Source organism: Onychostoma macrolepis, chromosome 19, assembly GCF_012432095.1.
Source record: "Onychostoma macrolepis isolate SWU-2019 chromosome 19, ASM1243209v1, whole genome shotgun sequence".
In the NCBI taxonomy this organism is placed as follows: Eukaryota; Metazoa; Chordata; class Actinopteri; order Cypriniformes; family Cyprinidae; genus Onychostoma; species Onychostoma macrolepis.
In genome coordinates, this window is record NC_081173.1 from 10,985,460 (window position 1) to 11,219,342 (window position 233,883).

The 233,883-nt window shown below is 36.4% G+C and overlaps 7 protein-coding genes across 18 annotated transcripts; 4 read left to right on the forward strand and 3 right to left on the reverse strand.

The window, feature by feature from the left end:
* Positions 1–16,288: 16,288 nt before the first annotated feature.
* On the reverse strand, positions 16,289–34,855 carry zbtb10 (zinc finger and BTB domain containing 10). Its single transcript, XM_058754490.1, has 4 exons — positions 33,719–34,855; positions 26,961–27,882; positions 21,237–21,412; positions 16,289–19,211 (listed from the first exon to the last, which is right to left on the reverse strand). The coding sequence occupies exons 1-4, from the start codon at positions 34,361–34,363 to the stop codon at positions 18,912–18,914; spliced, it is 2,043 nt and encodes a 680-aa protein (XP_058610473.1). The 5' UTR covers positions 34,364–34,855; the 3' UTR covers positions 16,289–18,911.
* Positions 34,856–36,238: 1,383 nt separating this feature from the next.
* tpd52 (tumor protein D52) lies at positions 36,239–55,252 on the forward strand. Of its 5 annotated transcripts, none has more exons than XM_058754424.1 (8): positions 36,239–36,426; positions 49,064–49,194; positions 49,424–49,572; positions 49,833–49,934; positions 51,450–51,476; positions 52,474–52,515; positions 53,216–53,264; positions 53,346–55,252. In XM_058754424.1, exons 1-8 carry the CDS (start codon positions 36,408–36,410, stop codon positions 53,460–53,462), a joined length of 636 nt encoding a protein of 211 aa, XP_058610407.1. In that variant the 5' UTR covers positions 36,239–36,407; the 3' UTR covers positions 53,463–55,252. The 5 variants fall into 5 exon arrangements, with proteins under 5 accessions (XP_058610407.1, XP_058610404.1, XP_058610408.1 ...); XM_058754421.1 differs by lacking the exon at positions 36,239–36,426 and adding an exon at positions 44,072–44,319; XM_058754422.1 differs by lacking the exons at positions 36,239–36,426; positions 51,450–51,476 and adding an exon at positions 44,082–44,319.
* Positions 55,253–55,996: 744 nt separating this feature from the next.
* On the reverse strand, positions 55,997–109,980 carry znf704 (zinc finger protein 704). 5 transcript variants are annotated; one of them, XM_058754420.1, is made up of 11 exons: positions 108,168–108,192; positions 106,055–106,091; positions 105,798–105,873; positions 105,024–105,253; positions 76,037–76,140; positions 74,834–75,075; positions 70,427–70,527; positions 66,896–67,154; positions 65,595–65,705; positions 65,095–65,192; positions 55,997–64,523 (listed from the first exon to the last, which is right to left on the reverse strand). In XM_058754420.1, the coding sequence occupies exons 1-11, from the start codon at positions 108,178–108,180 to the stop codon at positions 64,409–64,411; spliced, it is 1,386 nt and encodes a 461-aa protein (XP_058610403.1). In that variant the 5' UTR covers positions 108,181–108,192; the 3' UTR covers positions 55,997–64,408. The 5 variants fall into 5 exon arrangements, 4 of the variants coding, with proteins under 4 accessions (XP_058610403.1, XP_058610400.1, XP_058610399.1 ...); XM_058754417.1 differs by lacking the exons at positions 105,798–105,873; positions 106,055–106,091; positions 108,168–108,192 and adding an exon at positions 109,189–109,978 and having other exon boundaries at positions 55,997–64,520; XM_058754416.1 differs by lacking the exons at positions 105,798–105,873; positions 106,055–106,091; positions 108,168–108,192 and adding an exon at positions 109,189–109,975.
* A 5,738-nt stretch (positions 109,981–115,718) lies between these two features.
* Positions 115,719–168,977, reverse strand: pag1 (phosphoprotein membrane anchor with glycosphingolipid microdomains 1). Of its 4 annotated transcripts, none has more exons than XM_058753700.1 (9): positions 168,655–168,965; positions 128,953–128,984; positions 128,819–128,871; positions 126,286–126,507; positions 125,266–125,314; positions 122,463–122,559; positions 121,846–122,372; positions 116,336–116,392; positions 115,719–116,204 (listed from the first exon to the last, which is right to left on the reverse strand). In XM_058753700.1, exons 4-9 carry the CDS (start codon positions 126,450–126,452, stop codon positions 115,893–115,895), a joined length of 1,209 nt encoding a protein of 402 aa, XP_058609683.1. In that variant the 5' UTR covers positions 126,453–126,507; positions 128,819–128,871; positions 128,953–128,984; positions 168,655–168,965; the 3' UTR covers positions 115,719–115,892. The 4 variants fall into 4 exon arrangements, with proteins under 4 accessions (XP_058609683.1, XP_058609681.1, XP_058609682.1 ...); XM_058753701.1 differs by lacking the exon at positions 128,819–128,871 and adding an exon at positions 119,914–119,992 and having other exon boundaries at positions 116,066–116,204; positions 168,655–168,977; XM_058753698.1 differs by lacking the exon at positions 128,819–128,871 and having other exon boundaries at positions 168,655–168,964.
* Positions 168,978–173,722: 4,745 nt separating this feature from the next.
* mrpl53 (mitochondrial ribosomal protein L53) lies at positions 173,723–176,093 on the forward strand. The gene is made up of 5 exons (XM_058754469.1): positions 173,723–173,841; positions 174,895–175,007; positions 175,085–175,199; positions 175,295–175,431; positions 175,977–176,093. The coding sequence occupies exons 1-5, from the start codon at positions 173,750–173,752 to the stop codon at positions 176,045–176,047; spliced, it is 528 nt and encodes a 175-aa protein (XP_058610452.1). The 5' UTR covers positions 173,723–173,749; the 3' UTR covers positions 176,048–176,093.
* Position 176,094: 1 nt separating this feature from the next.
* Positions 176,095–177,722, forward strand: fabp4a (fatty acid binding protein 4a). The gene is made up of 4 exons (XM_058754470.1): positions 176,095–176,253; positions 176,402–176,577; positions 176,671–176,772; positions 177,482–177,722. Exons 1-4 carry the CDS (start codon positions 176,181–176,183, stop codon positions 177,533–177,535), a joined length of 405 nt encoding a protein of 134 aa, XP_058610453.1. The 5' UTR covers positions 176,095–176,180; the 3' UTR covers positions 177,536–177,722.
* An 18,634-nt stretch (positions 177,723–196,356) lies between these two features.
* Positions 196,357–202,434, forward strand: fam8a1a (family with sequence similarity 8 member A1a). Its single transcript, XM_058753618.1, has 5 exons — positions 196,357–196,923; positions 197,874–197,994; positions 198,495–198,618; positions 198,796–198,935; positions 200,953–202,434. Exons 1-5 carry the CDS (start codon positions 196,620–196,622, stop codon positions 201,095–201,097), a joined length of 834 nt encoding a protein of 277 aa, XP_058609601.1. The 5' UTR covers positions 196,357–196,619; the 3' UTR covers positions 201,098–202,434.
* The last annotated feature ends 31,449 nt before the right edge of the window (positions 202,435–233,883 follow it).

Below are 233,883 nucleotides of genomic sequence, written 5' to 3' on the forward strand. Positions count from 1 at the left end.
TCTATAATGAGCACATTTTTTATTTCTGATTTAAAATGGGAGGCATAAAGTAAAAAAAAATATCTCAAAATATCTTAAAAAAAAAAAAAAACCTATCCTGATATTATAAAAGGGAAAGTGCCTATTAAAACAATGTTCTTTAAAATGTAAATGTAAAAAAAACACACATTATTCAGTAGTTTGGCATAATCTTTTATTTTTAATTCTTAGAAAAAAATATTATATTTTATCCTCTTTTTAATTGTCTTTTTTATATATATATTTGACTAGAACTGCTTCACTGCTTATTAATATTTTAGAAAACCTCTATCCTCCAATTCACAATCATTATAAATGTCTCCACTGTCACTTTTTTCAGTTTAATACATCCTTTCTCAATAAAAGTATTAATTAAATAATAATTTAAAAAAATCTTACTGAACCCCAAACGGAGTTATCAGCACATACTGCGAGCTGCATTGCACGTAATGTTGGCTATCCTTAAACGTATATGAATGGCGGCAATACTGGCGTATTTAAGAAGAATAGTGTAAGCAGCACTACACACCCACATGAAAATATCATAGCAAAGGCAACGTATCATATGAATTCCGTGAGCGGAGGACGAGAGTGCCGGAGTTTATGGCGGTTAGAAGACATCTCTAGCATTAATTCAGATCATGGCTTGTCTTGAAAAATGAAGACAGTTTGACGTCCGTCGTACGAGAAGTCACACTGCAGGACTGTACGCCAAATCTTCTGATACTGCCAGAATTTCGTCGGAGGTAAAATTTTATTGCAAAGGCCATTAATCGGCTGTTGGTGAACATGTCAAACCAGCGATCAAAGACTACAGATTTTAGCCTAGGATTATAGGAATCTTTTAGGATTTTAAAAATTTGTCTCAGACGACCAAATAGTGGTTAAATTCGCACAGTGTGAGCCGGGCTTTAGAGAGGCAGAGTCTCTCAGAGGTAAAGATGGGTAGAGGCTCTCCAATCTGTGAAAGAGTGCGTAAAAGATTGTGGAATACTTTAAAACAACGTTCCTTAACGTCAAATTGCAAAGGCTTTGCAAATCTCATCATCTACAGTGTATAACATCATCAAAAGATTCAGACAAACTGGAGAAATCTCTGTGCGTAAGGGACAAGGCCGAAGACCTGTGTTGGATGCCCGTGGTCTTCGGGCCCTCAGACAACACTGCATCACTCATCGGCATGATTCTGTCATTGACATTATTAAATGGGCCCAGGAATACTTCCAGAAACCACTGTTGGTAAACACAATCCACCATGCCATCTGCAGATGCCACACTCTAAAAAATGCTGGGTTAAATACTGGGTTGTTTTGACCCAGCGGTTGGGTTACTGCCAAGAAGGTTGGGTTAAACATTTAACCCAACTGTTGGTTGAAAACAACCCAATCGGTGGGTTTGTCCATATTTTACCCAGCATTTCTTAGAGTGCAACTAAAGCTCTATCATGCAAAAAGAAAGCCATATGTGAACATGGTCCAGAAGCGCCGTCGTGTCCTGTGGGCCAAGGCTCATTTAAAATGGACTGTTTCAAAGTGGAAAAGTGTTCTATGGTCAGGCGGGTCCAAATTAGACATTCTTGTTGGAAATCATGGACGCCGTGTCCTCTGGGCTGAAGAGGAGTGAGACCTTCCAGCGTGTTATCAGCGTTCAGTTCAAAAGCCAGCATCTCTGATGGTATGGGGGTGCATAAGTGCATACGGTATGGGCAGCTTGCATGTTTTGGAAGGCACTATGAATGCTGAAAGGTATATAAATGTTTTAGAGCAACATATGCTCCCTCCAGACGACGCCTATTTCAGGGAAGAATTGGACCAAATTCCAACACCAAAACTCCAGAAACTCATACCTCGATGCCCAGATGTCTTCAAACTGTTTTGAAAAGAAGGGAGATGCTACACCATGGTAAACATGCTCCGTCCCAACTATTTTGAGACCTGTAACAGGCATCAAATTTGAAATGAGCTCATTTTGTGCATAAAATTTCTCAGTTTAAACATTTCTTATGTTATCTATGTTCTATTGTGAATAAAATATTGGTTCATGTGATTTAAAAGTCTTTTAGTTTTTATTTTATTCAAATTTAAAACGTCCCAACATTTCCAGAATTGGGTTGTAAGGTACACTTCTAAAAACGTTAAAAAGATTGTTCCTTTCTCTTTATCATGGACTTATTTTTCATTGACACTTATATAATACATACACATATATAAAACAATTATAAGCTACAACTGACCTATCAGAACGAAGTATTCCAGAGAGCCGTGTAATAATATCAGTGTCAATTTTCTGAAACATTTTCCATCATTGTTTTCGATATAATATTTGTTTCGATAAAATATTGGTTCATGTGATTTAAAAGTCTTTTAGTTTTTATTTTATTCAAATTTAAAACGTCCCAACATTTCCAGAATTCGGGTTGTAAGGTACACTTCTAAAAACGTTAAAAAGATTGTTCCTTTCTCTTTATCATGGACTTATTTTTCATTGACACTTATATAATACATACACATATATAAAACAATTATAAGCTACAACTGACCTATCAGAACGAAGTATTCCAGAGAGCCGTGTAATAATATCAGTGTCAATTTTCTGAAACATTTTCCATCATTGTTTTCGAGACAAATCAGCCTTCAAGCAGTGATAGGCGAGAAGTCTTGATGTCTTTAGACTTTTCCGCCCATTCAGACACTGGTCTGGAACTCATGTGAGTCTCAGCATCACACCGAGGGCTCTGAATGGCCCTGTGAGGGATGTCTTGAAAAATGAAGACAGTTTGACGTCCGTCGTACGAGAAGTCACACTGCAGGACTGTACGCCAAATCTTCTGATACTGCCAGAATTTCGTCGGAGGTAAAATTTTATTGCAAAGGCCATTAATCGGCTGTTGGTGAACATGTCAAACCAGCGATCAAAGACTACAGATTTTAGCCTAGGATTATAGGAATCTTTTAGGATTTTAAAAATTTGTCTCAGACGACCAAATAGTGGTTAAATTCGCACAGTGTGAGCCGGGCTTTAGAGAGGCAGAGTCTCTCAGAGGTAAAGATGGGTAGAGGCTCTCCAATCTGTGAAAGAGTGCGTAAAAGATTGTGGAATACTTTAAAAACAACGTTCCTTAACGTCAAATTGCAAAGGCTTTGCAAATCTCATCATCTACAGTGTATAACATCATCAAAAGATTCAGACAAACTGGAGAAATCTCTGTGCGTAAGGGACAAGGCCGAAGACCTGTGTTGGATGCCCGTGGTCTTCGGGCCCTCAGACAACACTGCATCACTCATCGGCATGATTCTGTCATTGACATTATTAAATGGGCCCAGGAATACTTCCAGAAACCACTGTTGGTAAACACAATCCACCGTGCCATCTGCAGATGCCACACTCTAAAAAATGCTGGGTTAAATACTGGGTTGTTTTGACCCAGCGGTTGGGTTACTGCCAAGAAGGTTGGGTTAAACATTTAACCCAACTGTTGGTTGAAAACAACCCAATCGGTGGGTTTGTCCATATTTTACCCAGCATTTCTTAGAGTGCAACTAAAGCTCTATCATGCAAAAAGGAAGCCATATGTGAACATGGTCCAAAAGCGCCATCGTGTCCTGTGGGCCAAGGCTCATTTAAAATGGACTGTTTCAAAGTGGAAAAGTGTTCTATGGTCAGGCGAGTCCAAATTAGACATTCTTGTTGGAAATCATGGACGCCGTGTCCTCTGGGCTGAAGAGGAGTGAGACCTTCCAGCGTGTTATCAGCGTTCAGTTCAAAAGCCAGCATCTCTGATGGTATGGGGGTGCATAAGTGCATACAGTATGGGCAGCTTGCATGTTTTGGAAGGCACTATGAATGCTGAAAGGTATATAAATGTTTTAGAGCAACATATGCTCCCCTCCAGACGACGTCTATTTCAGGGAAGAATTGGACCAAATTCCAACACCAAAACTCCAGAAACTCATACCCTCGATGCCCAGATGTCTTCAAACTGTTTTGAAAAGAAGAGGAGATGCTACACCATGGTAAACATGCTCCCGTCCCAACTATTTTGAGACCTGTAGCAGGCATCAAATTTGAAATGAGCTCATTTTGTGCATAAAATTTCTCAGTTTAAACATTTCTTATGTTATCTATGTTCTATTGTGAATAAAATATTGGTTCATGTGATTTAAAAGTCTTTTAGTTTTTATTTTATTCAAATTTAAAAACGTCCCAACATTTCCAGAATTCGGGTTGTAAGGTACACTTCTAAAAACGTTAAAAAAAAGATTGTTCCTTTCTCTTTATCATGGACTTATTTTTCATTGACACTTATATAATACATACACATATATAAAACAATTATAAGCTACAACTGACCTATCAGAACGAAGTATTCCAGAGAGCCGTGTAATAATATCAGTGTCAATTTTCTGAAACATTTTCCATCATTGTTTTCGAGACAAATCAGCCTTCAAGCAGTGATAGGCGAGAAGTCTTGATGTCTTTTAGACTTTTCCGCCCATTCAGACACTGGTCTGGAACTCATGTGAGTCTCAGCATCACACCGAGGGCTCTGAATGGCCCTGTGAGGGATCAGGGCCCTCTGAGTGATGTCATGTGTCACTCTGCGCACGAGGAGAGGGGACGTGGCGAGCGCTGGGGCCATTGTGCAGCTGAGCTGGACCTTAGGGGGGCTTTCAATAGCAACAGGCCAGTGACACAACCCCAGTCCAATGGGTAAACTAGACAGATTGAAAGAAAAGGGACAAGGGTGGACAGACAGACAGGGAGAGAGATGTGTGTTCATGTGTCAGTGTGCGGAGGGCAGAAGAGGAACTGCAGGGTTTGATTTCACCACTTGGTTTCAATTCATCCGAGACTCCCTCAAGACATGTGACAGTGATGCCAGTCACCCAACCACCATCACACATATAAACACACACACATTGTTTCATGTTCACACACACATGCACACATACGCAAACATTAGTGACTTACGTACACTTCTGTTCAAACGTTTGGCGTTCAGTAAGATTTAAAAAATTATTATTTAATTAATACTTTTATTGAGAAAGGATGTATTAAACTGAAAAAAGTGACAGTGGAGACATTTATAATGTTACAAAATACTATTATTTCAAAATAAATGCATTCTTTTGAATTTTCTATTCATCAAATCCTGAACCAAAATGCATCAAGGCCTCCAAAAAAATATATTACCAGCAGTTATTTATCTATGGAAGCCTGTTTGAAAAAAAAAGAAAAGATAATTGCAACTGTTTATGTCACAATTCAGCCTTTTTTTTTTTTTAATCAGAATTGCGAGAACCAAACTCACAGTTGCGAATTATTAGGTCAGTATTGCATAATCTAAACTCGTATCGCATGATATAAACTTGAAAATAGTCAGAACTGCGAGATATATACTCACAATTGTGATTTTTTTTCACAGAATTGCGAGTTCACATTTCTGAAATTATAACACAATTGGGAGTTATTAAGTCGTAATTGTGATATATAAACTCGCAATTCTGAGAACATTTTAAAAACAATTACAAGTTTATTTCATGTAATTCTGATAAAAAAGTAAAAACTGTAAGATAAAAAGTTTTCAACATTGATAATAAGAAATATTTCTTGCGCAGCAAATCAGCATATTAGAATGATTTCTGAAGGATCATGTGTCACTGAAGACTGGAGTGTTGCTGAAAATTCAGTTTTGCATCACATAAATTACATTGTAAAATATAGCCTATTCGAAATGTTAAAAGTTTAAAAAAATTAATTTTAAATTGTAATGTTTTTTCACAATATTACTGTCTTTACTGTAAAAAAAAAAAAAAATGCAGCTTTGGTGAACATAAGATACTTCTTTCAAAAACATTTAAAATCGTACCGACCCCAAACTTTTGAACAATAGTGTATATAACACCCATAATAAATACATTCTGTATTCTGTAACCAAAAGTGTCTAATAATAGGGGCTTTACTGAGATAAAATGAATAATATTAGGTTGGTCGTGTTAACATGCCAGATCACAATCATGTAGAATAAAACTTTTTCCAGGGCAATGATATGACTTATATGCATTTTGGTCATAAAGCCCTTCTTTAAAAGAAAAGATTACTGCTCAATTTAATTTGAATATACCCTGACACATTTAAATACATCTAAACATTAAATTTTGAAGTAGAAAAACTGAAACAGTCAATAATTTTAAACGCATTAATGTATTATTAAGTAACCTTATTCAATGTGCATAAACAAAATACAACCCTTTTGCATGATGTGATACTGTACATCAATGCTAAATCATTTGATGATTTGTCTGTAAGCTCATGTGGTCTTCATGTCACCTGTGCTCAGCGCTCACAGCCAGAGGCTTCTGGAAAGAGCAACAGTGAGTCATTTTCCATCTGCACAACACAAATACACACGCAGTACACACAAAAGTGATCAAATGTAATTACAGCTGTCAAAACTCAAAAACTGAGTGGTCCTCTGATTGTGTGGTGCTAGATGTAATATAAAAGTGTTTCTGGGACTCAGGGTGAGCGATGGGGGAGAGGTGGAGGACCATGAGAGAAGCGTATTAAGGAGTGTGCTGTTTGTTTGACATGGTAGGTGGTGATGGTGAATACCTGATGTTTATTTTGAGGGGGCTTGGGACGGGGGTGTGTGTGTTTGTGTGCGAGAGAGTTTGTTTATCATAGGGGTGAGGAACGAACCAGATTCTCTGTGTGTGTGTGTGTGTGTTAAGAGGTTGAGACGAGTCGTAAGACGTGTGACCAGTAATAGAAGATGTGTGTGTGTGTGTGTGTGTGTGTGTGCCCTGAGGTAAAGTGAAACAGACAGGCCCTGACAGAGCACAGGATCCACAGATGTCTGACTGACAGATCTGTGAGCGCTGTAACTGAGCCTTTACTCTAGACGAGATGCTGATGGCAGTGATTTACCACAGAGCACATTTTGTAAAAGTTACTGGCCAGCAGCAATATATAAAACCAATCACTGGAAACCCATGAATCTGTTACATCATTAAGACCTATATTAAAACGTTCATTAAAAGGTTTGTTTGAGACTGATTTTGATCTATTATTTATTATAAAAATCTTTGTAGTCTGTATGTCTCACTATGAACCTAAAGTATGCAAACCAGCTTAATTTCAGACTGGACGTCACTAAAAGTAATGATAACTTGTTAGTGATTCAGTTCATTAGGTCAATTCAAACAAAATTTTATTCTAACCATTAAATCCTGAGTATTTTGAAAGTTTCTTAAAAAGATCAGCTCATAAGCTTGTGAATCATTTCACAAAAATAAAAGTAATTCACTGTAATTTATAGTAATATAGTGTACTTGCACAATATACTGAGGCATTCTTTCTTTCTTTCTTTCGTTTATTATTATAATTATCTAATATAGCAGTATATATATACAGTACATATATATATATATTTATTTTTTTATTTTTTTTAGAAATAATATGTGAAACAAAACAAATTGTATACATATTACAAGCATCATTTTTCTTTTACAAAAGCAAAACTATATAACAAAAGAGAGATGAGGAAAGTAAGAAAAAGAGAAAAAAATGAGAAAGAAAAAAAAACATGCAACTCAGAAATCTTCTATTTAGCTGTATTAATATCTAATACAGTAATATTTTATTGATTTGCTTTGGCTTTTCTACAGTGACAATTAACTCTTATTATTTTTCTTACCCAGCATAAATAGGACTTTATACACAAAAGTTTGGGGTCAGAAAGATGTTTTAATGTTTTTGAAAGACGTCTCTTATGCTCACCAAGGCTGTATTTATTTGAAAAAAAAAAAGAAAAGAAATGTCTTCTAATTTAGTAAATTTTAAACTGTAATTTGTTCCCGTGATGCAAAGCACATCCGTGCATCAAACAATTGATTTCTTTCACAACAATATATATTGTATGTATATATAATGTAAATATAAATATATTTATTTTAAAATTGATTATATTTTACTTATATGTTAAGTATTCAATCCTTAGCATGGGATTAGGGCTCCTTGGCATCAAAAAGTTGAAAAAATCAGGACTAAAGGAAAGTTTGTCCCTTTACAATGAAAGTGAGTCTGTTTGTATGAACTTCAGCACCCATCACGTTCACTGCATGGAAATGAGCAGCATGGACACTCTTCAAACTTTCTTCTTTCGGGTTCAACGGAAGAAAGCAAGACGTTTGACACAACCATGTGAACTAGAGCAGTGTGAATGCAAAGGCCTGTGTAAAACTGACATGTTTTGTACTTCTTATTACCGGAGCTGCTATGAAAACAATCCTCCACTGCTCATATGCTTGCTCAACAACAACAAGCACACCAAACCGAACCCCTCCACCAAAACACCAGCATCCACCCGTCCCCCCACGGGCCCGGGGGTCCATAATTAACAAGCATTCTTTCAAGGACTCCTGTTATTCAACTCAGTGAAGCAGGCCTTTGTTCCATGCACACACACACTCTCCCACACTCCTCCACATCTGTTTTTATTTCTTCTCTGTCTGTGAACCTCCACCGACACACACACACGCACACAAACACGCACTCTCTCGTCTCCTCTCTCCTCCCGATGGTCCCGGCAGGCAAAATGTCACGAAACCCGACGCCCCCCACCCACCGCGCCTCCCTGCTTCTCTCCTCCCTTCTGCTGTTCCCTCGTTCCTGCAGTTGCTGAATGTCAGGTATAAGGTGTCAGGATGGTGTGCGCACAGGATGCATCGGGGCATGTGAGCGCGGCTGCTGCTGCCGGCTCCCAGAGTTGACATAGTAAACCAATCCGGGCGAGCCACTGCGCCGAGGGGCCTGAGGGACTAACAGGGGAAGTGGCTGCCACACACACACATACAAACACACAAATGCAGCGCCGGTGGGAGGGAGAACGCTGGCCGAGCGGCGCTCACACGGAGATTGGGTTACAGCCGAATTAGATCAGAGCTGTGGGAACCAGCACCTCGTCAGGCGCACACACGTACACTCACACACGTGTGCACACATGGCCGAGTGCTCACATACGCAGTTGTGCTATGTACACAAACATGCTCTGATGGACTGTCGCACACACAAGCATTAATGTGCATGGCTGTAGACATAAACACACCTGTATGGCACACAGACACCAACTGCAGACACATTTATTAGATTGTGTGTGTGCTTATGTTATCAAAACAGGAGCGTACAGTTGATCGCAGCAGCAGTTTCTTATAGCAGGGCCTTTTTTTACTTTTCTTTTCTTTTTTTTTTAACTGGAGTCCGGGGACGCTCAGGGGTCCTTAAGGAGGAGGTCCTCAGAAATATTCATAAAAATTATTTTTAAAAAAATGTAAATAATATGTAAATTGTAAAATGTAAATGTATAAATTATATAATAATATATATGCAAATTTTATATGTATGTAAACATTCAGACTACCGGTCAAAACAGACTACCGATTTTTTTTTTTTTGAAAGAAGTATCTAATGTTCACCAAGGCTACATTTATTTGATCAAAAATACAGTATTAAAAATACAAATATTATTAGAATTTAAAATAATTGTTTTCTATTTAAATATATTTTAAAATTTAATTTATTTTTGTGCAAAGCTGAATTTTCAGCATCATTACTCTAGTCTTCAGTGTCTTGTGATCTTTAAGAAATTAAATTGTAATAATATTTTAAAATGTTACTAATTTTACTGTATTTTTGATCAAATAAATGCAGTATATAGTGTATATTTTAATAACATTTGTAATTTATAATAAAATTTTTGCAAATATATTTAATTATTGATATTTTTACATCAATTAATTTGTAAATGTAAAAATTTAATTATTATATATATATATATATATATATATATATATATATATATTCAATTATTTCTTATTTATTTATTATTAGAATAATAAAAACATTACTAAAATAAGTTTTTAAAATAAGTTGAAATGTATTTAGTATTAACATTTCATTCTGTTTTCTTAAGACTGATCTGTAATCATGGGATTAATTACAGTTTTTTTTTTTCTTTCCTTTTTTCCATAGTTTGACTAACTACACTGTAAAAAAAAAAAAAAAAAGTTGAGCCAACTTAAAATTTTAAGGCAACCACCTTCAGCAAATTTTTGAGTTTTATCAACTTGTCGTTTTAAGTTTATACAACAAAAATTTGAGAATCTCCCACAAAAATAAGTTGAGCAAACTCAAAAATCTGCTGAAGCTGGTTGCCTTAAAATTTTAAGTTGGCTCAACTTTTTTTTTTTTTATTACAGTGTAGCAGTAAACCAGTCTTACTTTCTGGATTAAAATTACACCAATCTACCTTTTTTTTTGTTTATGCAACCAGCCACATATTTGGGGGCCAGTGGCAATAAGAAGCCATAGAAACTGGATTGATTTGTGTTTATATATGTGTTGTTTGTGACCAGTGCAGGCACTAGAGCCATCTGAAGTGTGTGTGAGGTGTAGGGCATCACTCCTGTCCTTGACTTCATGTTGAGTAGGGAAAACAGGGCTGGAATAAAAGGGTACGGGGGAGGAGGCGGTGTGGACTGAGCGAACTTGACAACTTTATTTCCTCCTTTTTCACATGCTAATGCCCCCAGTGTGCCAGTGCAGGGGAGCGACGGCTCTTCAAAACTGACCCCCGTGATTCACAATGCTGAACATCCTTCCAGCGTGTGAACCGAAGCCGCTTTTGTGACACAGGCCAAGAAATTCCTCCCAAACGAATATATAACAGACAGATCTCTCACATCGCTCACATCTTTTCTCACAAAAGCAGAAAAGAAATGAAACAGCAGCATTCATGATTCCTCATGAGTCACATGGAAGAGACTCTCCAATGATATTACTGCTGAACACAGCAAATTCAGCCGTTCTCATCAAACTCACAATTAAATATGTCACATTCATACAGATATGTTCAGAAGCTCATTTCCACCACATAAGAAAATCATGCTTTGGTAAATCAAAATTATGACATGAAAAGTCCTAATTATGACATCAAAAATGATGGAAATCTTGGAATAAAACTGCTGGAATAATGACATACCAAGTCATAATTAAACTTTTTAATCTAATTTTCACTTTTTATGTCATCATTTAAACTATTTATCTCATTGTTTCATGCTTTTCACTTTTTTGTCAAAATTTCCACTTTTTAATCTAATAATTAGTATCTCATAATTTTTAAGTACTTTATTTTACTGTGTAAATTCCATTGGGAAATATCACCAGGCAGTTTCATTGTTATATTATTAAAAAAATTACATATATGGGGTGAGTCACAGAAAAGGAAATGTATAATATTTAAATAAATGATAAAACTTTTGAAATTTTAACATAACATTTTGATTTTACCATAATAAAATTTAGACTTATCTCATAATTTTCACTTTTTATCTCATAATTTCCACTTCTATTTCATGATATCCACTTTTTAATCTCATAATTGAGTTAATATCTCATAATTCATTTTTTTAGTCTCATAATGTATCTCATAACTTCCAAGTTGCTTATTACTGTGTAAACTCCATTATGAAATATTAACAGGCAGTTTCATTATAAGTTATATTATAAAAATTATATACAGTAAGGGCGAGTCACAGAAAATGGGGTGGTGAATGTACAACATTCAAATGATGTACATATTGTCATGCAGCCGTTACAGATATTGCGTCAATACCAGCATACATAAACAACATGACTGATGTATCGACGATTATTAATCACTGCAATTTCTCTCTCTAGTCTGACCCTTAAAAATGAATTTAATTGGTGTGAGCTAATATGCTAGAAGTTGATTCAGTCATATTAAATTATATTGTCTTGAAATAATTAATTTAGATGTTCCTAAATAAAGTATATTTTCAACTGAAAAAATGTTAACCTTAAAAAAAGTACTTCATGTGGTCACATATAAATTATTTTATTATTTAACATCACCGAATCAACCTAAATACATTTGTTAACACACACAAACACACATGTTTGTTTCTGTGAATTGTGGGGACTTTCCATAGACTTTTATTACTTTTATACGGACCAAACTATATTTTCCATCCCCTAACCCAACCCTAACCCTAAACCTATCCCTTACAGAAAACCTGCTTGCATTGTTACACTCTCAGATAAATATAATTTACTATTTTTAATCATTTTTTTCCCCTCGTGTCAAAGCTTTCAGGTTTTACTATCCTTGTGGGGACATTGGATCCCCACAATGTAGCATAAACAAATACACACACACACACACACAAACCAAATTTGTTGATCAGATCAGGTTGAAAGCTAACATTTTCGTGAAGGAGGTGAAGAATTTTTTTAAAATCAATTTTATGTTTTTATTTTGAATGTTTTATTCATTAAACAAAGGAATCTGCATAGTGCATAACCCCTGAAGTCCCCAAAATCGCAGCCCCTACAAGCCTAAGCACTCCAGCTGAGATTGTTCTTCAAGTTAACACCTGCGATCCATCCCACCTGCCTCTGACGGCATGGGAGGTCCCGGCAATAATCTCCCCACATACCTTCAAAACTGCCTGAGTCTCAGCCCCGTCCTCTATCTGACCTCATCAGCTCCTGTAAAACTATGCCGTCACAGAGGACACAACCGCATGCAACAGGAGACACAAAAGAGAGGGAAACTGACCGCAAGCATTTACTCCTGCCCTCAATAAACGGCCGCCACAGGCCACCGTCAACAACTGCAGCTGTGACCGCACCATTACCTGCTGCTCTTTAATTTGCCTGACCACACTTTAGAATGAAATACGACAGCAGACAATAGCACCAGGACATAGAGAGAGAGAGAGAAAGAGGGAATGCAACCGGTGCGCTGCTCAGAGGATCCGGTTTCAGGCGCTGACGGGCCAAGCCAGAGGGTCGGAGCATGGGAACAGGCAAAAAGAAGGTCCTGTGTCAATAAGGGACAGTGGTCGGGCACAATGGGGCCAGCTTCACACAACAGCACTGACAGACACCCACACAAAAGCAGCCATCCATTCTCACACAGCCAGCAGAATGAGCCAGTGTGTGGCTGCCCAGGGGCATGTTTGAACAGCGCACACACACACACACACACACATTCACACCGTGCATAAACAAACACACACACGCATATACACAAACCTTCACTCAGATGAATGAACTTGGCCAAACAAACACACTTGCAAATATACTCAAAAACTAATTTAGGCCTTTGGGCCCAAAATCAACCAACCTATCTATCTAGATAGATAGATATAACAATGTAGGCCTATATGATAGATAGGTATAATATAGATAGATAGATAGATAGATAGATAGATAGATAGATAGATAGATAGATAGATAGATATAGATAGATAGATAGATAGATAGATAGATAGATGATAGATAGATAGATAGATAGATAGATAGATAGAACAATGTAGGCCTATATGATAGATAGGTATAAGATAGATAGATAGATAGATAGATAGATAGATAGATAGATAGATAGATAGATAGATAGATAGATAGATAGATAGATAGATAGATAGATAGATAGATAGATAGATAGATAGATAGATAGATAGATAGATATAACAATGTAGGCCTATATGATAGATAGGTATAATATAGATAGATAGATAGATAGATAGATAGATAGATAGATAGATAGATAGATAGATAGATAGATAGATAGATAGATAGATAGATAGATAGATAGATAGATAGATAGATAGATAGATAGATAGATAGATACATAGATAGATAGAACAATGTAGGCCTATATGATAGATAGGTATAATATAGATAGATAGATAGATAGATAGATAGATAGATAGATGAATGATAGATAGATAGATAGATAGATAGATAGATAGATAGATAGATAGATAGATAGATACATAGATAGATACATAGATAGATACATAGATAGATAGATACATAGATAGATAGATAGAACAATGTAGGCCTATATGATAGATAGGTATAATATAGATAGATAGATAGATAGATAGATAGATAGATGAATGATAGATAGATAGATAGATAGATAGATGAATAGATAGATAGATAGATAGATAGAACAATGTAGCCTATATGATAGATAGGTATAATATAGATAGATAGATAGATAGATAGATAGATAGATAGATAGATAGATAGATAGATAGATAGATAGATAGATAGATAGATAGATAGATAGATAGATAGATAGATAGAACAATGTAGCCTATATGATAGATAGGTATAATATAGATAGATAGATAGATAGATAGATAGATAGATAGATAGATAGATAGATAGATAGATAGATAGATAGATAGATAGATAGATAGATAGATAGATAGATAGATAGAACAACGTGAGCCTATATGATAGATAGGTATAATATAGATAGATAGATAGATAGATAGATAGATGAATAGATAGATAGATAGATAGATAGATAGATGATAGATAGATAGATAGATAGATAGATAGAACAACGTGAGCCTATATGATAGATAGGTATAATATAGATAGATAGATAGATAGATAGATAGATAGATAGATAGATAGATAGATAGATAGATAGATAGATAGATAGATAGATAGATAGATACATAGATAGATAGAACAACGTAGGCCTATATGATAGATAGGTATTAACCAAATCTATCTGAATAAAGAAACAATACAGAAATTAACTTTATGTATCTGGGAAGTGTTTTGGATTAATCTAAAACTCACCTGTTTGATTTAACGTATCATTGCTTATCATATGAAAAGAAGAGCTTCCGTTTGAAGGTTGACCTTGATATAGTTTTTTTTTTCTTGATATTTTTACTTTTATTCTATATAAAGTACAGATGGTTTTAGGGGTACTGAGTGATAATGCCAAAAGTTTGTAAAAATAAAGAGAAAATTAAGAACAAACTATGGAGAAACGTTCTCAGACGTTGTGAAAGAAAGTAATTGTCTGCCATCTAGTGGACAGAAGTGGGTCTGTAAAACTGTAAAACTGTTAAACTGAGTTAAACTGTCGGTCTGTCTTCTATTCAGTCTTCTATATAAAACTAAATGTAAACACGTAATGTAAAACCAAGGCATGTTAAATAACACCAAACAGTTTTGTCAACATGTAGACTACAAAGCTGCAACTACCAATGTAAACTGAGACAGCCTACAGGTAGACAATGTCTAAGCAAATCAATAAATCAAGTTTGTGTGTGTGTGTGTGTGTGTGTTTGTGTCGTAACAGCTGTCAAAAACAAATAGTAACAAATTGTCGTAACAACTGCCACTTTCCTTTTAGATTATACACTTGACTAAAATATAGTTCATGATTCATTAGACGAAATTGTATAAAAATATTACTTGAAAATCCTAAAGTTCCTTTTCTGCGCTTTACATGTAAATAAGTAAAAAAATCAATAAATCAAACAAACAAAAAAAAAAAAAAATCAAACGTCTGTATCCAAAAAATTAATTTAACGTAAAGTATAATTTCGCGGAATGTCCACTAGATGGCAGTGCAGTGTAATACAGAAGTGATGACGGCATGATGAAATAATGAAATATGAAATATAGAATCACATGCTTGTCTCATCAGTCCTGCTGTATCCTGAAGAGGAACATCCCGGGCTGGGGGGTGGGGGGTGGGGGGGGGGGTTTCCTATGACAACTTCCTCTATTTGACTGACATCACAGTTCAAAAGTATTCATGAGATGATGAACAGTAGTTATGTCATTTTGCCCATGTTTGCACAAACCGTGAAACAAATAAGGAAGTAAATATTATATAAACATACAATTCTGCAATATTTTGCTACATTTTTTAGCAAAGTTTGGTTCATGTACGTTTAGAGGAAGTTGAGCTTTCAATGCCAGAGTGCAGGAAAAACACATATTACATTAAATACAAATAATGCTAATTCATGTCAATTCACTGTGCATATGCAAGTATGAGCACATTTACTTTAAAAAGAGGTTTGTTTCTGGTGCTCCAAGAACAGTAACATTCATTCATTCAACATTGTGATAATGTGATTTTTTGCTTTGCACTGTTAATATCTATGTGTGTAACCCATGTACGCAACGCCACTCCACTAATCTTGCGGGTTTGAGCTTTATCTGCAATATTTTTCAGAAACTTCTGTTTATATAACAAGGCTCAACAGCATAAACACTAGAAATGTGCATATCCACATGCATGTGCTAAATTTGTAGGTCAACGCTGACAAATTCATAAATTACAAGATATGACAGATCACCCTTGAGCACCCTCAAAATTTCCTCTGATTAGTGCAATAAGACAGTACAGCACAGAGAAATATCAAAGTTTTATTTTAAAATTTATAATAGAGGAACAGTAGTACAATTGAAAGAGAAGGAAAATGTATTCATTTGAAATCTTGAAAAAACATAAAAAGAATAACCTGATTTGATTTGTGTTTGAGGTGAGCCCATGGCCCCGTTTGCATCACTGTAAGAGAGTTGAAAAATACATCTTTGAAACAGCTTTTACAAAATACAGCTGAAAAAACCTTCATCTGTAGTGTTTTTTTTTTTTCTTTTTTGTCTGTTATGTTCATATACAGCATAAAGTCAAAGGAGTACATTAATGTGAGTTGAACAGATACACAGACAAAACAAGAAAAACAATAAACCGACATGATGGTGAACGTGCACATGTGAACAGAAAGTGTGAAGTTTGGTGAGAACAGTGAAAGCCAGGTCGAGGTTTTAAACCGGTTAACTGCAGCAACGTGCCATCATTTAAATCAGCTAATTAAATATCTATATATATATATATATTTTTTTTTTTTCAGAATCTTTATATATAATGTATATAATATCCCTCCCACAGTGATCTGAAGGTAAGCAATACAAACAGGATCTTCTATACAGCTTTTAAAATACACTTTCATCTCGAGTAAAGGGAAAGATAGACGATTTCTGTATCAGTATAGCACTTCAATATATTCACTGCATATGAACAGAAACTCCTGCTCCTAGGAATTAACCAACAAACAATAGTTCTTAAAAAATATGTGCTTAAATTGAAATAAAAAAACACAATGGATGAACAAAAACAAAATAAAACCTCAAAAGGTAGGACAAATAAAACAACATAAGCATCTAAGGGTAAAGTGAATGATTGACTTTAGAATAAAAACATTTAAATCTGACGACATACACAAGCAAGGATCTACACTAAATATTAACCTGGTTTTCTTATACATTATCTTTAACAATTAAACAACGATTTTGGTAGGACAAATAAAAAATTAACAGTCTTGATTGCATTTTGGAGTCAATACATATATAGCATTAAATAATGAAATGTCAAAAAAAAAAAGAAAAAGAAAAGCTCAGTATGGAATAAAACACAACAGTTTCAATTTATTTCCATCCAGACCGGCTTTGGGGAAATAAGAAATTATCAAATGCAGAACAGTAAGTGCCCGTCTATGTACTTCCATAGACCTTCTGCTCTACATCAGCATAAGCAAAGTGTTTTCCACTCAGCAGACACACGACAAAGTCCAAATAAACGAAACCGAAATGATCGCAAATGTTACAGGGGACCAAAACGATGTTTGGGAGTCTATTGCAAACCACCTCTTTCCATCTGCATTCTTCAAAAACGGTACACAGGTCGTTCAAGTGATTCAAAGTAAGCTCAGTACCACTAACCAACTCAGGAGGGTCAAGAACATCAGGTCGTTCCATCTGTACAAGTACTGCCAGTAGTTTTAACAACAACAAATGGTTTGTGTGTGTGTGTGTGTGTGTGTGTATGTGCATTTCATAGAAAAGACTTTAAAAACAGAAAAGCATACCTGATAGGCTCCTTAGCACAACAGTGTAAAATACAAAGCTGATTAGTATAACTGAGTTGAGTAGGCTTTACGATTATTAACATCATATACAGCTTGTAGGTCCAGTATTTAAAAATAATAATAAAAAATAAAAGCGTTACAGCACCAAACGTTTCCATCATTTGGCAAAATTCAAGCTTTAAGTGAATGTCAAAATGCTTATAAAGTGTTACTGTGATGCTGTGATTCAAATAAAGCTAGCAATAGTATATTCCCCTTATATTTTAGCATTTTCTGTCTTTTTCTGGTTTTTTTTCCTTTCTTTCTTTTTTTATATTTCTCTGCTTTACGTTCTCTCAGCATTTTCAGTAGTTTTGTGTCCTGCAAAAAATCTTGGTGTGCGTTCTGCTTGGCACGATCTAACAGCCCCGTATAACTTAATCATAAATATGGCTGTGGTCAATTAGAGTCACAAAACAGATTTTTGGTTCCAAGATTTGTGCAGGGAAAAGGAAAATATATATATTTATATATTTCATAAAATTTAATGACAACATTTACCTAGAAAGGAAACACACACAGAGAAAAAAAAAGAAAAAAAAAAAAAATCTTCCTGTAAGCGGAATTTCTATAATGCTCCTTCTTTGTTGAGCTCCTCCTCTGAGCAATATACGATCAGGTCTGTCAGGAAGCGCAGTTATGAACTGAAAATAAGCAGATGTACATAAAAAAAAAAAAAAAATCTAATTCTATCATTTTCATAAGACCATAATATCTTTCTTCATAAATTAAATAATTAATATTTCTTTTAATATGATTGGCCTATTATAACTCAAAAACGCTGTACACCCTCATCCCCTACAAAAGAAAAAAAATACATCACAGAAAAACCTGATTTTTTTTGTTATACATCATTATACCTCTTTCTCTGACAGGCACACGGCCCAGACTCTGACACATAGAACAATCTTTAAATATTGGAGTCCCTCTCTAACAAAGCTATATATCTCTTTGACATAACTTCACGTGCAACAAAGAGGTTTGATAGCACTTTGGAATTGTTGATTGTTTCCCAGCTATTTTTTTTTCTTTGCATTTTGATTCATTCTCTACCAGGTTATGTCTAAATTAGTCCTTCTCGGGGGTGGCACCCGCATCACCCTCGCAGTTGGATTGGTCAATCTCATTGGGCTCCTCCCCTTCCGCCTCCATGTCCTCGTCTCCCTCTCCGGCCTCGTCAAAGTCTTCGTCGCGGGCGAATTCCAGGTCCTGCATGCCCTCCAGACCCTCCTGCGTGCCTTGGTGGGAGTCGGCGCACTCCACGCACACGCCGTAGCGCCGAGAGCCGTGCCGTATGCCCACGCTGGCCGCCAACATGAAGATCTTCTTGCATACCATACACTTGTATTTCTTATCCTTTTTGTGAACCTGCAAACGAATGTCACGAACAGGGATATCAGTGAGTGAAGAAAGATAACATTAGTGAGTATTGCAAGACTGTGAAAGAAATCAGCCTGTGGGTAACAAACATAATTAAGCATTTATTATAATTAAGGTAATAAACATAATTAAGGGAATTGTCATTAGCGTAATGCAAATAAAATATATGTATAAATAAAATTATATTATATACCGTGTATATTATATTCCATTATGACATATATAAATGTGTATAAATATAAAAAAATTATATTATATAAAAAAGGAAATTGTGAAAAAATCCTCAATTGCATTTTGCCCGTGTCAAGTAGGCACATTCCACTGTTATCATTTACATGTGTTACATGCATCTCAAAAAGCGTCTCATCTCAGCATATTGTTGCGCGTTTAGGTTTATTATAACGTTCATCCGGGAATGCAACGTGTGCCATTTCATCAGATTTAACACAAGAGAATACAATATCTAACCGTTCATCGTGAATTTAAAATGAAAGTTTAAACCCTCGTTCTGAGTTTACACGTTTTGATGTCCATATTTTGAAGAAATTACAGTGGCTGTAGCATTTCTGTCATAAAGAAATGGCCAAATATTAAAGATTAAGTGGACATTTGAATTAAATGCTTAGACAATATTAAACAAGGATTAGGTCGCGCTGTAAAAGTGTAAAAACAGTCGTAAGGCCGTTGGCGCCCTCTGCAGGCATCTGTTATAATGTGTAAAGTACGTTAGCTCTATTGTTTATTATACATTATGTATTTTAACAGTTTTGTTCAATTAAACCATGATTACTTGGTTTTGATACTTTATTTGAACTAATTATTATTGCCTCATTGCTATTATATATGTTTTAAGTAATCTTAAAAGCTATTGTTCGCTTAAGCCTATTTTTATTACCACAAAAAAAAATTATTATCCGATTACTCAATTAATCATCAGAATAATCAACCGATTACTTGATTACCAAAATAATTCTTAGTGAGCCTTATAACAAAGATATTTAAAATGTATGTAATATAAAACAATATTAATATGAATAGATTTTAAATGTTTATATATATATATATATATATATATATAAGTGTTTCCCCTACCATTATTTTAGGGGGCCGGCCCTAAGTCAAGTTAATTTTATTTTCTCTATAGCGCCAGACCACAAAAGAAGTCATTCAATGTTACCTTCCCTCTAGAACAGGTCTATACCTTGTTCTTTTATTAAACAAACTAAATAGCCTTATGTTATTTATCTTATTTGCACGACGGCATGTCATTTCTGTCTCTACGTTACATGGTCGCGCTCTCTGTATCACGCGCACAGCGGAGTTCCGCCCCGGTTCGCGCGCACACACACACACACACACACACGTAAGCGCAGACAGAAGTGAGCACACTCCCACTCCTATTTGTAAATATTAAGCAGCAAAACGACTATTTAAATATGACTTATGCCTGTCTCTGTGTTAATGTAATGCAGACGCGCGTGACGCTTGCGATATTAACATCTGCCGCCTCACTAAATGAGGACATAAATACACGAACAATATCTCCAGAACTGCTCAGAGAGTCACTTCATGAGCATTTGACCGTTTCATTTGAGAAAAACTATCCTCATATCATACACACACAGAAATGTAAAGGTATTCACGGCAACCCGTCAAAATAAAAGTTCGGTTTCACTTGAAGACATTGGGCAGAACGTAATAGACTACTACTATTAAAACCTTATCTTTAAGGAATAATCATACAGTGTCTTCAATGTTATTATCAACATTAGATCCCCTTTATTTTCCAAAAAATAAGACTTGTTTAATTTTTATTCATTAAAATATAAATTAAAGGAATGTTTTTATGTCACTGTGTATATATATAACAACTGTCATGACAATCGTCCCAATGCAAAAGTACTTAGTGGTTTAAAAATATGCTTTTTTTCTTGAAGTAATTATTCTTTAGATGTTAGGGTGAAATGTTTTTCTGAGATTCACCCACTATAAACACTTGTGCTTCTGTCTTACCAGGGAATGTCTCTTGACGTGTTCTCGGCGAGTGAACAGCTTCCCGCAGATGTCGCAGCTGAAGGAACGCACGCCCGAGTGGATGATCAGGTGTCTCTTTAGTGTTCGCCGGTGCTTGGCAATGTAGTTACAGTGGGGACACTTCAGCTTATTGAGGGCGTTTTCAGGCGCTTCGCCTAGGAGAAACCACACAAACAAACAGATTTTCAGCACTTTTCACACCGGTTCCTGAGATATAAACAATTCAGCATGAGATCTGCCAAGCCAGCAGATGCAGTTCGTCTTGTCAGAGGCAGAATTTTCTTCATTCACGCGAATGTGAAAGTATCAACTCTAATTGTCAGTTTTGAGATGCGTGACGTGCAAAAAGTGGCTTTGTGCAGCTTAGGAGAGAAAATTAGCGTGTATAAGCTCCTGTATGTACCCTCAGTGTCACCTTCGTATTAAAAAAAAAAAAAAGTAAAAACACGCTGTGCAAGTGTGCTAGTTGCTATGGAAACCACATGCCAGAAGCCATAACTATATTAGTCTAATGCAATTTTCTACTGATAAACAAGCTGTATAAAGCGCAAGAACACTTTCCTTCTAGCCACCATTCCTCTCCACAAAGATACATTCAGAAACAGCCTGATTGTTTATCGTGGAGAAATTACTGTATAGTGTGTATAAACTGCAATCTCTGCTTTTTGCTTCTGAGAAGATTCATCCCAACACTCAAGCTCTCTTGGGAGCGGTGTCTTGTGACAATTAGACCGGAGCTGCCTGTACTACAGCATGTGGGATTGGGGGGTGGGATCCAGTTTTGTTTGAGCCAAAATGGGCAAAACAAAGGGTCGTCAAGCAGGTTTCCAAGGGGGTGACGAGAGCCAGATCACCTGGGAATTCAATCGAAGCTCTAAACACCACCTTGCGGGTTAAAGAAGGCCCGACAGCAGCTGTGCCGTTCGTTTGAGTCGACAGGCTTGAAATTAAAGTTCAATCTGTTACTACGGGCTTGCTGGTACTTAAAATGGTTAACGATTAACTTGGATTCTCAATGGCCAGGACTGAGTCATAAGACTGCTCAAGACGTGTAAATGGCGAGACTCTTCTTGCTGGGAATCTCGCAGTAGGCTGGACGAGACCTGCTAGGTCAGATCTGAGAGATTGGCGGTAAATGGGCTCAAGGTTTTAAACGACCCCACCCTGTAAGTGCTAAGACTGACCTCAACCCCCTAAGGAAACACTGCATTGCCTCTTAGGCCTGAAATATACTCAATTATGCAAGTACATGAATGCTTATAGCTAGTAGCTACTAGGGGTGTAAATCGGATGGTTCGTCACGATACAATATCAATTCTCATACCCAGCGATACGATATTTGGCGATACCTCAAAAAATTCTACAATACGATAACGATTCGATACAGTAGTATAATCGATCGATATAGTCGATATTATATACTTATTTAAATGCAATTTAATGATATTATATACCTATTTAAATGCTATTTTAACTCACAAATGCAACCAAAATATAACAAACATTTATCTGAAATTTTCACCTGTACCTCAATTGGGATATTCACAAAAAAAAAAAAAAAAAAGTTAAAATAGTCCACGTGACATCAGTGGTTCAGCTGTAATTTTATGAAGCTACGAGAATAATTTTTGTGTACAAATAAAACAAAAATAATGACTTTACTGAACAATTTTTGATGTCAAATGGACAATTTTAACAATGTCCTTACTACCTTTCTGGGTCTTAAACGTGGTAGTTCCGTTGCTGTCTATGCAGGGTCAAAAAGCTCTCGATTTCATCAAAAATATCTTTTTTATAAGTTTGTGTACGGGTTTGGAATGACGAGGGTGAGTAATTACTGACAGAATTTTCATTTTTGGGTGAACTATCCCTTTAAAGCCCGTTCACAAAGACAATAATTATCAAAATTTTAAAAAAGTATAACAGTCCATACCTCAACTACAATGACAGCAGAACAATATCGGTAGAAATCTATTTTAGAATATTTTTTTTTCCAGCTGATGAACAATATAAACCTCGTCAGCCAATCAAAATGCATTCTAAAGAGCTTGAGCATTTAAAATGGTTGACGACCATACTTCAGCATGCTTATAATAAGGTTATTGTGTGTTAGTGTGGACGCTAATATAGTTAGCGATTTTACTGTACAGGCCTTTACTGTTCGCTCTCATACATCAGGGATAAATCCTTGATAATTTCACACCACTATGTGTGTCTATTTGTAAAGATCATAACTTTGCGTGAGGCAGCAACTGTAAGTGTGTGTATGGGTGTGTGGAGGAGATATGATGTGTAAATAAATGGGTGAAGCCCTAACAGTGGATCATCTTACACACTGTGGATTAGCAGGCAGGCGGGCCAAAGCCATCAGATCCCACTGTAAGTACCTCTGCAGTGGGTCCACTCTGCCTGGGTCAATATTTGGAATGGCAGAGATAGTTGGGCTGCATTAGCAGGATTAGGGCGGGACGGCCCCTGGCAGCGCTGCACCTCGGAAGAGGGAATCGGGGGTAGTGCGTGTGCACATGTGTGTGTGTCATTGCTGAAAATCAACAATTGAACCATGTTGTTTGGAAAGAACTCAAGCATTTATGGAGACAGATCCTACAGCGTGATGTGCGAGACGGAACAGACAGGGCTCATCCAAGCGCAACACAAAGTTTTATTGAAAAGTAATTTGTCTGTTCACACCAATAGTGAAAATGATACATGACATGACACCAGTGTTGTTATTGTTAACTAAAACTATTATTATTAATTGAAATAAATATCAAATTAATATTTAAATTAAATTAAATATAAATATTAGACAAATTAAAACTTTAATGAAAAGTTTATTTATTAAAATTTATTAATTATTTAACATTTCTAATTAAAATTCCTTGGCAACTAACTAAAAATTAAGCACTAAAAAAAATAAAGTTTGAAGTAATAAAATCACAAACTGAAATAGATAAAAACTAATAATTGGAATAATGCTGAAATAAAATACAAATATTGGACAAAAATAGAAACATTAAAAACTTAAATTAGAAATGCTGCCTTGGCAACTAAAAGAAACAAGTTTGAAGTACTAAAATTACTCAAACTGAAAGGAATTAAACTCTTAGTAGTAGTAGTCGCATTTAAATTAATTGAAATAAAGCTAAAATACCTTTTTTCCATCTAACATTTATATTTAATTTTTACTTAAAAAACGTAAAACCATTACCAAAAATTTAAATGAGATTAAATCTAAATAGAAATAGTTTAAAATAATAATACTGAAATGAACAAAATCACTAAAACTTAAAATAAAATGAAAACTGAAAATATACTCACTGGGGCAGTACCTTTTCAAAAGATACACTTTTGTATCTTTTAGGTACTAATAATATGCTCATTTATGGTTCCAATATGGACTTTTGGGGTACAAAGGTGTACCATTTGAAAAGGTACCACCCCAGTGACAGCTTTTGTACATTTATTTCCTGAGAGTGTACAAAAATAAAAGTCAATTCTAATTATTAATAAATGCTATAAAGTAGTATAGAAGAAATACTAATATAACAATGTGTGATGCAACAGCAGCTAATTAAAAAATGTAATGTAGAGCTATCTGGATATAAACAGCAAAACAATGAAATTTCTCAGTGGGCAGAGCTACCCTTAATTTTTATAATAGAATTATTATCAAATGTAACATGTTTATACACTATGAGTGCTTATAAAAATGTTTTTATTACATATTACAAATTATTTCAAAAGTTATTTATAATTAAATAATTTTATAAATCATTTAAATTATTTTATTTTTAGAAGTAATCATACTATATTTTCGTAACATACTGACAGGGTTTAAGCAACAAGCAACATTGCCTTTCACAAAAAAAGCCCAATATGTGAAAAAGGAAGTGGGTAGTCAACACGGACGCAAGTACACAGGCGAGTACGTAAGCATGTGTAGGCAAACACACCGACACACACATGCCTTGCAGGTGTGAGCCGTCAGCTCGGCACATTTAAGTGCCCTCAGGAATATGAGCTAAGTGCATTTGAGGGCGTTGAGGAAGCCTGAGGGTAGAATGTTTCCCCCGCTTTACATCATTATCCTGCATTAGAGGAGTCGACGACGGCGAGAGAAAGCCTCTTCTTAGAACCGCGTCACTTAAGACATGATACTATACCACGCGCCGCTCTTCTTAATGGGGGCAGAGAGTTAGAAGCATGACAGCTCGGCAGGCTAGAGATTACACAGGTTTTTGTGGTATGAGGTGAAGGGAGGGCAGACTCCCTTAATAAGGGCAGAAGAAAACGGACTGGCCACTCTAATTAAAAAGAGAAGATGGTCTTGCGGCCTTGAGCTGCACAGGGCCTGAGGACAAGCAATCATGATGTGAGAGACCCTGGTTGACCGACTGCCACAGCTAAAGGTTTAGACGTGTGTACGTGTGCACGTGGGCGAGAACGTGCTTTCTTATTATTATTTAGTATTCAGCACATTCCCGCTTGAAAATATGCATGTATTGTACATCAGCTGAGTGGAAAAAAGTTTAGAATTACAATACACAGGAAAACCAACAGCTACAGTGTGCAAGCTGTAGAAACTGTTAAAATTGGCTGAGAATGTCATTTCATCTTGAGGGTATGGAAACGATATAATGTAGAAAAAGAAATGTGAGATGGGAATACGGATTGTAAGTTTGTATTGTGAAAAGTGGGCATTTTATACCAGATTTGCAGTCAAAAGAACTACATGACTCACTGGTTGAAACCTAAGCGACCTTGATGATGTCAACAGAAAAGTAATTTCAGTCCAAGTTACATTTTAATAAAAGATTATGAAGACAAATATTATATTTTTTTAACGTGTATTAATCAATCAAAGGTTGATTTCGATTTTAATGTTGACTTATGTTACTAAAAATCTGATTTAAATAAACTTCAAATCACTTGATCTAAATCATAAATATTGTTTTTGTAAACTCAAATAATGTTAAAAATGTAATACATTTCAGGTAATATGTTTCAGTACACATGTAGGCTTTGATCAGGCCCTCTCGAAAAGTACATACTATATACAGCATGCTGTTTTTAATACAGTCCACAACATGTTAGACATTGCATAACCATATTCAAATGAATGAAAACAACCTAAGATCTAATCGCATTCCCAAACATGAGCCATTTTTCTAATCAACTTGAATGGAAATTTACAGTCGAATGTAAACTATTTGCATGCTGACATTTTGCACAGTATGTACTCAGCATATCAAATTCACAAACAGTGCTAGTAGTACGATAAGTTGCCAATTGGAATGCATGACCTCTTCCTCAAGGCTGTGTATTCTGCCTCTGACAAACACTGATTATACTACTACCAAAGGCTCCACAGTAATGCATACTAGCCTTTGTGTGAGTGTGAGACAGAGGTGCCAAAAACACCATTGTCATACATGACAAACCTAATGACAGCACTGAAGTATGCTGATGAGTCGACATAATAGGGCGGCGACATTATTCAAATAACCAAACTCCCACAACCTGAAAGAGCTCAATAGACACTTCCAGCACATAAGGAAATGAAAATATTTTTCTTTCAAACTTGCTGGGTGTGTTTTTAATGACACATAAATTGGTTATGACTGACTGTTTGAATTGGACTCGGTTTGAAGAGCCATTATGGCGCCTGAACAGAAGAGAAAGGCATGATGGGTAACGTACCGGCATTCTCTGAGAGGTAAGAGAAGTCCTCTCTGGTGTAGGAGGCAGACGGTTGGATGAACATGCCCTCGTCAAAACCTTCTTCCGGCTCAGGTGGGATGTTGTAGACGAAGCGCTTGGCGGTCTGTTTTTTCCGCCTTCCGCTGCCCGGCTCAGAATGTGCCTCTCTCTTGACAGCGACCCCAGTGCCGGGATGTGGCTCGTTCCAGACGAACACCGGCCCCGGACCCTGTGGCTCCGTCTCCGTAGACTCTGACGAGTTCTCTCCACCCCAACCGGAGCTTCCCAAAGCGCAGCCTTCTCCACCGGACACCTCTATGTCACTGGGTTCATCCTTCACTTGCCCACTGGCCTTGATGGACAACTTGGACAGGATGCTGGTGGCCCAGAAGTTGCTGGGCTTCTTGTCGGCACTCTGGCAGTCTTTCGCCACCGTCCGCCTCTTGTTGTAGTCGACCACCACGGAATCAGGGGCTTCCTGCTTGATGCTGATGTTGAGGGCGTCTTTGATGAAGGTGCGACAGGACTGGACCACCTCGGTCATCTGGAGGTAACTCGCCACGGACATCACCTCGATGGCATTCTGGCTGGTGAGCAAGAGGTTGCCGGAGTACAGGAAGTCCAGGATGACGGAGAAACCCTGCACGGCCGCCACGTCCAAGTGCGTGATGGTAGTTTGGTCGCAGTTCTCGCTCTTCGTCAGGCAGTAGAGGGTCTTGAAGTAGCGGCTCCCAGCAACCAGGATGTTCTTGTGCGCCTTGAACACCTGGTCACCCACTACGATGTTGACGTCACAAAGGATGCCGCTCTTGCGCTGCTTGTCCAGCTCCTGCAGCAGCTGGTAGCAGTAGGAGTTCTCATTGGGCTTGTTTCTATAGTCCTCCACCTCCAGGCTCTCCGCGTCCTCTGGCCTTTCCATCTCCTAGTGGAGTGACAACAAACAAAAATGACAATCAGCATTAGTCTACAGTGTAAACATAAGGTGAAGGGCAGGTGTACGGTGACAACTCTGACTAGAGAACTGGTTGAACAGGCTCAAAAGCTGCAGTACTGTGGGAACTATAGCAGCGGTAAACCTCCCAGCTCACAGGATGCGATCTCTGCGCCCTTGTTAATGCTCTTTAAGATGAGAAATATTTGGCCATTATCCCATCCCACCATCAGTCTCCATCATCTGCTCTCACAATTAAAAGAGAGAGAGAGAAAGAGAGAGAACCGGCTGGTACCTACCAATGGGAGTGAATCTACACAATATATTTCTGGATTGCAAAGCAGATGTCCTAATCCATGCAGAAATTTATACCACCCTACATTTTTTCCCCTCCTACCACACAGCTGGGTTTTTTGCTGGAATAATTCAGATTAAATCTATTTCTCAGGGCGGAGGCCTTCCCAGCCCCCCTCCTCCACACTGCTGGGCTTGTCCTGGTAGATGGGGTTATTACTGTAGCCTGATCCAGCTACAGCAGGCCCAACCAGTAGTCAGAGAGCGAGCGAGAGAGAGAGAGAGAGAGAGAGAGAGAGTGCAACCCCATTTCTTCACACAATGCCAGTCCTTTCCTCCAGGCTCATTGTTCACTATTGCTGCTTTAGTGTTACACTGAAGCTTTGTGAAGAAAGCACTTACAATTCCCTAGCACACTTACTGGTGAAGGTTGCAGAAGCCTTAGAAAAACACAGCTGGAATTACAAAACCAGAGCTGGAATAAAATCCTGTCATCTTTCACTCACTCTCATGTTGTTTAAAACAAGTACAACTCATTTGAATACACACGCAAAAAAAGATATATGTTCACGCTACTCTTTGCAATATAATGAAGTGTTGGGCAAGTAAGATTTTTTCATGTGTTTAAAAGACGTCTCTTAAAAATAAAGTAAAACAGTAATACTGTGAAATATTACTACAAAATAAATTATTTTAAAACGTAATTTATTCCTGTGATGGCAAAGCTGAATTTCCAGCATCGTTAGGGTCTTCAGTATCACACGATCCTTCAGAAATCATCATAATATGCGGATTTGCTGCTCAATAAACATTTCTTATTATCAACGTTGACAACAGCCTGTGCTGTTTAATATTTTTGTGGAAACATTTTTTCATAATTAAAGTAATTTAAAAAAAGTATTTGAAATTGAAATCTTTTGTAACATTATGAATGTCCTCACTGTCACTTTGTATTAATTTTTGTTTAATAAATATAATATCTTACTGAACCCACACCTCTGAATATTAGTTTATAGTGACCAGGAATTGTCCAACTGCTAAAATGACACCTTAAAAGTAGTCCATATGATTTGCAGGGTATTCCAAGGCTTCTAAAGTCATATTATAGCTGTGTGTGAGGAAAAGACTAAACTTTAAAGCTAGAGTGTGTATTTTTTTGTGTAAACACTGTGGCACTTTTATAACATTTCCCTGTTTGAGCATCCCGACCAGCAACACTGACTCAACAGATGGTACGAGTTTGGGACAAGACTATCTGTTTGACAAACAATGGCAGACATGGGCGTGTTTGGGAAACCTGTTTGAAAACTGCTTTTTGTGTATTTCTTAGACAAAAGAGACATGACAAGCGTTAATTAGAGATATAGTAAAAAGAGAAATTCTTCCAAATCTCCTTTTGGGTTACACTGACGTATGGAATGACATGAGGGTGAGCAAAGAATTTCAATGAGTAAATTTTGGGAGAATTTTCTTTTTTTTTTGTAAACTAATCCTTTAAAATTAAGAAAATAAATGTAGTCTGACTAAATGGCGGCACTGTTGAGTTCAGACAGATCTAGTGAAGAGCAGGTTTGAGGAATGAGGATGAGTTGGAGAAACGGGTGTTAGACAAGAATGAACGTCCGTTTGTGGTGTCACAATGTCCCCACTATTGTTTGCCTCTGTCTATCCAGAGTGAGCCAAGCCAAGCTATGGAGAGAGGACAGATGAGGTGGCAGTCGAAAGCGGGTGTCAGGACATGCTAGTCCAGAATTAACCTCTTTTTCTTTCTCTCTCGTTCGTTCTCTCATGTACACTCACACAGTTCATCCTTTCTCCAGATGTGCCACGTGTAAACGTATGCAAGAGAACAGATGCTTTTTGACGATTCCCCCCATTAAACCCTGTCAAAATGAGTCTGTGGTGACAGTTTGACATTTGGCATAGTCCTTTTCTTAATTGAATGTTTGTTATTGTTATTGTCTACAGTTGTACTGCTAGGTCATTTGTGCCCTCTTTTTGTAAGCCATTTGGCCTGCGCAAACTGTACAACCAAACAACGAAAGGAAAAGACATTACTTTTACAATATCTATAAATGCCAAAATTATGATCTCATACGGTTGATGCTAATTGTGTTAACCCTGACATGTTTGGATTTCATTTACACTACTGTTCAAAGGTTGGGGATTAGTAAGATTTTTTTTTTTTAAAGAATTGAATACTTTTATTTAGAAAGAATGTATTAAATTCTTTAAAAGTGTCAGTAAAGATAATTTAGAATGTTTCAAAAGATTTACATTTCAAACAATTGCTGTTCTTTTGAAATTTTTATTCACCAAAGAACCCTTAAAAAAAAAAAATGGAGCACAGTTTCCGCAAAAATATTAAGCAGCACAACAGATTTAAACAATGATAATAATAAAAAATTTTCCTTGAGCAGCAAATCAGCATATTAGAATAATTTCTAAGGATCATGTGACACTGAAGACAAGAGTAATGGCTGCTGAAAATTTTTATTTTTATTCTTTTATTAAAAGTTTTATCGTACTTTCCATTAAAAAAAAAAAATTCTATATATATATATATATTTCCTTCAAAAACATTTTTTTAAATTTTACCGACCCAAACCTTTTAATGGTAGTGTATGTTGAAAAAAAAAAAAAAAAAAGTATCATTCAGAATGTGACACATCAAAGAAAAAAGGAAACGGTGTGTTTTCGGATTAAAACGTGTTGCACACGAAACTTGCTGTGGTTTCTCTATCTGGTTTCCCACCCCAGACTTTCATTTTGATGCGAAACGGGAACATTATACAACCACCACCAATACCGCTGCCCTTCTCCTGCGCTGCAGTTGAACAGACAGTCGCCTAAAGCTCTTCAGGCGATGAGTTGCCAACACCCATTATTCTATTGTACATTTCCAACATGTTCCATTCTCCGTAAACCAACAATAGCTCCCCAAAATTTAAACACATAGCCTTCAGCTACAGAGAGCCGTGCCTTTATCACCTACCAGGGCCGTGGTGAGAATACACTACACAAGTGGCACGTTAGGGGGACATTGTGCCTCAGACAACAGGGATGGCGGTTTTGTTTTCCTTGCGCATAGTCTTCCTGAGCCATCCCAACCCCTGAGGCCAGCGCCTGGTCCCCTCATCCAGATGCATGAACAATGCAGCAGTGTGCTTGACCCAAGGTGTGGGAGGGGAATGCCAGGATCTGGGCCTCCCAACAAAGAGCAGGGCTCATCGATACAAAATTCCAGGGAATTCTCCCCCACCAGCACAACCACCAGCACCAACAACACAACAGCCCCCCCCCAATACACACATATCTCACAGCGGCAGACAGTACAGGGGTGGAGACCCTAGTCTTCATTGCGGCTCGCTAATAACAGGAACAGAGGGCAAATACTTTGAGGGCGAAGTCTAGTCTGGAGAGTGAGGCAACCCAGATACCCTTCTTTAGGGGTAATCCAATTACAGTAGTTTGATATGGACCAGTGAAGAAATTTAGCCCATTATGACGGACAGTTGCTGCACTGAAGAACATAATAGATCACAATTATGAAACTGGCTATTGGGGGATGTGGCCTTTCAGAACAGCCTTTCTTTACTCAGACAGCAGACCTCCTAATGTTTCACCCAATTAGGCTACTTTATGACAGATATTATTCTTCTATAATCTCGTGATCTCCATGTCTACTACTCTTATTGCTGAGATGTCAATGACAAAATCACTCTTAAAAATAATGATTCTTTATTGGCATCAATGATTCCATTTAAGAACCTTTAACATCCACATTCTTAAAAATAAAGGTTCCAAAAAGAACCTTTCGGTGATCAGTTTTTAAAAGAACCATTCTTTTTCTTAGTGTGAAGAACATTTTAATAATCTAAAGAACCTTTTTCCGTTATGAAGAACCTTTTCGACATTGAAAAGGTTCCATGGATGGTAAAGGATCTTCATGGAACCATCGAAGCCAATAAGGAATCTAAATTGCATGGAGCCAAAAGGTTCTTTATAGTTGGAAAAGCTTCTATTAAAATATTCTTCACACTATGAAAAAAATAGTTATTTTCATAACTGTGAGAATTTTTTGGGAAACCCAAAATGGTTCCTCTATATGGCATCACTGTGAAAACCCCCTTTTTCACACGACCCTTTATTTTTTAAGAGTGTACTAAATCACAAATACTATATTATATATGGAAAATAAATGTAGCATAGCACATTTACTCCACATATTATGTAACATATAGTTATACAAAAAAAGCTAAGTATTGTAAAAAGGTTGATTGACAGAGGAAAGTGATTGAACAGGAAAGCATAATAGATCTTCTGTAGAGTCTTAACCCTTCTGTTGCTAGGGAGGCGGTGGTAATCTCTCCTCCTCCTTTCCTTCCTAATTAGTGAGGGGTATAAATTGAGTTAGTGGAACACTTTGTGTCACCCTGATTAGACTGGACATTATCATACCACACAATCCTAAGGGATTTTACTGGCAAACCAGTAACACGACATCTTCTGGGCAGCAACAGATAGGATTTAGTACATGAATCAATCATTTTGTGGCTTGATAATGGACAAGGAATCAAAAAAAAAAAAAAATCAATCAATAACTATTTATCTTAAACGACATGTCTTGGCATTGTACGGTTCCTTTGGATAAAAAATGCAAAAGTATCAAATATAAATTACATTTCACTATTACAGTGCATTATCTCACAAAATTGTTTCTCAGCTGCTGATATGATATGATTTATTCAAGCCTAATCTTATTCTGCGCGTTGCAGTGGCCTGCACATATCAGGCATTGCTGTCATTGCAGGCGACATAATTCACTCTGAACCAATGTAGCAAGTCACACACACTATCTATGGATCTTGGGGAGTCACCTAACACAATGCCTCTAATTTAGGTGCCCTAAAAGGGGAGGGTGAGATGTGCCAGAGGTCACTTTTTACAGCGAGGGGGTTGGGAAGGGGTGCGGCTCCCCAAAGGTAGCAGGGTCAAACCCTTGCAATTGTGTGACCTCTGTAGCAATCAGGTTAGTAACCATGACAACCAGGGTTGATAATTACAGTGCAATGCAGGAAACGAGGACATACATTTTGAGCCACGGTCTCACTTTATGATACTTCTTGTCTTTTTAATAATAGTTATCTGATTCCAAATCATGTAAATAAAGAATTATGATTACATAATACGCAATAACCCATCTATAATCGGCAGTCAAGTTTCTATAAGGTTTCAAAACACTGAAAAATGATTTTACGATTTAAAATCACCTAACGTTAGTGGTCTTTCGGCTCACCAACTGACAGCGCTGATCCAGTTAGCTCACATATGCTAACCTGCTACCTCCGACCTGAGTCTATAGCTAACAGACCTGTTAGCTCGCTAAACGGCTTTAAAAGCAGCATTCCTGCTCCTAAAAAGCCGGAAAAACGTCGACATTTGTTAACTACACACCGAACAGCACTGCCCAGGTGGGCTCTGTCGCGTATCCGAGTGTCCCCGTCCCCAGTATACCGCGGTGTGGACGTACCTGTCTGGTCGGGTCATTCCTGCCGTGCTCCGAGGACAGGTGATGTCTCAGCAGCAAGGCCCGCTTGTAATTCCGGCTGCCTTTCACCAGCTCGTCGCTGTTGTTAGTGGCGATGTTATGGCACCAGGAGCAAGACATCAGCCCTGTTTCCTGGCTGAATTTGAGCCAGGGAAACTCTTGCAGCCAGGAGGCTTGGAAGAGCGAGTGTTTCTGGAGCAGCAGCGTCTGAGGTCTCATCTCCAGCAGCGGCTTCCTAGCGGCCGCTTCCTCCGCCTCTCCTGCGCTACAGTCCTCCCGGTTCACGCCGTTGCCAGTCGCCCACTTACAACCCTCAGTTTTCACCATTACGCTGTTTAAAGCGCCTCTGTCATGATCTTTCCCCGCTGTCCAACTGCCCCCTTCCGGGTCGTCGTCCTCCTCTGGCTCTGTGCTGTCGCTCACGGACCCCCCGCCCTCAACTTTACCCAGCGATGGTCCTTTCGCCCCCAGATCCCTGTCGTCCTCTTGATCCGGTCTGTTCCCGTTCAGATGTCGGTCTTGACAGGCCGGGGCCTCACAGCTGTTGCCTCCGACGGCGCTGGCACCAGTGACGGCTAATCCACCTCCTCGGAAAGCCAGCGACCTGCGGTTTCGCTCTCCGGACATTTTCTTCAAATAAATTACAATCTACACTTTCTCAACAAAACAAAAATCCGATCGCGGCTCTCTAAAAAAGTATTCCGCATGAAACGAGCCGTTTTTCCGCGCTCCGGCCTCCTGGTGAGAGTATGTAGGTTATGCGGAAATAAATAGGGGTTTTAAAGGCATAATGAATTTGAGGGTTCTGTCTGCGTCCGCGCAGGCCCCGCAGAGGTCGAATGGCAACGACTTCCCCCACAATGCATCTCGGTCAGAGGGAGGAGGAGGAGGGGGGCCTCCTGTTAAAGGAAGATGGGGGTGACGCCAAACAGCCAGGGGTCTTTTGTGTCGATGACTGCACCCATTTTCCGCATGCTTTTTCTTCTATAGAAGTACACGTCTCGAACCAATAAGTCCTTGTATCCCTTTCACGCCTCCCCTGTGCGTGACATTACAGACGCTCCATGTTTGTCGCGCGAGTCGTGATGCTCGGGACAGGTGGGTACGTCGGAGTTATTCAGGTCCTCGCGAAGAGGTCGCCAATAGGTGTATTTTACAGGTGGTTACGGAGATGGACGGATTGGTTTTTGATATCAATGTTTTGAGTCACCGCTATGTTTTTGCGTGTTTTTTATTCGTTTGTTATTTTAACAGTTTTAACAACAAAAAAACAAACAAAAAAAACTTTAATAAACTTAAACTTTAATAAAAAAAAAAAATTATTTGAATGATGTATTTTTTTTCCCTGACAAATACATTGTTGTATTGTCTTCAATAAAAAAACTAAATAGTTTAAATGATTTACGGTCACTTGTTACACACACACCACACATGCACATATTTTTAGATGTATTCATTTTTTGACAAATCCTAATGTAAATAAGTAAATCCAGAAAGCTGAAAACTTTTAAATAAGTGTCTTATTAATTGCTGCATTGAAAAACGTGCATTTAAAAGTAAATCAGAGTGCAATGCATCCTCCATTGATTTGTTCATTTCACTTTTTCGATCACCTTAAATTTTAGTTGAAATGAGTTGAAACCCATTCAGCTGAGTTAAAGCTACCAATATTATTTTGATAAATTCAATAGACAATCGATTGAATAGAATATAAAACAGCTGTTCTTACAGCACAATGCTAAATGCAGAAATCATTTTTATAGTTAATAAAACTCTAAAACTTGTCGTAGCCTATTGTCGAATAGCAACATATGTGGAGGTTTAAGAAACGTCCCAAAACACAACACGAATATTATATAAATGGTTTAAAATATACTTTACATTATTAAATGCTGTCACCCAGTGGGTGGCGTAATTTCCTACAGCACCAACATGATAGACGATTTATAAACCAGCAATAAGCGCCTCATACTGCTTCCTCTGGGCGTGTCTTGTTTGACTGTAGGTAAATCAGAAACTTTGATCCCACCCTGTGAACGTGAAGGGCCAGGTTTATCTCCATTAATAGCTCTGCTGGCATCCTTTAATCGAAATTAGAAAGGTAACGTGTTTATTAAAAGAAGGCAATTTAATAGGCCTATTAGTTCTGGCCTGGTGAAAAAAATGTTGTGGCTTCCTCACACTGCTCTTTTTCTTTTCTTTTCTTTAAACACAATGGCAAATTGGTACGTTTTTTTTTTGTTTGTTTTTTTTGCGATATTTGCCTATTTAAAATTACTTGTTATATTAAATTCTAATAATCGTTGTAATTATAGGCTACGTGTATTACATTTCTTAGTATTTAAGGCAACACAGAGACCAGTATTTATTTTATAACATACATTGAGTACGGCGTAAAAAGTAAAAAAGAAAAGAAAAGATGATTGTAAATGAATACTTCAGCTCATAAAACGCTTCATCATGGGCGCGCCAGGTGGGTCCTCGTGCGCGTCTCTCTGTTTACATCTCTACGTGCTGTGCGTCCTGACGTCACTTACGACCCCACCCCACCTCGCGCAGCAGAAGCCGAGTTGCAGTGGCTGCTTTGAGCTCAAATTTGCAAGATTGAAGTGGGACCGCAGGACCGCAAGGATCAGAATAACTCACAACATAAAGAAGCCGCAAAGACAGGATGGAGGAAGCCGATCAAGGTAGCAGACTTGTTTTGAGAACGTGACATGACATGACGGCGCAGATTAGAAATGCAACAAAACTCAACTTTCTGAAGTTAGCTAGCTTGTTTGTTAGCACGGGCAGCAGCTGGAAGAAGAACAGCGGTGCTATAATTTTTTTTTAAATTTTGATGAACATTGGTAATTGACAGTCAGTCGGGATAGATATTTGCAGGGATTTTATTCGGGTTAGCACTTTTGCACATTATAATTAGTTCGTTGTCTTATCATTTATGTTGTCTGTAAATACCGTTAATACTTTTGAAAGTACCAGAACCCGACCATAGCCTGGCATGTTTCAGCTGCAAAATATTTTATTTAAGTGTTTATTTATGTTTTAGTCATTAAGCATGTCTGAAATTATTTATTTAACTTGTGTGGGCTTCACCTGCAGCATCGTTGAACCATATGTTAGCATTAAACACCTGCTGCAAATGTGCTGCTACTAATGAAACCTCTTTTTGCATCTTTTTTTTTTTTATATCGTGCCAATTCCATTAATTAATGTTAATTTTTAAGACGTTGTATTTTAATGTCTTGCAGATAAACCGTCTTTCTAACAAGTTATAACGTGTCATGGGAAGTCTATAATTAAAAATAGAATACAGTTTATGGAATCACAAGTTTAATAACGTTCTACCTCTTTTTTATCTTTCTAATGGTTGGCATCTCATATTTCAATATCATTCATATGTAACATTAGAGTTTAAACCCAGAAATTAGAATTTATGTGTTGATTAGCAGAATCATATGCAAGATACCTGCTCGTTATAATGTAAGATTTTTGACAATGTGGTCCGTTCCTTCTGATGTGAGCTGTCTGATGTCAGCTTGGGTTCCTGTACAGCCACTGCTTCATTACGTAAATAGTCTGCTAAGACTGCATAGTTTTTCTGGTGTGTGCAATTTTTTAGATGCCTAGTATTGATGTTATCATCTGGGAGGAAACGCATTGGCCTACATTCTATTGATTTTAGACTAATATTGTTCTTCCACTTTTTTTAATAACCTTCTGGAAATATTGTGTATGTAAAATATATAGCTGAAAAAATATATTTAATATATACAAATACAATATAATTTTTTATTTATTTAATAAATCAAGATATTATTGAAAACATTCCTGATAAAACATTATCCATTATCCATCCAAGTCTAGTTTTCCCAATTTTTGTTTATAATCCTGTTTTTTTTTTTTTTTATCAGCTCTGAGACTTACTTATATAAATGCAAAATACTTAATGCCTGTAAATATAATGCTATAATTTAATTATTAATATGCATAATATAATGCATATATAATATCCACAATATATGTAGTGTGTGGGGTTGCATGGATGCTGGAGCCTTTCCCATTGTATCAGTCCATACATATACAAACCAAAGTGTTTCTCAAATCTAGCTCATATGAGGATGATCACAAGTCTGTTAATTTAGCAAAAAGCAATATGTTCAGCATTAAAACCTATGCCTTTGTGTAACTGTATAACAAAGGCCTGGTAGATACAGCCTTTTGGCAGACGTTTGTGTTTACGTCTTGGAGAAATACCATTGACGTCACTGAATGTCACACCGTGCTTGTTTTCGTAGTCCTTTCTGACCTCCTGACCATCCTATCTTCATCCCGGTCATCTCGTCTCCGCCCAGCTCCCTGCATCTGAGCAGCCTGTTCTCTCTCATCCCTCCTGGGCTGCAGTGCGTGGATGAGCATCCTCCCCAGGAGCCAGAGCCTTCCTGTCTGAATCTTCTGTTCCCCTCCCCTCACCTCTCTCACGCAGGGCCGCCATCTGCTCATTCCTCATTTCTGCGTGCCCATGTCTCTCTGCAGCTGGTGCCCATGGGCCATTGTGCAATCTGACAAGCAGATTGTGGGACAAAACCTGAGATAACGTTTGTTTGTTTATTTAGCCTATAGGTATACTGTCTTTATGATATTACTCTGGATCAAGTGGCAAGAACTCAAGTGAATTTATCTGATTTGCAGAGTGATTTAGTTCTGTTGCATCAGTGAGTGAGTCATCATTGAGAGACCTTTGACCCATAAGTAAAAGTGATGGGTGTAGCCTCATGTCCTTGTCTAGTGATGGATAAACCTGTGGATTAGGACATCTGCTCTAACAGTGTGAAATTCAGTGTGTGATTTTAATTGTTGCCTTAGCAGTCATCAGTTGCTCATGTTTGCTCAGGTAGATGTGCACACTGTTCTCTTTTTGCTGTCATGGCAACATAGGAAAATAAAAATGTCGAAAGACTAACAGAACTACAGGGAGGAATGAGGAAGCTGCAATCAAATCCTCTATAGCCATTGTTCAATTTGTTCTCTGTTGTGGATGTGAACATTGCACATTTTGCTTGAATCAGTTTGGTGGACTATTCAGCAATTCAAGGTTGAAAGTTTACATGACTGCCAAAAGCTTGCAGAGAATTGTTTTGATCTCATTGGTGGAAATTTCCTGTCCTGGTGTTTGTTGGTGCGCTGTGTTTAAACTCCAGTCTGCATGTTATGACAGTTATGCTGTTAATTCTCCATCTTTTTGATGTCCGTTCACTGAAAATGTCAGAAATAAAAGTGGAATGTTAGATTTGTGATGGCTTTGGTCATTTCATGTGAAGTTGAAGTAGCACAGGAAACTTTTTTTTTTTTTTTCTCCAGTTTAATTTTAAAGATAGTTCAGATATTGCTCCAGAGTATTTATTGTTCCCTAAGGCTTTTATCTACATACTTGTCATTCTTTTCTCTGTCTTGTTCTGTGCTTGCTGGCGGTTTGCACACATACATATATAATACTATCAGTCATCCATTAAATTGATCAAAATTTACTTGTTACATTTAATGTATTATTGTTGCAAAAAAAAATGTATGAATCTGTTAAATAAATGCAGTGCTTTTGAACTTTCTATTCATCAAAGAATCCTGAAAAAAGATCACGGTTTCAACAAAAAAAAAAAAAATGTTGATGAAAATTTAGCCTTGCCATCACAGGAATAATTTACTTTTTTAAATATATTTAAGTGGAAAAGAGTTATTTTAAATTGTAAAAAAATAATAACAATATTACTGTTTTTACTATATTTTTATCAAATAAATGTTTTTTTTTTTTTTTTTTTTTTAAGTCATTAAAAAATCTTACTGACCTCAAAAGTGTAGTTTACTCTGAATTAAAGGACTACTTCAACTACAAATGAAAATTCTGTCATCACTTACTAACCCTCACATTGTTCCACACCTGACTTTCTCTCTTCTGTCAAACATGCACACAAAAAAATAAATAATACTGCAAAATGTCCTGGATGCTGTCAACTAGTGCTGTTGACTGTTTATCTTTATAAATAATAAAGCACCTTAAAAGTGTCAATATGCCTTTGAAGCATTGATATGAAAGCTTTACTGGAGAAACGGACTAAATAGACAGAAATAAACCCACATTTGATAATACTAAAAAAAACTAGAAAACTAAAAATAAAGATTCAAATAGTGATTGTTCCTCACACAAGGCTAATGTGAGGCTTTAGTATTGTTTACGCTACAGTACGTTTATTATACTTGGCATATAAATGTGCCTTTTTGGAGCTTGACAGCACCTAGTCACTTTCACTGTGTGGAAAATAGCAGCAATAATATCCTCCTTTTGTGTTCCATGCAACAAAGTAAACCTGAACCAATGCATTATATTTACATTAATTGTAAAATTTGTTATTGTGGTTGTAATATTATAAAAGTTATTCTTTAGTGGAATAACACACATTTCAGTGATAGATGTTATCTGATTATGCAAGATCTTCCAGAAGCATCTGTGTAAGTCTCACAGGTCCCTGCGATCACATTTCACTCAGCGTTTAATTGTTGCAGTAGAGCCGCTTTTCTTACCATTTCTAAAAGATGGTTTAGATTTTCAAATCCGCAAGTTATTAAGTTATCATAAAACAGAAGAAGAACTGGTTTGCTGTAATTTCAGATGTGCCTTATTTATTGTATTTTTCATAGAGTTGAGAGTTTTGGCCGAGTAAAGGTGTGGACTAACATTGCACTGAGGGGAGAAACTTAAGGCCTCGCTGTGACCCTTCAAAATGAGCCTCTTCTCAGACATGTGACCACACAGACCATTTTGAAAAGCCAGTTAAGATTGTATATTTGCAGTAGTGCTTATAAAAGATGATAAATTCCCTTCACACACAATGTCAGTAACGCCTTGTCTACTACTCTATACTGGTTGGCAGATACATTTTCTCAATTTCCCGCCCATTATTCCCCTGCGTATATGACCATCCAGGCCGCTGGAGTCGCACTCTGTCCCATGATTCTCATTTCGTCTCAATCACGGGACGCAATGCGCTTGGAATAACCCAGTAATTGATTAGACGCTGTGGTTTATTAGGTGCTTCAATTGTCCTCTTTGTTTCTTTAATGGGATGTTTATGTTCTTGAGCTCTGAGTTTAAATGCAAGTCATACAAGATCCAGTTCACAAGGATTCCTGATGTTGAAGAGGCACAAGGCCATTAAAAGGATTGTCCAACTCTATAGGAGGTCATGAGATTCCATGTCCATCCTATTATTGGCATTGAGAAGCTCACAGCCGCCCCATGTGGGGCCATGTGAATGTTAGTGGGCCAAAGGCAGAAGTTGGCACGTAGCTGGTAAATACGTGTTGTTTAACAAAGAATTTAGTTAAAACAAATGTGTAACTATTGTTTATTTCCTCTTTTAAACAATACTTCTCATCCGTTGGTTTAAATGGGAAGTTGGGCATCTTCCTTTATAGAATCTCTCTGTTCTATTTCCGCAGTTTGCTATATTTTTTTACAGACAGACCCTCCTAACATGGAGGTTTACTGTGGGAGCGCGTCACATGATGTGAAACTCTCCCACAATGCAGTGCTCATGAAAAAAGGCTTTGTCTGAACTTGCCAACAGGTGCTGAAGTGTTAATGAAAATGTATTGTATTAGTTTTGTGTGACAATGATTTGGGATGCAAAGGAACATTAATTACATTTCGCCGATGGCTGCAGATTGCATTCAAGTCTCTATTTGAACATCTGCATGCTTTTGTTGTGCAATCTAGCCTGGATGGAAGCCAACAAGGACTTTGGAGAAAGACAAATATCCGGGTACTAACCTGCACGCAGCAGCGTGGAGGCGTCAAGGTTCTGCCATCCTAGACATGTGAGATGAATGTAGTCAGAGTGTTAATTGACACACACACACACACAAGCGCACATGTGTGTTTGTCACTTCTTGGCTCTTGTATGCCCATGTGAATACAGCTGAATAGAGTATCTGTGTCTCTCATTTTAACCTGATTCTTTGTATTGTTGGCTGTTCGCGCTGATCTCTACTGGAGACAGCAGACCCGTCCCACGTAAGACGGCTACTGTAGTCAGGCAGGGATGTGTAATTCCAGCTCCTCAGGGACAAAGCTCTGTAGAGGGTGTGTCATACATAGCATGCGTGTATTTTAAAACCTGAGGAGATGAATTAGTACGAGTAAGGATGTTCTTATTTCTGGTGTTTCCACACCACTAGTGGCACCAAATGGAATTCCAATAGATATTGTTGGCAGTATATTTCATTGATTTGAGCACGCTTTTTAGTTGTTTAGTTGTTTTAATAGCATCTTTGATTTAAACTTGATACTAGATTTGGTCCCGCCCCAGAATGGATATCATTGGTCGAGCCAGTGTTGCTGTGTCAAGCTGCTCAAACAAACACTCTTTGTAGACGTGAGCTGATAGTGAAATTCTGGCTGATACCAATACATTTACAACAACTATGAACATATGTAAATTGAATATTTGTATCCTTGAGGTTAACAAATACTAAACTAGTTTTAGCATGTTTCAATAAAGTTGATCAATTTTGCATGACCATTTCCTGTTAAGGATAATACTGGAGAGTATGGCAAAGTTTTGAATGGTGCACACACTCACGCAAGTGTGCCTGACAGGGATCATTCAAACAAGCATCCACAATTAAATATAAAATATGAAAAAATAATACAATAAATAATAATATAAAATATTAATTATAATAACAACAAAAAATATTTTACAATAATAATAATTATTATCATTATCATTATCATTATTATTATTATTATTATTATTATAAAATGTTATAAAATTAAATGTTTTATTTTTTATATTTTGAAAGTCACTATGAAATCAAAATGAATGATTCTTATTTTTGGAACTTTGCAATGTATATTTTAAATGAATTATCCATGCACATGATTTTTTTTTTTTTTTTTTTTAAATGAACGTGCCCTTGTAATCTTTAATAAAAAACATTAATCTCCCCTCCCCCTCACAACGACATCTCTGACGTGTTTACCGGTGCGAGGGGCGGGACCCTAATCTTTCTACCAACCTGTTGCTAACATAAGATCTATCACAGCAATTAGCAAATGACAACGAGCCAACAGTCCGACGTTCCAAACATTTTCTGAAGGACAAAACCAAGTCTGTCTTACTTTTTTCTCTTTCGAAAAACCAGTTCACTTGTGTATTGACCTTATTCTCCAGCAAAACAAACATGTCACCATGTTTAGAATATTGTCTTTGAACTTCTGTTTGTGTGGTAGCTCTGTATATTTCTATGGCATCGCAGGCTAAGAGTAATTTAGCTGGTTAAGTGGATTTACGTATTGTAGAGTTAACGAAAGTTATCGTGATTCGTGAGCACTGTAATGTTTAAAGCAAATGTCTTAACAAATGTCAGTAGACTAGCGGGTGGTTCATTCATTAATTCGTAAGATCACTGTGGAAATACAACCGGAAAACGGAAGATAACAAACGTAGTGCTAAAAAGGGGCGGGGCTACATAAGGTCAATAAATATGTCATAATGAGGGGAAAAATGGGTACCATTTTTAGTTCATGCTGACTTAAAATAAAATGTTTTGTTTTGTGTAGATGAACTGCAATGCAGATTTTGCCATATGGTTGCTCAGATGACTATAGAGTTCAATGTCTCTAGTGATTCATCTGACCTCAATACATAAGCTATTATTTTATTTATTTTTTTTAAATTCATTAATTCATGATCCTCCTTCATTTAACAGGACCTATAAATTGTGCAATATAATGCAGCCGGGATGTAAAATCTTACAGTATAATGGTACTGAATACCCCTGAGTGTGTGTTGGCCTTTAGGTATCATCACTTCTGAATGTCTTGCGCTTGGCTGAATCCATTTCAGTCTGCAATGGTTTGTGCAGCCGGTGTGTATCTGAAGCGCTGTGGAGGCCCTTTATAATGGATTAACATTGTAATCTAGGCCACCGCAGATTACAGCCTCCTTTCGCGGGCTTTCCCCAGTGTCATGTGACCAGGGGACAAATGGATTTTCATTTCCCATGGATCATAAGATGGACGGAGGGGCTGAGTATGAGCTAGTCCAGCACAGAAACTGCTGAAGACGATTGCTTTTTTCAGCTGTTGAGAACAGTGAAAATGCGGCACTCTTACAGGATTGTCAACAATCCCTCCAAAGACCGCTGAGATTACAGCTGGGAGTGTCGGCTCGCGACGGAAATAGAACGCTCTGGAGAGGTAACTTATTAACGTGCTGCTGTCGTTGTCTCAGGCAGGACATCATGTGATCCCTGCTTGCACTGCAGAATCTACAACACACACTTATACTTGCAACCGTAGCTAGAAGATGGGACAATCGGCACAGTGATATCCTAACAGGCTCGGTCACATGCAATCACTTAGTGTCCAGGGAGCTTCCTGTTCATGGGCAGCATGGAGGAACCTGTAGAGGAGTACAAGTCTCCGTTCAACTTTGAGCAGGGAGTGAACACCAGCTACCTCTACCTGTCACCCGAAGAGAGCTTCACTCCCCCTGGTTCACCGGTACTGCCGCTCAGAGGTATCTGTGTTTGTTCAGGTGCTCAGTGGGTGTGCGTGTGTGTGTTTAGGTGTGGACTAGTGTTTGTCACAGTATAACAGCGAGAGACAGAGAATGTTATGAAAAGTACGGGAGAGCCCGCTTCCTGTCAAGTTCTGATGTTTTGAAGAAGGTCATCTGTCAGGAGCAGATGCTGTTCAAGTGGGCCACAAGGTTGCAGAATAACACCAGGCTAATGCAGACTCAGAAAGTTCACTCTCTACTAACCACTCACTGTATTATTATTCATTTGTAATTTTTCTTTATTATTAATTTTTTCCCCCTGAGGTCAATTTAGTAGTTTTTTGTCAGTTTTTTTTTTTAATTTTTCATGCAATTTCTCTATCAGACTGAAATAATCGGGGACCTTGTTAAAAATAATAACATCTAGCTTTGCATTTCTAACATTGGGATCCTGCAGAAGGATATGCAGAGCTGTAGGTGCTACACCACCAGTGTAGTAATAGTCAAGACAAAAATAGCATGTACAATTAAATATACAGTAATCACCCTATAGGGATAAAAAAAAAAATTATAATAATTAAGTACTGACTGATAACCAGCTTGTTATTGTTATATTGTGTATGATTTCATATTACATCAAACCCTTTTATCAAAACCTTTTAACAAACATTGAATTAACAGGACAACAGGATTTGTCTAAACTGGCAGGTACTGAAACACTTAACCATTCTGTACAGTAAAACTGTATTTATAAGTTATTCCATGGCCAACAGTGTTACTATAATGCACTTAAGATGTTAATCACTAAATGGAATAGCAGTGAGCTTGGTTAACAAATTATAAGTGTGTTTATACAGGGCCCTCAGTCTTATTATACAGACAGAGAGAGGTCATTGATTAATCCTGTGAGCCGTCATGGCACATCAGGGTTGGAAATATTTCTTTTATATGGTGATTCGTGAGATGGCAGCCATTCATAATCTTGTTACTATCACATTATGTATCTGGAAATCCATGTGTGGAGAAATCGATTGGAACTAGAGGACAGATGTGGATGTTGAAACTTATAAATGTGAATTGTTACATAAAAGCTGGTGATGAAATCAGGGACGTCTGAACAAATCTTAAGCGCTTTCATCACACCTTAGCTGAATTTAATGCATTTCTTTTTAATGTCCACACTCCACAGTGATTTTTTTTTCTCTTGTTGATCTGGTTTTTCCCACCACTTCTCTTCATACTTGCATTAAAAATGACTCAGAAAGTGAGGAGAGAGAAAAAAGTATCATGTTTACATATGCCATTTGTTTTAACATTTTCTTATCCAAAGCAGTTAAATTTACTAATTTTAAATTTGGCTTAAGCATGATATTATTATTATTAAGTATCTTTAAATAATTACAGTTTTATTGTACTGTTTTTAACACTGATATTAATTTGGGGGGAATAAAATGTTTTTAAGCCAGTGTGTCAGGTGACTTTATAAAAGTTGTTTCTAACATTGAAAAACAGATTCCAAAATATAAAACAAATGATGATCTTGCATTAAAGGTGCCATAGGTGATTGTCTTCAGAAACATTTTTTGTTTTTCTGGTTGAAAGTCTCTTCACATCCTGATAGCAGTCATTAAGTTAAGTGGTCTAAATGTATTTATCTGTATTAATATATTCTGTGGAAGGTGTAGGACCAAGAAATGTTCGGTCCGAGTGTTTTAATTGTCTTTCCTACCTGCCTGTCAACGTATGTATTTGCATACCTCTGAGCAACCTGTTTGCGTAGACAGGATACGTCTTCAGCGCGTTCACGCAGACAGAGCCAGAATGGCAGACAAACATCAACAACCCAATCTTCCTTCCTGGTATTGTAGTACTTTTACTAACTGTGCTGTAAAGTTTTCTCACCGGTGAATGGCACATGATGTAGCCCAGCGGTTCAATTCCAGTCCTCGCACCCCCCACTCTGCATATTTTGCATGTCTCGCTTAGTTAACACCTGATTCAGATAACCAGCTCGTTAGAAGAGAGCTCCGTGCATGAACTGTGTTCCGACTGACATGCTCCCTTCACAGTGTTCATTGCTCCCTACTCCCTGAGCAGGGAAATACGCTGAAGTTTATTTCACTTCGGAACATTCATTCATGGATTTGCCCTGCGCTATTGGAAACCGTTGATGTAGCCTATTGTAGTAATTTAATGTTGTTTCTGGTATTCTGCTCTTTGAGCGTATGTGTGTTCAGGGGGCGTGGCTTTGGACGGCGATTGCAGGGAGGGTGGGACATTCGCTTTCAGTGCTATCAGGCTAAAGTTAGCATTTTTCGAGATCTCCTATTGCACCTTTAAAAGGTGTGTGCAATATGATAATATGATAGGTAGAGCACTGCCTCTGGATTTTGCAAAGAAATATATTGGAGGAATGAGCCACTTTTTTTTTTTTCTCTAACCCACAGTGTAGAAAAATGTTGTGCATTGAACCTGTTTGTTTATACTGTTACATAACTACGGATGAAGCATGCTTTTACAGTAAAATATTTTAGGCATTGCTTCTCACTACTTCAGACACTGGTTGTAGTCATAATTTCCATGCAAGTGATGTCATATGGATCTTCCTGTTAACCACTCAACAGTTTCAAATGGACCGTTGAAATTGGTTGACACTGTCAATATTCATTTCCCATTAAGAATGTACGTGACGCACTAGTGTCAGTGTCCCCTCGCGTGTAACCTGTAGTACTGGCACAGTCAGCAGGTGTACTATCAAAGAAATGTGTTTTGATGGGCAGAAAATGTTGTATGAAACAAGACATTGTGAAAGAGTACATAGAAAATGGGAAATCACTTTAATTTTATTCAAACTGCATCTAATTTAAGAACATTCACCCCTTTACCAAAGCAGAACTTGTATTATCTTGTTCATATTAGAAATGTAAACTCAGTCAAAATAAGAAAGTAATCAGTTAATGTAATCTGTGTTCTGTGCGCATTTATCATTGTATTAGATGTAGTGTAACAATATATGGTCAAGTATGCTATCCTACTCATTTTAAGTGGCAAAAGTCTTGTCAAGAGATGCCAAACACACAAAAAATATTTTGTTAGGAATTTTTTGTCAAACAAGCTATAAATGATCCTCTCTTCTGTTCCTAATTATCTTTGTGGTAAGTTAAAGTGGGAGGCAAACCTACCCGTTTTTCCAGAAATACCAAACAAGCTGCTTACAAATGAGTTGCACACCCTCCTCATGTGATGCAACTTCTACGTTTCTTCCTGAAACATGTTTTAAAACTCCCAGCTGCAAGCTAAGACCTGAACCTCATATTTGACCTCTGCTGAATGTAGGCATAAAATTAGGTCCATAAAATTGACATGAGCAGTTCTTTTTCTCAGCTACCACAGAAAAGGCTGGTTTTGTCAAAGCTCTGGAATCTGTTTAACAAAGTGAATGGTCTTATCAGGTTATTCTGGTAATCCAATAATCATGGCATGCACTAAAACACTGATTATACTGAATAAGAACAAGCACATCAGCTGATAGCTTTACAGTATAATAAACAGTGCAGTGCAGAGCCGTTCATTCAGGGCTGTCATACTGTTGTCAGTTTGATTGACAGTGCTGAATTTTTGGCCTTTCCTTCTAGTTATCAGCCCACTGAATGGTGACATCCAGGAGTTTTATTGTTTATGTTGTATTTCCATAGTATGGTCTGTCAGTGGAGGCATCAAAGTACATCTTCCAGACTTGCGTGAGCCCTTGGGTGGGTGTCCATCATGTGACAAGCACCTTATAAAGTTTTAAAGCTCTTTGACACATGACTTCTTTCTGACTTCTTCCTCTTCCTTCATGTTTCTCTTTTTCCCTCCTGGCCTGACGTCTGACTCTACATGATCTCAAAATCAGAACCAGAGTCTTCCTCACCACTGAGCTAACAGCACGCACATTCAGAATGACAGTTCAACTTAATATGAACTAAAACTAACTAGATGCTAAAATTTATATCGTAAAAGTTCAATGGAATTTATTTCCAGAACTTCTAAAAGGCATCACTAGAAGAAAGTACATTTCTGTCTCAGAATAAAAAAATAAAAGGGAAATTGTGACTTTTATACACCTTTTTACTTTAAATGTCATACAATGTGATTTTTATTTCTGGTAAATAAAACTTTTGTCTTTTAATTGTAATTGTATATCTCCGTGTGATTTTATTTCTCATAATTTGTGACTTTTACTCATAATTGTATGTTTATATCTCACAGTATGATTTTTATTTTTTTTCTCGTAATTGCGACTTTTAAACATACAGTTATGAGTAAATCTCACACAGTGACTTGATAGTGTAGTATTGTAGTTTGTTATTTTATTTTTCTGTAAACTTGTATAACTTTTGTATTACAATTGTTACTTTGTATCTCAAATTGTCACATTCTGGTAATTGCAACTTTTTTCTTGTAACTGTAATTTAAAATCTTAGTGTTACTTGATTTCTCCTAATTGTAATTTAATTTGCTGTGTCACATACTAAAGTCACCATGCCATTAGTTTGAGTCAAGTCCCATTTGTTTACATGGAGAGGGTGGGTAATATAACCTATACTGCAGCCAGCCACCAGGGGGCAATCAAAATGTTTTGGGTTCACCTTTCAGGACGTGTGTGGCCCACTTGATTTAAGCCTGTAACTTTTTCTTAGACTAGCTATTTTATTAGCATCCTACATAACCTTAAAATGATTTACAGCACATGTTTGTGTTTTTTTTTTTTTTTTTGTAGGGCCCAAGAGTCCAGACTTCATCCCAGAAGTAGGTGAAGATGCAGTGGATGCAGTGAATGCAGAGCCCTGTTCACCCTGCATGGCTCTAACTGAGGAAGAGCAAGCAGAGCTCCACAGTGAACTAGCAAAGGTCTGCATATTTCAGTCTTGTTATATTTCAGATTCCAGCCAAAAATACTTTATTCAATGGAACTCATTTTGCAATGCTTTTTTCTTTACTATTTCAGCCTATGCTATATCTTCTAACTGGACCTTATGGATAAACACATCAGTGATTAGATTTTTTTTTTTGAATGAGTGTCAGCACATTAACCATATTTTCCATGTCAGGTGAATTCTTCTATCCTGTTTCCCTACAGGTGGAAGATGAGATCCAGACTCTTTCTCAGGTGCTGGCGGCCAAGGAGAAGCAGGTGGCGGACATCAAGCGGAAATTGGGCATCACTCCACTCAACGAGTTCAAACAGAACCTGAGCAAAGGCTGGCATGAAGTCACCACCTCCACTGCGTACGTGGCCTCACTCGCCTCAGGCATCTGCGTGCCACCCGCTACCTCTCGTACTGCTGTGGAGAAGCGGCTCCATCTGTCAATGCTTCTGCTGTGCAATTCACACTTGCCATTTGGCTGAATTGCATTAAAGACGTGCAGTTGTGAACGTGCTTGATTTTATTAGCTCACTCCAGCTGTTAGAATTACATGATCTTGTGTTTTATGGTTATGTTGTATACATTTTCTGTTCACATCTGTCCCCCATCTGTGCTGGACAGGTATAAGAAGACCTCAGAGACCCTATCCCAAGTGGGTCAGAAGGCGACGACAGCATTCTCCAGCGTGGGCTCAGCCATTAGCAGAAAGCTAGAGGACGTGAGGTGAGATGGGAAATTGAACCCTTGTCCAATTTATCATCCTTTGATCAAACTATCCTTTGTACCCTTTTGACCTAGTAACACATGAATGAATACTCACTATTAATACCTATTAACACTGTCTGTTCCAAACCACTGTGGTTACATTCACACATTCAACCTTTATTTTACCAGGACTATAAAAACTCTTGAGACTTAAAATCTATTTTACCAGACTGTCTTTGCCAAGCAGAGGTAATGACACAAAATAAGACACAATTTAAAATCACAGTCAACTCAAGCAGCAGCTGTAATTATTGCTCATAACATTTGTAATCAGGTAAACCAGATTTCAGATTTAAAATGATTGTAAATTCATTTAGTGAATACATTTGTGACTTTTTTTGGAGTTCAAAATAGGGATTTGTTATACAGAGTGACTATGAAAATGGGTGAAGATTGCATTTAATAACCAAAGTGACAATTTGGAAGAGTCTCAACTGCATTTTCATAGGAAAATTTGGAAGCTATGTGGTCAGAGAATGAGCCAGAATTCCAGATAAATGTTGGGTGGAGATTTTCATCTGAAAAGATGAGTTACAGGAATTTCCAAAATTCCAGAGTGGTTAGAATACAAAACTAAACGCTTCAAGGGATAGTTTACCAAAAAATGAAACGTCTGTTATCATTTACTCGCTCTCATGTGATTCCAAACCAATAAGACTTTGATTCACAATTGAAGATATTTTAATGAAACCTGAGGGATTTCTGTCCCTCCATTGAAAGTCCATTCCACCTAGACTTTTATGCTTTTAAAAAGTTCATAAAGACATTATAAATGGAATCCATGTGAATCAAACTGTTTAATTCAAGTTTTCAGAAGAGATACAGTCGCAGACACCATTAAACCTCGAAGCTCAAATGTGCTTACTTGACTTGGATTAAGCCGCTTGATTGATATGGAATACTTGAATATCTATGAACTTTTTGAAGCGTCAAAGTTTCGGTAGAATGCACCTTAAATTGAGGGACAGAAATGTCTGAGGTTTTATTAAAAATATCTTCATTTGTGTTCCAAAGATGAAGATCTGACTGGTTTGGAACAACATGAGGGCGAATAAATGTTGACTTCAAAGACACAACTGAACATTTTGATATTTGCCATTATTCTATCACTATGTTCATTATTTGACGCTGGTACACGATATTCAGTCTGAGGGACATTTTGAAAGTCAAATGCATTCGTCAATCCCAAACACAGACTGTGTGAATGTAGCCATGTGTGATCACCACTTACACATACATGTGCCTTCAGCATAACACTGCTGGACAAAATGGCAAAGGACTAAATTGTACTCCCACGCACAATGGAATTACCAAAATTGAGATAGAATAAAACCATTAACCACAGACACCCACATCATACTCTGAAGTCTAAGGAACTGACATTTGCTCAATTTCACCATCTTACGACACTCTTGCTGCAACGCTGGCAACATTGTTAACTGTTTTCACTAATGACACCTCTGCCATTTACAGATTACAGTCATTTTCCAATTCTTTTGGGTAAGACTGTTTACAGTGGCTTCAAACAAAAGCCGGTTATTTTGGCTGCTACACCTCAGTAGTGTGATGAATGGTTTTATAGTGTGGCATGTACTTAGTGGAAAAAATGGGAGACTAGCACTACCTCTGTTTCAATGCATGCATACCTTTTCTTCTTAAGCCTCTGCTTTATTGTGTTGAATGTACATGTTGAATGGGTATTTGCAATTCAGAGGTTTTGATTTTTGTTTAAAATAGGTCACCTAAAAAAACAAAAATTGTCATCATTTACTCCAAACTTGTATGCCTGTTTTTCTTCTGCTTTTTTATCCATACAGTAAAAGTCAGTGGAGTCCAAAATGACATTGGGCCATATTGACGTTAATTGCATGGACGGACAAACGCACTACAAAATATCTTATTTTGTGTTCAGCAGAAGAACAGTCATACAAGGTTTGGCGTAAATGATGACAACTTTAATTTTTGGGTGTACTATACCCGTAACTTAAAAAGCATTGTGCAAACGATTTCGAGTCAATAAAATAATTTCCCATCAGTCTTATGCTAGATTTTGCTTTCTGTCTAAAAAGCAGCATCATCTCATTATTTCTCAGCATTCTTCATAGTATATGTGCTTGTGTCCCACACAAATCTATCAATCTTCTGGCTGTCGCTCTGCTGAACATATCATCCCCTCTGACAGTGATGCAGACGTGCTTAAACCCTGTTTGTTCCCTGCTAATTCTCTCACACACCCTATTCATCCAAACTGGGCGTCCCAGCTGTGGTGTGAAACCGTGTCAGTGATACCGGTAATAAAGTCTTAAACCCCTGATGGATTAAAGCCTTATACTCTTACTCAATTTCATACAGCATGAAGGGCCGAGGTGTTTTTTCATGCTGATTATGAACTCAGAGACGTGTGTAGGTGCATGGCTTTATTTCCCCTCTTCTAATGCGCATGATACTCATGGCTTTGGCTAACTCCTGTCTGCTCTTCTTTACTGCTGACGGATAGTATACGCTCCATACAGCATTCGGCTAGCATGCCGGCGATGAGGTAAGAATTAGTTCTGACAGACCCACATAAGCCTCTATATTTTACAGGAATAATTGATTTTGATTGGTCAGTTGTGGCATTCTGTGGGCAAATATTGTTGTATAATGACTGATGCTAGTTTTGTGTCTCGTTTCACTCTGTGGTCTCTTTTTTTTTTTTTTTCTCATATTTTGAAATAAATACATCTTAAACCAGTATTTAAAGGTATAGTTCTTTCAAAAATGAAAATTCTGTCATTAATTTCTCACCCTCGTGTCGTTCCAAACCCGTTAGACCTTTGTTCATATTTGGAACACAAATTACGATATTTTTTATGAAATCCGAGAGCTCTCTGCAGGTTTGAAACTACCCGAGGGTGAGTAATTAATGACAGAATTTTCATTTTTGCGTGAACTATCCCTTTATTGTTGATTTATTCAATAAGAGATTCATCAATGTCTACAGTTCATTGTAATAGTCTTGTGTTGCTAAGCGAACTCTTTTCAAATAAGCATTTTAAAGAAAACAAAACATTAATTTAACACAAATATTGATTCAAATATATTTATAATCAACATTTGCTAGCTCGCTAGGTTTTGGAGCACAGCTATAGCAGATGAATTAGCAAATCATTTGATATACCGACACCCTTTTTTGCACCATATCGATTGCGAAGTGTGAAGATTCAGTCTGTTTTACATCATTATCACGTCTGTTGCAGAAACACACCCACCTTCAAGTCATTTGAGGAGAAAGTGGAAACCTTAAAGGTAAAGCAACACTGATTATATAAACACTGTGCATGTGAGTTGAAAATGCTGAAAACCCCAACCTCATTTCTGACTTTACAGACCAAGATGACGCCACCGACAGGCGAAACTGAAGAGGTTTCAGAATCCACACCAGACGGAGAACCATTGGCCGAACAGCCAGATGGAACATCTCCACCAGATCAAAAAATTCACTGAGGATCCACCCTCAAAAGCTCCCCTCTTCTTTCTCCTCCTGACCTCCTGTCCCTCTTCTTCCACTCCATAGCGGTACTTCTACATAGTCACAGTGAGCTTTGTTCTGTGGCCATATTTTTCCACTGGAGTCTGGGTCATCTCCAGACGGGACGTGGTAGTCCTACACTGGAACAGATGTGTCAGAATGTGAGATGCATGTTCGCTCATGCACTGTCCGAGCACAACATTACTCATTCCACTGCAGCATTGACTTCTGACCCCTAACTTCAGGTTTGCCTAGATGAGAGGCTCAGGCTGTCACTTAGAAGTACCTAAATGTTTCTTTTTACACTTTTAAAGAAAATATCCTGAAGTCTTTATATATAGTTTAAATACGGAATTGAATTTGACTTTGTGTACATTCTCTGTAACACATCCCTCTACTTAAAATTGCCAGCCAAATTAACCAAAATTCTCTGTGTATATAGTTCCTTTTTCCATTTTTAAAACAAATGCCAAAAACTCTCTAAGTGCATACGTTAAACTAAAAGATTTTTGCATAGAAAGTATATTGAGTGTATTATTAGCATTAGTATCAAATATGATCAAACAGTAGTGATGTTGCACTATTACTCTTTCTGTATTTTGGATTCTTGATTTAGCTTTAGAGAGTTTGTGTCATAAAATGAGCAGACTTGCACGTACGTGCTTTGTGACTTAATTTCTCTTTATTTTGTAGCGTTAGTATAGACGCACCACTGATATCCCAGTGCCTTCTGTTGCTAAAACTGGGGAGGTTTAATCTCACTTTAAAGTTGTTTCTGATGGTTTTGTAATTTGACCACTGCTGTATTTTTTTTTTTTTTTTTTACCCAGAAAACAGGACAAACTATGAGAGGGACAGATGCCATAGTCTCCTAGACTATATGACACTTCTTCCCTGTTGTTTTAAACTCTAACACAACTGAAAAGCAGTGTCAATGTTAAACGGTTAGCAACTCAGTAATATTTACAAGCACTAATTCTAGTATTGTTTGTGTAGTTCATGGAGCCGCTTACACTGTATTACCTGCTGTTGTGGCATCTTCAAGACTGCAAAATTAAAAAAGTATATTTTTATTGATATTGTTAGCAGAGTGTAGATAAAATCTAATAACACTTATAGGGTAGAGGTTGCTAAAGGCTTTGGAGCGCAGGGGCAATGGTACTTAACTGGCAGATGTGTTCACATATGGTAATATTTCATTATTGGTTCATAATTTGAGTGTTTTACTTTTTTTGTGATTTGCTTTGATGTATACAGAGATAAGCAAATGTTTAATGCTTGCTGCTGCAAAAAATATTCAATATAAAGACGTTTACAGAGGTTTAAGTTCAACATGTCTGATCAGTTGCTCTAGATCTAGTGTTGACATCTAAAATAAAACAATACTAATATGGAATATTGTTAGGAGGTATCTGTTTAAAGCAGTTTTAAGTGTGTTTTGTGTTGTGACATACTACATGGTGGGTGGAAATCTCCAGTGGGACCAAAAATCTTTTAATTTATCCCCCTTCTGCCTCACTCCAGTCATACTGTAGCTCAGGTGTTGTTTGTTTCTTCTTTCCTCACATCATCTTTTGAATATGAATGTTGCTTTACACTGAATGTCTCTAGTGGGCTTTTGTCCTGGGTTACTAGTGTAGTAGTGGAATCTGCTGTTATGTTCATTTATGATTAGCATTCTGAAAGACTAAAACTACTTTGAGCAAAAAATACATACATTTGTTCCTTTTGTATGTCTGATGCCTAATAAAGCACATTACATGCGGTCTTTGTCCAGCAGTCATTCTTTGAAATGTTGCAGGAAGTCAATGCAGCTGTATAACCGCTACAGAACACTAGATGGCACCCTAATGTTTACTTTCTCAATGTTGGAAACAAATGGTTTAATGTAACAAAATATTTTTTTAGGGCTGTCAATATTTGTTATTAAATTATGTACTGTATGGAAATGAGTCGTATATATAATTACTAGCTGAGAAAAACCCCTAAATGAATAAAATTAAGACATTGCACTACTGACATATCTTTTTAATGTAAGAAGTGGCTCTAGAAACGGTTATGTTTGGCATTTTCAAGCCAATTTCTGGCCCACAGTCCTCAGGAATGTATTCAATTATGTTCACACAGGACGTGTCCATGTAGTATTAACGTGCTAAATTTAGCATTTTTACTGTATGTGCGGGTTAATAAACGTATGGACAAATTATAATAAATCTAACACTGTTTCCCAGACGGCATTTCCAAACAGTTATATTCATACATAGTATCCTAAAGGCTATTTTAATTAGTCTTGAACTTAGAGAGAAAAAAGTCTGCCATACGATCTGCAAACACTCAAAAACTTGAAAGCTTTGTGTGCTTTTCTTTTCTGTGTTACTAAACACAGTATGACCCAAGGCTGCTAATTAGCTCTTATGTCTGCAACCTATTATAATCAAGCCCAGTTTCTGAAATAAGCACATTACGCCATTTTATAATTAGATTAATAAATACACACCAGCAGACATCGTATAGTAAACAGCTGCCGAAAAAAATCGTTTTTATTTTTCCATGACCATTAACCAAGAGCTCATATGAACACAGGCACCTTGGAAAGGTCTTTACACCAAAGAAAACAACAACAGCGGCACTGACGAGCACCAGAACATTGTCACCGTAGCACAATTACAATGGCAGTTTCTATTTACACACAGCTCAGAGTAAAAACTAGTACAGCCAGCAAGTGAGATAGATAATAATAACAGTCACCAAGTGTTGTCTCCCTCAGGAGGAAGGAGATTAAAATCTATTGAACTTTGGGGAAACGAGGAGAAACAAAACGGTGCAATTAGATAAACGGTATAAGACATTGTACATAAAGCAAGTGCTTTCAGTTAATGTATTGCGATATTTTATATCAAGTCCAGACAATGAAAAAATCATCAGTTCCCTCTACCCAGACTAGTGCGCGTGAGTGCGAGCAGTGTAAAAAATAATTTATATTATGAGTTATATTTGTCAGGTGTTGCCGCGTAAACCTGTGCACTAAAGCATAAAATTGCATAATTGTATCCGAGCGAACACAGACTAGACACAATGACAAAATATAGTGGCACGAAGCCTTAAAAATATCCTCTAATTAAGGCCCTCGTTTCTGCTGATACTTGACACCGTTTAACAATAGGGGCTACATTTGTTTTCATTCCATTAGAGTTAATTGTTGCCGGCCAGCAATCGCCATCATTAAGAAAACCCTCTGAAACCTGCGCCTCGCATCTTTCTGCACTGCATTGTGATGGGTTTACACAGAGATGAAAAGCTCGAGGAAGCCAGCGAGGTCAAAGCCCCGCTGGGGTTACGCACGTGAGCCTGAGAACTAATGGCGGGAAACGTTACTGCTATGCACTCAGCTTGACCTGGCACGCGACGTCTGTATTAAACCCGGGATGAATGTAATTAATGTTGAGAAGGGCCGCTCATTTATCTCATCACCTCAGATACAGGTCAGTGTGTGTCAGGCGACATCTACAGCGCCAATAGACGCGGATAAACAACACTTTAGCGTTTTAACAAGGGGCAGTTCACACCAAACGTGGTTTTGCATTTAAAAACGCGCGGGAAGCAGCGCTGAGGAATGGAAAATAACTCATGTACTCCCGGCGCCATTTTCAATCGTTATGTGCGCTACTTTTAATTTGCTTTCCAGTGTAAAAATTTGCTACACTGACGCCCTTGACAGTTTCGCAGTGGTTCAAAACATTCTTTTACATTTCGTTGGGCCTTCTCTCGAGTTTTTGAACGCAGTAACCCGTTATGTGTGAATGGCCCCCTTAAAAGGGCAGTCACATTTAGCTTTGTAAGTTAGGTTAAATTCTGGGGGCAAAATGCAGCCATGTCATTAACAATCCAAGCATTTAGGAATATTATGTGGGGGATGCGTCAGGTGAAAAATTTTCTTTAGAATTTTACATCAGATTCTAGTTTGTTGAACTGTTAAAACAGAAATTTAAGGTGTTTACCAATATAAAGGTGCCTGGTTTGGAAGTGACCTCTGATGGCACTATTGACAACAGACCTACTTTGCCCGCAAAAATTCACCAACGTTTCGCAAATGTGAATGCACCTTAATAAAACTTTATTATTGTGTCATTTTACGTTAATTTCAAGTGACATTTATACAGAATATTTGCTATTTGCTGTGATATATCACGTCTAATAATCTTTGGGTTTTTGTTGAATTTGAACCTTAGTAACAATTTCAACTGTAGGCCTAATCCTCAGTTCGTTAGTGCTAATGTCACAAAGTTATATGCATAATATTGTACAATCAAGTCTTTTTTTTTTTTTTCGAAAACTTGCCAAATTCAAGGGTGTCCCTCTTCAGGATAACAATATTTTCTTTTATAAGCATATAAATATACCATCCATTTATTCATAGCTATTGCATCTACAATAAAATCTGTCCCTCATCAATGACTTTATCCTTCACATTGGCATAGAGACATCAAGTACCTTCTTGAATGAACAGCTTCAATATACATGTAGTTAGTGTGCAATAATGAATAATACACAGTTATTGAATATAGTCTAGACATTGCTTACTGGTCAAAATAATGATTTTGGTAAATGGTATGGGTAACCCAAACACACCTCTTTTCCTTTATGGCTTTACAACTCAACTGCTGCATTTTTTTTCTGCTAGCAGTGGCATGAAAGATGAAGACATCCTGAGTTTTCCATTTTTCTCTTTACACAGCAGACTTCCATCATGTGCACTGGGCATCAGATGCCCGTTCTTAACATCAAACAATACTTCTAAAATCAGGAATGTCAAAAGAACAGACAATGGGACAGAAATGTGTCAACCAAAAATAAAGAAGCACAGTTTGGGCTGACTACATTGGTCCTTGAGATGAACTGGTCCTCTCTTTTAGATCATTTCGAAGTGCTTATGTAGTATCCGTCAGGCGTTTGTTATTATTGCCTGTGCTACAATGGTCAGAAGCTGGTTCTTTTATCATCAGCATCTGTTTGTTTTTATGGTAGCTTCCCCCCTCAATGGGCTATAAAATCACTAGATATGAGCATATGCTGCTAAGTATAGATCAGGTCTAAGAAGCAACACAAATTTGGCTTTCAGCCCAGACCCAGTGGAATGACTGCAGAATGTGGCAGTTTCTATCAGCTCTTCGGCCAATCAGAGTCAAGTGCTCTCTCTTAAAGTGATAGTTCACCCAAAAATAAAAATGGTAATTTACTCACTCCCATGTTGTCCTAAAAACAGATGCTTTGAAAAATGTTCATGCTGCTTTTTTCCACACAAAACAGCTGTGGTTCTTAACATTTAAGGCCCCGTTATCCACACTATTTAATTTTGGGGGGGTTGAACTGTCCCTTTTAAAAATATGCCCTTTGTGTCAGAACATTGCATGTAAATGGGCGACTATGAAAAGATGCTGAAATCACATGATGAAAAGGAGTAAATTTTCAGAGGAAGTGGATTTTGCATGTCATTCCTATAGTAACAGCAGCCTGCCTGCCCTGTGCCTGTTTTTACAGATAAAACATCACAAACAACATTCATAAATTCAGATCATATTTTTTGTTTGTTTTCTTCGGCATGCACATGCAGTATTAAAAAATACAGTTAGATCAGCAAATACTTGAAAAAGTGTAAAAATCCAGTGCGACAGTCTTTGAGTTCTTGAGGTTAACATGGTTCTTGATTGACAAAGGTCAGCAGTGAGATAATCCATTCAGAGCGTTGAGCCTACATTCCCATGGTGTCTTTTGGCATCTTATTTTCAAGATGTAAAGTGACTTGTTAAGGATTTTTGGATGGGTTATGTTTTTTTTCTCACAACAAAAAGGCTTGAGACAAACGTGTTACATTATGTCCTGCTTATTCTCTGAGATCTTTTGAGATGGGGCTGCATGATTAATCAAAATTAAAACCCAAATCGTGAAATGGCTTAATCCAATAATCAAATCACAAAGGCTGCGATTTCATTTGATAAATATATGCAATGCGTGTTTCAGACTGAAGCGCAGCACGGTGTTCGTGTACACATGAGCAGCTCATGATCTGGTGTTTTCAGTGTCGCAGTAAACGCTGCTCCACATAAACATCTCTGGATCTCCTCTGAGTTTGAGTCGTTTATAATGTGCATATGTTAAGTCAATATGCAGCTAACATCATCTTGTAATGACAAACATGCACAAAATTTTTTTCCCTCACTTCATGCAGCCCTACTTTGAGAGACATGATGGAAACATAAATTGGTATCTGGATCCGACCAAGCTTGCGATTCATAATGCTAAGATTTTCTGTGCATGGTCCTATCTGTTAGGCTGAAGTTTTAGTCTCTGACAATAATGGATGATCTCACTGTTTAAGCATCTTGTAAGAAAAATGCTCCCCAGTTCTTAAAACGCAGCCGTATTTAACAAACTCCTGTTTGAAATGTTGATTAAACGTTTCCTGCTGCATTTCCAAAACCGGAGATGAAAACGAGACAAAAACAACTACGATATTGTAGCTAAATATCGTTTACAAAGCACAACCGGGAAAAGACACCCCCCACTCCCAAGCTTCAAATTCATCAAAAGACTCTTTGAGCAGAAAAAAAAGCAAGAGCTTGTCCTCAAATCAGTAAAAAAGGGGCCTCCACTCCCACATGTTTAAATCCAGACGAAATTATGAACTCAGACAAGCCGACACCAGAAACATTCCTTTGCTTTTCTGTGCATCTCCATGCACAATCTCAGACCTCACCAAGGCACAGTCAGACTCCTATATATTCTCATACAAATACATTCCTGAAAGCAGTCAGAGGGACTGGCCCCCTCCACGGAAAACAAAAACAAAACCTCTCAGGGCCCCTCTTCACCTAGGATAGACATAACCTGATCATATACCATGGGAACCCGGCAGCTATTTATCGGTTGTATGCATTGCAAAATGCCAATACTGTCCAGTGACAGCAGAGATTATAAGCCCTCTAAAAGAGAGTTCCATCCTGATGATGCCGTTTCATAACAAAAAGATTTAAATGTGCAGTCTGGAATGTTCCTCTCGACTACAACCTCTTTTTTGCAGACTCAGTCCCATCAACGGCCTCTACTTGTTCTTGCTGTTTGTGGCTTGACACAAACACACAAGTTATGTAAGTAGACTACTGAGTGGCCCATCTGCCATCTGGCTACAGCCGAGTGGCGGTTTGGAGTTACACAAACGATTCAGTCTACGCAAAGACAGTCAGATTAGGTCAGTCTGACATGGGATATGCACACCCACTCTAAACATCTGCACAGATCCAACACTAATACCAACCAAAGACATATGGGTATCCGATTAACATTGCACTTTCAGATTTTCCTCACATCGATGTGTGGGAAAAGACATGGCAAGACTTTTCTGCATCTTTTAAAGTGGCTAAACTAGCGTGTTAAACTCTGGACCTGGTGAAAGTTCAGAACGGGAAGCATCTTAATCTGTTCCCTAGGATCTATACACCGGTGTGTTAAAGTAGCTTAGAATATCGATCAAAACAGTTACACATTTTGAGTAATATAATAGCATTATTAGTTATTGTTGTTAATTACCTATACGGTATGTTTACACAGAATCAGAGAAGACTACATAGGCTAAAGACAGCTAACACCTCGGCATCCTGCTGGATCTGAACAATAAAAGCTTTGTACTGCATTACTATGAGACATGGACCCAAGTAGGTATTCATGAGCAGCACTAGTCCTAAATACTGTTTACCAGGTAGCTTATATAAGTATTGTAGGTACATTAAATACTGTTTAACCTGTGTACGAAGTTGGCGATAAAGAAAGTAAATAGTGAAAACACACCATCCTCATGTTGCAGCTTGATACGCACCTCGTGTCTGTTAAATTTCGTGTTGTACAACAAAACAAAGAAAGGCCTGTGCATAAGAAAACTAGCACCCCTAATGAAGACGAGTAATGCGCCGTGGCCTAGCTAACAAAACTGCAGCCAATACATAAGCACCATGATGACAGGTGTGTGAAATATCATTAGAAACCAAATGCACCGTGATCTTAACTTCATATAACAGCTTATCCGAGGCAAGAACATATTTTTAGGTAACATTTTGAAATATAATCCCACTTTCTAAAAGTCTAATTTGTAGGAAACGTGATGGAAAGAGTTTCCCCAAGTATATACTGAATGTAAACAACTTTAGACATAAGCTTGCCCTCGTACGTAAAACGCCTGTGAGATCTCTGACCCTTTGGTCTAAAATAGCACCAGGAAGGGACTGGAGGGACAAGCAGCAGCCTCTGAGATGTTCCTCACACCAGCGGAGGGGCCTAAATATGCAGCTATTAATTATTGAAACTCAACTTCATCTCTGGCATGAGATCACAAAAAGTTTCAATAAGCATTGGAGTAGAATTGGAGTGCTAGAGCCCATGGGTGCTGGTGTGTGGCTTAAGCATAGCTGTGCTTTCACAAACAGGTTGCCTCCAGTCATACGGAAAGACGCAAGGCCCTTGAGACCTTTTCCCTGCACGATCTGTTGAATCGTGTCAACAGAAAGTGAGAAAAAGGATCAAAATGCAGAAACATTCATGAACTCTTCTGGATTTTCTTTTTTTCTATTAAGACACTAAACCAGTGGAAGTTTTAAAGTGTTGTCTTGGAGATGTTATTTAAATGCATATTCATTTTACATGGATCTTAATTATAGATTCACATTTAAAATGCCTTTTTTCTGTTCGTCTAGTATCTGGCTTTATTCACACAGGCAGCAAAATTCTGAATTTTTTTTTTTTGGTCAATCCATTCAGTTTTTTGTAGTCTGAATTTATGAAAGACCACATAAAACAAACCAGATCAAAACCACATCCATTTTTGGCGTGAAATTACATTAAATTAAAATCCATTTTTCACCATATCAAGTTTTTTGTATTCTGAACTGCAGAAGACCACATGAAATCTGATGTTTATGAACCAGATCCAAACCACATCCATACCAGGTGTGAAATCAGATCATATTTGTTTAATGCATCTTAGTGTGAATTGGAATCAGATTCCAAGTAGTCTACTGTACTTTTAGATGTTTGTGAGTCTCTTTTAATTTCTTGGCAGGATGATAGTTATAGCATTCATAAATAACCCATGTGGAGACATAGGATATTGACTACATTGTACAAAAAAAATGGATCTAATAATTGAAATCGGATTTGAAACCAAATCTGATTGATGTGCAGTGTGAACAAAGCCATTCTACCAATAAAACCAAGTGTTACGACGGGCATAAAACATTTTGTTTGGGGGGTTTAATACTATATACCTTATCTATATACACATATCGACAGTAAGTGAAAGGGAAACAGTGTGATGAACAAAACAGATACAGACAATGAGTTGATCACAATAAGCATTGTTTGCAGGTCTATGATGAGTTAACTAGCTTGTGTTGATGTTCCGTAGAAGATATCATAATAGACTGTATCAGAGCCACCAAAACAATGCCAGATTACAATTTCCAACTGAGCTGCCATATTCCTTAAGAGCCAAACCAAGTGTTGACGGCGTGGGACAATTTTTCTGGTCATCCTTTGCAAAGAAGCCCATCGTGAAAAGACGTCCATCCTTCTGTGACCAGTGTTCTGCCGTGTTACACGATACTGTACCAACTACAGTAGAATAACACCACCACATCTGAGTGCTTCCAGCTCCTGTGCTGGAGTAGATGTGGCATTTGCTATTTTTATTACTTCCTACTTGAACCTGTGAGGTCAGGAAAAAGGTGAGAGGTAAAGAGCTCTTCACCTTTCAGAGGTAAAATTAACCACTTTGCAGAGTTTTCTTTACTTGGGCATGTTGGTTGAACCTCTCTAGGCAACAGACTGCGGCATGAAACCACCACGGTTCATATATGGCTCTAATATGAATGCAGTTTGTTCCTGCAGATGGAGTCCGATGGGAAGGAGAGGTTGCCTGAATGGCTGGTTCTTGAATTCACTAACTTTGATGCGAGTCTGTGCCGTTGGGTTTAATGATCGCAGTCTTTGAACTTCATTCTGTTGAAGTCAGTTACATACAAAGCAAAAAAGAAAAAGGAAAATGGCACGTAAAAAAACCCTTTTTGGTAGCAAGAAGGTATTCCTGTGACAAAAAGCACTGAGTTCTTTGCTGTTAAATCTAACTGCTGGTTTTGCTTTTACTGATCGCATCCCTGAAAGAAATGTCCTATTGGTAAACGCAAATATAAAACCAGAGATATAAAATCCGTCCTTTGTAGGTGCAATTGCTTGTGTCAGCACAGCTGAAAGTCCTTCTCTTCCCATATTTATTTTTTATTTGATTTTTTTTTTTTTTGCATCGAGGAATTTCCATTTAGGGGAGCTATCCAGTCAACATCCCAAAACAAACCCCTGTGGTGGTACATTCTTGAGAAGACAGGGTTTTCTGGCTGTCCAACCCTTAACCTTTAGTAAAATGGGCAGGAGAAATGAGAAAATGTGCCCTTGGAAAAAGAAACACTTTCTCCAGTTAGGTTTTATAGCACTTACACAGTCTGAAAGAGCGCTTTCTTCTCTTTTAAAAAGAGCATTGACAGAGGCTGGTCTTGCCCTGACTGGTCCTTTAGGAACTGACAAGAATGTTTTTAAGCAGTATACTGAATACAAACAAAAAGAGATCACAAGTCTTTTTTTTTTTTTTTTTGCAGTGTAAAGCAACTCGCCTCAAAGGAAGAGATGGAAATCTGCAAAGATTGGGAGTGCGTCCGTTGGTTTAGGAGGGAATGCATAAGGATTTGACCCTCAAAGTCCATGTGGGTTTAAGATGAAGCAGGGTGGGGCTGTGGTCAGTAAGAAAGAGAAGGGACGCATTTCATTATGCTATGCATGCAAAGGAAGCCCACCCTGTTTTTGTGTGTAAGCCGTCGCAGCTGTTTCAGTCAACAAATCTCTGGCAGGCTTTCTTCCAGCGGCAGGCCGTGCACCACATGTCTCTGTTTTCCATGCCGTACACCTTACGACACTTCCTTCCCTCGCCTCGTGACTTCCTACTGCACAGCACATGACACAAAATACAAAAATGGTTTTACAAAAAATTATAAAAATTATAAAAATTATAAAATTATAAAAAAATGTGTACTTCCAGAATTAAAACTGGATTAAATAATTAGTTGTTGCTAGATCATATTGTGCCTGGAGCTCTAAATCTAAATGTAAAGATAGAGAAAATGGGCATTCATAATTAAATATACAATATCAACCAGTAAGTTTTAAAAGTATCTAATATCTGATAACCAGTATGGTACCTTCCAGTATCTGAGTATGGTCCTACAGCCTGCAACACCATTGGGTTTATGGACTTTTCACATGCTTCTGGCATCATACCAAGTAAGCAGAGAGCATAACTTATTGATTGTACTTTTCCACACTACTTAAAGAGTTTATGATGTGCAACTAGATTCTGGACACTCATAAAATGTGTAAGAGTGTCCCTTACGGGAGCCACGCCTCCAGTGTTCATCAAGTCTAACTATTTTACACAGCCTTTGCTTTACTATGCTCATTTCTTCTGATGTGAAACTCTTAATTTAAGACTGAAAGGAAGTGTAGTTAAGCCTGTACCTGAGTGAGCCTGCGGCTCTGGGGGGAGATGAGAGCACTGCAATGGTCTGAGAGCGCTGCTCCCCAAAGCCCTGAGTCCGGCTGTGAGTGGGAGAGGCCTGCAGTCAAACAGAGAGAGAGTTAACATCCCTCACACAAGGCCAAAGACATCATTAATCCATTTCCTGTCATAAAAATCTCAAGGCACAATTTACAGAGACACTGAGCATAAAATTCAGTCTGTTCAGCTTGTTTTGTGAGCATTTGTGTATTCGGTTATGTATCAGTGTTGAGATACTTGTTAGACTGACTCACATCTCACAGTTGTGTTTGCACATTTGAGTTACCTGACATCAAATGAGAGGCCAAACTGCGGTAGATCAGTAGATGATTATGAAACACATTGGTCAGGACTCTATTGTGTGCGTATAAAGGGACAGTCTATTGCAAGGCACACTGTAGTTCAGTGTGTGCATGTGTGTGATGGGCACAGGAACATGTATGTGTGTGTGTGTACTCACAGAGGTGCCAGTAAATGTGACGGGTGGGGACTGCCAGGAGATACTGAAACTGCTGCTGGAGGGGGTGAAGCCAGTGGAGCTGGTGGAGGGGATGGTGACAGGGGCTGTGGCCTGTGGAGTGACAGTCACACTGATATACTGTAGTCTCTACGGGCCCGCGATTATGACTGGGCTGTATGTATGTAATAACCACTTTGACAGCATCTAGTATTCAAAAAAATTCCTTTACTGGTCACCCTGCTATTGGTCAATTAAAAGCTATGTCACAGTTCAGTATAGGTTTTACAAACATTGTTTAACACGGTTATTATTATATTATTAATTTCAAGTTTTATTATTTTGTTTTTTGTGCTTTGGTTTAAATTTTAGTGTTTAGTTAGTTTTATTCAAGTAATTTTTAAAAATCTAATACAAGTTTAAATTTTTTTTTTTTAAACCATACATAGTCTAATTATTTTAAATTTATATATAAAAAATAGTTTTCACAATGTACTGTTAATAAAAATAACCTTGATCTGAGTCTTTTTGTTCCACATGTTGAGCCATTGTCTTTGTACACTACCATTCAATTATTCAGCAACGATGCATTAAATTAATCAAATATAATAAAGATTTCTATTTAAAATAAGAGCTGTTCTTTTTAACTTCCTATTCATCAAAGACTCAAGAAAATTGTATCATGGTTTCCACAAAAAATAATTAAGTAAAACAGTTGTTATGGGAATGCTTCTTAAGCAGCAAATCAGCATATATGAATGATTTCTGAAGGATCATGTAACTGATGCTGAAAATTCAGCTTTGACGTCACAGGAATAAATTATATTTTAAAATGCATTAAAATAGAAAACAATTATTTTAAAATGTAATAATATTTCACAATATTACTATTTCTAATGTATTTTGATTAAATAAATGTAGCCTTGGTAAGCATAAAGAAACATCTTTCAAAAGCATTAAAAAAAAATCCTACTGACCCCAAACTTCTGAATGGTAGTGTATGTAATCCCATTGATAGGTACATAATCTCATCATAATTCTCCTTACGTGTGACCTTTTTATGCTTTATATCGTGATTGAAGGGTGTCTTTATGCACAGCTTGACCTGTCGAATCGGTCTTCATATCGAGAGGGCTTTCTGATATGAAATGTTCTGCTTGCTTTCTGAAATTGCATAAAAATACTAGGTCATATCCAGATTGTATTTGTCTAGTGGTTGTGTTCTGAGAGCATCAGAGTGAATCTCTGAAGTGATGTAATGTTATGTAAATGTGCATAGCTCATCGTGATTGGTTGGGCTGTACCTGGTAGGCGTGGTCTGTGTGCACTAGGTAGAGTGCGCTGGGAGCGGAGCGGCTGAGAGGGGTGGTGGTGCTGTTCTCGCTCTTTGCTCCGTTAGTGCCATCCGGCTGTCTCTGGTCCAAACCCGGCGGGGGGGACAGCACAGACGGGGACACAGGAGACAGACTGCTCAAACCGTCCGCCACAGAGTCGGTGTTCAGCTTGATCTCAGTGTAGTAGAAATCCTCCTCTTCGTCACTGCACTCCGAGTCACAGTTCCTCCTGAAGAGAGACAAACCAATTAAATATTTTAATATTGACACTGTGATTCGCTTTCATTTAATGTGATACAGCACTATACTTTACTGTCATACAAAGGTAAATCACAGTTTCAACACGATACTGAGAAAAATTACTTTTTAAATAAATTGACTGATTTCATATTTTAATAATTAATTTTATATTTTAATAATTAATAATTTAATAATTTAAACAGCCAAACCTGCCATAGTCTGAGACTGATTTCATTACTCAATTTGGAAACTCCCATAGTAAGATTTTGTACAACCTTATACTTCACACACCATCATTGGACATATCATACTTGATACATACTTGATATGTTGAATGTTTTAACAGTTACTTAATGCATAACCGTTAGTTTCTCATGTCCTTCTTCTGAACCATATCTCTGAAAGATGAGATCTTCTTCAAAATCCTCCCGGTATCTTCCAGCAGCACTGACACTAGCGTGGTTTAATTAGACTTCAGCTGAGAGAAACATAAACCTTCCTTCACAATCATCTGGCCTTTGTGCCCAGCAGTAATAGTGTAAGCATGGTGATAATCCTGCTGGAATTACTCTCATGTTTTGACATTGAATCAGGAGCAGGCTGCAGTGTCTTATCTCTCACTATAGGCTAACCAGAGTTCACTGTGATGGATGTCAGCCAAGAGATGGTGTAACACCATAAAAAATGTGAATTGGTTTCTGTCTGATGAGAAACGTACTTTGGAAAGGTTTTTCTTTTAGTAACAAATGTGAATGTTAAATAAATCTTAAGTCTTTTTTTGTATGTACATGCTGATGTTTTGGGTTTATTTTGAGGTGCAAGCATAACTATAAAAATATCTGTGTACACAGGGAAGTGCACAGAACATGACAATAATACAATGCCATAATTTTACAATTTTCCCACACTTTTTATGATTAAATTTTACATACTGTATATACACTACCATTTAACAGTTTCGGGTTGGTAAGACTTTTAAATATTTCTGGAAAAACAATCTCTTATGTTCCCCAAGGGTGCATTTGTTGGATCAAAAAATGCAGTAAAAACACTAATACTGTTAAATATTATTAGAATTTAAAATAACTCTTTTCTATTATATTTTAAAATACAGTTTATTCCAGTGATGCAAAGCTGAATTTTCAGCATCATCACTCCATGTTTCAGTCTCACGTGTTTCTTCAGAAATAATTCTAATATTATAAGAAACATTTTGTATTATTGAAAACTTGTGCTGCTAAATATTTTTTTGTGGAAACCACAATATTTTGTTTTTCAGAATTCTTTGATGAATTGATAGTTCATCAGAAAAGCATTTATTTAATATTATAAATGTCTCTAATGGTACTTTTGATCAGTGTTGGGGGGTAATGCATTACAAGTAATGTGAGCTACATACAGGGTTCCCACGGGTCCTTGAAATCCTTGAAAGTTTGTGAATCTGATTAAAAATTTTCAAGGCCCTGGAAAGTTTTTGAAAATAAACAAACATGGATACAGGTCCTTGAAAATTCCATATTATTCCCTCCGGTCCGCTAATGTATTATTTCGCCAACACTTTGTGCATACTAGCTTGCTTGATTTACGTTGCACATTTATGCGTTACGTTAAGTGTTTCCCACGTGAGGTACTTTGTGTTGTTCGTTGCCATGACGTTCACACGCACACGAAACTACTAAGATGGTACCTCAACGTTTCACAGACACACCGTGAAACATTGCAAAAATAGGCTGAAACCGCTGAAACGTGATGACTGGAAAATGCAAGTTTCAAGATATTTGGCTCACCAAAGAAGATTACAAAGAATGGCTTGCCAGAGATCCAAAGGATGTAATGTTGAATTGCTTTGCTTGTTAAGATAATGTAAAGCCATGAGACAAGAAAATCTTAAAAGCATATTCATATATCTTAAAACTTCTGGTTACATGAGCCTAAGCTCTTTTCAATAAAATCCATGCAAAAGTTAATATCAGATCATTTTAGAATACAGTATAGTATGTACCAAATATTATTCAATTTTATGCAAAACAGAAATACGACAAATATCAGATTTCTGTCATATGGCCAAAAATAAATGCAAAAAAAAAAAAACAATTGCTTTTTTGCATAGTTGTATTTGACACATGAAAACTGTAACAATGTATCTTACAAGGTGACGTGATGTAACCTTTGCTCTCACTTGAAATGTGTCCCCACATTAAGTCCTTGAATTTGAGGGTATTGGACCTGGAAAGTCCTTGAATTTGAAGTTAACCAAGGTGTGGGAACCCTGTACATAATCAGATTACTTTTTTCAAGTAACTAGTAAAGTAACGCATTACTTTTTATTTTACAAGAAAATATCTGAGTTACTTTTTCAAAAAGTAATGCAAGTTACTTTGTTTTCCCATTTATTGACTCCTGTCCCCATATTGGGAGAAATCGGAAGTACAGAGGCGTTGTGTGCGCTGTGTGAACATGATGTTACTTGTAGTTGTAGACTAAATGTGAATGTGCATTAATTCATCCCACTCACAAAAACTGATTTAGTATTCATCAAAATGAATTAAAACAGTGAAATGCAAACCCAGAATATGACACAAACCTGCAATAATTAAATGTTACATAACACAAATGTATCTAATCCCATTTTATTAACCAATGTCTTTGCTGCTGACCTTTGATGATCCAGTTCAACCATACTAATAAGCAAAAATAACTTCAGATAAACTAACAATTGTGCTTCATTGTTTGTTTGTTTTTTTATTGCTGAAGAGTGTTGAATCTTCTTCTCCTGTGTTCTACTGTACAGACGTGAATTTACTCTTCCTTCAGGGTTATTCATTACACTTTTTGGTGTGAAAGGGCTTTTACATTTACTGTAAATAGAACTTCTTATATTAAAAACAATCAAGCCCTGCTCATATTTAAAAAGTAATGTGAAAATAATGCAAAAGTAACGTGTAACATTACTTTCCATAAAAAGTAACTAACGTAATTAGTTACTTTTTTTTAGGGAGTAACGCAATATTGTAATGCATTACTTTTAAAAGTAACTTTCCCCAACACTGCTTTTGATCAATTTAATGCATCTTTGCTGAAAGAAATCATACTGACCCAATGGTACTGTAACAAACACCCCTCTCATCAACAGTGTGTATTAGCGTTAATGCACAAGGCAAATAAGGCGTAGAAAGGAGGCATGTTTGTGCTGAAAATGATTAAAATGTATTGTATTGTATTGTTAAGACACATTTTTTCATGATACCACAGGTGCCTTACCCCAGGTGGACGGTTCGAATGTGCCTTTGGATCCCGGCGGCAGTGCTCAAGACCTTTCCACAGTTCTTCCACAGACACTTGAACATCACCTTCATGGAGTTCTGTAAGGGACACAGGTGCACAATGAGTACACTAATCTACATCAATCAGCAGACCTCTTGTCCCCAGCATTCAGACGCTCACAAAGAACTGAGACGGGGGATGCATGGGGTGTAAGCCTCAAAAGGACGCCCACCTTAGACGTCTCTCTTGTTTTATTCTGAGGCTGGTAATTGGTCTGCATTGAGAGTGACACTATAGCACAGTCTTTCAAATCTCGTCATCTTTCACACAGTGTGTCTGCACTAATTACACAATTGTCATTTGAGAGCTGCAGCTCCCGTGTCAAAACTGCACTCGAGTTGAAAGCACAAGTGAGCATAAGTGAAGATGAAAGTCTTAATACTTCGATCTCTCGACATATGCTATTATGCCAGTGGCACGCGGTACGTTTGTTTACCATTGTTATGACGCTAATTTAATTTTCACTAGATAGCCATTATGTTGGTCTGGCAAACAAAGCAGCTCCTTCCCACTTAATCAGTTCGTCATGTCCCTGGATGACAACAGCGCCACAATTCCCTGTGCTATAAACTAGCTACTAATTAATAACACAGTTCAAACTGGCTGGTGTCCTCGTGTTGAAGTCAACTCTCTAGAAGGCAGCTGAAGGTCAAAGCAGAAAGCTTTGCCATTTTTCTTCTTTTAGGAAAGGCTCTTTAGAAGACGCTGCCAGGAAAGACACTGAGATATGACTGATTGATGGGTTGGGAGGCAGCTAATGGATCCAAACCAATTCCTAGAAATTATTCTAAAAAGAACGGCACTTAATCATCAACAGCATTATTAATTATATAAATGCAATATACCGGTAGGCATGGTAGAGATTTTGGGCTATTGTCTCTATCATGGTTACACACTCATGTGATGTTGTCGTGCTACATGGTAACCAAAACGTATTGTTTGCATATGTTTTTAGCATTTCGGTTTAAAAAAAAAGTGATTTTAAGCCATTGAAATGCAATCAGCAGTGAAAGTGAATTTCGCTATATGCGCACATGAAGACTGTGTTCATAGAGCTGAGTATTGAACTGAGTTATTTTTGCCACTTTACAGGCCTTGATCGGTTAAATACACACACTTGTATGTGTCAAAATGGCCATCTTTGCGAGTATCCTTGTAGACACAGTTATTTAAGTTAAGTGAAAGCAGACAGCTTAGAAAGAAAACATGTAACAGTGTATTGAATCCAGGCACCTCTTAAAGTGACAGCAGTCTAATATTCCTGCTGTCTGTCATTCATGTTAATCAAACAACAAAAGGGAGAAAATCTCTCAATGCTCTTGACTAAATCACTTTTGTAACGTTAATAAGAAATATTTAATTTACACAGTGAAGAATATGCAGTGTTTTTATACATTAGATTACTTTATAGCCTACAATGTATGTAGCATTTCTTATTTTATTGTTCTACTGTAGTTTTTTGTCCTATTGCTTGTAATTAGTTTCTTATTCTTATTTAATTGCTGACTGTTTACTTGTCTTCAGTGAGCTTTTTTTTGTTTGTTTTTAATTTAGGCTAGTATTAGTTTTTTGTGATAGTGGCACTGGTGACAATAATTATGAAATTTCTATAGTTTCAAAAATTTTGATAATCAAGAATATGGTAAATACATAGTCAGTACACAATGAACTACCACAGTTTTTAATAGTACACCATGACTTTTTAGTTAATACCACAGAAGCTGAAGCATCATGGTATGTTTGAAGTACCTTAGAGTGACTACATATACATACAAATCAACATATTGATAAAAACATTTTTCAGTACAACCAAAATACCACAGTTTAACCATCTAATAACATGATAACCATGACTGCACCATGGGACCGTCACAATATGTTTTGTAAGGGCTGTATACTTGATTACATATGTGACCCTGGACCACAAAACCAGTCTTAAGTCGCTGGGGTATATTTGTAGCAATAGCCAAAAATACACTTATTCATTAGTATATCAAGTAAAGATCATATTCCATGAAGATATTTACTACTGTAAATATATCAAAACGTCGTTTTTTGATTAGTAATATGCATTGCTAAGAATTCATTTGGACAACTTTAGGAGGCAATTTTCTCAATATTTTGATTTTTTTTTTTGCACCCTCAGATTCCAGATTTTCTAATAGTTGTATCTCGGCCAAATATTGTCCTATGTATTGTCCATACGTCAATGGAAAGCTTATTTATTCAGCTTTCAGATGATGTATAAATCTCAATTTCGAAAAATTGACACTTAAGACTGGTTTTGTGGTCCAGGGTCACATATTTATATTTTCAAAATTTTAAATATTTGTAATAACATAATGAAAGTTGCTTAATTATTTCTGTATAATATGTCCGTGAGATGCATATTCTACATTATAGTAGTGAAAATGAAAACAGGGCACTGACAAACACTTGCACTGCTGTTGTCCTGGAATCCTAAGCTGGAGAGACAATAACAGAGATAAAGGAGGTCTATTCATTCCCACAAATGAGGGAAGACTGACAGAATCTGGGATGCACCTGACATGAGCCTGACGAACTGGAAGATAAAGTAGATTGGTGCCTGTGAGTAGCCTACTGCATTGGTAACTTATCTTCGTAAAGACAAGTAAATTGCCTCTCTACACAGCATCATCATGTCTAGTAACGGCACCTCCAAATGAGCCACATCCTAGAGAGGACAGTGTGTTATTAAAAGTGAAGAAATATGTGCCCACGGCTTCTCAAATAATCTGTCTGCAAAGCTAATATAAGACCACATATAAATCACTTTTACACATCTTCCTCTAAATTCAGGAAATAGTCTTGTCACATACAGGAATAAAATACAAATTACAAGGTCTGTCAATCAATTAAACTAATCTATTCATGATTCAGGTCTCAAACTGCATATTTCTTCTACTGCATTGAAACATACAGGTAAAATGCACTGAACAAAGAAGTTTTTGCAGTGGTTTGTGGCTGCAGTTTTTGATTAGGGTTGGAAGGTTGTTGTATCATGTCTGTTAAATAAATAGCAATTGAAATGGGTCGTTTGGGTCCTGAAGATTCTGTATATAATTTATATTCTAAATAAATTGGAATTAATCAAATCACTTGAATGACATACATTAACTTTAGCACCCTTAAAAAATACATACATGTACAATTGCCATAAATTTCAAGGGTTGAAAGGCATTAAAGTCATGGTTGAACATTCTGTCATTAACTACTGACCCTCATGTCATTCCAAAGCCGTTAGACCTTCGTTCATCTTTGGATTACAAATTATGATATTTTTGATGAAATCAGAGTTTTCTGACCCTGCATAGACAGCAACTGCCGCGTTCAAAGCCCAGAAATGTAGTAAGGACATCATTAAAATAGTCCATGTGACATCAGTGGTTCAACCGCAATTTTATGAAGCTACGAGAATACTTTTTGTGCATCACCACACGTATGCGTGGTACTCTCTTGAGCGCACATTGAATTTTGACATGGAAGGAAGAAATTGTTGAATAAAGTTGTTATTTTTGTTTTCTTTGCACATAAAAAGTGTTCTCATAGCTTCATAAAATTAAGGTTGAACCACTGATGTCACATGGATTATTTTAATGATGTCCTTACTATCTTTCTGGGCCTTGAACGTGTCAGTTGCATTGCTGTCTATGCAGAGAGCTCTCGGATTTCATCAAAAATATCTTAATTTGTGTTCCGAAGGTCTTACGGGTTTAGAACAACATGAGGGTGAGTAATTAATGACATAATTTTCATTTTTGGGTGAACTATCCCTTTAAATCAACTGAAGCTAGATTTTGCAGACACCTATAACTTCACTTTAAAAATCCAATTCTGATTGGCCTGATTTAAATCAGCCAATCATTTTAAAATGAATATACTGAATATATCGAAAAATGTCTTTATTCTAAAGGAGTACAAAATGTATGAAGTCAATGCTGTAGTTTGTGCAACCAAAACCCGATTTATACCACCAATGATATAAAAAAACCAAACAAAAAATCCTTTTTTTTCTTTTTCTTTTTTTTTTTACAAATATTCAATATTTGCAAAAGCTGTTTTTAAGTGTCGATGCATATGCAAATCAACCCTCTAGTATTCAGCACTCAAAGACTTGTATTTGTCTCACTTTAAATTGCATTTAAATTTCACTTCAAGGATCACAAACCCTGCCAGAAACATGTGTGGCAGGGTGGCTGAGGATTTTTGTGCCGCTTGTCGTAAATCTATTATCCCCCTTTATCCATTATTCCTATAGTAACGTTTAACTAAGTTACGCCTGATGAAATCTCCATAAGTGAAGGCGAGATGACAGCGGCTCACCTTGCGTTTGCGGGGGATGGGTTCGTCAAACAGCAAGCTGTTCCCATCATGCTCATCGATGTTGTCATCTGGTGGGCCGCTGAGGCTGGGCATCCGAAAGGGTTTGAAGCTGTCAGCGGACAGGGGTGGGGACGGCGTGGATGGGTTAGACTGGTCACTGGGCGCACTCCAACTCCAATATCCACTGCTGCTGTAGCTGGATGGAGTAAAGCCTCCGTCCTTCCATGAGCCGTTCAGACCCTCTGTATGGAGAGACACGGTGAAAGCATGAAGACACATTAAGTGCAGTAATTACCATCATCCCGACATATATACTGCTTTATAATACACTAAACGTTCAATTGAGTGTAATGAGGAGTGAAAAGACATTTATGTGAAACTTTCAGTGTGCAGCGGTGCTGTTACATACTGTAATAACAGAAAGTTAAAGTCCTAAATATATTACATAAAAGCCACAATTATAGTACTCCATTAAAGCACTTCAAAAGTTATAACACATCCTCATCAAGATCTTAAAGGGGCCACATGACGTACAACATGATTGTACTTTTACTTGTTTCCCTTGGACTTTTTTGTTTCTTTGTGTGATTGTGTTTTAGCTCATTGTGAGTCTTGAATCTTCCTCAAAATAATGATTTTTGATGTTAAAACAACAATTTTGTACCCACCCTTGCATATCATATGCAAAGCGGTTAGCCAATCATAACAGAGGCCATTTACATATAAAGGTCTAAATTTATGGCACATCAACACAAAAGACTATTTTCATGGCAGCATCTAAAAAGTACAATGGCAAACAAAGTCATAAATATAGAAGTCTTAAAGGTACAGTGTTAAAAACAGTGGGAGGTCAGATAGAGAATATGAATGGCCGTTAAAACTAAATTATGACTGTTTTGGTGCAAGACGCCTTTACTAACATTTAAAAGTACTTCAGGGAATAAAATGCTACAGAAGTGTAGAATATGGCCCCTTTAAGTTATTAGCAGATGACAGCTTTAAGAGAAGACAGCAAAAGTCAGTCTCATGACAGCTGAACTAGTGCACTACTATCTCATGTGACAATTTTTCACGCACATGTGACTGTGAAAACAGGAAATATCTGAGTGTAGAGCAAGCCGTTTCTGCAGCTCAAAGCAGACAGTGTGAAAATTATTTCATGAGGGCTGAGATACGATGTGGTTGTGATCTAAAATGACTTACCACTAACTTTTACAGGAGGGCTGCGCACCAGAGGACTAGTGGACAGGCTGGTCAACACCATGGCAGCTGTCACTTTATCCATGTCCACCTCCTCCTCTGATTTCCTGTAAAAGCAAGAAATTGTACTTAAAATCACCATGAAATCAAAAATGAGAATTCTTATTCTTATAATCCGTCCCATCGAACACCTGACGATCACGAGACCACAACAATAGTAAATGTCAATGATCCAAACAACTCCCGATAGACAAAATTAAGTTCAGATTTTTTTTCTCATTTGAGATGCCGTTTCACTCATGTAACACAATAGGGAGAGACTTTAGATTTTTGCATTTTTTCAAAGATCTGACTACTTTGCAAGGGATTATTAGTCACATGACATGATTTACAGAATAGGTGATTGCTTTAAAACAACATGGCTGCATGTACGAAAAAGTTTATTTGAATATTTGGGTAGGAAATAGGCTAACAAGCTAATCAGCTGCCTGTCTGCTAAATTAGTGTCAAAAAACTTTCACAATTTTATAATTTACTATTATACATAATTAAAAAGACACATTTCTAATCACTCACTTAATAGAGTATCCAATAGAAGTTCTTTCAACCATTCAAATCCGATGACAACTGTTCATGCCACCAGGGCTCCTGAGATGAACCCAAATTCTAATCTTAACTCTCCTCAAGTATAAACATCCTTGATTCAGGCTATTACAAACATGTTGTTCTGAGCTTCCATGCCAGCTGCTGCATTCATTGTTGTGGGATCTCCAAAGCTGCACCGCACAGCGTTCCTATGATGGACAGAACATGAACATCTGTCCTGACAGATGACGCTCATCACTCACAGATGAAGTGTACATGTCTCTTTACGATAGCATGATGGCGTATGATGATATCTCAACGCGACCCGTTTCCGCAATGGGAACGGAGCGGCTGATCTTGCGGCATTTACAGTTTTGTAAACAACAAAAGAAGGCTGCGTGAAAGAGACGTCAGTGTTTTTATATAGCAAAGGACATCTGTAAAATCTCAAAGGGTATTTTGTGCCTGTGATTGAAGGATGGACGATGAATGCGTTGACGTGTGGAAGGAGTAATAAATCTTTTCACCTGTCAGCTCATTCTCTCCTGGGAGAACCTGAGCCGCCCTGCCAAAGGCGCAGCATGAAATCTCATAAGCGAGAGAGACGGAGAACGCGAGAGACCTCTGGCTGACAGAGAAGCCCAAGACCTCCATTAGAGATAGGCCTAATTTATGTTTCTCATGTGGCGAGAATGATGTCATTACGGCTTTTGGATAAATCACGGTAGGCTGCCACCCTCTTTCGATGCCGCTTTTCCCAAGACCCTACTATTATAGGTACTTCCTGGTCACCTTGGGAGAGCACGTTGGGCTTGATGGAGCTTTCCAGATAATGCCATGCTGGTGCTCCCAGACAGCAGCTAATTTAGAGCTTTAATATCTCTCATCCAATGGAATATTGTAAATTTCAAGAAATGCGTTAGATCCTGTGTAATTAACATGTAATATATTGCCACTCTTGAACAAAAAGGATCTCTGAAGTCCCAAATCACACGAGTCATTAGTGTCCTTATCAAGCCACGGGAGTGAAGCTGGGTGCACATTTATGAATGGTAATTAAACGAGAAGGTAAGCGATACATACAGCTGCAAAACTCAAATTTGACACGAGACAAAGTGGTGTCTTTAGTTGTGAATCCACACTGTTCACATCATTTGCCCACTATGAACTGTTCTACATACACTCTACATGAGGGATGCTTCATATAGTGATTTCAAAAACAACACTTTCGACAAATGACAAAATAACAAATGCATTGTGGCTTGGGATGGGTTAGGATGATCAACCGGTCATACATCAACTAATTACTAGATTAGTGACTGGGGGCAGAGGACCCTTTAAGAGGCCACAAGGGGGTGCTTGGTGGTCCACCCAAAATTTAAGAGAAAAACACTACAGAATGCATCTTTTGTTTTATAAAAGTCAAAATACTACTTTGACGTGTTAAATTATTTTAAATAATATATGATTATCTGATTTTATTACTGTTAATTTTGCTTTCTAAAGACCACAAGATTTATCACAATTATTTTATTCCATTGACAGTGCAGGTACATAAAAAAAAAAAAAAAAAAATATATATATATATATATATAATAATAATAATATATATATATATATATATATATATATATATATATATATATATATGAATGAAATGTGTCATATATATGAAAAATTTTATTTTAAAGGTTAATACATTCATAATTAATAATTGGTAGAAAAAGACACACTCTCAACTCCATATATACTAATATTTATTCACTAATAATAGCATTTATAATTATTAATATTTTAATAACTTTGACCTTAATATTAAGACAAAAAAAAAAAGATCAATTTTGCAGCATGTCCTATGTGAACGCCCTTAAGAAATATTTCTGATCAGTCTGTGGTGGTCATGACTATAAACCAGCCTAATTACACAGGGCTTCTGACTAGTTAATTATGAAAAGATGTAATTTTGCACATCTCTAATCATGGCTTCTTCCCATCATCCCTGGAATATCTCCAACTATGAAGCTGGAAAAACACATTATGGGAGTTACTGTTCTCAAATAGAGAAGAACAGACAAACAGATGCTCTGCTGTGAACCAAGCCAGTGCTGCATCTCATTTGCTGTTGGCTCACTCTCATCTCCCATCTCGGTTGACGTCTTTGGTTTTCTCAATGGGAGCGGGACAATATAATCATGCTCTTTCTGCTCATTTCCAATCAGGCAGGTATAAATTAATGACCATGTTACAGAAATGAGCTTCGGTATGAATTACCCAGATCTGAGAGCCATTAATGCCCGGTAATTCTTCCCGTGGCCTCCCTCATTTGCAGGAAGCCAAACGTCAATGGTTTTTTTTGGTCATGGGGGTAAATGGGTGAGATGGCCGCTAGCCAGAAGGGGGAGGCAGTTCACAGACATCTGTTGTGATTCAACGGACAGATGTGCCAACTTTTTGTAGCCGTCCAATCTCGCAAGACAAATGAGAGAGCGGGTGGCTTGAGGAAGGCTATCCTAACGTACCTTCAGACATCTGGACCTTTGTGTTTAATGAGTCCATCGAGGAGGCCTGCGCCCACATTGGCAGAAAACTGAAAAGATGTTTCCAGTTTCAAAAAGAACAGTGGTTTAGGGGGATATAATGAAAACTGATTGGATTACAGTTTTTTTCCAAACCCAATATCAGTTTAATGTGGGCTCATTCTGACCTTGCAGCAGTGGCACAAAAACCGTTTGGAAAAATAACAGTGTCACTTACCAAAACGATCGAAAACAAATTGCACTCCATTCAGAATTCAGAGAGCATTTCAGCATCAGTAAACACTGATAACTCTGAAATAACACAGGGGAAGTCAGGGGAATTCCCCGAAAAACCCGAGCACACAGCTCCTCCCCTGCTGCCCTCCCCTTCCCGTTCGGTTTTGAGCGAGAGCAGGAGGGAGCGGAGAGATGCCTTTGAAGTTGGCTCGAGCTGGGCCGTCCATCGTTTATTACAGTCACTAGTGTATGACGCTCATTTCCTTCTGAATAACGGGCAATAAATCAGACGCCTCAAGCCTCCCGGCGTGAGCTCCTGCGTTCTGTTATCACTGCCATCCACGTAAAAATCTGCATGCGACACAGAACAAATATGCATGAGAGACATACTGTTAATAAACGTTAACCTGCTGTAAACATGTAACATTGTGACTGCGACCTCTGACTGTCAGATACTAATCGGATGCGGTCACAGACCGAGCCCTCCGCGTTTATCTACGGCCTTGTGCAGATCCAATCAGCGTCACATACTGTTAAAAGATAAAATAGCGGCAGCATATATGGGCTGCTTTCTTTCAATTTCCTGTGTAATATCATTGCAGTGCAGGGCTGGGTGGTTTGACTGTATATATCGACGGTACAAATGTGATGTGCTGTACAGTTTGTATTTGCGGCGTGATTTAAAAAAAAATACACCAAGCAGAAAACTGTAGTTTGCAAACTGCGTTGCTGATGGCATCCAATGTAGACAGATTCATTGACTATAATAGAGCGATTTAGGTTTTGTTCATGGTTACTGAGCAATGATGCAACTTGGTGCATCAAAATAGAACTGATGTGTGTGTGGCCACATAGTCACAAGTACATGTATTAGCTATTTTCCAAACATTTAAAACAGATTTGCAATGTAATACTGCCTCAATTACACTTGTGTTATGTAATGTGAAGCTGTTTTTATTATACTAATGTGTTGTTAATAATCTTATTGTTTGGGCTGCATTTATTTAAAAAAGTATGTTTAAATCACTAGATTACAAAAAAAAAAAAAAAAAAAAAAGAAAAAAGATATTCGTGGTTATGTAATATATAGAGTTTATGGGTCCAACAAAGAAATCAAATGTAATATATTCCTGTGATGCAAAGCTGAGTGTTTGTAATAATTTACGATATATAATAATTTATTTTGGTCATATAATGTTGCTGAAGTAAGTTATTTGTAGTTTTTATACTAAGCTAATAGTTACACCAGCTTGGAATTTATCATGTAAATATTCTTTATTGCTATTAAAATACCCCAAATCTAATGAAAATAACAAACCATATACTATCATAATCGTGTGTCCTATGAAATCTGATAAATGTTTTCCTAAATTCCGTTGTTGTTGTTGTTTTTTTCCCTTTCAGATTTTTCTGGAATTTTTTTAATGGCTAAATTACATTTTATTAATCAAAAAGCATGTCTAATTAATTAAAATCATGAAAATTATACAAATTCACATTAGTTTATTAAAAGTTTAACAAAAATTACATGTTTAGGGCCCTATGAAATGTTTTATTTTCTTTCACCATATGTTTTATTGTTACCAAATTCTGTGTTGTAGCATGTCTAATTATTTGAATGCATAAAAATGTATTAATTTAATTTATAATTTATTCAAATTTATTCTTAAAATAGCCTCATGAAATGTTTTCTTCTTCCTCAGAAATCCTGTGTTTGTGTATCTGGTTATCGAATGAAGGCATAAAACATTAATTTCATTTATCTTTAAATTATTACAAATCAAACTTTATTTATTTTGGCAAACAAAGGGGATTTACTATTAAAATTAAAACATGGAAGAAATGTTGTTTGATCATTACTTAAAAAATAAATAAATAAAGTTTTAATAATTTTAGTAGTAGCAGTACTGCAAGTTAAACCGAACTTTTATTTTGACTGGTTGCCGTGAATACCTTTACAGTTCTGTGTGACGCTAGATTTACTCAAATGAAACGGTAAAATACTCATGAAGTGACTCTCAGAGCAGTTCTGGAGATGTTGTTCATGTATTTATGTCTACATTTAGTGAGACGACAGACGCTGAAATCACACGCGCTTTGCTTCACAATGCTTGTAGTAAACGAAACCGCGCGTCTCCGCCATTCATTCATTCATTCAAACAGAGATGATCATCAGATCGCGTAAATCAGTGGAAAATAAATAGCAATTATGATTCTGTGTAAAGAAATATCAAATAATCTTGTATAAAAATATCAGTATTTTTCCAAATATGAACTAAAAGCTCTAATGGACGCTGTTCAGTGATGACTGCACGTGACTGGCTGCCTGAGTTTTGTCCCAACCAGAGGCCTTCAGATATCATTCTAAAACAGTTCTGATCATTATCAGTGTTAAAAACAGTTGTGCTGCTTAATATTTTTCCTTGAACATAAAGTTCAAAAGTACAACATTTATTTTATTAACAGCATTTTTTTGTATGTCTTCACTGTCACCTTTGCCCAATCTAATGTCAATCTACATTATTATCTTTGCTTCTGAGGAGGAAATATCTACAAAAGCTCATTTTAATTGATTATTTCACAGATGTTAAAGGATGCTCAAAAAACTTAATTTCTTTGTGACTGAGGAAAGAAAGACATGAACATCTTGGGTGACATGGGGTGAGTAAATTATCAGGGAAGTTTTATTCTGGAAGTGGACTTATTCTTTAAGTAAATAAAGTATATCCAGTGATTATTTCCTTCTATCACATTGGAAATGGCACTTTCAGGCATTTTTGTGTGCTAATGTATCAGGCGGTCAGTGAACAACAGGTAGTACTTTTACTTAGCAAGGATGCAGTAGATTGATCAAAAGTGACAAAGACATTCATTATTACAAAAAAGAATCTATTTCTATATGCAAACGCCTCCTAAACAGCAGATTACAAACAAAACAAACAGTGGTTGGTAACTACAGGCAATCTCTTCCTGTCAAAGTTAACAGTTTTTGGCAAGAATACACAGCAAAAGGGAACAAACAGTATTCTTAGTTAAAAGTTAGACTATACTGAAAAAAAATAAAGGTTTTTATTGTCATTGATGGTTCCATGAAAAACCTTGAATATGTATGAAATCTTTCTATTGCACAAGGTTCTTTAGATTATTAAAATCTTATAAATTCTTATAAGAACTGATCACTAAAAGGTTGGTTCTTCTATGGCATTGGCATGAAATCCCCCTTTTGGAACCTTTCCACAAGACCCTGTCAATCCTAGAAACTTCAGAAAACCACTCGAGTCTGCTTCGTCCAGAGGACCGGGCCAGGACTGTTTCCAGTTTTGATAATAACCGTATCTACTGCACATACCATTCAACTCTTCTGGAAATCTTTCTCTCTCATTGGAAGGCAAACTTGCAAAGCGCTCTGGAGCGAGAGACATTAACCTTGGCAACCTGAGACAGATACACACACATTATCTCTTTTTAATTTGATTAAAGCAAAGATTAATCCATTCATCATCTATTACTTTGTATCATTACAGGTTGAGCGTGCCATCGACACAGAGGGCACAAACACTCGCATGTTCTTTGTTCTCGATGCCACACTCGTTTCATCTCGCCCCCTCCACCTCGGCTCTCCTCGCGCCTGCAGGCTGAGCGCTCGCGCGGGATACGCTGAATGTGTGGGCTGCGCCGGGCTCAGGGGCCCGAGGGGGATACTGTCGGTCAACACAGGGATGCTCGAGGCGCTCCAGAAATCACAGTGGTTGGCATCGGACCAAAGCCAGCCTCCTCTTACCTCACACACATGGTCCAGCTCCCTGTAGTATGGATAAACATTGTGCCTGTGAAGCCTGGCCTGCGGCCAGAAGCAAAGCTTGAGTTGTACAATGATTTCCCTTAATACTGGACAGCCTTGTTTACTTGCTAATCTGCAAACAGACAAAATACAGCACGGCGTTTCGGCTACACTGGCCACTCGTATGCCATTTATAGCCTCCCCTGCCCCCACCTCGCATGCTTGGGTCGAGTTTTTACAGTTCCCTGCAGTGTTCACGAGCGTTCCTCGATGTGAGGAGGGTAAACACGCTAACAAAGGGAGAGATTTCCACATTCCTGCTAAACACGGGCTGTGTAAGAGTTGAGGTATTTACGGTCAACATCGACCTCAGGATAGCGCTCTTTTTCACCAGTAGGACCATATCATGTTTGACAAGGAAAAGAAGGCTTTATCTGACTCAGTCACACAGTGCCACAGTAAAAGAGCCCACATGAAAGAAAGAATAGGAGAAAAATCCCAGTCATTTATGCTGTCAGGTAAAAAAAAAAAAAGAAAAGTATGCTTGATATGACAAGCTTCTTACAAGCACGTCAAAGAAAAATGCCAGACTGCAGCTGCAGGTGAACATCTTTGTTCTGAATTGTGTATATCAGCGTTTCCCAACCTTTTTTGTCTTAAAGAATGTGCCCTCACAGCCCAAATACCCCCTTCAGACCTTAACGGTGTTAAGGCTTTATGGAATATAATTTAGCATTATCATTAGTTATGGCTGTCACAATCATGAAACTTTGGCTGAAAAGAAAATGTCATTCAAATACTTTTTTTTTTTTTCACATTAGGTGTGGAATCCAACTATCTATCCAACTATCTATCTATCTATCTATCTATCTATCTATCTATCTATCTATCTATCTATCTATCTATCTATCTATCTATCAATCAATCAATCAAATATTGCACAGGGGTTGAAGGGTATGGGTTAAGCGATAAATAAAACAATATTTACATTTATTCTTGCATTATAATTATAAGCAACAAATAATAATAATAATAATAATACATTTTTTAATAATTTAATTATGAGAAATAATAATTACAAATAACAAAAAAAAAAAAAAATTGTAAATAAAATTAAAAGATTGTCCAACCTGTGATGGCCAAAAACATTATTTCTTATTATGAATATTAGAATACTTAATTATAATAATCATAATAATAACAATGATAATAATACATTCATATTCATACATCATTTAAACATGGTCCAACCTGTAATCTGTAATAACCAAAAATGCAAATTATTATATTAAAATATTTACTTTTATTTTAAATTTGTTTTATTATAAAATAATATATCTAAATATAATAATAATAATAATAATAATAATAATAATAATAATAATACATTAATAATCAAAACACAAAACCTGAGCAAAATGCATTCATGGTGCACATAAGCTTTGCTTATAGATTGGCAACTGCAGACACCAGAACACTCACACATTCATCATGAAATTATAACAGTGATTAGATAAAATGGTGATTAGGATATTATGTAATAATCATATCAGGCCTATCATTAATAACATTACAGTTACCTAAATTCAGTCCTGAAATATGGAGCACATTATCACAAGTACTTGCATTTATCACTTAAATTTCCCTGTATTATAGGTTAAACAAAACAAAAGCTAAAGTGTTCCAAGTACCCCTAGGAAACTGCTTGGTTGTCCCAGGTTGGGAATCAGTGATGTATATTAACCTATATACTTCAAGCCTCAAACATCGTCCCACCTCAGGAGAAATGAATGTGAAATATGGTCGTGTGCATCTATGAGATGTGGCATCGGCGCCCTACTTTTCAGTCTACATCCCACAGTATAGTTCACACAAAGATATGACCCACAAAAGCAACCGGCAAAAGACCCACCGTAGACTTGGCGTCACCTCCCCCAGCTGAGAGGCGCCATGACGGAGTACCTGAGCTGCATTCACAAAGCCAGCGCTGGGATGTTTAAGAGCCACGTCGTGCGGCAGGCATAGCAACTGCTTTGATGGATTCAGAGAATTGATGTTTCTGTCTGACCTAATGAGCGATGGGAATACAGAGCTTGTTGCTGCTGCAAGCAATTCATTTAGCCGCCCCTTTTGTCAGGAAAAAAGCGAGGTGATAGTGAAAGAGGCGGCATCCATGTGGGAAAAAAAAAAAAAAAAAGAGTCTTTATAAAATCCACGGCGGCAACAATGACTGCTGATCACACTTGGTCTTGTTCTATTCCCTGGATACTGAACTCACATCAATGCATGTGTGTTCCTGCTGGCTACCTGCCAGATTCAGATGTTGTCTTCAAGTCACGTCGGAATGGTCATATTTATGAGATGGGACACTACAATGTCGTATTAACCATCTGGAACCTCAGGGGTTTTTTAAAGGGATAGTTTAAAAAATGAAAATTCTGCCATCATTTACTCACCTTCATGTCATGTTTTTGTTCCTTCAATGAAAGTCAAAGGGGTTCAGCGTTGTTTTAAACAGCTGAAAACTTTCTTCAAAATATCGGTCTTTGTTCCTCAAAAAAGAAAAGTCATCGAGGTTTGAGGTGACAGGATGGAGTGTAAATGATGACAACTGTTTTGGGTGAACTGTCCCTTAAGTTAACTTTTGAGTTGAGGGGTTGTCAATTAGAAAATGATGATGGGAAGTAATTGGTATTGATTATAGGAAGCACACATTCATAATACATATAGTAGCATTTCAAAATAGATTTACAGAAAACCGTGCCTTAGTTTCCCCAGTGATCAAGACATAATGATATAATGAGCCATAATAACTAAGAGGGCCAAACAGTTACACCACTTTAGTGCAAATTCTGTTGATTTTCCACCAAGATAATCTAATCTAGCTGGCTAAAATAGGAACCATTTTTTAGACAATTACTTCTTGTAGTGTTGAAAGCTACAAACCTTTAATTTCCTGCATTGCACAAGATTGTTTATGACTATGAAGTTACATTTATAGCTATCTATGAAAAAAAAATGGGGAAAACAATGTTATAAAGAAAAACTTAACATTTAATGAAAAGCAAGTACTTATGAAAAAAAGTACTAATGAAGTATTTCTAGCAAATATAAAAATCCATACTCTACCATTCAAATTTATTTTTTTCTCATGCTCACCAATGCCGCATTTGTTTAATTAAAAATCAGGAAAAAATATATAAAATAGTATTCATTTAAAATGGCTGTTTTCTATTTTAATATATTGTAAAATGTAATTTATTCTTGTGATGGCAAAGCTGAATTTTCAGCATCATTACTCCAGTCTTCAGTGTCACATGATCCTTCAGAATTCATTCTGCTGATTTGCAGCTAAAGAAAAATGGCCTATTATTATTATTATTATTAATGTTAAAAAACATAATACATTTTTTAGGATTCTTTGATGAATAGAAAGTTTAAAAAAAACAACATTTAATAAAATCGAAATGTTTTTTAACAAATGTAACACATCCTTGCATGATAAAAGTATAAATTTAACTGTGTTCACCAAAATCACAAACCCCATGAGCAACATCAAAACTCGTAAGTAGTTACTTCCCTGGAGGAAGGCAGCAGTCTTTGGTAACAATAGTGCTACGCACAAGGCTGAGGTCAATAGTACAAATGTCACAATAGGAATTCACTAGTGACAATGTGATTATTATTGAGTGCAAGCCCACAAAACACCTGTGCTTCATCCCGTGAGAGGCATACCTTGTTCCTTCCACATTATAGACTTAAAACAACAGAACGGACGCTGGCTGCCTACAAAACTTTGATTAATGGCTAATGATGTATCTTTTAAGTGTGAAGGCACAGTGTCCCTATCTCTCGTAGATCGCCATGCCCACCATCCCTCACGCCGGCACGTGACCCTGTCCATCCCCCCCGCCAACGTCACCCACGTTCCCCAGGGAGCCATCACTACGACAGAGAAGCTCCCAATTACACAGTGTGGAGGGTATTGGAGTGCCTCATAAAACTCCATACTTCATGAGATGGGGTTGATGGGTAAGAGTGCAGGGTGCGGCGGGGGTAGTTGTCTTCCCCTGAACATCATGTCCTAACTGCCTCAGGCCAGGACAAAGACTCCGCCACTTGCGAGCAGGTTATGGACACTTATTAGGGGAGTTATGGTGGTTTCCACAGGTTTAATACCTTGGTGAACTCCACACAAAGCCGCCTAAGGGGCGTAATAAAAATGGCAGGTGCATGGTTAAGAGTGAGAAGTTGACTGGTTAGAAGCTCAAAGGAACACAGCTTCCATTAATATGTGATCCGTTTACCAACATTATGCATAGAGAGAGCAGAAACCCTCAACCTTCTGCTGCAGAGCCTGTAGAACAATATATGCTGTACAATACAAAGGCAGGCTTGAAGTTTGTTAAGTGATGTTTGCCAAGGCAGCATCAGTATTATTATTGCTCATATTTATAAACCCCTAGCAATAAGTATTAAACAGTGCTACTAGTATTGTTATTATTATCTTGTTTATGAATATTTTGAATTAGCTTTTATGTTTATATTTTGAATTACAATTTTTGTAATTTTTTGTATTGTATTTTTTTTGTTTTATTAGTAAAATATTTTTATTTAGCATTATTTATTTTTTCAGTTTTAGTTATATATATATATATATTAATAGAGATATATTATAGATATAGTTTTAGTTATATCTATTTTAGTACTTAATTTTAAATGTACTTCTAAGTTTGTTTTTCATCTAATATTTATATTTTATTTAATCTGTTAATTAACCAAAATTTGTAAAAATAGTTTTAGTTAAGGATAACACTGCCCTGTCGAAGATAAAAATATATAATAATAACAACAATAATAATAATAATAATAATCAGCAATTTAACACTTAAAAACTAAACTCAGTTGTTTTAAAGGTTACAAATGAATTTAGGCATCACAACCTTAATATGTACAGTGTAAAAAATGGATATTCATTTTGAGATTGTATTTAACTGTTAAAATATTAGTGTTTCAAGATAGAAAAAAATAGAAGAAGTAATTAATAAACACAAATATCCAATTTCAAATAAACAAACAACCATAAAAAAATCTCTAATATTGGCCAATATCTAATGTGGTACCAAAATATTGCGTGTCCCTGAAAGCATTCAGAAGACTGCATAGAAAAGCCCTGGCAACTTCTTCATTTACATTCTCAAAATGTAAAAATCTGTTGCTCCGTATATTGCTTAACAATTTGTATATTGCTTATCATTTTCTTGATTTATACATGACAGTCACATTGTGATTTAGCGCGTAATTGAAACAGGTGCATCTCCAAAACGGTAAACAAGACTGCAACAGCATGTAAACTCATTTTCCTTTGTTTTGGTGGTGGCATGTTGATTCTGTGCACGCACACTTGGTAAACAGCAGCAGATGCCCTGGTTAAGGTAGAGCCGGCGCCAGGCTACTGTTCCTTATGTAAATGTGAAAGCGAGTGGAGGTGTAGCTCAATGCCCTGCACAGCGGTGGACGAGCGGCTCTCTTACAGCGCAGAAAAACACGAGCCACAGAGACAAAGGGGGAGAGCAAGGAGCGAGAGAGCAAGAGTACAAACTGAAAAGAGAAGGTGAGAGAGAAAGACAGCGTCACAGCGAGATGGAGAGTGGTCTCGGCCACTCAGCACCTGAGAGTGAGGGAAGAACGCAGGGAGGAAGGGGACGGGGCTCTCATTGTTTCTGAGTGGCTGCGGGAGGGCCGCTGCTGTATTTATGACCGTCACATGGCGCTATAACCTCGCCGGGAATGACAGCGAGCCGTTGAAAGGGGGGTTAAGTTAACCACTGAAGTCTCGAGAGAGCTTCAGCCTAATTTTATCACCGATGAAACCCATTACGGCGGCTTTTTATGCCAGTGGGCTTTTTCAGAGTTAGTATTCAGCGAAAATCTGGAAAATACAACAAGAAAGAGAAAAAGAAATGGTGAAAAACAAAGATGATACTGAGGTCAATTTATTCTTTAAGAATTTTTTTCGTAGCTAAAGCACTTTAAAAGAAATAGTTCACCCAACTAGTTTTTTTGAATGATTGCTTGACAGGTCATTGTTAGTTTTGTAATAAAGTTTACTGGTATTGAATTTTGCCAATACCAATATTAAAGTGTGAAAATTGATAACCAAATAATCAGGCAATTGTTTTTAATATAATATAATATATACATCAGATTTTCTTGAACATGTCATTATTGTTAGTTTTGTAATAAAGTTCAGCAATACAGTAAGTTTTTATTGTTATATAATATAATATAAGAATAAAAACTTCCCACTCAAATGTAAAATAGTGCTGAACTTAATTACAAAACTAACAGTAATGACATGTTCATGAAAATCTGATGTAATTATAAAACATGTAATAATTATGTAATAATAATGAAATAGCTGTTTCATCACTACTAAGACACTGATATTTAATTAGAAATAAAAAAAAATTAGAAACGCATTCTACAGTCCATATCGTTATATTATATATTTTAATTTGTTGTTTACAAAAAAGCAACTATTAATATAAAAATGAAAAATAGCTCAACATATTGAAGCTCAATAATAGCTTAGCAAATTGAAAAGTTAAATATCTGTATTATTATCATTATTATTATTATTATATTTAAAAAACAGAAAAAAATGTCTTTTTTAAAATGTCTTTTTAGAAAGGCATTGTACAGTAATATAATAATATTATTAAATATTTTAATTGTATATTTTGCTGATAACCAAAACGCAACTGTAATTAATTTAAATGTTATTTTATATATTACAGATAAATAAACTACTCAAAGACTAGCTGATTTTAGAAATGTTGTTTTGCAGATCCCTAATAGGCAGACAGCTGTGAAGCAAACAAGCAACAGGGTATGTGTATATATAACAACTGAAACAAAGCGAGAAAGAGTGCGAGATGGGGGGAGTTGGCCGAGTCATTTGTGCAGGGTTTCCTGTCACTACGTGCTGTGAGGTAGTGCCAAAACCCGAACCCCTCGCTTTCACAGTTCCTCGAGTTACACGAGAGACTTCAACACACACACGAGCCCCCGAACACAGAGAGGAGGAGCAGCCTCGCGGGTTTGGCAGGACCGATCGACGTCCTTCCAAACGGAGCAAAGTTCAGCGGACGTAAGAAGAGCGAAGCCGCTCCCACAGATGCTGCAGAGCTGCCGCTGCTGCCCCTCACGTGACCGCTTTATTGTTTACTCCAGCCACAGGCATTTAGAGGAGACTGGGAAGTCTTTGTAGGGAAGAAAAACACAACGTGTCCCACATGTCCCTTGGAGGGAGGGAGGGGGTTGAGGGTAGACTGTACCTGTTGTCACAGCCACAAAGAGAAAAGAAGGAACTCAGGGAGAAAAAAGGGCTCTGAGCTGTTCTGCTCACATGCTTCTCAGAGCACAAAATGTGAAGATCAGCACCAGCAGCCCAGAATCATAATATTTCACTCATATTGAAGTACTGCTTGCTGAGCATTGTTTTAAAGCCTGATAAAAGTACTTTGGCATCCAGTCGATACTAAAACATAAAAAAAATGCTACTAAGTTACCAATTTGCTACCCTTGACCGACAGACTGCTGTTTTGAATGCTCACATCTGGATTTGTGCACAAACTCTGAAGATCTCTTTACCATCGCAGTAATGAGGCTGTGCATGCCGATTATGTGTTAAGTGAATGTAAACAGATTAGAAAACAAATCTATGCATTAGGTCTTGCTGTTTAAACACAGCTTAGTTAAACCTGCTCTTGTCTACTATGTCATTAATTAATCTACAATTTCAAGAAAAATAGAAAAACACTCACTGCTCTTATTTCATTGTCCATTTTATTGAACAGTTTACTTGATTAATTGTTTGAAGATGTGAAATGGTTTAATTCACTTAGAAATACTTGAAAGCTACACGTTACTGAAATGTTATTTATTTATTTATTCATTTATTTATTTATATATTTACACTACTGTTGACAAATCTGGGGCCAGAAAGATTTTTTTTAAAAGAAATGAATACTTTTATTCAGCAAGGATACATTAAAAAGATCAAAATTGACAGTAAGGTCATTTATGTTACAAAAGATTGATATTTCAAATAAATGCTTAAAATGATATTATTATAATAATAATAAAATAAAAGTTTAAAATACATTCTTTTGAATTTTTATATTCATATTTTGTTTGCACAAAAAGATTAAGCAGCACAACTGACACTGAAAATTGAAGTAATGATGCTTAAAATTCAGCTTTACCATCACAGAAATAAAGTACATTTTTAAATATTAAAATAGGAAACAGTCATTTTAAATTGTAATAATATTTCACAATATTACTGTATTTACTGTATCAAATAAATACAGCATTTAGAAGCGTAAAAGATTTTTAAAAAATAAATAAATCTTACAGACCCCAAACTTTTATACGTGTACATTCATTTATCTAATAGCATTTTTTTTTTTGTGTGTGTGTGTGTGTGTGTGTGTGTGTGTGTGTGTGTGTGTGTGTGTGTGTGTGTGTGTGTGTGGTATAAAATTAGTACTGATATTGGTATCAACTCATTCATATTTGAAAACAATTACATCAAGAGCAGCAGTGGATAAAAAGCAAAACGTGAGAACTATATTATGCATAATAACAGGAAGAGTTTGACAGCAATTGTCTTGAAATGTATTGTTGAAGCGGAATAATTTGTTTATAAGTGCTGCTGTGATGAGTGCAGCGGCGGTGGAGGAGATGAATTTAGAGATGCTTCTCAGAGAGGGTTTTAACAAGCTGACAGTCAACAGTTATTGTTAGTATGGTAAAGCACCTCTCTGAAAAGTTGTGTCTGTGTCTTTAAATTTATTCACTTTTTAGCTTAAAAATACGTAGATAACCTCACTGACCATCCTGAGACATTCCTACAAAAACTGACTGCAGTTGCTCTTGGAAGTCATAACACAAAATCGAATAAAAGAATTTTCAAAATGTTGTTGATCAGAAAAAAGAAAGGAAAATTTTTTATTAACTAGTGCACATGGAAAGTTGCCGTGCCACTGTGCAACAGGCATGTTATGAAGCTCCTGAGTCTGAATGATGAATCTAAGAGCTGGCAATAACAATGATACTCCATCCCTTGGGCAATATAACGAAACCTCAGTGCAAAGGCTCTGCAACATCTAATACATATGGTGTTTCAGCAGACATTCTTTAAACATCTGGAACATTACCTCTCTAGTGCACCGCATTGTTGAAAGATCAGCAAGAGACCAAGAATAGTATGAGCTAACCTCAACTTGAGCAGCAGCCGAGTCCTTTAAAGTGGTTAGTCTTTGCCCACTCCAATGTCTGTGGTCACTAAAGACCTTCCATATGAAAATGTGTTATGTAAGGGTGGGAATTAGGAAACAGTATCACAGCATGCAGGAATAAATCAAAGTCACAGTCATAACATCTAATCCATATAGTGTTGTTTTGGTTTACACTCATAATATTGGCTTTATAAGCCCTGAACCTGTGGGAGAGGGATATAGATTTTGCAAACAACCTTTGTAAATCACATTAATCATATACAGTATAATGATAAAGATATGCTTTTTTTTCTCTTTCTCTGTGTAGTTGTATGAGAAGAACATAAATTCATTCCCTTTCCTTTTATATACAAATATTAAGGAAATAAATTATATATATATATATATATATATATATATATATAAAGACTTTGAGAATAGTCCAATAAACACTGTATATATCTCTGGGTAAAAATAAAATCTTAGAGGCCAAATTAAAGTTACAGTATTAAAACAAAAACTCTAGTTATTTTAGTATTATTTATATAGTATTATATTATTTATTAATATTTTGAATCAGTCTTTATTTAAATATTTTAATTAGTTCTAATTTTCTTTTTTTTTTTTCATCTAATAATTATATTTTGTTTTAATTCTGCTTTATTTCAATTACTTAAAATATATATTTTAATAGTTTAAGTCATTAAGTCATTTTAGCCAAAATGTTTTCTGGGTTTTTTTTAGGGTAAATTTAAGTAAGCCCTACATTCTGTCATCATGGCCCTGTCACACATTGTTTTAGGGCTGGGTGATATGGCCTAAAAAAAAAAATCCCAGATTTTTTCACAAAAAATCCGATTTACGATTTAAATCGAACAGGAAGTACCACCTCATGCCACCTAAACTCTTGCCATTAGTTGTGCTATAAATTGAAAAGACAAACCTTAAAAACAGAGTAATGTTTTGAGAACACCACAGAGCCACATTGTTTATGCTCTTCCAGGAAGTCAACCTAAGAATGGCTTACTGTCTGCACATTCAAATTGGATGGGAGAAAGTTATGTATTTTAAAAGTAGAAAAAAATAATCTGTCCTTCTGCTCTGTTCTATTACTCTTTGCCATTGTCACGGTCACATCTGTACCCTAGAGTATCCCTATTCTCAACTAGGACACAATTGGTGAGTGCCACTCAAATTAAATTGGGGACAATTATGACACCCCCATGCAGAGAGCTTAATTAGTACATCTCCATTTTAATTAATAAAGGCTTTCAGCTCGACAGAGATCAATCATTTATGTTACCAACTACACTGTCAAAACTGATAGGTATAATTAGAAATGCATAATATGTTACGCAGGTTTATTTTAATAGGACACACTTGAGTAACTCAACATCATGATGCCCCCCTGCCAGATAAGCTTTGCCCCAAACCACAACTCAAACTGAATTAGTTCCTCTCAGCAGCCATAAGAGACGCATAAAGACTAGACTACAATTACCTCACCAAACAGAGAAACAGAGATATTTATATCCAGACTTTAACCTATAACCAACCATTTTTGTCAGATTAACTCATATAGCTCAAATTATTTACTTGTAATGAAGCATTGCGATTTTAATTAATATTAAATGAAATTAGTATTTTCACAGAGTAAAATATTTCCATTGTTATGTATTTTCTTAATACAATGTAATTATAGGCTTCAAATTTTGTTTCAAATTTTGTTCAATCATTTTGTTAAAATGATTCATAATTATTGTTAGTTCAATGTAATATTTTATTCAGGAAGAATTATATAATAATATTTTACCTCACTATTACTTAAGACTATTCTTTTCAGTCTTTAAAAATGTGGTGGTTTCAAAATATATAATATAATTATAATAATTATAATTAATATAAAAGTTGTTTTATTTAAATCTTCAGTAATACAACAATCAACAACGGAAAAATACTGACAGTGAAAAGCATTTATTAATCTTAGTTAAATGTTAATGTCAACATTTACTAATGCATTAATAAAATCAAAAGTTGTATATTTTAATTAAATAAATAAATAAAGGTCCATTAAATAAATATTATTTAATGGACCTGACCTATTAACTAATTATAAAAAATGTATTGCTCATTGTTAGGTAAAGCAACTTATATAAACTAATGTGACCTTACTGTAAATTGTTACAGAATTTTTTTTTTTTTTAGAATATGTTTGGCCATTTCTTTTAAAATCTCACAAACCCCTCTGTAATGTCATTCTGAATCCCTGTTTGTAAATCTCCAATAAACACTATATATATTTGAGTAGTTTAAAATAAAATCTTGGAGACCAAAGTGAAGTCGCAGTATAAAAAAATAAATAAATAAGTAACTCTAGCAATGTCATTTTAGTAATATTTATATACTATTATATATTATTTACTAATATTTTTGAATTTGATTTGATTTTTATATTTTCAGAATCTCTGTTTGCGAACACTGAATTACAGTCCATTTTCAAAAGAAAAAAGGAAAAGTCAAAACCGTGATGTTCAAGTCATTATGATTATTGCCTCTACAGCACATAACGTATCAATTCACACATGCGATCAATTCATCCTTTCACGCTCATCTGCGTTGCAGCCTCTTAAAATAATGAGACAACCCATTCCAGAGCCTCCATCAATGATTCAAGCACAGAAGCACTGCATATGATCTCAGTATTGATGTGATATTTTTTCTTGATCATATTGCTGAGAATGCCATAGGCACTCCTAAAACACCTGCAAATTGGCAGCACGCAATGAGAAGCTATGCTGCAATTACATTTGAAGTAGTCCCTGCACCGCTGACTGATTTACATTGTGATTTACAGTAACGTGACTGTCAGAGTAACACAGCCGGAACATTTGTTTCTACTCCCATGACTGCAGTATAGAAGTGTTAAACTCATAAAACGAGGCCATACTTCATTATTTACAACATTAATAAATGTAAATAGACTTGTTTTGACAGCTTTAAAATGGACGGGCTGGCAACACATCAGGGATTGTCATGACTGAATGCAGCGTACTGCACTTGTACACTAATTATCGTAACTAGAAAGGCTGATGGAATCACGCTTTGATCTTTTAAACAAATGACTCTCTTCAGACAGGCATCTTCAGGGAGGTTGGATGTTAATGGGAAGCCATTTCTGATCTGGTGTGTTTGGTATTGAGCTGCGGCAAACACTAGAGCTCTTCTCATTGGTAACTTCAATCATCCTGTGAGGACAACCCAACAGCCTGTATTATTGCTTTGAAAGACATAATGCACTCTTGGCCACTCCCCCTTACTGATATTCAGGGATTTTTAATTAAACCACTAATTTGCATAAAAATTCCAGCACATTTCATTCCAAACCATCACAGGTGGTCCAATTTCCAAAGCCTTGACATGCAAGCGGCCAGTGATTTAAGGCTTCTAATGGAAAAGGCTATTATTACTTAGCAATGAAAGAGAAACTATTCACGGATGGCCTTTTTGAACAATTTCCAGATGACTGATTTTATAGTTTGGGCTTAACAACATAGCCTCAACATAAAAACCATATTTTTGCATGTATTTTGCCATTAAATTAAACAAAAAACTAAATAATAATGTAATTTTATTGGCTTGAGCACCTAAGGGTGAAATTGTTTCACCATTTTCACAAAGGTCTTTTAGCTGAAAAAACTGTGCTAGTCACTGACCACCTGCTACTGAGTTTAACTAGGTGCATCTGAAGAGGGTAGTCATTGTCATTTTTTGAGCACAATCAGCCTTTGAGAGCATAATAAACAGCCTTTTAAATGTAAATTATGCAACCTGTGTTACAAAAATTGATTGCATCGTCCACAACCAGATCTAACTTGCAAGATAGAAAACAATTATCATCAATTAACGTGTTTACCTTATTTTGTATGTTGCTGCTTTATTAATATATCTAAAACAATTAAGTACTTCAAAACTAGTGCTGTCAAACGATTAATCGCATCCAAAATAAAAGTTTTTGTTTACATGTGTGTGCACTGTATATTTATGTATATATAAATACACGCACATGCATGTAAATATTTAAGAAAATATGTTATGTTTATATTTTAAATATATTTATATATAATATAAATTATATGAATATACATACTGTACATATTAGTGCTATCAAATGATTAATCACGATTAATCGAATTCAAAATAAAAGTTTGTTGACATAATATATGGGTGTATACTGTGTATATTTATTATATATATAAATACACATGCATGTAAATATTTAAGAAAATGTTATGTTTATTTTAAATATATTTATATATAATATAAATTATATGAATATACATACTGTATATACTAGTGCTATCAAGCGATTAATCGCGATTAATCAAATTCAAAAAAAGTTTTTGTTTACATAATATATGTGTGTATACTGTGTATATTTATTATGTATATATAAATACACACACATATAGTATAATAATACAATACAATAATATAATTCAATATCTCATTGATTTACATTACAAGCAGTCAGAATTTATCTTACTTTTTGACCATATAAATATCAGCATCTGGACCAAAGGGCATATTTTTGCTTAGGACTTTGCTTTTGAGCTCCATATTCTCCTATATGCATTAAAGCAACAAAAACATGAACAAAAACACATATTAGGGCTGTGCAATTAATCGCATGCAATTGTCATGCGCATCTCATCAGTAAAGCCGGTTTCATGATTGGTAGTAAATCGCCATCACCTGCTATCAGATGGAGCGGCATTTACTACACAGAGCCGTAGTTCACTGACATTCTAGGCAATATAGCATTCATAAATCGCAGATGAAACGCCAAAAATCATATTTTTGAAGCATTTTAACATGAAAAAATGATGCTTAAAAAATGATGTATGGATAATCAAGTAAACCTAAATTGCTTCAGTCTGGTAAATGTTCATCTTACTTTGAAGTTATTCTTAAATTTACTTCATTAAAGTCTTTAAAGTTTTTACAATTTTACTAAAAGGTCTTTTACTTGCTAAAAAAATTATGAAATATCACTCAGATGACAAAAGGCATGTAGTAGATCATGTACAACAGTTTTTTCAAAGTTTTGAATTGAGTGTTGATAAATTAGAGGCCTTAGAAATTTGTATCAAATATAAACCAGTAGGTTTTATAGGGTTAAAACTTAGTTTGTTATTACATTAAAGTTTGCACTTGTACTGCTGATGTATCTGGCTACATGTTATGTCATTCTATTTTATTGCATGCTTCTAGGAACAGCGAGTTTATACCCTTCATTCACTGACTACGAAAACAACCACATCCCATTTTAACACAGTGGATTCTTTCATTCTTGTAGGATGGCTCACACTCAGGCATGTATTTTGTAGCTTGCTGCATGTCGAGCCAATCAGATAGGAAAGGAACTACTATTTCAAAACTGTTTCAATCATTGTGAAGTTCTTGGAAGTCTGAAAAAAGAAAACAACACGCTGTGTCCAGTCTGATAAGACACCCAGGACCAACACCAGGCGATGTGTTGTTTGCTGTGAGAGTGAGCTGGAAAGAATCCAGCATCGCAGAACTCCAGCTTTTGCTAAGAGTGGCGCTTTTCAGATGGTAATCACATGCTCTCTAAAGTTGCAGCCCAACCACCATCCACTTTCTGAGGGAACTTGTTTTCTTTGGCAGCCAGTAAAGCTGCTCTACTGAGAAAGCATACTGTTCGACCAGATCAAACCCCTCCCCGGTTTATCCACCCACCACTTTGACACAGCACATCCCGACACTGGATCAACGGTGGTCGTGGTGGTGGGGGGGGGCTTGTTGTTAAAGAAAAAAGCAATAACAAAGGTTACACCCATATTTCAAGCAATATGGCTGTATGAGAGGTTATAGGAAACCTAGTAATTTGGTTGCATTCATTTCCGTAGCTTTACCACAGTAATGCAAAAGCTTATTTTGATGGACTCGGGGGATTGAGCTCGAGGTTTATTTGGAGAATCCTCCAGTGTGGTTTCCTGACCACTGTTTCTGCTGCAGTCTCCCACAGGTGAATATAAGCTATATTTCAGGACCCATAACAATGATTCACGATTACAAATCTCTTATTTTAAATGTTCAAACATGTAACCTTGATAACACACTTAAAGGGATAGTTCACCCAAAAATGAAAATTACCCCATGATTTAATGATTTACTCACCCTCAAGCCAACCTAGGTGTGTATGACTTTTTTCTTTCAGACGAATACAATCGGAGTTATATTTAAAAATGTCCTGGCTCTTCCAAGCTTTATAATGGCAGTGAATGGTGCTTGAGATTTTGAAGCCCAAAAAGTGCATCCAGCCATCATAAAAAGTGCTCCACACGGCCCCCGGGAGGTTAATAAAGGCCTTCTGAAGTGAATCGATGCGTTTGTGTAAGAAATGTGTAGAAAAGCCTAATTTAAAATAATTATTTTGTTTTTTTGTGTTGTTTTCCAGGCCAGCGTGTCCAAAATTTTCATTTTGGTGCATGACTAATGGAAAAGAGTGGGATGGACATTCTTCAAAGATTTCTGTTTCATAGAAGATAGAAAAACAAATTTGGTTCATCTTTTTAAAGGTGAGAAAATATTGACCATATTCTCTCTTTTTTGGCTGAACTATTCTTTTGAAGAAAGAATGCAACATTAGAAGTCAGACTGTTCTTGTTCAAATAGGTTAGTTCCTGCCATAGAAAAAATATAAAGCTGCTGAAGATTTATGTTGTACACTAATAGAAAGAGGAACCAAAATGGTTTCCACATACAGCATTTCTCAATCTTTTAATAAACCTCTCTTTCAGCAAAGCTGCGGGGGAAGGAGAGGTCAGTAATCACATTGGGTCAACTAATATACAAGACAGAGATTGCTTGTGGTGGAACTCTGTAAACAAATATGATGAACTAAGCTATTCAGTATCCAATAATGAACACTAAAACAGCTGACGTGAGATGGGAAACGTGTGGCCCCCTTCACCCCCCCTAGACCTGCAGGTCACCAAACAAACCCCAACACACTCTCTATTGTACACTGATTGAACACAAACCAAGTGGCTACTTACAAGCTCCAGTCCTGTGATATTAAAGTGTTACTGCATCTAGGTCACTGCTGTTTGCAATCACAACTTCAAGAGTGTGCAACCTGGTCTCCAAACACAATCAAGTATCTGGATCACCTTCCTCACAACAGTTTAGTCTTAAATGTTCCATTCTCTTGCTTATGTGTCACCATTTCCCATTTAGCTAGATCAGTGACAATCAATCACAATTTCAGAGTAATGACGCCCACACCCACTCCTGAATTTAAACACAAGGTAGTTGAACCTAAATCTTTTTTTGGTCTAAGTGTCCTCTATGTGTTCATCTAAGTGCATGGCGCTCATGTGATTTCATACAATAGACTCTTGGCCTATGGGATCTAATGGTCTTCTCTGGCGCTTTATAAAAATCATTCGTCGCAAGGATCTATATATTGATTTTGACGAGTTGGAAACTCTTTACACAATAACAGTGAAGCTAATCCTCATGTTACTTTTGCACAAGGGATTGATCAACTATCCTGGAACTGAGAATTGCAAAAGAAACCAAATCACACTATCCAGAACTTAGTCTGTGTTTGTCTAAACTGACTGGCCCTGCCAACAGAAAGGCACCATAATTATTTTGAGATATTTAAACTTGTGGCTGCTTCATGTCCAAAATCGTGACTAATAGACCTCAGAGCTCAACGTACACATGTTTTGAGGTTTGAGTTGTCCAAAAGAAACACAGAAAAGAAAATATATGAGCAAACATGGTTACACGCACTGTGAGACTGAATCAACTGAAGCACACAAATCTAAAAACTGGTTTGATTTTAGCCAGGATATGATCATAATGAATTGCTCTGCCTAGATGTTCATGATACCGTTGAAAAGTTTGGGGTTGGTAAGATTTTTGAAAATGTTTTTGAATATCTTAGGCTGTATTTGTTTGATCAAAAATACAGTAACAACAATAATACTATGAAATATTATTACATTTAAAATAAATTACATGGTAATATATTTTAAAGTGTAATTTATTCCTGTGATGCAAAGCTGAATTTTCAGCAGCCCTTCCTCTAGTCTTTAGTGTGACATGATCCACAAATATGAAAATGTTTCTTTTTATATATAACTTGGAAATTGATGCTATTTTATGTCATGGTAATATTAATAATCTGTTCAGAAAATTATTGTATAGCACCATAGCACAACCAGAAGTGCAATCTCTCAAGATGTAGAGGTAGCAAGACAAACATCATTTGTTGTACATGGAGGATTAATCACCATTTTCTATAAGCATTATAAATAATGTGCTTCATAAATGGAGCACCACTGAGGTGATCAATACAACACCTAGGGACATATGTAGTCAACCAATAGCAAATCAAACATGCAAGGCCAATTAACGCAGACAGAAATCACAAACATCTTTCTCAGCAGTAAAATAAATTCATTGCTCAGTGAGACATTCTTTTTTTCCTGAATGGACGAATAGAATATAAATTGAGCTAAGAGATCAATAATTCATCAACAAATAAATATTGAGTCGATATCAGGCCTCAGTGTAGTAATAGAGCCTGATCGGACAGCAGATGCTTTATGTCAATTGAATTGCCAATTGATTTTTGGGATCTAAAAAGTAAAAGTCACAGTGTGTTTGTGTGCACATGCTTCAAATTACTTGTGACAAACAAAGGAATACAGCTGTTACAATGTTTTTGTAGTTCTACAGCTTGCTGCATGCTAGAGGTGTCGGGGAAAAAAAGTGCAAATGCTGTACAGCGTTTAGACCACAGGATTCACAAACCACAAACAAGCTTGTATCAATATACTGGTGGTCTTTGTTTCACTTAGAACACATTGTATAGTGAATATAAAGGACAATTAATGCTGAAAATTCAGCTTGGCTCAGAAATTAATTACATTTTAAAATATATTGAAACAGAGAACACTTATTTTAAATTGTAATAATATTTCACATTATAATTGTAATTTTGTTCAAATAAATGCAGCCTTGGTGAGCATAAGAAACTTCTTTCAAAAACATTACAATCTTATTGACCCCAATCTTTGTGGTATAAACAGTAGTATATATACACTAAAATATGCTAGGGGTGGGAGAAAAAAATAAAATAAAATCGATTCACCTAACTATCGCGATTTTTTTAAAAACCATTTAAAAATCGATTGGTTTACCTCAGAATCAGAATTATTTTAGAGGTGGTGGGGAGAAGTTAGTGCTTTGTAATTCCAACAGAGGGCGAAATGTATATTGCCGTGCGAAGGCAAAAGACCGTAACTTCGATTTTTGTCGAAAATTAGTTATTGATATTTTTGGGACATTCAAGACATCCTTTATCATGTGCATAAGTTTCTTGAGTCAATTTTGTTGTTTTTCCGAGAAAATAATGGGTCGTCTCAACCGTAACTTCAAAAAGCCCCGGAAAAAACCAAGGCAGAACACCGTATAACACCAGTTACGGCTCTTTCACTTTGTTTGGAACGCTCAAATTGAGTTACGGCATTCTGACTTTGTTTGCGCATCAAAATGAAGTTACGGTTACGGCTTGGAGTTTTTTGGCCTTTTTTTTTTTTTTTTACTGTCCATTAAAGTCTGCTGCATTTAAATTAAGGTGTAGACAAACGAATTAGATAGATCACGATCTACCAAAAAGCTCCATATAACAAAGCACTGTAAAGACTCGATACCTTGGCAGCAATACGTAATCGTGAATATAATCGTGAATTTTTTTTTCCCTTTTTGTAATGTAGATTATTCACCAAGCTGTCACTTCTAGTTGGACGCGTGTGGACTCGAATGCCGTTGCTCGCAAGATTAATCATAAAATCGGTAGCCTAACAGTTCGCAATTAAATCCATATCCTACCTTTTCTTGTAACCCGATAAAGTCAATCTATGGCGATGAACGTCGTCGAAGATGTTTAATCCACAAGCATTCTGAGCATTATTCCTGCTTGCTGGTGTTCACATAAATACACAAGTCGTTCTTTTAGGTTAGGCTATTTCATACAAGTCAATTTAAAAGCAATTATGCTTTGTCTAGCATTCTTTTACGTTACTGAGCATAGCAAATAAATTGGTATCCACGGTATCTACTCACATGTTTAACTTTCAGTCTGCTTGTTACGGTCAAAAAACAAAAAAACAAACAAGAATTAATACAGTCACATTACTATTTGCAATAGCCTATATGAGATAGCCCATGATAACTAGATTTTATACAGGTGTTACTATAACGATTTTGTAAATGGTGATCAGCAACCAAATATTGATAATGTGGAAGTTACTGCCTTTTGCCTTGGTGTGACTTCTCACGTTTTGCAGACAATGCAAAAGCAGAGTACATTAACTTCAAAATAGGGGTAAAAATCAAATTTGATCTCACAATTTTTTAATGTAGATAATTTTTATTACTAAAACATCCAATTGCCAAATTTCCAGTGTCCTACCTATAATTAATTTGGCTGGACAAGTAAAAAACTTTAATGTCATTTTTCTCAGTTTCACACACTAGCGAGTTAAGGTCTTTTGCCTTTATAGGTGTGTTCGACTTGGAGCGGCACCGCGCAGACGATCAGCGTATGACATCAAAGTACCGTGAGAGCGATTCGAAAGCACGTGGAGCCATCAATAGGCTTGTTTGAGATGCACCTCGCCTCACCTCAAATGTAGGCGAGAGTAGACGGCTGCAGTGAGGGGAGGAGTGAAATAAGCGCAGTTAAGACGGACAGTTCTGACCTCTCGAAGTAGAACAGATACCTACGAGATCAAAGGCAGATATCGCATTATTCTCACTCATATGCTGTGCTGCTGATAAACATGATATAATTTCAGTTCTGTTGCTTTTATATTAAATATAAATACGATGAACAAGACACTCAAAGTGCTTGCTATTTAATTCCATACTAAAGGCGTATTTATCATCCGTTTTTATTTTAATTCAAACATATATTTTAGATTTTTATAGAAAATATGACAATCACCACATATCTCACACAGAGATCGCACTGTCATAGTGTTTGGGAATATTCATGAACAATTTAAATACATAATAGCATGAAATCAGATTTAATAAATAAAACATTTGAGAAGAGAATGCAGCGTCAAGGTTGTCTGAACCAATGAGCATTAAGCTGTGTGTTCAGTCAGTTGTTTCCCATCATGCTTTTGATCAGCGCAGTCGGTGGAGAGCAACTGCGCACGGCTGCTCAATCCGACACAGCCGCCTCGCCGTCGCGAGAGTTTTTTGGCACACGTCAGCATGACATCAGAGCAAGGCGGACGTAACTCTGACACTTTTCTAACCGGCATGCATCTCATCTCAAACAAGCCTATTATATATAGATCAGTGGGAGCCGTCTGCTCTCTGTTCTCTCTCGCGGTGCTTTGATGTCATACAGTGATCGTTCTGCGTGCGCAGTGGTGCTGCATTAGATGACGTCATATACGTTTAAAGCTGACGCGAGAAAGCAAAACCATGACGGAGGCAGAGGATCAAACCTCTTCCAGAATTCTTTCTGCAGCTTCACGTTTTGAATCCCAACTGCCGGGAAAACATGACTAAACACGACTGAAACGGTATGCAAAGTAACATAGCACTTTATTTTATTTCAGAAAGTATTTTTTCTGCTCATTTTGTTGAATATTTGACTATTATATTCATGTGCAAGTTCAGGGTTTTGGTACTTTAAAGTGTCATGGTTCAAGGTACTTTAAATATACACTGTGTATGCTCCTGAAATAAAAGTTTAGAAAGATGTGATGCATTGTTTTTGTTAATATGACTCATCATATACAATCTCTTTTAAGGGTATGATCAACTATTTTCCATTGTCTAGTCTTTAATAAGCAAACAAAAAATCACAATAAATTGTAATATTGAATCGCAATAGTGACTGCTAAGATGTATGTTTTTTTTTTAATTGTGACAGTCTGTATATTAAGTGTATCATTCAACTTTTTCCCATGGTCTGGAGTTAAAAAAATAAAAATAAAAATATCGCAAAACATAGCAATACTTGTAGAATCGAAATTCTTAAAAAAAAATAAAGAAATAAAGATAAAACAATACATATCGTATCGGCACCCAAATATCGTGCTAGTATCGAATCGGGAGGTAGGTATATCGTCCCATCCCTACAATATGCTATTACCAAATTACTTCCATATTTTTGTACTTTTAATATACATATTTGGGGAAAATATTTCAGTAGCTTCTGAAAAAGCAATAAAAAAAAGAAAATAAAAATAAAATATTCACTTTTTGTCCAAATGTCACTTTTGCTCAAAACAATTCTGTAATTAAATAAGACCAGATCAACCCATTTAAGAAAAAAAATCAATGTATGCAACTTTATCGAGAAAGACTGATAAATAATGCAAAAACCAACATCTCACCTGTACTACAATCTAGTTCTTATTTAGCACATACAGAATGAAACCAAAAAATGAAGTAAACAATAACATTCCTTCAGTTCTCATCTGTGCCTGTAGGGGGCGCTCATCCCGCAGTCTTACCTGGCTTGTGGTACGTCGATGCTGGAAGAGACCACCTTGCGTTTTTGTTCCAGCAGAGAAACGGAGCGGGTATGATCTTTCTCCGGCTCCAGCGCCCGACCCGTTCGCTTGTGCTCCAGCACCCGTGGTTCCTCTGTGCTCTCCGGGCTGAGGCAGGGCGCCTCTCCTCTCTGCACGCCCCCATTCTGGCCCTGCGTTGGCCCGTCCCGCTGGCCACCATTACAGGTGCTCTGCAGAGAAAAACAAATTTGAGTTTCTTCAGTCTTAACTGTGTTAATGGTCTCTCCCGTCAATGAAGCCCTATTTACACCTACGGGGGCCGTTAATGGTATAGACCCCTGCCGCGAGGCTTGTTTGCTTGCAATCACGGAGCATTAGGCTGTATTTAAGCTGTTGGTAATGAATGCACCGGTCAATACAAACACCTGAACAATGCTTAGGATGGAGAAATCCCATTCGCTCATCTGCAGGCTCGTTTGTTTATCAGATCTCTGCGCTGCTGACAAAAGAAAAATAAATCCCCCTCGCTCTGCCATTTCCCCCTTAGCACAACAAGCCACCATCCGTGACCACACTGATGCAGACGAGCTCTTGCACGTCTCATCTGCACAGCAGCCGTAGACTTTTCTGTTGCACTGTGACTAAAGCTGCGGTACACTAAACCGCATGCTACAGAGAGGGCAAACAGGGGCCAAGACGGCGTACATCACTGTATGCACCAGCGGAAAGCATGATCTAACAGTGAGCAGTGAACAATCCAGATCATTATCTTACCGTAACACGATTAGTTTGACTGAGGAGAGAGTAAACGCCCATCATGCTGGGCTTTGAGCAGCTGTGAGTTTCCACGCTATAAAGTAAAAAATAACATGGATGGATTACCTGGCTCAATACTGGCCCAAGAAACTCTGCTGATAAGGGCTAAAAAGGTAAATAAAATACAAAACTGAGGATTACCTCACTAGTAGTGAAGTGTGGTATTTTAATACAGTTTCTTTTTATTTATGTGCCAACTGTCATTATTTACTCACGCTCGTGTTGTTCCAAACCTGTATGACTTGGTTTCTTCTGTGGAACACAAAAGGAGAAATTTTGGAGAATGCGCTGGCTGCTCTTTTCCATGCAATAACAATAAATTAGGATTAAGCTTTTAAGATTTAAAAAGAAGGATATTAAAGCACCATAAAATGTATTACAAACATGGTCTATATAACTTATGCATGATAAACCCTCTGCAGCCAAACAATTTTCATGAGATGAACAGATTTGTTAAAGCGGTGTCATGTTGTGCAAGACTTCCAAGCGTCAAATCAAAACTGCACAGTTGACAAGTTCAAATTTAAATTTCACACACTATTAAGTCTTTCTCTCTCAAGATAAAAACACACACCCTTGCTTTGTGTGCTTGTTTTTTTTTTTTTTACAGCCACAGCATTCTCACCTCATGTGGAGCACAGACTCCAAACTGATCAAATATGGGTCACAATTAATGTGCCAGTCAAACTATTCAAATGAGATCTTATTTTTGCTAAAGAGTTAGAGGATTTTAATCGATTTAAACAGATCTCGACTGATCTAATAACAGAATTAATTAGATTTGAGAGCAGGATGCACACAGATGAGCACTGGAAATTAATTATCTACAAATTATTTAATTATATTTGAATATTCACAAGAAAAACAAACACACAATGCAAATTCACACGTGAGATGCTGCACTTTAAGGTATGAGATATTCACTGTAAAAGGAATTATTACGCTCTTCGTAAAACCATAACAAAAATGTTTAAAGCTTGCATCTATTATGACCAAATAATCAACCATTTCATGTGAATAAAATGTAAACCAGCAACAAAGCCTTGGTGCATAAAGAATTAAACTGTTATACAGCCCGTGTGTGTTAATTAAATTTTGATATTAAGCAGTGGAAACAACAGGGGAACGAAAACAATCCAGTCCGCCTTTGTCTGAAAAAGCCACACTGTAACGCACTTAACACGAAGCCCCTCCTTACTATGCAAGTCAACAAGTGGCATTCCCCCAAGCCGAATGGCACTCGTTTGGGAATCCAGGCGCCTTGCCAAAGCCCCAGATTCTATGAGCATGACCCTCTGTAGAGCTCCGTTTTGCTGCCGTTATGGAGCAGCTGCTCCGAGACCATTAGCCCCCACTTTAGTTTCACATCCCTCCTTGCTTGCATTGCTTACATCTTAACTTTTCCCCATAATATGCCACCAGAGAGCATGTCAGCATGCGATGTATAAAATAGTTGCTCGAACAAAAAGTGGCACTGATTAAAAATTAAATGTCTGATTGGGAGTGCAGATTACAAAAACACTGAAGCATATCAGTTGCCACACTTGCCAAAAACAAGCACATATTAACATTACTTGTATGCCAGGAAACAGATAAAACGTGTATGCAAATATAGCATGCAAATTTCAGGTATTATGTTTATTTGGTTATTTATTCTAATTTATTTTAATTATTTCCATGCAAAGTCTTGCAGCTCTGGCTGTAAAAGAATGAAACAGAGCTGGTGCCGTTCTTGTCATTTTGACCCTCTTTGTTTTGATATGGCACCTCAGGCTGTATAACTTGATGACTGCAATTAGGTCATTATAAAATAATTAAAAAAAACCTTTGTATTTTGCAATTACGTGCAAGCAACGCACTCAGTAGTGTGCAATCACGCCAGAGTTCAGTGAATAAAATGAGCTTGATCTGAGCATTTGCTAAATATCAAAAGACCTATTTATAAAAACACGATCACTGCGCTAGCAATGAATGTCGAAAACACATTTAAAAAGCACTAAGAAAGAGCCGGTTGCAGAGGAGAGATGCAGACTGTTGTACGCGCGCGCGCACAGACGCTTCTGCTGGCGCGTGAATGCTGCAGAGCGTGTTTGTTTGCCACTGTTATCCACCCACTAAACTCAGATAATCAGCGGCTTACACTGCCCTACATGGTTATAGACCTCGACTCAAACGGCCACAAATGCAACAAAACAAGTCTAATTTACGACAATAATTAATCTTCTCGATCGGGGAAACTTTGTGTTTGTCTATATGCGGTTTAGTCGGATTTCATCACGCGATTGGGCTATAGTTTAATTACATCTATTTAGTCAATGTTCCCAGCACCTCTATTTTGCATCTTTCTGTCGCGTTGTGTTCGCTGAATGCAATGAACACCGCGCGAGATGACCGAGTCTCGAACAAATGACTCTTATGAACCGGTTCTTTTTAGTAAAAAAAAGATTCACGAAGCAGAGGAGTTGAGCTCACGAGCACTAGCGAGTTAGCGATTTGATTCATAGTGAATCATTCAGAGCCGTCACTGAGCTCACAACTGACTCCCTCGAACGAGTCATTTTCATTTAATGTTTATTGTAATACATTAATAAATTAAAAAATCAGTATGTTACAAGAAAAATAAGATAAATGTTTAATGAAATACACATGTAAATCTGATTCGCGCTAAAGGGAGAACGTTGGTAAGAATGCAAGACGACTGACATGATTTTTTCCCCCCTAAATATAAAAAAAAAAAAACGTGATATTTATATTACATAAATACAGTCAGGAGTGACATGATTTCAAACACACAGTTATACTAAATAAAGCTAGAAAATATGCATTTGAATCATTTTAGCACTTTTTGTGGCCAAAGCACCATTTTTTAGTTAGACCCTTCATCACAGCACAATGGTCTCCACTTAGAAAATATGAAAGTTAAAAAAAGTTAGAAAGTTAAAAAGTAAAGATGATATGCAATCAAAGTACATTTTTAATTCATAATGCACTTCGCAGTCTTTTGCAACTGTGCTGCATCCAACAATGGAGAGACCAAAAGAGTCAGAGTTTAATGCACTAGATGGTGAGCATGGACACCGGTTATTCTGAACGACGATTTGTATCAAGCAATTGTAGAATTTTGCAACTGAAAAGTAATTTGGACCCAAAATGTTTAATTTGAGGGGCCAACGACTCCCCAGTAGCATCAGCATTATTACTGCAATATATGACCTATTGTCAAACATTCAGATGAGAACAATTTGGACCATCAAACAAACAATCTCTCAATGCACTGTAAACAAGACTGTGTGCGACAAGCAGCACAACAACAACAAGCCCAGCTGACCACACACACACACACACAAACCTTCAAGCTCGACTTCAGCGGCGCTTTCGCAGTCATCTGTGCAATCTCTTCCTCGGAGTATTCTTTTAAGCTCCCGTCTTGCATGAGCACCGTGTACACGTTGCGCCGATGGCCGGTCGAAACATCTCTGTTGTCTTGTTTGACAGCCTGGATCACTCCCGTGAGCGGAGCCGCGTCTCCAGTTAAACCCGGCACGTAAACGCGGCTCCCAATGACCGAGCGCTTCACCAGCCGCCGCGTATGCATAGTTGATATATCAATGAAATGCGCAAATAAAAATTACTTCGATCTTTGCACGGCAATGTCGCTTTAAAAACAAGAAATATCACGCTGACAAAACCCGAACGGACTGACCGTCATAACGGGCCGAACATGCGAATAATACGACAACATTACCGCAGATCTGGACCGCATCCACATATTTCACCGGCGCGAGCAGTGAACCGTTACAACATGCAAATGAGCTACGCTTGATAACCTCTCTGTCCGTCTGACCGAAGCACCGACCGGCAACCGATATCTTTCTTCTGTCGACCTGTTTGTTTTGCTTGCCGTTCCCTTAAAGCTGACGGATTGTGGTAAAACACGGCGCGGAGCAACAGTTTTGGATCGATAAACACGATGTATTTTTCACAATACACACAGCGGGCATTTATGTGATAAATCACCGAGGAGCGGACCGCCGGGAATTTGATTCATATTATAATATAAATGAGCGTCTCCAGTGTCGAGGGTGCTGTTTTAATAGCTAGTTGTCACCCCATATCGCCGTAAATCCGGTTTCGTTTGAGAGAAACTCCATTCCGAAATATCCATCCGGGTTTTGTAGAGCCACTGGCTCTACCGGCGGAATGTCGCCTGTAAACATGTGCGCTCGCGCAGCCAGAGTGCGTTCTGATTGGCTGACGGCACACACGCCTCCACTCGCTCGCGCTCGCTTTCTCCTGCAGTTTCCCTCCAAACACAAGCGACGGGTGCTGCTGCAAAGACTTGGCTTCTGAGATTAAAACAATGACGCACGGATGGAGAGAGGAGAGTAGTTTGAGTAGTTATTATTTAGGTAGGCCGGTCAATGTTCATAACATTAATAACAGTGCTGATAATATCCCGTCAAAGCAGGGTTATAGGCGTCTGTGTGTGACCCGGCGAGAATGATTGACAGGCGGCAGGGATTCCCGAGGGACCTCTGTGACTGGACCCTGTCAGTAGTAGAATAACTGTTTATGGAAAATCACTCATACTCGTCACATACCAAAACATAAACTTGTCCGACTCTGACTATAATGCAAATATTTAAATGTATTTTGTTTTGTTGAGGAAGGAAATGCTGTTGACATATTTCTATTTTTGACGTCTTAAAGGGATAGTTCACCCAAAAATGGGGATCTTATCTTCACTTAGTCATCCTTATGTTGTTCCAAACCTGTGTTTCTTTCTTCCATAGAATACGACAAGAGAACAGCCTGTCTCACTATTAACATGATGATTATTTCTGGCTGAACTATCCCTTTAATGCATGCTTAAATTATCTTAAAATTCAAATGTTATAGCGACCTTTTAGAAAATTATACTCTATATCCACCTTATTCTTCAACGCGGAAGTGAGCCGTTTTCTGTGAATGTGCTATATTTCCGGTTCATTAGCTGCCGTAGGGAAATAACGAGAAGAATAACAAAGTGCAGTAAATGGTAAAACTGTTTGCACTACAAGCCAGTGTGTTCATAATTAAGATAATACATTAAACTAATATGGAAAGACACACCAATTTGCAATACCAAGCAGCAAAAAGAGCTGTTTTGCACAGCTAAAAATAGCTGGATGCAGATGAGACAGAAAGCCAGACACATTAAATTTACAAATGGCCGCGACCGCTCTTATGGGAAAAACAAGGTAGTGTAAATGTCTGTAGACATTCTACATGTTGTCACCGCTTCACTGCCATTCACAGCTCCTCTCCCGTGGCCTCATGGGATGTCCATTGGATTTGCTCTTCAGAATCTTGTCTGAAGTAGTAGGTGATTTGGGTGACTGACCATTCATGTGCTTTTCACCTTCTGTTTTCTGTTTTCATATTCGGGCATACAATTTTAAATGATGGCAAATTTAAAATTATGACAAATAGTATCAATGTAATGTAGGCTACTGTCAGTCACAAACTCACAAACTTGAATACAGTGAAAGTAACAGTATATCCCAGAGACTTCAGATACCTGTCTCTTTCCTTATTTGACCACATACTGAAATAACTTTCAAGCAGACACATGGAAACAATCACTGTTACAATCCATTTTTTAATGTAATGTTTATTAGTTATCTAAACTAATGTTTAAATTTCACTTTTATGTATTTTACATTTATTCAAAATGACTTAGAAAGCATTCAGACTATACATTTTACTAGCACATGCTAAAATTATGAAATTAGTTGTAATAAATACTGTAAGTATTAGATTTTTGTTTTTCATTTAAAACATGCAGTAAGAAATAAAGTCTTTTTCTATTGTTGATAAAAGTGTAGTTTTTTTTTTGTCAAAATAGTAGAAATGATAGCAGTAGATGTAACATACTGACACTATTACAGTTTTAAGTGTGTAATTTGCATCGATTACAATTTAGAAGTAATCCACCCACTTGTGTGCATTATAAGCCTTAATTGAACATTTTTACCTTTGTGTATGGTTAAACACAAACATGTGCATGTTGTATATGCTTGTCAGTGTGAGTTCTGAATCGATTGCAGCATTGATCAAAGAACCGCACCTCTCGCAGTCTCTCAAAGTATAATATAATTACTGTGTGCTTGTGGGCATAATTTGCTTATAACAAACTGTCATATAACCCCTTAAGGCATGGCTGAAAAGATTTCATCTTTTGAACAACTTATGAAAATAAAAAAAATCTATTCAATGCCCTTGTTTGCTGCCGCTCCCTTATTGAGTATACTTGCATTGAAAATGCATGTTGTTTTGACCACAGATTCAATCAATATCTTGCTGTACAGTGAAATATGTTCTTTAAAGGGATAGTTCACCCAAAAATGAAAATTCTGTCATCATTTACTCACCCTCAAGTAGTTCCAAACCTGGAAGATATTTTGAAGAAAGTTTGTAACCAGGCTGTTTTGGGTCACCATTGACTTCCATAGTAGGGAAAAAAAGAAAAAGAAATAGTCTACTATGGAAGTTAATGGTGCCCCAGAACTGCTCTGTTTCCCACATTCTTCAGAATATCTTCCTTTGTGTTCAGCAGAACAAAGACATTCATACAGGTTTGGAACAACTTGAGGGTGAGTAAACGATGACAGAATTTTCATTTTTGGGTGAACTATCCCTTTAAGTCCCCTAATACCAGTGCATTGACATGATAATAAAACCGCCTTATCGAAGGTTGTTTTTCTACACTTGAGAATTTAGTTTAGTAGGATGTATTGACAGATTAAATATCAAGAGATTATTGTGCTTTTGTGCACTAAGCCAGTATAAATGTCCTTTCTTGTTTTAAGATTGCCATGATGCAATTATGCTAATGTATATATAAATATCAGTTGAATAAACATGCACACACATTATATTATTAGTCCAGCATGTTGTTTAATAAGCAAATACCACAATACAAAGATTATGATGAAATAAACAAATGAAAAATTCATTCTTATTTACAACGTAATACACAGAATTTGGTTAGAGGGAGAAACCAAATGTTCAATGTTTCACCATGATATTAAATAAAACAAAAATCTTAATATGGAACCTGTACCAACACGACGTACCATTACAAGCAAACACGGACAACATTTGGACTCCATCCACAGTCCTTAATTAAACCTCACGTTTTAAATAGTGCTAAAGAACTCCAAACAAATACATATTCCTGTTATTAGCCTTTTAAATGTTAATAAACCTCCTTTAAACTTTCTTTGATTAAAAATGCATCTAGAAAACAGTATGTATTCCACTGACTCTTAAAGTTTCATTAGTTCCTCAATACAAACAAACTATAAAAGTTCCACGTGCTGTCATTTGAGAGCTGCTGCCAATTATTACAGAACTATACTTAAACATTGACATAATTTAATAGATCATAATAGTCTTTTGAATATTTACAAGTGTCTCTTGGCATGAAGTTGTCCCATGCAGCGTCTGGATGCGCTATGCTTTTTTGATTATACTGCTACATGAATGTAAAAGCAGCTAAATGCATACCTGATAATAAAGTACATAAGCTGCCAGGCAAAGCTGCAGTGTGGCAGTACCATGATGTCTCTTTTCTCCTGTGCTTTTCAGCCTTATGAAATGTTGCGTACCGATTACATGTAAAAACCAAACAATATCTGAAATATATAATGTATCTGATACTCAATCAATACAGCTGCATCAATAAAAAAAAAAAAAATCACACATACATATTGATAACATAGCTCAATTACATCGCAAATGGCAATAAGTGAACAATTGAAAGGATGTGAACTCACACCAGCAATAGATAACTTTTCATTAATACCCTTTTAGCACACTCATAAATAAGTGTGCTTAACTTTGCGTACCTAAAAGGTCACTTCCTCACCAGAGCCTGTGAGTCAACACACTGAATATAAAACATTTTAAACGGCTCAGAATGATGGCAACATTTAAATGTTCCTCTTTTATATTTCGATATGCGTTATGTGAACATCGCTTGCTTACTACTTGTGAAAGTAAATGCTCAAGCAGTTCTGAATGATTAAAATGAGTGTAGTTCCTTAATGGACTGAGCTGAGAGGTCTACTGTTGACTCGATCTGATTGGGTCTCTTCTTGGGGTTATATAAGGACACAACTCTGTCAGTTGCTCAACTAGTATCACGTGAAAACGGGCAGGCAGAGTGGAGCTCACAGCAGGTGCAGCGTGCAAACGCGTGGAAACTACTAGTACACATTATGAATAAAATATTTCTCGTAAGAGCACAGCCACTGGTGTCACTTTGTTTTGAAAAGTGGTGGAGACTTGGGAAGGGGGTTACACAGATGTTCTGCTTATGTCACAAAACAGTGAAGGCTTAGCTCGTGTATACTAATTAGGATATGCAAACATAATTAATCATGATCTTTTGCTATTCTGATAAGTGATGTACAGATCACATCAGTAAAGTAGCATATTTTATATCAAATCTGAAATAACATTAGCATTATACATTTTTTTTATCATTTAAACTAATTTAAGTCACATTTGTGTTGCTATGTTCTCAATGCAGCAGTTGTTCTTGCTTAATATTCATACATGTGTTAATGTTTAATCTTTGGTCTAGCAAACAGTATTCCTTTGTGTATAAGAGGTTTCAGGCTCTAATTCGCCCTAATGTAACTCTTTATTTTAATAAACCATAATTACAGCTGTACATTAGAGGATATCAGTAGTGGGGACGCATTTGTTAGCATTTTGTTTTGTGATTTCTCTAGATCGGGAACAAGCTGTGGAAAGCGATTAGAGCCCGTGTGTGTATTGGAGAGCAACTGTCATTGTTGCCCACATCAACTGCCCAGAAAACATTGAAAATATCAAATGCTCTGAAAAGTCACGCTCAACAAATGGAGATACCATCTCTGTATTAGATACATCCCTACTGCAAGCTATTTCATAATGTGTGGGGACAAAATTGGCAAAGTGGTGGGAACATATCCGTCATAAATAATGCCAATGAGGGGCACCTAATGGGCAACTTGGGTTTGTGGTACCCAAATATTCACATGAATAGAATAACAAACCCTTTTCTGAGCGACTCTAGAGTGTTTCATTTCCTGTGCTGGGTCACAGGTCTGAATGAACCCTTTGAAAAACAATGCGCTGCATAAATGCTATGCTTAAAAACATTCAATCAGGAAAGGTTAAAAGGTTAGTTCACCCCAAAATGAAAATTCTGTCATTAATTACTCACCCTCGTGTCATTCCAAACCCGTAAGACATATTTTTGATGAAATCTGAAAGCTATCTGACCCTCCATAGACAGCAATGCAACTGAAATGTTTCCAGGTCCAGAAATGTATTAAATATAAAGGTAAAACTGTCCATGTGACATCAGTGGCTGAACTTCAGTTTTGCGACGCAATGAGAATACAAAAATAACAATTTACTCAACCATTCTTCTCCCCCGAGTTACGTCTTCCGCCATTTTGGAGAGTACCCAAGAACGTATTTGACGTGATCAGTGTTGTTTACATTCGGGGGAAAAGCGCGCGCATGAACGAAAGCTGTGTAAAAAGCATTGTTTAGGCGAAAGCGTGCGTATGCATTGTGATACTCTCTAAAATGGCAGATGACGTAACTCAGGGGAGAAGAATGGTTGAGTAAATTGTTATTTTTGTTTTTCTTGCGCAAAAAAAAACTATTCTCGTAGCGTCATAAACCTGAATTGAGCCACTGATGTCACGTGAACTGTTTTACCGATGTATTTACTACGTTTCTGTACCTGGGAACATTTCAGTTGCGTTGCTGTCTGTGGAGGGTCAGATAGCTCTCCGATTTCACAAAAAATGTCTTAATTTGTGTTCTGAAGATGAACGAAGGTCTTATGGGTTTGGAACGACATGAGGGTGAGTAATTAATGACATAATTTTCATTTTGGGGTGAACTAACCCTTTAAGTGCATTATATTAGCAATACCACCCCAACTTCCACTTCTAAACCTCAGAGAAGTGATTTCTCAGTGTCCACAGTCCCTTACATGGGTGGTCAGAGACGAGAGATTTCCCCGTTGAGACCCAGTTCCCCCACACTCTCATAGTCAGGTTCCACTATCCCATTGCCCTGATGAGCCTCTTCAGATGCTTTGGAGATCTTGATGGTCTCGTACCCAGGGTCTGCATTCTCTGTAAGCCCCTCCGGAGGCTGGGAGCCAAGAGCTATTGGGTATTCATCCCCAACCGTGGCGTAAAGATCACTGGAAGTCGACTCCGGCACCATTCCCTTGATGTCTCCAATGCTGCTGTAGTCATTATCAGTTTCCTTAGAATTCTTCACTACTTTGGAGTACATGTCTGATAACTGGAATTGGAAATGTAACAGTGAATAAGACATCTTTACTCCACAGACTTGGTTCAGTGCAATATTAATATGCAAATATTATTAATTATTGCAAAGACTTCAAGTTGGTCTGTACAAGATGCTGAGCTTACCTCACTGTCCGGAGACACGTTGTCTTGAAGCTCTGGAGTTGTCAGCAGGGAGTGTAACTGTTGGACAATGATTGAAACAAGACCATTAGTTAAAAGCGCTTCATATTTAATCAGTTTAAATATACAGTAGCATAGGAACTGGCTCACTTCAGCTGACACATGCTAGTGTCAAGGACTGATTGATGCAAAAACGAAGCCACTCATTCATTACTTAAGAGTTACTGATTGAAATCAAATGTACAGTTCCTCTCCTAGCAAAAGTGGTTGCATATTTACAAATAGAATCAATAACGGAGTCATTAATTAACAAAGTAAATCCTACAGAAGATCAATAGCAGACACCTTGGCTGTTGGAGAAGAATATCAATCCCTGTCGCAGTCACCTCACTGACAGACAGATTACAGTTAAGCGGGAAATTAGCTATAACCCATTCAAGATTAATCCTTAGATGTTTAAGTGCCAAAATTTCAAGCCTGTTTTGATGAAGCCATCTCACCCCGTGAACTTGAGGTGTGCTTTGCTTTGATATGATTGTGCAGAATGTGCATCAGGGACTCGCTAGATGTGCTTTGATATTGGTTTAATTAGCAAAGCAATTAATTTAATAGCCCATCCTTCTGGCTCCGCAAAAACACCCCTGACCCCAACTAACAAATGTCTCTTACAATAGGGCTTATCTGCTAATTCACTCTTGCCTTTGTCTCTATCCAGCCCTCTATATTAATTAAAGTGTCTCTTCCATTGATTTGCCCATATAAGAAATGAATAATTATCGGAAGCGTTTAAAAGGCACTGCAACGTCATCACACAGACAGTCACAAAGATTAGGGTTTTTGTGTGTGATAACATCATTACACACAGATACACCCATGCATATCTATTTGCATTAAATATATTAAATAACATATACTTATTCATAGTGAAATAAATGTAAATTTAGTGAAAATATTTAATATGAAAATAAATGTATGCAATTTAACATTAACTTAACTGTTATATCACTCATGAAAGCAGTACCATAACAGTTGCATCTCATGCCCTGTCAAAACTTTATATATATATACTAAGAGAATTCACTGATATTACTATGAATGGGAGAAAGTGAAATGTGCAATATGGTGGAATAAGTCTGCCTTATGAATAAAAGAACCAGACGCTGATTGGTAAAGTCATTGCATCACAGCAGTTATTGTTATAAGCTCCAGTTCCCATAAAAACAATCTGCACAGGACAGCACATTTGATAGATATTGTTTTTTAACGCTATTTGAGCATAAGAAACAACACTTATGGCAGAATTCATGTCAGTTTTTATTGCTGATTTGAAATATGTTATCTACATGTCAGTTTGGCAAGCTATTTCTCCATTCAAGTAGGTAGAAGTTGGTCTTGCATGTCTGAAATAGCTGCCTGGAGGCGTTCCAAATATGGCCGCAGAGTGAACTGACTTTCCTTAAAAGGGACTTTGACTACACCCACAAACACCTGCGTAGAGACCTGAAGTAGACCAAGCTGAATAAAAACGTCATTTATTTTCGCCAAATTTTGCGTAGTACTGAGGTGGAATGCAATGACTGGTGGATCTGTTTGCAGCGCCCTTCTTACTGAACACATACATTCCCCAATGGCTGAATACCCTGTAAAGTTCACATTAGATCATACCCTGACTGTGACAGGATGCTGAGAGTACGGCCCGGGTGTGAGGCAACAGCCTGTAGCGCTGCGCTCAATGGTGTCGATTAGTATTTGCTTTTACACAGTTCCCATGCATCCTTTGACAAGGCATCAGTGCTAACAATAAAAGTCCTTCCCTTCAGCAGGAGACTTCTGACTGTTGATGTGCTGAAATCACAGTTTATCAAAGACAGCTGCCCTCAGTCCGTCACGCTAGCATAGTGACAGTGGCACCAATGCATAATGACACACATGGCACTCCGCTCAAGCCAGGCTTGCATGCTTCCCTCAAATAACCAAACATACAGTGCAGTCCACACCATGAACTAATGAGGCGATGTGTCCAATGTGCGTGCATGTGTTACAACATGTGCTTGTCAATTCGATGCATCCCAGCTTAAACTGAATGATTCTCTTGGTCAAACACAGACTGTTGTACCTGTAAACACATGCTTTACCGTCTCATTTATCATGAGGGTGAGCTGTCAGACATTGGACAGCTGGAACGCACTGATCCCTAAGCGCATATGTGACTGATAAGATGAATTACTGCAGCCCCATTACACGTTTACATCAGGCCACAGCGAATGGGATTTGGATTGATAGGTGTCAAGTTTAAACCAATGGTGTAGTAGGAAACACTTTACCCCAAAGGGTGCAAGTAAGCGACTTAGTACCACTGCAAGAGTGCCAGTGCCAAATCCAGTGGCCAATCTGGAATCATTAAACACATTTACAGAAAGGTTGGGCAAAATTGGCTCTGCACTGGTTTTGAATCAGTAACTATTGACACCAGAAGCCCAAGGGGTGGCAAGTTTTCAAAAGTCATGATGCAAAACAAAACTTAATTGCTTACTGGTAGCATTCAAATTGGTTCAGCTGGTGAACATCTCATTCCCATGTACGTTGTGCCGCATCAGACACTTTCTTTCTGAATCCGACTAAAATGATTTTGTTTACAAATATCAAATGTGGATACTAATTGCTTGATTGTAATTTTATTAGTTTGATGCATTTTTAGTGTTGGGAAGGTTACTTTGGAAATGTAATAGGTTACAGATTACAAGTTACCTTATTTAAAATGTAATAAGTAGTGTAACTATTTCAGTTACTTTATTAAAGTAATGTAACTAATTACATTTGATTACCTTCCTAAATTTCTAATGAATGTTTTCAACTGTTAATTTTAAAACATTTAAACCATACAGGGTTAACCTTACAGTAGTACTCAACACTGATTACTGTCAGACTTTCAAAATCCTTCATCACTTGAATTAAGATTAGAATAATTTAATTTTAAAGCACAGCCACCATAAAATCTTGAACACCTATTTTTACTTTGAGATCATTCTGAGGTTAAATACAGATTTAAATCATAAAAAGAAATGGTTTAATAGCTATTATACTGTTTTTGAAATCAAATCTCTGCATAGCTATGATAGGAAACACTGGCATCTAACAATGCCTTGGAAAAAAACAAACAGTTCATCTTAAAAAAATAAAGCATATACATAAACCCAAATAGGGAATAAAACAGTTATAGAATAAGCAAGTGTCCTATTCTGTGTCATGAACTCCTGAAACATTGGTGTCTCATATTTTAGAACAAGTCAATGCTATTTGGGAAAGAAATTAAATAAATCTGTATATGTGTGAAAATATTCAGACGTAACCCCCTTTGTAATCATTAACATTTTCATAAGTAACTTTAATTACACCTTTTTCTCAGTAACTGTAACTGATTACAGTTACATTTATTTTGTAATTAAATTATGTAATTCCATGACATGTAACTAGTTACTCCCCAACACTGTGCATTTTAAATGTTAAAGTTTGTTCTCAAATCTTACAAACAGTCTGTGATGTGTTATACTTATCTGTGTGCAAGTTATATAGTAACATACTCCATTGTGTCATAATGCACCTCACAGGTCCGTAGAAGCATGGGTCAGTTTTGGGTAGATCTCTGGCTGAGCATGAAATCTAGTACCGTTTTTGGTGGAAAAGACATATAATTGATCTTGAGTACAAGGACAAAGGAAACAGAAATACAGGGCAAAAACACCAAATGAGAACAACAAAAGGAGAGAGAGCGAACATTAGAGCAAAAGAGAGAGATTGACAGAGCGAGAGTGCAAGAGGGAAGTGATGAACAAAGGAGGTGCAGGGCGTCCTCGACTGGTGACAGTAGCGTGTAGCTGTAGTGGATGCTTACACCGTGTGCAGACATTGACTGCGGGCGCAACAGCAGCCTGTTTGCTCTCCTCTACAGATGGCTTCATTTGTATGCTACAGGCGCACGTACGTATATCACCGTCAACCTAAAAGATTGTAATTAAACTGGAAACACACTGTTCTCTATTATTCTCTTGCAGTCTCTAAGTTTAGCTGGCACTGGAGAATGTTGGTGCAGTTCTTTTTTGGTTTGTTTCTGAGATTATTCTTCTTTGTTCTCAATTATACTGTACGTGTCAAAGGGTCGCATCACGCTGCATATGAGACGGAGTAGCTCCTGCTGAAGGAAGTGATAACTGCAGGAGAGCAACTGATGCTGAATTAACTATTTTAACCTTTTAATGAACCTTACAAAACCAGTACTGTGGTGGTACCGAGGTATCAAAGGGTATCAAATGATAATATGATGGTACTCTAAAATGGTACAAAAATGCTACTGGTGATTGCCATATTCAATTACCGTAAGACTTAAATGCTACTCCAGGGGTGTCCAGTCATGCTCCTGGAAGGCTATTAGTTAAGTTTAAGCCTAATTAAACACATCTGAGCCAGTCAATCAAGATTCTCAAGATTATTTGTCACATCCAAATATGAAAAAGTTCCCTTCTAGGGTTGTCACTACATGATATCAGAAATCTTTGGGGGGGGAAATGGGTAATCCTCAATACCAATATACTTCAGCACCCCTATTCCCTACCATATACTCTAGTAAGAGAAAAGTGATATATGGTACAAATATAGTATACAAAAAAATACCTGGATGACCTACTACTTCTGGCGAGATTCTGAAGTGTGCATCCAATGGATTACTATCCCATGAGCCCATGAGAGATGATTCGTAAAAGTTTGTGAAGGGACATGACTAAAGTTGTAGTCACATGATAGTGGTGGATGTAATACGCATGGACTTCACAAAGTAATTTATTCAAATGTAGAACCTATTCTTAAAGGGATAGTTCACCCAAAAATGAAAATTCGGTCATTATTTGCTCACCTTCATGTCGTTCCAAACCTGTAAGACCTCCGTTCATATTCGGAACACAAATTAAGATATTTTTTATTAAATCCAAGAGCTTTCTGACCCTCCATAGACAGCAATGCATGTTACCAGCTACCACGTTCAAGGTCCAGAAACAGTAAGAACATAGTCCATGTGACATCAGTGGTTCAACCGTAATCTTATGAAGCTACGAAAAGACTTTTTGTGCTCGAAGAAAACTTAGTAGTTCCCTTGCTGTCTATACAAGGTCAGAAAGCTTTCGGATTTCATCAAAAATATCTTAATTTGGTTTTACAGGGTTTGGAACGACATGAGGGTGAGTCATTAAGGACAGAATTTTCATTTTTGGGTGAACTATCCCTTTAAAGTGCACAGTTTTGGCCGCAGCGACAAGAAATGATATGATAACAGTCCTTCTAACATATCAGGTAGTACTGAGTATCAAAAAAATCCAGTACCTGTACAACTTCTGCCAGGCAAAACAAGTGCAGGTATGTTATGCCTTGTGGTGATGTGGATTCATGCAAGGAAGTGTACTCTATAGTTTTCTCTACAGGACAACAATGGTACTTTCATAATAAAGAGAGTTTGGTAGCCCCACCTGTCCATTCGGAATCTGCTGATTCTCATTCTCATCCAGTACTTTGTCTGGTACAGGAGGTGGTTTTTCATCCTCAGGCTCTTCGAAATTCACAATGGCAGCCGAGCGCCTGGCCTCCATGTCAGTGCTGTAGCGGCTCTTCTTGCTGAGGTTGACGGAGGCGTACTCCACACCATTGGGCAGCATGGTGTGGTCTGGTGTAGCGGGGCTTGGGTGGCCGTTAAGAAGAGGCGCGGGTGGTTCCTCTGGGCTTAGTGTACCGTTGGGGAGACCAATGTCCTTGAGTTCTTTCACCGTCTCGTAAAGACAATCCTCGACACTGACATCACGGGAGGCGCTGTCCTTCACCACCTCGTACGTGCCTTCTCCTGAGGGAGCTTGAGCATCGATAGCTGTTTTGAGGGTATCGGTGGGTGGAATGCTGGGTAATTCACGATCCTGGTGATACTTAGACGATCTGATCTCTGATTGGCTGGACAGCATATCTTCTGAAGGCTGGGGACTTGTGTCCATTGTGTCCGTTAGTACTGAGGACAATGGTAAGTGGAAAGAGTGAGAAAATCTGCTGTAGTCATTTTACAAACAGTGTCAATGAGACATTGCTGTAGAACTGTTACCTGTACCACTGGTAAGAGGCCCATTATGAGAGCTGCTGACCGCCAAGTCAGTCCCATGGCTCTCTACTGATTGGCTACATACTTCCTTTTCTGACACCTGCAGAGAAATAGGATATAATATGTTACCTATGCACTATATATGAAATAAAACTATTCAATGATGCAATCGGCTTTCAGACTGCAAGCTAAAGCAGAGGATCTCAACCTTGGGGTCACGAAAACACACAGGTTTGTCACAGATTAAGGGATCGAGATGAGATACATGCTAGACTTTGCATAGTTACAAAGTCAAAGTCAATGATAAAACTGACTGAATGTGAAATGTAATTGGTCACTTGTGAGATGGTAACATGCATAGCTTAATTCTTTGACACTGGTGGGGGTGCAAGAATTTAAATAAAAAAATGGGTCATGGACCAAAAAAGGTTGAGAACCCCTGCTATATAAGGAGACTGGAGACAAAGACACTTGGATTGAGCTCTTTGTTTGCATCTTTAAACCATAGCAAAAACACCATGCAGTGGCACTATGGGACCACCTAGTGGCAGGTCATTGAAATGCCTGTTGCCAGGGTGATGAAGTCCTTCAGATACAGGAGGTTAAAAGCTGAGAGCCACTCAGATTGTCACAGCAAGACAAAGACCCCATTTAACCTGTCAGGCTGTGACAGACACTTCCATTTAAACGAAGCCCTCCTCAATATATTGACAGGCAAGATGTACATTATCGTGCAAAGGTTAGCCTTCAGATATCCATCAAATCTATAGAGGTTTACAGTGTTAACAGAGAGATAATGTGAGACATTTGCTTAATCATGTCAAAATCATTAATACTCACTTTTTATAATACAGAGGGTCTCGACCTTGAGGTCATAGCCCCATGCTTGTCGCCAAAGTGGTTATCTGCTCAATTTTCATAGACAACTTTATATAAATATGTAGCTCCTCTTAAGCTTAAAATGTAATGTAACAAAAAAAATTTGTTTATAATTTTTTTTTTTTTACAGTTGATTAAACTATAAATTGCTCCAATTTAAATTCTAATCAATTAATTACTATTATTTCAATGGAATTTTTCCATTTAAAGTTTAGGGACTGTAAGATTTCTGTTTCTTATTTTTTTTAAAAAGCCTCTTATGCTCACCAAGGCTGCATTTAACTGATCAAAAATACAGCAAAACAATAATATTGTCAAATATTTCAAATCTGAAGAACATTTATATTTTACTGCATTTCTATTTTAAAATGTAATTTATTCATGTGATGCAAAGCAGAATTTTTCCAGCATCATTATTCCAGTCTTCAATGTCACACGATCCTTCAGAAATCATTCTGATACGCTGATTTGCTGCTCAGGTGACATTTTTTGTAGCTTAATATTTTTGTGGAGAGAGTTATACATTTTTTTTTCTTTTGACTCTTTTGATTAATAGAAAGTTCAATTGAACAGCATTAGAAATCTTTTGTTATAATGTAAAAGTCTTCAATTAAATGCATTCTTGATGAAATACAATTTAAATTTATTTAAAAAAAAAGAAAAAACTTGAATGGTAGCATACAGTATATTGACCATTTTAATAGAAACATTTGTAAAACTTCAAGTTCAATTTACTGTCTTGATTAAAACAAAGTTAAATTCCTTTTTAGTTTGAGGCAGCACGATCTTTTGCACTCAGTTATTTGACAAAGTATCTATAAGCCTATATGGTTTGGTTTATACAAGTGATGGTTTATCTCTTTTCTAATACGTGGCAAGATGCCAGCTGAGTTTTATAGTGGTACCCAGTGGTATAGTTTTTCACCATGCTCAAATGATTTGTTAAAGTTCTAGTACAAACAATAACAATTAAACCTGACTAAGTAGTAAAATGTGTTGTTATTCTTAATGAAATCTTCAAGTCATTTAATTTACTCCTGCGAAATTCAAAATGAATCGCAAACCTCAAAATGTCGAGAGCCCAGTTTCTGTCGTATTGTATGCATAACCAGTGAGCGTTATTAACAGCATTTGCATAAAGGCCACAGTTAAGATATTTTTACAGCTTTCATGCTGCTGTTAGTGTAGTGCACAGCACACAAATGCAGTATGCATAGCTAACGATAAAATTTAGGTAAACGCACCCCGATGAACATAATAAACATAAAATCAACATCTGGCTGTGTGGTGCCCTCATGATCTGTGTATTGCACACGTGTGCTCCACAAGCCTTTATAATCAGTCAACAAGCCACAAACACATGCTGGTGGGCCCCCTCATTTAATGACAGTTACAATGAACGATTCATGCGTAAAAGAGTGCCACAGACCCTGCCTATACAGCTGTTATACATGTGCATATGCATGTGTGTGTTTTAGCACTCAATTATGTCCTCAGTAGGTCACACTAATCTCCTGACTGCTAAACATCTCCTGAACTCTTGAACTCTGTCCTTGGATGATAATTTCACAGAAAACACCCACTCAGATGCAACAGACCCAGAGAGAAAGGCAACTCATGCATGAACTTTCTCATCTCCCTGCAGCCAAACAAAAATGTTAATCTGTCTGCTTCATGCTTTCCTCCCACAAACCCCGGGTCGCACAATGACCGTCCATTCTCTCCTCTGTTCTCCCGTCTTTACCAGGCCCCCGAGCACAGCGTTCACACATTCTCATGACTAAAACAGTCTAAAGATGGTTCATGTAATCTTGGGACTCTCTGTGATTAAAAATGCCTTTTGAAATGAAAAACGAGGAATGGCCACAATGAGGCAGCACAGGCTTAAATCTCTTAGATGGAAAGCATCACTGAATCACATGCTTACCCCATTCATCAGGTTTTCATGGTCTCCTGGCGGCCCCCCTTTTTTCTGCCTGTGGAGTCAGAGGGAGAGAATTACTGAGAAATTTTGATTAAGTCTGTAGATTTGGCTGTGTGCTCTAAATCTATTGTCTGTTGCTTTGTCTTTGTGTGGCAACATTCAATATCATATTCTAAGATGCAAACTAAGCCTTGTTCTAGACGGCAAAGCATTTAAAATAACATTTAATATAGTACTGAATCAAGGATTAAGCTTTATCTGCTCCAAAAGGAAACAAAAATACTTATGTAATTCCTTCTTATTATATAAAAATAATTTAAATCTTTTTATTTATTTTTTAAAGGAAAATTACAACTGATCTTGTCAAGAAATGCATGGCAAATTAATTAATTCCATGACATGTAGGCCTACTAAATATTAGTGAAAGACTAATAAATCAGTGACAGACGGATATATTTTTGTTATTTGCCATTTTTATTTATTTTAAGATAATGACTGAAAATTAAGAAATGAAATCCAAAATATGTAATACCTTTTTAATATTAACAGTTAGTATTCAAAGTGCACTTTTTGTTTTCAAATGATTTAGTAAATTTTGAGTAATTATTGTGTAAAATAAAGTTTCATTTAATTTCAATATTTTTGACATCTAATTTACAGGAGGGGGGTGGGGGGTGGGGGGGTCTGTGGAATCCTGCAGAATGGATTTATGGTAAAATGTGGTAAACTGTGTTAAATGAAGATTAGATCATAGCTCTCAGATTAGTAGATGAAAACATAATAATTTAGAAAGCATAATTAAATTAGGCAAAATATTGCCTAAAATTGGATTTTGTGATGATTGCCATTCCAATTCTTTGGATCTTTCTGAATATGCAGATTCCATATGAGCCTGCTCATTTGTTGACAAAAATGTATTTTATATTGGTATTAGCTATTAGCTATTATCAGCTACTATAGTCTGCTCTATAGAATTAAAATATTAGACATATCAAAGAATAGGAGTGTTTTAATGATACTCACCCCTGGCAGCTTGCACACAGCAGCAGCAGGACAGAGAGCAGAAGGAAAGCCGTGAGCGCCGTGAGCGTGCCTACAAGTGCCAACTCCCCTTTAGCCAGCGCCGCCACCCCTGCGACCTCTGACCCCATGGCCCCTGACCCCAACATTGCACTCAGCGCAGGAGCCATTATACATCACAATGATGAGTCGCCTTCATCGACCAAATGCACCTCACTGCAGAGGCTGGACACAAAAATGGATAGAGCCATAGAGAAAGAATGGGGGAGGAGAGAAGAATAACAGATTGATGTTTGATGGTCATCCAAAAGACCTTTGTACTTCACAGAGTCAGCAAACCAAATCAGAAAAAAAATTTGTTCCAGATCCTGAGTCAGATTGTTAATATATTTTAGAAATTCTGTTAAATAATTGAACTGATAATCTCAGATCCAAATGACGTCATGGAACAAACTTGCAATCATCCCTAACTATGGTAGAGCTCTTTGTCCACATGAGTTTTGCGAATCCTCATCCACAAGGTGGCAGACATGTGCAGATGCACAATCCTGTCATGCGGTACCGCAGTGAGCTCAGCCTGAGGCTCCTTCAGAACAAATGGCTCTTGGAAGTTTCACTCAGTAACCCAAACATGTAGGCTAGTTTCATTTGACAGCGAGCCAGATTAAACAGAGTTCTGGTCCAGGATGATGTGTGATGGTGGGCCCCACCTCCACAAGCTGAATAGACAGATAACAATCAAATGGCTGGCATCCCAGTGGAGACTGAGGCCCGGGCAGCGCTTCTGATCTTTTGTGTGAGGGGAGATGGACAGCACAGCTGCCTCTCTGAAGGGTGAGTCTTTCCTCTCCACTCGCTCGAACTTTCCGATAAGAAACAGCAGAACGAAAGCCACCCAAATCCACGAAGAACATGAAGTTGGCATTCGTTCTGGACAAATCCAAAGTCTTTATTTTCAATGCAAATACTATCGTCCTACTCTTAAAGTGCATAGTTAATGCATACCAGAAGAAGTACTGTAGGTTTGTACGAGATGAAAAAGGCAATTGTGCTACTAGAGAAACTATATGCAAATATTACTGAGGCGTAGGCATTAACATATTAACTGATTCTAATTCATAAATAATGCCTGTTAAACAGTGCAGAATGTCTCCTTAGCACTAGTTTCAGTAGTGGAGGTTTTATTTGAATACTGAGAGATACATCGATAATCATATCAACAAATATTAATAAAAACATATTTTTACATATTATATAATAATATAAAAAATAATATTGTAAAAATGTTATCTATAAAAGGGATTCACAAACTTTTTTATCAGCAGAACCCTTTTGACTTTAAATATTTACCTATGGGAATTTAAATTAAATGTGACCCTGGACCACAAAACCAGTCATTTTTTTGGAATTGAGATTTATACTGAATAAATAAGCTTTCCATTGATGTAGCCTATGGTTTGTTTGGATAGGACAATATTTGGCCGAGATACAACAACTTGAAAATCTAGAATCTGAGGGTGCAAAAAAATCAAAATGTTGGGAAAATCACCTTTAAAGTTGTCCAAATGAAGTTCTTTGCAATGCATATTACTAATAAAAAATTTAGTTTTAATATATATTGTAGGAAATTTACAAAATATCTTCATGGAACATGATCTTTACTATCCTAATGATTTTTGGCATAAAAGAAGAATCTATAATTTTGACCAATACAATGTATTTATTGCTGGCAATTGCTATAAATATACACATGCTACTTTTGACTATAAATATACCCGTGACTGTTTCTGTTGTCCAGGGTCACACATAATAATAACACCAACAACAACACATTGTCACGTCCTCTGTCGTGTGTGTTAGTTTTTGTGTTCCTGTCCTGTCCTGTCCTTGTTAAGTGTGATTATTAGTTAAGTCTTGTCCAGCCGTGTTTCGTCTAATTATCAGTGATTGTCATGTGTATTTAGTTCCTGCCTGTTCAGTTAGTTTTCGTCTGGTCTACTCGTTATTCCCCGGTGTTCCTGTCTGTGTCAACCTTGCCTTGTCTTGCCCTGTCCTGATGTCACCTTTTAAAGACTATTATTTTGAAGTTTATCCTCGTCTCCGTGTTCCTCGTTCATCCCTGCTGTGTGCACCGTGACACACATGTACATGTTCACGGTTCACTGATGCTGGCTAATGGTCACACGTAAATAAATAAAACATTTCATTGTTTTTAGTAAGCGTTTCATTTAATAATAATTTTTATTTATTTTGCTTTTTAAAAAAAAATCATAATTTTCTTTTATTAATATCAGAAAGAATCATTAAAAGCGTAGCATTAACTGTATGCTATTTTAGGAATCCTATTGTGGTCAAATCGTCATTTACCAGCATCTTATGCTAAATTATTTACTCTCTTCCAAATAATAATCTATACCCTTGATAGCCTGTGAGTCAAATACTGTATGCATCTGAGTAAGATAAAAAATATGGATATCATAAGAAAACATTTTTAACATCCTCTCTTTTAAACTGGATTCAACTGGAAAAGACCTACCACAAAAACCTCAAATATGTTAATATACTTGGGGGGGTGGAATCCCCCAAAATCTGTAAAAACACAAGCAGATTATTAAAAATCAAGTCTTGTACAGTTCTCAGTACAAAAAAAAAAAGACAAACGAGTCCTACCTGAACACTTGTTTGGCTCCGGTGATTGTTGCCTGCAGGGAAACAGAGAGAGAGGGCGATTAGATTCGGGAAGGGAGCTCTGCACATACTGTAGTACCAGAACATCTTGACGTGCAATCCTGAAATTTTCAGATACTTTTTTGTCAAACTTACAAACAACTGACTATAAATCACAACTGCTTACATAAGCATTATATTATAGAGAAAAAAACTACACAGAACCCACAGCAAGCAACTCTTCTATGCGATGAATTCTACATTCATGGTCTAATGAAGACAATGGATCATTGGTTCCCAGTAGCAGAGCGCTTATGAGTCTCTCAGCATGAACACATCTCAAGCATCTGCTAAAATGCATGTGAGCACCAGCATCAATTTCCTTCTGAGGAACAAGCACCAAGAACTTTATCTAGATACTCACAAATGTGCTCCAGAGTAACTATAGCAACTGTGATCTGAAGATAGTTTGTGCAATGATTTCCTCTAATGATTGTATTTCAGGGAGTATAACATGCTGAAGAGAGATGTAAACCACGGTTGCCGTGCATTTGCTAAGGTGATCAGAGGTGTTTAGCAAGATGTGATTGCTAGACTGTTTTGGGTTGTTCTCCATCCTGAAGTCTCTACAACTTTTTATAATATACCTAAATCCAGTACTGCTTATAAAACTATAGTAAAATAAATATGGGACCAATTCTCACTGAATGAAAATTCTAAAAAGGAAGCGATTCCTTCACAAGGAATGTTAGGATTGTGTGTTTCATGCCATATAAAATAAGGCACTGGAAAAGCCATTTGATGGGGGAATGTGTTTGGAAAGGCTGTAGTCCCAGATCGAGATGAGCAACTGTGGTCTTTGGCAACACTTTGGGCAAGCCATTGGTCACTTCTTAGCCAGAGTCATTACGGATCACCAGATCATGTTTAAGAACTGTGTCCATCTGGATCCTTTAGTATATCTGTGCCTATAAATTCACAGCATCTCACTGTCAAGGTAAAAAAAAAAAAAAAAAAAAAGAGTGGATAAAAAACCATACCTACAGATATTTGGCTTAAAGTTACTTTATAGTTACAGACGACCATACCGCAAAGACTTTCCTCCCCAGGGGTCACAGAAAGGGTGGGATTTTGTGGAAAAGCACAGCTGGGTTGCTGCTGAGAACGCATACGGTAAAAGATTCTCATGCGAACGCCAGCGGCATCTCCTGAATAAATAATTGCACTGGAGCAGGAGTAATGCAATAAGGAATTTTGTGGATGCTCTGTTATTGTAAGTTTTTCTGCTGACAGAAGCTTTGATAATAACTCATCTCCAGGAGCGCGCTCTAAAAAAAGAACATTGTAATACTGCAGCATTTTGTAACCCCTTATGGAAATCGTCGGCATTCTTTGTAGCATAAAATGCTGAAATATTTGCAGCAGGAGGCGGTTAGAATAGTAGAGTTTTCATAGGTGTCAATCAAGAGGCCATTAGCTTATAAAACACCAACGGTTTCACAGCTTCTCTTTGGCCACGTTAGAGGAGAATGACACATTCGACATATGCCGCGTTCTGGCTCTTTGCTGGACACGGGGGTGCGTGTCGTCTGTTGTTGCATTGCACTCACTGCGACAGGATGCTCAGTCTGCTTCGGGGCACTTTTAAGTAATTTAAAGGAATAGTTCACCCCCATTACTCACGTGTATGTCATTTCAGACCCATATAGATTTCTTTGGAACACAAATGAGCAATTTTGAATTTTTTTTCTATATAGTAAACATGAATGGCTTGGAGTTATGAAAAAGCTCCAAAATTACAAAAGGACCAAAAAAATCATGCACTACATTTCAAGTCCTCCATCTGAAATCATGTGAAATAGACCACTGTTCACTGAAAATCTTGACATTTGCCCAAGCTCATGATGAGTTCATGAGAAAAGTAGCAATTTTAGATTCATGAATGAATTGTTCTTTTGAGTCACATCTTTTCAATGAATCATGTGATCCAGTTTACAAATGCAGTCTGAATGAGTCCTTCTCAGTGAAAGACTTGAGTCGTACACTTCTGTTCAAAAGTTTGGGGTCAGTATGATTTTTTATTTGAAGAGATTAATACTTTTATTCAGCAGGGACATATTAAATTCATCAAAAGTGGTAGTAAGGACGTTCATAATGTTACATAAGATTTCTATTTCAAATACTATTCTTCTAAACTTGCTATTCATCAAAGAATCCTTTAAAAAATCATAATTTATCACAATTTCCACAAAAATATTAAGCAGCTGTTTTCAACATTAATAATAATAAATGTTTCTTGAGCACTAAATCAGCATATTAGAATGATTTCTGAAGGATGATGTGATATGTTAGGAATATTTTCTTGACCGTAAATCACAACCGGTTACATAAAGCTGACACTGAACACTGCAGTAATGGCTGCTGAACATTCAGCTTTGCCATCACAGGAATAAATAGGAAACAGATATTTTAACTTGCAATAATATTTCACAATATTAGACTTCTTTCAAAAACATTGTGACCTCAAACTTTTGAACAGTACTTGGACTGGGTGATATGACCAAAATCTTCTATTACGAAATTAGTAATTTTATTTCACTGTAACAATATATATTACAATACAGTTATTTTTGCTTTATATAAGGTCTTTGTGATATCAAAATCTTTGATACTGTAGAAATTTCATGATACTTGCCATCTGTGTCAGTATCACCAAAAAAAAGAAAAAAAAAAAAAAAAGAAAATCTCAAGCTCACTGAAGACAAGTAAACAGTCAGTGATTAAATAATAAGAAGCTAATTACAAGCAAAAGGACAAAACTACAGTAGAACAAATAAACAAGAAATGCAACATACATTGTATAAAGTAATTTAATTCTATTAAATGAAATATTTATTTCTAAATATACTAAAGTTACAAAAGTGATTTAGTCAAGAGCAGTGAGAGATTTTCTCTCTTTTGTTGTTTGATTAACATGAATGACAGACAGCAGGAACATTAGACTGCTGTCACTTTAAGAGCTGCCCAGATCCAATATACTGTTACATGTTTTCTTTCTCAGCTGTTTGCTTTCATTTAAGACCTACTGTGTTTACAAGGATACTTGCAAAGACAGGCATTTTTGACACACACAAGTGTGTGAATTTAAGGCCTATAAAGCGGCAAAAATAACTCGCTCTATGAGCACCGCCTTTATGTGCGTGCACCTCTCAGACAGTGCACGCACATAGCGAAATGAGTTCTCTTTCGCTGTTGATTGCATTTCAACCACAACGCTTAAAAACACGTGCAAACGATACGTTTTCATGACCACACAGCACAGCAACTAGTAACCGCGATAAAGGCGATAGTTCCAGATCTCTACCACTTGACAAATTTCTACCGGTATATCGCCCACCCCTAAACAGTACAATACACAATATTTATGATGCTTTTGTATCCTTTTTGAGACTTGAAAGCTCTAGTCCCCATTGATTATAACTGAACAGAAAAAATCAATACATGATTAAAAAAACATGTCTCAAATGACATGACAGTTATGTAAATGATCATAAGACATTAGATTTTGGCTAAACTAGCCAGATTCCAACATTTAAATCCTGACATGCAACACTCCAGCTAATGTGCAACAACATTCTTCAGTTTAACAAACTGACCAATATGACAACAATCAGGGCACAGTTTTCCGCCCAACCCCCTCCTCATCACCAGACTGAGGCCAGTTCATAGTGAGAGAAGAAGAGAAAGCTGGCCATCTTGAGTCTGGATGCTACAAGGCCATGTGTCTGGGTGAGAACAGAAGGATGAGCGAAGAGACCAGCCTGTTGTGAAGAGAAAAACCGATCCTCACTGTATCCACATATTCCTATGAGATGAAGACACCCCCAGGATCAAATAATACCCTTTACAGTCAGCTAATGAACTGTGTAGGGTTTCATTATGACCAGTCTTAGGGGCAGATGAACAGGAAGCAATTTCCCTGGGTCAATGGTTTGTCATCTGTGCCTTACAGCAACCGACTAACCAATCAGCAAGCTCACAGCCGAGCGCCAGCCAGAGGGTTCTTCCAATTAAAATGGCCACGTTTGATCAACTGACTTTGTGTCTCTATGGAAACCGCACTCATCCCATGGGTTAATCAGCTGGCATGGAAATCAATCCCCTGATGGTTTGCATATAAAGAGAACTTACAGCGGCATGTACTGATGCCCCACTCAGTGCGAAGGTCAGACGCCTAGAATTGCTGCATCACCACAGACAGACTTTAAAAACACACATCAAAGGAAGTGAATATTTACTGAACACTTCTACAATAGTGTTTCTTCTACAATCACACATAGAGTGAAAGTATCTGCTTGGATTGATGTACTTATCTGAAATGTGACAGATGTTTAAAGAGGGCATGTTCCTCTCCAAAAGGCCATGAGTTATGAAACCACAGTCTCAGCTTCCTGTGCAGTGTGTTGGAGTGTGTATGCAACAGCTGTGCCTCTCTGTTCTCCCACAGACAGAGTGATGTCCCATTAAAGTCTGTCTCCAGAGACACTGCCATTTCCTACTGCACGTACCACAGGCCTGCCTTCACCTCCCTCAAATCTACACTCAATAACCACACACAGAGATGGGAATGGAATGTTGTTTATTGAGTTGTAGCCAAAGTATGTACTATACACTGCCTGCTCAAAAAACTAACTGCTAGTTTGCTGGTTTAAGATGGTCATGTCTGACCAGCTGAAAACTGACTAAACTCCTTCTAAATCCAGCCGAAAGACCAGGTTGACCAGGTTGGTAGACCGTCATGTAATAGGTCATTTTTGTACTAATAGTTAAAGGCTTTTTTGAACCACTTAAATAGGACTTAAGTACATCTTTATATGTAAATTTGATAATTATTTCTATTATCTTTAAAATATGTTTAAAGTTTTCTATTGAATGTACTGACAAGTAATACTACATCTAAGGACTTCATTTTTTTTCTAAAAAAAGTGGAACGTCTGATGGCAGGACATTTCAAATTTTGTAACAACACACCCTTATGTAACTTTATTTTTTTATGTTGAAATCGGCCATTTGTCCAGCCCTCTTGGTCTACATTGGGCAGAAACACATGCAGTGACTTATATGATAACCAGGGACTCTGCTCGCTTCAAGAACTAAGAACTACATTTTGTTTACCAGCATCATCATATTTTGTCTTTTTTCAGTTACGTTCTGCTCTCAAGGCCTATGGACTTCCCTGGGCATCCCCTATTTCCTCTCATCCTATATGGGATTGGATCGCACCACCCTCTGGTCGGCCATCTGTTTCTTTAATATATAGTAAACTTAATGATCACACTGCAAAGTGTCTTTCTATTAAATCTATCTGGAATCGTGAATTAGCAGATTTTGATTTATCGGTCGAATGGGAGAGGGTGTGGTCTTATCTAATCTTAACTTCTAAAAACTTGGCTCATCGTCTTATCCATTTCAAAGTCATCCATAGAGCATACATAACTCCTTACAAGAGGTTTAAATGAAACTGCAATCGACCTATAACTGTCATATCTGTAGCTCTGTATCAGCAGGTACTTTTCTCCACATGTTTTGGGAATGTCCAATTGTTCTCGGTCTGTGGACTCATGTGGATTCTGTTTTGTCCTTTTTGCTGCAAATTGAAATTGAAATTGTTATTGTGTGTCTGTTGGTTCCCCCCTCCCTGTTGTTTGTTTGTGTGGATGTTGTTTTGTTGATTTAAAAAAATAAAAAGTTGATCACAAAAAACAAGTAGTTATTGCAAGCTTTGTAATTTCTATTGACATTTGTATTTCATGTATTTAAATATATTTGTAATGACACATTTGTAATTATTAAGTTGTAATTTAGCACATTTGAATATTATTGACTTTAAATGTAATATCCAATAACACATTACAGTTAAATTACTGTATAATCAAGGTACTTCACATGTGCTTTAGCATGTTAGTCAATGCATCAAAATAAATGTACATCTTTAAAGCATGAAAAACGATTATTAAAGCATAATGATTTAAATCACAAGGGCTTAGTACAATACAAATGAGGAACAAAGAAACTGACCCTTTGCAAAAACCCGCCCCCATTAGTTACTCCTGCTATGTCCGATAAACCATGGCGCTCTCACACCACACATCATGTTCTCACGCAGTGAAAAATACATTCGCAGAGCAATAAGAAAACTGACAACGTGCCAACAGACAAGAGAGAGCAGGTTACTTCTGGTATGAAACAAAGTCTCAGCTTTCAAATTCTGTCATTTTATTTTAAGAAATTCAAACAATAAATACCGTTTTGTGGCTCTTTAATGTTTCGTGACAGATCGCTGTAGCACCTCAGTTTAAGCAGCACATGAACCGATCACATCTTCCTTTTTACTAGTTATAACACAAAATAAACATGAATGAGCATCAGAAGGTGTCTTGTTTCAGTGGCAAAAAGTACATGGAAATACACACCATTTTTCAAGTTCAAGTTCACCAAAGTTAATCTACTCTTCTGTCTGGTTTGTTCATTGGACAAAATGGAAGATTCAGTATTACGATCATAGATAGATAGATGCCACATTCGACCGCTCCAGATACATTGACGCATTCGCCATCTTGGAGCGGTCTATCGCTCAACAGTCAATGAGTTTCAAAATGCAACAACATTGTACAGCATCTGGTTGTAAACCCGCCTAAATTTTAATTCCTGAAGAAACGGGATAACCTTTCACAGGTAAGAATGTGTTGATTTGTGTTTTTAATATGTATCAACTCAATATTACAGGTTTTTAAATTAAAGTACCTTTTAAATGCCTTGTTAGCTAACGGCTTTGTCTTGTTGTATTGTGTTAGTTTAGCAAAAGCATCTTCTGAAGTCTACTGAAGATATAAATATTCATATAAATATTGCGTATAACTACGGTTGCAGTGCAGATGCACTGGCAACTTGCTCTCGAGTGTTCACGAACATTCCAATATTGTCAATCAAACGCCCAGCAAAGGGTGAATTTATCATAAGAGCCGCAATATTTACTGTACACAATTGCCAAGTGTCAACTGTCAAGTGTAAGCTGTAATACACAGGTGAAACAAGGAACAAGTGCAAACAAGCGTGTACACCTGAACACTGACACACATACACAACCTAGATTAATCATTTTCTACTATGAATCTATTTAAGTGATATTAATGCTCAACTGTATAACTATTAAACCAGGCATGACGTTTATTTTGTAATAAACAGCCTAGACTTAGTGTTAACGTTTCACTAGAAGATGTGAAGTTTGTATAAGCACAAAAAACCACAGCAAAAACAAATGAAACCTGTAAAAAAATGTGTTTTTGCTGAAAACTGAAGCACTAATAATAAAACCCAATCCAGAAAGTGGTTAAAAGCACAGTAAATGACTCAAATGTGGGGAATTCGTGAGGGTCGAAGGGGTGTGTAAGTAAACATGATCCTTTATTTGGGATTTCATGTATTTGGTAGATTAACTTATTGGTTTTCCCCTTTTCTCCTCTCTAATTCCGTCTTTTCCCCAAAGTATCCCCTGTTTTGATCAAATTAAATGAGCAAAGCCTTGGTTCGCTTGGCTGTCGGGCCAAATCAGCCTGTGTAAAGCTATTCTATTCACTTTCTGCTTTCTCTCACACACAAATACACACACTTTAGTCAACACAGGAGAAAAAAAGCAGGCTGTGCCAGTTCAAGTAAATGAATTTGACATTGCTTATTTAGTGGAGAAAGAAATCAGCTGAAAGCAAAGCACTCTAGGGCAAATTCAGAATAATTGTGCTATTTTTGCACAAATTGTCAGCACAAATTGCGTTCAGCACAGATTTTGTGGGTGCATTTGCACGTTATGTGATTTGCTAATTCCTTTAGTGAACCGGACACTAAAGTGTGTGCAAATAAATTACGCTATCAGTGGGGGCGCAATTCATTCTTATTGGATTTCCCCTTCTTTTTATTCAGCATAAACAAAGAGAAATCAAATTTCCCTGTCATTGCGGTGGAGATAACAAATGCTCAGGTGCTAATCAAGCAGAGCCAGAAAATGATCACTGTGCCGCATATAGATGCAGAGATTTGGCTCATTATTTTAAAATGCTAAGCACATTCAGTGCTGACAGATGAACAGTGACGTGTTGCCACAGTTACAGGGAGCGTCCCAGATTGGGCTTGACCTTTATCTCATTCCTTAACACATTTAGACCAGAACTGAACCACTGAACTGTGTTGACAACATGCAGCTATACAATGACAACACTCGGCAAAAATAGGCCCCCTTTACTGTAAATATGTGTGTGATTGTCAGAACCTAGTCAAGTGCATTTCCTCACACATGTTAGTAAAACTGTAAGAGATTTCAAACAAACATGCACTGTAAAAAATGACTATGATTTTAACGGTAAAAAACTGTGAAAATGCTAAAGTAAAAACCTGTTAAATGGTTAACGGTAAGTTCCCAGAATTCCCTGCGTTGCATTTCATTATGTTTCTTCTTAGTTTTTTTCTTATCAGTTATGTTTATTAGGGTTGTATGTTACATCTAATGTTGTTAAATTAATGTTTATTGCATATTTCAGTTTAATGAGTCTCACCATGATGGTGTTTAGTGCTTGTGTGAATGACACTGTGCACCTTCTATATATGTTATTATTTAAAAGCTGCTTGTGATGGGCTTTGGTTCATCATGTGACTTTCTCATCATCACCTGCATTTGGTGGTTATCAGTGTATTTCAAAGGTACAAAACAGATTTCAGGACTTTAATAGGTTGGTATATTAACATTATATCAGTTAATGAAATTACGGTATTTCACTTTTAAATTTAACTTAAAACTGTAAAACCTAATATGTTGTTACCGTATTTTTTTACAGTATAATTCCGGCAACCACAGCTGCCCGTTTTTTACCGTATATTTTAAGGAATTTTTTTTACAGTGTGTCTGCAAAAAAAAGCATGTTAAACAATGCCTGCGAGACTTTATCAACACAAGTTATTCATGTATGTATCTATATCTATGATATTTTGACAGAATTGGTGGTAACATGTTAATTATTGTGAAGGATATTAAACTTATCCAAAGCAAGTTACAATAGATGCAAGGAATATTTTTTAACTATATATGTTCTGCCTGGGAATTGAACCGATGACCTTGATGTTACAACTTACAAGCACCAAACTCTACCAGTTGAGCTTCAGAAGCATAGAATATATATATATATATATTTTTTTTTTTTTATTATTATTTTATTTTTTTTAACTGTACACCATCAGAAAGAAAAAGTGAGTGATCTCTATTACTATATGCAGAATACCATAAGTACTGGCATTTTGTCTTATTCTTCAACTTCTAATTCCAATAACTCTTACTTTATTTTCTTTCTGTTAAATTTTTAAATAAAAATTAATACAAAATACAAGTAAATCAAATGAGAAAATATGTAATTAAATTTCTAAAATATTATTTTAATTATTAAATTTTTTAACTGCAAACAATAGAAATTTATAAAGACAGAGTGGATCTACTGATTGATCATTTTTAACTATTAAAATAATACAAATAATTACTATTAAAAATCATTTAATTAAATGAATTTACATAAATAATACTTTCTCAAATATAATTTATTTAATTTATTTAATTTTAATTTAATTTAAAACTATTCAATATAATAGAAATGTATTCAAATATACAATAGAAATGCATTTTTTCCATGCCAATAAAGCACGCTAAATTGAAACCGAGAGAGAGAGAGAGAGAGAGAAGGGGGAGGAGGAGAAAAGGTTGTCTTTGCGAGACAACGTTTATTAGATTAACAGGCTGAACATGCCTCTCAATGAGAGACCACATAACTTAGATTGATAGAGATGCCGATAACTTTGCTGTCTGACATTGGAGCTCCAGTGAGAGGCATTGCTGTGCAGATAAAGGGATTAGCACACAGTATGAGAATAACTCCTGCCCTGCTCTCCGGCTGCTCTGCAGGGAAGGTACAAGTGTAGCACCTTTGACGGGATTAATCACAATACAGAGCATCAGTGCTGCCACCAGTGAATATCCCATCATAATCATCCATATCATAGTCACATACTGTATTAAAACCTTTGAACCGAGCACATGACCACGCCCAATCACCAGTCCGGCTTCCACACATCTCAGCCTATCAGAGGAGTTACTGCAGGGTAATGAGGTTTTAATGCAGCACATAAGGAACACACTGGACACATGCCATGGGAGTATCATATTTCTTCATAAGGGCTCTCAAGTTCAGCAACAGCAAATTGATTTATTAAAAGCTGGCTGTAAACGCCTAGATTAAACCCCAACCCAGCCCTTTAACATGCACTCTGTCACCACAACTGATGACTTGTGTCTGATGTTGTGCAGAAAGTGAGATGTGAAACTAGTTCCACCCTTACAGCAGCAACTAACAATTCCTTCAGTAACTGAATACTCTACCGATGAATCTTATGGTTAATTACTCTGCAAACACCGTGTTACGCTAAATGTTAAAGAAGGGATAGTTCACCCAAAATTAAAATTATGTCATCATCACCATCATCATCATGTCATCATCAAAACTCATACAGGTTGGAACAAGTGGAGCGTGAGTAAATGGTAAATGACAACAGAATTTTCATCTTTGGGCAAACTGTCCCTCTAACCTATATATTTCAGTGGATAAAAGCGAATTATTTATTTTCAGAAACCTCTTCAATGTTGTCTTCATAATATTTTATATTATGAAGCCTTTATGATTTAGTAAGGGGGTCCTTTGCATCATATTTGAGAGTTATTTATATCAAAATGAGAAAACCTTGGGCATTTAACACTGATTTAAATGAAACCTGGCTTTATACTGCAGGTTCATATACAAATAAACAATATCAAATAACTGAAGAAATGCCTTTCACCCTCCGCCCTTCCTTGTGGTATTCTTGAGGACAGAGAGGGTGTTTGCAGGATTGGGCTGCACCTCCGTGTGATTTATTTGGTGGTGGGGGAGGGGGAGCTCCTCAGAACACCGTCACCCCCTCCACCTGATTTATTTGATTTAGTACACATGGAGTGGGGGTGCTGGTCAAACAAGTGTGTCTGTTGCGTGTTTGTGTATGTATGTGTGTGTAGACGGGAGGTTAGCACATAGCTGACCTTTCCAGCACACCATTTATCAGCAGAGCCACCACAGGGTATGAATCCATATCGCTTTTGTTAGGATCTCTCTATGCCATCTCGTCCTCAGCTTCCACATTATGTATCATCAAACAATATAATTCATCAGCATGTAAAGATGGGATATATGGAAGCGGTCTGATCTCAGAGTGAAATGAAGGGTCATTTTAATGACAATGAAGGTTATGATGGAGAAAATGTACCAACAAGGCCTGGTTAGTATCACACTGCATACTATTTTGAGTCACATCAGATTTAAGAAATTGCGATTTTAATTCAGTAGATCTAATTTTTAGGGCTGTCCTTTTAACACATTTACGTAGGACAAATAACGTTAGTTAATTAATTAAAGGGACAGTCTGTTAGCATTTACTCTTCATGTTGTTACAAACCTGATACAAATCTAAAGCTACAAATCTTTCTTCTGCTGAACAAAAATTTCTCAGTGTTTTGTTTCTATACAATAAAGGTCAATGGAGTCCAATGTTGCTTTTGGGTGCCAATTATGAGGATTTGAAACAGTTGAAAAAAACAACAACATTCTTTAAAATATATTTTTTGTGTGTGTTCTAAATATAATAATGTTTTATTTGATTGACAACCCTAGTATTTTTTCCTATTATTGGGCTCATAATTTAAAAAAAAGCAGTATTTTATCACAGTAAATGAATCAAAACAGGTTTGAATCCGCAATACTGAGCGATTCAACTGAGATGTCTGCTAACAGAATAGAAATGAACCAATTAGAGCGGCTGTCCGCCCTACAGAGCTCAGTCTGAGCAGGAGAATATATTAGCAAGCTGTGAATCTGTATCTGCAGACATGTTTGACATTTTTAGGTGCTCAGTTGGCTGTAGTCAGTGCCACAGATTTGAAAGCAGTCGATTATCTAGCAGAAAGCACAACTATCTGCAGGGAAAGGACTTCACTAACCGTCTCTGCCTCTCTTTAGTGCTACAGATTGTAAATGCATGTTGATTCAGACTGGTACTATTAGCCAAAGCCTGTCTGGAGGCCTTCAGTTTAATTAGGTGTTTGCACAACCTGGTGTACTTGTTAAAATATGAATTTAAATATGAAATATTGATAAAAGATTTTTAAAAATTAATAAAGGCATTTCTTATCATCCTCAAGGCATGTTTAATTTTATTTCCCGTCATGAAAGTAATTAATAAATATGCATGCAATGTGTAATTGCATTCTCTTGGGAGCTTCTGGTTGCTTTCACATCGTGTCAGAATTACCATAATTACACTTTCCGACTTGTAAAAACCATTCATGTTATAATTACAAGTTTGAAACTCTGAATTTATAAAAAGCTCTTTCTTCTCTCACTTGACCATTGTAACTTAATGTAAAAACCACCAAAATGGCAGCAGCTTTAAAAATTAGCGGCATCTACACTATACATATTGTCTTGATAAGTCAATTTATTACAGCCTTCTTATATTTTTTGCAAGAATTTATAGTGTTGAAAGCTGTCATCAGCAATGAAGCTGCACTTTCTCATTGCCATAGAAACAAATAATTTCTGCGTTCAAGGATGTTTCAACAGCTTTCAGTAGAATCTCAGAGTTGCCATTTCATAATTACAGTAATTCTGAAAACATGAACACAGCTTTATTACAGTGTTCGTAAAGCAGCATTGCATCGATTTTGCTTAACATTCTGGTGTTTGTTCTGATTCCTAACTAAAAATATTACACTTTTGAAATTAATTTAGCCTAACGTGCAGATTCCATTCAGATTTCAAATAGGTGTGAGGTCCTTCCTTGTTTTGTAAAGAAATTTACATAATATACTTAAAAAAAGCAAAATAAAGTTCAGAAAACTCCCTGTCACAGACGGAATATTTTTCAAATTCAAAATATGATGTTGCAGCATTTCATTTACTCATATAATATAATATTTTGAAATGGTAAGAACTGTGTAATTAAAGGGATAGCTCATCAAAAAATTTAAATTTCTACAATTTTTGGATTGAAAGATAATTTTTTTAATATAAATAATTATGAGAATAAAGATATATGTTAATATATGAGCAATATCACACAAGTGGCAGTGCAACATAGCTGTATATTCGGCCATAGGTAATAACAACGTGCTGATATACAGCCATATCACACTGCTATGAGTGTGATATTGAATTTATACAACAGTTCAATGGCACAATTGTGTAAATAAAAAAGAGACAACAACTGAGTGTTTTTAAACAACCTCTTGTATGCAAACTACTTCCTTCCACCATGGATTCAAATCAAAGAATCACTTTAGAACAAGTAATACGAAGGAATGTTGAGTTGCTCCATTAAAAGCTTATTGCATTACTGTATTAAAAGCTGTGTATTATGTGAAGAATCATGAGAGAGAGATGGACCGAGCGAGTGTGATTATTCATCTAATACAGCATTCATTCTTCAGCTCAATCTCATATTCACAATAAAACATTAGTTTGAATATCCGCTGAGGATAGCGATGTCTTTATCATACTATCCTTTTCACAGAATATTATTTACTGAATCATAATATTTAATAAACAACAACAACAACAACAACAGCCATCGTAAAATGTTGCTATGCAATTCATTCAAAAGTACAAAAGGCAGTGCTCTGATATACAGCATTAAAGTTACATAAAATATAAATGAGACTTTGCCCTCAAAACTATTTGCTCTGGAACAAATAATAGATTAATGAGACCAAAGACTCTCCATCGGATTTACCAAAAATGAATTATATCTCATGTTTAACCAATATAGAGGCATCAGAGCCAGACGTAAATTCCAGAAGATCTGGCCGAGGTGAAGGTTTATGAGCGCTGACGCTCTGGAGCTCGTGTCTCTGAAAACACTGAAGCAAATTTTCAAATAGATGTTATCTTTATTAACAAACCGCATATTTTAAGTTTAAACAACTACATTCTCGCCTAAAAAACTCTTAAAACTACATTTCATGACACAAAAACCGTATTATTTATAAAATTATAGTGTACATGGGCATCCGGCATAACACTCGCCATGAGAAATACAAATGCTGAAACCGCTGGAGTGCTGTTATCACTAGAATATCGCACCGCTGAAAAAGGCTCTCAGCAATCAAAGATTCGAGGACCAGAAAGAACTGTTTTATTTTTAAGTTCACCGATAGAATATTTTGACAGCAGTGACATCATAATAGTTACATAGGGATTTCTAAATTTGCATTATGTTGCAGCATTTTATTCATTCAGAGCCAAAGTCTAAAACCTATACTTACCTAAAACTTTAAAAGTATTTTTATTTTGCTTTGCAAGCACTGGTGATTTGTTCAGGAAATGCAAATGTACAAAGTAAATTTCACAAATCTCCCCTTATGGAACCTGTCATATGTACACCAAGCAGTGTTGATTTAACACAGGGGAATTTACTGTGTAGTTTGTTTTTGTTGCTACATTAGTAATCAGGCTAGTGTTACTCTACTCCACACCTGTGGCTCAAAAGCCCCACGGCTCTTCACATCCTCTTTTATTGTTTGTACTGAAAGCTGGCTTGAAAGGTTTTGAAAAACCACCTTCCATTAGCGACAATTACATCTCAATTGACTGCCTTAATTTCTCCTATCAGAGCATTAATTCCCTCGATGCTTAAAGCTGAGCAAGTAAAGCTCACATACACACACATCCATACACACCAGCGCCTTCCCTCTCCATTCTTCAGCGCTGACATATTGCCCATCATGTCTGTCTGGCTTTCTGCCTGATCACTCTATCAGGATGTAATTTGAGCAGCCGTTCAAAGCCCAAGTCGTTAGCATGAAATATGATGAAGCACTCGAATCCCAGAGCACTGTCCGGCAGCTCGCTTTTCATATTTCCCTCAATCCTACGGGGTCATTAATAATTCTGTTTAAATGGTTCTATAATGGCTATCATATTTTTTTCCTCACAAGCTGGAAAATCTCATATCCACTGCTGGGCCCTGACCTCAATCCGGTATGGACAATAACCATCTGAGTGACAGGCTGGGTTAAAGCTGGCCTGATGAGAAATCAAGTAAATATTGAATTAGATTTGAGCCTGGTTAAAGGTGAATGGTGTAATTTCTACTCCACTGGTGTTACCAAACAGAACTAAAAATCACTTAAAGTTGACGTGTTAAAGGAAATAAAAACGCATTTATTATTATTAACATACTGAAATATTATGAATATAGCATTTTTCCACCCTTTCTTTTATAAAGAAAAAAATTTCAAGGATGGTTTACCCAATTAAAAATTCTATCATTTTTGGGCAGAGAGATAAAATATATTGTCCTACTTAAATCATTATGTATAAAATATGTAATATAATATAATATAATATTTTTTAAAAGTTGGAAATGTGCAATTAAAGAGGCAATTAACTCAAAAATTAAAAATTCTCTCATTTTTGTATAGAGATATGTATTTTTTATGAAAACATTACTTTTAATATAAAATATATTTTTTGAATAATATAATACAATTTTAAAAGGGTGGTAAATGTAATTAAAGGGACAGTTAACCCCCCCCCCCAAAAAAAATCTATAAATCCATTTAAAAAAATCCATACCAATAGTTTCTAGGTTCACTACATAATATAATAATATAATAATATAATTTAAATTTTATTTTGAAAATTGTCATTTTCGGGTGAATTATCCCTTTAAGAGCACAGTAAGCATTAGAAAGAAATTGCATTTCTTTCCTACTCCTGAACTGCTACAAAAGGAATATTTTGCAATCCTCTGAGAGCCAATGCAGTATTTCTACCTGTGACAGAAGGCTTTACCCTCATTGCCTGGTGTTCACATACTCAGGACTATATTCTCAGAAAGCTCTCTCCACATATCAGGCTGTTTGAGACTCCCGCTGGAGTTGACAAACAGGATGATGGATTAGTTCCTCTCTGAGCCTTTGCAGTAAACAGAGTCCGTACAGCCCCTCATAATTAAAGAGAGAGTAAATCCAGTCCTAATGCCACACAACCAGGAGGTATTTCTAGGGACTCTTTCAAGGCCTAGTACCTTGGCCCTGTGACCCTCAAGGGCCTTAAATAAATCAGGCAGAGCACAAGGCCACAGGAAGCATAAGTTCAGCAGTACAGAAGGAACTCAGCCTAAAAATACACAAGCATGAGCAATAACAGAGGAATACGGACCGGTGTTCCCCATGGCATTAGAGGAATGTGCCCTTATGGAGACTCCTGACTCCAGAAATATGTCTCAGATGATGAAATGAGGTTTATGACCTCAGATGTGAGCCAAACACAAATCTGTAATGGATTAACACGTCGTTGCATCTGCTTGAACACAGAAAAAAGCAATTGTACAAGTGACATGAATAAAAATACACAACCCTGCTGCTTCCACTTTCCATCAAAGGCCTTGATACACATCTGTGGCACTCAGGATTGTGCGACGGGTGACGGCATTGTACTTGTGCTTGACATTCCGCTCGGGACAATGAATTTGTAGGTCAATAAGAGATTAGGACAGTGTCTCAGAGCAGGGATGAATGAGGTCTCAAACGGGTCAAACTCTTAGAGCCACTGTCACCAAAGGAAAGAAACAAGGGACTCTGGTACAAGCTAAGGTTAAAAAGAGAGAACTACAACTTCCTCTTTTCTTGTGTGGTTTTTAACTGTTTTTGTGGTTTGATTTAAAAGTTTCTGTTTCTCATATTGCCCCTTCCAATAATGAGTAAGAACATTTATGCTTAAAGCAAACAACTCTATATCTATTAAATAAAAAACCTTGGTCATCAGAGACTTTAAGGTGCTTTTTCACAATTACATAGCCTGTTAAATAAGGCAATTATGGTGACCATCAAGTGAATGAAATGGAATGTTGCAATTCAGAAAAGAGATTCATTCCTTGAAACAGCAAGTGAAACAGGAGCTGCTCATCAGGTGCCCAGTGTAGAAACCGTTAATATTATTTACAAAGTCACTGTGATGCACTGTTATTTCTCCTTCAGTTTAGATGATACCAGGATTATAAATTGCATTTTCGAAGAAACAAACCGTTTGGGTGTACATTTAAAAAAGAACAGATGTTAAAGGCAGATGAATAACTCGAAGATTTGCATTTAGTGCAAATAGTCAGACACCATAAAATCCAGAGTTTAGTTAAAAGTAATGCATTAACCTTCTTTTCTTTTAAGATTAAACTGAACAAAAAGTGAAGCCTCAAAGGTACACCCCACTGCTTTATGAGTGCACAAATCAAGACCATTTGAGGGGCGTTTTTGACAGGAAATCATTATACTGTCATAAAAACCCTTCACCTGCCAACCAGTACTAAACGGGCGCTTTGATGTGGGCTTCTTTAAGATGAGAATGAGAGTGCAACAAGAAAAAATGAGGGAGGGAGAACGAGTGAAACTCCCTTCTGCTGGGCATGTTGTCTTTAGACCTTCGAAAGTGATCTTAGCTAGAAAACAGACATGAAACTGTCAATAACACTAACCACTCCTTTACTCAGCTCAAAAGTGTCTGTGCTGCATTTTAGTAGATAGACACAAAGGAAAATGCTATTTCTTTAAAATTGTTCTTTCATTGCTTAGGAGACTACATTTCTTCAGGATAAATCAAAATAAACAAGTGAAACAGATGTTGACACAATAATATATCTTCTGAAACTTGTGAGGAGAAACAGGAGACTGAGTCACACCATGATCTAGTGTGTCTGAAGATTTTTTTTCTGTTTCTCATGAACTTTCTACTCATCAAAGATTCCTAAAAAATGTATCACAATTTCCACAAAACTATTAAGCGGCACAACTGTTTTTAACATTGATAATAAAATGTTTCTTGAGCAGCAAATCAGCATATTAGAATGATTTCAGAAAGATGACGTAACACTGAAGACTGAATGATGCTGAAAATTCAGCTTTGCCATCACAAGAATAAATTACATTTTTGAAATATCTTAAAATAGAAAACAGTTATTTTACATTGTAAGAAAGTTTCACAATATTGCAATTTTACTGTATTTTTGATTAAATAAATGCAGCCTTAGTGAGCGTCTTTCAAAAACATATGTGACCATGGACCACAAAACCAGTCTTAAGTGTCAATTTTTCGAAATTGAGATTTATACATCATCTGAAAATAAATAAGCTTTCCATTGATGTATGGTTTGTTAGGATATGACAATATTTGGCCGAGATACAACTATTTGAAAATCTGGAATCTGAGGTTGCAAAAAAATCTAAATATTGAGAAAATCGCTTTTAAAGTTGTCCAAATGAATTCTTAGCAATGCATATTACTTATCAAAAACGACATTTTGATATATTTACAGTAGTAAATTTACAAAATATCTTCATGGAACATGATCTTTACTTAATGTCCTAATGATTTTTGGCATAAAAGAAAAATCTATCATTTTAACCCATACAGTGTATTTTTGGCTATTGCTACAAATATACCCCAGCGACTTAAGACTGGTTTTGTGGTCCAGGGACACATAATGTATGCATGCACACAATAACTAGTTGACATTAAACCCAATAAAACAACAGCTAATATTAAACTGCACACTAATAGTTGCACGTTTCAAGGTTTTGCGTCATCTTGAGACTGAGACTCTCTATTTTAAAACCTAGCAAGCTGTCTTGCTGTCTCACTGAATTCATAGACAGCTGTCATCTTAGGCAATATGGATATCCTAACTGAAACACCCTCGAGAATCGCATAAGATTCCTGCACTCTCAGAAATAAAGGTACAAAAGCTGTCACTGGGGCGGTACCTTTTTGAAAAGGTACACTTTTGTACCTATTAGTCTCAAATATGTACACTTTAAGTACTAATATGTACCTTTAAGGTACCAAAATTGACCCTTTAGGTACAAACATGTACCTTTTGAAAAGGTACCACCCCAGTGACAGCTTTTGTACCTTTATTTCTGAGAGTGTGACTCACCACTGATTCCAGTAGAGTTTGGATGCTACAGCATGTTCCTAAACAAACACGGCGCTTTAATATGCATAAAAATGCACAGCACATAAAAATACTGGCTAAATTAATCAGTTTTCAATTTGATTGGACTTATTTTAATTGATACTTTTGCCTTTTCAATTAATGTTGCATTTCTCTAATTTGGCTAAAACAAGTTATCTTATAAGGCAGCATAATTGTTGCTCACTAGAACAGCTTATGTTTAATGCGTTCCATTCTTTGGACAATCTTGTATTTGTCACAGCTGTTCAGACAATCCATCTCTTTCTCTCTCAGTGAGGAGTTGGTTTGTAAAGATGACAGCACACAAAGGACCTTTAATGGAGTTACGACACAGGGCATCAAAGCCGTGATACTATAATCACTAGTGATGGACTCCGGCTGCCGATGTAATTCTCTCTCCCGTCTGTTCTGTCCTCAGAGGGACATACTGTTCCATATGACAACCACTTTACCTCTCAGACACACTACATGGTAAATTAAGCTTCAAGTAAAACAGTTTGACTGAGCCTTGAATGGGTATTGCAACACAACGCACCTTGGTGGATTTGACGAGTGGGAATACGCTACCGTTCAAAAGTTTGGGGTCAGTTCATTTGAAGGAAATTAATACTTTTATTCAGCAAGAATGCATTCAATTGATCAAAAGTGGCAGTAGAGACAGACAGTTACAAAGGAATTCTATTTCAAATAAATGCTGTTCTTTTGAAGTAGCAAATTAGCATATTAGAATGATTTCTGAAGGATCATGTGACACTGAAGACTGGTGTAATGAAGCTGAAAATGAATCTTTGTCACCACAGGAATAAATTACAACATTAAAAAAATCTTACCAACTCCAAAACATTTGACGTTAGTGTATATGATTACTTTTTCCAACAATTGTAGTAGGCATGTGGAAGTATACTGTATAGCCACAGCCCATTTCCATATTCCACATCTGTGTCCAATCACTGCAACAGCACTGATTCAGACAAACATGTAGCACGCTACGGGTGGGCACCTATGCTCATTTCTTATTATTCTCCCATAACCCTTAGCTTTACGGCCGTCACAGCTGCCAGCTTTATCCTTAGTGGCGGCGAAAAGAAAACCACAGAGAGACCAAATCAACACATGTGGCCTGATTATTCCCATGCACATCATAGTTTCAAAATATTTCCCTTTTCATGTTAATGTAAACTTGTCTTCTCAACTAAATGCTAAAGTGGATATGGAAACTTCCTCTAGCCACAAAAAAAGAGAAGATCGCTTTACAGTGCTTGCCAAATATTCTCAAATACATAACATTTCCAGCCTACAATAACATAATATTTCAAATGACAGTTTATTTAGGTAAAAATTTCCCAAAACTCTCCAGCCTTTGGCCGAAATTCTACACTTTTACAATTTTTCTGGGAGACGAGTACTGCCGGGAATGCTAACTGTGGGATTTAAAGCCAATGGAGACTATAAGTGCCCATCTGGCAGACGGCAGGCACCTCTCTGCCCACTCCACTGCTCTGCATTAAAATACAGAATGCTCGGGTCATGGCACCAAAAATGCTGCATCCTCCCAAAATCCCAGCACAGACAGGCTAAGTAATTAGAGAGATCAAAAGAAAAAGCTATAAATAAACAGACAATGGAACAAGCGTTAGTATAAGACATTAGCAGTTGATGAATCACACTAAAGTATTCTCAAAGTGCAAGTAAAAGAACTTTAAAGCATCTGAGTCACCTTGAAGCAGCGCATATTTATTTTACCACCCATATTGACAGGTAACAGAATTCACAAAGTCCGCCCATTCAAAACCGTGTCGCAGACAAGAAGGATAGGTGTTTTGGTGTTGAATTCAGCAAAAATATTGTGGAAATACACTTTTATACTTATTTATCAACATGTACCATTATAAGCTATCATGAAGCAGCGGCCAATACTGGAGTAAACTCACCCATTATATGTCAGGCTTGATGCAAGTTAAACATGCCATTTCTATTCAGTAAACCTGACAGAATTCAGATGATTTGAGCAGTTTATAGCCACATTTTGGGGTTTGGGTTCTATTTTAGCTAGATTAATTATCATTTGGATGTTAATGAGCCCCCCCCCCCACGTCAATTAGATTTTGCTATTATGAAGTCTGTAATAATTCAAACTATTCACATATTCTGCATGACCATATTCTACATCCTTAATCCTACCCAATACCCAAAACTTAACAACTACCTTACTAACTATTAATAAGCAGCAAATTAGTAGTTTACTGAGGCAAAGGTCAAGGTTAATGGTTTGTTAATAGCGAGAAATGGACCAAATAAATAAATAAAATTACTTTTCATTTTTTTTGGTATGAAGCTGCAGTTCAGTTATTTACCCAAAACGTCATCATGTGAAAGCACAAGGCCTAACTTCTGTTGCAGGCACACAGTTGCTTCACTTTCACACTGCTTGAGAATCTGTGAAATGGCTTTAGCCTCGATTATTTCACGTGAAGAGATGAAGAACTGTGTGTGAAGTGAGGAGACAGAGCAAGTGTAATGTGAGAGATCTTAGCACCAGTCCAAACCATAAAGGCTCTTTCACAGTTTTGGATGGAACATGAAGCATCTGTTTTGATGGTCTGTGCCTCTTTCTGGCCTCTCGGCACTCGCTGAGATTCAGTTGCAAAGTCATTCTCCGGAACGTTCTGCAGCAATTATTTCTGCTCAGTGGTGGTTAAACGGCAGGAACAGCTGGGGTGGAAGTTCGATGTCTTGGGGTATGTACGTGCGTGTGATTTAGAGTTCTGCTGGCTCACAGTCCCTACCAATGACAAATGAGTGTCAGGATGGAAAAATGGCATTTACAGCTTTTACAGGTCTCGCAGCAACCATGGCATACAGGTTAGCTGAGAATTTACTTGCCTGTGTTCTTTAAGCACTTCTTCTTCACTTACAAGCCACAAGTCTGCTTCTTATAGAACTGGCATCCTGCCTAGAAGGTGCTGGAGCGATGAAAAGAGACACTCTCAAATTGCCGGTCACATATTTGGAGGAATGGGATTGAAAATGAGGGGGAAATGAAAGAGAAACTCTTTCAGCCCATTATCAGGAATCTGTTGAAATCTGAGGGCTACTCAATGTCAACATGAAATCAAAATGGACCCTAGTTACTTTCTTAATAGGTGTTCCTGGTCTTATTATGCACAATGCATCTGTGTATATTCTTCCAAGGGCCTGTCTTTATCTTTGTAATGTCTGGCTCTGAAAATGCCTTTCTTGGCACCATTGAGGCACCATTAATGTGACCAATACAGCTATTTATACAGCAAAAAAATGACTTTTTAATGAGTTTTTAATGGATCTTTTATGCATTTTTTCAGTAAATATCTCTAAAAATCCTTATACTATTCAGATTCGTTCTCAAAGAATGTATTTTTCATTTGATTATGCTTAAAATTTTAAGCCATTGCAGTAGATAAAATACTAAACATTAAAGTTATAATCTCTGAAGTGTGACATAGTGTATGTACAACAGTTCTTTCTGGTCCTCGAATCTGATTGGCTGAGAGCATTTTCCAGGAGTGCGATATTCTAGTGATAACGAGAACTCCAATAGTTTCACCATTTGCATCACTTCACTTGCAGTATTTTTAACAGCGAGTGTCATGGTAGACGTCCAAATCCACCATAATTTTATAAATAATACTGTTTTTGTGTCACAGAATGAAGTTTTAAGAGTTTGTAGGAGAGAATGTAGTTGTTTCAACTTCAAATATGAAATTTGCTTTGACATTTTCGGAGATGTAAGCTCCAGGGTGTCAGTGGCTGTTCTGCGCTCATGAACCCGCCGAGAGCAGCCTCACGTCGGCCAGATCTTCTGGAATTTACCTCTGGCTCTGATGTCTCTATAGTGGTTAAACATGAGATATAATTTGTTTTGGGTAAATTTAACGGGCAGTCTTTGATCTCATTAATCTATTATTTGTTGAACGGACATTCAAACTAAAGTTTTATTGTGAATATGAGATTGAGCTGAAGGAATGCTGTATCAGATGCAGGAAATCACACTTGCTTAGTCCATCTCTCTCTCATAATACTCTCCTCTACATAATACATTGAGCTTTTAATACAGTAATATAATAAGATTTCAATGAAGCAACTCAGTGTTCCTTTGTTACTTGTTCGAAAAAGAAAGTTTTTGAATTATTAAAAGGAGGTTTGGGCTCAGCTGTTAAACTGTCATCTTGAGATTTGAATCCGTGGAGGAAGGAAGTAATTCTGCACAAAAGAGGGTTTTTTAAAGACACTCAGTTGTTTCTTATGTATTTACACACTTGTGCTGCTGTTGTATAAACGCAATATCGCACTCATAACTGTGCGATATGGCTGTATAACAGCACGGCTGTGATTACCTTTATCTTATTTCAAGGATTTTTTTTATTTTTCTTTTATAGAAAATAAGACAATTTTTTTATTTTTCAGTAAGCATTGTTTTAGGCTACTATTTTAGGCAATGGAGGCTTTTGAAAATCTTGTCAGTTGTTAAGACAAATTACTAAAGAATTGAAAAAGGTTTGTTACCAAAGGGTCAAAACGTGAGTTCAGCTGTGTTTCAGGAGGGAGGTAACAAAATTCACTCCACACTCACATTTAGAGGGACTCCATTCTGACATGCCACTTTCAAAAATCAACTCAGTTCCTGATAAATAAAAAGCAAGCCCCATCCCATATTTTTTTTTCTCTCACTGAAAATCCTGATTCACTCTGAAACGAGAAAACATGTAAGGAAAGTAGGTTGCATTGTCTTAAATTGTGGTCAGTCCTATTGCTTAAAAAACATACTCAACACTCAACATATGCTGGTCAGCCAACTTTTAATGCGTTAATGCATTATGCATGAAAACTACCAGTGATGTTGTTGAGGGAAGTGATGGATAAAGCCATCAAAATCACTTAAAGCAGGCATCATATGAAACTAACAGTTGTGTAAGGCACAGCATGTCTTTCTAAATAACCCTCAAGTCTCTCTCAGTCATCTTCTGGTGTGTTATTATCGTTGAGATTTCCCCTCCGTCCATCCTGAATCACCCTAAGCACAACAGTCCGCTTCTTTTTTACTTGCTCTTGATTTCTTCCTGCTACCACCATTTGTTTTCCATTCGCTGCTACATATTCAAAAAAAAGCCCTGAGTCACACACTTCCCCCTCCCCGCATTCTTCTTTTCTCTGCCTCTGAATGTTTCTTTTAAATTACCTTTCAAATATCAAACATCCTGATTTGAAGTTCTCATTATATTAGAACAAACAGTTCTCAGGTTTTCTTCTGCTTTTGTTTTTGTCTATTATGCATAAGCATTTGCTTCCTCTCTACTTGACTAATGCACTCAACCTCAAGTGAATTTTATTGTGGCTTGGTCATAGGATGCCACTAGTAAAAGGGTTTACTGAGTCTGGTGTGGAGGATCCTGACTGGCCTGCATTAAACCCAGACCTGAACCTCTAAGATCAAAAGTCAGACATTTAAATATGAGCTCAAAGATTTTTCATGAAATAATCTGAGATATATGCTGCCCACATGCATTTTACATTGTAAATTTTATTTTTAACAAATATTTTTTCCAGTTAAAATATCTAAAAATCTGTCTTTAATATACTGTAGGTGTATTTCATCTCATGTCATTGGCAATTTGACAAAATACACTTGTATTAAATACACATAAAAAATAAATAAATAAATAAGTAAGGGTAGAAAAATGAGAGGAAAAAAATGATATAAATACTGTTCAGTTTCTCGCACAAACCGATCGTTTCGTGTCTTAGGACATCAATGTATCGTCACGAGCCGCAGGGTTTAGTTTGGATTTGTCTGTGCATGGTTTTTTTACTCTCAAAGATTGTGTGCCCATTGGCTGGCATTATATGACTGACAGACTGCAACGGTTTGAATTAAAAACCTTCGTTTGTGTTCTACTGAAGAAACAAAGTCACCTACATATTGGATGCCCTGGGGGTAAGCAGATAAATATCAAATTTTATCAAATTTTTGGGTGAACTATCCCTTTAATAATATTTGCGCTGCAATATTTGACCGGAACGATAAAAATGACGGTTATTTTCGTCTGTATTATTATTCAGCTGTAACTGTATGTTACTATGGTTATCGATGTTTATAGGAAACGCATTAATATAGAACGTGATTAAACTTACCTGGAACTACCTGTGCAGTTAAACGAATTTAATCAATACCTGCCAGCCAATCAGAATCGAGTATTCAGACAGACCATGGCATAAAACAAAAGTAATTGGAGTTTTACAAGAAAATACTATTTCAGTCTATTTCAGTCTTTTTACTTTGAAATAATTTCATGCTTACTTCAACATGTTTCATGCCATTTCTTTGCAATTATCTGTGAACGTTACTAGCAGTTTCTGAGTGAAAATTGTTTCACTGAGTGAATTTTTAAATAAATATCTAAGAATTTAAAAGTTAAATCAAACCATGAATTCCAATTCTGGTTTATTTTTCTGATAATTTTCCTCTGGGAACAACTGCTCAATTTTGAAATCAGAATCTGGACAATCTGGATGATATTGTAAGACTTTAAGCATTAATCAACACAACAAACAAACAAACAAACAAACATTTATCTATATATACATTTACACATATACAGTGGTGTGAAAAAGTGTTGGCCCCCTTCCTGATTTTTTAATTTTTGCATATTTGTCACACTTAAAAGATTCAGATCATCAAACTAATTTTAATATTACACAAAGATAATGCAAGTAAATACAAAATGCAGTTTTTAAATGATGATTTCATTTATTAAGGGAAAAAAGCTGTCCAAACCTACCTGGCCCTACGTGAAAAATTAATTGCCCCCTCCTATTAAATCATGAAAGAACTGTGATTAACCACATTATTTTAGAAAGCTGAGTTAAAATTCACTAGCCAAACCCAGGCCTGATTACTGCCAGACCTGTTGAATCAAGAAATCACTTAAATAGAACCTGTCTGACAAAGTGAAGCATGTTTAAAGAGCAACGCATCATTCCGTGATCTTAAGAAATTCATAAACTGATGAGAAACAAAATAGTTTACATGTATCAGTCTGGAAAGGGTTATAAAGCCATTTCTAAGGCTTTGGGACTTCAGCAAACCATGGTCAGAGGCATTATCCACAAATGGAGAAAATTTGGAACAGTGGTGTACCTTCCCAGGAGTGGCCGGCCTACCAAAATTACTCCAAGAGCGCAAAGACGACTCATCCAGGAGGTCATAAAAGAACCCAGAACAACATCTAAAGAACTGCAGGCCTCACTTGCCTCAATTAAGGTCAGTGTTCATGATTCAACAATAAGAAAGAGACTGAGCAAAAACAGCATTGCTGACCAAAAAGAACAGAAAGGCTCATCTCACATTTGCCAAAAAATATCTTGATTATCCCCAAGACTTTTGGTCAAATATTCTGTGGACTGATGCAACAAAAGTTGAACTCCGTAAAACCAACACAACATTTCATAAAAAGAACATCATACCAACAGTCAAACATGGTGTTGGTAGTGTGATGGTCTGAAGCTGCTTCAGAACCTGGATGACTTGCCATAATTGATGGAACCATGAATTCTGCACTCTATCAGAAAATCCAGAAGGAGAATGTCCGGCCATCAGTTTGTGACCTCAAGCTCAAGCGCACTTGGGTTATGCAGCAGAACAATGATTCTAAACACAGCAGCAAGTCCACCTCTGAATGTCTCAAGAAAAACAAGATTAAGGTTTTGGAGTGGCCAAATCAAAGTCTGGACTTAAATCCAATTGAAATGCTGTGGCATGACCTTAAACAGTCCATTCATGCTCGAAAACCCTCCAATGTGGCTGAATTAAAACAATTCTGCAAAGATGAGTGGGCCAAAATTCCTCCACAGCGATGTGAAAGACTCATTGCCAGTTATCGCAAATGCTTGATTGCAGTTGTTGCTGCAAAGGGTGGCACGACCAGTTATTAGGTTTAGGGGGCAAGCACTTTTTCACACAGGGCCATGTGTGTTTGGATTTTGTTTTCCCTTCATAATAAAAAACTTCATTTAAAAACTGCATGTTGTGTTTACTTGTGTTATCTTTGATTAATATTTAAATTTGTTTGATGATCTGAAACATTAAAGTGTGACAAACATGCAAAAAAATAAAAAATCAGGAAGGGGGCCAACACTTTTTCACACCACTGTATACATATACATTTTACTTGAAGTAAAGTTATGCTGTTTTGAGAAGGTGTAGATTTTTTTTACTGCAAAACAAGACAAAAAATACAGAATTTTGATAGGATGCTATTCAAGTTTTACCAAAGCATTCAGTATATCTCAACATTGGCTTCTTCTAAATGACCAGCTTCAAGCATAAAACAGTGGAGTATGAGAAACCGGTTGAATAAAAAATTCAGTGCTGGAGTTTTCCTGCAGTGAAACTCTCAAACTGCATTTTATAGCAGCACTGACACAATGATTAAAGATAACAGCCAGACAGACCACAGCAACTAGTCTTAAAAGAGTCTGGCCTGATAAAAGATGGCTTATTATTTCAAATCCAGCATCATGAGCAGGGCAACTGCAGCTCTATGTATTTATGAGAGAGGGCTGCTCCATTAAGCCAATCGCTGACAAACACTGGTATCATTTGGACAGATTATCCTGCCATACAAGCATACGGGACCCAGAGAGAGATTAATTCAAGAGCGTCATAGAGTATTACTCATTCATATAATCACATTGGTATGAATTAGCATAATCCTCAGCACTATTCCTTTAGCATGACCAGTAATTATTTTGGTGAGCAGACACTATGAAGGCATCAAAAATGGAGGCCATTATCATTGTAATAATGTCCGTAGACCAAAGCCTGTCACACTAATCAGCACTCGCACAAAAAAAAAACAAAAAAAAACACACAATGAAGGACCCTTTTCCCTGGAGGGCAGCCCTCTGTTCACAAACCTTGGACATTCCTGGAAACCTCAAGACTGAAAAGTGGGTCTGGGAACATGCTTCAGATAATAATGCAACTCTTTAAGAAAGCATTCCTTCAGTTCGTAGCCAAACCAATGCATGACAGTGCTGTCAGTCACATAATCTTTCAAAGGGGGGTCTTATGCCAAAGCCTGATTCACAATAGAGCCCCAAGCTATTGTCCGACACTAAGAACAGCACATTTCCATATTGTCTCGGCCTGGCAAACCACCAGCCGCTAGTTTTTCCATTGCTTACAAACACTTTTTTTGAATAGAGTTAATGTCCTACTTGCTTTGACGGAAAACAACCCCAGAGATGGGCACAGTGGCAAGAAATAATGGAATAACATGGGTAATGGCCCTAATCGCATCATTTTACCATGCTGTTGTGCTCCCATTACTGATTTGCTTTGACATACACTGCTGAAAGCAAAGAGATGAGGGAAATGCAATGATGTGGCCTATTCATATTACAGGACCATTATCAGAGCGAGTGACGTTACTGTGCTGTCCGGTGTCATCCTGGTAAGGATTCAGGCTAAACAGAACTAGTCAGAAATTTCAGGCATCATTGACACATTACCAATCAATAAATAGCATAATTATGCCTTATTTTGTCTAAATTATGAGCTGGCATCACGTGCATCCTTTCTAAAACAGGCAATCCCAGAATGCACTGCAATGGTAGACAGATAGTGAAGATATCACATACTTCTGTTTCTGTTCTGGACTAAAGTCTACTAAAGTCAGTTCACTCTGCAGCCATCTTGGTGACACTCTCAGACTGATATGTTCTATGTAGGTAACAGGCATGCAAGTATAGATTTCACCTACAGTATTGTTCAAAAATGTAGGGTTGGTAAAACGTTGTTAATGTTTTTGAAAGAATCTCTTATGCTCACAAAGACTGCATCAAAAATACAGTAAAAACTGTAATATCCTGTGTCACATGATCCGTCAGAAATCATTGTCATATCCTGATGTGATGCTCAAGAAACATTTCTTATTATTATCAATGCTGAAAACAGCTTTTAAAACTGCTTTAAAACTGTTTAATATTTTTTTTGTGAAAACCGTGCTACATTTTTTCAGGATTCTTTGATTAACAAAGTGTAAAAGAACTGCATTTTTTTTATTATAAATTTCTGTATTGTCATTTATAAACAATTTAATGCGTATTTGCCTTGTTTTCTCAAAAAAAAAAAAACTAACTGAACCCAAACTTTTGAATTGTAGTTTACTTGAATAAGGGAAAACTGCAGTTGGGTTATTTTGATTAGGTTAAAAAATAACTAAAAAATACAGCTAATTAACACAATAGAAACATGATAACATAATAAAAAACATGATTTTTGAAAATTAAAAAAAACGAAGTTATCTGTTTTTGCAAATAAAGTCTTCATTTGTCCTTTTAAATAAAAGGTGGAACCTCTGCTTAGTGCACTAATGCCAAATTCTACCGTAATAAACTATGAGCAATACAGATGAGGAGCAATGTTTGTGTCATACAACTGAGCCAAGATTTAAAAACTCCTTGTCTGTGCAGAGCTTTCCAAATCAGTCACCTATGAGGTTGTGTTTCGGTTAGGAAGCTGCAAAAGTAGACCAAATGTACTGTGCACTAGGCTTTAGAATAGAGCTGTCTATGACAACAAGTTAAACAAACCCGATGCAGATACAGACTTCACATTGACAACCACTATCTTCTATAATTAACCATTGCTCTAACTCATACACATGTATTCTATTTTGTCTATCGTGTCCTGATCACACATGTACTAAAACATCTCACAGTCTCACTGACCACTGGAGAATACGTCTAGTTTCACAAGTCATTTCTGGAATAGTAAACAGCTCAACTTCTCGTACTGTCCAGTGCAACCTTGATGCATCAATTCCAGCAAAGGTATTCGCCCAGCCAACCACACTATTGCCAAACTCTCATTCACTTCCTGCTCTCGAAACTACTGTTGATCCAATGTCGCTCCAAGCCAAAGTGCCCAGTCATAAAAACACACAGTATTTCTTTGAAGTTGTCTGGGCACAGAGGTGGCTAGGGCAGCTCTCTTTTAGCTAGCCATTGTTTTTCAAGGCCTTTTATTAATATGCCCTCTGTTGATAACGGCACATTTCCGAAAGGAAGAGAAAAGGGGAGGCCCAGTCAATAAGAAAAGTCTAGTCTGCGTGGAGGTTATTACAATATAACATTTCAGATATGGTCTCCCCCATTCCCTCCACCCATGCAGGATGGCGGCCACCAGATCACAGCAATCAGGAAGTTTACATCCCCTGTGACAAAGAAGTGAACTGAGCACAAATCGTGCAAATAAGGTTGCAAGCCGTCATGCGTGATACAAAACGGTCAGTATTTAAAAATAATTGTTTGTTGTATAAAATCCATACAGGAGACAGTTTGTCCCATATTTTGGAATCTTATACCCAAATATATGAGGGAGCTTCAGTATTTATCGCACTTGATTTGTTTTTGCTCACTGTCATACAACAAAATGTTGTCACGTTACTGGAATTTCTAACTTTGATACAATATCTTGAAAAAAAAATAGCGCTATTCAGTATTATTTTCGATAAAATTCGAACAGTATCTAAGATCATTTATACTTTTGACTAAAATCTAAGTATTTCCTTATTTACTCATACTCTGCTTTCAGAGGTTCCTCAGGCCTGATTGCTCTGAGAGGATTTTATAAAATAATAATAATGTAATAATAATACATATTTCATGAAAATATAAATTTTTTTGCAGTAGTAAAATGACTTTTTAAAGTACTTTCTTCACTTGCAAGAGTTAAACTCTTGAGATTTTATTTTGGTGGAAAAATACAGAGACCTTTAAGTTTCTGACAACAGCTTTAAAAATACTTTTGATTACAAATCTCATGAAATGTTATAATCATCTGTCCACAAAAATTATGAAGATTTCTGAAATGATTTGTGAAAAAGTGTAACTGATGCATGCTGCGCACACTGGATCTCTGCACATGTAGTGGAGTTTGCAGAATTCACTGTGAACCAAATTTTAGTTGCACAAAAATAAACTGTATGCAATAAAAAAATAAATACAATCCATATACTATGCAGGGAGAGGTGGAAAACCCAAAAGGGCTTATTTAGAGCCTCTAAACAAAAATGGAAACAAAAACAACCTATGAAATTAAGGAATGAGCTAAATTACAATAACAAATATATAAATGTAAATGTAAAACCAAGCTGTTCTGAAACAATGAAAACACTGGATCAAGAGCTGCTCGCGTGTAAATGATCGCAGTGCCACTCTTCGCTGTGTGTGTCAACAGAAAGTATGCATCCAAAAATGACAACACTACAACAACTGTCAGAGTTAAAAATTTGAGTTGAGATTAGAAAAACATTTGTGTTACTGAGCCACTTACAGTAAAGTAATTGAATTATAACTGTAGGCCATAAATGGTTTACTTAATTCTCAAATGGCGTACGTCACATAAAAAAATGGAGAAAAATAGATTTTTCTCTGCTGATGCTGGCAACCCTACTCACAAACCTCGCTAGACAAATGAGCGTGAATGGCTTGTCATTGCAGTTTTCCTTCATTCACGTTCCTGCCATTTCAGCAGCTCATCAGAAACCTGACTTCACACATTTCTCTTCAACAACACAAACATTGTCTGCTTGTGGCCAGTGAGTAAATATGCCTCTCCTCATTTCTTCTGAAGGTGACTAAACAGAGAAGCATTTATATGGCTCAGTCATAAGCCACAGCCCGCAGGACAGACGCTGTAATCTTTTGATCACAGTGTCCACATGACCATCACACCTGAAATGAAATCATAAGCAGAAGGGGGAGAAAAGCATGTACACCATCATTTTTCATTTCTCATAAACAGATCGGCTTCGTTCTGAGGCTGCAGTGTTCGGCTCGCTCTGTACGGCTGAATGGTTAGAGGCAGAGAGGCTGAAACCCCTCTGTGTGCCATATAAACCCATGGGCAGCATGCCAAACTAACCCCGCTCTACAGCTCATCAGACGTCCCCACAGACCCAACATTCAGTTGAAAACTCTCTCCGTGAAATCAGTCATAAACAGTTAGGTAGACACTGCCTAAAACCATTGCAAGAACAAATTTGAATGACAATCCATAAACAGTAGTACTACATGAGCATCAGTGGGCTGATCCTTTCCTACACAGAAAAAAAAACTCAGTTGCAAATGTGTAATTTTTACTAAAGAATGCCATGTGAATAAGTTGTCAGTAAAACTACTAATTTACGTCTCACAAACCTTTAGTAAACTAAGCTTGCTTAATTTCAAGATGATAATAGGTTACAGCTCAGTAGGCATGTTAAATGTTGATTCAGTAAAGGATTCGTCAGACTGAGTTTGAGCCTTTTTAAACTATTCAATAAAAGAACAAGACTTTTGAATCAGACACTTGTTGCGCCGTGTTTTTGTAAAGTAAACAGAAATATGTGCTTCCTTGCCATGATTGTGAAGTACTGGCCTTTTTTTTATGAATCTCCTGCACTTGCATTCACAACTTTTGTAAAATAGGATTTATTTAGCCATGATGTTGTACAACAGACATTATAATCATTCCCAAAACATACATTTTAAATCATTATGTACCCTATACATGCTGTAAATGTTATTTTCTACAGAAGGACTACAACTAGTTTGTGAATTGATATATTTGATGAAACAGGCAACTGCTGTAATTCTTTTGTATAAACTTGTCAGCAACTTACAGTTTAAAGCACACAATGGTTTTGAAACAGTGTCTGATGTATGATTGTGTGTAATTTATGATGCAGAACAAAATGCATAAAATAACAATAACCACAACTCAAAAACCCATAAGAAATTCACCAAGGGGAACTTACAAATTGATTATCCAAAAGCGTTATTAATTATAAAATATGATGTTGTACAGTATACATCTTGAATGGTTCCTGCTTGTTTATTTTGCCCATATTATATTACATCTTGTGAATACAAAATGTTAATCATGACAACAAGCATATAATCCACGATTGCCTGTGGCTTTGTAATACAGCTGACTGAAGTCATGAGTGGTTGTGACATTATTCTAATAGTCCAGTTATCTGCAGCATGACCACCCACTAGGGGACCGAGGCAAATGACACGCAGGGTGAGCTTGATGTGGCACATTATGCACGCTCTCCAGAAGCCTTTGATTTCCCAGCACCACTCTGATAATTTGGTTTAATTAAATTTGCTCTGTTTATGTGAAAGAGTCAGACACTTCCTCAGCAGGAAGCAATTTCTATTTGAGCGGCATGGAGCGAGTGAGTGCAGTCAACAAAACAACAATCAAACGTACCTCCCTGTTATCCTGAGAAAATTGCAATTGCCCCCTCGTTCGATAACAGAGTGCGACAAGATCAGACAAGCCCTGTTGTGTCTGAGACTGGCCAAACATGTCTGATGACAGTTAACGCTTGTCAGCTTCACGTAAAAAAACAGATCGAAGTGGAGAATCGACATTCCAGAGTTACAACTTATCGACACAACATGCAAGGGAAATTGGCCAAATCCATTTGGTGATTCAGGAGTGAAACAACTGACTACAGCGGCTTCCCATAATTTAACGTTTTATGTGTCATTAATGAGTTTTAGATTGGTGTGTCACGCAGACACTGCAGTTCTTCTCATGGAAAAACATGCAAAGTCTCTCTAATAGTAATATATGTTACACACCTACAAAAAGTCACAATGGCCTTACATTTTGAGAATAAAACAATTTTGCCATTTCACGATCTAGAAAATAAAATTATATCTAGACAACATTGCACTACAATATTACATGACAAACAGCAATAACCATCGTTTATCCCACATGTGTCTTGGGTCAATTAAAACATGTTCAATAAATGTTTCACTATATTAAGTTAGTTAGGTTTGTTGTGCAGGGTGATTCTTCAATTAGAAGCATTTTTGACTTTAAATCTAGAAAAAAACTACTTTTCAGAAACATTTCCTGAAAGTCACACGTCCTGAAATAAAGATCTGATGCAGTGTCATTTCGAATACAAATCTGATTCCACAGTATCACAAATAATACAAAAAATCTGTGATTGTAATGAAAATCACATGTGATGTTAATGACATTTTTCAATTTTGTAGAAAAAGCAAACAAGTTTAATATTAAATGTGCATAATTAAAAAGAAGTTGAAATAAAACACTAATCATTTTGGTAATCTAATAAAGCTACTCTGAGATCATGATGTAAAAGCAAACAAGTTTAATTTTAAATGTGCATAATTAAAAAGAAGTTGAAATAAAACACTAATCATTTTGGTAATCTAATAAAGCTACTCTGAGATCATGATGTAAAAATCTTAAAAGCAATGATATTTCCCATGTTCGAACTGTCACTCTGCTGCACTTCTCATTTCCTATCAGAACTAAATATAAGTGTTTTTGGAGAAACGCAATAGTTCTCTAAAATGCTTGCTATGATGATAAGCAACGGCACAGTTATTGGTACTGTGTAGTCACAATAAAAAAAAAAGTTCAGAAAATTAAAGAAGCTAAACCCTTTCAACACTCTTAAAAGCGAATAAAACAACACACAAAATAGCTGAAATCGATTTAAAACTAGAATGATTTTTTTTTTATCCTCATAGTGCACAGGAAAGTTCCTTTAATGAAGAATAACCCAGTTAATGTGAAACTATGAATATACTTTCATTTATTTAGTGTTTGAATACTCATCCTCTGTGCTTCAGCATTACTGTGGGGTAATTTAGGAGGCAAAACTGTTTCATCTAAAAATTTAATCAAGGATATCTTGTAGCTCGAGGAATCATTTCAGCTCTTGTTGGTATGCTGTTCTGAGAAACACTATCATCAGGAAGCTGATGATAGTTTTTGAATAAGCCTTTGCCATTTGCATAGTCGTGTGTACAGTTTAGTCAAGCAACTTTAGTGTTACATAACATTTGTCTGCCATGATGATTTTGCCATGAGCTTTTTACAGCCCTGACAAAATCTGTTTGACAGCAGACAACATTAACCGACAGTTCTTGAGTGATAAATGAATGAACAAAACATCCGTTATTTTGAGAGGATTTCAAAGTGTTTCAGTCTGCAAACACTTTCTCGATACTTTCATGTGCGAAACGCTGAATTCTAGTGCTTCCTGTTTCCTTGACTACAAATATACTTGGGTCACTGACCTACCTGCATGAGTATGTTCTCTACAATCACTGAATCAAAGCAGCTCAGATGTTTGCATCCTGGTTGTTTGTTACTTCATGATCATTAGCAGAACAACTGGTTTAATTCAATTTACTCACACTGAACATCACATCTCATCTCCTGCTGTGTATCTTAGCAACGAGCACTGAACAATAACATTAAAGGAACAGTTCACCCAAAAAAATTTTTTTATTTTATTTATTTATTTAACCAGGAAGGTCCCATTGAGATACAATATCTCTTCTACCAGGGAGTCCTGGTCAAGATAGGCAGCAAAGGACAAATTTACAAAGAAGCAGACATCACCACACAATGAACAAACCTAAAACACAATTTTCTAAAAAAACAATACAAATCCTAGTCAGTTATTAAAACATGTACACTGTTCTATATAAACAGACTTTAAAATATTTTTAAACATAGCAAGAGATGGTACAGAACCCATATGTAATATACCTTGAAGCTTATTCCACACATACGGAGCATAATTAGAAAAAGCAGAACGACCCATCTCTGTATGAAAAATCGGCATCTTAAGTAAAAGTTTATCTGTTGATCTGGTATTATAAATATTTGTGCAGTATGCCAACAAACTAGATATATACTGTGGTAATTTACCCACTAAAAAAATCAACATATGTTTTTTTCCCCTTAAGCTCAAGGAAGTCCAGTTTGTCATTTCATATAAATTACAATGATGTGTACGGACACTTCTACCAGTAACAAATCGTAAAGCAGCATGATAAACTACATCCAATTTTTTCAAAACATTCTGAGGTGCATGAATATAAATTATATCACCATAATCCAATACTGATAAAAGAGTACTTTCTGCTAAACGTTTTCGAGCAGCAAAGGAGAAACATTTTTTTAAATGAAAATAAAAACCTAGCGTTGGTCTAAATTTCTTTAAAAGACTATCAATATGAGAACTGTAAGTCAGCTCATCATCGAGCCAAATACCAAGATATTTGAAAATGAACATTTGCTGAAAATGTACTCATCTTCAAGATGTAGATGAGTTTGTTTCTTCATCAGAACAGGTTTGGAGAAATTTAGCGTTACATCACTTGCTCAGCAATGGATCCTCTGCAGTGAATGGGTGCCGTCAGATTGAGAGTCCAAACAGCTGATAAAAACATCACAATAATCCACAAGTAACCCACACGACTCCAGACCATCGATTAACATCTTGTGAAGTGAAAAGCTGCATGTTTTTTTTAAGAAACAAATCTATCATTAAGGTTTTTTTACTATAAATTCTCACTTCTGGCCGAAATACTAGTCCATATTCCATAATAACGCTTCCTCCAGTAAAAATGTTCATCACCTGTTGTCTTCTCAAATCAAAATCCACCCACATATTTTTTAGAACTGTTTTGGACTGTTTGTACTTGTATTATTTCTCTTCTGATTCAAATGAGACAACTTTCTCACTGGAGAAAGCAATATTATAGATATAGAACTCATAGATGGAAACAATGGTTTGAAGTTGAAAAATGTTTTAATGGTGGATTTGTTTCTTGCATACACATTTTTTACCTCACAAAACATTAATTGGACTTGAGTTGTACGGATTACTTGTGGATTACTGTGGTGTTTTAATCATCTGTTTGGACTCTGCCATTCTGACGGCACCCATTCACTGCAGAGGATCCATTGGTGAGCAAGTGATGTAATGCTACATTTCTCCAAATCTGTTCTGATGAAGAAACAAACGCATCTACATCTTGGATGTATTTTGGTCATTTTTAGCAAATATTCATTTTTAGGATTCCTTTAACAATTCCTTTAAAGGGATAGTTCACCCAAAAATGAAAATTCTGTCATCATTTACTCACCCTCAAGTAGTTCCAAACCTGTATAAATTTATTTGTTTTGCCGAACACAAAGGAAGATATTTTGAAGAAAGTTTGTAACCACACAGTAATTTAGTGTGCAGGCTGTTTTGGGGCACCATTAACTTCCATAGTAGGAAAAAAAATACTATGGAAGTCAATGGTGCCCCAGAACTGCTCTGTTTCCCACAATTCTTCAGAATATCTTCCTTTGTGTTTAGCAGAACAAAGACAATCATACAGGTTTGGAACTACTTGAAGGTGAGTAAATGAAGACAGAATTTTCATTTTTGGGTGAACTATCCCTTTAAACTCAATGATAATGTACAGAATATCCATTTATGCACTGGGGATTATATTCCATTAGATCACGGTATCCCCATTGTATCCCAAAAGCCCCATTTGACAGGATTTAGCACAACCCCCAACAGAACAGAGCCACAGCTGTAGAAACATCCAAGAATCCAATCAAATGTTTCTCAATAGTAAAAACAGCTTCGGACTTCACAGCTCACACTAGTTCTTTTCCATTTAAGATTCAAACCCTTTGAGGGAAACTTCACTGTCTTTTACCCCCACCTTTTCTTTTGACATTTATGAGCAAAACTCCATGAAGCACCAGAGCCATGCTAACCGACATATCCTGAATTCAAAAGCCTTTTTTCCACTTGTGCTCATTTGCATTGGTTTTGAGAAACAGCTCCAAGGCCAGAACAGAGTCCAAAGTTCCAACAATAAAAATGTTTCTGACATTGCTTTGTTGTGCCGAGGCATGAAATCTGAATTCTGCTATACAATAATCAGTCTGAGGAACCTCCAGTGTAAAGGACAGGTGCAGACAGAGAGTAAAACCTGCCACTGCTGCAGAGCTGAGAGTGCCAGCAGTGGAACGGAGCCTGAAGCTACGCTCAGCCAACCAGGAAAACACTATCTGTCTAATAAACATACGAGGCAGGGCTTCTGTCCCGAGTGTTTGACCTCAATCCAACTGTTTTTGTGTCTAGATGCCTCTTAGATGCTGGGAAACCGATGGATTTAAACAATACATTGTGATCCTACTTAAACCTGCTACGCTGTCTGCATTCACAGCTTTCATTCCGCTTTTATGTCGCAATGGGCTTATTTTGTGCTGAGAGGGTACATTTACAGTGCACTGATATTTACAGACTTGCTGACTTGCAGATAACCATCTGCCAGATAATCTATGTAATGATGAGTTATGTGTGATATGTGTTTAGCCTTTGTCATCTCGTGGGCATTACCTTTAGCACTATTCCGATCAGGAAATTTAAAGGTTAAAGATCAGTTGTATAAAGAGAGCATGCGGAAAAAAGATCGCTCTATTTGTTTAAGATAAAGTGGAAGAAGACTAAAATGTCCAGTGCTTGTTTCCTTAGCAAAGGTATTCATATATGTTTGCATATATGTATTCATTTTATTTACACAAGTTACTTATTACTTATTACACAAATCAAAGGTCTTCATCTGCCTTTTGATCAAATCATAAAAGTATAAATACAGTATGACGTGATGCTCATTTGTTTTGACTAGGCTAAAAATTACTTATACTTCTGTTGAACAATGAACATGTTCAAAACCATTTTGACACTTTGTGGGGCTTATACACACACACACACACACACACACACACACACATATATATATATATATATATATATATATACTGGGGGGGGGGGGTTCTAATTTTCTTCAATAGTATTTTTAAGTTTGGTATATTCTTTTATAATTCCTTAAAATTATTCAAAAATATCATAAAAATATAAATAATATTTTAATATTTTTAAAAAATATTGTAAAAAGACTCATTTACACCTGGGTGTCAATATTGTGTTTGATTTTTAATTCCATATTTTATTACCTTTTTTGAAATGCTACATTCTGTTCACATAAAACCAAGCAATGCTACAGGATTAAGAATAATAATAACAATAATAATATTAAATAAGATTTTAAAAATAATAATTGAACAATTATTTTAAAAATTACAATTTAAAAATTTTACGATATAAAATCTTTTTTATTATTACCTTGAAAAATATGAAGACTTTGTTCATACAGTATCTCAAATATGAACAAATTCTTTTATATGCATAGGTAAGAGAAGATTTAATGTATGGAACTATGGCTCTCGCTGTCTTTAGATTATTGTTTCCATCTTGGATTAATTCTTGTTTAAGGTATGTCTCTTGGAGCACAGCTGAGAAATCAACAGATGACTCGCGTCTATGTAATAACATGTTTAAAACTCTGATACCTAATTATCCAGACTTACTCACACCATCAATACCATTCCGTTACATTCCACTTTTCCCTCAATCGGTATGCTGGGAATTTGTCGTATAAATAAGCAGCACTCAGATACAGTGTCCGTCTGTCCTCTCTCACGCGCGCCACACAAAATACATGAGAGAAGTTCACAGTCCTAACGGGCTCATTCTCATTACAGATATTTCTCTCTCCGCGCAACTTTTCCAGTCATGTAATGTTCGGGTGGGCTGATATCAAAGGACCACTTACCTCAGACGACCATCCGTGGATCAGCTGTTTCTCCGCTCTCGAGTTTATATGATCAGCGCAGGTTCGGCGGACTCGCAGCAGCACTCAAGCAACATGCCGTATTTACAAACGATCACAGAGGACGGTGCCAGTGAGGCTGAGCTGCAGTGCGCACTGCGATGTGTACCACACACACACACACACCATACCGGTCCGGTGCTGCTGTGATTCTGTGGCCGCGGTCCTCCGCTACTCTTCACAGATGCAGAGGGGTGGAGAGACAGATCCCAGCGGCGCAGTGTGTCACGGGAGCTGTAGTTCTGCTCGGATGTGGCTACCGCAACAAAGCAGCAACAGTGGGTGTGTTAAGGTGGCTGCTTTCAGTTTGTGCTGTGTGGATGGCATGTGAAAATGAATAAATAGGGCTATGTTTTAAAAATAACAACATTTTATGGTGTTTAAGAGCAGGGATCTTTAACCCTTCTTGGCATTTTTTCAAATTAAGTGGTGCATTTTACAGGAATAGCTGAACTGTAAGCAGTGTTGGGCTAGTTACTCAAAGAATGTAATATATTACTCATTACTAGTTACTCCTTTCAAAAGTAATATTGTTACTTTACTTATTACTTTCTGGCAACAGTAATTAGTTACACTACTAGTTACATTACTTTTTCTTCACGCCCCACAGAAGTTGTAACTGTGTATATTCCAGATAAAATTCTTCTAGAATTTTACTAACAACATATTTCTGCCTCATCATTTGACCAAAATCCACATCGGATCGCAGTCAGAAGTTATTACAAACACTCAATAGTGACTGATAGTGGCATTCAAGTAGAAGTGTTGTATTCATCTCATTGATTGTCATGTGTAGCTTGAAGTCATTTTTCCGTTACCCATATGAGATTAAATTTTGTTATGTATTTTATCAAATCACAGGAGTTTGTAAGAAACTGTTTAATTTTCCAAAAATATTTTTAATTATATTAATATAATGTACCACATGCTGATCAGAGGGATTTAATGCCAGAGTAAAGTAAAGCCACAACTTACACAACAGATTTTTTTTCCCCAGACAAAATCAATATAATGCAATATTTCTATCTGCTGAATGTAAGCTTTTCCATATTCCAAGCTTGCCTGCTGCACTGGGGACATCACATGCATGTGCGAGTCATGAAAATTATGAAAATAAATCTAGGAATTATTTGATTGTTAGATTTTAAATCAGCGGGGTTGAGGCATCAAAAGTAACTAAGCTGTTTTATGGAAAGTAACTGTAATATTATTACTGAAATCTTATTAGTAATTAGTTACACTACTAGTTACTGCAAAAAGTAATATTATTACAGTAACTAAATTACTAATAACTAGTTACTGCCCAACACTGCCTGTAAGAAAATTTGAGAGAAAATTTGCTTAAAAGTTACTCAACCATGGGCCTTCCGAGAAGCAGTTGGGTTATGTGAATTTGGGGAAATTTTGCATCACATAACTTGCCCAACAATGATGTCTTATGGGTGCCATCAGAATGAGAGTCCAAATAGCTGATGAGAAACATCACGGTAATCCATTAAAACTGTTGCTACCGGCTAAAATATGAGTTCATAATCCATAATAACCTCATCATCCCCATATTTGTTTAGAACCTCTTTAGTGCATTTTTCGCTCCTGATTCAGATTAAACAACTTTTTCACTGCATGCAATATTATGGATAAAGGGTTCACATTTTGGTCAGAAGAAACAGTTAAAACATCTTGATGGATTTGTTTCTTACAAACAGATGTTAATCGATGGTCTGGAGTCGTGTGAGTTACTTGTGGATTATTGTGATGTTTTTATCAGCTGTTTGGACTCTCATTTTGACGGCACCCATTCACTGCAGAGGATCCATTGGTGAGCAAGTGATGTAATGCTACATTTCTCCAAATCTGTTCTGATGAAGAAACAAACTCATCTACATCTTGGATGACATGAGGGTGAGTAACTTTTCAGCAAATTTTGATTTTTGGGTGAACTATTTATTTAAGCTAGGCCTATAATAATATTTATAGTTCCATATTAATGTATTTTCATTAGTGCTGTCAAACAATTAATCACGATTAATCACATCCAAAATAAAAGTTTTTGTTTACATAATATATGTATGTGTGCTGTGTATATTTATTATGTATATATAAATACATACACATGCATGTATATATTTCAGAAAAATATGTTATGTTTATATATTAAGTATATTTATTTATAATATAAATTATATGAATATAATATATAGACGTAAATACACGTAAATATTTTCAAAATATATACTGTGTGTATTCATATATACATAATAAAAATACACAAAACATACACATTATGCAAACAAAAACTTTTATTTTGTATGCGATTAATCGAGATTAATCGTTTCACAGCACTAATTTTCATACTTAATTATGATGCTTACTGAAAGGTCATTAAAACAATCTTTATGATATACAGTGAAAGTCATTTATTTGTACATTACATTTTAAATTGAAATATGTTTAGAATATGTGTATGTGAGAAGGGCAGAGAAACATTTACCTGAACATTATCTTTAATTTAAGCTAACTTAATATTGTAATTTAAAATTGTAGTTTGTTGCATATTGTGTTTTATATGCTGAATAAACAATATATTTGAATTCAAAATGAATATGTATAGAATTGCAGGATAGTACATGATTATAGGATAATAATAACAACAACAATAGTAATAATAATACATTCTTCATTCAGTGCTTGCTTTCTATACACAGTACCCAATGCTTGGTGTCTGACTTCCTGGGGAGCATCCAAAATTATACTTGGAACAAGAAGCAATGACAGCAATACCAAAATAACTTTTAACATGCATTATAAAATGCCGACCCCTCCCTTGAGCGTTCTCTCTTATTGTTTGTGCTTCAGTGCTTGTAGCTTTCTTTATTTTGGATTAAATGGTGGCAGGAGTATTCATTGTCATTGTTTCAGTAAGGAAAAGAGAAACTTGTTTTTAGAAAGGGCTTGATAGGAAGTTCACCCTTCAAGCTCATGTCTAAATATAGTCCTAATGTGCGACCACAACAGTGCGCTTAGCTGCTCAAGAAAAAACCCTTTGGTCATCAGAAGCATGACAGCTGGCCTTAGTGAAACACTAGTGCATATGTGAGTGACAAAAGGGTTTTGGCACCATCAGAAATAGTCGACTTATTACTTCCTCAAAAGAGTGACATTGATTTTTTGTGTGGAAAAACTGCACGCATGACTCAGTGCTGATGATACACGCACATTTCTCACTAGTGTGCACATTTATTTAGCTGTAGAAGTGTCCCAATAATAAACAGCCCTAAGGCAGAGGCACAAATATTGACATTGTGCATAATGTACATTATTTATATTGGTCTAGCAGAGTTATGTAGGTCTGTATATAAAAGTATACTAATATATGTACCAAAATGATCACCGTTAAATTTGTTTTTGAAATACTGTTCATTTAACGGTTAAAACTGAGCAGAGAACACTCATAGTCACATGAGCATATTAATAATGTTCATAACTTCAAGTTTTGAGGGCTTCTACAGCTTATGTCTGTTTTCTGAAATTGATCTCAGCTCAGATGTTCTTCAGCGTGATATAACTTTAACTACCCATCTGTGTCAGAAATAGCTACAAGTATTTTGTTGTGCTTGTCAGATTGAGTATTCAAACTCCTTATATAAATAATTTCAGGACAGGCAGCGCATTCAGTTTCAAATCTTTCATGTTTCTGTTCTTACAACATCTTGAATTAAGGTGTGTAAGAGTGTACAAAATGTCACAATATGAGTATGTTTTTTAAAAAGGCAATTATCGATGACACATAGTTGCCAAAGGCTGTAGGGTGTAAGTTATGGAAATCATCTTACTATGGGCAGTTTGTTTGATTTTTGATATAATGACATGATTTACATGATTTCTTCTTGAAAGTGCATTTTAACAAATTAACATCGATGACTGTCCACAGATTATGCATGGGTGTGTGAAGGAAGATATAGCAATAAACTGAATGAACTCAACAGAAAATGATGTGGAAGGTAACCTTGGAGTGGCTCATTAAATAATAAACTATCCACCTGCGCCATCTACTGGATGTGTTTCATGTTTTGTCAATAATGTTTTGCACGCAGATCTTTAAAAAAATACACATAACGTGTAAAACAGTGCTTCCCAAACCTGTCCTGGAGGACCCCTAACCCTTCACATCTGATTCAACTCATCAGTTCGTTAGTAGAGACTGCAAGACATGAATTGGGTGTGTCTGATAAGGGAGACTAGGGCTAGGGATCCTCCAGGACAGGTTTGGGAAGCACTGGTGTAAAACCAGTTTTTTTTTGCAATATTTATTTGCAACTGTTTTTATTTCGTCATACACTAATTACAATGAATCCCAGAGATTCAGATAATTTAATTAAATCAATTTAAAGCATTTGATGTAACAGGCACAGCTGCTTTTAAAAGAAAAGTACAGATACTTAATTAAAATGATATTTTAAATTATATTTTATCAATGAATTATTTTTATAAATATTGACATAATATGAGAATAAACGAATGAATAATGTTCTGCTTGGGGAACAACAATTGCTTCGATGAAAATAATATGAAATATTTTTATAAATATTGACAATCTAAGAATGAACGTATAAATAAATAAAAAATAAATACGTGAAAGCGTGGTCTTTTTGAGCTTACAATTGTTTGTGTGTTGTAAAAAATACATTTCTTTGATAACAGTGAATATATGAAATATTTTTATAAATATTGTCATAATATAAGAATTTTAAATAAATAAATAAATGTGAAAGAGCACGGGCTAATAGTTTTTTGAGCTTAAAATTGTATGTTCCGCCTGTGGGGGAGGGAATCAATTGTTTCGGTGAAAACATATTCCCCTTTAAAACAATGCTTTCGTATTTTTTTCATAGTTTTTATTGCACATTTTATTTACTTTGATATCGCACTTTTTAACGCTTTCAAAAAACGCTTTTACGTTTACAAAAAAAAAAATGTATTTTACGTTGACAGCCCGGCTGCATACGTCATCAGCAGGTGAAAGGTCATGTAGGAAAAGATGGCGGCGTCCAGGGGAGCAGTAGTGTTAAAGACGGTTAAGAAAATTATTGTACAGTTTTGCCCATTTGAATCTAATGTCCGCTCCACAAGGTAAGGATGCTGTACACACCTCGATTTACTTTAAGTGTTGAAGAGGTCTGTCTGGTAAATCTTGTGCATGAGGTGTCGTGCTGTCCTCCTGTAATAGCGGTCATAGGAACGGAGTATATGATGCAAATTATACTTATTTAGATGTGTCTTGGATGTGTTTCTCAGTTCATAGACATTTCGTTTCAGCGTTCACAGCAGCACTCGCCACTGCTGGCCTGTTCTCCACACTCGACATTTAACATCGGTGGACCAAAATGCACTAACGTTTGCATACACAGATCATGTGATAATACGCAGATTGATTGTTAAACGGTCTATGAACGTGCTTATGACACTGCGAATAAATGGCATAGATCTTGATACTTAGCTTTCACTACTTACTATTTTCTATTGTGAAATCTCTGGCGCCGCTCTCAGTCTATACGCGGTAATTGCAGCAGGCTGTCAAACTGTTTTGAACTTTTACAACTACCATGATCGGACTAGTATTTTCCTGCTATTCTTGCAGCATATACTGTGCACAGTTGGCAAATTGTATTGAAAATTATATGTGCCATTCGCATATACCGTGATGAAGTCACGCAGTATACTAGTATTTGATATACATATCATGGAATGCGTGTTACTTACTATACTATGAAAAATATATAGCATAGCCTACAGTTTATACTGTACATTTTTTGTAAATAGCAAGCTAGTCGGCTATTCTAAACACGCATAATATCAGAAGCAGGATCCATAGCAATTCCAAATGTACTTTTCTGGATCCGAATGGAGATTTAGTGTGCACTTATGTCAGTAAAATCATCTCTCATTAAATTATTTTAAAAGTTTGGGAAAAGCTATCCTAAATGACTCTTTAATCTGTTTTTGATGACAAACTAACCACTTCGTATCAATGACATATTTATTGTGAGCTGTTACGACAGTAGTTCTTATCCCTCATTCCTCAAATGTTTGCTGCATAAATGAAATGTGAATTTATGAAGGTATAATTAAAAGCATAAATCCATCACATCTCTTGCATTTCTTTTGTCTGCTTCCTTCCTGCAGAGAGTTTCTCATTGTGGTCGGGTCTGAAAAAGCCAGAGCCACAAATATGAACTGTGAAGTTATCACAGAAGTAAAGCATAACCGATCAGAGCCTACGATTGACATCACATTTTGTGAGTGACTGAACTCCAATAAAGGAGCGTACGGCATAGTGTCATTGTATAATGCATGTCATTGTGGTCTTTTGCAGTGGATGGAGAGAGGCTGCTGATGAAGGGATCCAAACTTACCACACAAGAATTGCTCTCAGCCTTACAGACCCGATGCAGTGCTAAAGACCCTCAAGCTAAAGCAGGAGACAAAAAGTAGTCTAGTTTTTTTGTATTTATATGTCTGTGGATGTGTAATAAAATTGTTATCTGTCATGTCTGTGAGTTGACTCTCACTTTGTCCTCTACAGTTTTGGTTGGACTTTTAACAGGCCTCTATATTCAGACACAGGAAAGTCTCTACTTACACACTATCCCATTATGACGTGTGGAAATGTGAATCGGATTGACCAAACAAATCTGTATGCTATTTTTACATCACACACAGGTAATGAATGACATTAAGTGGTGTATCATTTTCTAAAACCTACAAAATACTGAAAAGAGAAGTACAGGTGTTATTAAACACATTTTAGTCCTTTTAAAGAATAGTATACAGTGAATACTGGGCAGTATCCAGTAAATAACATGTTGTATTATTACATTCTGGATGTAACCAAATATGCAAAGTGTTTGAGGCAGGAGTTTTGTTTTCATGTTCTATAACCAGGTGTAAATATGCCTGTGAATTAGCATATTAACATATTGCCTACAAAATGTCAAAAGTTCAGAGTTGTTTTATCTATATCAGTGGTTGTAAGCAAGTTATTACGTAGTTATTGAAGTAAAAATAGGTGTTGTGTGTGGAGTCAGCCAGTGTGAGGAAAGATCATCTCTTTAGTCAGGAAAGATTTCGTTTCATATTTGGTCAAACATGTCTTTCTAAAAATATTCAGGCTATCCATGTGCATGACCTTTGTGATTACTGTCCTCTGACCCAGTAAATGTTATTTGACCGTTTTTGTGGTCCGAAAAACGTGAACCCTTCCCCAGTTCCGAGTTGCGTTTGCAGGCGGGAGGTTGAGGAACTCCGCACAGTGACGCTGGATCATCTGATTGGCTAGTGTCAACACGCACGTGCTGGAGGAGCTGTTGAAAAAGCCCGCAGTCATTCGATCAGATCAGATGAGAATAAATCTGAGCTTTGAGCTGCTACTTGAGTGACAGGGAACACCATCATCATCATCATCCGGAAAAATGGTTGACAAATTCGTGGGAACATGGAAGATGACCACCAGTGATAACTTTGACGAGTACATGAAGGCTATAGGTATGATTCATTATTTAGTAACTTGCAAATATTTCCAGTTTTCTAAATGTAAAAGAAAAGTTAAACCATTTATTTTTCTAGTTTTAACATATGCATTGAATATCATACTGTCGTTTCGTAAATGAAAGAAGTGCATTTTCTTTTTCAGGTGTGGGTTTCGCTACTCGTCAGGTGGGAAACCGGACCAAGCCCAACTTGGTCGTGTGCGTGGATGATCAGGGGCTCATATGCATGAAGTCGCAGAGCACCTTCAAAACTACTGAGATCAAATTTAAACTCAATGAGTCATTCGAGGAGATCACCGCGGATGATAGAAAGACTACGGTTTGTAATGGAATCGGCGGAATATTTGCGGCGCATGGTGTGAAGCTGTTTATCGTATGAAGTTAACGGACTCTTCTTTCTCTTTATCTGCAGACTGTTGTGACTCTTGAGAACGGCAAACTTATGCAGAAACAGACCTGGGATGGCAAAGAATCGACGATAGAGAGGGAGGTGACCGATGGGAAATTAGTAGCTGTAAGGATGCTCTTTTATTTATGAAAAACACGTTATACACAAATGTCATTACATTATATAATGCAATATAATATAAGATAATTGCTAATGCAGTTTCAAAATGGTTGTTGAACTATGTATATTCACAGGAATACAAAAATTGAAAACAATTCTATAGAAATTACAGTTTGCACTTTTATGAAAATTTTAATAAAATTAAACATTATCATTAAATATAATATAGTATTATATTTTACATTTAGAATAATAATTAGTATTAGCTTTGGTTATCATATTTCCATATATCATCATTTAGGGAAAACTGGAAATATTAAAATTTTTAAATGGTGATATCTGGGGGCAGAAAGGTAACGGAAGCCACTATATTGAATATACTAAAAAAAAATTCTCAATTCTAAAATATTTCTTCTGCTAGAATTTGCTCTTTGTTAGTGCAATATTTAATGGAAATAAATAAATAAATAAAAAAAAAGGGGATGGATGTTTAACTAAATGTGAATATGACATTTTTAATTTTAAATGGATTTTTTCAAATGTAATAATTTTAAAGCTTGTAGGGTAGTCCAATATAAATGGGAATAGTTTAGACTAATGCAAAGTAATGATGGTTAACAACAATTTTTCTGTGTTATAAATTCTGGCTAGTTTGTTTTCCCATTATTTGAGCGCTTTCTCTGTTCATTTTATAACCATATTTTTCTTTTGGCAGAAATGCACAATGGGTGATGTGGTGGCTGTGAGGACATATGTGAAGGAGGCATGAAGTTATCCAATCTGGATTTGAAGATGCCAGGCTCAGTTCAATGAGCAAAAAGCCAAAGTGAAATGTTATTTCTCTACTGAAAATCTCTTATTTTTGACACCAAAGCAAATGCGTGCTGACCATTTTGAAATGCATTTATTATCATTCTTTATGGTGCTTTGAATAAAGTTGTTTTTATTTGCCTTCAGCTGAGTTGTGGTTTGTTGATCCCTGCTGTTTTAACATAGGCTTAGTCGAAATGCATGTGTCAACAGTTTCAAAAAATCTAGGCCAGAGATTTAACGTTCACAGCAAGGTGTGTATACTATGAAAGAGATCACATAATACACATAAAAGTGTGAGATGATTAGGCCACACCTTCTAACGAATAATATAATGAGGTTCTGAACAGATAAATATGTCACATCTATAAAAACATCCAAGAAATCCCCAAATTAGCCACTTTCCTTTCAGTTTGCCTGCTAGCATATAGTCTTCGATCTTTTGAAACCCTTACATATTTGTTAACATTTCTCAAAACCTGATAAAAGTGTTAATAATGATTTAACTATTCATATTTCATATGATTTTGGCTATTAATCAAAAGGATAAAGCACTCCTTAAGAAGCAACAACGAAAGTATTTTCTCACAGCATTAAATTATGTAGAGTCTATTACTTCATGATTTGTTGTTCATATGTTTCTGGCCATTGTTAATCTCTGGAGATTAATAAACAAGCTTGTGATATTTAACCCTATACTGTAAGGTCTATTTTTAAAAGCTTCTCTCTGAAACATTCTTCTCTAAAAATAAGAGTTAACATCTTGGTGAACTGATCATGTGATTTATCTTCATTAAACTATTCAAAATAGTTCTTGCATGCCCATGTCTTTGTAGCCCTTCACCTCAGTAGGATGAAGATAACAAGAGAGTTAAACTACTGTTACAGTGTTCAAGGGTACAGAGGATATGTATTTCTTTCCTCCTTTTAGTAGAACATTTCCCTTTCTGAACATAGTTTTAGCATGCGTAACAAAACTGGAACACAGTGAGTCCCCAGAGTCATTCCTTTTGACCTACACAAATAGCAGAGAATGTTCCACCAGTGGCTACTTTCCCAGGACAGGAAAGTGTAGAGATACACTGATTGTAATTGACTGCAAAAACAGCTGAAACAGGTGGGTTATGGGCCAGCTCTCTCTGTACAGCCTATTCAATAAAAAACAATGCTTTTTCCTATTACCCAACCTGTACAAAGTTTAAAAGGTGGAAGGTTGTACTGGAAATGTGTTTTGTATACACTAGTGTAGATTTTATCACGATTCATTTTTCAGGTACATTTGATCACATTATAATTCTAACACAGCGTTTCCTATCTCATTTGACTTGGGTTTGGCCTGATGCGCTCTCATTGCCATGCTGAGATCAGAAGAGCTGAGCATATGGAATGATTTACTTCATAAAAAGATGTTTATTATCATACTAAAGGAGCCAACGCTCAGGGAAGTTAGATTACAAGCAATAGGTTTCATGTTTGTTATTACAGAATTAAGGGAAAAGTGCTGTTACCCCAGTTTTATGAGTTAAGACATTAATAAGACAATATACCTTTTTGTGTTGAAATAAAAACGAGTCTGAAAATGTTCTTAGTTTCGCATTGTTTGATGATTATTAAAAAAAAAAATCTATTTTAAAATCTATTACAAAATCTATTTTAAAAGTCATTAAAATACATTTAAAAAATCAGTTAGATTTATTTGCTAACGTTCCAGCGGTCAGATGGTCTAATATTCGCTGCATGTCGCCGGCCCAAGTCGAGCCCGTCTTTTTTTTCCCCTTCTCCCAAATCAGATTATAATACTGTTTCAGCTATTAAAATAGTTCAGTTTTGTACGTAGCCTAATGGCAAAATAATTATATTTTGTTTCGTTTTTTAATTAAGCTAATTTAGAAAAGCATTTTTTTGTTCTTAAACACGTTTTTTTCTTTCTTGAAGTAACGACCAAGCGGCCAGTGGCAGACTGGCAGGCTGAACATTATCATTTCAACATTAGGGTTTCCATCATGGTTAAACCTATAGATAAATGTGCGCTGCATCCAATAGTTTGAGTGGAGCTTCGAAGCTAAAGCACAGGACATGGAGGCACCATTTTTTCAATGGAAACACCTTAAAATACGCCGTAATTTTTGCTCATAAAGGTAAGAGTATACATAATTTGGAACTTTAAAGGGTCTACTTTTATTTGTGTGCACTCATAATATAAACAACCCATCATGCTTTTAAGAAAACAATGGTGCGCTTTCTGCCGTCTCCTCTTTCATTATAATCCGTGAAGATGCAGTTCTCTCTAAAGGCAGGTCTAATGAGGAGATGGCAAGTCAGGATCATCATCTTCATCTTTGCAACACTGACACAGAAAACACTAGTTTATTAGTAAATAATTCAAATATCTCCTTACTATTTCCCCCGAACACATTCATGGTAATTACTTTTGCTGGGGTTTTGCTGCAAGCTTCAGCCTATTGCGTGTATTTGAACGCAGAAGTCTTCAGCTGCGCTGACTGCGCGCGCTCTGCTGCGGAACACTAAACACAGTCGAGCCGCTCTTCACAGTCGCGGCACGGTCTCGTGTTATTTCCACCAGCGCGCCAATTTTTTTCATCACTAATTGATGGATGTCTAAAATATAAAAATAAGGAGAAGCCTAAAACAGGCCCGAGGCCCGGCCCGCGTCTGAACTATGACGTGAAAATTGGCCCGATCGAAGCCCGGCCCTAGAGGCGTAAAAAAGTCGGGGCGTCAGGCCCGGGCTGAAATGCAGGGCTCTAGCGTTCCCCTCGGTAGAAATCACGTTTCCCCCTTGGGAAATATAATATAATGTCTCATTATATTATAAAATAATATAATGTAATATAATATTAAAATATAACTGTATTTTTAAATAGGCCTAACATTGAATTATTGAGCACTCACACATTTTTGAACAGTTACAATTTAAGTCTGTAAAAAATAGGGCACAATCTACTATGTTAATGTGAAGGAATTTTCCCTACTGATTTTTCACAGGTTTTTTTTTACCAGCATTTTAAATTACGCATTGTATTTTGTGTTTTCAGGTTACAGGATTACAATGGATAATTAATAATGGATAACGCATAATGTCCTGGAAAATTACTAGTACCTTTTCCATTTTTTTTTAAAAGATATTTTTCTTACAGTGTCAACAATCGCAGGTACAAGCTAACAACAAGGTGTATCATGAACATTTATTAAATTATTATTATTATTATTATTAAATTGAACAATTGCAAATAGCAGCTAACTTAATTCATGTGATGTGTGCTGCTAGGCATCTTTGGTTTCCTCCATCATTCCTCCATCCATTTTCCATCAAAAGTTGCTAAAAGTTGCCAAATAAATTGTAAAAATAGCTAAATTGGTTGCTATGTGCTTTTGGACTAAAAAGTTGCTAGGGTAGTGTGAAAAGTTGCTAAATTTAGCAACAAAATTGCTAAATTGGCAACACTGCCAGAGACTACTTACATCTTACTATAGGGAGATGAGAGGGTCTGTATTACTTCTGTGCCTTAATAACCAATCACATTACAGCCTTGATGTCATTAAATTTCGGTCAGAGTTGTGCAACACACAATCTCCGTATTGAGGACTTTTTACTAATAAAATCAAGAGATGTTTTTTTAAGGTTGGAGCGGGAGAGAGAGTATGTGCTTTCGGTACAAAATAAAGCGTAATTTTGTGGCAAAAACATGGACATGATCTGTTGTTTTTATCATATTGTTTACTATATTTATTTGTTTGGCCAGTGTCATTGTGGGTTTTGGTTATTTTGCTGTTGTAAGACCTTTGAAATAACAGAAATCATTTGGCAAAGTGATATGGTCATGTAATGCGGTCAAGAGATGCCTGGAACTATGTTCGCCGTGTGTTTCCCTGAAAATAATTGCACACCTTAGAACGTTCGTCAGCCAATCAGATTCAAGCATTCAACGGCCTGTAGTATAAATGTTATTAATGTTAATTTATCCTTTATTCTAACTTCTTTTGCCTCACATATACTAACGGTAAAAACAAGTTTCCATTAAAAACGATACATTAATAACATTACTCTATATGTAAGCTATTTTTATACGTAAATGACATTCATAAACTGTAATTAAAATAAATAAGGATCAATAAATACTGAAAGCAAAAAAACAAACAAACAAACAAAAAAAAAAACATAAGAAATGCCATTTATTTATTATTTCATCTGACATGCGCAAACACGAACCAAAGCGCACAGAGGCGCGCTGTAGATGAGGTGTGGAAGACGCGCTAAAAAAGAATCAAAGTATGTTTATTCACATATTGTTCTCTCTCTTAATATGTAGGCCTACGTGAGTGTAAGTGTCAGCAGCATCATATATGCCTAAAGGATTGAAGGTTGTCAGGTAAAAGAAGAGCATATTGATGCAGTTCACTCAGTCTGCTATTTTATTCCAACCGTTACTCCTGACCAGACGCGTCAGTAAATATTTAGTTTATACATAGAGTTACACTTCAACTAAGTGTAATGGTGCAACCAAAAAATATTTAGTAGCACGTAAGTTGTAACTTCGTGCCCATTTATGTCAAAACTAGGCTAAGTTGTAATTTAAGTTCAGCTGGTGCAACCGCCCATGGGGCAATTTGACCGACAAGTCAAACCAATCACAGTTAGTTTCGTTCAGCATCACATTTCGAGGCATTGGAAATGTCGCATCAGTAGGCTTGTTTGAGATGCGCCTCGCCTGAAATATAGGCGAGAGTAGGCGGCTGCAGTGAGGGGAGGAGTGAAATAAGAGCAGTCAAGACGGACAGTTCTGACCTCTCGAAGTGGAACAGATACCAACGAGATCACAGGCAGATATCGCATTATTCTCACTCATATGCTGTGCTGCTGATAAACATGATATCATTTCAGTTCTGTTGCTTTTATATGAATATCAATATGATGAACAAGACACTCAAAGTGCTTGCTATTTAATTCCATACGAAATGCGTATTTGTCATCCATTTCTACTTCAATACAAACGTGTATTTTAGATTTTTATTGAAATATGGCAACAATCACATATCTCACCCAGAGATCGCACTGTCATAGTGTTTGGAAATATTCATGCGTAATTTAGATACATAATCGCATGAAATCAGATTTAATAAATAAAACATTTGAGAAGAGAATGCAGCTTGTCTGAACCAATGAGCATTAAGCTGTGTGTTCAGTCAGTCGTTTCCCATCATGCTTTTGATCAGCGCAGTCGGTGGAGAGCAACTGCGCGCGACTGCTCAATCCGACACAGCCGCCTCGCCGTCGCGAGAGTTTTTTGGCACACGTCAGGGTGACATCAGAGCAAGGCGGACGTAACTCGGACACTTTTCTAACCGGCATGCACCTCGCGATGATCACCGGTGATCGGTTCTGCGCAGATTTTGCTCATCTCAAACAAGCCTAATAACAGACCAGTGTGTAAAACTCTCGGACGTATTTTAAAGATTCTATGCCGTGAACTTTAAATATTTTGCATACTTTTGAAAATTCAGCATTTAGTTGATCCTGATAAGCGCTTGTCGTCACAGTTGTAAATTCGATGGCTTTCTTCTTTCATGAGGGGGTTTGGCGCCACGGCCTCTTCGTTTCAGGAGCGTTAAAGAACATGAGACATGTCTCCCGGAAATCCTGTATAATCTCAACCAATCCGATGACGACTTGGAAACTCCTGAAGTGTTTCCACTTTTGTGTGCCATATGCATGCTATCCTTGGATCGTGACACTACTCTTCCACAGACCTGAAACTGGCGATACTTTCCTCTCTCGTATCTTAGTTATGTGGACTCGCGTTCTCTCATTTCTCTTACAAACGCAACTGGCGCCATCTTTCATTTATTTGTTGTTAGGATGATAACATTTTTTAAAAGTTAAATGTTTAGCAGACAGCACTGGCCAATATCAAAGTGATTAAGATGGCCAATCAAATCAAAGAAGGAGGGGAATTCCAGCCATCAGTTTTTGGCGTATTGATTACAGTTTGGATAACCACAGTTTTACAAATGCCATGGTTAAACAATGTTTAGTGTAGCAAACCATGGTTAATTTGTGGTTGTATGGTTTAACTAGTAACCATGTTTTTTGTTTTTTTTGTTTTAATTTGTAGTAAAACCATGGTTTATTTTCGTAAGGGAAATTGAATCAGCTATTTTGTCTGACAATCAATCAAACAGGAGACTAAATTAACTTTGGTGGACTTAAAATTGAAAAATGGTGTGTATTGACATCTTTCCGCGGTTGAAATGAAATAACTTCTGATGTTCATTCATGTTTATTTCGTGCTTTAACTAATATGAAAAGATGATTGTTTATGTGCCGCTTGAACTGAGCCACTACAGCGATGCATTAAGAGCCACAAAACTGAATTTATTGTTTGAATATTTAAAAAAATGACAGATTATTTTATGACAGAATTAACCTGCTCTGTCTTGTCTGTTGGCGTGTTGTCAGTTTCCTTTTCCTTTGTGATGTATTTTTCACGATGTATTGGCGTGTGAGCGCCATGGCTTGTTGGACATAGCAACAGTTACTAAAGTGGGCCGGTCTTTGCAAAGGGTCAGTTGAAAATGTAGGCTGAATCATTTACGCCAGGGGTGTCAAATTCCTCCTAGAGGGCCACAGTCCTGTAGAGTTTAGCTTCAGCCTGCTCCAACACAGCTACCTAGTTTTTAAGTAATCCTGAAAACCTTGATTAGCTGGTTCAGGTGTATTTAATTAGAGTTAGTGCTAAAATGTGCATTCACACCATGCTGTAATTACTGTAATTATGAGTTTCCATTTTGTAAAAAGCATTGATAGTATTGCCATATAAACACATAATTCTGAGACTGAGGACATGAAGAGCTCTGAATAGAACGTCTTGTGTTGTCCTCTCGAATTACGACAAAACTACAGCAAAACTTAGGGCAGAACAGTGGCCCTCCAGGAACTGAAGGTATGTTTACACGACAATGATATACTAAAAACAGAAAAGTTTTTCCTTAGTATTTTTGAAAAGTTTCACGTACAGATGAGAATGAACCCCGGATCTGCGAAAACGACTAAAACTGCTGTATTATACAGTAGGTGTGTTCACGCCATATTGTAATTACCACGATTAAGAGATACCAACTTGTAAAAAGCGTTCATGTCCTCGTAGAACTCAAAATTACAACTTGTGAACAGGGAATTTTGTGAGAGCTATTTTCACTAATTTGCATTTTCGTAGTTTACACAGAGATGTTAATGGTATTGTTTTAATACATTTGCACTTTGAAACCTGTACTCAAAAGTTAGCATTTTCAGCCCCGAAAACTGTAAATGAATGGCCAAAACACATAAAATGTTTAACGCCATTCATTTAATTCATAACTGATTGTAGCGTGACAAGAAACATTTGGCATTTTCGACATATCAGGCATACAAATAAGAGTAAATGCGTATAAAACAGTGCAAATAGTTGCACTAAAAAACTATTGTTCTTCCACTGTTCTTTTAAAAAATTTTATTCCCTTAAATCAATTTAAATTCTTTACTTATTTAAATAAAAATACCATTACATCCCCCACCCCCAATATTCAAGACCTAGGCTGTGGTGTGTCCGAAATCGAATACTGTATATGCTATCTTTGCTTTGAAACCTGTTTCGTGACTGTTAAAAATATGTTTTAAATAGGATAAATGTGTACTACAACAGACGTATTACATCTACCATGTTGTAACTGTCATGTGACCTCTGGTGTCAGTTCCGTCGCTTCACTGCCATGCATAAATCCTCCTGTGGCCTCATTAAATAGTGAAGTATCGATCAGATGCACACTTCACAATTTCACCAGAAAGAATAGGTAATTCAGGTAATTCTGCATACTGTTTTATACATACTATGAATTCAGACATGTTATTTAGCAAAGCCTACATAATACAGAGTTCTGGCATGTAACTCTAGATGGCGCAGTCTGATTAGTCTAACTCAATCTGACCTAATAACATCATTATCACATGGCACAGCTGATTGGTTCTCTCCTGTATCGGTAGCCAATGAGCTCTCTGCTCAACATTCAAATATATGACTAGTGCTTGTTGTAGCAGTTTTGCAGCGTGCTTCAGAAACCCTCATCTTCCCCAGCTCCACCTGTATAGATCTGCTACAAGGTGATTCATGCATGCTGTGGGGGGTTATTTCATGTATGTTATATTTGCAGCAGCAGTATTTCTTACATGCTCACAGCAGCATGTTGTGGATGTATTGGCAGTAGCAAGTCTTGGTACTTGCTCTGCCGCAGCAGCAGCGTAGCAGATCTATTCCGCCAAGACCAAATACATTAACATTGTCATGTACATTACCATGCCAATCCCTCCGAGAGTTGTCATGACAGAACTGTTTTTCACATAGTATGGAAGAAGGCATGTTTGGATGCAGGGGTGGTTACAGCTTTTTCTCTTTTTTTAAGATCGAGTCAAGATAGGCCAAAGATACTTGCAAAGCTATAAAAGAGTTTCAGCTCAAATCAGTATTTTTTTGTCTACACATTGATTTATTTAATTTGGTGAGTTGTAACAATGTACAGCAAGCCAGTCATTATCAACTGGCTAGATCTTGTGCGAGTCTGTGTATTGCATTATGGGTGTGCACTGCTTGCGGGATGTCTCAGTATTGTGTGTCGGATTCACGGGGGTCTTGTCTTAGTCTGTTGACCCGCAGACTGTTTTGCTTGTGTAGATAACACTGCAGGAATGAAATCATATCCTCTGAGTAACATCTGGAAAGCTGCACCGCAGGACAGGGATCGCACCCTTCCGCTCACTTTCCTTACACTGGAACAGACAATGCTGTTGTACAACCGTATCGGCCTGTGTCTGAGACCAGGGCCAAGGTTACAGTCCCTCAAACTGCAATAAAACAGTTTCCTCTGTTATTCACATATTAATAGAGTCTCTTTTACATGCAGTCAAGGTTATAAAACCTAAAGAGACCTACACGCTCATCCGATAATAGTCATTGCATATCTGGCATTTTTATGTTCTATAGTTTATCAATGTTACTCTACCTGAGGCCTACCATGACCTCTGTGTTTTAATTGGCCAATTCATGCCTGCACAACAGTAGCTGATATGTTGTTGCAAAATGCTTTGATTTGCAAATCAATCTGTCGACATAGCCGCTGAAAGGGTTTTGGGTTCACTTCGGTTGTCTGGTGGGAATCAGGGTTGCTATGTGTCAGTTGAGTTGGGGCTGATATCAGCAGGGGCTTCTGGGAAGCCTGTTGCTATGCAACTAGCTTATTGGGCTCCAGCTCAGAGCATAAAGAGCTACAATGGTCACTGAAGGAGGGACGTCTGTAGCCAAAGAATCCATTTATTATTACATACTTGCAAGAAACTAGGCTGGGAGATTGGACTGCACAGCTGACCTCATGCTCATAGCAGTCTTGAGAAATGGCTGCAAATGCAAGGAATCTTTCTCTAATAGTCCAACAATAAATGAATGACAAAATTAAATGGAGAAAGAGTGAATGGTAATAGTGAGACATAACATTTATGAAATTATTCTGTGTGATGAAAAAAGTTGGTTAAGGATTTAAGGCTCAAAGTGACAAAAGAAATCTATAATTATTTTATTACCCTTTTGTGTGTGTATGCGTATATGTGTGTGTGTGTGTATATATATATATATATATACTATAAAATATGGAACACAAAATGAGATATTTTGCACAATGTATGCCATGTATGAGCTGAACTAAAATAAAAATCGATGGTAATTCACTGTCCTTTTGCACTCCATGGGAAAAAAAATTAATAAAGTTTTGCAATAGAATATGGTTGAGAATACTAAACCAAACTAAATGAGATTGTGTGTTAATAGCGAGATAATTTAATTATATAAATATAAATAAATATATAATCATATAAATATAATTTAGGAAATTATGTTTGATGAAAAGAATTGAAGATTTAATGCTTAGAAAAAATATATTTTTTGTTTAACACAAATGAGATTTTGAACAAAATGAACTGTGCTTGCATGAAAAATAAAAAATAAAACATGGTAATTCACTATGGAAAATCTCCTTATGTGTAAAATTATATGGAACAATAAAATTATACAGTTTTTCAATGGAATTTGAAACTGAACTAATCTAAATAACCAGTTATAAACTAATGTAACTAAACAAACAAACATTTAGAAAACTGAATTAAATTTAAAAAAAAAAGAAAAGAAAATGGGTCGCTGTCTCTTTTATAAATTGCTGTTTTTAATTTAAAAAAAAAATATTATGTTTTTAATCAATCACATATCATTTCAGTAATATTTTATATTTATCTGTTGATATCTTGATAGTGTCTTCTATTTTACATTTCTTTTTGGACTTCTTGATTTCTTGCTTTTGCCTTCATTGCTCAAGACTGATAAAGCATGAGGTCAGCTGTGTTTAAGAACACTCCAACCTGTCCAAACTATCCCTTTAACCTTGATAAGGTGGGATGTGCCATGAAGAGCGTTTCAGCTGAGTTCCTTCCTCCTCCTCTGGATTCAGTGAGGACATTGATCTGTAATCCCAGGCAGAGTTCTGCTCAGTATGGAACCTTTATAGTACAACATCAAAAAAGGGGCCAGTCAAAACAGTCACAGATGTTCATCCTACACGACTGTAGGGGGGTTTCTCAAGGGCACAATGGTAACAGAGCACAATTGTGAGTCGAACTCTTGATTATTGAATGAATTCATAATGTGTTGACTTAAAAATTAGGCTTCCTCATCACAATTTCTGTCCAGCATGCCAAATTTGACTATCATATCTATGAATATCTTTAATGCTGGATGGAAACTTGAGTATTACGCTTTTGTTTTTTTGTGTGTGTGTGTGTGTGGTACAGCAGCAATTTTCTGGAACACTGTGAATCTTCTCATTTGGGACCAGATAAAGCACGAAAGGAAGATCTTTGGAATTCTGTTTAGAATTCCGGTTAGATATAGTTTGAGGAACATCAGCTCAGATAAGAGAATGTGCATGTAGGAGTTAAATCTCACTCCCATAATCCATCTCAATTTAGGGCTGTGAATATGTTATGACACACAGAATAGGCCTTAAAATTCTTTAAAATGAAAAAAAAAAATTATTTTCTTTTCTTTTTCATAAAACCCTTGAGGTTTGCAAGCCACAAAAATGGGATGTCTAAATAGTTTAAAACCCTGATTTGTGTGATTTTGGATAAAATGCATTTGTGACAAATGCAATAAACATGAAGAAAATTAAGTAGAAAAGTGTATATGTCCCATAAATCAAAGAACGATATTGCTGATTTTTCCAAAAATTTATTTGGAATAGGTAACAAGGTTAGCTACGGAGCCCTTTACAGGACATTGTGGTGGGAAAAATTCGGGGTGAATGGAAAAAATTCAGGGTGGGAGGGAATTTTTTTTTTCAAATGTTTTATGCGTTCTCTCATAAAACTTTTATGCGTTCCTCGAGAAACTTTTGCGTTCCTCAAAACTTTTGCGTTCTCTCGCAAAACTTTTGCATTCCCTCGAGAAACTTTGCGTTCCCTCGCAAAGATATTTGCATTCTCTCGCAAAACTTTTGCGTTCTCTCGCAAAGATATTTGCGTTCCCTCGCAAAACTTTTGCGTTCTCTCGCAAAACCATTTGAGTTCGGACAAACGCTTCCTGTTTACTTTGCAGCTTGCAGTGGTTATAGTTCGTATGTTCACAATGAGCGGTTCATAGAGTTTTATTTTGAACTTGGACTCAAATAAATTAATAAGTCAGTGCTTAGTTCAAGGCACGGTTTTGGGACATAATAAAACGCTTAATGTGGCTTAATGTTTTAAAACAGTGACTTGGAGGACCAAATTCAATAATAATAAAAGCTGATACAATTATTAGGCTAATATTAATAACCTTATTAATAATATTACTAAGCAGAATAGCCCAGAATATGAGCATACGCCCTGCACGTAGCCTAAGCTTTTTCTCCCCATAAAAGCTTAGTAGGCTATATTGAAAACGGTGATTTAAAAATACCAAATCCGTTGCATTCATATTCTGGGCTATTCTCCTTTATTAATAGTAATATTATTAATAAGGTTATTAATATAAACCTAACAATTTTATTAGTATTTATTATTATCGAATTTGGTCCTAATGTCACTGTTTAAAGCCACATTAAAGCGTTTTAGAATGTCCCAAAACCGTGCCTTGAACTAACCACTGACTGACTGTATTTCTTTATACTTGAATCAAAGTTCAAAATAAAAACTCTATGAACCGCCCCATTGTGAACATACCAGCTGCATGAACCTTTCATTATAGCCTACCTTAAGCGTTTTCTATGGGGAAGAAAAGGCTTAACGTGCAGGGCGTTGCGTTCATATTCTGCTTTATTAATAGGAATATTATTAATAAGGTTATTAATGTTAGCCTAATAATTTTTATCAGGATTTATTATTATCAAATTTAGTCCTCCAATGTCACTGTTTTAAAACATTAAGCCACATTAAGCGTTTTAGAATGTCCCAAAACCGTGCTTCGACATAAGCACTGACTGTATTACTCTGAGTGCAAGTTCAAAATAAAACTCTATGAACCGCTCCATTGTGAACATACGAGCTATAACCACTGCAAGCTGCAAAGTAAACAGGAAGCGTTTGTCCGAACTCAAATGGTTTTGCGAGAGAACGCAAAAGTTTTGCGAGAGAACGCAAAAATTTTGCGAGGGAACGCAAAGTTTCTCGAGGGAATGCAAAAGTTTTGCGAGAGAACGCAAAACATTTGAAAAAATTTTTTTCCTCCCACTCTGAATTTTTTTCATTCACCCCGAATTTTTCCCACCACAATGTCCGGTAAAGGGCTCTGTAGTTAGCAGCAAACATAACTAGTATACAAATCCAAATGATGTTATGTCATGGGTTTCACAATTTAGTAGATCTTTTATGGAACAAATTTGGGAATGTGGGAAAATCATATTGTAACACACTGTAAAAAGTGGCACTTGCAATTTTTATTTTAAAGAACTATCATAACCCTTGAATTTAGTTTCATTAGTGTAGCATAATATATTTAGGTTGATTCAGTAGTTAAATAACATTTTTGATTCGAATAAAATCAATTAAATTATATATTACTATGAAGCACATTTTAAAAATGAGAACATATAAAGAGTTTATTTGCAAAAACAGATAACTGCATTTTTATTACTTTTCATGTTTTTTATTGTGTTATCATGTTTTTATTGTGTTTTTTGTGTTAGTTAGCTGTATTTTTTTAGTTACTATTATTTATTAGAAACAACCCAACTGCAGTTTGATTGATATCAATTGGAATGCAGGATTTATAACACATGATTTTTTAAGTTGTCTGATGATATCCATGATTTGAGTTATCTGTTTTTGCAAGTTAACTCTTCATATATATTTTTCACTACAAGATAAATACAATAAATGAAATATAAATTCAACAGATTATGCCTAAGTCAAGAAGGTCCTCTGAGGTGTAACAGGCCAACACACTCTCATGGCAATTCATTGTTATACACTTTGATGAATCAAATTCATATGCATTTTTACAGTCTGTTTTTATACCCCACTGACAGTTCGGTTTATGAGTGATTTAGCTGGACCTCTCTCTCTCTCTCTCTCTAAAAACTATACATTTCAAATTACATTGTATGAATGAACAAAGTTCTCCAAACCCTTTCCGTCAGCGTCTTTGTTTCCAGCTGATCAATTTCAATGTATGTCAAACAATGAAAAAGTACTTTTTCCTGCGGGAGAGGAGCAAAGGGATTTGACGTTTGAGAGTCATAAGTAATATCTTGTTTAAATCCTAGTTTATATGAAAAGAGATATGTGAATGAATGTGTTTTTTATTTTTAAGAGCATTAGTCTGGAGAACAATAGATCTGTGAACACCCTTTAATTACTTTCAAACACGTACTTCCACGCTCTGCAGGGGGGAGATAACAGAGGTCTGTGATAGCTCTGAGGAAAAGGAAACAATAAGTCATTCACTGACCTTTCTTCTTACTGCTTGTAAACAAACCACTTACGAATGTACTTGTATTTAACCCCTGAAACCTCAAGGATTGAGATTTATTTGAAACACCAAACAGGATTTGGGGTAATTTAGTTAAAGTTCATGACGATATCACCACCAAGTCACACCTCAGATCAATGCTATTTCAAGAATGACAAATTTAACCCATTGCAATTGTTGCTCAGTGCTCAACATTGTCTAAATGTGGAATACAAAGCAACTTTGAAGTGACGGCCGCTTATAGACTTTGTCTTCACACAGCTGCAAGTATAGCAAACAAACATTTTCAATGGGTCAGAAGTTCTGGAATGCTTTATGTCTTTTCCCACAGCTAACTTTTGATCTAGAAAAGCTGAGGGGGAAGTGGCTCATGTGATCAGACAGACAGGGCCACATATAGGGTTGAGAGGTGCTCTGAATGGGTCACAGAAAGGGAGGAGGTGGGAGGTATATGAGCTCTGACCGCATGACACCAGGCCTCTCACATCAGTGCTCACCTCTGAAATGTTGGGAAGCTGACATAATTAACTTAATGGGGTCTCTGCATCAACAAATGGTCACAAATCTTATGGAAAAAACAAAAAAAAGGATTTACGTGCTCTTAGTATTCAGTACAAAAGTACGCAAGCAATTAACATAAAAGGAAGAAGTAAAGGAACCAGTTTTTTTAATTTTTACTTTTTTAGATTTGTTTTCCTCTGTTTTGATACATGATGAGATGTCATAAAACACTTTTGAGTCATAATAATTGAGAGACTGTTGTACTTTTAAACAAAACAAAAGGAAAAACCAAAACAGAGGGGGGGAAAAAACAAAACAATTCAAAAAGAAAAAAAGATAAAACAAAAACAGAATTTTCGAATTTACTTTTAAACTAAACCTAACAGAAAATAAATACAAATTATAATAAATAAGATAAATGAATACATGCCATTTTAAATGGATGGATGGATATAGTCACACCATCAGACCATTTAAAATGAAATGTAAAAGCTTACGGATATGATATGCATCCACCCCTATACCAAGATTTAACAAAAGTGTTTATTGGGAGTTACTTTGTCTTTTTATTTATTTATTTATTTTTTTTATGTTATGATCATTCCTGTGATTCAGTAACATTTCGACTTGGAATATACATTCCAACTACATATGATTCATTTTCTAAATGCCCCACATCATTAGGCACATATCTAACCTCCAAAAGATAATATTTTCCCACCTCAGGCATTAAAGACCTAAAAAAAATATTTTCTGTCTTTCTCGTTTTTTTTTTTTTTCAGATTTAGGCACCTTTTTTATCAACCCCGTAACGGAATTGGTTTAAAAGGATTTTACACAGAACTTGTTATAAAACAAAAATCTATCATAGTGCTCATGTGTCCCGCATAACAATTTAATGATAATAAATATAACATTCTTTCATAATTTTATTATTTTATAATTTACAAATTGTGTGTCTACTTGTGTGTCTACGGTCTCTTTATTTTTGTAAAAAAAAAAAAAAAATTTAGAAGTTTAACTAAAACCACAATTTTATTGTTTTAGTTCATGTGAGATGGTAATCAGCAAGAAAAACTTTCATTCTTAACTGTCTTCCTTTCCCCCCCCCAAAAAAAATATTAATGTGACGGTGTGACGGGGTTGAAGACTGTAACACATTTGAAGGGATACATTGCCTTCAATTTTAATTTTCAGTTTTGTTTCTCTCATATTGTCCCCTTCTTTCTGTGTCAACATATCTGCATGGCCAACATTGTCTTTCTGCTGTAAATGTGGGTGCAATTTCTGATGTATGATATAGTCAAAGTTTAAGTGGACATATTACATCACATTCTATTTATAACAAAAAATGAGTTGTCATGATTTTAGTAATATTTACTATTATTTCATATTTTTTAAAATTAAAATTATAAATAAATGAAGTAAATAACTCAACTCTGTCACAAGTTTACAACCCCGTAACAATGAGAAATACATATATTTGTGACGGGGTTGAGTGTGGTGGGGTTGAGGTTTTTCACACAAAATGGCCACTGCTCCTCATGTAGTGTAGGAGAGTAGACCATATACGGCACCAATAAAATAAGTGCATTTGGATTCAAATAAAATATTGAAAAACAATCATTTTCCATCTTAATTTTATGTGACGGGGTTGAGTTGTTAAGCATATTAAAATATGAATAAAAGGTATGATACTACTAACCATTTTCTGCACCACTATTAAAGGGACCTGAATGATGTCATTTCTGGTAAATGATGTCACGTATGAGTGGAGTCTAAATTATTATGGGCGTAGAATGGTTAGTGTGATGGGGTTGAATTCAAACTGAGGGACATAACTTTGATCAAATATCTGGCTTTTTTTTTTAGAAAAATATTTTTCACAAGAAACGAACACAAATAAATGCTTTAAATACATTATTTCCAAAAATCATAGACACTATGCACATTTTGTTAATAATTTTGTACAAACAAAAAGTACAAACTCAGTGAAGTGCTTCAGGGACATGACAAAATGCTTGGTTTAAGATAGATTTAAGAAAAAATATTAAAACACAATAATTATTTTTTATTTATTATAATGGGCATACCAAAGTATTGTGAAAAGCTTCTAACGATTCATTTTGATGATCCATTTTTTTTTCCTCTGGGGGATTGAAATATTACCGAATCCCAGGAATGACACTTATACAGTGATACTGGACATTTCTAAAGTAAATATTGTATGTCTAAATATCATGTGTACATCTTTGAGGTTAAATCTCGGGTGAGTGCATCACATGATTTCCTGAACTCTGAGTCAGCGTGCTGTCATCACATTTTGTCTCTTAACATTAATGCTGAAATCAGGGCATTTCTAGACTACAAACAGTAAGACTTTCCAGAGATATGATTAAGACACCAACTCAGCAAATCAAAGATGTAGTCATATCACTGCAGGATGAAGGACCTTAGCCTTGAAATCATTTAGGCTACTCATGTTTTGGCCATTATGCCAAATAATGAGTTTTGAGTCTGCAGCTGGATTGAGAGGTTTTGTGTTGTTCTTACAGTACATGCAGGAAAGTTGATTCCTCTATGTTTCCTCTACAGGCTGTGACGAGGCTTGTAATGGTAGGGGTTTCTTTAGGCCAATTGACCATGAAATGATGCACCAAAATTGGCATTTAACATTTAAAAGTTCCTTAATTGCGCAGGTCGTTTGTTAACGTGTATGAGACAGAGATCAGCAAAGGTTTTGAGTCACTTATTGCCTCCTCCCTCCCTGAACAGACACACAGTCTGATAGATGTTGCACAGACTCCTGACACAATCACAACAGTAACAAAGTTCAAGTATAAGACAATAAATTCAAGTGTTTTGGTGTTCTCTTCTGCGTTTGTGATTTAATTTGAATACTTTAACCCTTCGTGATTCTTCGCTTCATGATGTGCAGATACTATGATTATCTGTGTATGGACAGCAGACGAACACACATTTACACACCTCGCTCGTAATCCTCAGCTGGTGGTGAGTTCCATGCAGGTCAGCGTTTGTTAGACACAGCTTTTATTTGTCCCTGATTATTTCTGCGCAAGTCACCTCACGTCCTGTCAGAGGTGATCATCCTCACATGGGCTGATTCTGTTCCGCCTGGGGGCCTCCATTCAGGTCCTAGCACAGTCACTAGGCCGACCAGACCTTACTCACAGGCCCAGGGCAGCCCAGTCAGCAAATACAGCACCAATAGAGAATGAGAGCAACACAGAGACATAGATACATCACAGTTTTTTAACAGCTGGCCACCACAACAAGCATCCAGGAACAAAACAGGGTTGTTTCCGGCGGACAGATTTTGAAGCCTTTGACCCTTTTGCACTGACATGCAGATGCCTAAATAAGCACAATTCATTTCAGTGAGATAGTACAGCTGCTATCATGCAAAAACTGAATTTGGGACAGCTCCCGTGTACTCATGTGTTTAGAATATATTCCTCCTCTCTATTTCTTGGTCCTCCGTTTAAAACAAAGAATGTTTAAGTTTGTGTAAAATCTGTGTCATTATGTATATTTTGGTCTCTATTTGAACATACAAAGCTTAATTGAATTTTATTGAGAATAAATCAGTTCATTACCATAACCAAAATCATGTGAAAGACACTGTCGCCATCTAGTGATGAGTCTTGAGTTTCACTTTCAACCCCCAAAAACAAATATATACATGATACTGTAAAAGCCTTGACAGACAATGACACCTGTTGACCAGCTACTGAGTAGCACAGTAGGCTACCTAGAGAGGCCAACATTAATTTACATGATGTCACATACTATCTTTTAGTGATATATATAATATATATATAATATATAATATATATAAAACGGTATTTAAGGAATAACGTGTAGAGTTTTTATTATCAATAAAATTAAAATGTATATACATTTAAACGTATAAACTAAATTGTCAATATAAAGTATTATTTAATAAAAATACAAGCATTCCATATAGTCTTGATTTTTACGAGGACATAAACGCTGCACGGACAATAATTGTAAAATACTTTTAAAATTGTAAAATAACTTTTTTAAAGAATTATTGTAATAGTTTGAAATTGCATGACTGCTGTATTAATATTTTAAATAACGAGTTTCAGATTCATCATGACTGTCTATCTTTGATTATGTGTTACATAATAATTAACTTAATGATATTCGCAGGCAACATTATTGCATATCACAGGGGTGCACTAACAGTTGATGCTATTTAATTTTCAGCTTACACTGTAAGTGTCTTTTGTACCAGACACGTCTTTTTGCTATAATATTATTATGGAAACGGTCTTGGTCACAGGACAAGGTCGTTGAAACGAAAATCTCCAGCTAGAAAAACATTGTCCATATGTAGGCTACTGGCATAGTGGTATACTCCGGCTTCAGTGAGCAGTTGTCATGGCCGCTGCTTGAGCCGATTAGCCTCTTTAATAAGTGGAAGTCTAAATAAGATTTATAAAAGCAGTAAACATGGCGGCGAAGAATAGTGCGGAAGAAACAGTCAAAAACTGTCAGGGGTCCGATGACAATGACAACATGTCAACGACTGAATACTGCCAGCGGCTGCAGCAGTGGATGTGGCGCTATTACAGCGGCTATGTGAGCTGGCAGAGCTGGGTGTTCCTGTCCGCGCCGCTCTTTCCTCCGCCTGCGTGTGTCGCGACGCCCGCTGACATCGCCGCTTGGTGTAACCAGATGAGCAGCCCACCATCCAGCCGCCCAGCAGCCCCTGCCACATCCAGCAGCGCTGAGAGAGCACCAGCACAGCCGGCAGGTAGCTGTGTCAATCCACTGCTCCGAGGAGATGCAGTAATTAGCTGCTTCACTAACAAACGATAATGAAGAACTGGACTAAATTAACTTACTTTTATGTACCTTTAGTATTATGTATCGCCATAATCCCCCATTATTATGTACTTTTTAATATTATATATCCTGTCCCCACATTGGTGTCTTAAAGCTTCACTGTGCCTACTCAAAATTTGGTGTTAAAGACATAATGCAGCATACAAACCAGACTAAATACATGATACTGTAAAAGCCTTGACAGACAATGACACCTGTTGACCAGCTACTGAGTAGCACAGTAGGCTACCTAGAGAGGCCAACATTAATTTACATGATGTCACATACTATCTTTTAGTGAAAGAATTACTAGTAATTAGACATTTTTCCTTTCTGCATTATTCTGTAGGTCACCATCAAATGTGACTCTGTCTGGACCACAGACAGAAAACAAATAAGCTTTCCATTGATGTATGGATTGTTAGGATAGGACAATATTTGGCTGAGATGAAACTCTTTGAAAATCTGGAATCTGAGGGTGCAAAACAATCCAAATATTGAGAAAATCGCCCTTTAAAGTTGTCCAAATGAAGTTCTTAGCAATGCGTTTTACTAATTAAAAATTAAGTTTTGATATAATTACGTTAGGAAATTTACAAAATATCTTCATGGAACATGATCTTTAATTAATATCCTAAAGATTTTTGGCATAAAAGAAAAATTGATAATTTTGACCCATACAATGTATTGTTGGCTATTGCTACAAATATACCCCAGCGACTTATGACTGCTTTTGTGGTCCAGGGTCACAAATGTGAGCAAATTTGTGACACTGATGTGAATTCTGTAGATCTGATTGTCTTATTATTTGTTGAAGCATTGAAGGTGCAAACTTGAGAATGCACACTTAGGTTCTAACTTCATCTTTTGTTCTTTCAGGTAGAGAGTACACCATCCCCTCCCCGCTCCGTAGATTTCTGGCAGAAACTGTGGATTTCTTCATTCTCTTCTGTGTTAAGGCAACCATAGTGTTGTGGATTATGCATCTCAATGGAATGAGGTGATTTGAGAAGGTGTTCCGAATAAAAATGAAGTATCCTTCTTGAATCATTCCTACACTGAACAGCCATAGGTGTACTACTGTTTTACATATAATATCACAGTTTCCACAGAATATTAAGTGGCATGCCTGTTTTAAACATTGATAAGAAATGTTTCTTGAGCAGCAAAACAGCATATTTGAATGATTTCTGAAAGATAATGTGACACTGAATGCTGCAGTAATGATGCTGAAAATTCAGCTTTACCATCACAGGAATAAATTATATTTTAAAGTATATTAAAATGGAAAACAGTCATTTAAATTTTAATTAACTTTTATACAGTTTTACTATTTTTACTGTATTTTTATTTATTTATTTATTAAATTTTTTTATGCAGTTTTGGTGGCCTAAAGATACTTCTTTCATAAACATTAAAAAATCTTACTGACTCCCTACATTTGAACTCCCTACTATATGTATTGTATGACAGTTCATATGTCTTTGATCTTCCAAACAGAGATATTTCCAAATTCATGATGCAGTTTATCATGGAGGAGATTGATGAGAACACATCACTGGAGGACCTGCAGAAGATGATGGTCGTGGCTTTAGCATACAGAGTCCTAGTGTGTGTCTATGAAGTGAGTGAGCATCTTTTGTCTTTCATGTTGTGAAAGCCACAGTTACAAGCCTTGTCTCTCAATCTGTTTTTAATTTACATTTTAAAATTGTTTAATCAGTCTTGTCATATTTTCACTTTGTAACAGCATTTGGTAGAAAAACTGTTCCTTCGGTCTGTGTTCTGTCTTCATCTGCAGATCATCTGTATTTGGGGAGCTGGAGGTGCCACTCCGGGAAAGTTCCTACTGGGGCTTCGAGTCGTCACATGTGACACGACAGTCCTAGTGCAGCCCAATCGGGTTTTGGTGGTACCGGCATCCAGTGTCAGCTTATCTGCGTGAGTTATGCATATATTTATATAATGTGGTGGCCATCAAACCCCTGGGTTTTTGCCAGAAATGGCCCTGATAAAATAATAATAAAAATCAGGGGCACCTGCAGAATTTCTTCCGAGGGTACGCACAGAGTTTTTTTTTGTTTTTTTTGGGAGGACCTAATGATCAGTGAGAGCAGAACGAATGTGTCACACGTTTTAAACTCAACAAAATGGTAAAATACATTTATCAAAAGAATGCTCACAGATGGAACAACAAGGAACAAAACAGCGTTGGATGAAGTGGATTAGAGCCCTGCACGGGCCTCAAATATAGGCCCTGGCCCAACCGTGTCTGACAGCTTATCAGAATTCTCAGCCCGAGTCCGACTGGAGCCCGTCTTTTTTCCCCCTTATCCCAAAACATACTGCTGTTTCAATTATTAAAATAGTTCAGTTTTGTATGTAATGGAAAAGTGATTATATTTTGTTTAGTTTTTTTATAAAGTTAAATTAGAAAAATGTTTAGAGCATTTTTTGTTCATTAAATGTGTAGGCAAATTTTTTTATTTTTTTTAAGTAACGACCAAGCGGCCAGCGGCAGACAGTAAGCTGATCATAGCCTATGCTTTATCAATTTAGCCTTCTCAAATCATCACGACTTGCCTAAAATAAAATCTATAGATATAAAACAGTTCAAGCATATCACAATGTTAGTTTAAATGTTTAATCTAGATAAATGCACGCAGTTAGACGCATATCCAATCGTTTGTGCAGAGAAAAGCTGAAGAGCGCTTTGCAGGACATGGAGGCGCCAGTGTGATCACTTGCATTTTTTTCTAATAGTGAAAACAACTTAAAATAGGCTACGCCGTCATTTTTTCTCATAAAGGTAAGAGTAATAGCTACATCATTCGGAACTGTAAAGGGTCTACTTTTATTTGTGTGCACTCACAATATCAACAAAACGTTGTGCTTTTATAAAATAAATATAAAACAGCGGATGCGCTTTCTGCTGTCTCGGTCTTGAACAGGAGCTCTCCACAATGTTGAACCGAAACGAAGCAAATTGCCTCACAGACATGATAAATATATACAGTATATATCTATATCTATAGAAAGCTTTAAATTACTACTTTAAAACGAAATAATTCAAATTGAAAATAAAACTCTTTCATTATGTAATCTGTAAAGATGCATTTCTCTCTAAAGGCACGTCCAAGGAGGAGATGGCGAGTCATTTTTTTTCATCACCATAACTGATGGATGTCTAAAATATAAAAATAATGAAAAGCCTAAAACAGGCCCGATTATAATTAGTGTTTTATTTTATTATTCTATACAATTAAAAAATAAAACACAAATTATAATGGCATAGGCTATGTGTAATTTTTTTTCCTATAATTGTATAGCTGCTTATATTTTCAGATTTTTATGTTGCTCTGTTCTGAATACCTTAAAATTTAAAGGATTTGCTGCAACGCAGTTTTGTCTGATAGGCTATGTGAATTATTTATTAGCCTATTATTTTTTTTAATCCATGCAACAAACGCTTTAAAAACAGCTTTAAAAACAGCTTTAAAAATTGCATTCCAGATGCTTTTCACTATAAATTTTACGGGTAGCTTGAATGTAAAACATTTTCATGAATTCGTTGTATTCCCATTTGTAAAATAGCCTAATTAATTGTTGTAGGCTAACCCGATCTCATGATGAAGGTGCGTATAGCATGATTTTCTGTTTCTATTTGGATTTGTCTATTTATATGCAGAAATTGACATTGGTGTGCAGATAAATTCATAATGGCTGGCATGGCTGGTTCAGTCGACAGTAATATGGGACACATATAGCTACTAACTGCTGAAATGTTTGCGAGGCAAATCTCAGGTCAGTCTGAGCGCTCATGGTACGCACAGTGCGTACAGCCATACACCTGCAGGCGCCACTGATAAATAAATATATTTATATATATATATATATATATATATATTTATATACACACAGTATATATTTATTTATTCATGTTTTTTTTTTTTTGCAGCTCCACAGTACGGGCTTTAAACAAAAACTTCTCCATCGCCTTCCTGTTTCCAATCTTTATCACGTTACTATTTTTCCAGCACAACAGAACTGTTTATGACGTTGTGGCTGGAACCATCGTGGTTCGGAGGAGAAGAGCCAGATGACCAGTCTGTGTGTGTCAAAATCATTTGAAAACAACCCCTGTCAAGCATCAAGTGCTTACAAACTTATTTCCTGCAGATTTGCACTAATGATCCATGTACAAAGTCTGATCACATAGCTATTGTTTACAGCACTGAGAAATATCTGCTTTCATAGAAAAGTTACTGATCCCTCAACAGACAGTATTTCATGTTGAATAATGAGTGATATCAAGCTCAAGACACGTGTTTTATGTAGACATGCTTGGAAATTTTATCCGAGTGGAATGTTTCACTCTAAACACCAGCTCAATCCATAAGGTTTTCATAACTTCTCCTCAGAGTCAAGCTTTACGGCCCAGACGAGTCTGTTATTAATCTTACTAAAGGCAGGGAAGTGAGCTCGGCATTCATCGCGTATCCTTCCACACGTGCACACAGACGTCCGGAATGTTCCATTCCTGTTGTCAATTCAGTCAGTGGCTGATATGCCTCACTACATTTCTCAGGGTTTCTTAAAAACCTGGCATATGTTTCAGTTCTGATCTTTGATATGTAAAGTGTTAAGTATTATATTTTGAAATTCACAGTATTCAGCGTGCCAAACGCATCAGCTGTTCTGATTTATAATTTTGCATGGTTCATGAAAATATATTCAAATTCTTTAAGACAAGGTTTGATACTCAACAGCAGTGTATTTACCACATCCTTACCTATTTTACGCACAAATAATGTTAAATCCAACTGGCATGTGTCTAAATGAAATCAACCTCTCTGGGATACATGATCTTTCTCATGATTACTAGTATATTTTGAATTAGTTTTTATTTTTTTTACATTTCCTAGTTTTGTTTTAATTTTAGTTAAAGTTTCAGTAATTTTGCTTATTTTTTTCTTTATTTTTAAAATGTCTGTAGTTTTTAATTTTTATTTCAACTTTAGTTATTTTAATGCATCAAGTTAAACAAAATGAAAATGGAAAAACCTTGCCTTGACAACTAGCAGGAATAAAGTTTATTATTATTATTTCAAGTTTTTAGGTAAAATAGAATGATAAAAAAAAAAAATCTTGATAACCACTAGATGGTGATATTTGTTCGTAAACGCAAGCTTGAACCCTTATTTGACAATCACAGTGGTGAGTTCTTCGAAATGCAAAGCAAATGTCCTTTGGCATGGGCTCAGTTACACAGTCACATTCCATAGATAATGACAGTCCGCACATTCTCACAAGCAGAAAATGTTTCCAAACTGATCACATGCCAATCAGGAAACAAAACTGCAAAATTGCACTGTTCTGGTAAGAATGACTCACCATTGATTTAGAACTTTGAAATAAATATTACATCCATAACCATAAGGCCTGTTTTTTGTCTTTGTGTTGTTTGCCCTTTCTGGTCTCTCCGGAGGTCTTGGAGTCCCTGGGGCAGTTCCTCATAATCAAAACCTTGTGGACCAAATGAAGAAAACAGACACAAGGGTTGTCTTAGGACATAGATGTACATGCCAACTTGCACTCACACACACTTACTGATAAAGCAACGCTTTGGCATGGTTTTGAACAAACACCACGAGATGATAGAAATTCTTCTGAAAATATTATGAATGTAGTTTTGTTCTGGGATTTCTTTTGATACACACCAGTGGTACTTAAAAGGTGCCATAAGTGATTATTTCCTCAAAATGATGTATACATAAATAAAGGATAAATATTTACACTCACATGACAGGTACTTCACTCAGATAACCTAATAAAAGCTGGTTTACTTTTCTTGAAGCAGGTCACCTCGTGTAGGCAGCCATTTTGAAATCACACGATCAGCCAAATACTACTCACTTTATCCTTAAAAAACGACTCTCTTCCTTATTATTAGACACCTTCACTTACAAAATAAATTGATCAAGATTAGCTGCTTTAGCACTTTTTTACAACTGAATCAATAACCCTAAACTTTTGCACAACAATGACGCATCCGCACCACTAGGTGTCAGTATAAGTCTTGCCAATGCAACATAAAAACGACTTCTTTAAGTGCATCTTTAACACAGAAACTCAAGATCATAGACACACACAACATTGTTTTACATACTTTCCTTTAATAAAATCTTAACAAAAATGTTAATGTCATTGAAAGCATATGGTGTTCGGTTCTTCATTTAAGAGAGTATCTCACTCTCTTTTTGTGTGGTTTGCCAGCTTTCCACAGAGACAACGTATCTTTACTCACCCACAGCCCCACCCATCTGTCTGCCCGTCATCTCTAATATGAATTTTACTGGGTTGCACATCTGGTTTGGCTGTCCAGCAGCGCTTGGCAAGGCCACTGGGTTCACAGCTGCTGGCTCTTCCCACATCCTCTTCAGCCGGGATTCTGGTAAAGCCGTCCCCATGGATAGTGCTTCACCCTGCTGAGAGGAATGATTGGCGGGCTCAAGACAACTTGATATGGTTGTTTTGTTTGCCACTGAGCCGCAGCCTGGAACTGCCAGCATGTTGAAATTATTAGTTGCATTAGTCTTGATTTCCAATGTGAAAATCAGACACAATTTTAAATATATTGTGCCACTGGAGCATCATCTGAGTGGTTAACGTGTTGGACGTAAAACCCAGTGGGGTTTCCAGTGCATATTTGAACCTTGCTTGTAGCATATGGCATATTATAAGATGATTTTTCTGTGATAAAAATGTTAAATGAAAGTCACATCATCACAGTATAGCTATAAAGAGCTCGTTTTTAGACCACTATTACTATGAATGTGTTTTGGTTTTCTGTGATTCTTCAGCTGCAATTATAATGATTTAAAAAAACATCAAACCGGCTCTGATGAGTTCTATTATTATTTATTATACACATAACCATTCAGAAGCTTGGAGTCGGTAAGATTTTTTGAAGTCTCTTCAAAATCAGATGCTCAGCAGGGCTGCATTTATTTGATTTAAAAAAATACAGTAAAAACTGTAGGCCAATATTGTGAAATATTATTACAATTTAAAATAACTTAATTTAAAAGGCAATTTATTTCTGTGATGCAATGCTTAGTTTTCAGCAGCCATTACTCCAGTCTTAAGTGTCACATGATCCTTCATAAATCATTTTGTATTTTATGCACAATATACTGATTTGCTGCTTAAGAAACATTTCTTATTATTAAAAGTGTTGAATGTTGAGCTGCTTCATATTTTTGTGGAAACCTTGATATAATTTTATGAGCATTCTTTGATAAATAGAATGTTTTTTGAACATGTTTCTTTTTGACACATTATAAATGCATTACAAAAATCTGGCATCTGTTTGAAACACTTTAACTAACTCTTAATTGAATGACCTATAAGGCGATATTTATAATAAATATTAGAAAATAATTTTGTATCTGATGGTGCTGTAGCCTACCTGTATTTGAATGCACACATTTCATGAGAAAAAGCAAATGCACTCAAACAAAGGTGAATGTCTTTGAATATGTATAAACATAAACTTTCATGTGTCTCAGTTTTGCATTCTGTTTTATCCCAGTACTCAAGAATCAGTGTTTTTACATGTGACCCACTACCTGTGAAACAAAATTCACTTTGCACATTCATCTCTAGTACACCTGAAATCACGGCCTCATTAAAATGTTTCTTCTTGTGCCTTGTATATCGTGTGCTGCTCTCTGTGAATCAGGAGAGACGAGCGCTGCGGTGAGGTGACTAATTAGGGAACTTCACAGCGAGAGGAGATGGTGAGGATGCTTGTGACAATAACAAGCCCCGTCGACAGGAAGGAACTCTCTTGAGCTGATCCCACAGCGATCCACAGCACTGAAAGCACAGCGGAGTATTAATGTCTCGACTTAATGAGGCCTGTTTAGAGAGTAAGACAGAACAACCAACATTGTTTACAACAGGTTACATTTGGCTGACCTATTTCTTCCGATTCAAAAAGTGCAGGAAGCATTGGTTTTAATCACAATGTTATTGACACCCAAAGTGCACAAATGCTGGAACAGAGCACAAGGTTGCTTAAAGGTTATTAAACTCAATTTAATTGCGTGTTTGTTTGTTTTTTCATAAAGATTCATTTAATAATGATTTTTCTGTTGCATGATCACACACATTTCTATGCAACAGAAAAATCATTATTAAATTAATCTTTATGAAAAAACAAACAAACACGCAATTAAATTGAGTATACATATACTGTACATAATAAATGACATACAGGAGTATAAAGTACTGTAAATAAAAATGACATTTATGACATTTAGGCCAATATTTCACAAGTCATCATGACCTAAGTCTAAATCTAGGTCTTAGGAAAAAATATTTTCTCTATCATACTGAGCAAGCATGCCAATGAAATTGCAATGCATAAATGTGACCCTTGTACATCATCTGAAAGCCGAATAAATAAGCTTTACATTGATGTATGGTTGATAGGGCAATATTTGGCCGAGATACAGTTATTTGAAAATCTGGAAACTGAGGGTGCAAAAAAATCTTAATATTAAGAAAATCACCTTTAAAGTTGTCCAAATGAAGTTTGGTATGCATGATACTAGTCAAAAATGAGGTTTTGATATATTTATAGTAGGAAATTTACTAAATATCTTCATGGAACATGATCTTTACTTAATATCCTAATGATTTTTGGCATAAAAGAAAAATCAGTTTTGACCAATACAATGTATTGTTGGCTATTGCTACAAATATACCTGTGATACTTATGACTGGTTTTGTGGTCCAGGGTCACAAATTTGAGTTTTTTTACTTTTTGGCCACAGAAACAGGCATTTGTCTTTGTGAAGAGATATTTCGCAGGCTTTGACCTAAAACAACACATTTTAATTATAACCATCAAAGCAAAGCTGAATTTTAAGCAGTCATTACTGCAATCTTCAGTCAGTGTCACATTTGTTATCATTATAAATGTTGAAAACAGTTGCTTAATGTTTTTGTGGAAACCGTAATGCATTTTTGGCAGGATTCTTTGATGAATAGAAAGTTCAAAAGAAGCATTTATTTTAATATTAATTAAATTAAATTAATTTAATTAATTTAATTAAATGTCCTTGCTAAGTAAAAATATTAATTTCTCTCTCTCAATAAATAAATAAACCTTACTTTCTCCAAACTTTTGAAAAGTAGTGTACATTTATATACACATGCAGATATTAGTTTCATTGTTAAATGGTGCTCCTCCTAAAAACCCATAATGAAATGCACAGTACCAGGCAAAGAGGCTGCATTCATTCTGGTTCACCACCACTGACTACTACCAACCAACCAATGACCGATCAATATACAACAACCACAGTAGAGTAAAAAGCTTCCTCTGGTATCAGAACTGTGGCATAACGCCAAGTTTAATGATTGAACTACACAGCATAGTCATTTTGGGGATAATCCATGGATTTTCCACTTCCTTTAAGAATGGAAAATTATGTCCCTGTCTTCTCTGCTCTGCGTAGAGTCTTTAAATAGCCTCCATTAATCCGTATGCATTCATAATCACCAGCTCTCTGCCATTTTTATCACTCTAAGAGCTGAAGCCAATGCCATAAATTACAAGCGGACCATCTTGCAGATCCCTGCACTTCCCTTTCCAAACTGAAAGGCAGAGTTGTGAAGATGAGGTCTAATCAGGGTTTCCTACAGTGGGACAGAAGGAGAATTAGTGTCTTTCAAATAGGAGTCACGCTGTGTATGAAAGAACCGCGCTGCTGCTGTATGCTGATATCGCTGTGGTGAAGTTTGAACCGAGTGACCTTATTTAGTGTGACTCTGGATTTTCCAAACCGGCGAGAGTCAGTATTTTCCTCAGACACATGTGGTGTGCTAAACAGCTTTACTCAAGTTTGATATTCACTCGCATTCTAAGCAGGCATCTTACACAGTGCATTTGCTGCATATGTAAAGATGCACCATTCCACTGTGATAGTCACGCACAGGTCAGGCGTTGCTGAGGTCCCGCTGAGATCCAGAGATCTCTATGAAGTTTCTGAGAGGAGGCTCTGCAGTTGTTGTCTTCTACACAATGAGATACATAAAGGTTTTTAGCTGTAATTGAGTCTCGAGTGGGCCAAATGCAAAGTGAAAGGAGAATGGGAGAATGATTGTATATTCTGTGTGATGTTTAGAAATGGAATCTGGTGAGTGAAAATTCCCTGCAGGAATCCATTAAGATTCAGACTTTTAGCTACTAAAGCCTGGAGTTACATAAGACACTTTTTCAACACTATCTGCTCTATAAAGGCCACAAATCCAGTGTTGACACAAACTTGTCATTTGTAACATGTTGTTGTAACATGTGGCTGAAGGAATTACAGTTCACCCAAAAAAGAAAATTTGCTAAAAATTTGAACAGATCTGGAGAAATTTAGCAGTACATCACTTGCTCACCAATGGATCCTCTACAGTGAATGGGTGCCATCAGAATGAGAGTCTAAATGGCTTATAAAAACATCACAGTATTCCACAAGTAATCTACATGACTCCAGCTCATCGCTTAATGTCGTGTGAAGTGAAAACTATGCATTTGTAAGAAACAAATCCATTATTAAGGGCATTTTAACTTTAAACCATTGCTTCCGGCTAAAATATAGAGTCCACAGCATACTTCCTCCAAAAATCCACTAACACACTTGTTTAGAACTAGTGACTAACTAATATCAGCAGGGCTGCGATTATCTGCAGCATTCGCCATGAGCTTTTTGTATTATTATATGCTCCTGCAGGTATGATGTTTATCCGTTTTTTTTTTTTAATATATTTTTCAAATTTGCCCATACAGATCACAAGGTGCTTGCTCGCAAATCTGATATTTTGTGATAGATTTAACATGTTTAAGGTTACATTACAAATAATGTTTACATTACAAATCAGGTGAGCCCATATAAAGATGCTTGATGTATAGAGGCTAGCTATAGTGTGTAGTCTAAATGTATAGGCTATCTGCTTCTTCATGACTTCACAAGAACCCAAACATGACTCCAGCACAGAGATAAAAGAGATTCTCAGTTTGGACCGTACTTTTCTGGGTGGGAGATGTAAGGGTAAGCCAAACTCATAAGGCCCCCTGTGGAACTGGATCCTCAAGAACCTTGTAAAACTTCAGAAATATGTTCTTTTATCTACTAGCCTGCAGTATTCATAATGCTAATCAGCCAATAGAGAACAGATGGTAACTGGAGGTAGATTTGTAGCTCTGAGGCAGCCCTAGCACATTCTGTCTGATGCTAACTAAGGTCAGCTGGCTTGACACATACACAGGGAGCATATATTATCTGCTCATAGTATGCATAAATAGTAGGCGCTGCTGTTTGTTTAAAAGGATCGCCCTCTGTTAAGAGTTCTGGAAAGACGCCAAACATGCCAATCAATGCAAAGGCCTCATAAAGCAGACATATTGGTTTGTCCTTTCAGGTCATAACCTCAGAATGCTTCTAATAGTTTAACAGTTGCATATCAAAAAAACAACAGGTGGCGCCATTCAGATGGTTTGGGCCTACAGATATTTTACTGCTAACACATTAACCTGTCCAGATCACTGAAAAAATAGTTTGAATTTGTGTCTAGTTATATATTATAATTTTTAATAAAATGTTTAATAAAATTAAAAAAAACAAAGGTTTTAAACAAAATCTAACAAAAAGTTTGCTTTATGCTAAAAGAATGTCAATTGTGTAAGAAAAAAACCTAAAAGTTGTAATTTGTTACATCGCTTCTGGAGTAAATTTGTTGTTTTAATGTTAAATAGTTTTAATATTTGATACATATGTACATATAATTTAAATACATACATATAAGAGTTAACATTAACACACACACACACACACACACACACACACACACACACACATATATATATATATATATATATATATATATACCTTTTAAAATTTAATATTTATATACACATTTATTTATTTTTTCAATTGAGTGTTAATACAGCTGCAATCAAGTTTGTCCTATAACATTTAAAATTAAATTTTGTTATTCAACAGTGAGACAAGAGAGAATATATATATATATATATATATACACTAATTAGTTTTAAACCAAGTCAAGTCTTTAAATTTCAGCTATGAGTGACAAAATGTAAAGCACCATTTCATTACATATTTAGTCAATCAGCATCCTCTCTTTGCATACAATAACAGTTTTTCATAAGCACCAGATCCAATTTTCCCTCAGCTTAGTGGATGTCTTCCATTGTGTCTGATCCAGAGTCTTTGAAAATGTCTTTGAGAGGAGATGTGAGGCATTAGGGGGCTGGCTGTGGAAGAACGAAGGCTCAGTGGATCTTTGTTGAAACTAGTAGTGTTTCAGGGTTTGATGTAGCACGTCTTGCAGTTGTCTGAATAAATGAGTGAGCTTATGCCCATAACAGGGCTTCAGCTGTCAGGCCCCGTGGCAACAGCCATAAGGTGCCCACTGAGACGGGCCTGAAATGGGCCTGAGGGCTGTCTGGCCTTCTTTCATTCCTTCGCAGATGTTTTTCACAGTCTGGGTGAGATTAGTATAAAACAGACAAAAGAACAGCAGGATAGTCAAAACAGAGGAAAAACGCTTCACTTTCCTATTTGTGTAACGCATAAAGTGACAGAACAGCCTCTGCTGAATCTAAAGAGTTTAGACTCGTTGAATAGGTGTCCAACTGTGTGTTTTCAACAGTCTGCAGTGACCGTGTGTGAGCGCTCTGCCCAGGACACGAGATGCCATTGATTTACTATCATCCTCATGGCTCCTGGAGCAGAAAACTTATTGGCTGTCTGCATCTCCAGTGTCAGAGGCTCCTCCGCCAATCAGAGGACCTGTAGGCCACAAATATCTGAAGTAGTAATAATGTGGAATGTGCTGCCTCAACATGTGCTGTCAGCTGTAAAGTGTAGTACTAAAAGCACTTGCTGGAGGGAGCGTAGAGAGAGGGGAGAGAGAGCGTGGGAGGAAGAGGGCAAAAAAAGAGTGAGGGGAAGAACTAAACACTCCATAGTGAGGCTGTAGACTCAGTCAATTCAATTTACCATCTGTTGGTCTCTCTATTGTCTGTCCATCTATCTATCTATCTATCTATCTATCTATCTATCTATCTATCTATCTATCTATCTATCTATCTATCTATCTATCTATCTATCTATCTATCTATCTATCTATCTATCTATCTATCTATCTATCTATCTATCTATCTATCTATCTATCTGTTTGTTTGTCTGACTGACTGTCTGTCCGCTCATCCGCTCATCTATCTATCTATCTATCTATCTATCTATCTATCTATCTATCTATCTATCTATCTATCTATCTATCTATCTATCTATCTATCTATCTATCTATCTATCTATCTATCTATCTATCTATCTATCTATCTATCTATCTATCTATCTATCTATCTATCTGTTTGTTTGTCTGACTGACTGTCTGTCCATCTATCTATCTATCTATCTATCTATCTATCTATCTATCTATCTATCTATCTATCTATCTATCTATCTATCTATCTATCTATCTATCTATCTATCTATCTATCTATCTATCTATCTATCTATTCATCTATCTATCTATCTATCTATCTATCTATCTATCTATCTATCTATCTATCTGTCTATCTGTCTGTCTCTGTCTGACTGTCTGTCTGTCTGGTTGGCTATGTATAAACAAACATCTGTTCATTTGTTCAGTTTTGTTGTTGATTACGTGTTTGCTTGTGGCTGTGAGTCGATGGAAAATTCCAGTTGTGTGTTTGCAGTGCTTTATGTAAGTGTGGTGTTTTTCACCATCAGTGATATTGATGTAACTCATTTAGGGCACCTGTTGCTCTAGACTGGCTAGATGAGACATGCTGACGGTAGACAGTGACCTGACTCTGAGTGCTGTGTGTCACAGGTTTAAGCGCATGTGTACAAGACAGAAAACAGACTGGTATTTCAGTCTGTATTTCTGTTTGTCTGACCAAGCATGACCTGTTGCAGTAGCTTTATGTGTGTGTATTTAAACAGTCAATGTATGTCTGAGATTTAGCATTGGGTATATGTATGTGTGTGCGGGTGTGTGGTAACTGGTATCGTATTTCTGGAACAAGCTCAGCTACCGATAATCTTGTTTACACAGCCATTAGAGCCCCTCACTCAAAGCTCTCTGCTGGCTTGGCTGGCCTCTCCTTCACTCCCTATAAAAGTATGGGCTGCAGCCCAACTTCTCGTGGTTGTGTCTCTCTGCACAAACACAACGCTCTCTGTGTGGGAAAAGACAAGCGCTGGTGACTCACAGGCCATGTTTCCAGGCACAAAACCCCCTCTGTAAGGCTTAAGTGACCCTGGGAATGACTAAACATCACAGCAGAGACTGCTTGAAATCTCCCCACCTGTGTAACACTTGCAGAACTTCCCCGTTGGAAAACCCAAAATAAGATGGCATAATGGTTAGAACATGCTAGCTGATTTCTATCTGGTCTAAGATGGTCTAAAATGAATTTAATTATTTAATTATACAAATAATGTAACTATTTGGATGAATTAATTTAACTATTTTTAAATAATTTAATTACATGAATTAAAAAAATGTTATTTTAATTTTTGATACATGGTAAACACAAAAATGCAGCTCAGTAGCAATAACACTTTGTCACTTTGTGTAACTAAAATGAAAACCATAAAAAACATTTTGATTACTTGAAATAAACATTAGCAGAAATACTTATTTAGCTACTTATTTATTAATTTGCTTAAACTTATTTTATTTCAGCTAGTTGCAAAGACAACATTTCTTTTGTGTTGTTTAGTTTAAGTTAAAGTATTAAAACAACTATAACTAAATAAAAACTAAAAACTTCAACTTATTGGCATATTTAAAAAAAACTAGCAAAAATTACAAAAACGTAAGTTTATTAAGACTTCAAATAAAAAAAGTGTATTAAAATTAAATTAAAATAAAATAAGTCTGGATCATGCCAAGACATTTAATGCCATTAAACATTAAACTTAGTAAATGATACCAGTTAGTAAGTACAATATTGGCAGCCATAAAAATACTAAAACTAAAATAACAATAAAGTAATATGAATCTTTGGGAGGCAAAAACAAAACTGATACACACTGAAAATAAAACAAAATTAAAATTCAGAACTATAACTTGGGCCAGTTAATAACCAGTTATAATGATTTTCCAGCAAAGTTATTACATCTGTATTAATAATGTCTATCTGTGCTGCTGTGTTTTAGTTGAGATCAGGCACCTGCTTACCTCTCATGGCCTAGTTCTGCTGCTGACAGGCCAGACAGACAGGCGGCATGTGCTTGTGCTTGTAGTGTAGCATGTGCCCCTGGTCTTCAGGCATGCCACCCAGCCTCAGTGAGACCCCAGGACAAGTGCCCACAATGGGGCCTCAGCAGGCGGTGTACCTAGTCCACCCAGATGAGGTATGTACTGTATGCAGAGAGGCCTGTGGCTCATACCTCCAAAATAATCACCAGCAGTAGGAGCAGGGGTTAAAGAGACACGCTTCACATACACAACATACATTATTGCAGCTGACCTTAAGTAGCTCCGGCTGTGTGCTCACACATTCCTGTGTCTAACTCACTTACTATGTGTGTTTTGAATGTTTGAGTAACTCGTGTATGTGTGTGTATACAGTGGGGTCCAAAAGTCTGAGACCTCTAGTAAAAACGCTTTTGTTTTTTCTGATTATATACATTTTTATTAATTACAAATTATGTAAAATCCATAACAATTTGAGTGAAAAGTTCAATTGAAAAATTTAATACATTATTTTTTTATTTTTTCGTAGCTTTTGCTTCAGCGACTGCAGAGCTCAAACTGCATGAACTCCACTAGTTTGTGGAAAACCTGATGATCATGTTCTTCAGCATGATTTGAGAAGATCCAAAGAGCATCAAAGAGCAATCAACATTTCACATTTTCATTTACCTTGTACTAAAGGAACTAAAAATAGAACTGAAAGATGAATAAAAACTATATAGACATATTAAAATATAACTTTATTATTACTATATTATTATTATTATAACTTTATTTTTAATTTATTTATTTACTTATTTATTTATTCATTTTAAATAGTCTGTGGTCTCAGACTTTTAAAGTCGACTGTATGTTTATAGGAATTCCATGATGTAGAAATATTGGACAGTATTAATAGCTAAAAATGTATTTTATTTTATAGCCAACAACTGATTTGAACAGTAAAATAAATAGCCACTGTATCTACTCTGTATCATTATATTATATATTTTATATTATATGTAAAATTATGTAGTTTATTTATTTATTCATTTAACAATGTAGAATTTAATGTTTCCAGATTAAATCAGGCAGCAATTTTATAATGTATATAATTGTAAATAGTAGGGTAGTTATATTTCACTCATCTATTACTATATGGCTGGATTAAAATGAACCCAAAATACTAGAGGCACCAGCAATAATCAAAAGGTCAAAAGGTCAACATTTATTGATAAGCAATTAAAAAAAATAATAATATTTCTATATAATTAACTCATTAATAAATGTTAATATATTGCACATATTAATGAATGTTAATTTCCAACCTATTTTGGGTTCATTTTAAGCAAGAAATATAGTATTTTTTAAGCAATAGTTCAGTTAAATAAAATAGAAGGTTGGGTTAAACATTTTAGTTTAGTTTAGTTTAGTTTTATTTAAAGTTTGACAAGACAGGATATTGCAGCACAAAACCCTGAAATGTGTCAAACATATTACTACTTAGTATAAAACAAATAAAAAAATATAGCTGATATACAAGCATAAAAAAAAAAAAAAAAAAAAAAAGAAAAAACGTGTAAGTTATCTATACAACAATTTTAGAACACGGGGAATAAAGGAAAGTTCGATGATTTAACACAAGCGTGGGTCAAAACCCAATCTCTGGGTTTGTCCATATTTCACCTAGCGCTGGGTGGATTTTAACCCAGCATTTCTTTAGAGTGTATATGTGTATACGTTCTGCATTGTGTCAACATGTGCTACAACCATGATCAATGCCCATATGTTTTGAGTTTGATAACCCACAGCTTCATGACTTTACTGATGCTGCCCACCACTTTCCTCACAACACGACCCAGTGTTCCTGTCCCCGGAGCCGTGCAGCACAAGACGATACTGTATACGTGAAACGAGATACGGCCACAGATGGTAGAGAAACAGCATAATCTGTGAACCTGCTGACTGACAGCGTGCATTTAAGCATGGCCACGCGCTGCTAGGGTTTTTAAAAATAGCCCAGCAAAGATGGACTGAGGGATCGCACAAATAATACACCCCAGCAGAGGCCAGCCATCTGCCTGTGGCTGTATGAGTCGGTGTGGGTGTGTTGTCTTGTCTCTGTAACCCCGGCTCAGCGACGTGCAGCAGAAGTCATTTGAAGGATGCAGTAGTAACTCTGACTCATGGCTCCCAGCTGTAATGAGAGAAACTGCACCTTAATAGTGTACAGTTACCAATAATAGCTCTGCACACATCACAGATTTATCTTATGGGGATGCTGGGAGTTGTTGTTAAAGGAATATTTCACCAGGAAAGATTTGTTGTAGTATCTGACAGCCTGCACTGACATACAGGAAATAGATCCAAAATCTTGTCTCAGATTTATTCCCCCTTAAACTGATTTAATAAATTAATCTAATTTATTATTGTAATAAATGAATATGTTTTATTACTTGGCCCTACTGTATGAGTTATTATAGGCATTTTTCTACACATCAACAAAATCCAGTAACTTAAATTCTCCAGTAAACAGTAAGTTTTTTTAACATTATATTTTTTCTTAATTTGTCATGATTTGTTCCCATAAGTTCTTAAAGATGAATGAGCCAATATATTTTAATATATATAAAAATACGCAGAAATGAAAGCCTTTTTCTTTACTCTTTTTCTATATTTTTATAATATAAAGAATTATATGTTTTATATATTAATTTTTAGTTTTATTGAAAAGCTGTGTCCACGGTGCAGCCAAAGTTACATGATTAATTATTTATTTTCTTTTTTTCTGATGAAATGTTAGTGTAAAGGAAAAAAGAGTACAAATAATTGCAATCTTGGTCAGTCTCTATCTATTGCATCGTTATTACATTAAACAAACATACAAAATAAATAAATAAACAATAAGTAAACAAAACAAACAAACATTGATTTAGAAAACCAAATATGGTTATAAGATTATATTATTTTTTCAATTTTTTATCTTTTTTTTTTTTTAACTGACCTTCAATATTTATCCATTTATTTTCTTGTCATATCTGTTTTTGGTTATAACATAAGATATCTGTCTCTCTATCTCTCGATTTATTTATTTATTTTTTAAAGTTTTTATTATGTTCTATCATGTTAACCATTGCTGATCAAACATACAGTAAAAAGCTGCATATCCTGCAGTCTTTTCTATAGTCTTATATTCACTATATGTTTATGTACAGTATCAAAAGAGCAAAAAAGCTACACGAGTAATGGGGGTTTGCAATGACATGAAGGTTTTTTGTGGACTGTCCCTTTAAATGGTGCAGATCATGCAGAGATGTATGTCTAGAAGCACTAGATTTCATAGTGTAGCTCAGCAGAGGTGATTACACACCACTAAAAATAGTCATGGCAGTGTTGTCTAATGCGAGCTCCAAAGCTCATTCAGGATAATGACAAACGCTACGGCTTACACTCGGCATATTTAGATTAATGTTAATGCTTAATGCTTTGAAATCACTTTCAGTCACGTCTTTGGAGATGTAATCACCAAAACTGTCACACCAATGTTGTAGATGACTAGAACTGCACTATGAGAAACCATTAAAAACACTTGAACTGAAGCGCAAACCGCTGCGCCACAGGAGGGCCTGTTGGACCGTAGCCTACACTTTGTCTTAAAGCCCGGTGACAGGAACGATAGCAGCTTGGTTTTCTTAATGAGGGCTGTTTTTCCTCACAGAGCATTATTCAGCAGACGCTGTTATTCGCCTCGAGAGCGACGGGTGAGATGAAGGAGGGGGTTTTGGGAGAGAGAGAGTGTGTGGTGTAAGGTGAGTGTGAGGTGAACGGCTGACTGGGCACAAGCACGCGGCAGAATGTCAGGAGTCTCAAGGGGAGAAGGGAAAGCAACTGGTGAGAGCAGACCTGACAGGGGCTTGAAAGAATCTGTAGTTGTTCAGATGGCATTCACACACACATTAACTGTACGTCTCAGGGGAGCGATAGTAATGTGTGTGTTTGTGTGTGTGAGCGAGCACGTCTGTGTGTGACCTCTGCGAGGACCATGTCAGTCCACATCCCTTCATTGCACTCAGCTGTAGTTCCAAGCTTTGTTTATTCTCTGTTCTTGGCCTCACAGATGCTTCATTCTCATGATGGGCCTCCAGAAAACTCAGTGAGGACATGTGACATTTTGCACAGAAAGTGCCATTTGTGTGTAAAAATGACTTTAACGGTGACCTCATGGCAACTTTTACTGTGTTGTTTACTTTATTTTTTAAATACAAACATAATTATTATTTTATTTTAATTTTTTTGACATGATCTGTCTGCACAGTTTAGATTTATAAAATAAATATATGGAAATAAAAGCTTTAATAATAATAATAATAATAATAAACATACAATTTTGTTTTTATGCTAGTTTTTGCATTATGGTCTGGCCCCACAATTCTACAATAAATATATGGAAGTAAAAGCTAATATACAGTTAGATCCATATATTTGGACACAGGTACAATTTTTATTATTTTAGCTGCTAGCCAAAATATATTCAAGTTTCAGTTATATAACGAATATGGGCTTAAAGTGCACACATGTACCTCCCAATTAATTGGACAATTGACTCAAAATCTGTTTCATGGACAGATGTGGGCTATTCCTTCGTTATTTCTACATCAGTTAAGCAGGTAAAAGTTCTGGAGTTGATTCTAAGTGTGCCATTTGCATTTGGAAGCTGTTGCTGTGAACCCACATCATGTGGTCAAAGGAGCTCTCCATACAAGTGAAACAAATAACAAATCAAAAAGAAAACAAATCAATTAGGAGTTGCCAAATCAACAGTTCTGAGAAAAAAAGAACGCACTGGTGAGCTCAGCAACATAAAAAGGCCTAGACGTCCACGGAGGACAACAGTGGTGGATGATCAGAGGATCCTCTCTATGGTAAAGAAAAACCCTTTCACAACATCCAGCGAGGAGGAGAACACTCTCCAGGAGGTAGGTGTGTGTCACTGTGAAAGTCTACTATCAAGAGAAGACTTCACGAGAGCAAACACAGAGGGTTCACCACAAGGTGCAAACAAGGCTACATTAGACTTTAGCTTGCCAAAAACATCTAAAAAAGCCAGACCACTTCTGGAAAAGCGTTCTTTAAACAGCTGAAATTAAGATCAACCTGTACCAGAATGACGGGATGAAAAACAGTATGGAGAAGGCTTTGAACAGCTCATGATCCAAAGCATACATCATCCGTGAAACATGGTGGAGCAGTGTGATGCATGAGCTGCATGGCTTCCAGTGGCTCTGGGTTACTGCTGTTTAGTGATGACATGACAGAGGACAGAAGCAGTCGGATGAATTCTGAAGTGCACAGGGATATACTGTCTACCCAGATTCAGCCAAATGGAGCAAAGTTGATTGGGCAGTGATTCATAGTATAAGTGGATGATGGCCCAAAACACATCAAAAACAACCCAGGAGTTTTTGAAGGTAAAAAAGTGGATTATTCTGCAATGGCCAAGTCAATCTCATGATCTCAACCTGACTGAGCATGCATTTCACTTGCTGAAGATAAAACTAAAAGCAGAAAGACCCACAAACAAACAACAACTGAAGTCAGCTGCAGCAAAGGCCTGGCAAAGCATCACAAAAGAGGAAACCCAGTATCTGGTGATTTCCACCACTTCCAGACTTAAGGTAGTCATTGCCTGCAAATGATTCTAAACAAAATATCAAAAATTAACATTTCATATTTATTTGTCCAATTACATTTACAAAATAGGGGGACTGTGTATAAAAATGGTTGTAATTCCTAAGAATGTTTTATGTTATATTTTTGTTCAACCCCTTGAATTAAAGCTTAAAGTCTGCACTTCAATTTCATCTTGATTGTTTCATTTTAATTCTATTCTGGTGGCATACAGAGTCGAAATTCTGAAAACTGTGTCAGTGTCCGAATATATATGAACCTAACTGTATATACAGTACAAATAACTATAATAAACATCAATTATTACACTTATTATTATCGGTGTTGAAAACATTGTCTGTTTAAAATCATAAAACATACTTAAAAAATCACCTTTTTACATTGATAAAACACTCAGCCCAGGTAATCACACTGGATTTAATCTGCCTCTCGTTTATTTACCTATTGTTCAACAAACATCTGTTTTAAGCACTCACAAACTCCCCGAAGAGAACCAGCCGTAGGTTAAACCAGTTACTCAACCAGACGGTGAGCAGGCACATTATGTAACTCGCCAGAGGGCAGGGAGAAAGACATGCATTGTAAGCACACACACACATACACACACACACACACACACACACTCACATTCTTTATCTATTAGCTGTTACGGGTAATAAAGTGTGTCTACACTATGTGTCAAGTTCAGGTTGCTAGGGCAGTGCTGCAGGAACTCAGAGGAGGCTTGATTTATTGTGCTGGATTATGTGAGACTGGGCTACAACTGGCAGTCTGCCATAGGGGGAGCCCTTGACCTAGAATCTGGGCAACAAAAAAATAAGTTAAAGAAAACTGAACACAGTGACAACGGGGGAAAAAAGCTCCATAACCCTTCAGAAGCATGAAAGCTCTTGGAGACTGATTGTACTGTTTATCAGTGAACCTCTTATATGGTTGACAGTGCTGGTTCACTAGGTTTCACGTGTTGCTGGCTTCCTTTGAAATATGTTGTTCAGTGTAGTGCATAGATGAATTCAAAGACCTACCAAGAGTGCAGGCACTCACACACTGTTGTTTCCCACAGATTAAAGCTCATACAGCAATTTCCTTTGATGACTGTGGATGAGAATGTGATGCAGGAATTACAGACTGAACACAATGACCTCAGGTATGTCTGGCCTCAACCATTCAGGATGTTTAGACCACATACTGCTGCCAATACGTGACTGAGATCCAAGGGCTTTACATACAGTATATGAGAGAAAACCTCCGAATGAGTCAGTGAAGACTTTCAATTCATTGCGTTTCATTACAAATTGGCTTAATTAAAGCGATAAACGAAAATAAATATTATGAAATTTTTTTATTTTATATATTACTTTAAGACTTTAAAAAAAGTTGTAATAAAATAATGAAAAAGACTATACATAAGAATATTAAAATATGTAATTTTATTAACAATTCCCCTTTTATCCGCTGCCCTCCTCCATAATACTGTACAAATTGGCTTAATTAAAGCGATAAACGAAAATAAATATTATGAAATTTTTTATTTTATATATTACTTTAAGACTTTAAAAAAAGTTGTAATAAAATAATGAAAAAAGACTATACATAAGAATATTAAAATATGTAATTTTATTAACAATTCCCCTTTTATCCGCTGCCCTCCCTCCATAATACTGTACAAATTGGCTTAATTAAAGCGATAAACGAAAATAAATATTATGAAATTTTTTTATTTTATATATTACTTTAAGACTTTAAAAAAAGTTGTAATAAAATAATGAAAAAGACTATACATAAGAATATTAAAATATGTAATTTTATTAACAATTCCCCTTTTATCCGCTGCCCTCCTCCATAATACTGTACAAATTGGCTTAATTAAAGCGATAAACGAAAATAAATATTATGAAATTTTTTATTTTATATTACTTAAGACTTTAAAAAGTTGTAATAAAATAATGAAAAAGACTATACATAAGAATATTAAAATATGTAATTTTATTAACAATTCCCCTTTATCCGCTGCCTCCCTCCATAATACTGTACAAATTGGCTTAATTAAAGCGATAAACGAAAATAAATATTATGAAATTTTTTATTTTATATATTACTTTAAGACTTTAAAAAGTTGTAATAAAATAATGAAAAAGACTATACATAAGAATATTAAAATATGTAATTTTATTAACAATTCCCCTTTATCCGCTGCCTCCCTCCATAATACTGTACAAATTGGCTTAATTAAAGCGATAAACGAAAATAAATATTATGAAATTTTTTATTTTATATATTACTTTAAGACTTTAAAAAGTTGTAATAAAATAATGAAAAAGACTATACATAAGAATATTAAAATATGTAATTTTATTAACAATTCCCCTTTATCCGCTGCCCTCCTCCATAATACTGTACAAATTGGCTTAATTAAAGCGATAAACGAAAATAAATATTATGAAATTTTTTATTTTATATTACTTTAAGACTTTAAAAAGTTGTAATAAAATAATGAAAAAGACTATACATAAGAATATTAAAATATGTAATTTTATTAACAATTCCCCTTTATCTGCTGCCCTCCCTCCATAATACTGTACAAATTGGCTTAATTAAAGCAATAAATAGAAAATATGAAAATATATAAATTATATATATATATATATATATATATATATATACATACATATACACACACATACATACAGTGAGGAAAATAAGTATTTGAACACTCTGCTATTTTGCAAGTTCTCCCACTTAGAAATCATGGAGGGTCTGAAATTGTCATCGTAGGTGCATGTCCACTGTGAGAGACATAATCTAAAAAAAAATCCAGGAATCACAATGTATGATTTTTAACTATTTATTTGTATGATACAGCTGCAAATAAGTATTTGAACACCTGAGAAAATCAATGTTAATATTTGGTACAGTAGCCTTTGTTTGCAATTACAGAGGTCAAACGTTTCCTGTAGTTTTTCACCAGGTTTGCACACACTGCAGGAGGGATTTTGGCCCACTCCTCCACACAGATCTTCTCTAGATCAGTCAGGTTTCTGGCTTTGAGCTCCTCCAAAGATTCTCTATTGGGTTTAGGTCTGGAGACTGGCTAGGCCACGCCAGAACCTTGATATGCTTCTTACAGAGCCACTCCTTGGTTATCCTGGCTGTGTGCTTGGTCATTGTCATGTTGGAAGACCCAGCCTCGACCCATCTTCAATGCTCTAACTGAGGGAAGGAGGTTGTTCCCCAAAATCTCGCAATACATGGCCCCGGTCATCCTCTCCTTAATACAGTGCAGTCGCCTGTCCCATGTGCAGAAAAACACCCCAAAGATGATGCTACCACCCCATGTTTCACAGTAGGGATGGTGTTCTTGGATGGTACTCATCATTCTTCTTCCTCCAAACACGTTTAGTGGAATTATGACCAAAAGTTCTATTTTGGTCTCATCTGACCACATGACTTTCTCCCATGACTCCTCTGGATCATCCAAATGGTCATTGGCAAACTTAAGTCAGGCCTGGACATGTGCTGGTTTAAGCAGGGGAACCTTCCGTGCCATGCATGATTTCAAACCATGACGTCTTAGTGTATTACCAACAGTAACCTTGGAAACGGTGGTCCCAGCTCTTTTCAGGTCATTGTAGTTTTGGGCTGATTTCTCACCTTTCTTAGGATCATTGAGACCCCACGAGGTGAGATCTTGCATGGAGCCCCAGTCCGAGGGAGATTGACAGTCATGTTTAGCTTCTTCCATTTTCTAATGATTGCTCCAACAGTGGACCTTTTTCACCAAGCTGCTTGGCAATTTCCCGTAGCCCTTTCCAGCCTTGTGGAGGTGTACAATTTTGTCTCTAGTGTCTTTGGACAGCTCTTTGGTCTTGGCCGTGTTAGTAGTTGGATTCTTACTGATTGTATGGGGTGGACAGGTGTCTTTATGCAGCTAACGACCTCAAACAGGTGCATCTAATTTAGGATAATAAATGGAGTGGAGGTGGACATTTTAAAGGCAGACTAACAGGTCTTTGAGGGTCAGAATTCTAGCTGATAGACAGGTGTTCAAATACTTATTTGCAGCTGTATCATACAAATAAATAGTTAAAAATCATACATTGTGATTTCTGGATTTTTTTTTAGATTATGTCTCTCACAGTGGACATGCACCTACGATGACAATTTCAGACCCTCCATGATTTCTAAGTGGGAGAACTTGCAAAATAGCAGGGTGTTCAAATACTTATTTTCCTCACTGTATATATATATATATATATATATATAGTTACCCTTGTCAGTATATATATATATATATATATATATACTGCCAAGGGTGGCACAATCAGTTAATAGATTTAGGGGCAATTAATTTTTCACGTAGGGCCAGGTAGGTTTGGACAGCTTTTTTCCCTTAATAAATGCAATCATCATTTAAAACTGCATTTTTATTTACTCAGGTTAATATTAATATTGTGTAATATTAAAATTTGTTTGATGATCTGAAACTTTTAAGTGTGACAAATATGCAAAAACTTAAAAAAATAGGAAGGGGGCAAAAACCCCCTATATATATATATATGCCTTATTTTATTTTATATATTTATGTACATTTATTTTTATATTTATAATTGTTTTTATTATTTTATAATTTATAATATAACATTGTAATTCTGTATAGTTTTTATTCTATATATAGCCATAATAAAAATATATAAATAATAATAATACATACATATACATACATATATATATATATATATATATAGATGTACAATAAATATTTTATACAATATACAATAAACCAAAATTATTATAATAGATAAAAATATTAAATAGTCACCCCATACTGATGCTTTTGTAAATCTTAAACCGTCTTTCACTCAGAATCCATTTTGGTCAAACAGAATGAAGGGCAGATCACATGCAGATAATTTATTAACTCTCCTTAGTTAGATGCCATAGCATTTTATGTAAATGAAAACGAAGTCGAGATGGATATGAAGCTTGAGTCTTAGACCTTTTTAATGATGTATAGTTTGTGAAGTTAATTGCATTCTTTTACATTAAAACTAGCAGTAACTCTGAACTAATGTAAACAAAGAGCGCTGTGCACAGGTTAAGAGATTTTAAACAAGCACTATTAACGCACATTTAGTTAACCAGATGAAACAATACACATTTTAATGCTAAGTGTGCACACATTGAGAGAAATAAACAGCAGATGTTCATATTAACAACTTCTTTAACTTGAGCAAACGCTGCTAATACACATATACATTTGTTAATAAAACGAAAGCATGCATGTTTTAAAGCTAGTGAATAAAAGGAAACGATCCACCCCATGCCTCTGCTCAATGACGGTGCCTGGATCAGCTGTGATCTGCGTCTCGGGCCGATGACGTCACTTCCAGGGAGGCATGCCCAGGCCTGTTGGACACGCCCCCGTCCCCTGACTCCACCCCCATGTCAAAACAGCGCCACAAAGTGAGACGCGCAGAAACGTGAAGCGCAAAGGGGAAAACGGTATTGCAAGCTCAAACTTGACTGAAACGCAAAATAAAAGCTGCATTGCAAATAAATTAGTAGAAATGGCCATGGAAAATATGTATTGCAAAATCATTGCTTTTGCTCTGTTTTATTTATCTATTTTGCAATTCTTTATTTTTATTTGCAAAACTTATTTTCTTTTTGCAATACTTCATTTTCTTTTGCAATTCTTTATTTTTCTTTGCAAAACTTATTTTCTTTTGCAAAACTTTATTTTCTTTTGCATATATATGCGGCATTAAATTGACTCCATAGGACTTGTCTTTCCCACTTTTTTTGACACTTTAGAAAGGTAATAAAGTAGGACGTTGCAGTTTAGGGTCAGCGATATCTTTATCTCATCTTAATTGCAAAAGATTTGAAATAATTTCGTTTTAGTTTAATTTATTTATTGGTTTTTGTTTGTTTTAATAGCAATATCTGGCAACACTGCATCGATGATTGGCTGTGCACGTCCGGCTGGCCTAGAACATGGTCTGGTATGCAAATGTTGGGGGGCGTAAACATGAATGATCCCGACTGTAACGTCACAGTCGGTGTTATGTTGGGGTTCGCCTCTTTTCCAGTGGTCTTTTGCACGCACGAGATTTACATAAGAAGGAGGAAACAATGGTGTTTGAGGCTCACGGTATGTCATTTCTATTTAGTTTTCCATTCTATGGCACCTTTAAAGTATATAAAACAAGCTGTTCCAGTCATTTAAAATGACAGAAGTACTCATGAAGGGAAAAAGGATGTGTCTTTGTGAAGATCTTCTGTCATTATGTCATTATGAAGCTGCTTTTTTCTCACAGACAGAACTCTGTGGTCACGAGGGACTTACGTACCCATACCTGAACACGCTTCAGTGATGCTAACATCAAACGATGGATTGAGGTCATCGGGTCCATGTGCCATTCCATCACTGATAGGAATGAAAGATTAAGCTAAAAAATGTGATTCTGCGATAGACAGACTTCTCACGCTTTCATAGTGAAGTTCACTCAGTCAGGTAGTCAAAATACTGTGTCAAATGAGCGTCAGCTCTCTGCAGCTCTTCTGCTAATTAGTAATCAGCTCTTGAAAAAAAATCTGAAAAGAAGACGCTGAGTTTCTGATGATGCTGTGTTTGTCTGTCCTTGTTGTAGCAATGAGTGAGCTCTTCCTTGACACAAGAAATCAATGTGACTGGCATTGATTCTGTGCAGTTACACACTAGAGACACATCGCCTGCCCAAATTCATGTCTGCTACTAAAGATTGGTGAAAGAACACTTGCACTTTCACTCAAAAAAAAAAAAAAAGGTAATTCATCGTCATTCCAAACATGTATGACTTACTTTCTTATGAAAGTCAATAGGGTTTAGTTTTGTTTTGAACTCGTACTGACTTGCATTGTATGGACAACAACAGTTGAAACATTCAATTAGTGAATAATAGACTAATTATATGATGCTTTTATGGTGAACTATTTATCTGTATCAGTGATTCTCAATCCTTTTCACTCCAAGCCCACCAAAAGACAATATATCAATATATCAATAACAAACTTCAGCTGCTGCCATTTCTTATGACAAAGCTGCTCAGTTTCAACTTTTGGTTTACATAAACTAGGAGTGGCAGTATATCAAAATAATCATAAATAATAATAAATATTATTTATTCCCAACCATAATCCCAATAACTGAATGTTCATTGTTTTTTACATGACTTTTCTAGTTTCTAATCACAAATACTTTAGGTCATAAACATTTTGTGAAACGTTTCACAAATAGTAATTCCTTCTTGATAATATAGAAAATATTTTAGTCATTTTACTTAAAAATTTCATGTTTAATTCAATGTGTTATGGGCAGTTTCTTTGTAATTAATTGTGCAATTTATTAGCAATTTCTGAGGGAAAATTGTTTCTACATCATTTTTATTTTTTCATTTTATGATTTCTGCTTAAATCAGCTTATTTTAAATCTTGTTTTATTCTATTTTAAATCGTTTTAAGCCATGTTGTGGAAATCTAGTGAATCCTCTAGTGAGTCGCAGCCCCTGGTTAAGAACCATACAGACACATAAATCTGTATTTATAACTGATTCCAGGATATCTGTGTGTTTTGTTGCACATGATGCATGTATGCAACTTGCTTATCCATTGATATTGCACTTTCCCACATCAGTTCATCTCATAGACCCCATTGACTCACGGCCACCTCCGGTCCATGCCGTTTACAGCAGCCAGTGCAAGAGTTGATTCCCATTTTGTTCGCCGCCTGCTGCTATTTCTCTCATCCATAATTCAGCCACCCCCAGATCGACCCCTCTTTCATAGGAACAGACTCTGCACGATGTAGCACGCTGATGTCCCTCAGCAGTGAGCGAGTGTGTATGCATGTGTGTGTGTGAGTGAGTAAGTGACAAGGGGTTAATGTGTCTTCAGGGCTGCTCTCTCCATATGTCAATATTTAACCAGCGGCTCTCTCTCTCATTCCCTTTAGATTTTTTACTCACTTTTTCTGGCTAACATTATCAGAATCAGCATAGAACTAACTGGGAGATTAAAGTTAACATAAAATCAAAACTGATGCCTGGTATTACTGTGCGTGGTTCATCAGTGCAAAACATTATATCTTGCTCTGTCTCTGAAATGAATTCCCTTTCTAGCTGATGGCACCAAGCCCTATGTTATCAGACTGGACACTGTTAACTGATCGTTTTGATTGCGATTGACTGCAAACCTGTGCAAACCAAGGGGTCAAGGTCTCAGCCTCAGGCATGACACCCTTGGAGCAACCACAGCAGGGATGAACAAAATTCAGAATTGAAGAACTGCCACCCTTTAGATTCATTAATGTGAATTTGAATTCATTTTGCCACCCCCACATAAAATTAAATTGGATTCTGAATTGGAATAACAGGAAATGAACGTTAGTATAGATTTAAACAGGTAATGGCATTCTGGAAAATTAAGTGTTTTTTCACCCTGGTTTATATGTCTATCTGTCCTCCAAGGCCTATAACAATTATCAATTTTTGTAATCTTTAAACAAGGCTGTCAAATTAACATTACATCATATTTGAGGCCTAAACCGTGCAAGTTGGTGGAGTTGCAGGTATTTATATTGCCAAAAAGTAAGGTGAAGTTATGATAACTTCTAATGTTAGATTTGATAACAAACTACTATCATATAAATTTCAATTGTCACTCTATATCCTGCAATAATTTGTCTTAGTAAGAAATGATATTTAAATGTTTAGTTGTATTTGTAATATTTATCATGGGGGACAGAACATATAATTCAATGTAATACATGAATGTTCAGATGTTGAATCAACATTCCTCAAAAGCCTGATGTATCATATTTGATATATTTTAACATGAATTTTCTAAAACAAATAATGGATGGGTAATCAAATAAACATAAGTTACTTCAATCCAGTAAGTGTTCATCTTGAAATATTACTAACAATATAAAAGTTATTATTAAATTTACTTTATTAAAATCAATAAACATTTCACAGCAGAAAGACACATGAACCATGATCGTTTTTACAATTATACTAAAAGGCCTTTTACTTGCTTAAAGAAACAGCAGAAGGCACATAGTAGATCATGTACGACAAGTTTTTCAGTTTTGATGTTGATAATTTTGAGCCCTTAGGGTTGAATAATCACTACATTTGATTGACAGGCTTAGTGGCCTCAGACCTTTGAAAGATACTCAGTTTTGTTTAAGCCACATATTAGCAAGTAAGCTAGATATCCAAGAACAGAAATATATATTCTGAATCGTTTTCTGAGTTATGAAAATGTGGTACTTGTTATGGGTTTTGATTGCCGTTTTATGTTGATTTTAACATTCACGCAACCTGTACAGAGACACTTAAAAGGCTATTATTTGGTAAATCAATGCATCCAGTTTGCATACATTAATATGCTTGTGATGTCTTTCCTTATTAAAATCCTAAAGATACTGTATACATTAAGTCGTCATAATGTGAAACAGTCCAAATGAACACATAAAGCTCTAACTAATTATTACCCACTAAAGTCACACATAACTTCTGCTTCAGGAAATATAGATCCTGAAGATGCATCAGTGTTATGTGTCTTACTGTTAGAATGGCAAGGTTCCATGTACATGTGCTTTCAGGGGCATTTACCAACCATCTGAAGAGCCCCTCATAGTCTCAAAGGAGAGAGAAAGCTACAAAGGGATTTCAGTCTGTAGCTCCTGGGTTTCTCTCTCATTCCCGCCTTGTGTTGCTGAATGTGGTATGATAAGTGGAAGACGAGTTACCTTTGATCTGTTGGGTTATGCATTATTCAGATGTTGTCGCTTGCTCGCTCTATCGGGCTGCGTGACGGAGAGGGGCAAGATTTCTCCCTGACTCAGCATGTTCTCATGGATTTTCCAACCACTAATTAAGGCTAAACTTTCTAAAGATCACATTAGACATTCCAAGATTAACGTTAATAGGTCTTTGTCCAACAAGTTGATTAAATAAGCATGATTTGAAGCTCTCCATGTCTAATCTGGGAACTATATCTTTTAGCTGCTTCATATGTAGCTTCAAATTGAAGGCATGCAAAAGCCCCGGATAACCGAATGTATGTTACACGACAAAGCGTACAGATCTACGCCATATGGAATGCTAAGAATGATGAGGATGTGAAATGCTAATGTGAAACAGCATGCCATGCTGAGGTTTACACTACACTGTCATCTGATAAATATCCGCTGGAGAATTCCCGGCTCTGTCTGTGCCTGCCTGCCTGCTCGTGTCACACCAGTGACTGAATACCTCATAAATCACTATAGCAGTGATTCCCAGCCATTCATTTTGCTTGTTATACCTATAAATCGAAATGACGACATGTTTGAAATGACATTTAAAAACCGTTCTTTATGGAAGCTTGTTTCTGCCATGAAAACAAAAATGGCAATGCCAGCTTTTTATCTCACAAATCGAAATGCATTTTTCCAAATGCATGTTTATATTTTGCAATTTTGACCTTTTTCTCTGAACTCTGAGTTTACGTCATACAACTCGATTTGTGAGTCTGTCTCACAATCTTGTCTACTTTCTTCTGAATTCTTAGTTTACATCTTGCAATTCTGTTTTTGCAATTGTTTATCTCTCAATTCTGATTTTTTTCCCTAACAATTTTGAGTTTATATTGTGACTTTTCTCATAATTTTTGAGACGTTGCAATTACCTTTTACATTTTTTTTTTTTTTACGGAAACAAGCTTCCGTAATACTTTTATTCAGTGAGTATGCATTAAGACAAACGAAACTGACATTTATAATGTTATAAAAGATTTATATTTCAAATAAATGCTGTATTTTGAACTTTCTGTTCAGCAAAGAATCTTGAAAACAAATGTATTTCGACTTCCACAACAATATTAAGCAGCACAACTGTCTTCATAATAAGAAATGTTTCTTGAGCAGCAAATCAGTATATTAGAATGTTTTCTGGAGGATCATGTGACAACTGATGAATGGCTGCTGATTTAGCTTTGTTATCACAGGAATAAATTTCATTTGAAAATATATTAAAATAGAAAACAGTTATTTTGAAATGTAAAAATATTTCACAATTTAACACAATATTATATTATTATATATATATATTTCTCATGATTTCTCATGATTTTGCCCAATGCAAAAGTCTTGTGGGATCTGTAGCACACCCAAAGACATTATAAACAAAAACAATTGTAAACAATTTTGTGATACGCATATATTTGTTATGTGTAAACAATAAAGTGATAAATATTGACCTAATTTATGTTTTATTAATGTATGTATGCTTAGCTTTATTTTTATTTTTTTAACTTTTCGATCCTAACGAAAAGTCCTATGGCTTCCTCTAACAAACATGACTTCTGTCTCACTTAAACTTTTACACAACAGTACAGCATATTTGTCAAACTGCTGGGAAACACTGAACAATAATGTGTGTGTGTGTGTGTGTGTGTGGACTACCCTTTATATAAACAGAGCTATAAAACCTAAAAATTTATTACAAACACAAACAGATGTCATAATACAGTGTCAAGATAACATGCCTAAACACAAAACTAAATCCACACATTAATATTATATAATGTGTTTTTTATTCAGTATGATTTAAATAACACTTGTTTATACAGGCGGACCAAGCGTTTATACTAAAGATCAGAAGAGAGGGTGTTCTGGCTGTAGATGTAAGGATGTTGCTCAAGATAAATCCCTTAGCACTCTTTATTTGTTGAGTTCATTTAAGTGTAAAATAAACTTAGAGAAGAGTGTGCAATAGCAAACACCCACACATGCATTTGTTCACATGTCTACAGCTTACAAATACTTACAGTATGTTGAACAAGTACAGAGATCATCCACACAGACGTTCTCTGAAGTCCAGCACATATTGAAATATGGATGCGCAGCACAGTGAAAAATGCAGAAGAGGTTTGATTTAGTGATGCATTATCCACTATCACAGCAAGACAATATCACATTCAATAAATTATTATTACAGTGGAAACTCATAAGGTGCCCAGAGAGAGATATGAGTGAGGGCTGATAAGGGAACATTTTCCCTGTCAGGTTTGTACAACAGATGAGTCCAATTTAGAGAGACTTGTGTGGGCAGTTTCTGTTTGCTAAAAGCTCAAGCTGAACATCTTCTAATATAAAGTTCTCTCAACGTGCCATAGAAAGAAAAGTGATCCCTTTTCATCCATCAAGTATTGCTCGTGAAAAACATCAATCACTGTTTTTATGCCATATTATTATGTGTAATAAGTGAAGATCACTATGCAAGCGTTGTTTGCCATTACGTATGGTATGAGCAATTACTATCGGTCATAACTTAGTATTAAATTATAAAACTTATTCTGTACTGTTTTTGCTACAGACATGTGTGCCATTACTTTTGGGTCAATAACGGGACAGTATTTATTTTTAATAAAATAAATAAATAAAATGCAATTGATACACACACTGACTTGAATACAACTCTTCTATAATGAGCATGTTTTAAATTCATTATTATTTATTTTGATATTTTTTTCCAAGTCCAAAATAACAGATATCATAATAAAAAAACAACTCTTTAAAAGAAACACATTCTTAAATAGAAAACTGTATTAAATATAATACAATAGATCAATATAATAATACAATACAATAGAAATACAATATCAGATCAATAACTTTGATCTGATATTATCTATTTATTTATAGAAAATATTAACATTTAAATTGATTATTTATTTCAATTAAAAATAAATTAACAATTGAAAAGACATTTGGTGTGACTCCCCAAAACTGATATATATGAATTAATAGTTCATGATATTTGTTTTAAAAATACCTTAATATATATATATATATATATATATATATATATATATATATATATTATTATTATTTTTTTTTACATTTTCAAAAGCTAAAAATGTATATGCTTCCACTCACATGTATTAATGGTAAAATGAAAATTTGATATAATTTATCAAAACCTCCAGTTCTAATAAATAGATTTTTTATGATTGTTTTTTATGATTTTTTTTTTAATGGGAGTTAGAAAATCTATATTTTATAGACCTTGCACAACAACAAATCTTACTCTGTGACCAGTAGAGGGCAGAAGTCTTGATCTAGAAACAAGCCTCTTTGCCTTTGCCATAGTCTGCTGAGAGCACACATTCTTCTTCACATAACCCAAACTCTTTGCAACTTCAAGACAGCTGTGGCTGCAAGAATACAGCAGAAATAAGGTATGGGAATCAACACGTCCTTCCATCATAGTCAATACAACTTGACAAGATGCCTACCGAGCGTGACTGTGCTTGCAGGCGGAGATGACTGGCATAAAGTGCGTGGCTGATATACAGATGAACATCTGACATGCCAGGGGAAGGAGGAGTGCTGTGCATGCTGTGCTGTGGGGTTGACAGGCAGATAGTCTCAGTGCTTGGGTGTGGTGCGAAAACAGGTACAGACAACTCAGTCTGTCAGCATTCAGAGAACGTGAAATGTTCAAATGCCGCCGCAATCACATCCCTAATTTTCACTTTGAATAAAGCTGCATGTGTTTTTTGGCAGGCGGTGTATGATGGTGTGATCTGGCACGTGGATGTGGGTTGGAGAAGCAGTGGCTGATCATTAGGGCACTAAGTGTAAACAGCAGCAGGCCCACAGAAGAAGCCTAACGTGGCCTCCTCACATAAGATCAATAGCCCATCCACAGAGAGCAGCACACACACACACACACACACACACACACACACACAAAACATATCCTTAGCAACGGTCTTAGAGATTCACCACTAGATTTCCCATAAAAAAATGAGCATTCTGTCATTATTTAGCCATTGTTTATTTACTAGTGAAAGTGAAAAGGGACTGTCAAGCTCCACAATGACATGAAAACACCATAAAGGTCATTCGTATGAGTCACAAGACACATTGGAATGCATCATGATTTATAGTCCATTTCAGCTCTTAAATTTCCACTTAAATGTCAGCGTGTTTCTCTCAAATAAATTACAGTTTGGCTTCAGAAGACTTGGAATATAGTGCTTGAGTAGCATGTACCAAAAGCTGTAGTTTAGTAATGCAGCTTTTTGTCATTTTGAGACACAGTTATGAATACAGTTCTCCTACACTTTCATGATATTGAAAACAGCGGTCGTGATATTCTTCAGAAATTCACCTTCGAGTTCCATGGAAGAAAGTCAGTCATAAAGGTTTGTTCATGAGGGTGACTAAACACAATGTTGTTTTTGTTAAGTAAAACCGAAACTATTAACAATATAAACAAATAAAGCTGAAATAAAATAAAACCTAAATATATGAAACAAATGAAATAATTAAACTTAAAACGTGAAATCAAAGTTAGACTAAACCTGAAATAAAATAAATGGAAACTAAAAAGAAATACATGTAAAACACGTAACAATATTACTAAAACTTAAACTAAAATTCAAATAAAAACTGAAAATTAAATATCAAATAAAAGATATTTCAAAATTGTATATTATATACTATAAATACTGTTAAATACTAGAATATAAAAACACCAAAGAAGGTAAAGCTGTATGTGTTATTTCAAGTGAAGTATTTTCAAATACAATTGATCATGTGCTCAAAGTGTTTACATTTTAATGCCATGCCATCATCCAGGGAAAAAAGTATGACTGATTTATCTGTGGGGTCTCTCCAACTCTTTTTGCAAACATTTTTAGGAAAAACACTTCACACTGCGCACTGTTATAATTCTTAAAGGTCCGGTCATTTTGGCAATGTTTTCAAATGTTGTATTACAGGTAAATGTAAGTCATGTAAAACTTATTGACCAGATGCTGTGTGCTGAGACTATTAAATAATAGGCAAGATATGCTGATGTATTCCAGGGTGGAGGATGGGTATGTTATAGTTTCCATAGAAACATAGCCACAAACTCTTGTGGAAAGTCCCTTCCCAAACGCTGACCACAATGTGTCTGTGTATGTAAGTGCATGCGTTTAACATTTAGTCTAATTATATTCCCCCCATAATGGGGTGTATGAGTATTCTCTGACTACCATTGTCATTTAAACTTACCCAGGTGTGTCTTGTTCAAAATGAACAATAATCATGCATATCTTACTCTATGTAAATTTTGTTTTCTGGTTGAAACAGAATGTTCTACTCATAGCAAGCAGAACAGAAAATTAGTTTCATAAGGCTATTTACATGAAGTAACTGTGGACACTGGACTACAAACTTACTCTCAGAACCACAAAACAAACTGCTTCTTGCTTGTGGCTAGAAGGGATACAGCTGTGGCTGGAAACTAACAATGAAATACAATTTTCTACCTATTAGATTGTGTTTTATTAACATCTACACCAACCCTAAACCTACCCCTTGCAATAATGCAAAAACAGTAATTATTGTTGTACAGTGTGACAAAAATTATGCTATACTGATGTGTGTATGCCCACTAGCCGCATCTGTATAGCATCTAGCCTTGCAACCCTGCCTCTTACTCTTGGCTAATCACAATGATCAATGCGATATCTATAGAGCATTCTAGCTTTACTTTATATACACATTTATTATTTTGACCATTTACTGCACTTTGTTTTTCTTCTAGGTGTTTACCTGTAATGGCTAGTAAAGTGAATAATACACTCCCCCCCCATCCAAACCAATCCAACCGCAAGCCCCGCCCCCCGTCTGATTCTAAAGATTTCATTGGTCAATTACAACTCTAAAACAAATAGTAAACCCTAACCTAATGGCTTTGTTAGCACATTCTGAAAGCAGCCTATTAGTATTTGTTGTGATCGAATAAATCCATGAAATTTAATAACCCTGAACTTAATCCTTGAACTTTTCTTGACAGGCGACTGAATGATTTGACAA

Coding starts and splice junctions, on each gene's coding strand:
- zbtb10 (XM_058754490.1), bottom strand. CDS start 34,363: ATGTCCGGAGAGCGAAACCGCAGGTCGCTGGCTTTCCGAGGAGGTGGA. Junction 21,413..26,960: donor TTACCTCTCAGAGAATGCCG/GTACGTTACCCA, acceptor GGTTTCTCCTAG/GCGAAGCGCCTGAAAACGCC. Junction 19,212..21,236: donor ACGTCAAGAGACATTCCCTG/GTAAGACAGAAG, acceptor ATTCGTTTGCAG/GTTCACAAAAAGGATAAGAA.
- tpd52 (XM_058754421.1), top strand. CDS start 44,184: ATGGGCAGCATGGAGGAACCTGTAGAGGAGTACAAGTCTCCGTTCAAC. Junction 44,320..49,063: donor ACCGGTACTGCCGCTCAGAG/GTATCTGTGTTT, acceptor TTTTTTTTGTAG/GGCCCAAGAGTCCAGACTTC. Junction 53,265..53,345: donor AGAAAGTGGAAACCTTAAAG/GTAAAGCAACAC, acceptor CTGACTTTACAG/ACCAAGATGACGCCACCGAC.
- znf704 (XM_058754416.1), bottom strand. CDS start 109,434: ATGCATACGCGGCGGCTGGTGAAGCGCTCGGTCATTGGGAGCCGCGTT. Junction 70,528..74,833: donor CCATCCCCCGCAAACGCAAG/GTGAGCCGCTGT, acceptor TGTCCCTTACAG/AACTCCATGAAGGTGATGTT. Junction 67,155..70,426: donor ATTCGAACCGTCCACCTGGG/GTAAGGCACCTG, acceptor GTCTCTCTTCAG/GAGGAACTGTGACTCGGAGT.
- pag1 (XM_058753700.1), bottom strand. CDS start 126,452: ATGGCTCCTGCGCTGAGTGCAATGTTGGGGTCAGGGGCCATGGGGTCA. Junction 122,373..122,462: donor GCCTCTTACCAGTGGTACAG/GTAACAGTTCTA, acceptor CATTGTCCTCAG/TACTAACGGACACAATGGAC. Junction 116,393..121,845: donor AGCAGATTCCGAATGGACAG/GTGGGGCTACCA, acceptor ATTGTCCAACAG/TTACACTCCCTGCTGACAAC.
- mrpl53 (XM_058754469.1), top strand. CDS start 173,750: ATGGCGGCGTCCAGGGGAGCAGTAGTGTTAAAGACGGTTAAGAAAATT. Junction 175,200..175,294: donor GCTAAAGCAGGAGACAAAAA/GTAGTCTAGTTT, acceptor TGTCCTCTACAG/TTTTGGTTGGACTTTTAACA. Junction 175,432..175,976: donor TATTTTTACATCACACACAG/GTAATGAATGAC, acceptor ACCCTTCCCCAG/TTCCGAGTTGCGTTTGCAGG.
- fabp4a (XM_058754470.1), top strand. CDS start 176,181: ATGGTTGACAAATTCGTGGGAACATGGAAGATGACCACCAGTGATAAC. Junction 176,254..176,401: donor CGAGTACATGAAGGCTATAG/GTATGATTCATT, acceptor TTTCTTTTTCAG/GTGTGGGTTTCGCTACTCGT. Junction 176,578..176,670: donor CGGATGATAGAAAGACTACG/GTTTGTAATGGA, acceptor CTTTATCTGCAG/ACTGTTGTGACTCTTGAGAA.
- fam8a1a (XM_058753618.1), top strand. CDS start 196,620: ATGGCGGCGAAGAATAGTGCGGAAGAAACAGTCAAAAACTGTCAGGGG. Junction 198,619..198,795: donor TCCTAGTGTGTGTCTATGAA/GTGAGTGAGCAT, acceptor CTTCATCTGCAG/ATCATCTGTATTTGGGGAGC. Junction 198,936..200,952: donor TCCAGTGTCAGCTTATCTGC/GTGAGTTATGCA, acceptor TTTTTTTTGCAG/CTCCACAGTACGGGCTTTAA.